This window comes from Eutrigla gurnardus, assembly GCF_963514095.1.
Source record: "Eutrigla gurnardus genome assembly, chromosome: 1".
NCBI lineage: Eukaryota > Metazoa > Chordata > Actinopteri > Perciformes > Triglidae > Eutrigla > Eutrigla gurnardus.
The window spans coordinates 7,051,363-7,327,789 of NC_139915.1; the positions used below are offsets into that span (position 1 = coordinate 7,051,363).

At 42.3% G+C, this 276,427-nt stretch overlaps 1 protein-coding gene across 5 annotated transcripts; it reads right to left on the reverse strand.

Annotated features, from left to right (window-relative positions):
- Positions 1–23,832: 23,832 nt before the first annotated feature.
- ntrk3b (neurotrophic tyrosine kinase, receptor, type 3b) lies at positions 23,833–196,670 on the reverse strand. 5 transcript variants are annotated; one of them, XM_084003336.1, is made up of 18 exons: positions 196,340–196,670; positions 166,078–166,152; positions 161,053–161,124; positions 129,728–129,796; positions 117,413–117,567; positions 116,768–116,910; positions 114,759–114,900; positions 106,274–106,579; positions 105,628–105,642; positions 102,221–102,276; positions 101,008–101,101; positions 61,827–62,015; positions 50,730–50,860; positions 48,122–48,294; positions 46,017–46,260; positions 45,160–45,228; positions 31,875–32,033; positions 23,833–26,698 (listed from the first exon to the last, which is right to left on the reverse strand). In XM_084003336.1, the coding sequence occupies exons 1-18, from the start codon at positions 196,579–196,581 to the stop codon at positions 26,513–26,515; spliced, it is 2,520 nt and encodes an 839-aa protein (XP_083859462.1). In that variant the 5' UTR covers positions 196,582–196,670; the 3' UTR covers positions 23,833–26,512. The 5 variants fall into 5 exon arrangements, with proteins under 5 accessions (XP_083859462.1, XP_083859461.1, XP_083859463.1 ...); XM_084003335.1 differs by having other exon boundaries at positions 100,999–101,101; XM_084003337.1 differs by lacking the exon at positions 105,628–105,642 and having other exon boundaries at positions 100,999–101,101.
- Positions 196,671–276,427: the final 79,757 nt, after the last annotated feature.

Here is a 276,427-nt window from a genome sequence, read left to right on the forward strand (position 1 = left end):
ATAACCTAACTTCAACATTAGCGAACTTGGTGGACCTTAATTTAAATACAGGACAAAGTCTTAAGTCTAACTAACACTAATATAATAACTGGGAAGAATCAGTTTGCTATGTTCAAACGTAAAATCTGTTTCTCTTTAGTTCATGCGCGAAACACTTGATTTCACGTCATTTCATTGAATTAGAGCCCAGTGAATCATAATACCGATAATGTTACTTTGATAAACGTCAGTAAAATAATTGCCAACCAATGTAAATTGGCTCGGGACATCCCGAGTTGTAAGTGTATGTAAGTATTTATTGTATGTAAGTAAATAAATAGTTGTAAATAAATAAGTTGGCTTATTAATTATAAATAAGAGGCTGGCGCTGCCCTTAAACCAAACACAGAGCATGCATGACTATCTGCTTCACCTTTTACTGAAGCATGTAGCTAAAATAAAATAAAATGTTCCAACAAGAGCTGAAATGGTGTTTTGAGTGTGTTAAATGGGATTGAAATGCAGACTGGGTTGTGCTGTTCCCATCCCTGCTGTAGTTTTTGCCCTCACAAGGGAGTACTGTTAAGAATCTGCAACGATGTTCCTTCCTGCCCCCCTTTAATCTCGACCCGAGTGTTTGGCGTAACAGTGAGTGAAGTGCGTCCTCTAAGCCTCGGTGAAGGAGAGGCAAGGTTCTTTGAGTCCCGGCAGATTTGCGATGTTTCTGATGAGACCCCTTAACAAACTACACCCTTATTTGAAGTTCCATATTAATTGAGATCCTGACGTCTGCAGGATTGGGCTTCTCTGTGAACTTTTTCGTGAACGTTTTCGGCATACGTTATTATTATCCACATTCATAACCGATGGACATTTTAGGAGGAGCTGCTCTGCTCCTTTACTGCTGCATACTTTATTTTTCATATGCTTTAATGTTCAACACTTCATTTTTCCAGCCTGGCTGTGCTGCAGCAGCTTTTCTCCCCCTCTGTCTGAAACGCTCTGTTTGTGCTTGTGCCCCTCCCTCCCAAAAAAGCCCAGTCTGGTCTGATTGGCCAACCGCTTAATGTGTTGTCCGAAATTATATGCACCTTTCCATAACAGGAGTTGTACTGCTCAGGAATAATGATTAAAAAAAAATACATTTTTGCCACTTGTTCTTCACCTCCTCCTCCTTTAGAAGTCCATACAAAGATTATAACTGCTGGGAACATTATACATCACATTTTGACATCACCGATTTACGGAAAATAGGCGAGATTTCAATTGAGACATTTCAAGCAGTTCAGGAGCAGCATGGACTGTAGACAATGAAACTATCTGAGTACAATTGCATTAGAACAATCTATAGATGTATTTCGATGTCATCCCTATGGTGTAATTTCTTTGAAATGAAACTTGTAGAGTTTCGAGCATTTCAATCAGCGATATTGGATTAAGCACAAAGACAAAGTGAATCGGCTACCTGTTGGATGTCACATCTGACCTGCCTGGTGGCTTATTGCTTTACTTCATAAGAGAGGGGGTCTTACATTAATGAGGTCTGTGTTCCCATGATGGCTCAGGCCAACATTAACCTTTGGATGTTTACTTGAACGTCTTCCATCTGCAAAGCAGCCAGGCCGGACCAGACTTTATGATGTCATTAAATATTAGCGCCGGACTGCTGAAGGACTTGAATCGGTCATTGTAACTGTGGCCAAATTACAGACGGACAATCAAAACACTAAAATGTTTACAGCAGTCGAGGGATGGAGTCTTGCTTACTTGGTTCTGAAGTGTTTTTTCTCAGTACTTAGGAGATTTGCAAGGTCATTCAGGTGACTTCGGTACCAGCCAAAGTAAAAGCTCTTAAAGTGGCTTCCGTTGTTACGTTGTTTTTGACCAGGAACTAGACTCTGTAAAAATAATAGGATTCAGCTGAAAACGATTAAATCAGACAAAAGTTACCTGAACAAAACAGAAAGGGAATTTAATGAATAATGTTATAACTGCTGCTCCAGTGATATGCTTTAGAGAGAACAACAAGTCACCTCAGTCGGTAACAAAGCTGGCATTGATCATGAATCCAGTTGTGTCCAAACAGGACATATTAACAAAATGTCCCCCCGCTAAACATGGGGGTACTGTTCACACTTATTGTGTTGTGAAAGCATTCAAGAATTCACAGTACTCCTCAGTGGTGGTTGAGGTCCTCCATTTTCTTCTCCTCATTTTACAGCTACAAGAAAACTGGGCAAGAAAAACAAAAGCCAGGTATCCCTAGAGATGGACCCTTCTAAGCCCCACCCCCTGCTGCTATTCCATCAAGCTGTCAGAGCTACCATAGAGCCCACACTGTCAATATCTGCACTCCCTGATAAAAATAATCCAAGTGCTGAAACAGCAAAAAGGCGATTTCAGAGAGAAGGGTCTACTTTATGCATTTGAGGGATATAGGATGTCAAACTGAAAGCGGAAAACAGGTTGAATAGATACATTTAGGATCTAAAATGTACAGTTCACAGTGTAAAAATCACCTGGCAGTGGCAAAAGAAGACAATGCAATTAAGGAACTGTTCCTCTAAAGCCAGGTAGATCTTTATTCACTGTGACAGCAAAAGTAGCATGTCAGTAGCTAGTGTAGCATAGGAGTGCTAAAAATGGTTAATTATTTGCTCATTGCAGTTGCCATCTATATGGAAATTAGCTATAGAGACCAAAAGCGTTGCTGAGGCTGTAAACATGTTCAGTGTAAAGTTGGGAATTTTAACTCTGTGGAAATTGACTCATTTTCATAGCAGGCGGCAACTTCCAGTTCTGTAAATTGAAGCCAGTTCTGGAAAGTGAAGTGACGCTGAAGTGCCTTAAACTTGCATTCTCTCTGCTGGCCTCCGGTTGCAAACATAAGTTAAATTGCATGGAAGTTTATGAGAAAATTACCCTACTTCTCACTTGATTTATCATCTCAGTAAACATTCTAAATGGGAGTTTATGGTCTCAGTTTAAATCTTCTTCAATACAGCATGATGTACGTTTAGTAAAGTATGGTCCATTTAGAGTCAAATAGACCATAACGCAGGGTATGCTTTAGGGCAGGGCTACCTTATGATTGACAGTTTGCCACCTTGGCCTCGCTACCATTGCGACCACGCTACCAATGCAATTCTCTCAAGACTTCAAAACCGTAGTCCACAAATTGATGGGTCACGTTATGGTGACCACATCCCTTTCTTGTCTACACTCTTTATTTTGGAGCCAGCCTCAAGCCTATTTGAAGGACTGCAGTTTCGGGCACTCCTTCATTGGATTCAGTGGTTGCCATTTGTTCAGAGCTGGCTAAAGATAGGCTCTGATTGGCCAGTCTGCATGCAAGGGCAGGACTTAGCGAAGAGTCAATGAGGTCCATATCGAATGAATAGCCTGTCACTTTTAACGCACCCTGCCAACATTCAGTGTCAATACAGAAGGCAGGGTGTCCTTTATACGGCAAGGAGGAAACAAGTCAGGGTGTGAAGGTTGTGGTGTTGGATGGGTTTGTAGTATGTGTGTCCCTGAACATACCTGAACATGGTTTATTAAGAAGAAATAAGAACCTGACACAGAGCATAATCCAGTATCAATGTTCTTTGTTGGCAATAGGGTGGGAAAAACACAAAAGCATCTCACAATGATGGTCTAATTTTCCTTTGCAGCACATTTAAAACATGTCAGAATCACATAGAGAATGATACATTGAAGGAAACTATAGGGTTTAATGTGTGTATTTTCCCAGCTGATTTGATTCTGATTTCCTCTCAGTCTTGAATATCAGATGCACAATTAACTGTACATTTAGAAAACAATTTAATGAACCCAGTCGATCATTGGCTCTGTTTACCAAAAGGTTAGAAATAAAGGGACAAGAAAGGAACAGCACCTGACATCGTCAAGTTCAGTTTCTCTGGGCGGATAGCTCATTCACTGCTGATTAGAATTTGCAATTCACTCTTGATTATTGAATGCCACTCCCTGTGGTGAGCAAATTTCCTCCCGTATCAGTGTCCATACCTGAATTTGATTTAGGGAAACAGGGTAAATCAATGGCATCTCAGTCAGTGGTATCGGAATACTTTTCCCCTGTTACAGCCCACACTTTTGATTTTATTCAATACGACTGCTTTTATACATGCAAATTGCTGCAGCGTTGAATACTACAAATCTTAGAAAATCAATCTGGCTTTCAGTATACTTTGGTATAAACAGCATTAGTCCACGCTCAGGCACCGTGTCATTGAGAACATGTTTTCCTGGTTGATCTGTGAGCGCTCAATCCCTCGGACCTCTTCTGATGTCTGTGATAACCCCATAGGCCTATATATATATTTGATACACTGCATCACATGTAGATAAACACATAGCTCAGACAACACTGATAATACTAATCTACATACTTCATTCTTCTTTTGCTTGTCTGACTATACTGCAGTCAGACAAGCAGACATGACTAGAAATTCAACCAGGAGATGCTGTTTTTTTTCATCCCGATAACATCTCCCTGCTGCTTTGCTAGCAGCCATAGCATTCAGCAGCCACTATTCAGCACCCCATCCTATTCATTCGCAACCCACGGAGGATAAGAGGCAGAGTGCGTGCCACATGCATGTGAAAGCAGCTGAATGGGAGACTCATCTGATAATCCGCTCAAATAGGTGTTTGAAATACTATAGGAGGTAATTCTACTCTGGCAGAAGTGGATAAAGGTAGACAACCAAACTGACATGTGACAGCAATACAAAATAAATGATGATGATAATAATAATAATAATAATAATAATAATAATAATAATAATAATAATGATAATGATAATTATACAGAATTGACTACTGAATTTTTACTCAAAATTCTTTGTTGAAACAGTGTTTCCTTGATTTCGAAAACAGTTTTGAAATGTTGTATACATTTTGCAGCTAACTAGCTAATTAAGCTAATGTGAGCTACGTCAGTTACTTTCATTGAAAATGTTGTCTGCGGCTACGTCTTTAATGTCCCAAGCTGATTTTTAAATGTGCTCTTGACGGTTATATATGCTTATATTATGATGTGGTATTCAAACTGAGCTGGAGTTTTATCTTCCATGCAAAACATCAGCATTCTCACCACAATCCACGTAGTGGAGAGGACATAGAGAGAAAAAAAAAACATTATAAAATGTAGTTTAAATACTCCTTGGCCTTCGGAGTAATGCTGGCTGAGGTTACTCCTTGAGGCACGTTCACACCAAAATCAAAGGGAATGTTTTGTGCGGCGAAATTGCATATAAATCCAATGCAAATATGCAAATAGACGTGCCCGAGGCCACGCGGCACGAATGAGGTGGGCTTTTTTTATTGTCGATATGGGGCTTCCACAACATGTACAAAGCAGAAATAGTGGTTATTTCAGCCATGATTAATGAAACACTGTTGGCGTCTACATGGAGGTAAGCCCCGCCTCTTCTCTGGCACGTCTAGCTCGAGTCACGCAAATATACACAAAAGATCCGAATAAATCCTACGGTAAAAGTTGCGCGAGTAAAGAAAGTGAAGAATTGCAAAACTTATCAGCCATGCTGTGCCGAGTTGCATTATGGGTGTTTGGCTAAAAGGTTTAACGAATGGTCTTGGAATTTTTTTTAAAAAACATCGTTCTATGTCTATGGTGGTCTATGGTCGCCACACCAGTACACCAACACGCACATCACTTAAGTCTCTAAACTGTGTGTGGTAAAAATGTGGCCATTGCCTTGAGGACTGAAGAGACAGCACAGGTCTTCCAGTCTGCGTTTTTCAACAAACAGCATGAGCCTCCGAATGACACCATAACTCCAGGAGCCTCTCAGTTAAAAGCAACGTCTTTTTTTTCTCCTCCGAGATTATTTTCAAGTTTAAGAAGGTATTGTTGCTTGTTCCTGACAATGCTGAGGGCTCAGCATGTCTTTTACCACTCGGCGTGCCAAGTCCTAGAAGTTGAAAATATTTAAACTTTTAGAAAAGGAGTGCTACAAACAGGATTTCAGTAATCGCAGAGCAACAGCAGGAGCCAGAGCCATTGTTTCCCACAAGTATGTCTTCGCCATTGCTAGACATTCACATGAAAAACCGATCTTGGTGGATGCAGCTTTGGGTTTTTATTTGGGGGGGGTGTTCTCCGTGACCCTGTCACTCCCTTCTCCTGAGACCTTCCCTTTCAAACACTTGTAAACTGTCTATCTCATCTCGAACCAACACTCATCTCTTTGTATATCTGCATGTTTATTCATGGCACGACTCTCACTGTGGCACATCAAGAGGTTGCTGCAGGAAGAGTGACAGGGTGCTGTGGATTTCCATGCTGACAACATGTCAAAGGCAGTCAGAAATAATACAAAAAATTGCCCCGACTCGTTTGCAGTACTACGCTCGGAATTATGATATGGAATGAACACTCAAGGCATTATACTAGATATGTGCAGAGGCGATACATACAAATCACCTCATCCAGGTGACGGCTATAGCATTTCAACATTTCACAGGAATAAACGCGCTCTGTTCTCCACCGCTGATTCACGTTGACAAGCCGACATAAAAAAGACAAGGCAGATCAAAGACGTGCCGAGCAGCAGTGTCACATCCGGGACACAAATATGGCAAACCCTGGGACTCGACTGCCTGTGGCAGGGCACGCTATCTGTAGCTCACAGCCATGAAATCTTGCCTTAATTTGCCAAAGGAGGGCAGAGCATACAGAGAAGAAAGGCGCGTGGTTGCCTCGATGTCGGGGCCTGTGTTTGAACGTGAGGAGCTAGGGGAGAATAGCGCTACGTCTGCAACGCTAATGGGGCCTAAGGTTCGACATACTGAATAAGTAATATGGAGAAAGTAACACCGTGGCCAGGGAGCATCTTCTAAGCCTCTATACATAATTCAATCCAAAAAAGGGAAAAAGAGGCTCCTTTCTGCTGCAGAAGGTGCTGTAAGGTTGTTCCATATTTTCATATTCAGCTACCTTTGGCAGTGGCGGGATGCAGCAACAAAGGGAGAGTTGGATTATAAAATTCATCTCCGAGGGCAGTTGAGGATAAAAGATAAAGAATCTGAAGAGTGTGTGGGGGGGTAAGTGTGTGTGTGTGTGTGGGTGTGGCTCCTTGAGTCTGATGTACTGCCACTGTATCGCCACTGAAGGATTTACTATAATGTCATAGCCAAGACGGAGAAAAAGAGAAATGTATAGTTAATGCAAAATCGTATTATTATACTGATACACACACACACACACACACAAAGTGAATGTGGGTAAGACGCTGGAATTACTGCGCTGTGAGGCTATTTGAATTTAGAGCATGTCTAATCTGTGTATCACCCGAAATATGAACCAGCAGCTTCACAGCCATACAGAGTGGGCAGTTTTGCTTTGCACAAACAGGCACACACACACACACACACACACACACACACACACACGGCATGGCAGAATATCTAGCAAATGCCTGCAAGCTGCCTGAGAAATGATGTTGAAAATTCCACTGTTAATGGACTGTAGATCTTAAAAATACATCGCACTAAGAAAATCAGGTGACAAAGACAGAGAAGAAAAGTCTTCCAACATCGTCATCATTCGCAGCCCTCAAGTTAATTGGGTCTTAATCCTTCCATCACACAATAATCATAACCATAATCCCAGATCAAAATGCCTTTATAGGCGGAAGGCCTGGACTTTTGCACAGCAATAAAGTTGAGCGTTCATTTAAGGCCGGTGTAATGAGATCCCAAACTTTAAGCTCTGTCCCAGGTAAATCTATTAGGCTGGCAAAATACAGAATAGTCTCTGAACATGACTCTACATGTCAAGTCTGTGCAGTCTGGGCTACAGGAGTCAAGAGGCTACTCTGAAGTCTGAATGTTCCGTTAACTCTCGTCTTCGGTCATCACTGGAGAGCATCCTTGACACCGTTTAATCGTCTGCTCCCCCGTGACCCAACTGAGAGACGCATGCTCGATCAAACTTTGAGTATTCTTTAACAGAAAATGAGTTCTGTGTTGCCACGGGGGGATTTAGTGTTACTTCCACTCCGTGGCATTCACAGCATGAGAGCAGCTAGTCAGCACGTTTACAGCTGAGTAAATTCACCTCTTTGTTGGAAAATTACAGTGTGAATAGAAGTGCACTCGCACGGAAATTGTAACAGTAACAGTGACAATGCAGGGGTTTGACATTTTGATTTGATCCGAAGATACACTCATCTGATGTACATGTTCAATACAACATATCGCAAAATAGTGAAAGGAGAATGTATGCCCCACAATGTGTTCACACTATGTGTTTCTGTGATGATTTCGTCACAAAGGCATGAATCAGACGCCCTTAAAGGTGCCTTGTTTAGTTTTAAGCTGTGTTTACTTTCACTATTTCTCACATTGATTCATTGTGTGTAAAACAGGTGACGGTACGGCCCTCTGCCGTTTAACGCCGTTTAACGCATCCGCAGACGGCGTTAAACGCCGGAGCTCTGGCCCGGCAGTCAGACTGGGCCTGACTGAAGTTACACAGAGAAAATGAAAAAATGCTGAAATGAAAAAAAAAAAAAGATGATGAGGATGAGAAAGAAATGGGTGGCGCAGATAATTTAAGTAGCTGAGCCTTGTGTAAATTAACAATGTCCTCTCAGATCAATATTTCGGTTATGGTGAGTGTATGCCACTATGTGATAAACACTGTGCAAAAGCTTGTTTTGATTTTGTAGTCAGTTGTATAACTACTATTGCAAAGGCATTATAAAAATGTCAGTATAACAATGATAGACCTATTTAATTCTCATTCTCACTTCGAGGAACAAGAGACATTAGATAGGGAAGAGACATGTTCTTTGTCTCCAAGCTCAGGTGGAGATAACCCTGATGACATCATCAAGGTTATTTTTATCATGACGAAGCTCCCAGCAGAGCCACGAAAGACGTCAGAGAACTGTTTTAACAGGCTGAGTACTACCTCTCATGGCAAGTTAACTGACCTTTATGTGTAAAACAAGGTGTTCCCCCTTAAGTTGCCTCACACCACTTAGCTGTGGTGGGAAGATAAAGGTGAAGCAAAGTTGGTTGAGTACAGGGATAGCCAACAGGGCACCCCAGAGCAATGAGTCACCAGCAGGCATGTTCTTAATACAGCACAAGTCAGCGGCAGAGTTTTTCACTCCAAGTGTGTTTTCCTGAGGCCAGCGTATTTTTTGTATGCTTTAGAGTGTAGAGGCGCTGAGCGTCTATCTTTAGCGCTGCACGTTTTCCGCTCTTGAACCAAACAAATGTATACTCGCCAATGTTTTCCCTCGCTCACAAAGTCTCATGAACCCACATGGACCGGCGGCTACGTCCTCTCCGCCTACACGCTTCAGCCTCCGTTCATCCAGGCCAGTGCTTTACCTTTTGCCGGCATCTTTTACTTCCGCCGATATTCCGTATCATAGCAACTAGACCCAACCAAAGCTCTCAGCCGAGAAATGGTCGCGCCTCTCAAAAACACTCCCAGCTGGGGAAAAGTGCTTCTGAAAAAATGTATTTTGTATGACTTTCAAATGTTGAAACAGATTAATTGTGGAGATTAACAGAGAAATCATTAAGCATGATTAATTATTTAAAGGTAAACTGAGCAAATGTATTATTCAGGAAGATTATCCGGGAAAAAAAGGTAGTCCCACGCATTGCTCTCTAACCTTCAGGTCGGTCCCAGTTTAGAAAAGGTTGGTCACCCCTGGTTTCTTGTGGTGTATAAGGTTGATAAACAAGTGAGATTGTGAAAGGTGCTTTGAAAGGCCAGAGCTACATAAACAAGTGTGTCTGTCATTATGACAAAGGTTAAGGATTTTAAGACTCATTTGAGTTTTGTGAGAGATTAGCACGTTCTCTGTAACCTTGTCATGAAAAGTATTTAACTTGTTTACTTCAATCTCACGGCGAGACACAGACTGTACAATGTTGTCCATACTTACCAGAACTGATCAACATCCCCATCTGAAATGCCATTTCCTCCCTGAGTTGCTACGGCAACAGCTTGTGTAACTTCCACCGTGGGACTTGTGAGTACTGGAGGATATGAATTCAGTTTTGTAAGTTAAAATGCATGTTGTCAGCTGCAGGGGAAATGGTATGCAGTTTGTGCTGCACGGGTTAGTTTACAGACATATAGTTACACGATGGAGAAAAGTCAATAGTCTCCCTGGAAATGTCTGACATGTTGCTCAACAAGCCAATCACAGTTGTGGGAGAAAGATGCAGAGAGTGCTCCGTGATTGCCTGCACTCTGGTCGTTAACAATAAAACCGTCTTCCCGAACAACTTGGCAACATTGCTGATTAAATGATGGAAGTAAATAATTTCACCCAAGCTCATCTTTCCTTTAATACCATGTTTTTTGGCATGCATTATCATATGCCATATGTTATACTTCAACATAAAGGTGTGTCCATTATGACCATCGTTGATATTGGCTGTATCTACTTTAACCTGTCCATTAATGTCAATGTGTCGACAAAAAACAGACATTTCAGTCTAGTTTTCATCAGTACATTTTCTCATTTTTTTCATGCACTTTTCATTTTCTTCTCACAACTGTAGTCCGTGCAGTTGTGGTTACAGGTGTCATATCTACCATGTGGTTAGTCGAAAAGACCCCGTTTCCTCGTTCACACACTGTCCATGTCACTCTGCTCTGCAGTAATACGACCAGACTAACTCTCCTCAGTAGGTGCAGTTGTCATTTCCAAACTCTAGATGTTTAAACAGAACTGTCGTCCATACTCGTCTAGCATTATCATTAGTGTTACCACAGCTGTCTGTGCTCTCCCACTGCACATCGGCATATCATTCCGAATCTGGATTCCCTCATTTCTTCACTAAAATATTGATCATTGACTGAGTTCAGCTTGAGGTATTTCCCTTGGGAGCACCTAGAGGAACATTACAGCTGACGTTAATCCTGGTGTTTGCTCATTCCTTCCAATAGAAAGGAAGATAGCCGACTGAAAGTTAACCTTTACTCACTTGACAAATAACTCAACATCTGCTTCTAACTTTTAATGTGTTGGCGACCGACTTGTGTTTAGTGAGTTTTTTTCGGGTTTTTTTGAGTTTTTTAGAGCTACAAACATCCAAAATATCAACAGACAAGCTCACCCACTTGTCATTCAAAGCAAGGCGCTGTGTGGCAAAATCGGTGGTCTTTTTTCTGATGTGCGGTCCCAGTAGTGTTGCAAACTGGACCACTGACATCCTGAAGTCCACCTGGAACCGATCGGGATACTTGCACAGCGCTGGATGACTCTGTTTTTGTTTTGTGAATTTTTGCAACAGATATATATTTAAAAAGAAACATCAGACTCAGTGTGCAAGGTTTCTGTACGTAACGGATTGTTTCAGATGACGGATTGTGCAAAGGCCTTAAAGGCTGGCGAAAATGGGAAATGTTGCGCTTCCTGTGTTTGTGTCGAATGGTGAAAATGAACCGCTCACTTGACAGTGGTCAAAGACCTGTCAGTTTCATATTTCCAATTTTTTCCAGGTCAGATTTACAGGTGTGTGGCTGCCGCATGATAGTTTGAAGTTGGCACACGGCAGCGCAAACAGTTACTTCACAGCCACACTCACAAAATGTGTCGGTGAGCGAAGAAGACATAAATCTCACAGTTGCAAAAAAAAAAAAAAACAGCTGTGGAGGAACAACTGTAAAAACATACACTGCACAGTCTCCCTTGCATTGAGCACTTACCTTGTTGCTTGACATTGGTCACAGAAGGACAGGTGGGTGAGTTAATGCGTATTAGGTATTGAGAGAATTGCTAGACTGGTTTCACTAGTGTTGAACTGAGAGTCAACTAACCCTTCAGTGTGTGGACAGAGAACATATCAGTATCTCAACTGAAAAAAAGATTTTCAATTTGCAGCATTTTCAAGCTAACCCTGCCTTCGCCCAATGTCAGCTGGGATCGGCTCCAGCCCCCCCGCGACCCTGAATACAGGATGAAGCGGTAGACGATGGATGGAACATTTTCAAGCTATCGCTTCTTTTAGCGACTCTGTGAAGATTTACTGCTGTATCTTTGTCATGAACGGTAGTAAATTGATTATCTCTGGGGTTTGAACTGTTGGTCGCACAAAACGGGCAATTTTCAGTTGAATGTATTCTTTTTTTCTAGAGCATTATGGATAAAACAGCTGACCACAAAAACAAATAGATTAAGCAGACATATCACTAATAATGAATAAAACCATATTCCACACCTCTAAATCACAGCCCACTATATCTTTCAACAATCCAATAGAATGAATGATAAAGTGACATAAATGGAAGATGATATACAGCAGTTGTACATACTTTCATAGGGAGCTCCCACATGAACTCCTATAGAAGGAGCCATGGTAATATGAATTAGGACTCAGTTACTGTTGAGTTAACAGTCCCAGCCAGCCTCCAAGTTCCCCACACCGCTGCAGTAATGCTCCAATGACCGTTTGATTGACCGCCTGGTGAATGAGAGGCCCTACCTGGGAGCCTGGAAGCCAGGGATTGGATGCAAACCCTCTGTGTGCATTCTAATAAGACATTGCCTTCCAGAGGAATTGGACAGTCCAAGGTTAATCTAGATGTCAACACCTGCTGGGCGTGCAGTGGATTGCTGTGGGGTGACTTCCCCCATCTTCATCCCCAATCCGCTGTGGAAGCTTAATGCGGCCGCTGATTTCATCCTCCCTCCAGTCGGAAGTGTACAGGTTAGTATTTCAGTGCTGCTGTGCATGACTGTTCCTCCTGGCACTTTGGCTGCTGACCTGCTTATTTGCCTGCTTCCCATCCACTCTGGCCACACTCCCAACCTGCTCCATGACACTCTCAAGTGCTCGAAGTGCTCATCTTTTAGGATTGTGTAAATACATTTGTGAAGGGGAGGAAGGGACAACAACACTTTCACCACCTATAGTTAATTCTTAAATTCTAAACATAAAAGCATATATAGTTCCTTAAAAGTTCCTTAATCTTGCATTCTCTCTACTGGCCATCAGGGGTGGACTCCTCTCGTTGCAAAAAGAAGTCCGATAGCATGGAAGTCGATGATACAACTTCTCACTTGATTCATCATCTCAGTAAACATTGTAAACAGAGTTTATGGTCTCAATCTCTAGTTTCAAGTCTTATAAATACACTATGATGTTCATTTAGTAAACTATGGTCCTAAACACTCCTGGGTTAAAGCAGGGTCTGCTTCAGGGTGTGGCTACATTAAATTGACAGGTCGCTACCACTGCAATTAGCTACTGAGATGACTTTAATAGTTAGCAGTAAAGTTGACCTTGAATTATGAAGCTAACTTTGTTAACAGCTTCACACCAGAATCTAGATGGATCCAGATCCAGTAAGGGTGCCGCTCAGCTGCTTGTATTAGTAAGAGACACCCATCGTTCCTCCGCAGTCCAAATATGGTCACTTCCTTCACTGGTTGCAAAAATTCCATGATAGCAACAACCAAAATACCAAACTCAAGGCTTCAAAACTGTAGTCCACAACCCAACAGGTGACGCCACAGTGACAATGTAGATTAAATGAATATTTACATTTTTAAGAATAAGAGCACATTTTATGAATAACAAGTGTAAAAAAAATGGGCTTGATGGGATGAAAATCTACACGATTACAACTTAAATAAATTGACATGCATTAATTGCCCAGCATATCCATGTGGTCGAGATGCACGTCGATATCAATAACCATGCATATAATTCCCACAGCTAGATTTTAGAAAGTGGTGGGTTAGAGGCTGCGTAATTGCAGGAACCCACTGTGAGTCTAATTGTAGTTTTAAAAACCAAAACCAATAAAAGCAATTTATAACAGTGTAATTGTCCCATTTTTTTTTCAAAGGTGCTCCAAAAGTGGAGAGTTTCTTCATCATGCTGCATTTAAAGGAAATTTGCTACTCTGACCAGCATCAACACAAGCCCTCTAGATTCCCACCACCCTCTAGTTCTCCGTTGTAATAGGGTCAAGAGATGCAAAGACAGCCAAAGAATCATCAATGAGTATCACCCACTTGAACAATTACTTTGACCAAACGCAGCATTTAGGGGGCACCTGAAGCCCTGAAATCTCATTTTCAGTGTAATTGTCTCCTCCAGTGGACTCACTTATCCCCCAGACACAGAAACCTTCTGAGCTTCCCCTTCCTCCTGTCACTTGTCTAATCCTCCCAGCACACCACCTCTTTTGCATTTTGTCAAAATTCATTTATTTTCTCCGCAGATCAACCTAATTAGAAGGAAGGCTTGTGGTGAAAATACGTCTTTATTGCTGTCATCATCAATATCACACTCCTTATCTGGGTCACTGCGCACTGATTGGCTGCATGGCAAATGGAGTGGAAATTTTCCACTTTGTTCGGAGCCTTTCATGTTTGGAAATGCACGCCCACTGGGGAAACGATGTGCATATTGGAGTGTGTAAACAGTTAACAGGTCTCTTTTTCCCCCACAAACACCTTGGAGAGAAAAGAAAGAGATGCAGAAATAGAAAATGGGCGAGATAAAGGTTAGCCCGTCTGCTGGGGACTGAAGGCTCCATTCAATCATAGTTGATAAGAAAGCCTTGGGGATTAGTCAAAGGCATTCTCCCTGTGTGGTGAGAAGGCTGCTCTGGGTTCAGGTACTCAGCAAAAAACACTGTTTACAGTCTGATAGGACCGGAGACTGCTTTCAGGCAGAACAGAAGATTATGATTTTTTTCAACTTATCAAACAGAAGGAAAAAAATGTTGATCAAATAGCAGGGGGCAATTTTGCATTCAAGGTCAGTACGTTTGCTAGTGTGTCTGTGGGTAACAAAAGGAATTGAATTATATAATGAGCTCCAGTCTAGCTTCTCTTTTTTTTGTTTGAACAACCTCTTTCTCACAAATGAGCTCGCCTCATCTTTTGCACCAAAGAGCAGATGTAGAGAGCCCTTGGTCTGCCACCGCAGTTATCCATGAAGTCCAATACCTGCTTATCCAAGGCGAGCCGACACAGCTGAATACTGTTCAGGATTATTTTTCTCTGAATCTGGCAGGCCGCCTTCAGTGTGCAGAGAGAATAATTTCCTCGTAGTATTTTTGTTTTTCAAAAGAAAAAGATGAGGGTACGTCAGGCTGAACCACTCGAAGGTGAATGCGCTTTTAAAAGAGCATTTCCAAATAGTGCATGGCGGCCGTGTTGCAGCACTCGATACTGACAAACAATGCTGGAATACCGAGAAGCAATCTGTCTGAGGAACGGACCAATATATCCACTTTGTATACCCACTCAGCAGGAGATTTCATGTCGCATGCATGAATGGCAGCCTGTATGCATGAGTAGAAAATACTACAGTAAGCACCCCTATAGGCACATACAAACCACTTGGCAACTGGAGAACCAATTGTAGCAAGAAATAATAAGTCATATTAACAATTTTCAAACTTATGGATACATATCTTTCCCAATAGGATACATGTTGCCTCCTTCACTGTATCTCTTCAATGATTCTTTGGTTGTGTCCATAGTCCCTCACACACTCACTACTCCCAGTTCACTATCCAGGGATTCCTATGTCGAGCAACTTTGGGACACGACTCAGGTCACTTTCTCTGTGCCGTAAATTAAATCTGCCGCACAATTCAAACATGCCAGATAAACAGTGGCCGGTGGACCATCCATAATAAACACCTTATTTGTTTTGTGATAAACATATTGTAAGCTAATTTGTTGTGTGGTAAGCAGTGATGTTGTGTGTATGTCTTATTGTGAACGTTTAGAGCAAAAGGAGCAGCGTATGCCACCGTTGTTAAAGTGGCGGTCACATTAACCTCTTACGACCGGATTATGACCTGGTATGACCTTATTGGGATCTGATAATTATAAAAACTAAGCATCATCTTTTGAAATTATGTAGTTTTTGTAAGTTTCCAGGAATGTGGACATCGGACCCCGTTAAGCAGAATGAAGTATTATGGTATAGACAATCCAAAATGTGATGTCCACACATCCTTCGTCGTAATGCATCATGGTATATAAAGCTGGGTTAGTGACGATCGATTGTACACTACTTTTTAAGATGAATTGTGGGAAAATGAGTCTTCTTACTTGCGTTTGGCAGAAAGTCATGCTCTACATTTTGGAACATCAGTTCTCAAAATGTGTGGGCTTTGGGAGATGAAGAAAGAAAGTCTATGGTACCATGGAGTCAGTTAGATAGTTGTTGGCTCCATCTTGAGCCTCATTTTTTTTTTTTTACCCTTTATTTGTTTACTTTTGGCAAAGTGATACCGTTATGCCTTAGCTATGTCCTGTGCGATTAACCCAGGGTTGTACAGACAACTATCACTGTATACTACTTGGTACTGAAAAAAAATTCTGGCAAGTTTGGAATGGCTTGACACCAATTGCTGCAATCAGGCAGATATGACTTGAAATTGCCTTATTTGTCTCCATGAGCTGTGAGTCAGACCAACTGCAGACCGTGTTGATAAGCAACTACATGCTGTATCTTTTGCTCACATATCTTCCTCTAGTTTTCGTGCTTCTTGTCTGTAACTGTTACGTACCTGTACTTTCAGAAGATATAACAACAGACATATCAACAATGGACCATTTTGGGTCCCTGAATGATATGTTGGTCTGATCCAGCATGTGAGAGGAGGATGGGATATTCTCCAGAAGATTGTTTGCTGTCAGAGTGTCCTAAAAACTTTTGAAAACAGCCTCCACTTCAAACTGCCTTAACCTCCAGCTGTAATGGAACCCACAACAGAAGAACTTCACTGTGAGGGAATTTTCTATCTCAAGCTTTTTCAAAAGAAATTGTCTTATTGTACTGAAATGAATGGAAGTCAATGGCTACAATCTTATAATGCACTTCAAATGAATAATGGATAGGGTCCTGAAGTGAATCATACCGGATTTACTGAGGAGTTTCATAATATTGACTCTCTCACACTTGCTTTTTTCAAAATACTATTTTTTTAAACGTTTTTTCCACAACATACAACACTAATTTATAATAATTAATTTAAGGGAGGCTCAACTGTGCAGTTTGCGGTATTACCACCATTCATTAATTTGTATATTTGCAAATTACTTAATAGTTATTTTTGAATAAGCTTTATTGTTAGGCTACTATTAGGTATATTTAAAATACTTGTATATTTATAAATGAAAATAAATATTCCTTTCCTTGTACATCAAGAATGAATTTTATAGCGATTTGAGAGAGCGGAGGGAATCTAGCCCGGTTGTCGCACCGCCAGGTGAGCGGATCCTCGCTGGAGTCTAGAGGCTCCTCCTGTAGTAGCGCCTGAGTTTAGGATCTGCTCAAGCTCTCTTAGGTATGGACACGAACGTGGATGCAGCTGTGACTTCAGTAGGTCTCTTCTTTTTCGCTGCAGGTGGCACCGCCGCTTGTGCAGAGGACCTCCACCACTCCCTCCGTCCTTCACTGCCAGCATATTGTCAAGTTTACATTTTCTGGCTCTCCCTTTTAATTTGGTCAAAAGTGGAAATGTTCCCAAACTGGCGAAGTTGCATTTCGTTTTGTGGCTAGAGCAGTTGCCATTATGTCCGACTTATAGACAACGATTGAAAGGCGGCAGCACCTGATGCAAACAGACAGTTGACGGGGGGGAATTACACTATTGAATTTACAGTCAATACACACGCATTGAAGTGTAAAACAAGAAGGGCCTAGCTACATGGGAAAAAGTGTGGTTGTTGCATTGCTTGCCATCCCCTGCGGTTGGCTTGTCAATACCACAGTATTGCAATTTTGCGCTTATTGTGACAGTCTTAGACTTTTTATGACTTTGTGAAAGTCAAATTGAAAACCAAACTCAAATTACTCATATGTGCACGCATACCTTTCCAATAAAGATGATTCTGATCTTTTTTCAGCCAACCAGACAGACGTTAGACATATTATATTATGACTTGTATCAATATTTTCTCTTTTTTTATTACTTTTTTCAACGTTTCGGCATCTTTCTTGACATAGTACACTATGACATTTTCCGACATACTAGACTATGAACTTTTGACACTATATTATGGCTTTTTTAATGACTTTTTGAAAACCGAAGTCAAGTTGAAAACTGATTAAAATTCCTCATACTGTACTATGAGTCTTTTATGAGTTTGGTCAACATACTATACTATGACTTAAAAAAGTGATTAGATTACTGTAGTATAACTTTTTATGGACTCATTGACTTAGCACACTATGGCTTTTTTTTAATCATGTACTAAAAAGGAAGCAATATGAATAAATCTCCAATCTATCTCCCCCTCAGCTCTCTCAGCCTCCCTTGCCGATGAAATGTCTGCCTGCCTTCTCCCGCAGTCTGATAATCCCGATGATTTTGTCAACTATTATAATGATTCACTCTCCTCCTGTCTTGATCGGCTGGCTCCCATTAAAACCAAAACAGTCTCATTCACACACTAAGCTCCTGAACTCCACCAAATGAAATCCTGCAAGTGCCTCGTTGAAAGACCTGAAGAAAACTGGTGTAACAGTTCATGTCCAATCCTAGACAGACTACCCTTCAACAATAGGTATGTTTAACCCAGTGCAACGTTTAACTTTCAATCTTCCAAACAACAAATGTGTTCTGATTTATGCTTCCTTGTCAGAAAATGCTTCAGACTAATGATTTTTATTACACACAGGGGTAAGTGGACAGTTTCCCAAAATAAAATGAACTTAAATTAAATGTTGAGTTTTTTTTGGAGGCAGCTATATTAATTAATAGAAAGTTCTGATTCAGGATCTAAACGGGCTGTTATTGGCGTACAGATGCCAACATCCAAGCATCTCCTGGTTCATGAGCGCTGTGTTGTTTGCAGAATCACCCTCAATAGTTTCAGTCAAAGTGGCGACAAAGAGGCCGTGAACTTCAGCAGAAGCTAGTCCGGTGCCAAAAAAACAGTTGGATCTTCGCCTCATCTCTTGCCAGGGTCTGTGTATTTTTTTTCAATGTTGTTGTTGATTTTTTAGATTTGTGTTGTATTCATGTTGGCTGCACGGTGGTGTAGTGGGTAGCACTCTCGCCTCACAGCAAGAGGGTCCTGGGTTCAATTCCCAGGTCGGGCCCGGGTTCCTTCTGTGTGGAGTTTGCATGTTCTCCCCATGTGAGCGTGGGTTCTCTCCGGGTTCTCCGGCTTCCTCCCACAGTCCAAAGACATGCAGGATGGGGATAGGTTCATTGATGACTCTAAATTGCCCGTAGGTGTGAATGTGAGTGTGAATGGTTGTTTGTCTCTACATGTCAGCCCCGTGATAGAATGGCGTCCTGTCCAGGGTGTACCCTGCCTTCCCTCAATGACAGCTGGGATCGGCTCCAGCCCCCCCGTGACCCTGAATGGATCGCCCTGAATGGATGGATGGATGTATTCATGTTCTACATCAGTCTCTCCACGTCCATCACCAAACAGGACAGGTGCAGACTACTACTAATCATTGGTGCCTACCGTCATTTCGGGTTCTGGACAAAACCTCCAGCTTTTCCCCTTTTGTTGTTGCTACAGAACATCAGTCTGAACAGCTGACGTCAGCCATGTAGTGTGAATATCCTGTAAAAAGACCGCTTGGGAGCAACTCAACATGTGGGCTGGAGGAGCCGGGGATCGATCTGTCGATCTTCGGAATAGCTGCTCTTCCCTTTTACCCTTCCGGGCTCAAATGCAATAGTATTCATTCTTCTCAATTTAGCGCTAGCATTATAAACAATGTTGAAATGTGGGAACATTCAGCAGCTACTCTACACCCTTCCTCTATGAGGAACTCCAAAAGGACCGAAGCATGTCAGTACACCTGCCGTCGGTCTTGGCGTACACTTCTCAACGGTGCTTTTTGTAATCACTCTCATTGCAAGAAGGGGACACAACGGTCTGCACAGAGAGATTAAGTGTATTTAATATATACCGACATATAAACCGACATTACTCATGTCGATATATTATGTCGATATTGATATGATATTCAGACATAGTGATACAGTACAGGGTTGCCAATTCTCACGCTCCTGGCGTGACACTCACGCTTGCCGTGACAGCGTGGGATTGATTGTGAAAGCGTGAGTGTCACGCCAGGAGCGTGAGAGTTGGCAACCCTGTACAGTATAATGTCTATTTGTTTATTTGTATTCATCACATATTTGTCTGCATTTTGATAAACAGTTGATCACTCAAAAGACTATCACACATCTCTGATTTACCTTTACTGAGTTACTCTGGAATGCATTATCAGGTTGATAGAATCAGCAGCACACTGTCATCTTTTAAGACATACACTCACAGAGAAACCTAAATGCACAAAACACTGTAATTGTAAATCAATAAACAAGTAAGGTACCACTATCACAACACACTTAACTGCTTACTTACTGACTGCAAATCCATCATCACTGTGTCTCCATTTTCCAGTTGTTTGTCATCGAACATGTGAATCCTCATCAGCGAAGCTTCAAAGGTCTGTGTTTCTTTCACTGCATCGTCAGACTGTGAAATCGTTGAATTTTCACTGTGATGGATGATCTATCTGGAGCTATTTGATAACTTGAACACATGTGGTCACACCTATCGGCACAACATGATGGTGTGGTAAACAGAACGAGGAAGAAGTGTAACTTGGGTGAGCTCTCTCTCTTTCTCACACACACACACCATTTCCTGTCTGTCTGCATATTATCAGCGTTATGGTATCAGCATATAATGTGGGTTGCACCTTCAAATCAGTCTTGACTTAAACCTCAAAGCAACAATTGGAGAACATCAAGCAACAAAAGAAGGAGATAAAAAGGGGAAAAGAACCAGAAACCTTTGACCACGATTAACAAACATTGTCCCAGGGGTCACAGAAAACATGGAGTTATTTAAAAGGGTAATGCACCTTGGGTTGGGAGGATTCCAGCTCCCGTTGATACCTGAGCTTTGAAGGGCTGTTGTTGTGCATTCCCACCCGGCCCACACACAGACACATTTTATTTTTACGCATAAAAAGGGAAATGCATTTCTATATAAATATTTTGATATGTGTGTGTAGATATACGTCTATCGTCATGTAGCCTCAATCACTTTGTTCCCTTCATTGTTTTTTTTTGTGTTTTTTAATAAGTAATAAAAAGATAAAAAGAGAAACAAATGAAAATAACTACGGTTGTCAAACAACATGTTTTGTCTTCCTCTGAAAGCGCTGCAGTCCTTCTTGGTCAGCAGGTGAGTTTAGCTGTAGTTACTTATGAGAAATGGCCTGTTCTCACCGTTCCCTTGATACATTTTTCTGGTGTTCAGTTTGAGGGTAAATCTTCAGGTCAGATGTGACGAGCACTTCAGTGTGTGGTGTTGTTTTTTTTTTGTTTTTTTCATTTTCAGGAGCAGGTGTTATTTCATCAACATCGCTGCACTGTTGAGGCAGGGATCGCTAAACACGGGCCTTTAGAAAAAAAAGCTGGTTATCCTGGTTCAACCTTTGCTGCAAAACCTGCATAACTCCTCAATGCATTAAGCTGGCCAATCAAATATATGATGGCACACGTTTCCAGGTATTATTTTGTTGCATGTAAAAAGTAGCAGCTGCTTATTTGCCCAGGAAGTGGTGAGATGAGGTATCGAATTATTGCCACAAGAGTGGTAAAACCCTGCCTGCTTTCACAGCTTTTTTGGTCTTGTTTTGTTTTTGTCATTGGCTTCAAATTTTGGACGCGGCATGGACGGCTTTTTAAGTTCAGTTTAAAACTTCTGTCCTCACAGGACGTTATGTTCAGGCAGCAAAACCACTTAGTTAGGGTTCGGAAAAAGCACATTCACATGACTTATTAATGACTCACTACACAACCGGATGACAAACAAGTCACGTGACTAGCAACTTACATGAATAAAGACTCACGCGTCTCAGGTGATAAAAGGTCAATGTTTACTTCGAGATTGTCACGAACAAAAACAGCAGGTCTCCTGGATGAAGGTCTTGTGTTTCCCCTCCCACCTGCCCCATGTGGACCATCTACTTCAGTTGCTCTGACCATCTAATTCTGCTGTGTGTCTCATACAGATTCTTAAAGGGTGCGTACAAGGTGGCGGTGAGACCTTGTAGTTTTTTCATTCATCAATTTCATCATATTTTAAGGGTAAGCTGAGTCATATCTATGTTGCAGGACAGTTCATGGAAAAAAGCATTTTGAACTAGTGTTTTGCAAACATAGCTTCAGGTTTGTGTAAATGTATAGAGAAGCATTTGTTGAAGGGATACAGATATGGAAGCAGCGTGTTGATGGGACATCCTGAGCCTTAACAGTTAAACAAGTACTGACAGTGCAAAAGGAAAACAGCAGCAATAAAAAGCTAACAAATATGGATTTTTCTTATTTCTTTTTGGAATACTAAAGTTCTTGCTCTGAGTTTTGGGTCTAAATTATGCATTAGATGAAGAAACCCAAAACAAAGTAACAAAAAATATGCTTTAGAAACCTCTGCGTAAGATTGTATAATCAATCATTATGAAATAATATATTGTGTGCTAATGTACTAATGCATGTATACTTATAAAGGACCTATAGTGATTTTCTGGTTCTCCTGTTCCTTTACTGTGTTTCATAGTGTTTCATGCATTTACCAAGTCTCCGCTGTGTCCATGTCCAAAGGGAGTTCCTCTCCCCCACAGAAACACTGATCCTGAACCGCTTCAAACGACTCTATTGAGACCTTGCCTTTGTAAAGTGGTGATGTCATCAAGTCACACATTTGCATAATATTTGCCCAGATGCTAGTTTGCCACGTCCTCAAACAAAGATAGTAATGGAGTCTCCATGTTGAGAAGACACTGTTTTCTGCTGTACAGACGTAAATGTCCTTCGTATAGACGTCTAAAGGAAGAGGAGGCATTTTTTTATCACTATTCCTCAGCAGTACAACTTTTGTTGTTTTTCTGACAAAAACTCTAAGGGGGGTGACCAATCAGAACAGACTGGGCTTTTTGGGAGGGAGGGGCAGGAGGTCAAACGGAGCATTTTAGAGAGAGAAGAGCTGCTGCAGCACATCTTGGATGGGAAATTTAAAGGCATTAAAGAATGTGAACATGTTCTAGTCACCTGACAAACAAGTACAGAACATGTCCTCTTTAAAATCATATTTGGTTACCCTGACACAGACCTGATCCTTAATGATGATGTTGTATTTGCACTGTACTGTACTGCCTTATCTTTCACTGGTGTTTGATTGTAGCATGTTAGAATATTAAATGTATACTGTATAGTTAATTCATCCTCACCAGATAAACAGAACCTTTTTCCAACACTTAGCAGCGTCTGGTCGCTTCAGGCTGCAAATTTGTTTACATGTTAGTGACTCTTTATTATGAAGTTCCTTTTGTTGTTATCTTTACAGGCATAGATGAATGATTACTTTTGCAATCGAAAAAAAATGTAAGACCTTTAAGTTATGGGAATGTCTTTTTTTGGAAGATTTTTTTAAGCTGATTTATGGACTTGTTTCAGAGATACCATCATCCCTGCTTGTGTACCGTATGACTTTGGTGTTCAGGATCGACTAACCACAATAAAATAGAGAAAAACAAAAAGAAACTGGCGGTGACACATATTGACTGCAGCACACAGCTGCCCATCAAGGACACTTTGACACGTGAAACGGAGCCAAGGATCCGACCGTCAGCACTGTGATTAGAACTGTAAACGACCTGCTCCACCTCCTGAACCACAGCCGCCCCCTAAAGACACGTTTCTGTCACTTCACTAGCGGACGGACGAACAGCAGATAACACAGAGTTTACACCGAACACCACGCCGTCCGGCCGTCTCAGAGATTTAGATGAAGACGAGATTCTGTCAAATTTACACATCTTTATAAGACAGGACAAAATGGAAAAGGAGATCGTCTGATTGTTTGAAGACATTTTCTTAAGAGAGTCACATTAATACAAAGATCTATCATGGAATACCAGTATGTTATATACTGCAGTTGTTATACCACATTTTTATATTCTGTAACATGTGTACATATGCCAACTTTGCTTCAAAAAGTGTTCAGTTAGTTCATCCAAGAAAAGGAAACAAAAAACAAAACTTTTAAAACAATATTCAACTCACCATGAAAGGATTACAATACCCTGCAAATGCTCACGGTCTGTGTCGTAATGTCTTTAAGCGTTTATCTTTACCACGAGAGAATACACAAAAACTCAATGCTTTGGGTAAGTCGTTGGATTTGATCCTGCCTTTCATATAAAATACTTCAAATAACTGAATGCTCATTAATGATTTACATAGTCCCAAGGGGAAGAGAGACAACACTGTGATACTGTGAGGATTCATGTCAGGATAATGTGAAGAGTTCCACTCCAAAATGCTATATATCCAGATACGTACGACGTAAAATAAAACCGTTGCCTGAGGTTTATCATCCAGTGTGTTGAGAAATCTACAGAATCCACTCTGGAAACATGAACTCATTTTGAGCACTTAATCGCGAACGAATCTCAAAAAGTCGTTTCATTTGGTTTAATTCTTTTTTTTGTTTGTTTTCAAGGTTTAGTTTTTCAGGGGAGTCATTTTGGAACAAAACTCTTCATGTTTTCCAGTTCATTAAATACTGTAATTATCAAAAATATGCGCAATACCACACAGTTAGCTGATCCACTTCAGTGATTATTGTTTTTCATGTACTGTCCATAAATTAACACAAGTATCCACCTGCTTCAGTGGCTCCTCTCTGGTGGTTGTAGCAGAAGAGGTTTTTTAATCAAAGCAATAAACAGGTGTGAAACCTCATCATTGCGAAACATGCAAAGGCCACGAGTGCGAGGATGAACAGAGTGACTGTGAGTCGTGTGCAGTTGATGGGAAAAGAAATCAGGAAAAGGTCAAACTAAATGTTTTTCGATGGAGTGGAAGAAGCCGCCGTGTTTCTTTCTGGAGTGACGGATCTCTACGGTATAAACCTACGATGTTTGGAATTGACATTTTGGGAAATATGCTCCTTTAGGTGAGAAGATCAATACCACTCTTGTGTCTGTACAGTAAATATGAAGCTACTTCCATAGCTTAGCATAAGCTAACGGGCTTATGTGCGCTTTAGACGTGTTGATGGGTTGGATTTTGTAACCTTTGGATAGAGTAAGGCTACCTATTTCCCTCTGCTTCCAGTATTTATGCTAAGCTAAGCTAACCATCTCCTGCTTCATATTGATCTGACGGGTGAGAGTGGTGTCTAACTTCTCGTCCAACTCTCAGCTAGAAGTCAACGTCTCATCGTTTCTTTAAGTTATCGATGTTCTTGTTGTGCATGCGAGGCTCACACCTGCAGCCAACGAATGATTTCTACTTCCAGTTACAAAAAGGTTTTCTTCAGAGCGGAAAAGCAGATTCACACCAAGATGCCTAAAAATGACAGAATAGTTTCTCGAAGCACGTGTAGAGGTTTGAGGGGTGTGGTGTACGATATTACCCATCGACGCATTCTTCTTTGCCATCAAAAGCAAATGAACTGGAAAGTGGATACGAGGCCTCGTCACCTCTTTGGGAAAGTGTCGTGTTGATGGCTCCGACTCGTCCCCCCCCCAATTCTCCAGTGTCTCTGTGGTTCGGTGTCAGCTGACTTTTCAAACTGTATTCACCGCCACTGACCGTCACCACGTAAGACATTTTACCAGCAATGACACAGGCAATTCCCAAGAGAATCGCCTCTAGGTTAGGATGAAAACAAATACCATAGCTTTATACTTTAGCCAACCAGATCACAGTCAGAAAAGGAAACCAAAATAACACCCGAAAAAATAAGTTAACATAATTTTGACACATAGAATTTTACAATATGTACAGTATTTTTTTTAAATTAAAATAGATTTGTTGTTGGTGGTCTGATTGGATAGGTCCTCTACAGATGTTTTTTTTTTCAACCATCCAGTGTTATTCCACAGAAGTAGAGTTCCCATTAAAAGCTCAGTGCCAGCCAATCAGAGTGCAAGTAAGGCTACCATCATCAATTCCCTGCCAATAGTTTGTTGGTGACGTCTTCAGACAGGGCCGAGCCCTTAGCAACACACATGGCAGACCCTTCAACACCCTGACAAAAGGAAATAAATATAAAATATATGTAATATGTCTATATATATCCATAAAACCAAACCCGGGATAGATTTTAACTCTGATGTGTTCTCTCCATAATATAATCAAACTGGCCATTTTCCTATTGCCAGTCCACTTCACTTCCCTTTTTGTCTCCGTTTTCGTGTATTTTTGTTGTTTTGAGGAAAAAGAAAGTCTTCTTCAAACCTGTACATCTTATATGCTAGTAAACAAAATGTAAAAGTGCGTGTTTTTTTGAATATGTTTTATCCACTATATCCAAAAGTGTTGCAGGCACTTAAGTCCTTCCCAAACATTGTGGTGTTTTTTCGACAGTGGAGTAGGTTGGTTTGGTTATTCCTGGATTCGCGTGGGTCGTTCTGTCGGTACGTCTCTGTCGTTCCGTCCGTCTGGTGAAGAACGGTCCAGCCCGGGCCACCGCTAGCCCAGGATGTCCAGGTAGACCGGCGTGGCTTTTCCCATGGCGAACAGGACCTTCTGCATATCCTTAATGTTCAGTCGCTGCTGCGGTTCCCTCTGCCAGCAGCCCAGCATGATGTCGTACACCTCTTTAGGACAAATCCGTGGCCTCTCCAGAACCCGACCCTGGGTTATGCACTCAATAACCTGCAGAGGAGACAGGGCAGTGGAGTGAGACGGACGATTTTCACTCACTGATTGCTTTGGTTTGGCCATAATGAGAAACCGGTGACACTGAGCAGACAGTCCTTTGAGGTTTGAACTAATGAAACTGAGATGAAAGAAATAAGAGGCTGCATTCACTCTTAAATGTGTCCAATATTAAAGGGGGAACCAGATCTTTGTGCCACAGCATAAAATAACAACAATACTGAATACCCACGAGGAAGGAAGTTGATCATTTCTTTGTCGGACTTGTGATGTCATTAGCCAGATCATTTATTTCTGTCGTGACAAGTTTTATTTCTTGTGTGAATTCCTGTCCACGGCAGCTTCACACCTGACCTTGTTGGTTCGGTTTAAACGCTGTCAATCAGCTTTCACATCAAGGATGTGTGATTTGTTTTCTCTTGGCGCGGACCAAATGAACTGAACGTCATGAAAGCCTCCTAGGATGAATAGTGGTCTATTTGTGGGTAATGACTGCAAAAAAAAAAAAAAAAAGTTTCTATTGTAATATTGTCACCACGTGCAATTTCTTTACGCTCAGAACTTAGGTGCGGAAATTGGTTATTAAGGCACAAATTACCACAAAACACATGTCGGGCAATTTCATGCTCTAGCAAGCAGTACAGTAGCAGGACAACAACATGGTGTCAGAACAAAGTTTTTAATAATTTACTACCATCTGAAGTCTCATTTCTGGAAAGAATGCATGGAAAACCTAATCTGTGTTTAAATAAAACCTGAAACAATACGACAGCCAACTGACGCTGTTCTATTGTTCCACATGCTGTTTCTCGTGTTTCGTCACTAAAGGATGAGAGGCCTGGCAGGCAGACTGCCTTGAGACTTAGACTGGAGGAGTGGAGCATCAATTCCAGCGACGACATATGGAGCTTCTTTGCATAAATTCCCAGATCACAAACACTACAAACAGACAGTAATAAGGCTGCAGTGGTCATGGCAACAACATCCGGCCAAACAGATGTTGGAGAATGATCCTGGGAGTAATCCTGAATGACAGAGAATCCAGCTAATTTACATGCGTGATCCTGTGGAAACCTCACTGGCTACCAATAAGGTTGTGGATGTATGTAATGCTGGCTAAGAGGCCTCCCTGTATTTCCTGCATTACACTGACATTACATTTGCATGCCACTTCTTTTACACGTGTAGTGTACTAGTATCACCAAGACCTGCAAACCAACGTTACAGTGCGAAATTGGTGGAGTTCCCCTTTAAGGGACTAACTCGGGTCCCATTTTGTCCTCACAATTACAGATGGGATTTTTTTGTGAGAGTTGACTTTCCATTATTGAGAAAATTGTGAATATCATCACAAGTTATTTGAAAGAGCTCTCTAGCTCGCTGTCATGCAAGAGAAGTGTAAAATTAAGATTTTTAGAAATACAGGAATACATTATCATATAATGGTCATACAAGAGTTTTAAGTATATATGGATGATTATCGGGATTATTTTGTGAGTTGCCATCATTTTTGCCAGGATAATCGTGACATCTCCATACACCTGGGTCACTTTGCCTGTATGAGCCTGCCTTTTTCCCCCACTGCAATAGACAGTGAGAATTTATTTTGACAGTATATTGACATCCTACCATCAACATCACTGCAGTTTCAATGCCTATGTTTTTAGAATATAACACAGGCATAAAAAAAGCATGTCATAATGTATCTTTAACTCAACACTTCCCATTTCCATTTCAGAATAAAAGCTGTGGACAAAATCCCCTTCATTTGTTAACTCAAGTCCTTTATTCTGATTGCAAAGCTTATTATTCTTCTGGGAAACTGCAGTGGCTTGCACGGCTCTGTCAATTAATAGAGTACCAGCTTTTTAATTGTGCATTGTTATTATTATTTACAAATGAGCACACGCTTCTTAATGGCTTTCTGTTTAAGATAAATATGAATTACATTTATAATGAAATTAAACGAAACATTGGGGACGTTATGAAAGACAAATCCGCAGCAGTCGTTGGCTGCTCACACAGACAGTGTGGACTGTGCTCATGGAGACAACGTGAGGCAGCCGTCCACTATCTAATACGACCATGTGATAAGGGATGTCTGGTGGATAAACTTTGCATCTTCAAAGTCAACCAACAGCTGCCGACGTACCTGGAAGCAACAGCAAGGTGTAACTGCACAGCAGCCATCTGTGAAATGTAGGGCATTTACTCGAGCACGGGACTTTTTAGGTACTTGCTCCTTCTATCTACTTCACTACATTCCAGAGGTTTTTATTGTAAATGTTACTCCACTTCATTTATTTGACAGATGTTTCCAGTTACAAGTTTAAAGCCCTGTTCACCCACGCAGGTGTCCTCATTTACCCCGGCTGATTTCACCTGTGTGCTGGGAATACCTGATGTCACCAAACTCGCGGCGCTAATAAGAATCATAACAGTTGACAGGTACAACTACACGGCCAAAAAGGACGGTGATGTTTGTTAACGCCCACTGAGGAGGTGAAAACACCTGTGGAGTAGGAGGGGGACGATGTAGGCCCACGTTGTAAAACAAAATCACTCACTCGCTACGTCCTACTCACTATCCAGGGAGTTCTATATAGAGGACTTCATAGCTGATGAGCTCATCTTCAAAAAGAAAAAAAACAAGGTCGGGTCAGTTTCTCTGCGCCGTTAATTACATCACTGCAGTTACAGTTATTTATTTATTTTATTGTGAAAGGTAAGAAGAAGGAGCGGTATACGCTGCTGTTGTCAATGTGGACTGTGACTGTCCGTGTTATGATGCTCTACTCACATTAAATATATTATTATCACGTATCTGTCTCCCCCAAAATGCATGATGGTAAATAATGCTCTGTTAGTCACCATCGGTGAATGATGAAGATGAATTGTGGGACGCTTTGAGTCCACTACATAATAATAATTCTGACTAAACATTCGGACAGCACCACAACATGGCAAACTGACTATATAGTGACTAGTGAGTGATTTCAGACACAGCCTTTGGCCATGGTTTAAAAACAGAAATCCTCACCGAAGGTTAAAGGTGCAATGTGTAAGATCTGAATGAAGTAACATTATCAACAGAACCAGAAGTTACAGTGGTGACGTCTTGTCAAATAAGCCTAAGGAATGTGTTGCAGAGGTACCTTCAGAAACTCAATCAGCTGACCCAGAACTGTCCTGTCATCTGATACCTCTTGGACCTAAAGAAGCAACATCACTGTAGCACCCAGTTAGCGGTTAGCTGTAGCTGTTACAGGGCTCTAAAGTCTCAAGCATTGGCCGTCAGACTAGAGTTTAGCTTCTTTCCCACCACTACCCTCGGGCTGGATCGGGCCGGGCCTTTGATCAAGCGCTTGTGTTCGTTCGCTTGTGTTCGTAACGTAGCCTATAAAATTATTTTTATATTTTTGTGGCTGAGTAGTGGTGCAGCCGCACCCCCACTTCCCACGCATATGCACAAACAACAGCCTATGCATGCATTAAAAATAATTGTCGGGTTGAAATCGGGCTCGGGCTCTTAATTACAGTTAATGTGTCGGGCCGGGCTCGGACAGAACGTGCACGGGCTCGGGTAGGGTCGGGCTAAATTTTCTGTCTTATTTTGACTTCAGCTGTTTGATCAGTGTATTCTTCCCCTGCTGTTAGATAGCAGATGACTTTTTAATACCAGACTAGAAAAGGGGGGAAGGGAAAACAAGGATTATATTGTGTCTAAGATCCCAGCAGTGGTCATAGAGCTGGTGATAGATGCAGCACGACTCCAGTCCCCCAACTTAACAATCAGCTTGGGTGGGCAGATAAGGAGGTGGAGCAGGCTGGAGGAGGATGAGCCGGGCAGCCGGGTCACCGCTGAATAGAAAGGCTCGGAGACTAGTTCGCCCTTGACTTCTGCTAGCAGCAGTGTCGCAGCAAAATGCTAACGTATATGTCCCCTTTAATTTAATCGAGAGTAGCTTCATTTCTCACTGCCTGGCGGTATCTTCTGTTTATTCTGTAAAAGCTTATTCCAGCTCCTTTTTGTAAGACCAAGCAAACCCAAGAACCCATGGTTTGTTTTTCTTTTGGTTTTGTTTTTATGGCTGCAGCATCCCATCAAATGCCTTGTGCATTATTTTATACACATTTCTCCAAAGTTCAGACTGACATATTTGGTATGTTTGGAAACTTTTGCAATCCTGTCTAGACTTCGAAAATAAACTTTTTTGCGGGTTTGAACAATGTGTGGAAGCGTGGCAGTTTGTATCGTCTATTTCTTTTTCTGAATAAAATTTTTTTTTGTAAAAATGGTGGAGCTCTGTGGAGAATGAGGCCTGTTTGAAAGTAAGTTCCCACAGTATGATCATCTATCATTGTCACTGGTACCCATTTCTAATTGTTGCTGTAATGTATCATTGAGTAACGTGTTGGAGAAATCTGAATAACTGAATAATAAGTACAAAATTCCAATCTAACACTACCTGAAGACAAAATTACAATGTAGAAACCGATTTACATTTTTTTTTTGCCCGTGACATTATGCTGCGCTCATCTCATTACACTGTCATAAGGTTTCGGGCAGTGTAGTTTAATCAGCTGAGTGTTTCATTTAGAGTGTCTCAAAAACCGCTCAGCTCAAGATACACAGAAATTAAGAACATATTGATGTTTCAATTGAAATACATATAAGCGCAATGCGTGGCAGGTTATTCTTTTAGGTCAATTTAATTTTCTCAATATGCTCGCTTTACAAGAGTAATCCTAATTGGATTTTATTGATTCAAAGCAGAGCCTCCAATGCGAATGCAAAGCAATCATGGGTGTTATGTAATGCGGCATCTTGTCTGATGACAAGTCGGCATCAATTTATCACCTCGATGGGCCTGCGCTAGTCTCGGGGAGAGAAAAGAAACAACGCAAAGGCAGTAGATTAAGATCCAGGATGGCAGCGTTCATTTGACTCTGCTGTTAGTGAGCTCTGTGGAGGAAGCCAAGCTGTTCCTTCTTTAAAACCAACTCAATTAACTTGCTGGTTTTTCTGTGATTTGAAATAAACCCCTTTAGACTTCAACATTTAAAAACCCAGAGCTGGAACTTTTTTGTATGTCTGCACAAAGGCCTTCAGGACAGCCTTTGATACCTATGTCTTGTGAAGGTTTATATTAACGCTCCGGGCTCTCATTACCTCGTTGTTGCCCAGCTGAAACCAAGGCTGCTTCCCATAGGTAAAGATCTCCCACAAGATGACTCCGAAGCTCCAGACGTCGCTTTCCGTGGAGAATTTCCTGTACATGATGCTCTCCGGGGGCATCCAGCGAATAGGTAGCATGGTATGTCCACCGACCTGAGGACGGGAGGAAAAAGAAGACAAATATTACATTCATTTGCAAATGAAATTGTTGTGGCTAAAACACAGATTAGAAAATTCAATCATCAACACGAGTCCCAGGCGTCGGGGGGATTAACTGTCCTTGCATATGACTGATACAGGCGGGCTTAACATCTCATGAATGTCTGCCGTGCGTTCGGATGTTGACACTGATGCAATAAGGGAATGTGCTGACTTATCCGCCACCTGCTCTATATGTATTGAATGGCAGGACGGGGAATTCTTTAGGTTATGATATTAAACCGCACCTTTGTTCTCGGTGAAAAATAGCAATCTGCAATCCCTCCTCTGCAGAATACTGGCATTAAGCAGCGGATCACGGTCTCAAAGAGTGGAATTGGACGCGTCATAATCAGTGTTTTCAAATGAATCGGCTTCAACCAGAGAACTGCTGAATGCAACCTCGTATGGATCTTCTCGGTAGTTCACATGGCTGCAGATGTGAGCTCTATATAAACATGTGCATCACATAAAAAGGTTCGCATGAAGCCAGTGGCCATGCTGAGGGAGAGGAGATGTCAGCTGTAAGCTCTTTAATGTCGTCAAATCAGCGAAACATGAAGCAAAGTATCCCAAGCTGTAAATCCTATGTGACTGGGTATTAATCGATTAAACAATCATCCATTAATCATCCTTGCTCTCCATTAGCAGGCATTGTTTTAGAATCTATTTCCCATTCACGTCGGTGACTGTGCTTTAATGAGCTGGACAAGACTGATGAGGGAATGAGCGGCAAAATATTGCAGGTTTCAGCTCAGACTCCTCGGACAGTATTTAATTACAGTGATGATTGTGGAGCTCAGGAGTCGCAGTGTGCTGTTGACAGATGATGTCATTAACACGGTGCCATGATTTGATGTGATTTCCATCCTAAGGGAAGTGGCTCGAAAGGCCGTAACCGATTGTCTGGAGAGGTGAATGGCTCATTAAAGTAACCACGGTAACCATATAGGACCACCTGTTATCACGTGAATGAAGTAGAGAACGGAAGTGTTCCCATAAACACTGAGCAAACTTCACCTGCTGAGGAAGACCATGAGATGCAGTTGAAAGCATCCGGAGAAAAAAACAAGCAGTACATGTTTTTTGTGTGTTTCAAGGTTAAGCTTAAAAAATCAAGTAAATAGGAGTTACACAAATTAAATAGAAGTGATGACATATACAAATTGAATAATGTAAAAAAAGTTTAGACTGTATTCCTATATTATAGGAAATTATTGAGTAAACAGTTAATATACGGGCAATAGAGCATTACCACATGTATTTGATTGTGAACATATGACAACTTATGAAGGTAAACTGTGGTTTCTGGTTCCTTGCTATGTGATGAAGATTCAGGCCACTGGTAGATTCTGGCTTCCTTGTCAACTTATTGATCCTGTTCCTATCCATAGCTGTAAACACCGACAGACAAAAACATAAACAAACAAACAAAAAACGTGCTAAAATACCTTGATTGAAAAAAAAAACCCCATAAAAAACTCAAATAAATCCTGTCATTTAGATTTTCTTATCTGGTTCAGTGTTTTGGCTGTTTCTGTTGTTATCTTGACATTTTTGTCAAGATAACATTAAGATGGATTTTTAAGCCCCTTTGAGGGTTTTATCTCCAAGTCAATGAAAGTGCTCCTGCAGCATATCAGACCCACGTCTATCATTCATCCATCACCACAAGCACCCATCCATTCATTCACCCGTCCATCCATCTAACATTTTCTGTGCTTAAAGACAACAACCACAACAACAACAAAATCAAATCCACAGTCACACATAAGCTGTGAATCATCATTATGACAACCTCTTACTGTAGCTACATTCACCCTCACACCGTTCCTCTGCTCTGTACCATGACAATCACATTCATTTCATTATAATAATCTCTTCTCCCAACTCCATTTACCAGCTCCAACATCTGCGTGCCTTCAGCTGTGAGCATTGTGTGGCATTAAAAAAAATAGATAAAAAAAATTCAACTCAACTCAAGTCTTACTAATTACCTCCCCGTTCCGTAGTGCGCTCATCGCACATTTCCTTTGAAAGTCAAACACAATCTCTGCGTGTCAGCTTGACGTAGCAGATGAATCTTCCGGATGTTTTAAAGAAACATGAGATTTGTCATTCTGCCAAAAGGCTGCTCCTTCCTGGGCATTTATACAGAACGTCCTCTAGTTTGTGCACTTCATCAAATTTAGCTGCTGAGTGCGAGGCCTGTTTGTTTGCCTTTACTTGTCCTTCAGCCGAGCCTGTAACCTTCTCTGAAGTGCCGGATCGGGTGGCACCAGGTATTTGTACATTTATTACTCAGTTTATGTGTTAGTCCTTTCGAAGGTCTCATTTCAAAGAAACGATCTATGACATCATGTTGCACAATTAGAACACAAGGAATGTTTCTTCTAATGTGGAAATTGGTTGCAAAAAGCAATCAAAAGTGAAAACAGAAGGTCATAGCATAACAAGCTGTAACCTGACTTCCATATTAAAATTTAAGGAGACCTAACTGCCAATATTTTGATTCTCTGATTTGATTCTAATTTTGTGTCAGGTCAGATGTGTTACACTTATCCCATTACAGTACCTCTCGTAAAGGGTCGCACTGTGCTAGCAAGCTAACCTTAGCCTCGTCAGTTAGCTACTATTCCTTTTATAAATTAAATGTTCACTCTTTAATAAATAATATTGACCAATCTGATACACTCAGAGGGTTTGCTGCTACAGCGTACTTGGTCTGGTAGGACCAGTAGCTTGTGATAGTGATCAGTGATGCACCACCGGACCAGTTATGACAACCAATCCACACCACCCGACCCACAAACATACACTTTAATCTACCACCAGAACCCACAGCACACCTATACCAAGACCAAAACCAAACCATGACCAAGACCAGACCGGTGCAAATCCCAGACCGGTCCAAACCCAGACCGGTGCAAATATCAGACCAGTGCAAATCCCAGACCGGTCCAAACCCAGACTGGTGCAAATATCAGACCGGTGCAAATCCCAGACCGGTGCAAATCCCAGACCGGCATATCCCAGACTGGTGCAAATCCCAGACTGCATGAAGCACTTGCAATAAAATTTGAAACATGCAAACCACAGGTAGTCCTCACACTGATCTGGAATAAGATCGACATTCCCATAAAAACACCCACAGAAAACAAATGAGTCCTCTTCATCACCTCTGTTATTGCCATAAATACTGTATATGTGTGTATACGTACGAGACATTTCTTGTGGAATCAATCAAAAGGCAATGTAGAGGGGGATTGTTTGTGTAGGATTCTATGAGCAGACAAATACAAACAAACACTCATCTGTTATTAGCTCTTCTTCTCCATGTTGTACAACCCATGTGGGCGGGCTGGGGGGGTTACAGCCATTAACATTTTACATCCAATCACAGTAACTATGTTAACAAAATCAGACAATGCACAGGAACTTTCATTATATTTCAATTTTCTAGACACCGAGACCTTAAAAAATGATCTTGAGACCGGTTTAGAGACTACATTACTGGCTGTATGCAATCTTTCTGTAAGTAATTAGTAACTTGCTTGGAACGCTGCTTTGCACTTTTTGACCCGACCTCCTGATCCGTGGGTTGTGGAAAAATATCACAGGGTCAGAGCATTGGTAATGTTAGCGAACAATGATAGTAGTAATAATGATAGTTGTCTCACAGTTTCTGAGAGTTGCAGGAGGCAAGGGTCACCGAAAGTTTAGTTTACTCTACAAAAAAAAACTTTTAGAGGTTATTTTTAAAATCAGAGAACTCAAGACATTGCCTTAAAGACATGAATCCTGAATGGTTAACTAAGCTTGCGGGGCCTCCAAAGTTGTTATCTACAGAATAGTTGTGGGTAGTTTGTGCCATATTGGACCTTGGAGCTCTTCAGTGTGACCTCCTTTTGAGTGTCTTCAAGAAGTCGATAACTGTGTAGTGGAGAGCTTTTTACTGCAGTCGTACCACCACCCCCTTTCTTACATTTAACACTAATAGACATTGGTACACATGGCCTGGAGGTCAACAAGACCATTAGATACGGCTTTCGACAACAACACCTATATGCTGACTGTGAATCAAAAGCACACTCCATTAACTTCCAGGATGTCCAAATTTTGGTCTCAGGAGTGTTTCAGCAAAACTAATGGAGGGCATCATTCTTCCCTCACTGAAAATGTGTCTATCCAAACAAGTCATTTAACACAGAAGTCAGGCTTTAACTCTTTACTTTCTTGGGACAAGTGATCAGACTTGTACGTGAAACTACAATGTGACTTCAAAAACAGTCCTGAAACTTCTGTCAGAATCACCGGACTTTGGCTTTTGAATGTTGAGTGTAGCTATGTTGAGTGTTTTTTTCCTCACATTTATCTTAATGTCCAGAGAGGGTTTGCTGAACACACACACACACACTTTTCTCAGCCCCATCCTGCTTCATATTCATACATTAACACACATTTGTGGCTCAGAGCCACCCGACACAACCTTCTACTAATCCCACCAGGGGTTAAGTCCTCTGCTCAGCTGCATCTCAGTCTATCTCAGGCTTGTAATGTGAGGAGAGAGCACGTTTGTGTCCTTTTCCCCTGGATCCTCCAGTCACAATTCTGCTGCTTTGTAACTTGCCCACGGGCGTATGCATTTCAAAGACAGAAACATCCTTTACCTCCTATTTTTTGGAGCTCCTGCCTGCCAGCTCACTAGCTGGCTAAGTAAGGAGTCCCACACATAAGCAAGAGTGATCCACCACCACCCTGGAAGGTGAACCAAGCTGTTCATTTTCATCAGGGGTTGCACAGACAACATATTAATTCAGCAAAACCTAAATTTGAGAAGTGTTTCGAGTAAGTTGAATTTCGTTTTCCCACCCTCAACCTCTGCTGGAGTCCCACTGTAAGCTAACGGCCGGATTAACACTGACGTACACTCCACCTGGTCTCATTAAGTCTGACACGTTTTAGTATAGTACATAACATTAAGCCAATATCGATGCCGAGACCAGTCGCCCACGTTGTGTAAAACCTCCAGGTCAAGCCTAGCCGGGTGGGCTGAGAGTGAGGTGGAGGAGTCGGTGAGGGGGCTGTATACCAATCGGTCCCCCTGTGGAGCTTTATAAAGATTAAACAAAATTAATTAAGTTCCTGTTAGTCTAAATGACTTATCTGAGGTCCACCCAGCCCATTGCACGCAAGGCTAAACCTCATCAGATGCATACTAATGACTCAGCCGCTGCTGCTGTGGCGAGGGGCATTAAAACTGGCTGACTCTCTGCTTCCCAAATGATTGCATGCTATCACCTTGGGTTTTTGTCACAAGGCCATGGCAATTAGCTTGGAACATGGTGGAAAGGGGGGAAAAGGCACCCGGCTGAACACATAATAAAAATAAAATAATTGCCCCAGTAATTATCCTCATCTTTCTCACTCAATGTCACATCGAGAAGCTGGCAATGCTCTGCAGGGAGTGAGGAATGAGTCTGGGGCTTTTTTTTTTTTGTTACTGTGTAAACTGGATTAGTGCTCTGCCTGTCCCACCGTGGCAGGGGAGTGATTGGATTAACGGCGTGGAGAGCACAGCAGCATGGCAGGGGGATAGATTACTGGCCCAGTTGGGCTCTTCGATGGGCGCTCCGTGGCCTGCAGGGAGCCTTGGGAGGCCCCAGACATTTTAAAGGGCCCCGATAACCATCTAAACACACTCTCTCCTCCTGCTCTAACCACACTGCTATCTCGGCTCTCCCGGCTCAAACAGCAGCGAACACAAGTTCACTTTTAGAGGCTATGATGTCTATTAGGTTTCTACCTGCCGCGCTGCTGCCGAGTGCAGATAAAGTAGTATCTGCTCTGGCTGCAGCACGCCAGTGTGTGGCGAAAGTTTCTGAAGGCTTCTTCAAAACACACACACACACACACACACACACACGCATGCATGCATGCATCCATACACGCAATTTCACATTCACTTTTTTATGGTATTTAGCTGTCCAGAGTGTGTAGATTGGTGGCTCCTGAGTGTTGCTGCTGACTTTGTATCTGCTCTCTAAATAGAGCAGATACGTAGGAATGGCTTCTTCATGGGTAAAAAAAGACTGTGGGCCCTGTCGCACAGCGCAATGCAACTGTTTTTAGTTTCACACCGAAGCACTTAGGATTTCTGAGCCCCAGCAGATCCGCTGATCGCGTCTCCAATTTACCGAATGCATCATTTAAATGTGCCAGGTGCAGGCACACCTGGCGTTAACGGGAGAGATGATTGACTGTAATTAATGTAATGCACCTAAACACACCTGTTATTATTAAATAATAATAATTATATAATGTATTCATAGACAAAAAAGCTTCACTGAGAAAAAAACATGTGAATATAAAATACAATCCATCCATCCAACCATTGTCTACCGCTTATCCTGTATTCAGGGTCGCGGGGGGGCTGGAGCCGATCCCAGCTGTTAAATTACAATACAAAATGAAAGAAAAACCAACAATAAAATAAGCAGGCAACTCAGATAAAAGACGTAGTTTTTAGAGGAGACACTGACTCAGATAGGCTTATTTCCTCAGGCAGGCAGTTCAAGAGCCCCGGGCCTGTAATTAAGAGACTTAATACAACCCCGATGCCCCTTGCCCCTTACTCAGCACCCACATCATGCGCTGTTCATCGAGCAATAGAGGAGCTGGGCTAGCCCTGAATGCACTTTTGGGCCATGCAGATCACTCAGGACTTGAGACTGAGTGAGGCTGTTTCCCTCCCTCTTCCAGTCTTTATGCTCCACTCGGGGAACCGGCTGCTGGCAGCAGCTTCCCTTTGACTCTGGAGACAGACGAGTGCTATCAATCTTCACATCTTACTCTTGTCAAGAAAGCGACTAAGCACATTTCCCAAACCGTTGAACTTGCTCTAAGGAGCATTTCTTGAGCCCCCTTAATCCGGACTTCCTCTGAGGTCAACAGTATAGCACCACCTTCATTTCTCAAGATTTATTACTCAATAAGATAGTGATCATGTAAGACAGGACAGCGAGGCTAAAAAGAAAAAACAAGGGGAGAGACAGAGCAATCTTTTTCTACCCCTTCATGCAGCGGTAATAAATATGGCCTGTGTACTCATTAGCAGCAAGCCGCATACAGTTTTGAGGAGCTTGTGCTTGATAAATAATGCAGCAGAGGAGTGTCTGTTTGATCCTTGGAACAGAAGAAACCTGGGGACCATTTTTCTTCAAAGCAAAGCAGTGCAGGTAAGCAGAGACTTCCTGGCAGAGTCACAAAGAACACTAAGTCCTTGAAACTGAGTTATTGGATTATAACGTTGTTATAGTGGTTGATTAGTCTCATTAAAAAAAATACAGATTTTGGCTTTAAAACTATTTTTATTTCCTAGCCAAATAAGATTAAGATTGTAATTGTTGTTGCCTTGCCTGTTGACCTAACTTAGCTGGACATCGTCCTGCTTTACATTTGGACAATGTTGCCCTCGTTGAGCAGAAGAGCAAATCCCTGCCATTGCTAAAGGAAAACTCTCAGGCTGCAAGCAAACCTCTGGAGAGATGTATGAGGAGTTTTTTTTTTATATTCTTGAGCTAAAAAGGTAGAAACTGGAAGCCTCTACCTAATTTCCTCTGACAGGAAACTATATGTCACTGTTCATAATTTGGCTGTAATGAGCGGTTTAGAAGCCATTTCTCTCCTTGTCTGGAAGAACCAGGGTCTCAGTTTACCTGCAGTGCTCAGGAAACCTAGTTGCTGCCAGAAATTTCATTCAAAACAAATTACATAAATACATTTAATCACGGAGCAGCTTTCTTGGCCCCCCCCAATTCAACACAACCAATGAATATTGTCCAAATGATAACTGAGTTTGATAAGAAAAATGACAGATGGAAATTAGCTGCCAAGGACCATCACATTTATTGCAATGCACGGTATCTCTGCTTTCAATTAAAGAAGACATCCACAAAGAAAATAACACCTCTAATAATGATAAGTGAGCAGGACTGCAGATTGACGGTGTGAGCTCCTCCGTTTGTCCACTGTTTCTGAAACTGTTCTGGTAAAACAACAGTATTTCACTCTTCTGTCTTTAAAGCACAGATAGATTTTCACTGCCATTTACCTTCCTCAACATGCATAATTCAGTGCTTCACTCCCTGAAAGCATTACCTATGATGAGGCAGCGGTATCAAACAGCTACAAAGGAGCCGTCGGCCCTGGCGTGGGGTTGCTCAGGTTCTGCAGCTGTCTTTTTTTTTAAACAACACAAAAGTGCATTCAGGGCCGGGCAGAGCAGGAGGATATGATGGGTGCAATTTAGGGCAATATTCATCTCTTTCTTGAGGTTGTCCCCTCCTGTTGCAAAGTGTCTCGGGAGTCCCGGAGGGCAACGGGCGTCAATACGACTAGTCAGCGACGGGAGGATTGTGTTCTTGGCAGGGCGCTGCTATTTATAATCACTCAACACAGGGAAAGTGTCCAATACTGTTAGGAGCTCCTTATCTCTGGGCTCTGTCAATATTCCTGTGTAGGCGGGCGGTGATGCTATCACCACGCACCCAACAGCAGCTTCACACGGGGCATTGCACACACACACACACACACACACACACACACTTTATTTCATTATTCTTTTTTACAAACCATTTCTCTAGTTTTTGCCAAATCCAATATACAGATTTGTACTTGTGTGTGTGTGCATGTGTGTGAGGGCCAAGTCAGTAAATTATTCAATAAATTATTCAACCATCTAAAGTTTCCTCAATAAATCCACCACTGAGTTCGATGGAAGGAACCATGGTTTGTCTAAAAAGGAAAGTTTTGGACACATTTTAACCGCATGTTAAAATGTGATCCCACTGCGGCGCTTTCTGCTGCTAACTCCATTGTTGGCGAGGGCGGAGTGTAAATACACACGAGTGTCGAACTGTCGGTGGGGACTATAACGTGCTCAGAGGTCCGCCCTCGTCTGCACAAATACCCCGAGCAACCGGCATGAGTCTCTGATGTAGTTTTAGGGACATGATCCCTCACTGGCTTCCTCTTCATGAATACAACTGTCTCCGGCACTGCGGCCCAGGACTGAAGCTGGCTTCCTGCAGTAGAAGGTTAGTGTTTTTACCTCACAGCAACCTGACACTCCCTTATTAATATACGGTATCTTTCGCTCACAGACGCCTACATAATTTAAGAGTATAGACATAAATATGAATAGAGTACAAAACCCTGCTCGCACAGCTCCTTGTTCCCCTATTAATTCTTGTATCTATCCAAACCTCTTGCAGCCACTCTTTGTCAGTCTTTTGACTGAACAGTTGACTCGCAGCACCTACAATATTAGGCTTAAAATTGTTCAGATGTGAACAATCTGCAGAACCATTTAATCTCTAAATGGAGCGGTGTAGAGCAATTTTGAGTTTGTGTCACTGCAGTTGCGCGTGCATCGCGTTAAACGGTTCAAACCATTGGAAACAGACATAACTTCGGACATCAAAATATTTTTCCGTGCTGTAGAATATCAGAATGGGAATGGCAAAAACAGATGATCTTCATTACTCTCCTGTTTATCACACACAATGGCAAAATCAATGATGTAGTTAACAGACATTAATTATTAACAGCAGCAGCCACACATTTGTTCCTCCCCCAGAAATGTTGTAACAGATTAGAGTTCCTGTATCCTGATGCATTTTAACGTGTTTTGATACTTTTATCTGGCTGTGTAGGATGAGCAAGAAAATATGGGTACATTTTGTGAAGCGGTTGGCTCCTGTCGGATCACATATTTGAAAATATTAAAAAGCTAAAGGTAGACATTGATTCCATTACTAAGTCAGAGCATCTATTTATGCTTGCATGCGATTGCAATTTCTGTTAAATTACTTTCTGTAGATGTTATCAAATCAAGAGTTAAGTGGAGTGGAGTCAGAGTACATTCTCCAATACATCGCCGATTATTCCTGATGTGTTATATTCTTCCCATTGATAGCTACTATTTATGAAGCTGCTGTTTAGAGCTTATTTTCTGGAGTGGCAGAAATCAACATCCTGGTAATTAACTACAATACATGTTGTGGACGAGTTACCTGGGACTCAGCTGTGACGCTTAGATGAACTGAAACTGAAAATAGCACAGACAGACAGACGCGCTGACCTTTGATACGGTAAGACAGTGTGTGTGTGTGTGTGTGTGTGTGGGGGGGGGGGGGGGGGGGGGGTAATAAGTCAAAAAGTGGGTGGGGCTAGGCCTGTTTGATTAATCGATTTTAAATCGTAATCACGATTATGTAGTTCGGAAGATGTTAAAAACATGAAATTCGTAAAATCGATTTTTTAGTTAAGTTAAAATTCTGCACTTTATTCATTCATTTTTGTTTAACGGACACACCATACATGTGAAAGTAAGGTTTTTCTCTAAATCCCAAAGGGACTGTTTTTTTTTTTTGTTTACAAGAGTTCTACAAGAAGATAACATGGAGCAAAGCCAGATGGCAAAAGTTCATTAATTGTTCTTTATATTAATCACTTGAGGGTTTTTTTTGTTTAATAAGAGCAAGGTTTGCACTCAAATCCCAATGGGGAAATTATTTGCAAAATGTTCAATAAAAAACAGCATATTTGAAATCATTTCTTTGCCTTTTGTCATTTCACAAAATAAACGTAATCGTAATCGAAAATCGGATTTTGAGAGAAGAAAATCAGGATTTTATTTTTGGGCAAAATCGAACAGCCCTAGGTGGGACTTGTCATACAATGGGTCTGACTAAGAACAGTGTCAGAGTTTGGTGTCTAGGATCCGGTCTCATCACTCCCCATATGTAAGTTAATTACAGATGTCATAACATAGAGTTGATGGGTATGATGAGTAAATATCTTAACCCCCCCGGAGCCTGCAGGTGGATGCAGGGGTGTGGAGGGGTTAAAAGAAGACGACAGCAATACTGACGCAGCAGCAGAGGTAATGACAGCCGAAAGGGCGATATGGGACATATTGTAGTTTAAATAGACCTCCAAATTGGGAGGATGTGAATGGAAGAGGATTATAGGAGCATGAGGCATGTCACATGAGTATAAAGGTGCAGCTTGAGTTGTCTGCCTGAACTAGCTTGCAGGCTTCGCTCCATTAGTTAGGCAAGCATTCAGTGATTGAATGGGGCATACGGTAATAATATATCTATGATATGACATTTACTTTACATGACTATGCACAAATTTAGCTTAGCCGTGGGACACATAACATTATCGTCAGGACGTCGGTCCGTAACACTAAAATCATTTGACAAATCTTAGTACTGAATACCCCGAATATGACGGTAAAGTACAACATTATAATTAAAACTAACTTTGTGTTTTCTTTTGGATAGAAACTGTGTTTTCCCACAACATATTTAGGCCTTTTAGTTGAAAACTCACCTCATTTCTAATTATAAGCAATTTTTTGCCCGTCTTAAAATAATCGGAGCAGGATGTTTGTGATTTCCGTGCTCACATGTGACAGCGCAACTACAGACTTGTCATTGCTGTTTACTAACACAAAACGCTCCACGAATCCGTCTGCTAAATGAGCTGTGACTTGGCCAATTAAACAAACTATTATTTGGGCCAAAACTAGGAAACACACACACACAGTCGTGACCCTTATTTGTCCAGAGGGGCCGACCAAGGCTCTTACTACTCCACAGACACAGTGGGAGCTGCCCAGTACACCCACAACCGTACTGGCAGCCAATAGACTAACTGAGGGTTTATGGAAGGGAACTGGACCTGACATGTGATTCAAGTGTACACACTCAAGTGCAATGCTAGCTGACATCAGTGGGTGGGCTCAACTAAAATAAATTAAATTACATAAATAAATATATATCCATCAACTGGCCTGGTAATATCTGTTATTTTCTCTCTTTCTTTTGACAGATATATGCATATTGCCACATCAAATGTTATGAAATGCAAAAGACTTATTTGATTTAATTAGACACACGTGTACGGAACACCCCAACACATTCCTGCTCAAATCCAAACGTACGTCTCGTGGAGAGTTTTGCTTCTCAACGTTTAGTTGATTAACAGTCACCATGTTCCACAGAATTTGACAAGAAGGTCAGGACTCTTTTGTAATATACAGGAGTGAACATAAATACATCAGCTGCAAATAACAGGACATTTCATCTCAATAAATGTCCTGATACCATGATGTGCAGGGATCAGGCCTTAACTGTGATACTTGCTTGAACTTAAACACTCATTGGCCTTCTTCTCCATCTTAAATCATGTCAGTTGAGAAATAAAAGCCAACATTCTGTCTAAAAGTCTACAAGGAGCACACAAATGGATCCATAGGTAAGTGACACACAAAATTGGAACGACGCGCAAAAACCCATGCATGCATCCTCCTATTACTGTTACGGTTAATAGCATAAGATCTGTCATGGTTACCCTAAAACTAGCCTATGTGAAGCCGCCAGTGTCCAAACATCCAATGATTCTCATCCATAAAGAACTTATAATGAGTATACAAGACTACAAGTGGAATATTTATACACCCTTCACGCTAAAGCTGCAATAAACTCTGAAAGTGCAGCTGGAAAATGAAAACACCCTCAAGCTATGTCACAGAGCATGAGGCTGATTTTTCATACACTGTTAGATTAAGACAACGTTGGAATTTATACAGCGATGTACATGTGTGTTCTTGTTTTATGGTGATTTGTCTCAACAGCCTCCCAACACACAGCCGTGGCAGATCTTTGAAACCAAATTCGTCCATTGATTTGAATGAATTCAGACTCCTGTTCCTGTCGTCATTGACAACCTGACACTTGTCCATCCACCGCGTCAAAACAAGGAGATTGCTGATACTGCCACACACTCTACCACCTCCCCAGCCTGCACTGAACACTCACCGAATACACATAAACATAAAACTGCTATAATTCTTGAACAACCCCAAACAACCCCAAAACAAAATATTCAGATTTTAATAACATACACACCACGTAGATGGTTTGCATGAAGCAGCAATGTACCAAACACTAAAGACATCTCGCTAAAATTTCCTCACAAATCATTTTATGTGTGCAGAGCTGCTTACCCAGCAGGCAAGTGCTTCATAACTGCTGGCGTTGCCCCCAGCAACGTCCGAACCGGCCCAGCTGCCACGCTGGGAAAACAAAATCAGACGTACCTAAAGTCATTTCACCAAGACCAGGCTGTTTAAAGGATCCAGATAGTTTGCAGCCGTCACTCTATAATACCAACATATTTATGCAGCAAAATGCTAAATTCGTCAGCCCAGTATTTGCCACCTGGTTTGCGGCGTTCTGAGTTGCTAATCGTGTTAAACAGTAGAAAAGGACATGAATCGTAAGCTATATAAACAAGCCTCTAAGCGTCGGGCTGGAGGCTCAGCAGGCTCATCTCCTACCACACCGGTAAACCTCTCCATCCTCGGATGGATCTATGAGGGCTGGTGTGGGGGCCTGGGGCTGCACCGCGGAATAAAGGATGGAAACAAAAACATATAAACAAGAAAAACAACCCAAGAGAGAGCAGCAGTCTTCACCCCTTAGAAATAGCTTTTTTGGTAAGCAGGCCCACAGGATTTGTTTAGGATTGTTTTGGACCCAATTACAAACTAAGTAAAAAGTATTGTGAACATCCACAAATAAAATGTACTTTTTATGTGTAAGGTGGAGACTACTAACGATTATTCCTTGTGTTAAAATTGACTGGAAGAGGCAAAGTAATAGCCAATGTTTACTTTAAAGGACACAAATAGTGGATTTGTTATTGGCAGTTTTTCTCATTTGAACATAGTGAAACACAAAGGCGACGATGGGGGACATTTGAAGCACGAAGAAAAAATGTACAATCACTTGGGCGAACGGAACTCTGCAACCTCTCTAACCCCCAGTATTTTGATGGCAAATGAAAGGCATAAAGTCTTACCCTGTAGTAGTCACTGCTGTAGATGTCCCTGGACATGCCAAAGTCTCCAATCTTGACCAGCAGGCCATTGCCCACCAGGCAATTACGGGTTGCCAGATCCCTGTGGACAAAGTGCTGGGAGCCCAGGTAGACCATGCCTGAGGCGATCTGGGTAGCGATGTGCAGCATCTGAGAAAGGCCCAGCTCTCCGTTGGACTGCAGGGGCTGGCCGTCCACCAGGATCATGGCGTCTGGGCCGTGGGCTCTGGGTGACCAAAAAAGACGAATGATTGATACGATGAATATCGATGATGGAGTTCTCTAGCCTCAGTTTAACCTGCAGCCACTGTGGCCAGAAGGGGTAATTACAGGATAATGAAATGTTGATCTGTGATAAAACAGTCACACTAGTAGAAAAGATCCATAAAGTCAGTGAAGCTGTTCATGACTAATGTCAGTCATTAAGCAATCAATCTAAAGTTTACTAACAGTAGCCACAACAAGTTCTGGTCATACCAGCCCATATAAATCAGTAGATTTGGCATTAAACCATACTTGGTGAGAGGATATTTGTGCTATTACTTCATTTGAAAATTACATAGTCTCACTTTAACAACTAAATGTGGGAACCTTGACATTATTGATGCCTTTTTGTAGCCTACTTATTGAGAACAATTAACATAATAAAGATCTGTTAGATATATTAACAAAGTGCAAATTGCAAACCAGCATCCACTCACGCAACTTTAATTGCAAAGATAAGCTGTTAACTACGACGGCGTATTAGGGCCACTGTAGAAAGAAAGAAAGAAAAAAAGAGCCGAGACAGGGGGGAAATATTCCCAGAAAAAAAGTCGTAAATTTGCTATTTTAAAACCAGCACTAGTTAAGTGTCTGCACTGTTTTTTAATTATTAATTTCAGGGCTTGTACACAAGTCATTGGTGGTCTTTCTTTGCCACATTTTTACTTTCTGGATTCCAGCCTGTCAAGCTGTAAGTTGTGCGTTTAGCAGACTATGGGTCGAGAGCTCTTACCCTGCTGAGCACTTGTAGGTGATGACAAAGAACTAATTTCCTGTGAGAAGCCCCTGCTGTTCTCCTGACATTCTCGTCACTGTGATTACAGATCACACACGCCATGCAGGGAAGCTCTCCCACTCTCTCGCAGGACTTTCTTTAACCATCTCTCAATTTTAGTGCAATTCAATGTTCTTGGTTTAAGCTTGTCGGTAATAACTCAGCTCCACCGTGGCTGGATTAGAAGTCCTCTTCCTCAGTGTGGGTCTTTTTGTCTCGCTACCTCTCTACCATCACACTACATCATGAGTGCAGGTGACCCCCCCCCCCCCCCTGTTCATCTGGACCCACATATCTGATAGTCTATCCATTCCTACTGATCTCATTTGTTAAATGTGACCAACAGGACCAATAGACCAAAAATCAGCCACGTCTTACACCTTGCATGAAAGAATTTCATCATTCGCGACATTGCCTTTCATTTCAGGAATGATTTCCCAACAGAAAGTCTTCACACGCTTGTGAATCCGCACACACTCAAACTCAATCTCGACATGTCATCTTTTCAACTATTGCTCAAACTTCAAAAACAAGAGAGACCACACACACACACACACACACACACACACACACACTTGAAACAACACACTTCTATCCCAGACTCGTGCGCACACTGACATCAACTCCAGTGAAGCTTCCCATTACCAAAGCGCTTGCTGTACAGGCATCATGTTGCCTTTGTTGAGGCTTATCAGAGGTCACTTCCCTCGGTACAGCCTGACATTATGGGACAAAAGCACTAAAGCACTTGTGTTTGCTAACCCAGAAAGCTGTGAATTCGGCTGGATATTGTATCAGAAGCAGACATTTGACAAAGTAATTTTAGTTTTCTAGGACTTGTATTGAAGCTTTACATTTCCTGGCTGTTATTAATTTTGTCGCCGCTTGCGTTTAAAAATCAAACCAGTAACTTGAGTTAAAATACCCCAGATAGAGGTGGCACACACACACATTTACACTTTAATTAGGCTTTCACCCACATAAGTGGCCCGGCAGCCAGCACCATCTTGGCACATTAAATTGACTTGACCTTCATTGAAGAACTGACCTGAGGAATTTGTTGAGGTCTCCATGCTTCATGTATTCGAACACCATGATGAGAGGGTCTCCGTCTACGCACACTCCGTAGAACTTAACAATGTGGTCATGCTGCAGATTGGTCAGCAGCTCAGCCTCCCTTTGAAAGTCCTTTCTTGCAGACAGATTGGGATCTTTCAGCGTCTGGAAGAGAAAATATAAGTAGATATAAAAGTTGTCCTTACCCGTTTGGAGAAAGTCAACATCACAACAGATGGTCTAACGAGCTGATGATGCTTTCCCCAGTCCAAGTCTGCAGGAATCAACCAATGTATCCTGTGCAGCCCTTAGTCCCTTACAGTTCATTGTGCCAGACTTTTGTCTGATGATGTTCCAGTAATCATTCACCTCCACGTATGGAGTTGCCACTTAAAGAACCTGGTCAGTGTCCACTGCCCATCACGTCCTGGCCTTATAACCAGGACTGATCTTCACGATGGATGCTTTAAGTGTCTCTGCAGGGAGAAGCATCCAGCAGCCACCAGTCTGCCCAGTCTGCTAAGGGCCGCCCAAGAACATTTGCATCTACTCATCTAAATGCCATAGTTGCCAGTAGCCCCTCACAGGACGCTGATTGATCCAGACACTGGTTCGGCCAAAAATTACTCGAAGCCAAACAATTTTCATGTGATCACTTGATCCAGCAATTCTCCCCTGATCTTGTGATATCCTGAGATTCCTGCTGCTGTACAGCAGGTAAGATGAACCCTACTGACTTGTTGGCCACATAATCTTTCCTCTAGGACCACATTTTGTAATAGTAATCCCAATAATTTTTTGGTGAGCCCCTTACATCCACTGAGACCTGTAGCAAATTCAGAAGCAACTTCAATCTTTTGTTCATGACCAAATACCATCTAAACTAAATACTTTCCCACCACCCTCAGCTAGTGCTAATAAGAAAGTGTTAGCATGTTAAAATAAGGTAGATAATTGGCTAAACATCAGCATGTTAGCATTGGCAGGTATGAGGCAGGTAAGCATTCCTGAAAACTCCTAATCTTGGTGAATCCAAACACTATCCTATCTTTTTCTTTATACCCGATGATCTGTTCCCTTTTGTTACTGCCTCCAGATCACATTGATGTGCTTGTTTGCCCACCTCCTCCTTTATCCCCGACAGTACCAGCCCCAGCTTTACTCCATGGGATTTCAAACAATAACAGGGGAAAAACAGTTGCTGTTTGATCATCAGGGTTCGCCTGATGGAAAACACAACATTGAGTTTATACCAAACTATTATACATTTATTTTCGAATGATCAATAAAGCTTTAGAAGTTTCCATCCTGGCTGAACAGCATTTGTTTCCTGATGTTTAGTAATAGAGTATAGTCTTTGACTGACTGATTGCGTGTATATATGTTTTAGGCAGCTGGCTGTATCAACTGTGCACAAAAAAAATGATCCGATTGGCAGACAGATCAAGTAAGGGGTACCTGTTGAAGTGGTACACACATGCCATATATCTTAATGGGATCTCGGTAGGTGGCATTATCAGGGACAAAAAGAGAAAAAATAGGAAAAATGACAGCAATCACATGCTTTCTTGCAGGTGCAATTAGAGGAAAAAAAGACTCTTGACACTTTATCCGGAACAAGAAAACACAGCAAGTTGCTTCTCTTGATCTCCTTGGCCTCGAGTCCTGCTTTCTCAGCACGTTATTTCAGATGGAAAGACCTTGGGATGGAAACACATTTATTCATATGTGCTGTTCTTGCAGTGAAGTGCTGGAGGTGGTTGAGATGTATGGCAGAGTAGGTAAAATGGCCATAAAAATCTATTACCAAATCAAACCGCACTCTTAAGGATATGTTTCTTGTCTGGGCATCCTTCCAAAACAATACCTTCGAGTGCTTGACTACAATAAATTGAGGCAAAGCACTGCAATGAATTTTCCCTTTGTTGACCTTTAGCTGTATTCAGAGAGCCTCTTTTTGGTTTATCACAGACAGGAACATGTTGAGATGAAAATGCACATTCCATGTATGTATTTAAAAGAAAATAATTGTAGAGGATGCTAATTATAGAACAAATCCTTTGTTAATTCCATAGTACAAAGAAGAGGAAGTGACTAACTCTTCTTCTAACATCTCCTGTCAAGGTCAGTGCTGTTTTCAGACTGGATTTTATTCCTTCCTGTGTAGGCTTGCTGAGTCTGCAATCTCATACCCAGTATTACCCCGCTTCACATTCATATAATTGCTCGTATCCACACTGGGAGCTGGGAAGCGCAACTTAATGTTGAGGACTGTGAAAGCATTGAGAGCCACCACACAGGGGTAATGGTTCTTAATGCTCTAGCTCGTTGAAACAAAACATCAACTTCACTGGAGTTTGCTCCACAGTAACTGCTAGTCTCCCATGCTGATTCTTAGACCGATTTTGAATGGGTACAAAGCACGGACTGGATATAATAAATGGACTCCGGTTTTGAAGCCTCGAGTTAGGCATATTGGCTGTCGGCGTCTTGGATTTTGGAATTTTTGCAAACAGTGGACCATTTGGAATGTGAAGGAGACACACACACACACACACAAACACACACACACAAAACAGAGACAGAAAGAGAAAACACACCTTAACAGCCACCAGCATCTTGTCCTTGGTGGGGCTGAGGTTGTAACACTCTGCCAAGAAGACTTTCCCAAACGCTCCTTCACCCAGCTCTCTCTTCAGGATGATGTCTCGCCGTTTTATGTGCTGGACTACTAAACCAAAGATGGACAGGGAGAGGAGACAGAGGGGGAAGACAAGAAAATAGTCATTGTAAAGAAACAACCTTTCCTCAGATATTAAAGATTTGATGAGACAAGAAACCAGAAAAAAGAGGGGGGAAAGCAGCAAAGAGAGAGATATAGTGCATTCAGCTGTTTGTGCTGCACTGTGGGTCCAGCTAATATGTAGGAAGGTATGTTAAATTCTAGTCAAGATCTCACGTTTGTACAATACAATACAATACAATACAAGAAGCGTGTACAAAAGGGTGGACATCTTAAATGTTCTCTTTGATGTAATAGTGAATCCACAACAAACAAGCATCTTGAATATTTGAATACATTTCATATAAATGTGATACCGAATATGTCTTATTTTCAAACTGTAACAAATGTTTTATCTAACTTTGAAGCTACAGTAATGGCAACATTGCGGCTCAAGTGGTTTTAAATCTCCAAAGCGCAAATAAAGTGTGAGATGACACCGGCCACGCCGGGCTGCAAATCTCTTATCTGCTTTTCTTGGGTTTACTGTCGACATCCAACAACAAGAGGGGACATTTTGTAATGAGAGCAGAATTGTAAAATGTCTACTTCTGTAAAATCCCTATGATCAAAATAAAACAACTGGCTGAGCACGGTGAGAAAAAGAGTCCCTCTGTCTCTCTCCATACTTGTGATTCTATTGTTTTCCTAATAACTCACTGTGCAGGATCATATGACAGCTACGGGACAATCAGGTCCATTCATAACTGATGTTGTGACCTTCAACCAGTTGTATTGATTGCAATGTTCGTGGTCAAAACATTGAAGCTTATTCTTCTATTTCTATTTGTCTTACAAAAAAAAGTTGACCACACTCATGTGAGTAAGAGGTCATATAGTGAGACAGAGACAGAGGGAGGAACTGTGAGACAGACGGTATGGAGACAGGTAGGTATCAAGGGGTAAACGGCTTCACCCTGTTACCTGCCGGGCACAGTATGAAAGAGTCGGGGAAGTGTAGGAGTCTTTGGCTCCTGAACAGACCTGCTCTTCCTGCCTCTGAATAAAACATGACAGCTTATACTTTTACCATGAGATCTGCAGTGTTTCTATAGAAATGTACACACACACACACACACACACACACACACACACACACCTATATTTATATATAGTCTCAGAAGAGATGCGAGTGCTTAACACCACATTATATAGGGTTGTACATCACACATTAGCTGGAGCTCTACAGAAACTCAATTAAATTAAAGGAGCATGTTTATTGCTCAACAACAGGAAACAAAAATAGAGCTGAAGGACCAAAGCAAAGTTATTAAATATTAAAACAAATAAAATCTAATTCTAAGCAAGCAACCAGTTTCCAATATGTATTAATATATAATTAATATATACATATATATATATATATATATATATATATATATATATATATATATATATAATATTGTTAAAAGTACAGTAAATTAAGGGGGATGTCCCAGCTTATTCAGTGTCTGCAGACCACTCGTTTCTTAATATCATCAAAACTATTATGAGGCTAAGATTGCATAACAAAGATCTACAAATATTCAGCCTCCAATAAAGAAATCATGCCCCATGACATTATAACATCAATTATTACAAGAAGGAACCAGAATTTAAAGTCTGAAGTTTTGAGCGTCTGGATGGATGTTATGATATTACTGGTTGAAATAGGTTTGTAAAGCTGAATCAAACGTGTCATATTTTGTTTTCTAGGTAGAAAAAATATTGGATATTGACATAGAAATATGGTGACATTGATTATTCATAATGAATTATTTTTCAGCTAAATTTTAAATGTTTGTGACCAACAGTTATACACTATTTTCTAAAATGATTCGTGGTATACGTTGAGTCCACTGTAGGTAAACTAATCCTCACTATCCATTCGGATGGCACTACAACACGGGGAAATCACTATATAGTGAGTCTTGATTTAAGCCAGCTGTCTCCAGCTGACTCCTTTTGAAACAAGAGTCCCGTAAAAGTGTCTTGGATATTTACATGATGGCTGCATACAAGCTATCATGCTAACAGTCAGAGACCGAAGCCGTATGTCAGCATCCTCACTAATGATCGGACCGCAGTTGTTCAGGGAAGGGTTTTAAATCAATGTAACACGTACCGTTTATCTACCGCATCACAATTGTCATGTATAGTAATGTATCTGAACCCTTACTATTCTTCAGCTTGTATAGGATTAGCTGTGAGAGGAGACAGCAGCTCCATTTCTGGTTGCCATGTCTTAAAACCCAAAAGGAGTTCAACCAGACGGTGTGATCTCCGAAACGTTTCGTCCTTCACAGACACAGATTATAGTCCAGTCCGACGCTCCCTCTGGGTTATTTTTCTTTTCTTCTCTGCCATTTCTCCGGAATCACCCGACCATCATGTCGCAAACACGCTGAGGAGACTATTCATAAAGAACGTCACCTGCTCCTCTGGTGTTCCCGTCGGAGGCCATCAACGTCCACCGTTTCTGAGAACCGCTGTTAAATATGAAGAAATGTTCCAGTTTTAAAGTCGATCAGAACACCAGTGTCTGCAGAAGCTGGCAGCCACTTTTCCGGTGAGAGCCCCACCAGGGACACTCACACATCACTGTCATAGTATCATCCTCTCAAAATCTGCTTTCCAAGGTCTGAAGAAAAAACCCCACAAATCCTTAAGTTGATACACATTTTAATTCAAAATGTGTTTTGACTGGATTTCAAAGGCCAAATCATCTCAGCCGATAAAGGCACAGCATGCTTTTTCTTATCTGTTCCCAAACTTAACATCTCCCTCACTGAATTGTATCTCTACTTTTCCACAAGTGTACTTTCTTTAAGAAATATTAATAATCTTTGAGTTTAATTCTTCTCCATGCACTCGTCCATCATTCATGATCATTCAAGGATAAGCATTAGCCTTATTATCGCTTGCCTGTCATGCCGACGATCCAGGTATTGAAGCTTACATTATTGTTGCACATACCACTAAGTTTCTCTGGACGATATATTTGGTGATACGCCAAAAATTGAAAACAATGTGAAGGTGTTCATCTATCAGCAGGTGGAGGCTCGGAAACTGTATAATTTAGTAACTTTTCCTCATAAGTTAGCATTCGATCGCTATCTTGACCTTCGCCGTGGCGATGTTTCATAGACGCATTTCTTATCTCGTGTGCAAATTGGACTTTTGCAACGATCATTTTTATAGCTTATCAGTTTCATCACAAATATCTCAACGTTTATCTTTGTCATTATGTAAATGAACTAAACCGAAGCGCATTTGTTTAATTAAATGTTAAACTAACTTCATTATTTCAATAATTCACTCCTGTCTCTGACATGTTTGCCTACTGATCACAGAGGAAACACCTTTTCCTGTCCGTATAAATCAGAAGCTACCGTGATCTGCTTCGTGGCGGGTCAGTATTAAGCCAGGAAGCCAAAATGGGCTTTAACTGCAGGTGTCACAATGTGTCAAGAATTAAATGGAACCGAGCCGATACCTTATGGGAACTCGACTAACGGCTTTATGACACTTTTCGTCCTGTAAGATTAACATGGCTGCCCATTTAGCACCAGATTTGAACATTTTTCAGAGACTTTATTCCAACAAAAGGGACTCTGAGGTGATATACTGGACCACAATGACATTTGTTGCTTACAACGATAAGATGACGCAGGAACATATTGTTGTATTGAAAGAGGAAGACTGATGCTGATGTAAAACGAACCATCCATCAGTGCACGGTGACTGCACCGTGAGTTTTGTATACAGAACAATGGGCTGTAAACAAGCTGCCGTTACCGTGGTGGTGTCTCCCTTTTAAACCTGCGACACCGTCGTTTATTTTATATAGCCATTTTTGCCAAAAGCTATGACAGGGCCGAGCGTTAAACCTGACACATGCTATTGAAATATATTAGATTATAATTGAAAATACTGTAGCTCATGCAGTTTAAAATATATATTTTTGCCTGCAAATCATCAGCCGGCTCTCCCTGGGTTGTGCTGTTGTCAGCTAAGGACACATTCACAAGCCTCCGATATCTGAAATTCCCTTTAATCCATCTACTGGACTCTCTCTGCACCCTGGCCGACATTTCATGTGTTTCAGACTAAATACATGTGATGTGATTGACAGAATAAACTGTTTTTTTTTTATTCACATTTGAACACAATAATTAATAGTACACAAGTGAGTCAAAATAATTAAACGTGCAAGTAATGTTGGCTTGGTTGCTACACAGATAAAGCTTTGCGATTTACAAACTAGTGTTATGAGAATGAAAATCCAATTTCATGTGTCAGAGGGGCGTTTGCTGACTGTGATCCACAGAACTCTACTTTCATTTTCTAACGCTGCATTGATGGAAATGCAACTAGAGAGTCTACTCGTGTAGATCTTGATTATTTATCTTGTTTGTATTGATTTTGTTGCATATTTAACAAAAAACATTTGAATTCAATTCAATTATCCAGGAGAATGCAAGTTCTTTCATTCAGTAATCACTCTGTTTAGCCGGTCATTTCTTTGAAAGAATAATGCAGATTTAGATTTGCACCTTTGTAACATTGATGCACTCAAAAAACTTTAAAACTAAACATCAAAATAAAAACATTCTTCCTCTTGTCAAAACCCGGCGCGTACATTACCAACAAAGCAACTCGACCACCGAGTTTTATCTGGAGACTTCCTTCCAATAATCTTTAATCCAACAGTACTCCTCAGAGTTGTAAACAGCCTTTCATTTTTAAACCAGTTTCCTTTTAATAAAAACAATATATTTTCTTAATCCTGAGTGACTGTTGTTATTATTTCCTTCCTCCCCCTTGCAGCCGAAACACACTTGTTTAAATTATTGTGACTATAATAATGAAACTTAAATGTAAAAAACTACATTTCCACAACAGCTGGGTTGTTTAGGGGGAAATAATCCAGGTTATTGCCTGGTAATTGACTGTAAAGCTGTTAATAACGTCTGCACAACGGCAGGAAATTAATGAAAGGAAATGCAGAGTTCTCCTGGGGATAACACTGTGTCCACTACTAATTCAGCAACATTGAAAAACCCGTTTAACTCTCCATTTGTACTGGTTGCCCTCTCTTCCTGGATGTAAATATTGCACCCAGGTTTGTTTTCCTGCTGCTAAATAGCCACTGACCACCTCGGTCCTCCCCTCTGATGGGAATGAAGCAGCCATTATGGAGGGCGCCCTTCGACAGTGGTGAGGACAAGTTACTTTAACCTTCAGTTTCCTCTGCAGGCGGACTTGGGCTGCATCCTGCAGCCTATTTACCCAGAGTGGCACACTGAAAAGCCCTGAGATTAAATCTCTATCCCGCAGCTCAGCATCATTCATTTGTCCTGGCTCACCTGAGGCCTCGACGCCAGCAAATGTTCTCCCTGGAGGCCGAGAGACAACACAACAGAATCTGAGTCCGGTCAGGCAGCTGGGGGAGACCAGCTGTTTGGAGGGCTTAGTCGTGTACCTGTGTGGGCGTGTGCACGTCTGTCTGTGCGTGTGCGTTTGAAGGCGTCGTTTTCTCCGTATACCTGCCAACTTTGTGCATTCCTGTGGATTCCTGCCCTGCAGGTGTGTGTGCGTGAAGATTTTTCTGCCTGACAGCTTCCCTGAGTGTGAGCGGGTCGATCGATGCGCGGCTTCTGCTTATCGACAACTTGTCTTTTTGCAGGGCGGATGCTTTAACATTGAGACACGGCGGCTCAATCAAAAATGCTGAGGACATCCTCCCAAACTCTCACTTCCTGCATCAACTCTGCATTTTTGTTACTTTGAAGTTACTTGAACTCAATTTTAATTCACTCAAACATTTTTTTTTTCTTAGAGACAACAATCACAAGAACCATGTTAGGTCAGCTCTTATAAACTGTCTGATTAAGGGACAAACAAATAATTTTAAGAGCAATTTATTGATGTTTTATGATTCATTTGTCTTTTTTTATTCTTGCTTTTACAGTCGCTGACTTGCAATATGAAATAATGTACACAGTTTAACTTGCTGTACAAAAAGGGCACCGCGGGGAGATAATAGTTAAGTGAAAGGAAACCATCCAGCAGGTAATAGCATACAAAATCTCCCTGCCGTTAAATTCACCGTAGCACATGGGCTCTGTTGGCAGCGTTGTGCGACTGTGACATGAACAACCAGCACTTACTGTTGACTCTCAGTGGGAATCTCCTCCTAACCTGCTGCGGCTGGCTGCCTGCCGGCCTGCGTGTCTGTCGCTGCTGCCTGGCCTTGAGAACACCGTGGCTCGTATGTGATTAACCACCTACGTCTGGCTAACATAACCTGCATCACACACACATCAGCCCAAACCCGTGGAATACTAGAGAGACTTAGCCCTGCCCCTTCCAGTGGGATCTCTTTATCTCGGAAAATAAATGTATGGTAGTCAACGGCGAGAGACAAAACTTTTTTGTATCCCCTAATAATAGAATTATAAGAATGTCAAAATGCATAATTAGAAACACGACACAATCAGAGGTCGTGTAATTTACGCCTCTCCAGGGAAGCCACGATGATTGTGTGGTTCTTATCGTGATGAACTAACAGCAGGTCTCGCTCGTTTTTTGCTTCACGGCTGATAAAAAGAGATACTGGATAAAACACATCAGGTAACATTAGTTACGTTACATTTGTTCATGAAATCTAGCTAAGTTAGCTAGCTAGCTAGCCAAGCTAGCAGCCGCGTTGGTGACGTACATTGCCTGAGATGAGAGACGCAAAACTTAATGATAAAACAACCAACCTACAACAAACTGTGGCTTTCTGGACAAACATCATCTATAATTCATAAACCGGGCTAAAAACACGTTTTGTCTATTATCGTTGACTACCGTACTTTTTTGTGGATCATTGGATGGACGAGGCTTAGCCTCTCTTTATTCTTCTGGTAACATATCAGAGACAAACAGACCTCTGAGTCCAACAGTAAGAGTCCTAAAGTCTTCCTGTGATTGGCTGAGGGATAATTGGTGACAAAGCAGTCTTGAAAAGTAACATTATGAAAACAAGTGTCATTATGAAATAAAAATGAGCTACAATGAAAGTCTATTAGGTTGAGAAAAAAAAAATCAAATCAAATCAAAAATGCAATTTTATTTAATTATTTTACACAGTCTAATGTTGATTTATTTCATAAAGTTATATTTAACTCATTCATATTGAAAACTCAGTGGCTCCACAGCACAACATTTCTATATGGAGCTAAAATTGTACATTGATTTTCTTTTGACAATGGCTTCTCCCTGAGCTCAGCCTCGGCGTTGTTGCTGGATTAAAGTTTAAGCATTAAGTACACTTAAGCACTAAGTACTTCACACTTGCTGCTCAGGGGAGGTTGTGGAAGTGACTCCCAACACAAAATAGCTATATTTGACATCTGAGAGCGGCTGTTAGTCCTCGCAGATACATCGGTATATTTTTCACGTAAGCAGACGGGTGCAATGCATTTCTGTACGTTAACTTTATTCTGCTGCTGCAGGCTTGGTCATCAGTGGTGGAAATAAAGACCCGTCACCACCAGAGAATGTGTTAGTTTTAAACCCAACTTTAATTGGCAGCTCTTTAGTCCGACGCTAATTTAGAATGTGTTTCGGCCGCACGACATGCCCTCATAACACACTTCCCGTATTTGTTTGTCTTCAGTTACAGTGGTAAAAGCCAAGAAATGTGGAGAAACGGTTTGGTGCCTTAATTGGCTCTCGCTTGCTTTTGCCATATTGCCGCTTTAGTGTTCAAAATTAATTAAAAGCATTGGCACAAACAATAATAATTTAATTCTCATTGCTCACTGCTTAGTCTCTGTCCGTGTAATGTGTGTGCTTGTGGGTAAAAAAAGTCAGTTGCATTTGCACTTTTCACTGCGTCTGGAGCTTTGTCTGACGGGATCTTCGGTGGATTTGAATGTGGTTCCAGCCCATCTGGATATGGTTTTCATAGGGTTTCACCTGGCATCAGCATCCATGTTTGTTTTAGAGCTCCTTCTACCAAGAAGTTTCTTCTGGGCTCCGTTCTGGGGCTGAGCTGAAAGAAAGTCATCTTGGACTTCTTGAGTAACAACTTTAAGTAGGTTGTTTGAATTCACAACTGGTTAGCCTGTGGGGCTGTTCTGTTTCAAACTATAATTCATGGAATCATAGCCTTGGAACATGATAACTGGCTTTCAATCAATCTGCTCTACATTTCCATTCATTCGCAGAGCTTTCAAGCTGACAAATTAGTTACTCCTTGTCTCTGCTGGAAACATTTTAATCTTCAAAAACATCACCTTGAGCATAATTATGTCTGTGTTACACTGAACACAGAGTGGGGGTTAGTCCGAGCGGCACCCACGCGTGACATCCCTAATAACATGGATATAATGAGAGGCTACACGCTATACTCCAACATCAAAAGCTATTGTCTAATTTTGGCCAGCGGGATGTGACAAATCCGTAATTAAAATAGCAAGCTGAGTGATAAAACAAAGCCACTTGCTGGGAGACAGCGGCTCCGGCTAGATATGGATCTGTCATTAGGGTAAAGAATTGTCCTTTGCCTTTTCTGCCTTTATCTCCCTAATGCGGCTATATTTCCCAAGGATTGGTCCTTTTTAGCCAAGGCGGGGAAGAAGAAAAAAAAAGAAAAAAAAGAGCTGATCTCGACGAACGTCCTTATCAGTCACGGCTCGCCTGTTTACCGCAACCAAAGTCGAGGCCACCGGTTCATTCGGAAGATGAAACCAATTGAAGGACGGCACTTCATGTTTTTCGAACGGCATTGGAATGACAACTGTGTTAACACTTTTCCCCTCGCCATGCTCCCAATCCCTTCAGCTCGTGCATGTGTACAGGTTGCCGGTTCAACTAGAGGGCAACTACGACTGGATATTTGTTATTTTGTCATGTTTTCTTTTTTTTTTCTTACCTGCGATGAGGGAATGACAGGAGCACGTCTATTGTTTTCATGTGCCACGGCCTGACAGCCGAGATACTTTGCCAGTATTGACTTGAAGATCAAACGCCCATGAATAATGCATCTGGTAAGGCACACTGGAATCACTGGTGTGAGCTCTGCAGCGGGCGATTTCCCAGCACATGCAGCTGTTTTAACAGGAGCAGCCTCTCCGTTCTCTTCTCAACCGTTATGGTTGGAGCTGGTTTTTCAAAATTCAAAGTGTGACTGCTGGGGAAACCCGATAAATCATGCAGCAGGCCGCTGGTGGGAGTGGACTGGGACTGACCATCACATTAGTGAACTCCTGGTGGACACAGGGAAGGAGAAGTGTGGGTGTGTTTACATGTTTGTGTGCTAGTGTGAACTACGTCAGGCGAGGTGTGTGTGTGTGTGTGTGTGAGAGAGAGAGAGAGAGAGTGAGAGAGCAGCAAGCCATTCTCCTGGATAAGAGGCTTTCAAGTAAATGAATGAATACATTATGGATTGGTGGCCAAGCACCAATAAAGCTTACTGTATGTGAAGCTGCAGGACAGCCAGGCTGAACAAGGCCAGCAGCATGATGGGTATCCAAGGGGACACCAGAGGGACACCCTGATTGAAGACACTCATCAAACGATAGGCGAGGGGAAGTAAGGTGAGATGTCGCCAAATTCATTCTACCTACGAGCCGCGCCGCCGATGCACAGCCTCATCCACCTGCATTCACCGATTCCTTTCCCCTGTCGTACACCTACGCTGTAAATAAACGCACGCTGACACGTACACGCTCCCTTCACTCGTCTGCGAGTGCGTCCCGAGGGTGAAGAACGCATTGCATTTGGCGAATGATTGGCAGAGTCAGGAGGCGTTCAGAGCCATTTTGTCTTTCCAGCCGCTGGCAGAAAGCGGTGGCCATTATGACCTTGTGATGAATTCAAGGTTCATTTGCTTTGTTTTTCCAAAATGCGCACACATAGAGTGTGCCCCTGCGAGAGGGAGAACATTCTTTAAAGCTCACGCCAAATCTCTCAGTCAGACTTTTGATTCCAGTCGCATGGTAATCGAGAGGAAGTTCCATTTGTGCCCACTGTCATTTATTCATTAGCTCGCAATCAGATCTCCCGTGCAAGGCATGAAACGTTATAAATCAGTTACTTGCTGGCCATTAACAATTCATGAAATTCATAAAACATAAGATGCGTCATTTATTTATCACCTCTAAATGGGATTTCCTTCCTTCTCGCTGGCTCCGACTCAGAAGTCAACTTCTGTTGGGCTGACCGATGGCCAGTTTGAGAGCAAGCCAAGATACAAACAATGCGGATCCGAGTAAAATGGTTCGGATTAGCCTGATCTCGGCTGTCATTCAGGGCTAAATTCGGTCGGTGTGACTGGTATTGTGAGGAAGGGAAGCAGCAGGCGCCAGGCTGCGGCTGGCTGCTGGCACAGTTGTTTTCTGCTGATTCTCTTGAGCAGTCGATGTAATTGTGAGTAATTAGGCCTTAAAGTGGTCTTGTCTTTCCCAAACCTGGAACACGAGTCCCGAGGGAGAATTAGCGAGCCGGAGGGGGGGTACAGAAGGCTGCTTTTGTCTAAACAGATCCTATATGAAGAGTCTGGAACAGAGCCAGCAGATGCTAGCACCATATGATCACACCGACTCTGTAGATGACACAAAATTATACTATTGCCCAGAGGGCCCTGCACTTATCATTGTAAGGATAAACAGCAAATTACAATGTAGATGCAACAGTTGGACTGCATCCTAATAAAGACCCGGCGTTTGATGTCTGGCTCTCTCACGCAGAACATTCTGTGGGAGTTTGTGTTTCTTAAGTGCCTTGCAGTTCTAGTGTATTTAGCATCGTGCTTGAACAACAGCAGTTCAAGGGTCCCTTTGTATCTTCATGAACTCAGATAATGTGTGATAATGGTCGGTGAGGGACACCCTGCCAGGACAAACGAGCGCTAACTAGTAGAAGCTGTGGAGGGACTTACAGGTGGCCGGCTTGTTGCAGTTGTGTCCGTGCCTGAAGTACTGAGGATTCTCCACCACAGGAATACGAGTCATCCCTATGACGACCGCATCAGGACCCGCATCCAGAGTGCAGGGGGTGATAATCCCGTGGTTGACATGATGAAGAGGGCTGGCAGAGTCTTCCTCACCGCTGATCACAGCTACCGGACCTAGAGGAACGAGGGAAGAATGAGTTATTTAACAGTTCAAAGTCCATATGATGAGCTCAAGTTAAGACTTTTATGTCATACTGTCGGTCACTGTTACATGTGACAGTCGATCATAGATTCTTGATATTTCACTATGGGGAACGAGTCCATTACTACTTATCTCAATTTCTAATAAAGCAATAAAGCAAGCAAGTTTGCAGAGTATATTATATGTTTTAAAACATGTCTGGAGGAGAGCGTTAACTTATAGTTAATTTAATCAAATATGACATTTAGATAACTGTTGAGGAGGTGGGTTAGTTTTCCCTTTGCCGCCACAGGCCAGCATAAAAAAAGGTTATGTCAATGATGGCTACAAAAGCATGTAGTTTATGCTCAGTGTGCCTGGTTCAAATCGATTTCATGTTTCTATCTGAATCTATATGAAGATCTACATAAACCACAACATAATACAATGATAAAATCACACACAATTGTAGTTTTTGTAGAAACATTAGCATGATGAACATTAGAATCAGCAGACTGTTGGCATTAACATATGTGTAAAATGAATAGAATTTTTTTTTTAGGGTTTTTTAAACATCCGTGGGAGAAAAACAAAAATAATTTCAATACATTTTGAAAATACCTTCATGGGTATTCATGGGTAGAGAAAAAAACTAATTTTGGTATGAAAAGTGAAAACAAGTCCTGAGTCACATTCTTAGTTTTAATTCATAAAAAAAATCATATCAAAACCAAATGTCAAATTTGTCAAATGTTTTTTTTTCTGAAGATGCAATAAAAAAATTACCATTTAAACAACCTATTTAAATGATCCATTGATCGTTTTAATCATTTTTCAACAAGCTTGCCAGATATTATTATTTGATGCTTTTGTTGTTGTTGTTGTATTTGGCTCAGGGGAATTGTGACTGGCATTTTTCAGTATGTTCAGCTCATCAAAACAAATACTGTCATTTGCAGATTAAGGAAAGAATGAATTCATGAATACATCCTTTCATCCATTTGTTAACGTTTTAGTAACATTAGTTACTAAATACAATATTTGCTGTATATACGTTTAAAGCAGGGGTTCTCAAATATGACTGAGCACCAATATGGGGAGCCAGCAGATTGACACACATGTCCCCTCCACATCAAACTGCCCAAAGTCCATCAGAATCATTCATTTTGACTAACAGCCTTACTTCCTCCGACAATACAAAGAGATGATTCTAGGTGGGTGCAGTTTGTTGCACTGGCCGACAGTTGAAATGGACCCGGATGATTAAAGTATAAACGCATGCATGTCACATCACGTTCGGGGGCCGCACAAAGTGTTCCTGAGGGCCGCCATTGGCCCGTGGGCTACACTTTGAACAGCTCTGGCTTAACACATTGGCAGTTCACTGCTGGTTGAATTTAAGGTGTCATGCAACACAATGCTGTCAACCAAACACATTCTCCTTTCTTAAATCAAAATTCAAATACATGATTTCCCTGTCAGTCAGCGTGATCCAGTTTCCTATTCTGTCACTACTGTGTCCAAAGCAACACACGGCTCTGACAAGTGCAATCTTCAGACAGGAGGGAGGAAAGAGACAGCGAGCGGATTTTAAAATCAACAGCACCAACGGTGGCTGATTCATTGCGACTGTGACAGTCAATCTGTTTACCCACAAAGTTGAGTCTCTCGCTCACCTTGACAACGCAGTAAATAGTAATCAGGACCCAGTCATATCAGATTATAGACCCCGAGCCGCGGGGAGGGTGGGTTGTGATGAAGTGACACATGTGAGCATCAATTTATTTACAACATTTGCTGTTATGCAGGGATGTGCACAGCAGAGCACTGGTCTTCACAGGGCGACTCCCTCGACCAACCACTAGGGACAAGTGGTCCGCTACAGTCCTAAATCTCTGCTGATGCCTCTGATCCTCCACTGCAGCACAGGCAGGGAGATATGCGTGCCGTATAGTACTTCAAACATCATTACATAAAAAGTTAGGAAGAGTCAAGGGTACAAATCTTTAAAAAACGAGAAAAGATACCTAAAAAAAATAACCCTTCTAGTTATGCTCCACTTTTTAATACAATATGTATCGAAATGAAAACCCATCTGGTCGGACTCGAGTGCCAGATCGATGAGGCCTCGGGGGATGCCTGGCCTCCCTCCAAACCGCTGCACTCCAAACTACAAGGAAACTTCCCATTAGATTCTTTGGGAGATGGTTTTCTGAGGAGTGAAGGGGAAATTGTACTTCTTGACTTCAGAACATCGCCCCAAAAAATTGCATTTATGTTCTGTGAGCGATGAAAGGGCCCGACGGCCCCTGAGAGGGTTTTTATCTTCTGAGACGTTGCCTCTGCAAAGAATGGAATTGGAACAGGAAGTGGACATTTTCCACCCGAAACGTCTATCTGAGAGTAAAGGCCTCCTCTATTAAACCAACTTTGATTTATTCAACTCAGCCATGCACCAAGAACAGCCACTGAGACACTCACAGACTTTGACGAAAGACTAAAGAGGATGTTTTTTTCTAACTTTTCTACTCCTCAAGTTACTACATTATTATAAGGTGTGAATATAAAAAATATATTAACATTCACATTTACCTTTGAATCAACTGGTGCGGTGCGAATGAGATAAATACGTGAAATTGGCATAATTTGTGTCATTCTCCTCCCGTCGTTCCGACATTGGTAAATCCGAACTGGAGGAAGAAACATTGTAGCAGTCTATGATGAGAGTTCTATGATAGAACCTCATATTCATACAAACCTAACAAACCATGACTTCAGACCGGTGCGACCAGCGCACGTGGAGGTGATCACAACGGAAATTACTAAACCAAAAAGACAGTTTGAAATAAATAAATGATTGTTAAATTTGAACAAAGCTAAGATTATGCTGTTTGGAAATGTCAAAACAAACTAATATACAGGTTATTACTGAAATGTTATTTTAGAAAGAGAATATGAAATCAAGTTTCCAGCCGTGATATTAGACCATAAAATCTGCTGGAAACCTCAGTAAATATTCACCAGTAAAGTTGGCAAAGAGCATTGCAGTTTTGTGAAAAACAAGACATATTCTGGATCATACAGCATTGGACACTGATTGTATTGTTCGTTGTGTTGCTGAATCCGGGTTAGTGTGTGGAGGTTTTGGGGCAACACCTACAATCATTATGCATTCTACAGAACAGAGCCATATGGAAAGTAAACAATGTCGGATACCCAGAACACACTACCAATCTGCTTTAGTCACATGCTCGGAGGTTCATGGATGTGGTTGAACTTAAGACTAAAACTATGTACCGCCTGGCTAGATGTTCATTTTATCTAAAAACACGATGTGTATTCACTATGATGGAGAGTATTTCAATTTGTGGGGTAAATTCCAAATATTAATCAATTTAAATAAATTGTTCTTGATAGCGACCTGTTCAGGGTGTACCCCGCCTTCGCCCAATGACAGCTGGGATCGGCTCCAGCCCCCCGCGACCCTGAATACAGGATAAGCGGTAGACAATGGATGGATGGATGGATGTTCTTGATAGATGTAATGACGAATGGTGGTCAGGATGAATGTGGAGTAATTGTTTAAGATTATAAATTGGAAACAAAGGCTGGATATTTGGGTTGTACATAGGAGCACAGAGATATTTGTTGTGTTGTTTATTTTATAAATATGATTTAATAGTTTGATTACGTAAAAGGGGAAGTGAAAACATCTTCTGTGTTATATTTATTTAGTGGTTTATGAGAAGTGATATATTGAGTTTGCTGTTATTTTGAATGTTGATAATAAACTAAACCATTTTTTTAATGAAACATGTTCTTTTCCATATAAATAAATGGTTTAACATTTTGTGAATTATTTACTTTATTGCTATGTTGATGAGAAGATCAATTGCTAGTTTGCTGGACCCATAAACAAAAGCAGGTTGGTTGTTAAAAGTTTAAAACAGCTGCCGGGAAACTAATTTGAATGCAGTTCTGGTATCTTTTGTGTGTCAATAATTAAAAACGAAAACACCTGGACTCTGTCCATGGCATGTCCTTAGTTCATTTACCACGTTTCCTGGTAAACCTTTATCTAAGGACATAACATCTGATTTAGGATCAGATCCACCCATCTAAGACGTACCGGAGTGCAAGAAATTTGTGGTAAATTTATGGACCAGCTGTTTTCTCCCGTTTCCAGTCTTTATGCTAAGCTAAGCTATGCAAATTGGCTGCTTAGGAAAGTTAAAAACCTTATCGGTGGATTTACTCAGACTGGCGCAGTTTGCGCTGCGATTGTTTTTGGAAGTTTACAAACGCTGTGCTTCCTCATTTTACGTAGTATTTATCAAACCTGGCAGCCATCGGACAAACAGCGCATTCCCCGCCCCCCAGCGTAATGAGTGCGCCTCTTAAAGAGCAATAAATGGGCCCGCATGTATCTAACATTGATCTTGAAACAACAAAAAGAAAGCGAGAAAAAGCACATAAAGCGGTGAACCAAGGAAACGGTAGTGTACAGCAGGGCACAGGCGAGGATAACCGGTTCAGGTAGACCAGAAATTAATGTCTAGTACTGTGCAGCAAAACCGCGAAATGAGCCGAAATAATGGGCATCTACAACAACCGGTTTGCGCAATTAATGGAATGGCCAGAGCGGAAACCAAATGATGTCGCCACCAGCAAGAGACGATGGACTATGGACCATCGCTGCAGGCATGGTTGGTGTTCTGCAGGGGACCTCCAACATCCAGACCTGAGACATAAAGACCTGAGACATCCAGACCTGAGACATAAAGACCTGAGAGATCCACGTCTGTGACCACTCGTGTTCTCAGGGAAAAAAAAAAAAAAAAAAAAACCTGAGCCAACAGTCTCAGATACAACATTCACTAAAAAAAATAATAAAGAATAAAGAATGGAATTGTTCCATTCTGTATTGATTATTTCTTTTCTCACTTTTATTTTCAATCAATTTCAAAATAACAGCGTAGATCAAGTCCAGTAACTGTATTATTGCATGGCTGCCGTATGATTTCTGGTTAACGTGATTGATAAAGTATGATTCGTGTGATGCTTCCTGGTTTAGACCTGCTTTTAAGAGGCGGAGAATCTCCACCGCAGAATAGAGGTGTGCGCTCACTCGCAGTTTTTGTAAATACCGGGGAATATAAAATTAGGAGCACTTTATCCTCCCATCTTTTTGTGGGGAACTCTCACTTTCCCCACGACCCTCCCACGAGCGCATATTGAAAGCGCTACTTGCCTTATTCCCCTCATGTGGCTGGAATCTGCGCTTTTACCCAAGTGTGCCCTGTTTGTAAATACCGTTCCATGTTTTTACGCACTAGTTGCGAACAGATTGCGCCTCAAGTGAGCGCAAATGCGTTCGGAAATCTAGTGCTTAGTCTCTTAGAAAAGCGAATTAAATCCTTTGAGCAAAATGTCAAACCTTTGAGAAGGTATAGAACAAAAACGGTAAGTAGAACAACATGAGGCTGCCTCTCAAACTCATATCCAGCCTCACATACAGTCACTTCTCACACACAAGTTGGCAAGAATGCAATTGATCATCAAAGGACACACTGCCAGTGGCAAAGAAAATGATACATTTTACATGTTCAGAGTAACAGACGCCAGTTTGTTCAGGGATTCCTTGTGGGAAAGCCTTAGATCACAGTGGCGGCCCGTCGTTTGAAGGTTAATTAAATCCCATTGCTCACATCCCTCTATGCATCGCCAGGCAATGTGTTTCTCCAGCAAGCATCCCTACTTGGTAAATACGTCTCTCCAGATGAAATTCCTCCATCATTTTCCAAGAGACACGTGACTCCGGTCGCCGTTACTCAACGGTCCAGCGTGTGACGTCCCGCGGTCCCACCTCGTGGCGCTGCAGCGAATGCTTTATGTTTATGTAAGGTGCGGCTCGCAGGTGCATTAGCTAATTCGGCCAAATCAATTGATCAAGTGTGACGTTTGCATCGTCTGTTTCTCCGAGTTTAGCAGTCAATCTAATTTGCTCTACAGGAGCAGAGACAGAGGCGCCTTCTCCTCCTGGGTTTTTTCAAATGGACTCGTTCATTAAGGTATTGTCAAAGTGCTGGGCCAGCGGGTCCATCTGTGGACCGGGCCTCAGTGATGAATTAAAAGAGCACGCAGACCTTTGAACCAGCCACCTTTCAGACACGAGCCGACTTTTATCTCCAGGCTTTGTTTGTCACCTTGTAAGCACAATCACACTCACCTTTATCAGAGTGCCAAAAACACCTGCAAATGTGAGAGAAAAGCTTTTTATGTCTCCAGAAACACCCGAACACTAACCTATTCATACATTCAGCTATTACTGGATAGGAAGCACCACATCTCATGGAACAAACTCAGGTTGTCTACAAAGTGGACTGTCAGGTGGCGCCCTAACTTTCCATCCTGTGGCTGACGACGTCAAGTGTCTTATAAGACCATATAAATCTTGTATTCCTCCCTCTACATACCTGAAAAAGATCTAGCTTCTTTCCCATTGGACAATTAAATATGGGGACAGCCTGTTCTCATTCCAGGGCGTTAAATACTGACGCTTTGTCTGATACCGATACAAGGTTTCCTTTAGGCTCCATATGAGCCGCACATCCACCAATCATCCTTTTTCTACACATGAAAGTCCTCAATCATTTTATATTAACCCATCCGTGTCATTATTAGACATTCAGAGAAAACCCTCTGGGAGATTGATGACGTGGTATAAAACCAAAAAAAAGGTGGATGTTTTCAGCAAACACAGGACTTTCCATGAGGAAATCAGTGTTCATGTCCTGAAGTTTCTGTTGGGTTTGTTTAATTTGAAGTTTGTTAACGTACTTATTCGAAGTCCAACCATGATGTTTTTCCTAAACCTGGCTTTGTGTGTTTTTGTCTCAAGATCTGGACCATTTTGGCCAGATCTGGTTTTGAGTGCTTCAATGCATTAGTGACACTGTGTCCTTATTTATGCATTATTCTCCTCATTGGTGACATTAGATTTTATTGGTATGTACGTATTTCATTTTCCCTCCTTGTTCTCCTCCTGCGGGAGTTATTTTTCACCACAGCCTTTTGGATTTCTCTGGGTTATCTGCACAGTTTATTATTTATTACAGCTCTCAATTCTCTTTACACCGTGTTTCTTTTTATTTTTTTAATTAGAATTATTATTCCCCCAAATAAACCACACCAGACTGAAACTCAGCAGGGCGTTTGTCTGTGGGGCCACCTGGTCATCTGTGTCTCTGAAGTGAGTGCTGAAGGTGATTCTCAGGACAAAAACAAAAAAAAGCCAGCGGGTGCCTCTGTAGGTTTTTCCCTGTGGTGGGGAATAAATTGTGTGAAGTGTGATTGTTTCCGTTCCACCTCCTTGTGTTAATTATCGCACAGATTCCTTTCAAAGCTAGTTAATTACAACTGGAATTAACTTGAGGACATGTAAAATGAATAAGAGAACACAGGAAGGATAACTTACTGAGGCAAGGCCACGCTTCTAGCTAATGATGGATTTGAAACAAATTAAGCCCATACGTGGGAAGCTTAGAAAACAGTGGAATCAAGGCAAACTTTCATGTGAAGAATAAAACGTAATATTAACCAACTGTCAGGGCTTAAAGCATCTTTGACTAATCTATCAAGGATGGTATGTTCCCAACCAGTGCAGTGTCTGTACAGCAGGTTAATTTGCCGATATATTGCTGTAATTGATGCCAGCAGACATCTTAAAGGGACAGGTCACCCACAACTATCTTCTTGCCTGTAGTGCTGTTTATCAATATAGATTGCTTTGATTTGAGTTGCCTAGTTTGGGGAGAAAGGCTTGTGGTGTTAAAAGGGAAAAACAAGAAGAATTTTTTTTTTTTTTTTTCATATAGTCCCATTATATTGGAGAGAGGGTAGACGGCCGAACACCCACAGGAAAGAGGAAAAATATGTATTTATGATGTTAGAGTTAACTGTCCCTTTAACACCGACTATCCAAACAAAACACTTCCAAATAAAAAACATTTTAATCCCAATCAATTCTGATGTGAAAACAAACCAGTCCGTCACCCCAAACGATAATTGAGAACCATTACGACATCACGAGTGCTTGCTTAGCAGCGGCACGTGTGCAATGCCACACAGCGAGTGTCGCATCGGTGCTATAAAAAGGCCAGTTAATTGCCAAATGCCATTATCATGTGAAGAAGCCTTGGGGGATATGTGCACAGCTCAGATGACAACTCCCCACGCGGCACTGAGGAAGACGTGTAAACAGCTCTTTTGACAAATGGCCTCAACCTGCTCACTCAACCTCCCACTCACAGACGAGCGCGGAGAACATGTGACGGCCGCGGCAGGCCGGCGCTATCCGTTAAAAGCAGCCTCTGTGCGGCGGAGCACCCCTGGACCGCTTGCAGCTTTCCCCTCCAGTTGACCAACTGTGGCAAATATCGAGCGCTAGGACAGCTGATGTTTATGGTCCTGCGTAACGTGGGCGATCGACAATTTACAGACGCGGCGCACAGCTCAATGTGCTCTCTCTTTATTGTGGTATAAACAACGGCGACCACTGTGGGGAAGGACGGTCCAGTCCAGACAGAAATAAACATGCATCTGAAATCTGCTGTAAAAGCTATCAGTCATAGCATCGGAAGCCACTTGTACGCCCTCTAAAACAAAGCGCCCGCCGCCGTCGAACATTATCTGCAATGACATGGCACTGAACATATTACGGTTTGCGTTGCTGTATGTCTGAGGTCTTGATGCACGGAATGATAATAAAACAAATCAGCCAGATTGTTATTCCGACTCCTCTCTCAGCGCCCTATCAGCTTTTATACATTTGACAACACATTACTCCGCGAGCTCCCCGAAGACAGACGAAGTAATTTAACACAAGTCTGAAAAGTGATGGAAAATGACATCATCCAACAGCTCGAGCTGTCCCGGGGTCTGTTCCTTGATTTATGACTACAACAGAGTCAGGATCTTTACCAAAGACCGGGACCCACATTTTATTACCTGAAATGCGCCCAAACACAAATTGAAAACAAAACACACGGCGACGCAATCTGAGAATGTACTCCGCTGTGTTTGAGCTTTTCATTCTGCTCTCACGGAAATGGCATCAGAAAGGGGCCAAACGAAAAAAAAAAAGCTTGTGGCGGCATTGTTACGGGAACTACTTTGCATCATAAACTCAGCACTAAAGGCAGCAGCGCATGCAAACACGCAGAACCAACATATGCACAGCATCAGCCACAAACACTCGATGGCCATATTTCTTGTCATGGCATTAGAATATGAAATGATTCCCCAGAGTCGAGCAGCTGGCAGAGCTTGCATGGAAATCACAAAAGGAGAGCCACATTCAGCCACTGCAGCCCCACAAAACGTCTTGATGACGGTGCACATCGGTGCTGCGGCTGAAGCCTCTGCATGCTAATGCGTCGCACGGTTCCACTGGGATGAAACAAGTGTTTTAGTGGTAGTGGGGGGTTGCCATTGAGGTACATAATTAGTCTGACGGGCTGATGAGATAGTCCTTCAATGTAAGAAACATGTGGTGGGAATTTGGAAGGTTTTACTTAACAGATATCATTAAATAGAATTCAAAGACAGCATTGAGCCCGAATGATTCCATGTCTATAAATATGTATAACTGGCTCCATAGCTAGACAGACAGCTGCTTCATTGTGCTCCCAAGAGAAAAGAATGTTTTCGCAGTCTGCACATGGAACACGAACAGTGTGTAGCCGATACCTGAGAACATCCAAACCAGTTTGTCTGCAAATATCTAATTTGTTGTGAGGTACAGCGTAGCCCTTACTGTACTATATGTGCTCCACTATAGGAAAACAAGACTAACCCCGCATCCACACTGGACGGAAGCACCGTGAAACGCCAGGATTTGCCCTCATCCTGTCAGTACCTATTATAACCAATTGGACTGTTCATACAGGACGCGCCGCAGCGGTCCATGTCCGGCCCGCCAACTTCGCCTGGTCTTTTTCTCCGCATGCCGTGAGCAAAACAGTGATAAATTATAAACGATATAAACAATGTGATTCTGATAAATGATAATATATATGCATCCCAAGCTTTTAACTTTCCTCCCCTTTCTCCCCGCTGTTCTCCTGGAGTTTCAATTTCCCTGATTCCCCTCCCACTTGATCAAATTCAAAACCCATCCACATTACATTTATTAGAAGCATCCCTGCTGTTTGTGATTGTCATTTCATCATTTTTTTGTATGCAATTGTGTTTCTTTTAATTACGTATTTATTCCACTTATTTGTCAGTCTTAGAAGGCGAGTGCCGAGCAGACACACACACACACACACACACACACACACACAGACAGATAGGTAGACAGACAGATAGACATAGATTTGCTCCACAGAAATCAGCAGAGGAGCAGAAATACGCCCAGCGTGAGTCTACAACTAAGCAAATAGCTCAATGAGGCTGCTTTGAACTAAATGACAACATCAGCAGTCTTAACATGCTCACATAACAGTCCAACAATAAGTGTTGGACTGGACTCACATTATTAATACAAACATGCTGATGTTCAGCAGGTGTGATGCTGATTCATTCTGATTACAATGATTACCATGCTTGCTATCCTAGTTTAGTGTGCTGGCATGTTAACAGTCGGGGCTGATGGGAATCTTTCCATTCGCAGAAACCAAAGTGTTGGACAAGTTCAAATTTGACCCGATGACGGCGGTAGATGAAAAGATAGAAGAGAAGTTAGGGTTTCTACAAGTCATCCTGAGGGAAATATGAATATCTGTACCAAATGCCACAGCAATCTAGCCAAAAGTTCATTCTAAACTACAAATGTCAAAATCGTAGCGGCGCGAGAGGAAAGGTCAGCGGATCGCCAGAGTCCTCAGGATACAACTTCTGGGAACCATGAATGTCTATGAAATTTTAGAATATCAAAAAAAAGCAAAAATGTTTAGGATTCATTCAGTCGTTGTGCAGATAATTAACAAAACTCATTAGACTTATCTCACTCCCACTCAAAGTCAACCACTTTTTAAAATGTAAGCCACACAAGCTCTCTAACTATCATCATAATAACGCTGGAGGCAAAATACGACCGCACAACAGGAAACGTCAGGGAATCACCAAAGTTGCCCGGTACACCATCTGTTGTTGGTAAGGGTGTGCTTCTCCTGACCCAGGAGAAACACACACACACACACACACACACACACACACACACACACACACACACACACACACACACACACACACACACACACACACACACACACACACACACACAATCAAATCACTGAACCCATGTGGAATATCAATCAATTAATGTTCTTTAGCGCTTTTCTTCCCTCCCTCTAAAGCAGTCACTTTCCTTTGAGGTCTCTCCATGGTTTCCCTGACATTATTTCATTTCAATGACCTATGTTGCCAGGATGTTGAACATGTTTCCAAAGTGAGTCAGAAATCATGCAATCATACCAATAATGATTAGAAAATAAAATGCTTCCAGAATGACAGCAATTGTTGAAAACCTAAATTCCTCCAACGGCACGTTTTACTGGAGCAACTGCTGTTTCAACGTAATTTAAAGGGCCGTTTTAAACACAGTCCCATCGTTTATTTTCATCTCTCTTTTGTCTGTTTCTGTGTCTGCCTTTTGCCTCTTGTTTCAAGCCCCAGGGGTCTTTATTGCCGCCACGGTTCTCCTACAACTACCTCTCTCCATTGGAGGGTTCTCTACCAAACAGATTTATTAGCGTGGGAGGTGGAGGAGGGAGAGAGGAAGAAGCAGTACTCAAGTACCATACGTAAGTACACATTTGAGGTACTGGTACTTGTTTCATAATTAAAATATTGTATAGTTTACTACACTGGTTTTATTTGATACCACCAGCTGCTAGTTACTCTTGTGTACAATGTGTTTACGAGCCTGCCATCACATTGGGATCCAAGAATCTATCACTCATCAGCAGCCTGTGGCTTCCCAGACTGAGGATCAGATCTCACACTCGAGACTACTGCAGACTAGTATGATCATAAGGAAAATGGAGGAACCACAACACGTCTGAAGAAGATACCCCAGAGACAATCTTGAAGAAGGAAAACAACTCTGAATCATCACGGCCCAAACTCAAACATCTACGGAGCCAATAAATGCTCCATAAAATGAGAACCAAGCATCCCGCTCTGCAGAATCAGAGCTAGGAGGTGTGGCTCTCCCACATTAAGAGACATTCAGGTAAACCACTCACTAAGGGCTTTTACCTGGATGTAAAGTGGGAATGCCTGTATTAAGAGACCTGCAGAAGAAGTTCCACCTACTGGAGTCTGTTATATTCACAGCCACCGTTGTGTCTTTGCAAACCGACATCAAAGAGCTTCAGGTCATTGCTTTTCCCGCAGCCAGGTGTTCTGCCTTCGTTCTCAGTGCAGTGCTCAGATGAAGCAGCAGACCAGCAGCTGCATGTCGAAGGAGGCCTGAAGCAATGCAGCAAAGTCCGCTGTCAGGAGTTCGTAGGGCGGCGCAGTGGCTCGGTGGTTAACATTGTGGCTTCGCAGCAACCAGGTCGGACTAAGCGACCTTGACTCTTTATCTCCCAGTGCAGTGGTTGGCTTCCACCCACACTTCCAATTTGGACAGGGAAAATGTTGAATTGGCGGCAAGTGCATTGACAGACCTCAAAGAGGGTCTTAAGCACCTAACGTTTGGCCTCCCAGAGAGAAAGTGCCCTTTTTCTTCGCTTAAAAAAAAAGAAAAGGTGCATTCTTGTGTGCGCACAGCCTGCCCTGCTACAGATGGATTGATTGATTGATTGAATCAAACAATCGGGTCAGGAGATTGGTGCTCCCTCCCTCCGTTTTCCTGCCACAGCGGTGAGCCTTCCTATGGATAGAAATGACACATGCACAGGCACACGCGGAGGTGGTGGTGTTGACGTTTTTGTGGACAATAGGCCTCACATCGGTGAGATTTACGCCTGATTGGAAGAGTTTTCAGTTACTTCTGGTTTACCACCTTCAATGAAAAGCAACTTTGTCTCATGCAGAGAGAGTTATGTGTCTGAGGTGGATATGCACAGACTATCAGACAGGTAGACTTTTTCCAGAAATGTGATGACTTCTTCCTAGAAATATTGCAACTTTTCAGAGAACATGAAATGTCATAAAGGTGCAGAACGTTTTAAAAATGAGCAGGAATCTTTCTGCAACATATGAGCTGACTACATGGGTTTATAAATTAAATCAAATTAGTTAATGTTTCATTGACGTGAATAGCAGCAACGTGCACATTTAAAGAGGTTATTCACCAAAACAAAATACCCAAAAGAGGGTAGAAGAGTATGTCATACTACATGAGTGTAGAATAAGCAGAGATGAAGTTGATCTACAGCCGAATAAATACAGAATTCCTGAGAGCCTTAATGCATTTTATTCCACATATTTTAAATTTAAAATGGTGTTCAAATGTTGTTTTCTTATAGCTAATATGAAGAATTGCCATGTTGTGTTGATGTTGGTGGTTCCTGTGGAAAAGCAGTCTTTATGAGTACCAGAGTCCTTTTAGATAACCTCTAATTTTACTGCTGAAGGGTCTGAGAGTCAAGGATAGGTTCATTGATGACTCTAAATTGGCCGTAGGTGTGAATGTGAGTGTGAATGGTTGTTTGTCTCTACATGTCGGCCCTGCGATGGACTGGCGACCTATCCATGGTGTTCCCTGCCTTCGCCCAATGACAGCTGGGATCGGCTAAAGCCCCCCCCCACGACCCTGAATACAGAATAAGCGGTAGACAATGGATGGATGGATGGATGGATGGATGGGTCTGAGAGTCTGCCCTGTGCAGTCTTGGTTCTGTTCTCCTGTGTTCTTCCTTCTGTTAAGCTGGCCCAGTAATATGTACCAGGTCTCCAGCGCCATTGTGGTGTCATGGAAAACACACACATCTTACCAAGGCACATGAAGCCATATCATCCTTCTGCCTGACCACGACCTCCTTTACTCTCTGCCTTGCTTCAAAAAGCACACACTGCTTCCTGAATGTTGGCATTGGAATTAAATCACAAGGCGTAGAAATGTGAGCATCAACTCCCAGGATGCTGAGGTGTTCGTGAAACGTGTTAATACGACTTGGCTGCTGTGCTACAGGCCGCCTATCAGCCAAGCACTTATGGAGTGTGCTGTGCTGCGAGGTGATCTACAGCGGGGCGAGGTGACTTCCATCTTCTTTTTACCGCTGCAAGGGCACCACTTCCATAATAACAGGATGTATTTATACCCTCAATCTTCTATAAGCAACAAATATAATGTACTGCCGGCAGGTAATGAATGTGTAGATGGATGGATAGATATATCAGAGCGCTGATGGTGATATGAGTGTCAATTAAACTGAGAATAGTCTTCTGCTCTTGTTTCACTTTGGTCTCCATCCATTATAGACCAGCCGTACGTATGTGACACATACTTCACCGTGCACTCTGGGTGCTCCGTGGTGAGGCGCTACAGCAGGCGAGCAGGCAGGCTCTTTAATATTTCAGTCAGACTCCCACTAGACTGATGGCTTACAGGGGCAGCCATGCAGGGCGCGTAGCCAAGGTTAGCTGGAACATCAACCCCCCTTCGTTTGAACCTCAACACTGTAAGAGAAAGGATGGCAGCTTTTCTTCGTGAGGTCCTTTTGGTTACTGGGTGAGAGTTCCATGTCATCAAACCTAATATATAGCAGGTACATTTGGGGTTTAGTACTTTGCACGCTGCTTTTGAAATTCTTCTTGTGTAGCTCATTTTCTAAGCTGTTAAATGGGTCTTTGCACTACCGTAAGGAGGACACACAGCCTGTGTGACCAACTGCAATTAAAAGGATTAAGTATTAATTTAGGTGTTATATTTTCTTTTTATAATTGGGTCAAACATAAATTCAATGGAAACTCTACATTTAAATACATGCAGGATTTACATTACCTTTCAAGGAATAAGAAACATCCAAAACGTGAGATCAAATTCAGTTTAAATCATACCATCAAATATACCTATGTCTGTGCTATTTGTATATGTTTTTCACTAACATTGTCCAATGGTTACTTTTGTCTGTTTCTTTCTGTATTGAATGTAATGTAGTACTTATCCCCAAATAAATGTTTCTTAAGGTTTTATAGCAATACGTGTACTTCATCAGAGCCTCAAGGCTCCAGCACAGAAATTAATGGGCCTGCTTATATAACACGTTTCTAGTCTTCCGACCACTCAAAGCTCTTACACAACACAATCTGTATCTTGCCTGAGGACACTTTGACATGTGGAGCAGGGGATCGAACCGCCGATCTTCCTATTGGCGTACGACTAGCTCACAGCTCACATAAATAAGAAATATTAATTGAAATAGAAAATGTAGTCATTCTTGGGCCAATCAAAAAAAAAAAAAGCCAAGCTGTTAAAATGAGTTATTTGACTTTCTCTCTCCACATGGAGGCTTCTTGCCTCCTAAACATACTGCGGGAGATGTGACGCTGGATGTAAAACAGCGTATAAGGCATTTCAAACTAAACTTCTCTGAGGGCGACTGCTGTGGGCGACGTGTTGTGAAACCGAACACAGCATTACCCACAGAGGGCTGTCAATCACTGTCATGTGCACAGGGATGAAGATGCTAAATTTAACTCTCCTTGTGGTCCGTGTGAACAAATTCATGGCAATGGAAATGCAGGGGACTTGAAAACGTCGCATTGTCTGATTTTTTTATTCTTTTTTTTTACTCAAATCGAACCAAAACTCATTTTGAGGGGAGCTGGTTGAGATGAAGAGGGATTCTTCAAAGAAACCCAAACACACGACACGGGAAAGACTAGCACTGAATCAAGATGGGGGGTGGAGAGGGAAGCAAAACTAAAAATGTAGGTCGCCCAATCCGGCTCAGTGTGACTGTGGGGCACCAAGAAAGAAGAGAAGCAAACCAGCTAATGCAGCCAATTAAACTTCCCCTGCCCACCACAGCGCTAAAGCCCCCTCCCCCTCCCCAGCAAACACTTCAAAGTGCTGCCATCAGCGAACGGCAATAAAGTGAACGAGCTGGCTGTAAATGGGCCTCGATGCTGTGGATGCTGAGGATGCTGAGGCAGGGGGACTGTCAAAGGATGCTCATCACGCTGAGAAAACTAGTGTCCCCGTGTTGTAAGAGCAAAATGGGTGTCCAGTGCCTTCAATGCCAACGAAACAATCCCCACTAGGTCTGGAGCAAAAAAAAAAATGCAGACAAATGCGGGAGAAAAACAGCTTATTCGGTGGATGGACGTTATTGTTGATGACCGATGGGGTCGACGCCTGTGTTTGTGCGAGTGCTATGAAAGGACGGCTCCATTATTAACGCTCCGTGTCAGAATGTCCCAGAAGAAAGAGCAATCTCCCAGCAGGAGCTGTGAAATGACACCCTCTCCTGACGACCAGCCTGACGACTAAATCCCAGACTGGAGTGTTTCTGTGAAATGGAGGATATACGGGCCCAGCATAAGCTAAGAAGGGGACGGGCGAGAGGAGAGATTCTTATTTGCCAGCTCCAGGTAACGCCATTTCAAAGAGCAGAATTGAGGCGTCTCATTACACAAAATACATTTCATACAAATCCCTCAAGTTGCTCCCCCTCTCTTGTATTTTTCTTCCTCTGTCCTTTCAGAAATATTTCTCTCTCCCGCTCTGTTTTCCCTTCCACAGCCCAGCTGTTTTGTGTCCTGCTGGGCATTCGCAACGGGCCGATTTCCACACCGATCTGAGAGCTATTTAAATAAACATCAACAGAAGATGTCAGAGGGAGCCTGTGAATAACACCAGAGGCTTATCCACTTCCATGGCTTAAAAGAGGGAAGAGAAGCCATCCAGCTCCTTCGTTTCTCTCCTTCTGTATGCTGTTTGAATAATCAGCATCCAGCCATCGCTGCTTTGGCTGCGTCCACTTTATGTAAGCCAGAAAGGGCCAGACTTCAGCTCCCAGTAGTACCGGCTCACTCCGATCTCCTGGAAGGCTTTCTTATAGTATAGACATTTTGTTCAACCTTCAGTGTTTGTTCAAGTGCCACGCTCGACTGTCGCTTAATTGTAGCTGCCAAAGATACACATGTAGCGTTTTTTTTTTTGCTCCTAGCAGATTTAAGGATGAATAATTAATACGTGATGGGAATTAATAACTCAATTATGAATCAGAAACCCATAAAGTAAGAAAACTGAAGGTGAGCGACCAGCTTCAGCTCTAGGACACGATTACTTTGAGCAACAGTAATTAAACGTGAGATTTCATTTAGGATGCCGTCAAATTTTGGAAAAATGGGGAAAACGTACAAAATTTGATTGGAATCAATTTAATCTCAATCTCAGGGTTGCTACGGATGTTTTTGTGATGGTGTACAGTGACTAATTGTTTCATATACACAAATTAAATGATCAAATTTGTTTATTGGACTAATGACTAACTAAACGACTAAACAGGGAATAAATGAGAAATGATCATACGAAATGACCTAAAGGAATAGAGGATATGATGTGGACTACAACGGAAAACGTCCATGTGACCAGCGACTGTTATCAATGATGAAAGATTATTCATTGAATTTGTTGTTTGGCGATTAATGCAGCGTTCAGCAGTTGAGAGTTTAAGGCTAACCGTACTTTATGAATTAACGTCAGATTTATTTAGGTCTTATAACATCAAACTCATTCACATCGGATCACGTCTTGTTTTCACCTGACTGTTGAGGCCGCTCTGTGTGGAGCAGCCACCGTTTCTCCTCGGCAGCTCAGCATGGTGGACCTTGTCGAGTGACCCTCGGTTCATTTGGATCACATCCTCCCACCTCTCCGTCTCTGGCAGTTTATTCCACTCTCTCTGGGATCTTCTGACCTGCTCGTCTTCCTCGTGGAAGTTCAGCTTGACTCATTTTTCTTCATCTCCATCCCTCTCTCCATCTCTCACATGGATGCTGAATCATCTCTGAATCATCTTTTGTAGCTCTAGGGGTCATTGTGGCATCTTTGCCCGTCTCAAAATCTATTTTCATTTAAAAGTCTTTTCCTTTCAAGTCTTTCTCTTTGATAGTCGCTGGAACAAGTCTTCAGCGCGTTGGTGCATCATAGGTTGGAGCTTAAGGCACCACAGACGAGAACAGGCTGCAAGCAGTCGACGGGTCAGGAACACAAGACCGGAACAGGAGCCAGAACCAGCAGAGGAGCGATAGAGAGATCTAGCATGCATGATTCAATGTTGTTTGTCGCAGTTGTAGCTTCCCCTCCTCCCTTTCTGGACTGTGGTCTGGGCAGGTGGGTCGCAAACATCACAGCTCACCTTCAAAGTCCAGAGTAGAAGAGACTTTCTTCCGACAAAACTCACACAACAGGAAGAGTCCATTATCATTACCTTAACTATGTTATTTCTGAACTTGAATGTTAGCGCTGTTTGTGTGCATTCAGATTTCTGTGAGACATATAAGAACACCTGGGTCAGGAGCTTACAGTAAGTGATTATTATAAAGGGATAGGCCTACTTAATGCTTGATAAATAGCTTATGATTATGTATTTAGTAGCATGAGTATTAAGCTCTCTGGGATATAAAAAACTTAATCGGGCATGTGAATGAAATCTCAAGGAGTCGGAAGTTCTAAAACCAACATGTCAAGTCAGTCTTCATATTCTTACACATGCTGGCTCATCATCAACATATTTTGTAACATCAGCCTCTTTTAGTCGTGGCATTAAGTGAACTGGGGGTCATGACAACGGTTTCTGGAAGAGGTTTATCAGTTAAAAATCTAAGGTCAAAGAAAATATTTATTCATCCAACGTTCTTCCTCTTTTTTTGTGATTATCCATCTCATTGTCCGCAAGACACACAACAGGGAAGTCAGACCATCTGCACTTAAATTCACTATGTCTGACGATATACTGCTGTATAAATTGGTCTTCATACATTTGTCCTAAAATGAGGGTTTTTAATAATAACAAAAGTCAATCTCTCTCTCTCTCTCTTTTTCTGTCTCTCTCTCATGGCCCTTCCAACATCAATCAAACTCATCCCAGCTGCAAGACAAGGACCTCCACACAGCTCCAGTAAACGGCATCAACCCTTCTTCATAGACCTCTATCCCCACACCACTTGCTCTGCTTTTGTATTTGCATTGCTAAGCTGTTGGCAGCACTTTTGTTTCATAAGTGATAGCAATTACTATTCCGGCACCCGCGATCAAAGAGACACCGAAATGCGGTTTTCAGACAGGAGAAAACAGCGAACACTGCTCCCCCTCTTCTGTTTACACTGATAGAGGCTGAGGCCTCGGAGGCAGAGTGGCTGTGACTGACAGAATGGATACACCTCCGGTTTTTAATCCAGGAGAAAGTGAGAGGGGGGGGCTGAGGAGAAGGTGGAGAGGTTTCTACAAAGGGCAAACTGTGCCATTAACCAGTGGGCTCCCCTCCCTGCTTACACTGGATTAGTTACATTACTGATTCTTTTTCAGGAAAGCTGGAAGCGTTGAACCGCGCAACAATTACAGCACTCATAATGAGACGGCGAGGCCTTGACTTCAAATAATGAGCCTCCTCGAGACGTACTCTCTGCTAAAACACACATGGAACAAAGTTTAATCAGTCCATGTCATCTGCAGTATATGTTCCTACAAGCCAGCGGTCTTGTAGATCTCTTGATTAATGGAATGAAATGAATGAAACTCAGGTAAAATAAAATCAGAGTGGAAGAACATTTGGATGGTGACATATAAAAAGTGAATCTTTCTCCCGACGTCATGCTAACGTGCTCACAATGACATGCTGATGTTTGACAGGTGTGAAGTGTACCACGCTCACCACGACCCAAGTTGGGTATGGGAGCAACCGAATTACGTTGGTCGGAAACTTTGAGGGAATAAGGCTGCCAAATGTTTGTGCCGAATAGAAGCAGAGAAAACAATACACACATTCTGCAAATTTCACACCGTCGTTAATGTCCCCATCTCTCGTTTTTCACGAGTGTGCTGGAGATTCTACACACACACATACACACACACACACACACTTACACGCTCACAATGTCGGTGGAGGTAATGTCGGTACCATTTATCTATCCAATTTGAAGAGTGGTTCATGTGGATTTGGAAAAAGGGACCGACAGTTTGAAGAATCAACTGATTAATATCTAAATGCATTCCAAATTGTTACATTTGAGAATAGACTTGGGGGTGGAGAGGGCCGTGGTGGGGAATGAGTGTTTAATTAATTTCCTTTGATGTTGCCGACGCGTTGGTTTTGGTATGAAATAAAACCTCTTGTCATTCACAATGACAGACTGTTTATGCTACGAACTAATTTCAAGAGAATGGATTGTTCACATAATAAACCATTTTACATGCAGTGAGAAATGAGCTGTAGTCATTTATAGAAACACGGTTGGTCTACAAATTAGGATATGAGGCTTTCATTCACGCAAAGTATACCCAATGTTAGCTCTGACATGTTGCCATCACCGTTAGCTGTGAGCAGCCGGCTCAGCAGCCTTCAAATTGATTTCCATTTGGCATTAAGCAACTTTAACTCATCCAGTTTGAATCAGCACAGCAGTGGTTTGAAAGTGTTTTACCTCAGTTCGTGACTTCTAATGGTCAAATGGTGCACCTATAAGCTAAATTATTGTTATATTCTGTTTCCAGGCTCTTTTACTTGATTCATTAAAAGGAAGGAGCCTGTAGATATTAATTAGCTCATGATAAAGAAAAGAGCCCAATTTTACAGCATAAATCATCTCACTGGGCTAGGAACCTGCTGTAGAAGCGAGGACTGCTGTGGTTTCTCTATCTAACATTTCAGCTGATAAGCTCTGTGTGGTGAAGACTTTCAACCAGTAACCACACCTGACACCAAAAACAATTTGTGGTGATGTCGAGTATCTCAGTTACAGCAGCCGCGATGCCCTTTTATCATGCACACATTCCTTTAATTTCAGCTGACAAGACAAATGTATTATTCCAAGAGAGATAACTTGAGATGTTTGGAATACTGATGATGTAGTTTTGCCATATTGCTGTGCTGCAGTGACTTGTAATAAAGGGCATCAATTAATGGCCTTGAATGTAAAATGACCTTAAATTAAAATGCTGGTTCCCTGGTCATGTTAACAGTATTGCATTGTGGGAATAGAGTGCAGCATGGAAACATGCACAGCCCGACAACGTGCACCGCCTCCCCTCTCGTCCCTGGACGATTCTCCCCGACAGTCAGAGGATAGCTTCCTGGCCCTCCTCCTCTCGCTGTAATGGAGGTCGGATGCTGCTTTTGCGCATTTCTGCCCACATTAGCATCTCCAGTTAATTGGCACCATTTGCTCAATGGCATCGCTTGAGTTTGTAAATTACTTTTACAATTGTCACTAATTATCAAGCTCGACAAGTGGAATTGGCACAATTGGTCCCCAGTGAAGCAGAAACACAACAGGCGGAGGAAGGATTAAGACTCTGGGGGCAACAAGAGGAGCTGGCTAGCTGAGAAATACAGTAGCGCTACATGCTAATGAACAGAGGATTACAGATAATGCTACTGTAGCGCTGCCACTCTCTGCTGTGTCCTTGATTTACTATGCACTTCATCCTCAAAAGAGATAGCTTGTATTCAAGTTTGTCCCCCCTCCTCTTCATGCATCATCTTCATTTGTAAGTTACATAGGATTGTTTGCTTAGAAGCTGGTTGAAAATCTGAATACCACCCGAACCACGGAATGCTAATCCCCCGATCTGTCTCTATCGCAAATATGCAGTTGACCTTTTGCAGAGTCCCTTCCCTCTTGCTTATAGTTGCTACGCCTGCCAAGCTTTTCGTTCTCTCATATGCAGTTTGTAGTGGCAGCGCTGGAAGTCACCACTTGAAAGGAAAAGCTGCCAACTGTCCATTTTTGTTTACTGACAAATAACACAACATTGGCCAGAATCGTTATCGGTTACAGTCACAAAGCTACTGTATTTGGATAATCACTGTTCTGGGGTGGAGTTTGGCCTATGACAGACAGCAACTTCCGGTTCTGAACAGTGAAGCCAATGCTGAAGTGCCTTAACCTTGCATTCTCTCTGTTGGCCATCAGGGGATGACTTATTTTGGTGCAAAAATAAGTCCAATTGCATGGACGTCTATGAGAAAGTGACCCTGTAACACTTATCTATAAATAATAATATATTTGTCAACGTCACACTAGATGGATCCAGATCCAGTATGGCTGCAGCTTGGGGTGCCGCCCCACTGCTTGTGTTCATCAGATCCACCTGTAACTCCTCCACAGTCCAAATATGATCTATTGTCCTCATGTTTTTGTCTTGTGCTAACCTATGAGCGACTGCCTGTCCACAACCAGAGGGACACAACAATGTCCAGTAGCCAATCAACAGCAGAGCACAACCGCTGTACTGTGGGCACCTCTGCTTATCTCCAGCAGATGACAGACATGTACGGCGCAGGGAACATTCAGTTCAAAGGAGTCTAATAATTGAAGATGGAGCAGTTATCTGAGAGAATGTTTTGTATGGCATGTCAGTGTGAGCTAGACAGTCCAGCCTTCCGAAAGGCCAGACAATTCGGCTCCAAATGTCATGTTGTGAGAGGGCAAACAAGGCCTGGTAGAAGAAGGCCAGGGAGAGACAAAAGCTCAGGTTAAAGATGTGCCAGGCCTTATCAGACAATTATTCTGCCAAAAACCTACTGAGAGTACAAACAATATATTAGCTGTATACACTTTGTCCTACTGGAGTATGCAAAAGATAAATAGGGATCTCCTGCAAAGCATCAATCGTTGATTAAAAAATGTTTTGCTATTCGTGCTTTGCTTTTTTTTCCTGCAGTGTGGAGGAAATTGGATTCTGCCCTCTGGCACAGTGGCAGGATCAGATTGTGGGCTGCAGTACCGTGGATCTTATCTAGGCTGCAGCTTTGGTCCAAAACATATTGCTGTTGCTCTCTCAGTGGAAATAGGCTTCAACTGTGCACTGCTATTGACAGAGCAAAGAAACACATAAATGCAAGCACACAAACTAGACCCTGTCACCCTTTCTCTCTTTGTCTGCACACATAGTGTACCTATCTACATTCAAATGTGTAGTGTGTGTGTGTGTGTGTATGTGTGTGTGTGTGTGTGTGTGTAGAGGGTGGGAGGGGTTGATGTATAAAGCTAAGTGATGCCAGCTCTCATATGACCCAGAAAGTGCCTATTGCCTTGGTCGCAAGACGATCTTAAATCAGAGCTCAGTCCCTGGGGGTGGTGTTAAATCAAGTGTGCCCTGACACACACACACACACACACACACACACACACACACACACACACACACACACACACACACACACAATGCAGACCTATACATATGTAATAATCTGTGCACAAAACACACGATGTGAATTAAAGGGCTGTTTTGCACATCATGCATATGATGTGATGTAATGTCCACAGCTTATTGTCTCATTTGTAATCCACATTGTGTTGTATAACAAAATAGCAGACGCTGTGTATTTGTTCTACTGACTTGTGCATTAAGAGGCTAAGCCCCCTCTGATGGCCCACCTTATTTTGGAAAAAATATGTATGGCAGTCATTGGCAAAAGAAAAATAATGTTTTGATCCCGTATGAATTGTGCCATGTCACACATGGGATTTTTGTCAATTTGAAGGTCAAGAAAGTCACATTATGTAATACTTTATAACTGTTGAGGTGTAAGAAAATATGTTATTAATAAGACGACACACCCAAAACTTAGAATACATAAGTGACGTCTCTCTCTGAAGCTACAATGTTTGTGTGTTTTTTACTGTGATTAAATTTGCAGGTCTCGCTCGATCTTTTGCTTCACAGCTGATGAAAAAAGAGTCGCTGGCTAAAACACATCAGGTAAGATAACGTTACATTTGTGCATGGAACATAGCTAAGCTAGCTAGCTAGCAAGCTAGGCTCAGCCTCTCACCACTGACGACCCCACATATTTTTTCTGAAATAAGGTCCCATGGGGAACACTTTTTGTCATAGTAATAATCATAATGTTGGATCTATGTCCTACCTTCCATCTCCCAGGACCGGAGATATTTGTTTTAGTGACCCTTGGTAAAAGGAAGTGAACTGACTACAGTGAAATGCTAGTCCCAACAGTGAGAGTCAGCAGAGTAGCCAGTTCACCCATTAGCTAAAACACAGCTGAGCTAGCCTGTCAAAGCTCCCTTAACACCTCCTCCCGTTCTCTTCATTTCACCCGTATTCCTCCTCTATTCCCCCCTTTGTTCCTTCTCCACTTTCTTCCACATATATAAAGAACATGCTGCGTTCAGCAGACTCTGTAGCGCTGTTAGCCTGTTTGTTTAGCTCATCATCACCACGCTCCCCTGGGGCACATGGAGTTTATCTCCCTGCCAGTTAGCTGCCATGAAGCCCAAACACAGGAATAAAGCCACTTTACCAAGCAGCTGGAACGCAACATTATGGTTGCAATACAATATTAAAACATCCATTGGGTTTTTTTTAAAGGCTCTCAGAAGCTGGGTAAATGGAATAGAAAGGTTGAAACTAATTTTCTTTTTATTATTAAACAATGACTGCTGAACTGACGCGACCTAAATGGAGGTAAAAACAAAATTAAGGAATTCCTCTAACGAGGTCAAAGTTTCAGTAGGATCCATTTTCATGAAAATCTTGGTGCAGCACTGACAAACGTGTGCATGAATACACTGCATTGAAATCAGGTGGACATAGGACACAATTCATTAACAACTGGACATAACTCAAGATGGGCGGGATCAGAAGATGCCTTCTAATGTCCTGATGGTTCGCACTATGAACAATGAAAACTGTAAAATGATATTCCTTAATAGTGGTGCAAACAGTACAGTAGTTTGGTTCTTACTAGACTGGTGATAGGAGACAGCACATGACTTGATGAAATTTATATTGTAGCTGAATTTATGCATCCTGGCTTTGTGCTTGCATAAAATCAGATTGCAGTCGGTCCAGTAAAAGTCACGTCAAGGACCCAAGTAACTTATTGGCTCAGGCTGTGTTCGGAGAGACAGCAGCCCTCCGTGAAGAAACCTAGGTGGCAACCTCCGGTTGTGAAAAGTGAAGCCAATTCTGAAGTGTCTTAACCTTGCAGTCTCTCTGCTGACCAGTCCATGATGATGATTGACCCCACTTCTAACTTGATGTATTATCTCAGTGACCATAGCAAGCATGAGATTATGGTCTCAAGTCAAGCAAACCAATGGGTGACGTCACCATGGCTACGTTCACTTCTTAAATACAGTCTAAGGATGAAGCACATCCCTCTCATTGAATGAATAGCCTACAGTGTTTCAGTGCAGCGTTTTGGGATCCGATGAGCCTTTGACTTCCTTAATCTGTTACTCAAACTGATCATATTTCATGATCTCATTATACCTTAAACACCAAAACAACCCCATGCAGGGCTGGATTCTGTCTGAATTGCAGCTAAATCCCTGAAGCCATATATGGTTCCCTGCATGGAAATCCAGTTTTCTTGTTCTCCTCAACAGACAGGTCACAGGTCAGCAGGGTCTTGTCAAGAACATAAATGACCCTGGTGAAGGCCACAAGCCGAAATGTGTTGGTCTAAGGAATAAGTTGCTTGTATAGAAGTGTTTAACTCTACAGACTAGTGACCTCCTTCATGCTCCCCCACTCAGCTGATCAACACAAGGTGGACCTCCTGGATCACAGACAGTCCAGTCAAAACGAAAACAATGCTATTAAGCAAGGGAGACGCACCCCCTGCAGAGTGTATTCAGTCATTACACCACACCTAAACACATAAAGTGACAATATGCCAGGAGAAACAACATCCGGATGCCAACTGGCTGCAATCTAATCACCGCCGGCGACACCCGTTTAGCTGCTGTTCCTGAGCGCCGCATCTCTTAATGCACATTTGAACTCCCGACACTTCTGGACTCATTACCGAGTGTGAAGTTGTCGCAGGGACGAAGGGGACAAAAAATATGGTGACCCACGAGTCTGTGACCTGTAAAACTGACATAATCTGCTGCCTTTGAGGAGACAGTAATGACCTCTCATCGCCGCGTGACACACTCTCCATCTTCATTTCACACCTTTTTTGGAGCGCCGCAGATGGCCTTGGCATTTCCTTAACAGCCTCCGAAGCCTTTCGTAAGCCAGGCGGCGAAATGCACGGAGTTGCCTGGAAGGCGACTTGTTATTCAGTCACCGGCTGCTCATGTCAGTCCATCAAAAGAGTCCAGGGCAACGTTAACACAGAGAGAGCCCCCCCCCCCCCCCCCCCTTGAGTCCACCCCCAGTCTATTTTGCATTACTATGTACTAGCAATTCTCCTCTACGGGTTAATACACAGGTTAATGAGGTGGAACGAGGCCACTGTAAAATGCTACTAAACCAGCCATGCAGGATAATTTGTCTTGCCTCAGAAGTGTCAGCTACACCAGCTCCCTGCTCTTCAGTTCGTTCAAATGAATTTGGTTTTAATTGTTTTATCCTCTGTGCTCGCTAACTCCATTAGTGTGGAAAGATAGACGGAGAAAGAGAGACAACAGAGAGACGCACAGCAAAAGAAAGGTAGAGAGAGAGAGAGGGAGAGAGAAACGCAAATAGAGGAAGAGAGAGACGTAGAAAGAGACATTCGAGCAGATTCACATTGTGTGTATGTGCTCAGCGTGTGCACTCCTATGAATAATTAATTCCCGAGTTGTGATTACATAACAATTACTCCCCAGAGCGAAAACTTTAACCATCCTTATGAAACGTGGAGACTGGTACTCCTGCGGGTCCCAGAGGTGAGTTAACTGGGGAGAGGCTGATGGGAATACCAGGAGATGGGGGGTGCTGCTGATGGAAGGACAGCTTCATATTTAGTACGTACAGTTTATGCCCTAGAATATTTTTTTAAATGGGAGTTTTATTTGAAGTCTTTTTAGAGGCCTGAATAGGTGAAAGCATTGGTTAGCACTATGACAATATTTGTCCGTTGGGATTCGTTGTTGATGAACAAATATGATTAGTTATATAATAATGAATTCTGTGTAGTATATACAGATGAATCCTGTCACTATCCACTGTATTTTCTCTCGTTAATATAAAGAAGCGTGGGATTATTCTTATTATTAAATGGTAAATTGACTTGCATTTACTCTAGCACTGTAAGCTACATGTCAAGATTAATTAGTTGACACGTCATTTCTGGGGTTCGGTATCTTTCCCAGGGGCACATGCAGACTGGAGGAACCGAGGATCAAACTGCCATTTTCTGATTAGAGGATGACCCGCTCTACCTCTAAGCCCCAGCCACCACTACTTTAGTACAATGCTGAAGCTGCTACACAGTATGCTGTACGCAAATGATGCCACAACCTAACAACACTAAAGCTGTGTAATGAGTGAGAAGAAATCAATTAGGATTAATAGGACACATGTAAAATACCCTCAAAAAGTGTTGAAAACCACCTTGCACAAGGTTATTGAGTAGTGGGAAAAAGTAGCCAATTAGGAGGGTCAGGGGGGTCCAGGGGCATTACCCCTTCCACCATCCCTGGAGAAAAATTGGACCGTAGTAACTGTAGTATTTGGTGTCCACTGGCACATTATAATGCCATCTCCCTGCTTGCTAATTTTAATGAGTTTTCCTACTAAACTGTAGACATGTAGTGAATTATAGTGAAGGAGAATTGTGCCTTTTAGCCCACACAGTCTGTAGACAGCTATTCACATTTAAACGGATCAGAATTTTAGTAATTAAGAATCATTAGGTCTTATTTCTTATTGACACCTTCACTGTGAGGTTTATGAAGACATGCTGCGATGGAGGCTAACGTAAAACGTAAAAGATAATTAATGAATCTGTCCGTTCATTAAGCCCCTAAACGCCTGTGTGGCGTAGTTGCTTCCACCAGTGATTTCTGTAGTGGCCCGTCTAATGAGGATGTCTTGTTTGTCAATGCAGTCCTTCATGTGATTTGTCATCAGTTATTTTGCTGATGTTTGTCGAACAGTGAAGACGACTCTCAGCGGAGTGCGCTCACAAATTCATAAAACGTAGTAGTGCACTATCAGTTAAACACACTGTAGTATATTAAACACACTGTAGTATAGCACTTCAGAACGCTTGACCTAACAAGCCATCCAGCAGCATGTCATCACTGTTGAAAATATTCTAGAACACTGTGGGGCGCCAGGATAACGCAGTGGTAGAGTTGGTGCCCCATGTACAGAAGACAAGTCTTCACCGCAGCGGCCCGGGTTCAAATCCGACTGGCGGCCCTTTCTGCAACGTTATCCCCATCCCTTCTCCCCCTTTCTATCTCTCAATAATAACTTAAAAAAATAATATTGTTAATACCAATATGGTCATAATAGTGTCATAATGAAACAGTGCAGCTGTAGCGGGACAATAATATATAATGTCTTCCTTGTATGTACTTACACTGGATTAATACATAATTTAAGGTAGAATAAACCAAACATAGTATATATATATATATAATTCCATATATTCAATATTTAATATATATATATATATTATTAATGACATACCGTCACATTATCATTGATTTTATCATTGATTTTAGCAAAGAAGTCAATTTCAGTGCAGTAGTAGGCATTTGGTCTCTGTCAGTATAAAAGGATCACAGTGCGATCCAGCGTAGGAGGGAGCATGCGGCACCCTACATTTGGCCGTTACATAATATGAGCTGTTTGCCGGGCCGGTGGCTCAAATTCACACTGAAGTAACAAGTGGGTCACAGCGTGCTTCTGTTTTTCAGTCTTTTTAGAATATGAGGCAGGCCTCTCATCTCAGATCCTGACAACCACCTTCCCACCTCTCTCGCAATGGGGTATAATAAGTGAAGCGTCACCCCGCGCTAATAGAAATCCCAAACTGGAGTGACGTGAAAAGATTTTTCCGGAGGAGAGCGGAGGGCCGAAAAAGTGGAGCCAGCAGGAGGTTAATGAGGGAGCTATTCACCTCTTCATTCAGCCTGTTCGTGGTCTAGTTTTACAGCTCAGGATGCGGTCTTTCCAGTCAGCTGGTCGCTGAGTTGTTGTAATAGCGGTCGTGGAAGAAAACTTTCTCTAACAGTCCAATTTGAGCCTGACCTTCATACATCCTTTTTTAGCTTGAACGTTGCTTTTTTATGGTAACAACAAGGGCAGCACTTAGAAACACCTCCTGCTGATACGATGGAGCCAACAGGGAGCAGTCGGCGCTGCATTGCAGGACGTGGAGTGCTGTCCAAGCTGAGTTCGCCGAGGGCTGTCCGGTGAGACCGAGCCCCTTTATGTTCATTAACTTGGAAGAAACTCATCAGCACTATACCGCGCGAGTCTATTTTAAGGCCTCATGTAAAACTGCAGAAGATATGAGCGCAATAATCATTAGCAAAGTCCTCCAGGATAGGGGATATACTGTATGGTTGGGAGGTTGAATGAAAGTTCAAAGCAGGAATGAATGTGTTTATGATTACTTACGGGGCTAATAGAGATGATATCTTCTCTCGCAAAAAAAGAAAAGAAAAACAAAAGGGCATGAACATGTGATTTACATGAAGCAGGATCTTAATGGTTACATGGATGTATGAATTCCTGTCAGAGAGAGATTAAGGCAGGTAGTTAATTATACAAATTTAACTGTCAATGTGAGTTCATGCAACACTCAGGCTGTTAAAAGCAGTGGCACGCCCTCGGCGACCAAACATTTTTAAAAAGGGTTAATTGTTTGACTCACCTCATCAACAGTAGTACAGTAAAGGTTAGCGCTATGAATGTATGCATGTAGCTTATAAATAACCTGAATGTCCAGAGAGTTAGAGAAGGTTGTGAGCGAATCAAAGATGGCTTTCAATTATCAAATCAAATGTCTCCCAGTGTTATCTACCGCCTGTTGCTCCTGTTTTTTACTCAGAAATACATCACAGAACGGAAGCTAGATACTCTTCTGTTTCAGCTCCACTTTAACGAATCAAAATACAGTAAAATGTGATAAGGGGCCGCTCGGTATGAATGGAATGGACCACCGGAGGAAAATAGGGGGGGGTTATGTGCACAGTGCGTGGATCGTGAGCACTTAGGAGAGCTAGTGTTCAGAGACCGATGTTTCATATGAGAGATACAGATTCTTATCGGAGGGAATGACTTATCTGTGTCAGCGTACAGCCTACTTACCACTTTGAATTATGTTTTTATATTTATTTTATTTGCTCCCAAGTCCGTTTTATACCGCCGGGATTGCAGCTGAAAGAATGAGGCTGATATTGTCATACATCACGCCATAAAAAATACATCTAAGCAACACATTCATTTGTTTAAAGTTATTTTTTTTGGCCTTTTATTGCGGGAGGACAGCGTGAGAGTTAAAGGGGCGAGAGAGAGGGGCGACATGATATAAAAGAGGATTGCAGGGCGGATTCAAACCTGGGAACGCTGCAGGAAGCCTCAGTGCATGGGGTGGTAACTCTGAGCAGATGTTTGTCACATGATGTCATTGATGAAATTATTGTGAAATATTAATAACTGACCATTCATCATACAGTCCCTTAATAAATAGAAAGTAAAAACAAATTGTGGATGTAATTCTGGCGCCCCCCACAGGGACGATGTCCCCAACAGGAGGCGCCACTGAAAAGAAAAAGTCATTTAGGCAACAGCACATGTCCGACAAAAGACTGTGCTTGAGCTGTGAGGGGTTAATAATGAAGCATTGTGCTGCTGCAATGAGCTAAAGGACGGTTTTAAGTGTGAAGATTCAAAAGTGATTAAAGCGTTGGGCTCACTCGACAATATTGGACTGGCATCGCTGATGCACTGCTTAGATACCCAGAACGTTTGTCACTACTCCAGATAAAGGACACTTTCCTGATCAATGCTAATTGAAACAGCATGTAGCTGAATGGAGTTGTAGACGTTGTCCCTGATGCCTTTTCATGGACCTATTGTTCAGCTGCACCGCAGACAGCTCTGCCTCTTAAATGGTTTACAGTGCAACTGCATTTGTATTCATTAAGTGTCTCTCACGCAGCTAGCTCTCGTAGCTTTCCATGACTGAAAAATAGCAGCAAAGATGATATATTCTGAACAATTCCCCCCGTGGGGGACGGAGCCAGAACCGCTGCAGCCGCTCAGAAAGCCTGCGGTAGAAGAGTGCAGCTTCTTCCTCTACTCCTACATCTGCGTTGTGCTGAAACTTTAAAGACGTTTTTAAGCTATTGTTACACTCAGAAGATCTACAGCAACCTCCTGAACTATTGATAGCAACGTGTTAAAAGGGAAGAAGCTTCCAAACGCAGAGTCAAAGTGCATTCAACAGGACCGCTGTGCGAGGCCGGCCTTTTACCGGGACTTACTTCACAATGCGTGGAGCAGCAGAGCAGCGCACAGCTTTGCAGAAAGACACCAAGAGGACAGAGGGCACTTAGCTGTTAGCAGTCTTGCGCTAACACTCCCAAGTCCAAAACAAAATAAAACAATAAATAGAAACCCTATTTGTACCAGGAACAGCAATAACCCTAGGCCAGCCTGCACTCTATATTCATCCAGGGACAGCCAAAACTCCCAGGGAAGGCTCTCATGCAACTCTAAGTGAGATACTGTAAATAAGTAAGCAGCCCCTTTTTTTTTTTGGTTGTTGTTGTTGGTATTTCCGTTTTCCATTCAAGCTGCAAAAAGAGCTAAGGGACGATATGTGAGATTATGCTGCAGCTGAAAGGCTGCAGGCAGCATCTTAATCCTTTTAGGGTTCACTAAAAGCGCCGGCGATCTGCGGCATCGGCGGCAGATACCGCAATATGACGACAGCCACGGTGGAAATGCACTGTCTTTTCTGGGAAGAGATATAACAAGAAACGCTTCCCCGGGCCTGTTGCTGTTTCCTTGGCAGTCCCCATCTGTCGCATGCTTTCAGAAGAATGAATTACAGCCAATTAAGACGGCTGGTGCTGTAGCAACGGTGCAAAGGGCAAACACCATTTGTGCAGGGAAGACAGGAGGGGGGAGGAAGCTGTATCTCTGTGTCCTGCTGATGTCGTAGATGTTTTTGAAAACCGAAGGAAAAAAAACGTCTTGATAGCGATACAGTCGCGTACACAAACCGGGCCTGAAATGTGCATTGAACAGTGTGTCCAGGATGAGGAGAGCCAAACATTTAGATTCCTCCATCTGCGCACGATTAGTGAGAGTGTTAATGTGTTAGCAGCTCTCTGCCCTCTGTGACTTAGTGTGGATTTACACTTCGGATTCAGTTGTTTGTTTTCCAATAACACGGCTGTTTATTTCAGATTAAGCTCGGAATCACTTATAAGAAAACTCGCCATTTTCCAACATGCTCTCTGTTATTACAACTACATCCACTGTGTTGCACCACGCCGCACGATTTCCACCGAAACACCCATCATCAACGCATTCAAATATGTTTGCCAATGTGGAAATAAATGTTGAAATAAATGACGTTTTTTGTGTGTAAAACTGACAAAAATGTATACAACTGGTGCATGATATTCAATCCTGTGCTAGATGTGATATCATCAAATTATATAGCAATGGCTGCTCCAGTGAAATGCACTACATTTTTGTCTCCATGTGTCTTTTCATCTATATAACTGGAGCACTTATGCCATAAACGTTGTTTTTCTGTGAAAAATGTTGCTCTTCAAAGTAGGTGTTACATAAATAGAATGCAGTAAAAAGTTATGTAGCAAAGTAGAAATACTTAGAGTTAAGTACTTAAAAGTACCTGGACTGCAGTAACTTTGTTACTTTCCACCACTGGAAACAGTGACATGTATCTATGTTAATCACATTTCACTGAAACATTTTTGGAAATGAAAAATGAAAATGTGCTGGACATTTGTACGGCCGCATTGCAGGAGTCTGCCTGTCTGTCTGCAGATGGACATGTCTCGCTGCTCAGGGCAAGGCTCACTCTCTGGCCACTGGAGGCCAAGCGAGGCAGTGATGCGGTAAACCCTGTTGTGTGTGTGTGTGTGTGTGTGTGTGTGTGTGTGTGTGTGTGTGTGTATGCGTGTGTGTATGAGTGTGGGCGATCATCCCCAGGCCTGGTTCAGGTAATGTAGCGGAGAGGAGGGTAAGCCGGCCTGACACACACGCCTGGATCAGAGTCGAGCAGGATGCTGCAGGGCACAGATCGTGTGTGATGGTGTGTGTGTCAGCGGAGCAGGTGTGTGTGTCAGCGCGTTCCAGTCATCTTTGTGATTTACCTACATGTCTGTCAGCATGTGGAAAAAAAAAAACATGACGAATGTTGCTTCAAATCTGAATTCCAATGAGAGCGAGAGTGTCTTAAAAAATGTCCCAGTCTCAGTCCAGACAGCACCGAACGCCGAGCGGCCCCGGCGTTAACTAAACAGCTGGATGGCTCCATGTGATTAAATGAGCAGAGCGTCTGCTCACCTTGACTCCCAGGTAGCCTCCTGGCCACTCCGTCTAACTCGGCTCCATCTCCCCCTCCCTTCTTGGTGTCTCAGCATTTATGAGTCAGTCATTTGCCTCGGTCAGCACTTTCAGCCTGGCCGTATTTAATAGGGTTAAAGACTGAGGGCCAAATTTCCTTCAGAAGCATTCTGTACCTACAGACTCGTGTGTGATTTATCCAACAGGCACACTGGCCTGGAAGTGCAGTTTGTCCAGCGAATGAAGCCGGCCGGAGTGTAAACACCGTGATGGCGGGTTTCACTTTGGGTAATATGCTTTGTTGCCTCCACGTCAAGAGTTAGATGAGAAGATGGATACCACACTGAACTCTTAGCATGAAGACTGGGAATAGCTAGCTCTGGCTCTGTCTGAAGGTTAATGGACCTGCATTTCTATAGCGCTTTTTATAGTCCTTTTCACTTATGCTTTACACTACATTCAGTCCACACACATTCATTCACTGATGGCAGAGGAGCCGCCTGCACATCAGGAGCTCCTCTCATCTTCCGCATGTGGACTGGAGGAGCCAGGAATCGAACCATGGACCTTCCCTTTGGAGGAGGACTCGCTCTACCACATAGTAACAAAGGCTGCACACCTGCATCTGAATGAAATACCATCTTTTTCCTATTCAACACCGACCCCAATACCTGAAGCTGCGTATTTGCCGCTATCATCATGATTGCTATCATCATGATTGCTATCATCGTTGTACAACCTTTTTGTAAAACATGAACACATACTGAGACTGAATGCCATACAACTGTATTGTATTATCTAGTTTGACAGCTTTTCCAGGGTACTGAATGCTTTATAAAAATAGAATAAGAAAACTTGAACTACTGATGAATAACTACAAGCATCTTGCTTCCCTAAAATGAATGTCACTTGATGCCGTCATCACCATTCATCACAGAATCCTGACGCGTTACCTCTGCCTTTTGTTTGTTCACTGTATATTTTTGGTCTAAACTCGAGCTGTGACGAGTAGCCAAAAATACTACCGCATCATCTGCTCCTTATATAAATATACAGCAGCTGCCAACAACTATTGTGGATGAGCCCCAGAAATACCCAGAATGCAGCACAATGAGGCATTGATGCCCGAGTCCTATGGGGACCCTCAGAATTAGTTCAAAATGGTTTCATTTCCAGATCAGATCAGGAGAAGTTACTGCATTGTTGTGCTGACAAAAGTAGTTAACAGAGAATGTTCAGTGAGAATCAGTCACATTTCAGTTTCTTGTCATCGTCTTATCTTATAGTATTTTGATTTTCTTTTCTTCTGTTCACTTGTTCACCCAAACGAGAGAAAAGCTTAAAATCACTTTAGTGCCGGGGGAATTTGTTCCAGTCTTTGCAGTCAATTACAGTTTTTAAAGTCAGGTTTGGGCCATCGACTGTAAAAAAAAAAAAAAAAAGACGATGCACCAAATAAGGCTGAATAAAAAAAATAAATAAAAAAAATAGAAATATCGGAAAGCGTCTGGCCTGGATGCCTGTTTTTCAGGAGATTTCCTCCAGAAGACAGGGAAGGTGACAAAATGATATACATTTAGTTGTATATTGGCTGCAGTTACAGCAGCAGGAGTGGGGTAATTTTCTACCAGAACATAATAAAAGATGACAGGGGAGCATGATACTTATTACTGACATGCTGAGCGTCTTCTTCTAAAGAAGCATTATTGATTCCCCGCTGACAAAAAAAACAGTGTGAAAGACACTTGAAACCCACTGGTGTGAATCACTGTAAAAGATGAGCCTGCTGCTTCGACAGCAAGATACTTAGGCTGGGAGGCAAGTTGAGAAAATATTGATCAGACCAACAGGTTATCTATAACGTAGGTCCATTTTACACGTGCACACACGGACACATGCGGACAGTCAAAGCACCTTTCATAAAACCACAATTACAACCACATAAACTGAGCTGAAGTATATCAGTCAGAGCTGTAAACGCAGGGCAGCCGGTGGACGGACCTGGCGGTGGGCCTTGAAATGCTAGCAAATCAATTGAATGGACCTCTCACACACGAACACACACACACACACACACACACACACACACACACACACACACACACGCACACAAACACCCTCCAGTCACATAAAGAGGAGAAAAAAATAAATAAAAAACAGAGTTTTTATTGGATGCCCAGAAACGGTCGGTGATCAAACTCAAACAGCCAAAAGAGCCACAGTGATTTAGTGGAGCGAAAATCCATTATGGCTCCATCCAAAGGTAATGACTTCTTCAGGCCTTCCAGCTGATTCTCCAGAACAAGAGTGGGAGGGGATCTCTCCCTCTCTCTCTCTCTCTCACACACACACACACACACACACACACAGAGAGAGGACAAATCAGGCTTTTGTATAAAACAGTGTGAGGTCCTGACCAGAGTCCACTCTTACATCAACTCTCTTTAAGGCTTTTACACCTTCAATCACTCACGGTGACTGTGAGGAGAGCAGCATCTCTATTAAAACTGAAGTGGCTTATGTATAGCACTCACGTCACGGCCATACAAACTACTACCTGATAGAAAAGCAGGGGATGGACAAACAGTGCTGATGTTGAAGCTTCGTATTTGATAAAGGTTCTCTGTGTGACGTCCAGACAACTATTTGCTATGTAAAGATATAATGGGGTTAAGTCTAGCTGAGTAGAAAGTCGCTTCTCTGTTCTTTGATAACATAGCCGGGTCTGCCATGCAGGCCTTTTAGTGCACGTAAGCGTGCCCCACTGGTTAGCTGTGTAGCTAGTTAGTAGTTACAGCTAATAGCGACGTCTTTACGGCTGCGTAGCGCCCACTCTCCTGCTCCACTCCCCCAGGTGAACACTGTTAGACGCTGATTAACAGTACCAGTAGCCGTCCCTATGTTGAGAGCCGTGTGAGGGCTATAGATCTGCTTTGAATGTCCAATTTCCATCCATCGCTCTATTCATTGGCTTCTACTTATCTGGGGCCGGGCAACGGGGGAAGCAGGCTTAGGAGGACATTCCAGATCTCTCCCCAGCAACGCTTTCCAGCTCCTCCGGGGGGACCCGACGCATTCCAAGGCTAGATGGGATAAATAATCCAGCATCTTCTGGGTCTACCCCAGGGCTGCTTCCCAGTTGGACGTGTCGGTAACACATCTAAAGGGAGTTGGAATTCTGATCAGATGCCCGAACCACCTCAACTGGCCCTTTTTGACGTGAAGCAGCATCATTTCAAATTTAGCTCCTTAAGTTGAGCTGAAACGGCATTTCAAGGGTATCTGGCTTCCGTACGGTCACGTATTTCTGAGTGAAACAGGCAGGTGGGACATAACTTTGGGAGGAATTTGATTTGATCATTGAAAAGATCATAATTGTCCCCAGCTTATGGTTGATAGTGGTTGGAACTAGCTGATTTAGCACAAATATTAAGTTTTCCAGAGGGAAATAAACATTGGATTTTGATAGGAAAATACAAAGAAATCTTTTCTATTTACTTGTGTGATCTAAATGGTTAAAAAAAAAGGCATTTTTCCGTTCAGTTAAACTTAAATCTGTACATGAAGATATAAAGCTAAACATGTTGGAAACAATACAGTAGAACAGGGCAGTAACACACTATGCTGCAGCACAAGCTCTACATAACATCAACCTTATTGTAAAGCTGGAGATAAAAAAAATCCTCCGCAGTGGCCATAGCTCAACCTCCAAACATGCCCCCCCCCCCACTGCACCACCATAGTCATTCATAAAACTAGTTGTTACCTTGAACAAGGCAGCTGGGAACAAAACGTGAGCAGAGAAAAATGTATGAGAAATGCTTCTCAGTCTCTTGACAGAAACTGTTGAAGTGCCCTTGAGCAAAGCGGGCGATCTTAACATATTGCATTGTACGCTGCTGGAGAGCCACGTGGTGGTCAGTGAGACAGCCATGCAATGCCGTTTTTAAAATGACTCCCTACAGCGTCCAAGAGAACTTTGGACTTTGCCATCAAGGAGATAAATTAGGCTCTTCATGGCTCCTGCTTGGAGAGTCCTGAAACTGCATTTCAAGCACCCTTTTGCAGGAGAGTTATAATAACTCCTACAGTAACGCTGGGTGCTCTGAGCATTAAAACATGCAAAGCCCTCAGTGCTGCCAGCAATATGAAGAAGTGCCTCCTTTTATTCCAAAGCACGTGTAAAAAAATGAGGCCGTGCCATACTACAGATTCCCACAGATAGACTAGAGTTTTACATGGGTTTTACATGATTTTCTTCTGAAATTTTGAATGTCAAACTACTCTGTTTGTAAAATGCATTGACATCTACTGTATGAAAGTGCTTTGGATAAAAAAAAAGGAATAAGAAAGTTACTGCACCTCATTAGCGAGCAACTGTCTCACCCATTAAACGGTATCTCATAGACTGTAAACACAAAGGGTCTATCTCTCTATGATGATCTCTATGTGATCTCTTCTTTTCTAACATCTTGCCTTTTTTTCTTAATTTCCTTTCTTATCGGGATTGTTTGTCTCTTCTGTGTTTGTTCGTGCAGCTTAAATTCCTGTGACTTGCCATGACATTACAAACACGTCTGCAAAGCCTCATTAACTCCTGTATGAGACTCATCCTTGATTAGAGCCAGCTTTAGACCAATGCAATAATTGCCAACCCCCTAAATAATTACAGCGAAGACTTCTTTACCGAGGTAAGTAACGAACCTCTAATCCTGTAAAGTAGCTAATTAAGGGGTGGCGGCGGCTAATGCTACTTTATACCACGCTAGCGGTATGAAAGGGGGAAAATGCGTGGTTGGAGGTATTGGGTCACGGTGGCGCGGTGTAACAACGTTGTGTGATTAAAGAGGGCAAAGTGACAAATGCTTGAAATCGACAGAACGGAGCGGAAACAAAACCGGCTGGGTGGGCAAACACTTGAACCTGAATCACAGGACCAGAGCGACCACCGCCCTCTCCTCTCTGTTCTTAGATTAGCGCTACGACGTCTTTTGCCTCTTCCACAACACCAAACCCCCAGAAGCAAAAAAAACCTGGAGCTGACACAAAATGAAAGCTCAGCACGCACAAAAGCCATGTTAATCCTATTGAATTTCTCAGTGTGATCGACAGCACCAAGTCCACTAATTAATTGAGGATCCCGTCTGTGAACGCTCCACATGGCAGACACGGTCAGTGTGTGAGGTGTGCACATGTATGGGCGGTTGTGAATGTATATGTCCTTCAGCTGGCAGGCATCAACACAAAATCCCAGGGTCTGGCATCAGTTGCCAAGACTATGAGTAGTCCCTTCCACAAGGGGAAAATATAAAATGTTTCTCCAAACAAATCCTCTTGGGAATATGACTAACGTGCAGTAACGGTCGTGTAAACATGCAGTAAGAAGTACGACTTCTACAGCTGCAAATGTACATGTTCTGATGAACAAAGGTTCTGAATAGAAGATAGGCTGGGGGAATGGATTCTGCACAATGATGCAACGGGCGGAAAGGCAAAAAAACAAAGTTGTCTGCAGGCCTATCTGCCCGTTTGTGCAGACTTACCTTTCATACCGAATTTGGAGCGCCGGCCATATTTGTTGATGAGAACAAAAAGGACGAGGAGGAGGACGCAAGCGAAGCCCGCCAAACCCACGGCGATGGAGACCTGAAAAAAATGAAACGCTGCTTCAGACTGGGTTCACATCATAATCCTCCCAGATTCCTGATCACCTTAAATACTGCAAATCAGAGTTTAATCCACTAGACTGTGACTGCTGCGTTCTCGTAGATTACAGCAGTCCGGGAGAAAAAAAAACTCCAACACCTGTCTCGGCTGCGATGTCTTGCAGTTGACAGAATGTGATTTAAATATGATCCTTATCTATAGTCAGACTTATTCGCTGTGGTGTTTGGAAAAAAAAAAAAAAAAAGGCAGTAGCTACTTTAGAGCCAAAAGCTCATATCATCATCATCATCGCTACAAACCAGTTATTTCTCATCAAGTTAGTCCAACTCTGACTCATTTGGACAAGTAACAAATACATGCTGAAATTAATCAAAATACAGACAGCTGCCATTTTTTTTTATTCACACAAAACACTTGGCTTATTATCATCACAAACATGATTTAATGTTCCAATCTCAAATGCACTGTTTAATAATGAAATTAACAGTTGTTTTCCGAGCAAATCAAAATGGAAATATATCAACGGATTAAGATTTAAATGGAGCCATTGTGATTTAATTTGTTTCACTTGTTTTCCTGCTATGACAAGTTAAAAAATGGCTGCAGGATTTTTATTTTGTGGCGAGCATGTGAGTGAAGTAACTTCGAACACCAAAAGTGTAAGGAATTCATTGAACAGTGTGTTTATCGGTTCTAACACAAGCTGCAAATGTTAGCATCTCAGGCTAATTAGCTTACATTTGTAACCCGCCATCATCAGTATCATTAAACGCATCTGTGCTTCTCCTGCTATGACGTTAAAACGCCCATTAACCAGGCTATTGTTAGCATCTCTTTCAATCTGCCGAACTACAGCGGAAAAACTCTCCAGCGCGGCTTTCATTACCAACGTACAACTTTGAAAAATGACTAACATCGTTTGGTGTGTTTGTAGACTTTGTTCCTCAGCGCTGCATGTCAACACACAGTACGAACCCCCACAAGGGTCCTCTGACAAAAGCAGTTTAGATTTGTGGCGAAGCACGCAGCAGCTCTGTCGTGTCCAGAGGCAACATCTTAAGCAGCTGTTTCATCAACATCATTAAGGAGAAAACTCACCCCAAAAGTATCTTCATCTGGTCGGCCTGAATTACCATCCGACGGCGTCGAAGAAACTGGAAACACAAAAACACAAAACAGGCATCAATGGCTGAGAATAAACCTTTAATGGCTGTGGTTTTCTCCCACACTTATTTACAGTGATCGTTTGCTAAACTGAGTTTCACACTTTTGTGTGATTTCTTATTGCAGCATGCACTAGAATGAGCCATGTTGTCTTCAGTCTGCTGTATGAACCCGTTTATGTTCCTATTATCTCATTAAAAAGTAAGCAACACTTACACAGGTTAATGCACATGTTTTACAAGCTGGAATGAGGCGACCTGATGTGCTCTCTAGTGTATATGATCATATTCTGTATCTCTACAAAGCCTAATGGTTTTATAAATGTTCTCATTGCTGGTTGAAAATATGATTTTTCTTCCCTCATTCATGTGTTTCCTGGTTCCTATAAACTCTCCGAGTATTCAATCCATCTTAAATCTCCCAGCTGTAATTATCCGTCGTCTCAGGAGTGGATTGGCGTAAACAGAAGAACCTTGTGACTGTTTTGTGACATAAAAGGTTGACACAATGTGAGGAAACGTTGATGAACAATTTGGGAAGCCCCGAGGGATCTGCTGAGCCAATATTCAGGAAAAATATGAAATCTGGAGATTGGCACTGATGCCTAATTAACGAGCCATGCTACTAAAACAAAGCAGTTAACGTCAACGGAGGTTCCATTGAGTTATATTCTGATGTGTTCAAGCTCTATTCAGTAATAATGAGTATTGGAGATGTGTTCAAATGTAAATGTGTACTTGTTTTTTCTTTTTGGTGAGAAATTTGAATACCTTTTCAGGAGATGTTTTCATAGCGATATAAAATAGACATTTAATGCCTTATGATGCCTTATGATTATGACTTGTTTAACTTCCTAACATGAGCTCTAAGCAGTTAAACTACTAATTTATTAGAATAAAAAATATAATAATTAATTTCCTTAGGTAAGGTGGTAAAGAAAAAGGTGGAGCCTTGTTAACCAGCTGCTACAACAACACAAAATTATTAACAAAAACATGATTGGAGCATCTCTATGAACAATGCAGTGCGTTGAGGCTGATAAAAAGCCTCCAATTAGAAACCTGCACAGCCTTAAATGCCGAAGTCCGCCTGAGGCCTGTCACACGGTTCCTAACAAAGCCTTAAATGTGCCATCCAGAGTTTTAGCCAGACCCAAGCCTGAAAAAAAAAACTCACATAGCCAAGAGCAGCAAATGTTGAATTAGATTTCATTAAATGAGCTGAAAAAATATACAGCACCAACTAAAACTTAAAATTGGACCCAACCGATCTGGATCCTGCTGGACCCGGTCTACAGTAGTCATATTAAAACGCTACATGCCGCACCTTTACAAAAGGAGTGTTGGCAGCAGCGTGGCGAGGAGTGTAAGGACGGAGACGGAGCCATGAAACGAGATGAACTGGTGTCAGGGAAACTCCAGACTGAGGCCTCCAGCCAGGACATCAGAGCGTAATTGTGGGCAAATTAATGACCACATGGTAGACTCGCCGCCACCGCCACCGGCTCAAACTCAAACACACACACACACACACACACACACACACACACACACACACACACACACACACACACACACACACACACACACACACACACACACACACACACACACACTAACTATCCTCTATCCTCTCGGTCACTCCTCCTCAGACTGCCCTGCTCTCTCCTCAGCGGCCTGTCAGTCTCCCTTCCACGGCTGAACTCCCTCACATGCCGCCGCTGTAATGTCTAACACTCATCATAACCTGCCTCACTCCCAAAAGTGGGCATGCGTGTATATATGTGTAACAACTCCAAGTCTTTGCCCGGCATAATGCCACGCAGCCGGCGTCGATCCGTTTCCATCCCATGCCCCCGCCTTATAATCCGCGGCTGATTAGGAAGAACGGCCCTCACATGGAATGTGAGATGGAAGAAGACTCTGATGAAGGTCAGAGATCGGACCAGCCCATTTAGTTTAAGCTGTCCGCTCCGAGGCTGCCACAACAGCCCGAGGCCAAACCACACACTGCACACGCGGGAGATTTACGATGCAGTGTGAGAGCGGGTCGGAGCATCATTCCAGCAATCTGACTGCACTTGGATCTTAGAAAACATTCCCACCTCACCAGCTAAAGGGGTGGGATGCTAGCTTGTTAACACTGGGGCTGGTTCGTTGGAGGTAAGGGAAGGCTTGTCTAAAACCTAGGGTGTCCTGGTAACCTTCCGCATGAATCTTACATCCTTGTTTGCATCTATTTAGATTTCTCCATGTTGAAGCGGCGCTCAAGGGCCTGTAGTGAGAGAGTAACAATACCTATAGCAGTAACCCAGCATTACTTCCAAGGCTCCATTATATCGTGGGCTCATAGCAGAGACTGTATGTAAGAAGTGGGAGTAGCCATCATGACTTCAGCCGGTTTGTTGACTACGATTTTGAGGCCTTGAGTTTGGCGTTTTGGCCGTCTCCATCTCGGATTTCGGCCATCGCCATCTTGTTTGTCTGTTTTTTTGGCAACCGGTGGACTGAAGTGACCATATTTGGAAAGTGGTAACCTTCTGGATCCATCTGGCTTTTGGTGTGAAGCTGTTGGCAAAGTTAGCTTCATAATTCAAGATCAACTTTACAGCTAAGTGTTAAAGTCATCTTAGTAGTTAATTGCAGCGGTAGCGTCATAGCATAGTAGCGGCTATAATTGTCTACCACGTGTTGCTTAAATGAATAAGCATTTCGAGTGGTAAATCTACCACCGTTATCAACAAAGAGTAGTAACAGGAACTAAGCATAGAATGGCTTTGCAAGCAGTTGTTCAATGTAATAAAGCCCAGCTGCTCAAGTAGAGCTGCTTACCAACCAGTGGACTGTAGATGTACATAATTAAAAAATGCTGAGAAGTGTCTGATATATGGAATTGGAAACCACGAACCACTGAGTGGCTGCTTTAGAGCCCTCAAACAACCTGAAAAAGAAGCAGTTTCACTCTCTTGAAAGTCTGGAATGATCCAATAAGAAGGATCCCCCGCAACAACATTAGATGCCCTTGAGCAAGGTATATAAATGAATATAGCATCCGGCTATGTTTATAGCAAAGCCTTCCTGGAGATTAATTATACCATCAGGGTCCAGAAAATTGAACAGCAATGTTTAACAGCTTTTTATGAAATGCAACACAAAGTCAACAAATTTCTCCATGGTGTTAACAGTGATGGTGACATGTTGGCATGTGTGTGTGTGTGTGTGTGTGTGTGTGTGTGTGTGTGTGTGTGTATAATGATACCAAACAAACAAGAGGTAAAAAAAAAAAAAAAAAAAAACTAAACCAAATAAATAGCAGGTTTGAATTTGAAAACACAAACTCACCTGGATCCACTATTTCTGCAAGAAGAGAAGACAGAGAAAGTCACACTATGTCAATAAATTGACACAAGGTATTAACCTTCAAATATTGACCATGAGGAGAAATTTGCCAGCCTTTGTGGGTTTACCCTCCCACCCCCCCGGTGAACTCAAGATGAACTGCAAGTGAACAATCTACCTGACTGAACTTTGGATGAACTCTGGCTGCGATCCAGCCGGCAGCCATCAGCTTCACAACCTACACCCTGGCCAGATTTTAATAAAAACTAAAGGCTCCCAATAGTTCTTCCGCCTAGGACGGAACCTGTATGTCATACAACAGGTAGTTTAAACAAGAAATTCAACTAGTCGAAGACTTGTTCCAATCGTAATGCTATGCAAAAGTGGGCCACACTAGCTCATGTGGGAATCAGGGAGTTACTTGGCAGTATTTCTTTTTTTCTCCTGTGCTTTTGTTCTAATTTAAATCCAGAAGAAGGGAGACAATGTTGAGGCAGTAAAAATGTGTTAATAACCCCTGTATAAATGACATTTTACCCACGAGTACACTTTCAATTGTGATTATGGGGACATCAGTGCTGCCAGCTGCCGCCAGTGTATAACTCATCAATAGTGAGGAATAGCTACCAAGCAGGAATGATCCACCCACCCTCATCATCGATGCCTGGCGCCATAAGGAAGTGACCATACACCGTCTTGGTGACCGTCCCCAACGGGTTGCTGGCCTCAAGAGTGTAGTTGCCATTGTTGATGTGCGTTGGGTTCTGGAAGGTCAGGCAGCCCTCCAGATAGTCCTGGTAGAAGTCCATCTCCGTTCGGATGTAATCGTTCTGGAGAATCTCCTTCTGCCTGTAGAACCAGCGCAGCTTAGGATGGGGGTAGCCCCGAACCGTGAACTCGATGCAGGTATCGTGGCGCTGCTCGGGCTCAGCCAGCCTCATGATGATTGGAGGGACTGCAGTAAAAAGAAGAGAAAGCATGTCATTCGGATTACAGGCAATCGTTCAAGGCATGCTGACACTCTGGCCATAGCGTGAGGGAAAGAGCAGAATGAGTGGTTCCTGGACCACCTTAAGGTTCTCTTTCCCCTATTGAAACAAAGTTAGTGTTAAACACACAAGACTTGAGTTGGAGTCATGTTCTCCCCGTGTGAGCGTGGGTTCTGTTCGGGTTCTCCGTCTTCCTCACACAAAGATTGTAGGAGGTTACATGCAGGTCCAGCCCAACCCCCCATACACTGTTTATAATGTTTATTGAGATAATCAAGTGAGAAGTAGGGTCATCTTCTCATATACTTCCATACAATCAGACTTCTTTTTGCAACCAGAGTCGTCGTCACCCGATGGCCAGAAGAGTCTCACAAACATACAAAAAAGCAGCAGTTGTCTGATTTGTTATGGGCAGCATGACATTTACGAAGCAGGTTTCTTGCCCCGGAGTGGCAAAGAGCATTTTACTGTGTGCTACATACTGGAGCAGCACACGGGGCGGTGAGAAAAACAAAACAGATAGAGGGACTCCTCCTGCTGGAAATTGAAGGAGGAATATCTGCTGAATAAACACAAGCACAAAGCTCCTCTTTTACTAACGTGCAGCAACACACCTCTGAATCCAAAATGCCGCCAAGCTGAGAGGCAATTTATCACTTTAATACCATCAGATACATTTCATAAACAATTTATACACTGATTTGTCTTTGTGATGAGTCACTCTGGCTGCTACATTATCAAAAGGAAATATTTGGCAGACGGCATTACCTGGCAGTCTTTCTGTGTCTGCCCCCACCCCTCCCATCTCTCCCCCACCAAATCTACCCACCATTTCTACCATTCTCTCTCTCTCTCTCTCTCTCTCTCTCTCTCTCTCTCTCTCTCTCTCTCTCTCTCTCTCACACACACACACACACACACACACACACACACACACACACACACACACAAAACACCCTCGCTTTGTCTCATGCTGGGCTTCAATGAAGTCTGCAGTTTCTATTGGCATGTGTGAGCAATCCTATTTACATTTGCTAGATTGTGGTTGCATTTGTGTTTACCATTCAGACAACCCTCCAATGAGTCTGTACTTGAATCAAGAAATGGGACTGGGGTCATTTATTGATTAAAAAACAAAAACAAATATCTGATGATTACAGGCTCTAAATTCTGAATTTGTATGGTTGGATTACATTTTTTGGGGCAGAAGTTTGTTGTTTGGCCCCTAGACTTTCCCTTTCCTATGACCCTTTGTGATTGTGTATCCTCCAAATTTCCTATTTCCCATTACTTTAAGAACACAGAGCACACTATTAGGCAGCTTCATAGTTTTGCCCAGACATCCAGTAATATTCCTTGGGACCAGGTTTTATTTGTGGGTAAAAATCAGGGGCGTAAATACAGACAGTGCAAGCAGTGTGGTTGCACTAGGGCCCATTAGTTGGGGGCCCCACAGAGAGCAACAATGAAGTAATTAATGAGCTCTTCTGAGTGATACAGATTGCCACCATAGATATGCGCCTTTGTTCAATGATATTGGTGGCATTTGCTTTATCTGCCTGTGAAAAGACAAAGCCATCTCTGTCATGTTTCTTTTTTTTGTTAAATAGACAGTAGCGATAACAGTATTAATGCTTATTTTACATGAATTATAAAAACAACCCTCTGCTGCTTATGATGAAAATGTTAATATGCTGATATTGCTAGCATTTGCGTAATACTATGAAACACGAAATACTAAGGCTGATGAACATTTTGGTGGTGTGGTCCAATTACCTTCAAGAACTAAAGCATGAAATGTATTAGTATAAAGAAGTTACAAATTTGAACTTATAGTGGCATCACATAATAAGTCAATCCATCCTGAGGGAGTCATGCATGTCGGAAGCCAATTTCATGGTCATCTGATACTTGTTGAGACATTCCATGCAAGTATCAGTCAGCAGGATTCATGCTTTGGCTAACAAGAATGACATATTTTTGTGGTATATTTTACTAGAGAAGTGAAAACTCTGGCGGCGCAATGGGAAAGATCAGGTAATCTGCAAAGTCAGTAGGACTTATTCTCTGCTGATGATGAAGGTGTGTACACAGTTTAATGGCAATCTCTATAATAGATGTGGAGCTATTTCATTCAAACTAGTGCGCTAAAAAACAAAACTATGTAAAGTCATAATGCAGTGTCTGTATAAGGGATTACTTAAATGAAATATAAACCATTGACACCCATTGAACTTTGATTTGTTTTCAACACCCGTATTGCAAACACAGCACTTCTCATTAATGCAGTGACAGGCTGGGATTCAATAATTTATAAATTATTGTCAGATAAATTGATAATAAAGATAACTGCTGTTGCAAAGTAAAAAAAAAAAGGTGAGTAAAGAGATGAATGCCGTATTTAGCCTGAATGCTGTCATTTCATGAACCGCTTTGGTGATATTGTTCCTGCTAGACAATAGTGACAACAAAGTCATTCAGTTGCACTTAAGGCGAAGGCAAGAGTGCGCTTGTGTGTGAATGTGCTGGTGTGGGGGCGTATGCAGAGCTGTGATTTGGAGCACAAGCCGGGAAAAGAGAGGAGATATGGAGGAGAGAAAGGAAAGAGAGAGCAGGGAGGATGACAGGCGTGAAGTGAGGGTGGTATATAGCTGTGCAGCATAAAGACACAGAGAGAGAAATTCTCTTGTTGATAGACAGTTAGGGACCGATCCATTCTCCCTTCAGCATGGCTGTCATCCCGGTCTCAGTCAATACAATACAATACAGCCATTCCTGCGCTCTGTGCTGGTCCTTAACAACATGGTGTCCTTGTGGCACTCATATAGATGACAAGCTTTGATAGCTCCATGCGTTTGATCAGTGAGCATGGTGAATGTGAAGGCTGCTTGTGCAATGTTATCCAGTGGTAACCCCCGTTGGCGTATTTCAAATGCCATGTTCTGGCCAGATAGGACGTCATGGCCGGCGGTGACGGGGAGTTTCATTCCCTCTGGGTTGAACCACGTTGTGATTAAGATTCTAACCCGTAAGAAGCAGTCTAGTGGTATTATTAAGAGTCTCTTGAGAGATTCAATCACCTACATTTCCTCATTAATTACTCATTATTAGGGTTAACGCCTTGCTCAACCAGTGGAGCTCAGGGAACAGAACTTCTTCTTAGCGGCTTGTTCTTAATAGAAAGCTACACCATGCCTATACCATAGGACTAAAAGGGAAAGAACACAGCAACCTATGTGAGTACACAATGCTGTAGAATTGCCATTGTTCCAGGCAGCAGCAGAACAATGGCTTGCTGAATTTGCATTGTGGCTAATTACACTTTTGCTAAAAAAAAAAAGAAGGGGAACTCATCTTTGAATGCAGGGAATGTTACTTGACGGCTGGTAATTTGGCTGTCAATCAGATTACTCCCTAATCAGAGCAGCAGTTTAAGCTATTTTATGACATTTCCAGAGACAATAGGCTGCACAGGGGAGGAAATGTAATTACCATCGGAGCATGTGGTGAAAAATTAATAAGTTAATTTGCAGCGCCAGCAGAGAGTGTCAACAGAGAGAGGGAAGAAAATAAATGCCTGCAAATGTATATCCATAGAGTGTCCGTGTGGAGGAAGCCCTGAAGACTAGATGCTGCAAAGTCAATCTGTCATTCTAGCATGGTCCATAGCAGCGCTGCTTCAGTGGGGAGTGTTTGAATTGATGACAAATCTCTCCTGTCTTGTGGCTTGATGCATTCCAAACAGCCACAATAGACTGAGCTCTACAACAGCAAGCTTGATACAAAGAGAACATGTCAGACACCTTTAATAAATAGTGGCGTTGAATACAGTCCGTCCCCAATCTGCCCTGGGCTGATCCACAGGGTGAACTTATCATAGAGTTGACATATATAGAATGATTCATGGTCTGGATTTTACAGGGGCATTCAGATGGTAACCAAATAGTAGCATTGCTGGGGGGATTTTTCCCCCCCTCTTTCCGCTTGGATCAAGGCTGAGCTTTCATGTGGCCTGGAGGGTATATTCTTGCTAATTGGCTACATCAATTTCACTTGGTTTGTAACTGTGCAACACGTCATTGCATTCTAAATGTACCTGCATAATTTGGCTGCGCTGCTTCATGGAGATTTTTCCTCCCTCTTGTAAATTATTCTCTCAGACCGTCAGTGTTATTAATAAAATATATATTTCAGTCTACAACACAAATCCATCAGAGCTGCCATGAAAGACATCTCATGCAAAGGAAGGCTAGCCTCCAAGCATTCATACTGTACCGGCTCGTTCTCAATACTTTGTTTTTTTCATGACTTACAGGCTTTGTGGTCTGCCAGATTTTGTCCAGTTAAAATAAAACTCAGCGCGACTATTACTGTTATGATCTACTGGCTGCAGAACTAAAAAAGCATCAACTAAGATAAGATAACCTCTATTAGTCCAACAATGGGGAAATTTGTGAATAATAACCAAGTCTATACACAATTTATGTCACCATTGTGATCTTGCTAAATGCTACCAGTTGTTATTGATTCAGGATAATAAACCGTGATTCAACATGATTCAGGCAGCGCAGTCGATACATCTCTTGCATTTCATTCATTGAGCACAAATCTGTCACCAACACAATATCTTTTGTATACTGAAAAGCTTTGCAAAATTAATTTTGAAGGACGCATTTAAGGATGTTTGGTTTATGGTTGAGCATACAAAGTATATGATTTGGATGGTGTAGACGGTGTGTGTGTGTGTAAACATCTGCCAGCCACGGAGCATTATCATTCATTTAGAGTCATAGCCATCTGAACAATGTAGATCCAATATTCACTCTCCTTTTATTGAAGCTCTGTTTTAGTCTCTGTCAACTCCTGAAGGAACTAGAATTACCACCTGCTGGTCTGCGCCAAGCAGTCAAGTTGCAGTTAACATCCATGTCTGTCCGAAATGTCATCACTTTATCATATTATCCAATTAGTCATTTGTGTGAAATTGTCATAATTTGCATCAAATCTTGAGTAATGTCCAAGTGCATGTTAAGGCGTTCCTGAGATCACGTTCATGGACCGGATGGAAAAAACAAAATGCCTACAAGTTAGTTACTAACTGCAACCCATTTGTCAGAGCTTTTTTATTTTATTTTTTTTGTAGATGACATGAGATTGGTGAGAGTGAATTGATCAGTGTGCTGAGAGTGCATTTAAACAGAAAAAGATGTTTGCTCTTCCCTATATGTCAGTCAAAATCTAAAGCAGCAGATCTACTGTGTTAAAAGCCGACAGCTTGTATCGGCTACCAAATATTTACGATAGCTTTTGGACATCGGTGTACAAACATAATTACCCCGAAGAAGATGAACAATATGGATTACCAGTGAGGAATTCATATTTTCCCCCAAAACATTTGACATTTTCTGTCCTGTGAATGGAAGCACAGAATCCAGGTGAACATATTAACGGTGTAACTTCAGCTACAGTCAAAAGGCACTGGGCGTATTTTGAGCATCCCTAAATGCAATGAGGAGAAATATGCATAAAGGATGTTTTTTATGAAGTACTCAGGAAAACACAGGAAAGATAACTAAGCTTTTGGTTTTTTAAATAATCAATGAAGTTATGCTGCTATGCTCTCAGACAGCAGTATGCTCTCTGCTATGTTCACATTTTAGAGAACGTACCGTAATTACCATTTATCTCATTAATGATGTATTATTTCATCCACCCGCAACCCTTCCGCTATTAATCAGAATGTTAATTTTTATGACCCGACCCGCCCGAACCGCAGATATATAACTGCAATCCACTCGTCTCTAATGCACAAGTTGAAGGAGTTGATGGGGCAGCATTTCACTGCAGTTTTACCTTGTACGATTTAATGTGACAAATACATTGATTGATGGATAATATAAAGTTTGCATGCAGCTTGAACTTCGCCGTAGCTGGTAGGAATATGAAATTGCTGTGATCACTCTGCTGAGAACAGACTCCTGGAAGCGATATTTGACTATTTGTCTGTAAGAAGCTATTGGAATTAGCTGAGATGGATATTATACTCTGTTCGGAGGCCGTTTGTGTGGCCGACCTGCATTTCATCGGGTGCACAGTTGATCGTGGCCACTAGTAAAGTATTTACATCTTAGTAATACCCTCATTTTGTATGCATCAGCCTTTTTGGCTTACGCCTAACAGGAAACAGGATGTAGTTTGGAAAGTTGGCAGACGTAGCACATTTTGGCGCACTCTGCAATCTCACCCTGGTAAGTGAATAAACAATCAACATTTCTTGATTCACTTCAAGAGCAGTTCTACAGTAAGTACTGCAGGTTTATTTGTTGCAGAACAAGAGAATCCAAAGAACAATCAAGGAAACCATTTAGCTAGTAATAAAAAAATAATTAGTAATCAGATGTTCTTGTTTTGACAATGTAAATCAGAGTGCAAAGCATGTGATAATGTGTTTTTTGACCAGTAGGTATCACTTCTCAAGACGTTCAATACTGATCTACTCCTTGAATTTTGCATGAATGTAGCTTATAATTGATCAAAACCTGATTGTCCATGTAGCTAAAAGTTAAAACATCTACACCACTGGGCTGTGTGAAAGAATGTTACAGGACGTGTTCCCTACACTCAAATCCACTTTGTCTCAAACAATCACAAATAAAAGAATATGTGTGTTTGTGTGTGTGTGTGTTAAATAAATAAAATACAGTACAATATGCTAAATAAACACATGTCGTCTATAGTATGTATATTCTATAATTGTTATGTCTTGTAGTGTACTGGGTTATTTAATCACACTAGTGGCTGTAAACTATGACACTCCCCAGACAGGTTGATGGCCACTAATGTGGATAAGCCACTAGCTCAGTGGTCTGCTGAGATTTCATTCCAAACAATGACTACACCAGCAGGTTTCACTGATTAGCAAGTTCAACCATAACGCAGCATTTTATATATCATATCAGCATGAGAGTCTTATTCAGAACATCCATGAAGCAAATAAGATCGAATACCGAGAAGCACAACTGCTGATGGAGACGTGACAAATGTTGTGGTGTCAGAATATTTCTAGTATTGTAAGTTTAATGGAGGTTGTAAGTCGGTACAGATGTTCACACTGGGCTGATCCTAACTGACCCCACTTATCTTTATAGTCAGGAGATATATGCTTCGGCAAAATCCATTACAGTATCATGAAACTGTCCCGAGTGTGTCTGGTCAACTACTGGATGGATTGCTATGGAATTTGACCTTCGTGTTCCACTCGAATTGTAGTAAATTTCTCCATCATTACATAACAAAAATGTCTAATAGCCTACTTTGGTTTATTGGTTAAGCTAATTACACTCCCATCAGCCACAGCTTTGTGTTTGGTGCAAAAAAGCAAATGTTAGCTTGTAGTAATGTTAGCGCCTAAGATGATGAAATGGTAAACCTTATACTCCTGACCTTAATACCTGATACAGTTATTGTGAACATGTTAGCATGCTGGTGTTAGCATTTAGCAACACTGTGACAGTACAGCCTCACAGAGCGGCTAGCATGGCTGTAGACTCATAGCTGAAAGAAGATCTGTGGGTCAATAAACGCTAGAGCGAAATGTAACAGTATGGAAGACATTTTTACCTACAAAAATATGCTAATGGCTGCATTAACATAGAATGTGACATGCAAAAAACATTTAGTACCCCGGTTCATTTATTTAGTAACCCAGGTTTAAATGACACTGCTATTATTAGTCAAACCAAGGGGCGTTATAACTATGTAAATAGAAAACCATTTAGGTATGAAAAACATTTTAAAAAGTGTTCTACTTTGTCATCAAGCATGATTTTTTTAGTTTTTCTTATGCAGCTGGTGTGCTGGTGATATTACTCCAGTAGGTTCACACCTTGGGCCAAGATGCTGAATTACCTGAATTATTTAAATGCATTAATAAGAATATAAGTGTATATTTAATGTCAACAAACCTAACTTCATATAACAACTCTGTTCAATATGAACTGAGTCCATACAGAGTTTTACCTTTTTATTAAACAACAAGGTACGTGCGGTAGAAGACAGTCATGTAGCCTTCAGCTCGTTTATTTCCGCTGCAGTGCATGGCCAACGTTTCCCTAGATTTAATCACAGGAGAAAAATAAAACTCACATTGTACGTTGAGCTGGATGGAGGAGTTGGTCATCCCCACCACGTTCTCGGCAATGCAGGTCAGCTGGAAGTTGTTGTCATCGCGGCTGATGTTGAAAAGAGTCAGGTTGATGGAGTGGATGTTGGGCCAGTATACATTGGACTAGGGCAAGAGAATGAGAGACAAAGACAGAGAAAAACAGACATTTAGTTATAAGTAGGATTGACAGTCGGCAAGCACAGTTATATTACTGAGGTAATTAAGTTTAAAATGAAATAGGATAATGTAAAATGAGTGCATACTACCAGTGGTAATTCATCACTGCCGTGGTCTCGTAACGTGTGATGTACTGTATATATTGTACATTTTGGCACTAATGTGACACACTGATTCACAGCTTTTCACATTTAGAGAGGCAAATAAAATGCTTCCTTTCAGTTGGCCAGGTTCCCCAACACCTCACTCATCCTGATACGCTGTATCTGTCTACCCTAAAATATCAAGCCTGAGGCTAAGGTGACTTCCATCTGAAAAGTCAATGCGAGCCTCAAAGACGCCGATGACAAACAGACGCCGCTGTTCTCGGCCTCCTCTCTGTTTATGTGTGCTGTTATTGCGACGTCCGTGGGGTTTTAGTCAGCCGGCTCAATGTGGGTTCGACCAGGAACCCTCAGTCACACTAAAATAGTTTGCATAGGGGTAGATGATCACGGTACAATAAGCCATGCTGCACAGCCAATCAGGGAGCTGGGTTGAGCCGAGGCCATGTGCGTTGGTTAGCTTGACTAAATTGTTGATGTTGTCCTGATGCAACCCTGGATTTTTTTTTAAATCTTCATAAATGGCTGAACATGTATGTCAAGCTGTCATAGCAACAAGTAGTTAGCTCATTATTGTGAGTCTTACAAAAGAAGGTATTTTTAGAGACATTATACAGTGATATAATTATGATTTTACATTGCTATATGCAAGCTATTCAGAAGCCATTATAATATGTTGGTTTAATTATCACAGGTATTTTTTTTCCAATGAAGAGTTAAGTACTCATTTATGATGTTATATACACAGATAGAAATAAAATAAGAGGCAATCCGAATTAAGTTAGCAAAAAGACAGCAAGATGTGGTTAAAAGACCAGAAGAATGAATATAATCTCCTCGCCACCAGATGGAGAACTTGATTTTAAAGCCAAAATAGATAAGGAGTCATAAAAGTGCCCAGAATTACCAAATTTCAACATCTACATTTTCATGCCAAAATGAGCAAATTATGTGTGACCTTGAGCTCAGGTTGTCAAAATATAATAAAACCAAACTAGTAGTTTATGAGAGAGTGCTGTATGCCATACCGAGTGGAAAGCCCTCTGAGGCAAATTTGCAATTTTGGACGATATACAATTTGTTTTTAATTAGCGTTGTTATGATTGATGCTGCAACATTATTGTTTTTGGTCCCAAATTTGTGAAAACCTCACTAAGAGTGTAAACCTCATCAGTCAAAGTGTACCCGGATTCACTCATAATAACTGAGTGCATTAATGATGGGATTGTGGAGAGCAACACAACACGGACAATAACAATGCAGGACATAATGGCGGCGGGAATCAATCCCGGCTGACATAGGCAGGGTCCACACTGGACAGGTCGCCACCATATATATTCATTACATTTGTTTACAGTTAATACATTATGCTTCTATGCTTCTATTTAAGAGCAATTGTACACTATTGGGCTACTGATTTAACATTTCATGTTAAACAGGGTGGAAGTGACGTCTTTCCATCGCCAGTGTTTGATTTAGTGAACTCAAAGGGAGCTAATGGTCCATAAAAAGATAAAAATGTATGTCTCATAAACGGTTTGGGTATTTAGGCATCATTTTCATTCATTGCCATTCTGTCATTTTTTCAGTGTCATTAAAGCATAATGATAACAGTGAATTCACAGCTGCTCGCATATTTATGTCTGTGTGTGTGTGTGTGTGTGTGTGTGTGTGTGTGTGTGTGTGTGTGTGTGTGTGTGGTAGCGGACCAGGTGTGTGTTGATGGAGTGCAGGCCGCCGACAGTCCAGTCCACTTCAGGCAGCGGTGATCCAGATCCATTGCAGCTCACCGTCACATTGTCCCCCTCCATCACCAACACACTGCTGTGGCTCACACTGATCTCTGGTAAGTCTGAAAACACACACGGACACACACACACACACACACGCCGTGCGTTTATGTCAATACATGCCTGTCACCGCCTGTGTCTACATGCTTTCACACCAAATCAATTACTCGCTTTTCATTAATGTAACAAAATTAGTACAAAAGGAGGCAGCAGGATACACACACACACACACACACACACACACACCTCACCTACACGCACACATTAGATGTCACCAGGATGAGTCACCACCAGGAGATAATACTGCAGAGACTACAGCCTCTGTCAGAATCAACACACCGCACCTCGCATCAGATTCACCCTCTGAACTCTGTCACACCTCCTCCCCTCCCTCCCTCCTCTCCTCTTTCCTCCATTTCAGCGTTCATTCCTTCTCCTGCTTTTCCCATCTCCTTCCATCAGACAGTCTCCTTTTCACCCTCCCCGCCCCACGCCGCCCCTCCCTCTTTTTTTAAAATGCAGATCACACCTTCCCTCCTACGTCTCCTCCCCTCCTCCTCTTACCACAGTTGTGGATGTACATGTTGTGCAGTCGTATCTTGGAGGCTCCGTTCCTGCAGTACAGCTGCTGCGTGTGCAGCCCGGCCTCTCCTCTCTGCTGCCACAGCTGGATCCAGCGGATATCGCAGCCGCAGTCGAACACCACTCCATCCAGCCGCCTGGAAACACAGTTGAGGAGACAAACATTATCAATAATGACAATGACACCAGTCCAACCTCTAGGGAGGAAACGCAAAGCCATCGTCTGTATCTGTTTTTGAAATATCTGCATGTCTCACCTTTAAAAACAGTTAGTTATCTAATATGCGATATTGCATAGTTTAAGAAAAAGAAAACAGTAGAGGTTGTGCGTGCAGTGGTAGAACGATCAAGAGAGAGAGAGAGAGAGAGAGAGAGATGATCTGAAAGCTGTTGACAAAAATCTGAAAAGCTCTATTGGCCATTTTGGATTGTTGAGATGGCACCCAGAGGCTTACCAGGCTTCAGTATTACATCAAGAGGTGAAAATAACCTGTGGAACACCAGAAACTCTGAATGAAACCATTTTATGTTCAATTGTCTGCAGTTCTCTCCTTTAAATCTAACTCTATTTATGACGGGAAGCAAGAACATAATGATTTATATATATTTAAAATCACAGGATGGTATCGTGTACAGTTGCCCGAGTGCAAGGCATTAAGTCGGGCAGTGGAACCGCACTCGGTATTTACGTGCTGTCACAGGGAAACCTTCAGTCTAGTCTTTATGATATTCAGCAGTGCGCTCACACGAAGACGACTTATAATGCTCCTTCTCTGCTGCATACTTCAACTTCAGGTTACTGGAATATGTTTACATGCTTTAATGCTCAAAAAGCACTTTTCCCTTCCTGGTTGTGCTGCAGAGGCTCTTCTCCCCTTTCCTCTGAAACGCTCCGGTTGACCTCCTGCCCCTCCCACCCAAAAAGCCCACCTGCTCTGATTTGCCAGCTCTGTTGTGATCATTCAACTGCTCACTGTGTTTGTCAGAAATGTCACGCCCCGGCCCATACGCAACCAGATAACAGGAGTTGTGCTGCAGAGGAATAGTGATACAAATTAATCTGAGCTACTTGTCCTTCAACTCCAAAGGATCTGCAGCTGCAAGAAAAGAAACATTACATGCAACGCTCTCAAGCTTATTAGCGACATTCTTCCCAATATCAATACAAGTAACAGTTTCAATAATAAAACGCATCAAATGGCTGCTCATCAGTGTTGGTAATAACGGCGTTAGTAACAGCGTTACTAACGTTAAAGCTAGCGTTATTTTTTGCAGTACTTTTCCCAAGTTGCACGTTACTACATGTTGGTTGAATGAAGTGCAAGGTGTCAGGCTTTGGCCAGTGTCGCACATCAGCTGCCTGGAGAGAGCAGAAGGGGGGATGATGACACCGTTGCAAATGCGATGATGATTGGCTGGGTGTGCGGATCATCCCCTGCTCACGCTCTCTCACTGCACGCACTGAGTACCAGACACAACAAGACAGCGACAATGGCGCCGAGCCAGGGAAATGCAAAGGTAGCGTTCTCCAACTGGAAGTACCGGCGCTACTTCTCACTCATTGAACTTAAAGGCAACAATGTTTATGTAACATGCACGCTACGCCCAGGAAAAAAGACTTCATCCACGTCTGCCTCAAGCAACTCCAATCTTATGAGGCACATCAACACATGCTGAGTATGTTTGAATGCAAAGAGTGTGACTATTATTTTATAGAGTGTGACTATTATTTTATTTTCAATATCTTACGTTACTTTACGGAATATTTAAGAGTAGGATAGTGTTCTGTTTATTGTGCAGTAGGCCTAATATACAGTTACAGAGATTTGCACTACTTAATGGCCAGGTTTTCCTTTGTTTCTTTTTACCCAAGTTTACATTTGTGTGCCTTACATTTGCACATGAATTATATTTTATATTTATTTTATTTTTATTTCTATGCATATCATATGGCAGGAGTTCAAATAAATACCAAATGTTCTGAAATACTGTATACTGTAACGTAATGGCGTTATAGAACATAAAAAAATAACATCAGTTACTTTGCTGAGTAACTAATTACTTTTACAATATGCTAAGTTACTAACTCAATTACTTTTAGGAGAAATAATTTGTAACTGTAACTAATTACTTTTTATAGTAAAACACTGCTGCTCATACAAAACACCAAGACCTGTATGACAGTCAGACAGACACATTTCAATAAAGTGGGATTTATTCAAATCAACAGAAGAGATGAAGAACAATGAAGGCTGGCAACTCAAATGTGAGAAGGTCAAAGGTCAATGCCGTGTTGAGGCTATCAGTCTCAGACTGTATTAGCAGCAAGCAGGTATCATTAGGCTCCTCTGTGCATGCGTTTCGCCTTCACAGCAGTGTCACTATATTCCACATTGTTCGCCACCTCTGCATTTTGCATATGTCCAATTTGGAGGCTGTGATTGGCCAATTTTGTCAAGATGAATGCCTGTCCAAATGTCCTTGACAGAGGTCAATAAGATATTGCAGAAAGCATGAATAATGTATGCGCTGCGTCCGCCATGCTATATAAAGTAATGAGAATAGATTTCTGCAGGTGGATCTTGCTTATTATCATCAGGTGCTCACTGTATCTGATACTGTAGTTAGAGGAGAGCCTTTTCACGTTCACTTTATGGCAGCATAGAGCTCCATATCCATCCATCCTTTACTCTTCGAGATCTAATTGATCTGATTAATGATTATTAGCAGTTATTCTGTACAGCTGCACTCTGATCATTTGGTTATTTTTGGCATAAAAAGGTAAAACAATATTCCAAGACTGACTGCAATCAAAGGCAACATCCATGACTCTCTTTTACGTCTGCATTTTTCATTATATTATGTCGGAAAACAACTTATGACATAAAATATAGTGAACATATTCATTGTGTCTTTGTGTGTTCAGTCACAACAATTCTGCCATTTGTTTACATAACCTTCACTCGGCAACAAAACCATTTTCTTTTCTGTTTCCATACAAGAAAAAAGATTGCGTAATGGTTGTTCTGAAGGAGGGAATTGAAATGACAACAAATGCGGCAAAAAATATTTTCTTCACAAGGGATCACAGACAATTTACATGACTACTTTATAGTTATCATCTCAGACACAATGTGGATAAATCTAACTACTAGAGCTAGAGCTGCACCATGTTTCTATTTTGTCAAAATAAAGCACAACCATCTTATTTCCCACCGTGACGGCCCAAACAGTTCCACAGGCTTCTGGAGAACTGGAGGAATAGTTGGAATTGCCTTTTCTCATTTTGCGGGGATAAAAAGTTGTCAAATTTACATATTTTGAGAAATAAATACAGAAATCAGCCAAATTAATCCCTAGTTTTTTTAAAAGTGATGCATGCCTGAGGCGCCAGTGGAAATTGAGCATCCCAACGAGCACCAAAGCAACCGTATGTGGACTATGTACAGCACAGAAGAGTTGACTCCACAGACAGGCAGCTCCCTCCATGCCGGTGCGGAGGAGAATGTTAAAGGTTTTCATTAAATGCTGAGCAAGTCGAACCACAGGGGATCAAAGCTCACCAGAGCAAGGCGGCCCAGGGTTCCCCCCCTTTATCCTGTAATTATGTTAATTGTTAATAAGAACCACCACCTCTATACATTACCAACTATTCCTCTGGGCTGAGCTGATCAGGGCCAACGCACAGCTGCACGATTACAAAATAGCAGGGATTCAATAGCAAAAGCTGCACCGCTCAGCCTATAGCCTACTGCACATGGTTGTGATTTCACAACTCCGCCGTCTAACCAAGGTATAAAACAAACAATAAGGGGGAGAAAAGTAGCAAACTGACAGATGAAAGTTGATAAATGTCTGAAGGAGAGCATATTAGACTTGAAAACGAACAAAAGCAAACAGCAGTGTGACCTCAGATACAGAGTGCTAACAGCACGATATTTCCTTGAAGCTGGCTAACGATCCACCCCGCTACTCCAGAGGAGAGGTAATGATCACCACCAGAGGCTGTTTTTCTGGGGAATATACACACAGGTGCTTTGGCTGAGGAGCCGTGGATCACAGGCAACGATAAGCTATATACCGCATTGTTGCTCGCGCACTTTGATCTCAGCTTGAATGCGCTGCTTCCTCTCCTTTTACTGTTGTCAGGAATTATTTGAGGTTTTCAAATCCCATGTGTTTAATAAATCGCCTTATTTACCACGGGGCGACTGATCTTGGGCGTGACTGTATAGCTTGTATTTCCTGTGATGCCTGGCTTTGTGGTAATTCAGCAGAAAGATGTGTCGTTAGTCGCTCTGCTCGTATATACAGTACATCCACACGTTTGTGCATATTAATGAGAAGAAAGATGGATTTGTGAATCCATCCCTGACTAGTAGTGTGGTTTATGTTGGGGAAAGCAAGTCTGTCGGTGGTGTTTTTTGACTTTGAAAGTGACTTTACCTTTAATTTTCTCCAACACCATATACAGTAAATTCTTTTCCGATTGTATATGGTTATTGTCAATGTCATTCTGAACAGGATTCTTTTGGGATTTCCAGCAAACCTCTAAATCTATTTTTTATGAGAGTTCAAATATGAAGGAATATTCCATGCGTCGCAATGAATTTTGACTTTAACCTGACTTTTCCTTTCATTTTCTCCAAAACTGTTCAGTGAAATTACTTTTTATATTTTAACAGTCAAGGGCATTCTGAGTAGAAATCCATTGGGACATGCAGCTAACCTATTGATAGTTGTATCATAGTTTAATGGGAGACGTTTCTATTCTTTATAATGCATATTTAAAGTGGAGGCAAATGCCAAATTAATTTGCTTTGTTTTTCAAAAAAGGCAGCCTAATCTAAAATCAATTCTCATTTAGTATGATATATTGAAAAGTCATGCGTTACAATAATTTTAGGAATTTTTAGAATTTCGACAGTCGCCACTTTAACGCAGACATATTTCATCGAATGTGTATAATAACATTGTTTCATTATATGAAATGTGAGAATTCATGAGACTTCAGCATGTCTTGTTTGTGGTTTCAAGCACATGACCACCCAAAGTGAAGTCCAGGACTGACTCCTTCTATCTTTCAGCTGATTCATTCTCTCCCCAGTGATGCCTGCTGATGCCGTTATAATAAACATGGAGGGCCCAGTTGTGAGTCACAAAGAAAAGTTGCCGACTCACTGAACACAGAGACCCAATCGATATGTGACAGAGGAAACTATGGCAAACTCTTTTAACATTTAATCAGCAGCAGTAATAGCAATTGCAGATATCAACAACTGCTTTCTGTCATATTAGCATTCCGAGCCAACATATCCATAATGTATTTTTGACTCATAGCAATTCTGATTAAGGATATCTACAATTAATTTCTCACCAGTCGAAATGTTTATTGTCAATGTCAACAATTCATTTATTACCAGTGGAAATGTTCATTGTAGATATCTGTAACTTAATTAGGACCAGTCAACGTTCACCACTGACTTCTATTCAAACTCAATTACAGATAAGCCTATCTACAATTCATTGAAGTCATTTCCACTGGTGAAGACTAAATTGCTGCTAGTCAGCCCCGCTCAACTGAACTGAACTCACTAAGAGGGCGCAAATATGCTGCTCTGCAGTTACAGAAGGTCTCTGAATGGTTTTAATAAATATACACCGTAAACTGCCGTTTAACGAGGGTCTGACTGGTCTCAGTGGCCATGTCGGTCGCCATCATGGGAAACCCTTTTACAGGTTTCTCGTTTTAAAGAAACTCAGCTGGAGACATAAACAAAAAGTCAGCTGGATGTCGAGTCATCAACCCAACAACGAGTTTAAATATTAGGTTAGTTGCTGTTAAAAGCTGCGAGTCACACTCATTATTTCAACTGACAGAGCCTTTGGATAGAAAGGAGATTTGTGTGACATTGAAAATGCATGCTTTCAAAACTCACTGAATTTTAATCTGCCACCGTTATTATGGTAAACTGTGGTACGCACTGTACTCGGGAAAAAGATTGACATGCATAGCAACAGTAACTAAGGACAGAGCTTATTGAATAGTCAAGTCTTTTGATGGTATTGAATTGGATTTTGTTGCCTCACTTTTAATCATATCACTGTGTTTTGTCTCCATTTTGGATGCAAGGCGCCGTGTTTGCTGCTGTGTTTCTGCACTCCACTTCCCAGAGATCACTTGTCAATCTAACATTGTGGCCCGTAGTCATTATTATTAAAGCGTGGAAAAGAGATAATTTAGCTGTCATGCCATCAGATTGGCTCCTAGTCCTGGGACAGTTGATTGACAGTGGGACATGTATTCATGGGCAACAGGCTGAATAAACAGATGTAGCCATCAACCGCTCTCTTTTCTTTAACTGCATGTTAGCTACGTCGCTGCTGCACAGTTGTTCTCCCTCTGCCAGAAATGTCAAATTACATCCAGTTCCTATTGTAGAGCAAGGGGCTGGAGCGATTAGAGTTTGGAGAGAGAACAGTAAAAATCAATCAGAGGGAATAAATGTGGAGTTGACAAAGCCAATGTCAAATGTAATACTCTTCTCGCCAGCAGGAGCTTTTACAGCATAAGCATTTTGCCCTGATCCTGCTAAATTTGCTAAACAGTTCCTTTTTACCACACTGCACTAAGTGTGTATCATTGCTTTCACCACACTCCTGGTTGTTGCTGGACCCGCTCCATCATTCTCACGCTGTATCTTCTGCTTGTGTCATGGATAAAACAGCGTGCCGCAAATAAATAAATCACCGTTATGTCCCATCATTGCTTTTCTTTCAGGTTGCAGCCGCTCGGCTATGTGGCGGCGCTGCAGGCTCTCTCACTGCCTGACTACGGCTTTATTTGTCTGAGGAGCCAGACCTGACTTTGGCTTATCGACAGCACCACCTGCACTGCAATCATGTAGAGGAGAGGGGAAACCCGAGTCAGGTCAGGGAAGGCTCTGGGAAGGAATACTGGACAAAGTGAGCCAGAGCTTCAGGCAATTTCATCTTCAGAGTCAAAAGATTTTTTAGCAGGGCACACGGACAGGTATTTTTTTTAGAGGGCTGATGTTTTCAGATGTCCTATATTAGTGTAAACATATTTGTTTACATATTGTATACTTATATTATTATTATTATCATATTATTATTACAATTAAAAATACAAACCAGCTGTATTTTAAGCAGTCATCCCCTATGAGCCTGTAACAATATGTCAGCAAGGAGGTTAGAAAAGCTAGAAAAGAGGAACTACACCCATTTAGTTTTGTTACCAAGCATGTGAAGTGCAACTCTTTGGTTTTCTTTTTCTAACCTTGACTTTTTGGTAAATGTGTGGCTTCAATCAAGCCCTGCTTGAGCAGAAGCATGAAGTGGTGAACTGCATTATTGCAGGTGGGGAAGGTCAATTTTGTTTTCCAGTGTTTGTACATTAACCCTGTTGTTTTGCCTGCTGAGGCACAATATTATCTCAAAAACACAAATAATTGTAAGTGGCTTTGGTCACATTCAGAGAATCCACATCGGTGCATCTAGAGTCTTAAAACACTCGATATTCTGGAGCGTAAAACATTAAGGCTCCATCAAACATACATAAAAATGCAATTTGTAATGCCAGAACCTGAGCCAGGTTAAAATAGAGGGTGCCTCTTATTAACATAATGCCATCCACTGCTGCTTTACGTGATTGAAGGCCCTACTTTACATGCCTAATGCCATGATGTATTCCATGCGGTCTCCACTGCTATGTGTTTTGCATGTCTAAAGCCATGCACAATTCATGTGAAAGGGATTACTGTGGTGAGCTCACCTTTTTTTAAAAACATTCAGTAATATAAAATCAGTAAACAACTCAGTACCTCCGACATGTATGTCTGTCCAAAATGTCATCATTATATCGAATTAGACATTTGTGTGAAATCGTCAGTTAGCATATAAATTCACAAGTTACGGATAAATGAGTCCAGCTGGAAGTCTTTGCTAAAAAGAAATTCCCTCGAGGCGTTCCTGAGATATCGTGTTCACGAGAATGGACCGAACGGACGCATGATTGGAAAACATAATTCCTCTGGCTACGGCTGTTGCTTTCCTTCTCATATCTTAAGAGACAATAACCAGATCTACCTCCCACATGTATTGCTCGGGTCCTTCGGATATGCAGTATCGACTTTGGTTACGCAACAAATTCAATATTAATAAAATATTAAAAGCTTCACGGCTTTGCGGACTGAGTCTGAGGCCACAGCTCATGAACTACAGTTCACTTTTGCTGCTGGGTGCCTAACATTACTGACAATCCCGTCTCTGCTACTACATTTAACATTATAATACTCCCTTTACCTCTTGCAAGACAGTCTTTGATGTTTTTCGAAGCATCAGTGTAAATGTCATGTCATTTCAGCAAGAGTTTGCCCTGAGTGCAATTGGACCCTAATAAAATGAAGGTTAAAATTTAGTAATTTACTTGTCATGAGGCCCTTGGTAATGTAATGTTTAATTCATCTTAATCCACTGGCAGTCATATCGGAAGATTACAGGTTTGATCTATTCACATTTCATCCATATTCAAAGGAAAACTCATTTTGCACTCCGAGAGGCGTGAATGTTTGACTTTGCGTCGGCCCCTGCTTCCCAGACGGGCAGGATTAAAGACGCCCTAACAGAATAAAGGGATTGGGGATGCACATTGCCTCAGGCAGATCGCTTCAGTTGCTAAAGAAGGGGAATATTTTCCTCTTTTGGTTGACCAGACCAAATGAGCTTCCTCGAAGACGCTGGTGCTGGCGAATACTCTGCTCCAAATAATATCCAATAACATCACCCTGGATGGCACAGCGGCAGATTTAGCATTAAGTCGGCGACACATTATCCCGGCTGCTGCTGTTCTCAGGTCTGTTATTGGCTGTGCTGAGCAACACACTGCAGTAGCTCTGGTCCTCTGGCTAAAGGGCACACAAACACAGAAGAAGTGGCGATTATCTGAGTCTCATCCAGCGGCAGCACACAGCAGACGTCTTTTGTAAAGCTTCAATGCGATGTTGGGGCCTTTTCACAGGAGCCACAAAAGACTCGAGATTATTGAGATCTGGCTGATAGTATTGTCGTAGTCACTGATATTAAGATATTGAAGGGAGTGTGAAATGTCTGTGCAACTAACCTACGAAACAAAGCACCTGTTTTGCGGCGACACTCGAAGAGGCCGGATAAGAAATGTCTGATAAGGGGGAAACAGACTTAATGCACATTGACTGATAGCAAGTACTTTTTTCTTCTTCACTGTTGCCTCATCATACATGTTACCAAGTGGGGTTTGAATTGTGGACAATAGAAAGCTGGTGATTGAGCTGCTTGAGGTTGAGAAAAAACTCTGTTGTGTTCAAGTATATAAATAAACTATTCTTGAACGGCTAAACGCCTTAGTTTATGGAGCGCAAAGTCTTTTAATTGATTGTGTGTGAAGTAGCACTTCACACTTTAATTCCAAGCTTGGCCAATCACAATGCTTTTATGAAACAACATGTTTTTTAACGGTGATTAGGATGGAACGTCATATTGTTTTTATCCTGTGTGATAAGCATCCATTAGTATGAATTAACTCTTTTATTTAAAGTAATGGATGCGATACACTTCCTGGCACCCAGCAGCTCAGTTGGGGGTGGGCTGACCTATTGACCTCTTCATCGCAGGTCACTGTCACCGTGTTGTAGCTTTGAAATTAGTACTCTCTCAGTTAAATAACATGAAATACAATTACAATAACAGAGCCTAGAGTGAGTGAGATAACACGGCCGTCATGGCATAGGGCCATGCTCTCCTTTCGTCACATAAAACGGAAATTATTTCAGCTGGTTTGATCTTCTTCTATTTACATAACATCAGTGTGGTTCAGCAGCACGGGTGGGCACTTCTCATTGATACCGCGTTGAGTATTATACTAATAATTAAAGGCAATAGCCACCCGGTGAGTGCGCTTCATTTGGCACAATTGAATGATTGACACTTACCAAGCTAATGTGGTTTGGGTGAGCACATAGAGACAGCGAGGAGAGAGTAATGATGTCAGGGCCATGTCGGCAGACTCTGCCCATGATCGAGTGACTCATTTCCTATTAACGAGGCCTGATTCCACATGGCTTCCTTCGTGCGCGGCGCCTCGGCCCGCGTCTGTGCCGCCACGCCACTCCGGCTGACACTTCTTAACCAAACACACCAAATTGAATAGACATGAACCCTCACTCCTCATCAGCATTCACTGGGGAAAACATGGGCATCGCCTCGGCCCTGCTTTCCATGTAGAACAACAAAGACACCATTTGTACGCATCTAAAATGGTTGCTTAAGAAGAAATAGGATTGCACATCGGAGCAAATCGTGCTGTGATGGGGATTCGGTTAAGGATCTGCGCTATAGTTATTTTTAGTGTGTTGCATGCAATGTGGTCTGTCCAGGAATGTGAAGTAATGAACTCTACTGTGCTCTTCATTGGCTCTGACAAAATGCTCTGATCTTGGTTTTCTTGTCAAAAATGATGACAGCTGCATCATATATGAGTGTATATTTAGTGGTGAAAAAGTAACTGACACAAATGTTCAGCACGTTCTATACACGATTGTAGTATAAAACTGAATTAAAACGATTACATCTTCTATTTATACATTAATAATCAAATAATAAGATAACACACTGATTTATTTATTAAGACTTGCGCACACACACACACACACACACACACACACACACACACACACACACACACACACACACACACACACACACACACACACACACACAGAGAGAGAGCTTAATCAGGGCTGTATGAGGATTAAATGGATCGGCAGTAAACAAACAACCCACCAACAGATTCTCATTCAAATGTGTCTAATCGTGAACAGTGCAAGGAAGTGTATGACGTCATTTCAAGAGTATCTCAAAACAAGATCCGCAGGCGGGACATCATGTCGGGAGGATTTTGATTTGATCAATGAAAATATTAGCTGACGACCTTAGATCTGTCATGATATTACTGGTCGACGAGCTGGCACTAGCTGACGAAGCACACGTCATAATATATTTTCCAGGAAGAAACAATTATTGGATTTTGCCATAAAATCATGACAAAATAGATTTTTGTCATAACTTTTTTCATTTCAGCTCAACTTTAAGTCTATAAAGCAGAAAGCTATATTCTATCTGTGACCTTGATATGTGATATTGTCCGTTAAAGTATATGAATACCTTTTCCCATCACTGAATATATATCACATAGCATGTTGCTTCCATACAGAAGCATGGGATTTAATGCAGAGGAGCGGAAGCAATAAGAGAAGCTAAAGGCCAAACCAGCTCCTACCAGGAACAGAAATTGACAGCTGGTGAGACGACTCAAGTACAGAACTTGTACAGTCTAGTGAAGAATGAAATTCACAACCCAATAACAGGCACGATGAAGGTTTCAGAGACCCATCTGCCTCTGCTGAGGGCCCACAGCGAGACGACACTTGTGTAACACTGGTATGGGGTCCGCTGAGAGTCGCTGCCTACACATGATGGATAAGAATGAGCGTTCTGTTCTATCAGCGGGTCCTATGTGTACGAGGGATATGTTTTTTCCTCGGGATCATGACAGCGTAAGCTAAATGCCCAAAAAAAACTATCATGTTAATATAAGTAGGGGCTTTCCCTCTGCTCCGCTGCGGGGAGTGCACAGCAGCGGGACTACCCCGGATCAGCATTGTGCCGTCCTCTCAGCGGACCTGCCCCGCTTCTGCCTCTGAAAATAGCACAATAAGGAGGCCTACTCGAAATAGTCCCGCATCACATCCTGCTATACCTCAGCTCTATATGCCAGGAGGCGCAGGAAGCGGCGGCCTGCGAAGGTTCAAATGATGGACAGTGCTGACAGGCGTAATGACGTGTAAATTACAAAGCGTGTCGCCATCGCAATGTTCTTCCTGGTGGTGAAAGAGCAAACTCATTCCATAAACACAATGATCGCTAAAATATTCATAACAGACGAGCAAATGGGGTTAGACAGCCTCCTCCTACCAGACCATTACATTTCCTTTGTGCGCCTTAATTAAGTCAACAAATGACTTATAAGATCACAGTTCCACTCTGCCGCCTATAGGTTCAGTCTCGTACATGTGTTCAGACAAATTGGGGGTTTTGTACAACAAAGACAGGAATTATAATGGCACGCCACAAAGACAATTTGTATTGAGGCAGATAGTGTGCGGGGAGCGATGATGAATTGCTCTAATAAAATACAAACAAAAGCCAGCGAGAGAGATCAGACGAGGGAAGAAGACTTACAGCTCGGAGAGTTGGAGGTGCTGGAAGAGCTGCCATGACAGAGTGGTGAGAGGATTCTTTGACAAGTTTCTGCAGAGGAGAGAGAAAAACACAGGCAAAGTTAAACAAATTAATCTTATATGGATTGTTTCTTGTCTCTTGCTTGATGTCACGTCTGTTCTGTCTCGTCCCGTTTCCTCACCACTCACGTCACCTTCACAAACCCAATTAGCAAATCTTTCTGTGGGTCATTTCTAACGTTTTATCTCAGTGAAATCAAACAATTTCCACTAAAATGAAATAGAATAAGCATGGGGGGCTGGTTATACAGGGCCGCATTAATGGCTGAAAATAAGGCAAAGTGCTATTGACAAAGAAAGGGAAACAGGCCTGGCTGTGTGGAGCTTCAGGGCTCAGCCAACTCAATAAAAGAAAGTTGACCGCTTTCAAGTCAAATAATTCAATTGACTTAAGGAACCCCTCCGGCTCAGAAAGCCACTAAATTCAATAGTAAATAGCCAGAGACCTACAAGTGATTTGACCAGAACCGTGAATCAGTTTAAATAAGAACGCAAGACATTTTCTTGATGCAGTTATTAAGAGATACAACATCTCCATGAGAGCATTAACACAGCGGTCTGTCATAAAGTACACTATCAAATCCCATTATCATGAGAGGAAGATGAAACAGTAACGTTCTATCTGATCGCCTGCTTTCGTTGAGGCTTTGCCGGAGCGCTCGGTTAATGACTCACATGCTTTGCATATTACTGGAACACGACACCTCATATCGCAGCTCACAGTATCTATAAGGGCAGCGAGGAGCCATACATTCAACCACTTACTGAAGTGACACGCCCAGGATTAAGCATATAGCATGAGAATATATATCAGGAGGCATGTTTTACATCATGAGTGACACAAACTATTAACGTATGAAGAAAAATGATAATATAAATGTGTGACAGATGTAACATACTAAGGCAGAAGACAAGAACCCCATCAAACATATTCAAATAAATGGTATAAACAACATAAGATGAGAGTAGAAAATAAAAAAAAATGCCATTATGGATCAATATATAGTAGTAGCCTATACACCTGAACAGCAAGAAATATTTATGGTCTATTAATAATTTCTATTTAAGTGCATACTCTACTCTAATTTGTATGGAAGACCTATTAGACACTCCTGTTACCAGAAGTGTCGCCATGGCAACAGGCAGCTCAGGATGTTGCAGGTCTTTCTTATTTCCTGTAATATCACGCATGCAGACATGCAATTGAACATGCACACGTCACACACACACACACACACGCACACACACACACACACACACACACACACACACACACACACACACACACACACACACACACACACACAGTACGTTTGCACAAAATCACTCACACACTATTGTCACCTTGAAATGTATACGTCTGTGCAAATGCATTGCTGCTCTGAATACGGGGGACATGTGTTAGACTATGTGAAGCTGCATGAAATTTTAACCTCCCAAAGAAAACGTGCGGTCCCTAGGGGGCTGTATTATACACTGAAGGAAAGAATACATTACAGAGAGATGGGAGTGCAGGTAGGCGAGCAAACAGCAGCTCATTAGGTGATGTAGAGCAGTGCCGCGCAACGCTTTCGTCAAATCGCACCCAAAATAGAGGCACATTTAGACCACAGATCTCCAAAAAGACAGATGTCAAATGACGGACCTCAATATAGATCTGCTAATATACATAAGTTAGACTCCAGACTTCCAAACAGACGCACATCGGGCCACAGAGCCTCATCAGAAGTTTTGGTTGTTTCATAATTGCAATCAGGCCTTTAAATTATTCTGCATGAGGGAATTCAAAGATAAAAGCCCTTCCTTTTTTTTAGAACTCCTGGGACCCCGCACCTGCAGGACTCCTGAAACACCTCAAGGATCCCTGAGGGTCTCTGGAGAAAGGATCAACGATCAGCAATGCAAGATTTTAATACCAAAGATCACAAATCTAACAAAAGCAGGATTCTTCTTTGTTGCTGAACACCCAGGCTACATGTGCAGGAGTACATTTAGGCTGATCTGAACTGTACAACTAAATGTCAGTTTATTTAAATGTGTTCACTTTGCTGCTGCATGCATGCACCATATAAGTTTTGCAAAAATAGTGACAGTGACCCTTCGCTAGATAAAGATAAAGAAATCTGCCTCCCCCTCATTCAGTGATGGATTAAAAAAAACTAATGTTAACCAGTTTCCAGTTAACATTAGTTAAGGTTGCTAGAAAACAACAAAGAATGCTAAACAAATTAGTATTCTTGTTGATTACATCACATTTTAACGGACACATTGAAAGCCATAGGTTGACATGTTCATTCGCTTTCTTACTCAGTTAGATGAGAACACTTTCATGTCTGGATGCTAAGTTACTGTGAGCAGCCAGTTAGCTTATGTTAGCATAAAACTACATTTGTAATGTTAACACTTTGATAATTGTACATATTAACAAAGGAGATATAGGGTATTACTTAGTGAGTGTTAGAAGAGCTGGGAGGGAGACGCTGTGACTGTTGGTGGGAGCCATGCTAGCTGTTTCCAGCATGCATGCTAATTGCATTCATGCTAATTCAGTCTTTACATGATTGTTCAATTCAGATATTGTCTTATCTCACTTCTCACTTATGCCAGTTTCTTATGTTAAGCTCATAGAGATACTGAAATTTACAAAGGCTAATAAAATGCATGTTAATACTTGTGAAAGCCAAGGTAATACTTAAAAGATACTCATGAGCCTTAAGCGCCAAATAGAAATGGTTTCATTGAAGATAGATAAGTGAAGAGGAGAGGAGAGGAGAGGAGAGAGTGAGACCTCCTTCACATCTCTGGCAGGAAGTGTTCTGTTTTCAAAGGTCATCCTTCGCTTCTCGGCAAGAAATGTCAGCTAAAATTGGATTGGTAAGGGTAAATTAATTAATAAATGTATAAACAAATCAGCAAACAAGCCATCAAAGCCAACAGAATGCCAAGAGACAGGAGGTGAGGAAGGCCAAGCGCTGTGGAGGAGGGGGGCTTTGATTTTTGATTATTAAATTTAAAAATTTTGATGTTGAAAAGTCATCTATTTGGAAGAGAGGCAGCACTGTTTTCAGGCCTGGTAAGACTTATACCCACTCAGCAGACACACTGTTAAAACAGACACAGGACCAGCATCCAATTCCTTTTTCCGTCACCGAGCCACCACAGATCATCTCCAGACTGTGCTCATTTGAATAAGGAATTATGTGATTCGCATGAAATTTTCATTAGATCGGGGTGAAAAAATGTGCGTTTGGGCGACGGATGTATCTAGGTGTTAATATTGATGACGGCGTCGGCTCCCCAGCCAGAGGGCGACGAAGTGAATGCTAAACTGAACCCGGGTGTTTGCTCCTCTGCAGAGGAGGTGCGACTCCTCCTCCCTCCTTCTTTAATAATTCTGTTTGGCACAGATGCCACTGGGAGGGCTCGGCTACTCCAGAGGGTTGGCTAATTAGTGCAGCATCACTGGTAGCTACTGTCTGAGTGTGGGGGAGCTCTGCAGATTGACATTCAGGACCACGCGGAGGGGAACCAGACAGCCACGGAGCAAGGTGTCGCAACGGATGAGCAGTGTGGACGTCGTGAAATCTAGTCGTCATCTGTCAAGCTGAGCAGAAGCAGCTAATGTTTGCTGCAGCAAACATAAACGAATGGCGTCCCGTGCTCTGTTCATTTTCCACAGCGTGAAATTCCCTGAAAAGTCTCCGAGCCCTTTGTGTTAATGTTACGAGGAACACAGACGAGCTTGAGACGCAAGGAAAAAGAAAAAACGGCATTTAAAATATGACGTCTAACTTATAAAATATCATGGGTGTCAATCTTAAAAGAAAGTTGTTTTTCTTCAGCCCTGGAAGGCTGACATTTTAGAGAAGGGAGCTTTTCCTTACATAGCATTCATGTGCAGTTTATGAAATATTGTTGCATTAATAATATAAAGGAAGGAGTACTTTGATCTAGGCCATCTCTTGTCTCAGGAAACTGGCAGTGCAGTGTATAATTCAGAGAATATTGTGTTTTTGATAACTTAAAAGTATAATTACACCACTACATTAAATGCATGTTTTATGAAAATACGTACACACTCTGCTTCTCTCACTAATGCAACACAACAGTGATTCAGCCTGCAGTCTTGTCTAGTTCACATTCAAGCTTTTTGTTCATCAAACCAGCAAGAAACCATCCTTCTCTACCTGGAAACACTCTCCACAAGAAGACTGAATGTGAGCGTTCAGGTTTCGAAGGTGCTTCGATGTTTATTATGTTGATCCTGTGCCAACAACATCAAAGCGTTTCCCGCTTATCAAGGTATTCCTAAAAATAATGACTTGCCATCCTTTGCAGAGGTGGAACTTATTACCACCCTGAGACTTTCCTATAGAGTCGGAAGGTCATCTATAAAAACACGTGTTAGCTCCCAATAACACCTGCATGGGTCTGCTCATGCACCGCCTGGTCCTCTGTACGTGTCTGCCTGAACTCATTTCATGCTTTTCATCCCACCCACTGCAACTATGCATCTCATTGTCCACTGGTCCAATGCACCATCCTACAGATGAAACCCATTCCATGTATCCTGCCTGAATGCGCACAGCAATACCGAATGTATGTTGATATGCATACCACTATACCGGCTATGCCTCCGTCACAGGCTGAAAAATGGCACATTTTTCACATATCCTGAGCCTTATTCGTTCATGTTTTCAGCCCTTAGAAGACATTATCTGCAGGCACCACCTTTGAAACAGAACTCACTCAAACTCAATTCACATACGAACATTCCCGTCCCTGCATTTTCATAAACCTCCACCTTATGTGTTGATGCTTATAGGGTTGTTGAGTGTTGTTAAGAGGTAATGCAAAATGTGTCTCCCAGTTGCTGCTCGGATTCTTTAAAAAGTGTAGTCTGTTCAAACCAAACTACTTGTAGAAAATGTAGAAGCACTGCAGAATGTGACTCTCACTGAACTATGATAAAAGGTACGGCTAAGGTTAAAAATAAAGTGATGTCAGTGTGATTCATATAAAAAGAATGAAAAAAGCCTTTAAAGAGAAAGGACACTAAATCTGATTTCTATGCCCACCCACCACCCTGACCTTCACAGGTTTACCTTTCATTGAGCTATAAGCCAGCCGCTACCTCTACTTCCTGCATTTGCATTGGACACAAAAGTATCATCCCATATGTATATATATAATTCCACAGGAAACTAGTAAAAACATGTCTCAACATGACCTCAGTAGCTGCTCGCCACTTTCTTACTATACAACTCAATGGCACTTATTCAAACAGTGATTCCCTTTTACACAACCTGGGCCCTATATTTCTATTTTCTTGTGTCTAAATGACTAATGGGGACAACCATTTTTAAAAGTGGTTCAGTGTTGAGGGAGAATGCTAAACAGGGTTATATAAGTGGCATCACCCAGGTTCTGCACTCGGCCATCACCATCTTGGCCTTTTCGCAACCACAAATGACACGAGAAGGGCAGAGCTAAGTACAATCAAATGCTGAGTGGAGTAAACCATGTGAATCATGAACTGAATACTGTAAAAAAGGTTAAAACTGTAAGACAAACACAACTCCGGACCCAACAACACAGTGGTAGCGACTTGTCAATCAAATCTAGAGAATACCTTGCTTTATCATCTATTTTCCTCTAAATAGGACCATCATTTACGAGGGAGACTTGAAACCAGTGAAGAGTAGGGTGAAAAAAAACAAGCACTTTTAGTGGATGTACATTGATGGTGAGGAGTTGTCGTCAACATTAACTTTGCAACCCAATTAGGCTGTCATCGACTCGATTTGTTCTCTCTCAATACTGGACCAATTTCAAAAAATTGCTGTCCGCTATTGAGAAATAGGTCACAAAAACAGGAAAATAGGGTCAGTTTGAAAAACACCGAAGTCACACTTAAGTTACCTGCCCTTATGGCCCATGTCCTTTGATGCATGTCATTCTGTGTCTCCCCTTACTTCCTGTTTCTCTGTACTGTCTGCTATCAAAAATGGCATGAAATGCACAAAATCTCATTTGAAAAACAGTGATATTACCAATGGATGAAACAACTAGATGAAATAATCTCCTTTATGTTAAAAGAAATACCAGATGATTTTGGCAAACTCTAACCTGGGGACACATTATCAATAAAATGCAGTGCAGAAGTCCAGTGAATGTCTCATTTGTTTACAGTTATTACTAGGGGTGTAACGGTACATGTATTTGTATTGAACCGTTTCGGTACGGGGTGCTCGGTTCGGAACGGAGGCGTACCGAACGAGTTTCCATACGGACATATTAAGTAGAGGACCGCATGTGTGGAGCATGCTGCAGCCGCACATGCGCAGTTGCGCACACCGCGACACAATAAACAGCAGTCGTAGCGGACGTCATGGCTAATGCCGCTAGCGTTGGCAACAAGCCAGAGTTGGAGGACCCTCCCGCGACATTAAGGTCTCCCGTTTGGGAACACTTCGGGAAAGCGGTTTGCCGACATTGTTCATGTGAGGTCGGGTATGTTTCTGGCAACACGTCAAACCTGTTGACGCATTTGAAACGGCACCACCCCCACGTGAACATCGCTACAACGAGGAGAAAGACGAGCGTAACGTTCAAACACAGCTCCCCACCGCATTTAAACAGCCTCTCCCTGCCCTGTTCAATTTTGCACATCAGATGGAGAAAATATTTTTTTTAAAGAAACAGTCTGTTATTTTTATTTATTTTTATTTTTTAAATAAATATTTTTGAGCAGCATTCTAGCTCCAGTGCATGTTCCTACTGTTAAAAGCACAAAAGTAATAAACAACTAGCACATTTATATTTTGCATTTTGTTTTCTTACTGTACCGAAAATGAACCGAACCGTGACCTCAAAACCGAGGTACGTACCGAACCGAGATTTTTGTGTACCGTTACACCCCTAGTTATTACCCAGGTAGAAAACAATCACCTGTCATCATTGATAAACCTCCAGTTACTGGTTTTCCTGTTTACCCTCTGGTGAAGCTCAAACATTTGGGAATTATTTCATGGCTGAGACGGAGGATAATGTCCCTTCCCCGGCCGTACAATAAAGTTTATTCTATTCTATTCCATCAACAACATCCCCTACTGATATTTATATTCCCATTCGAATGTCCTGTCCTATCAAAACACCTCAGATTGGTCTACCACTAATCCACCACGAGGAAAAGCTGTGAATCATTTATGAAAAAGAATAAATACATCTCACTGATGTATCCCACTGATGGATGTGCTTCAGTGAGACGAGCCTCGCATAGTATTATTGATAAAGGAATAAGAGTGAATGTGCTCAAAATCTCTCCCCTTAGGCAGTTCAATCATTGGAATCAGTGGGGGAGGATGATCCATAAATTGTGTTTGAGGCACCATATGGAATTCATTTCGTCAAAACAGCCAAGGAGAAACTTCAAACACCCACCCGCTTCATTATAATTGAGAATATTATTCACCCGAAATCTGCACCGAGCATAGGTAGGGTTAGCTCTGGGGAAGAGGGATAAAAATAGTTGATTCTTTAATCTCAGGAAAATCCTCTGGTTATGGTATACGCTTGCACATGTCGCGCAAATCTCGCAGCACAATTCCTCTCATCTGCTTTTAAACCCGTTTGTTCCTTCTCCACATCCGATCGGGGTTAAACAACACGAAACTGGAACTTCTATCAAAGCACCCTTGAGCAAAGTACATAACCCTCAGCTGTTCTAATGAGTCCAACGGTTTGGATAACGTGCAATGGAAGGATGATAAACAGCATGGCAGTGTTATGGTGTACAGCATGAAAACAAATATTTTGTGAAAGTTAATTGTTTTCTTGTGGATGATTTTCAGTTGATATCCCCCCAAGGCCAATACACATCTCGTTTCTATCCACTGACATTGAATTGTATGCATTTGTGTCGCCTCTAAATGCACCTCGGTGTGCTTTCACAAAGACACATTCTGGGCAGTGACCCTTCCAAGGATGATGTTCCTCTCTCGCGTCACTTTTGGACATTTCAGTTTCCGCTTGTTCTTTTCATATAAACTTCCTTGTTCACAGGAAACATGTTTTTTGTTTTCTCCTTGCATGGATACAGTCTCAGATTTTAGGTTTACTTATCTGGTTGAGGAATTTAGGAAAATATCGTGATTTGGTTTCAGTTACTCTTGGTCTAGTGAAGACATGGACGGTTTTATTTGGAGTTAGTAGAAAGCCTGGTGCTTCTCATACAGGTGCTTAAGGATGCCTCTGCGCGTTGGTATCAGATTCTAAGTAATAATAAGCAGTAATAAAGTAATAAAGCAGCGGTATTCGAGGATTTGGGGGTAAGAACGGGTTGGTCTGAAGATGCAGGTCATTAAGTGTCTACAGCCACACTAAGCTTAAGGCTAACATGCTCACATTAACATACTGATTACTAGCCAGTAACATATTAGTCTAGTGTATTAGCATGCTAACATTAGCCAATTCACACTAAATAGTACAGCAGAAGATCCGTCATTCGTTTGAAGGTGTTTTGTCATACGTCTTAGTTTTAATCTGACGAGGGCAACAGAAGACAGGTCAGGGGATCAAAAAAAGCTTCGCTACATGAATCAATCACTATTTAAGACTAGATGACTTTACCTTCAGCCCAATCATTTCTGTAAACAAAGGCCTTATGGTGACTCATTAAAATGAACATTAACAACCCGTCATAGCTGAAACTTTCATTCCAGCAACAGCTGTGAATGACGAAGAAAGATTGCTTTTAATAAAGACTTAATCCTGCCTTTTCAGTATGTCTTAATGAATCCTGTTATCAGTATAATAACACTATCAAATGACACTGCGTGTAGCAGCATTGTTTGGCTGATTCCAATCTCTGAACAGCCTTTTTTGTGCTATTTGAGCATTAGGTGATAGCGAAGGGTTATTAAGATGAATGAAAAGGGGGATGAAGTGAAAAATAGTCGGCTATGAGTCAGCAGGGAAGGCACCTTACATCCAAGCTCAGAGTCAGGTTGGCGCATTAGGAACTGCAATGTATCCCCGCAATATCATCTGCGGTGTCAGTTTGTAATTAATAATTGTACACAGTCATTCGTCTACGCCGCCGATTGCAAGGTAGAGGTGTGAGTCACCGTTCCGAGACACAAGAGAGCGAAGCCTTAAAGCCACGATTCTGATTATTATTTCCAGATAGGGGATGGAGATGTTAATATCGACGGGGTAATGTAATGAAAAACGTCATCAATCTAATGAGACAAGCCGGGACAGAGCTGCCATGGGCTGACAGCATTGCCACAGGTAGACGTGAATCTTTTAGCCATAATTCAGATTGCGTTCGTTAATTATGGATATGAAATATATGACGCCTCAGACGGAATGCAGTACAAAAAAAAAAAGAAAGCAGGAGTGTTTTCTGATTCATGGTTCCCATGGAGAGAAGTTTGCTGCTTGTTCAGCTGAAGGTACACACTGCCAACCTACTCTGGCCTGTTGCTTTATGAAATGCCTCTTGCTGAAATCGATAAAATGTTAGAGTTGATTAAAACACCAATAAGGACACCCGGGAGTATTTTTCTAGATGACTGTGGAAACATTTTCAGCCTTTCTTGTTTCTCAGAGTGCTTTTCCGGCAAGCAGGCAACTCACAGCATGATGATAGCAAATACATCCGTGTTGGTATTTGTTTGCTAAATAGTGAAATGTCAGCTTCCGTAATGGGAAAGTACTCTCCCCATGTGTTTGGCCAGAGGTAATAACACATCTCAAGACCCGGACATTTTGGATATTGGGTTCAAACCACATTGGCCTCCAGTAATTTTTTATCCATAAAATAAAGACGATTACTTTGTGCCTTTGATGCCTTGATACCTTTAGTGAGCGCATTTTTAGTCATAATCCAAAGGTGTTAGAGAAGTGATCAAAATCAATTCAAATCCAGGGCAGCCAGGCCAGACCAGACTGCAACACTGGGATCCTACGTGTGCCCATTTGTAATCCCACAGTCCAGGGATCCGGGTTGAGCATTGTTTAATTAAAGCATTTCTATCGAGCCACTGGCTTGGCCCTTGTTTCTGTCTGTTTTGCCACAATGATTATTTATCTCCACCAATAATAGAGGCAACAGCCATGGGAGCTGGAAGACAACGGACATAACTCTTAGGAGTACTGAAGGCCTGTGCAATCAAAGCTCTTATCACCTAGATGTGGACCGAGGGGATCGAATGCATCTGTCAGAAGCTGCAGGGTGACCTATGTAGAAATCACAGTTTTTACTGCAGACTTGCTCAACTTCAAAGTTCCAAGAGAAACGTTTGGAAAGGAAAAATGCCTTTTCAACCCTATTAGATCACATCACTGGTCATTTTTGCACCTTAACAAAATATGCCCCCCAATAAACAAAACCTTATGTTTTTTTTTATTCCTGGAAGACAAAACATGACACACATCAGTTATCCATCCATGATCTACTGCTTTATCCTGTATTCACGGTTGCGGGGGGGCTTGAGCATTGAGTGAAGGCAGGGTACACCCTGGACAGGTAACCAGTCCATCGTAGGGTCGACATGTAGAGACAGACAACCATTCACACTCACATTCACACCTATGGGCAATTTAGAGTCATCAATTAACCTATACCATCCTGCATGTCTTTGGACTGTGGGAGGAAGCCGGAGAACCCGGAGAGAACCCACGCTCACACAGGGAGAACATGCAAACTCCACACAGAAGGAACCCGAACCCGACCCGGGAACCAAACCCAGGACCCTCTTGCTGTGAGGCTGTGAGCCCGCTTATATCAGTTAGTACCAATCAATTCCAACTAATTTTACAATGACCTCCATCCATCAATCAATCAAAAACTTCAACGATAAATCAAATGTATCCCAACATGATCACATCACAGTGCGGACCAGAGATACTCTTCAAATGCTGTTTCAGCTCCGTAAGGCTTCTGCATAAATATGCTTAAAGCTGAATGCTATGTTTGCATATGTTATCAGGTTCAATGGACACATCTGTTAATTAGCACTAAACACAGAATGCAACTGAGGGTGAGTTCAATCCATAAAATGACTATAATGCAGGAAAATGGCCACATCAGCATGACACTATACAGTATCACCCATAAGTGCATTTATGACTAAGTGGCATTTTACTGCCATTGGGATTTTCTATCTGCAAGAATACATCGTATACATGTTTATTTTATGATTTGTATTTGAAATTTCATCTATAAATTAGCTAGTCACTAAATCTGTCAAATAAATAACCCAAGTGGAGTAGAATGTACAATATTCCTGTCAATGGAATTCCTGTGAAAGTACAAGTAGAAGTTTAATAAATTCCCTCCTGCAAAGTGAGTAAAGTACTGCAGTAAAGTTTCTTTCTACCACTGCTGTATATCATCCAGGAGCAAAAATGCTGTTTTACTTCTATAGCAGTGAGCGTGTTCCACATCGCCACAAATAACAGTCCAGACGCTAATAAACAGCATTAGATTACAAATGACCCCCTTGTAGACTGTCATGTTGAAAAATGTATCATCTTTTGTGAATTGGACATCGAAGCCCGCAGGCATCACTTTTCATTTTATGATTTCATGTGCATCATCAATACACTAACGGCAACTTTATCTTGAGTTAATTAAATGCGCTGTAAGGAGATGAATGCACCAATCAGCTATTGAGGCTTGCGCTTGATTGCTTTTACAGTATCAGGAATGTAAAGCCAATGCAATGTCAGTGTGAGCCATTGCCAACATAGCAGGCTGCCCGCACTCTGAAATTAATGAAAGATTCTCCATTACTATAAGCAAGCCTCCCTTCTATGGCTGTGGTGTAACGTAGCCTCTCGCATCTCGCCATAATGTGTGAGTATTGGTTACTGTGGAAACTGGGAGAAAAACGGCAGCAAGAAGGTTTTTAATTACATCTGTTAGGAGACAAAACACAGATACTGTCTGAGAGAGACAGACCTATACAATATAAATAAGAGCCACTCATTACGTATGTTTCTTCAAACCTAACTGTTTTCATGCCAGGCTTGTGTCTTTTTATAATAGACTGTTCCATGGTGTCAGAGAGCTTAACTGCATCTTGTGAAAGCCTCTGCTCAGTGCACACTTCCTGTATGATGTCCAAGCAGCTTGTTGACTGCATATACAGTAACGTGTAGGAGCCAGACAGCCAGGGGCCGAAGGTGTCAAGTGCACACGCTTTATCGCCTTCAAGTCTTTTAACAATCTGATGCATGAAATGAGGGCTGTCTTCACTCCTTCCCCTTTCATTAAAGAAACGAAGCCGTAAGAAAAGAACTGAATCTGAAGAGCGGTTTCTCCTTGACGGCTCAAAAACACCGGCCTCAAGGACACTCAACTTTCCAATGCCTCACTTACTAACACAACAACAATGCAAATTTATGGAAATGTAGGTGGAGGCGTGGGGAATGAAGATTTACCGTATAAGCATCTTCAGGTAATGTGTTGTTATCTTAAAGTGATGGCCTGCCACCCACAGCCTGGACGTCTATTGCAGACACATAACATGGACATTTTTTTTTTTTTTTGGAGGGGGGGGATCAGGTATAAGCTAAAATTCTAACAGTAGCAACGGCAAACGTTCGCTGTTAGCAAACATCCGGTGTTAGCGGATCCCAGCAACTTGTTTATATTGGCTATATGTATAAAAAGTCGCAAATTTCATACTTTATAAAGTCGCAGATTTGCTACTTTATTATAGAGGTCCCAGAGGAAGTTAACACGTTGCTTGACCAGATGTTTGCCATTGCTAGAACAACAAGTGAAAGCTACAGCTAGCATTTTAGCCCAACCACCCGATCAATAAACACCCATAAGATGACATGTGGCCCATGTAAAATGAACCAACAATAACCATTAACAGCCATTACCCTAAAGACCTTAGCCATGCGTTGTCACACGTTGTACTGTATTAATTAGAAAAATAAATGCGACATTCATGGGAAGTTAGCTGGCATAGATGCCAGTTGTTAGCATGGTAATAAAATAGCAAATCTGCAACTTTATAAAGTAGCAAATTTGCGACTTGTAATCTTGGAATATTGCCCACCTCTCTCGGTTCCATTTTTCCCTCCTTTCAGTGGACGTAATACACCATCATAATCTGCAGCCTTATTGATCAAATGAAACTTTACACACAGGCAGCCACACCAATTGTTAAGAGCACTGTAATAAAAACACAACAAGAGGTTAATCTGAAAACCAGCGACTGCAAAGGTTTTAACGCCGAGCAGCATTTCTGGAATTCTATTCAAAGGAAATTATCATAGTAATCCAACGAGAGGCATTTTCTAAAATTCACCAAGGAACTGCATCAAAATGAATAATATTGCAGTCAATCGGAATTAATTGCATGACCAACTCCCACTATAATACTGAGACTTGCTCAGAAAAGCAGAATAACAGCAGATTAAAGTGGTGGAAATAACTGTGCTCTGGTCTAGTAGTCCCATTCTAGAGAAATATACTAAATAAGAGGTGTTTAAAGGACCTTTAGTGGCGCAAAGTGAAAATAATTATAGTGATTATTGACAAGGTGGCAGTAAACGTTGCCAAATCAAATGCCTTCTCTGCAGCAGCGAGTCAATTTATTCTGCAAAAGACAAAGTGTCTCCTTCTTAATGGTCAGTAAATATAAGCAGAGATTTAGTGAACAGCGTGTTTGTCAGCTCAACCAGTCTCCAGGTCTAACATCTACACAGCTGGCAGCTCCTCTGCGAAGCGCAGCGGCCCCGTGAGCTGAATCACAATGATCATTTCAGGTGGACAGACCTCGTGTTTCAAGCAACATAACCCCTAGCAGGTGACACCCGTATCGTTCCCGCTCTCGCCAGCGTAAAATGAGCACGGCCACATTCAGAACATGAAAAACGGCTCCGCCGCCTAGCCGGAGAGTTTCCTCTCGGCCCGGTTACAGCTGGCTCCACTCAGTGGGCTGCAGGTTGGGCCGTCTCCCTCCATTAGCCCGGAGGATCCATTTATCCTTTCATCACCCTGCACTCCCCCCAAACAACAACACCGCCGCCTTGCCACGCATCGCACATCGGGGCGGCTGTGGCCGAGTGGCGTCTCCTCAGCGTCCCCAGTAATGAGCAGTGGTTTGAAGAAGCGGGGAAGGAGAGCTAATCACATCGACTCAGGTGCGAGGGGTTTAAACTCCTCCCGAGCGCCGCGGGAGCGGAGAAGGGTGAAAGATGAAGGGACAAGAGATGAAAAGAGGCAACGATGATGACATCACTTGTGAGGAAGCGTCGCATTTGGGGAACCAGTTCAACCTTTTCAATCTCACACCTGGAACTTATCACCCTGTTCTGTGAGGACGAAAGCTGCAGAATATCAAACGAGTACCACGCTAAATATGGATTATTTTAATGGTTTTTAACATTAACCTATAATGTTGACTAAAGCCTTAAAAAAACAGTCTTGCTATATTAAGAAATGTTTATTCTTGCACAAGCTAGAACCATTTGACACTTGACTTTAAAAAAAAAAACGTTTTATTCTATTGTTTTCTGTCCCACTTGTGTCCTCCTCATGCAAACAGTCAAAGACTGAGAAAAAACATGAAAGAGGATGTACAAAACACAGAATAGGAGGCATAAAACTGACTATTGAAACAGCATTAAAAGGTAACCATAGCCTGAATATGGTCATGCACACCCAACTCCCCTTTCCATTTCATTTCATTTTTGTTACTGTTGAGAATTGAATGAAAGTCAGTTTCGGAAAACAAACTTTGGTTTAGCTGCTCGAGGCACACCTTCCTCTCAAGCTCATATTACAACTAAAACAAAGCAGTGGCAGATCCTACACATTGAGCGTCATCTGTTGTGAATGTCGTTCTGCAATCATTTCTGAATTAGTGTGTATAAGATCTTGGCAAACAACATACACCATAAAATAAATAAAAGTAAATAAATAAAAAAAAGAGATGATACAGAAGCTGAAAATACGCTTGCAAGAAAATGGCGTCTGAGCCAGAGGAGATTAATATTTTTGGGCGAGATAAAACGGAGGGGAAAGATGATGGGCAGATCAATAGTGCAAATCAATTTTGGAATGAATTTGTGTGTTAATTCAGTTGTACTTTCCTTTTCCCTACTTGAACGTCACAAGCAACTTTGAGTTATGATGCTTTTGGGAAACCTCTCTTCAGCTTAAGTTCTAGTCTCGTCTCAAGCCGACATTCGACATATGGAGGACATACCAGCGGGCATGTAGAGTTTCCACGGAGCTGCCGGGTTATAATGGAGCCATTGTGCTTGCAGAGTGAGACCGACGTGCCACATTGATTTCCACTTCGGCACCTGTTGATAGGTGGAATCAAATTGCACCGAATGAAAGCAACCACATGTATCATGGGGTAATGTTATCGAACCTCATTAACATAATGTCTTTCTGTTTGTCTCACAGCATTCATGCTGCTTTCAATCACTTATTTAGGAGCACATTACAGAATATGTGGGACTAATTTCTCATAACACATTACTATTTTAATTTACTCCTTCCTCTCAATTCAATGGCTCACCCCGCCCACAAGGTCCAGACAAACACTATTAATTAAATAACACCACCGCTGAGCCATTCTCACTCCAGACAATTTGGTTTAATGTGATTTGAATACAAGGTTTTAGTGAATTAGCTGAACTGGAGCCAGCTGTGCTCCTTATAGTTGAGCATGCTTGAAATATTCTACAGAGGAAGCAATCCACTATTTAACAGCCATGAAAGCAACATATCAAATATTAAGATGTGGTTTATAGCAGATGGTGTTTTTCTACAGCCACTACAAAATAATATATTATGAACTTAGTGACATAAATATACAGTATATATATTTGAATAGATGAAGCTTGTCAGGTTCTGTAACCATCTCTCAACATATACACCAATGTGAGTGTACCGTTTTAACATGGTTTCCTGTATTTTTAATTGCGCATTGAATCGTGGTAGCAAGAACCTCCGCTAGCCCGACCAAAACGTTCATTTGAATTTCAGATTTGGAAAAGCTTTCCTCACACTTCAGTGATAAAAAAAAGAAGAAAAAAAAAAGATAACTGGTTAACTCAGTATCGTTTTAGTTGGAAAGATTTGATAATATAGCCTATTGTTAACCTGTGTGTGCTGCTTAAGTTACCAGACTTGCCAGGAATACAAAATAAGTTTGATAGTTTATTTTATTTTGTGTGTAATTTATTTTTGATGGAAGAGGTATGCGGACCAAATACATACACACACTTAGGTGTGGTAACATCTGGTGTGTCTGTTAAATGCCCTGATGAAAAATTAAACTTTTAATGATTAATCCACTATAAGGCCTTTAATAATTTCCTACTCGTAGTTATAAGAGTGCCTGAATTGTGCTGTTCATCCTGATTCCCAACCTGACACATTTTGTATTCAGAGCCACCAGTTGTCCAGAATCACCTCATGGAGGTTGCCACTCTCCCCTGCAGAAACAATTGAAGTTTGTCCTAGAACTTAAAATTAAAGGAAATGAAATGGAGCAAAAGACAAAACAGCAGCTTAAAATCGTGCAGGCAGTCTGCCAGCGTCTTCCAGCTGATCCAAAGCGAACTTGAAACCCCCAACCAGGGGTCTGCGTGGTGGAGGGGCCGGCAGGTTGTTACATCGCCGTCCTGCAGCTCAGAAGGCGTTGAGGTGGTTATACCCTGTAACACCAGCCCGGGCCTGCCTGGATGATTGCCACTACCACACAGCAACTCTCAGCAGCTCCCAGCATCCCCTCTGCTATAGCTGTCATGCACAGCCACCTGGGGCTGCCATCTTGACTTGTTTTGAGGCGGGCTGAGTGGAAGGAGGAGCAAGGCCAGATGGTACTGTTACACTGGCAGGGGCGACGTGGCTGGCATCGAGCCAGGCATCCCTGCGAGTCTCAGACAGCAGGAAGCCACCTTGACCCAGCCGAGGCTGCCAGATCTTAATTCCCATCGCCCGACTGGAGACGGAGGGCCGCGGGCCATGCAGATCCAGGTCCGGTGAAGACAGTTCAGACAGCCGGGCCTCCCAGTATCCCCGAGGTCATTGGCGAGCACTCCGCCAAACGTCTTATTAGGGATAACTCTGTGCTTCCAAGTTCAGTATCCTTTGCCACTGAATGCAACAACCTGATGACTACGAGCATACTAATACGATTTTTAATGAAGAGGAAGCTTAGGGAAAGAGAGGTGGACGGTTCATGTTGAGAAACCTTAATGTAAAAACAGATAATAAGAAAACTTTTGAAGTGAAATGAGAAAGAATACATTCAGTAAGCAAGACCAATAGTGCCACCAGCACGGGGTAGCTTCACATTGGCACAATAGCATCTGATTGGCTCCTATTTGTTGCCTAGCTCCCTCGTCTAATTTTTGCTTATGAACCACCTGGATGAAAGTTTGGTAGGTTTAATGATTATAAATCAGTGGATGTTTTCATAAAGATGGCAGCTAAGTGCTCTCTGTCCTGCTTTTAAATGTTGCTATGCACATTGCCTATATGGATGGAGTTACAGATCTATTCGTAGGTTTAATTGATTGAACTTTTAGTAGCACAGAGCTATAGAAGGTTGTGAGTTAATCTTTTCAACGGTTGGATCAGTCAAACGTTATGTTGTGCCATGCCTTTCCTGGAAATACATAGTTAGTTACTCTTAAATCTCCGTATCAGCTCCACTTTTATGTTGAGAACAGTGATTAACAAGAAAATTCAAGCTAGAAGCTGTCTGAGGCTGTACTTAGACACAGCTGTGCTTTTGGCAACAGTCTCACACACTTGCTTGTTAGCATGTTAGCATGCTGACATTTCATTCGTTTTGCAGGTATTTGGCCATAAACCAAAGTATTGCAAAAATCAAAATTTGCACCTGGTTGTGATGCTAAATGAAAAGTCAAGGGATCACCAAAATCATTGGGATTTATTATCTGGGCTACACCGATATGTGTGCAAAATTATACGGGAATCCATCCAATAGCTGTTTAGATATTTCAGCCTGGATCAAAGCGGTGAAGCAACATTGCCAGCATCATGAATCCAAGTATTGTTCATTCTGTGCAAAGCCGCAGGCTTCAGTAAATGCAGTTAATAGATGTTTCAAACAGGCTGGTCGACCACATTAGTAGTTCCTCCCCTCTGGAGTCAATTTCTTGAGGAAATAATGAAAACAGGCCAATAAGCAGGAAAGGAACAATCAATATCTAATACCTGTCAACCATACCAGATGTGCTGTATTCCCCGATGGTGGCCTGTTATTGACCTCCTGCTCCATCTACATCATGCTGTGTTGTTTAGTTTTCCGTTCTCTCGCTCCGTGGTATTTTCATGAAAAAAACCCCCCACCTGGATTAATGTGCTGAGCATCTATAGGATTAGTGAAAAGAGCTGAAAAGCAAGCAGCCTCAAGCTGTGCAGGACAAAGAGTGAAGCCGGTGTTCATCATCGCACAGGAGCATTCAAACCAGAGCCGTCCTCTCCAGTCTGAGCTCGCCGGCGAGGCCACTGTGGAGCCCAGGAGTGCGATGCCAATGTTTCACTCTACGCTGACATGACTTAATTAAAGTGCCATAGCCTTTCCTCAACTTATTCAGGTTTAATTGGACCATTAGCGGAACAGATTTAATGGCGGCCAGAGCTGAATGGTTTGTATTAAATCTGCACCTGGAAAACTTGGTCGAATATCAAATGCTGAATAGAAAATGGAGCAGATCGGTCCAGCGGAGGCGGTGCAATGGATTAGCCCTCACACTTCAGCACTGAGTGAGTTTGCTTGTGTTTGCCAGACAAAAAACATACTCCAAACCAAAAACAAACAACAACAACAAATAGTTAAATATGCATATGTAAATGGCATCAAACTCACATCGGAATGGTTCAAAGGCCACCAGTTTGGCATTTTTGGCCGCCGCCATCTTGGTTTTTTGCAACCAGAAGTGACACGAGAGGGTGGAGCCGAGTATAACTGACCGAAACAGTTGAAACGAACTTTCCTGAACCAAACAAACTTCACTAAGTAGTGAAGAAGATGAGGTGGACTGACAGTAGAGTAACTGAGAAGTTCACAACCCACTTCGAGTGCAGCTAATGTTAGCAGATAATGCTAACTCTCAACGGCTCCCAGTAACCGAAGCCATGTGCCATTTCATCTCCAGTGTTATGAGGTACGAGGGACAAGAACGGAGGTGAGAAACGCCCAATCAGCGTTTCCGTGACAAATTCATCCTTCACAAGGACTGACTGAACAGCCATCCAGTCTATTAATCACCATGTTTATTGCCGTTTGTGTGGCAGGGAAAGTCGTGAGGCATATCTGATTCTGTGTTGAGATGAAAACTAGCGGAAATAATTTATTTTATTCACGCATTCTTCTCATTTCTTGTGGCCAACGTGGTTCTGATTGAATTGCCTGAATTAGAAAGATGCAGACTACTTAAGAAAAAGGATAACACGACCGTAAAAAAGACTCAAGTAAAGGGAGTGTAATTAAAAAAAAAAGCTCTGATGTGGACAGTAATAATGACAGCAGAATGTGAGTGTGTGCAGCGCGGCACACTCTGTGACATTTATGAGAGAAGGCTCGAATGATTATCAGAGGGTTCAGTGAGTCTTAAGCCGTGATTGCTAACATCGCTTCAGAGTGTCTCACATTTGGAGAGAGGCAGGGAGTTAGCACCTCGGAGAATTATCACTGACTCCAGCTGTCTCATCTCCGCAGCTGCCGTATGAGGCTCAAATACTGCTTTTCTGTTTTCTTTTCTGTGAAATGCGGAGGCTATTTTTAAGATCAATCGCCATCTTGACTGTAAAGCCATTTAATGCAGAGTCTCAATACACACTCTGTTGCGACCAAGGACGTGTGTCCTCGAAACCAGCAGACATGCTAACAATCCAGGTTAAACACACTGCAAGCACACTTTGAAATCATGACACACGTGTAGTCTGTAATACTCTGTGTTAGTGATTAGAGAAAAATATCTATAAATATATCTTGCATTTTTCTGACCAGGATTGCAATTTAAATTCAGTCAAAGTGATTTTCTACATAAACTTGCCTTGTTTTATTTAGAATAATTGACTAATTTAGCCCAGTGGGTACAGATTACATCAATTTATTTGATTCAATTATTATTGATAACAGCTACCTAGTCTGCCATTTATAATAATGATGACTAATAGGTGGTTGGTCATGTCTAATAATGAGCCTCATATACCAAATGTTAAGAGGAAATGTCTTCTGAAAACCCTCTCACACAGTTTTTAACAAATATACAGATTAATCCACAGCTGTATAATGTCAGATTTAACTTAAAATAATATATATTTTTTTATCATTTAGTAAAAAGAAGTGTTGACAACAGTCAATAATAGTTAAGTAAATAGTGAAGCGGTCTGTATCATTACTTATGCATGAGAAATAATCATGCACTTATAGTAACTAATTTGACCCACACCAGGCTTATCAATATAAGAGGTTTCCACTGAAAGTCTTTTAAATTAAATCAACATCACAGCAACACTTCAACACTTAAAGAGTAAAAGAATTTAATATTATTTTATATCCAGTACTGATGCTAATGAATACGACAGCTCATTTGGCCTTTACTTCCTGCAGGAGAACCTCGTTTGGAGGCCTGTGCTCCGCCCTTTTGGATGTCTCACTTCCTGTGTCTGTCCACGGCCCTGCAGTCTCATGCCCTTTTATGGGGATTGGCAAAGCATTTCACTAGGCTATTAAGGATCAACTGGCACACGCCTTCGATGGGAAGCGAGTGGGATTTCTCATTATGATGTCATGAATCTGATGTGGACCTCTCTTAGGGAACTTTCTAAAGAATCCATTTAAGAAAAAAACGTATTATTATAAAAATATTGTTTTGAACGAGGCCAAATGTTGTTATCCAGGAATTCTGAAGGATTCTTCAGAGACTGATAGTCCTCATTTAATGCAACAAGTAAATGTATTACCTCTGCACACATCAACAACCACAGAGCTACCTGCTATTCTACCTGTCTGAAATTAAAACTCGCCTCTCTGTTGGTAAAATGAAGCACAGCCAGATCATCAAAACGATACAGTGGGGCTTCCTCTTTAAGAAAACCATTCCAGTCCGAGTGTAAATGGATGAGACGCTGACCAGCAGAGAGCACATTCACCAGTAAATAATCAGGTCCTTGTTGTTGTTTTGCCAAACCGCAGGGGGTGAAATTAATTAACGTTAATTAACTAGAGCCGAGTCAATTTGTCGGCGGCAGCTTACGTTCTAGCCAATGAAATCAAGACTTTATTCATTATGCAGCTTCTGATTAAAATTCCTTTCGCATTTTGAAAATTACACTCACGATTTGGCCTTAAAAACAATTAAGTAGTAAAATGATTATGGCCAAAATTGTTTTAATAGATTGCAATTGTTATTCATGACTATATAGACCCCCCCCCCCTCCCAAAAAATATTTGATAATGAAAAAGTGTGGAGAGGGAAACCGAAGCCAACTCCAACGCCCAGAATAGCCATCTTATCAGCCTCCCTGGATACACAGAAGAGGAGGGGAAAAACCTTATTTCCTTTTTCACATTATCAACGTCAGCTTACTGTCCGTGTCTCAGGGAAATCAGAGTCTCACGGCGCCGCACAGTGACAGTGTATGGAGAGGCCGGAGGCTCCATCCAGAGGCCAGGCGGCGGAGCCACAGTGCCGGGGAGAAAAAGGCCTGATCCTCTCCCCCCCTGTGGCACAGTAAATAGCAATCTGCTCGGCTCAAATCCTCATCCTCGTGTCCAAACACAATCGGAGGGTTCCTTGCCAGTGTCGTGTGATTGACAGCGCCTGTGTCGGAGGGCCTGGCGCTGTGTACACCGAATGTCAGGCCTCGGCCAGACAACTGTCTGTCAATTCACAGCGAGCCGAACGATGTGGGAGGACGGAAGAGGGTGGGAGTGTGAGGAGGGGGGGAAGGGAGGCCGGGGCAAAGTGCTGCCTCAGGAATCAGAGAAGCCTCATCTGGCCTGTGGGATTTGGCTGCCGGAGAGAGGAGCTGCTGCTGCTGCTCCAGCTCGCAGTTAACACTGCGAGAGTGGACCGCGATGACATGGCATGTTCGACCCCTGCACCACAACTCGAAAAGCTCTCCGGCATCTTGGCCTCGAGGACGGAGCGCCGCAGAGGTGCTCCTGCACGCCGCCTGAAACCAATCCGTCACCGAGATGAAAGCCACACTATTTTTAGCCGCTCTGTCAGCTCAGGTAAAGAAAGTGTTGTTTCGATCATCCCCCCCCTTGGCTTGTTCAACACTCGAGAGATCAAAAGCGACGCCAGGAAAGGGAAGGCGGCGAGGTGAGGATGCAGTGAACTGTCGCTGGGAGGTTTTGAACTTGATGCTGGTGGGATGAAGCTCAGTGTTACAGATGCTATCGATCCAGTCACGCCAGTTGACATGGAGTCCCTTGAGAGCGAACGTCTTGCGCTGCAGATTAACTGAAGCCATTATTCCCGTGGCTCACCACGACCCACAACCACCCACCGCTGTCGTCTCAGGACCGGCAGAGCCGTCATAAAGCATTAGGCTCCGTTAGACTGCTGTGATTATGGATGTAAAGATCGCCCGCGCAGCCCGGCCCTTCTCAGTCTCCCTGAATGGGCCTCGCAGTGAAGCCCTCCTTCTCCCTTCCTAGCGCTTTCATGCCTAATTCCTCCGTCTCGTGCCCGTCCTCCCCGTCGTTATCCACCGCTGCCACAGTTGCTATTTCTAAATCTCCAAGTCTGTCGTGTCTGTCACTTTTCCATCCAGGCTCGATTTGAGCCAGTTTATCCGTCTGTGTTTTGCCAACCTTTCCCGTGGTTTTCTCTCGCTGACTCAGGCGTATACGATCTCGTGTCTGATTTAGTGTCAAATAACCATTTGTCAAAGCAGAGGATGGCGTTTCGTGAGTAATGCATCACTATACGGTGTATGACAATCATTAAACATTGCTAATGCTTTATTATGTATTGTGTGAATGTCCCCGCATTTCATAGCCATGCATCACTCCAACATCAATTTGTTTTGTCTGGGACGTTGACTGAGTGAAGCGGGGAAAGTAATTAAAGCCCTAAAGAAACACCGAGCAACACACACACACACACACACACACACTCACACTCACACTCACACACACACACTCACACACTATTATTTCCATCTAATAATTTAGCTTTAAATCGCTTTAAATGATTTTGGACCACTCGGAGGTAGAAAGACTCAAAAAGCAGTTCTGTTTCTTTTCTAGTTTTGAACATTAATTTTATTGGTATTTATCCAGTTTGGGGACTTTAAAAAGCAGCCAGTTTTAATTAACCCCGTAGGTTAGTGAAAGTTTATTTGGACAAGAACCAAGGCGGATGAGAAAACTGTTAATTAAACATTACTCAACTTTGACTTCTGCGCAAGTTATGTGATTGCTTTCAAAATAATAACGTTTTATTGTTAGCTCGTCTACAACCTTTTCGCCTGAAGACTTTTTAGCAACATTTTAGGAATGTCGTCTTCTCAGATCTCGGTTTTTACATTGGTGAGTTATTTTAACCAATGTGTCTAACTGTTCCTGACCACTAGTTGTATTCACACACACACTCTCAGTCTATCTAAGCTCTTATCCAATCAATCTTCAGGCCACGGAGCTCATCCTATACATAAAAACCACCATATAGACCTATAGCACGGACTGATGCTTTCCATTCACAGACGGCGAGCGTCCCAGTGGTCAAGCGGTGGCAGATAGGCGGCCGGCGAGCAGCCGAGCGTTCCTCCCTGCGGTCCATGCAGCTGGCTGACACCGAGCTCCATGACACCGCTATTGGAGGGTGGCAAGCCTCCGTGTTTGTGTTTACAGTGAGATTAGTCACACGCACATCCGAGCACCGGAGCATGAGGACGGAATGTAAATTTGAACTCAGTAGAAATTTATGAATAAGCTGATTCAATTTGAACTGCTTGTTCGCTCCCTCAAACCTCCACGTCTGGGAAATAAGCCTCGCTACATGCCCTGTTTAACTGCCGCGTCTAATGTGCTCTTCTCTGTCGTTGAGCTGCAGTTTTTTTGTTGTTGCTGTTTTCTTTTTTTTCCCCCGTTGAAATATGAAAAACTTACCTTTTTTTTTAATCATATGAGAAAAATCCATTACCCTCCACTCCAGAAAAACCAACTGGAAAGCCAAAGCAGTCTGCCTTATCAAACACCAGTGTGGTTCACCCACTCTAGCAACACAGCAACTGGCACGGCAACAACGTGTTTGATGGTCCGTTTCCCACACCGGAGAGTGATTTCATGTGGTGCATTGTGGGCGGTTAGGGTTTGTTTTTTCTTTTTCTTTTTTAAAATGGCGGGGGCGGTCTACTACAAAATCTAATGTTCAATTTAACACACTGGGAAAGCAGGAATGTGGCCACACAGCGCAGAGTGGGCCGCGTGTGAGTGGGAGCTCAACCTGCTGTTGATTCAAGGGTGGTTTTCTGCAATGCAGCGCATGCATGCAGCGTCCGTATTAGCGTGCACTCAGCTCAGTGATGCATATGTATTATTTGATGGAAATGAAGCCTTGCTGGAATGAATATGTTTGGTCCTCCTGAGCATAGGAGGAAGCTATATTGAGGAAAAACGACAGGAATTAGTCTAAATCGCTGGATGCAGACTGCAGGTGTGAGTCTGACATTGGCCGGCTTTTTTGTCTCCTCCCCTACCGCCTTCTATTTTGCAAGGCACCATCGCTGCATTGTGTGCTTAACGATTGCGCTCGGTTTGAAAAGGAGTACAAACCAAAACGCAGCGCTGTGGCGATACGTCTTGCTGTGCAAGACTCACAAGAAATAAACAGTCGTTAAGCATTTCTTAAGGAATCAAAAGTCCTGCGGTGGCTCCCAAAAAAAGAAGCAAAACATTAACGGTAGCCCCGATCATACATTACTGAATGCACTTTCACAGCTTTGCACACAGAATAGTTGCTGTAATGTATTCTATATCGATGTCATTATAGGAATCCAAACACAGATGTTTCTCCTGGGAGAAGTACATATATTTTAATGACATTCCTCATCTTGTTTTCTCTGTTCCCCAACATTTATTTTGTCGGCATTAATGAATCACACTGATGGATTTTGATTTCAGGACTTGTACTTTACCTCCTTCAAAGAAAACAGCTTTAAACCGCCAAGACTTAGGAGCTGTTTCTTTACAGCCCCCTGCTTCATATTCATACTGTTACATACACTCACACTTGCTTGTACCAAGCGTCTCCTAATGAGGCGCCTTCTTAAAAATCTCCCTCATTACTTCCTTGCATATTTCACCAGTTTGTCTGGGTTTCAAAATGGCCACTCTCCAGAAGGGTTCCAGTCCGCTTCTCTAACTACAGGGCTATTGCCTCCTCAACTCAACAGTGAAGTGTTACGGCGTTATCAGCATGCACTTTTTAGATTGATTTCCTTCCTTTGAGACCAAGGAAACATTTAATACACACTTAACCACTGACCTTTCTACACTAGACAGGGTGTCATGGCTGCAGGACTCATAAATAAAAAGGTCTCAATTTCAGTCCCTTCAGTGGCAGAGTCAAGACGGCACCATGTTTGGCTAGATGACCTCCAGCTCACATACTGGAGCGTGATCGAGCGTCAGCTCACCGCCTCCAACGTGAATGAAAGAGGCTTGACACGGCGAGTGTGGGTTTAGCAATCATTTACACCTTTGAAATCACCCGCTCTATTTTTATGCTGCCGGTGGAAGCGGCAGGTGGGAACACAACAGAAACCCCAGGTGTCATCTGGAGAACTCTTTCATCTCCCAGCCAGGCGCCGCCTGAAGTGAAGAGGTTGCATGGAGAACCTGAAGGAGGAACTCTTTAAGAAAAAAAAGAAGACACAGTGGAGGAAGGAGAAGAGGAAGTCTTAGTTAAAGGAATGCCAAAGAGAGAGGAGGGAGTTTAAAAAACCCCCGACAAGATAAACAGAGAATAATCAGACTTCTAATTATAAGTGGTCTCAGGCTAGCCGGCCAACTGACCCGAGTATGAAAGTGACATTTAGGACTAAAAAAAAAAGAAAGAAAGACGGAGCTGGTAAGATTTAATGAGGGAGAGTCTCTCCACTCGCTTCTCTTCGTGGGGAGTGACCTTTCCGATTCCCCTGTGACAACGTTCCCTCCAGATTTATTGGGCCTCTCCCTCGGCTGCTCTGGAATAAAGGGAAGAGTGGCCACACCATCCAGACGCTGACCTTTAATTTGACACAGGCGGGGACAAGCAAGGCGCGCGGCGCTCGGCCAGCGGCATCAAATAGAAGGCTGGAACCAGAGATGAGTTGAAAGCGTGAGACCTTGTACCAACGCCTTTGTTGATTGACTTCATTTCCACCTGATACTTTGAGTGCAGGATAAATGTGTGTGTGTGTGTGGAATTAATGTCATAGTAGCAGAGCAGGAACACAGTGGCATTCACACCCAGGCAAATGGAGGATCAAAGGGAGCGGCGGGACAGGAAGTGATCGTTAAAGTGACGCTGGCCGGTCTCCGGTAAGTCCTTCAAGTGTTAATCAGAGTCACAAGTTTTATATCAGGGGAAATACGCTTATTTGCAGTCGGTTAGCTCGGCTTAACACGAAGACAGCTCGTCTGGCTCCATCCGAAGGGCAAAAATACACCAAACTCTGGAGAGACCAGATTCCTGAAAGTCACTGCTCCTGGTCAAGAAAAAAGTTTCAGCACTCAACTCCCCAAGAAACCACAACTTCTTTTTCTTTTTTAACGGATTAAACGACTGAGTGATGTTTAAGCTGTAATAGCGCTGGAAGGTGTATTCCTTTAAAACAAAATGAACAGATAGAAGAGTGCTAACAAGCCTCGAATCAAACAAAAGCTCCCGATCAAACAGAGATCTTTGTCAGGCGCTGATACAGCACCTGTTAAAGTCAGCTTCCTGTTAATCATAAATAATATAAAGACTCTCATCATATCCTGAGCCAGAAAACCAATATGTGTATCAAACAAAATATTAAACTCAGGTATTGGCCCGCATCAAAAGGGGAAAAGCCCACTTTTACCAAGAGTTTCTGACGGCTTGTGTAAAATGTTTTGCTGCCACAGTAATAAATAAATTCCAAACAGCAACAACGAGTCCAACTAGCCTGCTGACGTCTTTATTGCAGAACGAATCAGAGATGAAATCGTCCGTCAATCGGTAAAGAATTACAGCTGTCACAAAATGTCACGATGAGGAGCTAAAAAGAGAAAAATATCGCCATTAAAATCGTGCTGACCACTTCAAGAGTCTGACAGGCGAGTGTGTGAGGCAGCCTATGTGATTTATTGACGGGAAGTATTTAATGTTTCGCTTTTACGAGAGAAAAAAAGGCTTCGAGGACTAGAACTTATCCTGGACTAACAAACTTTCCCAACAGCATCACTGTTCAATAGTTTATACCAGCCAATACGGTATTCCTTTAAGGTCCGAGCAACAAGCAAGCAGCGAGGTTCCAGCAAAGTGAGTCGGGCTTAAAGGTCGTTGGTCAAGTACACGCGCACTTATTACAGGACCGAAACATTTACGGATGCACGTCCTCACCAGAAGCCTCGGTGGAAGCGCTGTGTTTTAGTAAGTGCTGGGGAGTAATCCTGCATCGTGTGATCGTTTGTCACCGGCACGCCTCCTCCGCCTGCCTGACCTCCCCGGGCAAGGTCACATCACCGATCCTCGGACCAACAAGTCGTGGGGGAGGCCGACATGGAGCAGGCCACACTGACATATGAACAGTTACTTTACTAATAACAATGAAGCTCCACAATCTCTTATTATTTTGTATTATTATTATTTTGTGGTCTGGAATTAAGATGTGGAACTACCGAGCGAACCATTCTTCCTCATTGTCTCGGTTTTCGGTCGCTCTGTGTCCTTCTCCAAAGAAAACGGAGCAAAAGTTTGGTGGCACACATTGGGGGTCGTCCAGAGAGCAGAAGGACATACGTGAAATAAAATATGGAGTGCAGACAAGGCAGCTTGACATTTCTGTGGACTAACTGGCCCTGCGTACGGTCATTTTCTGCAAAGACTGTGCACAATATTACTGATTGTTCCTTTAATGTCCCCTTATGGTACTTAAGAGGGTCGAGGCAGTTTCATCACTTTCTCCAGCCACAACAATAATGGCCTGATGGGATTTGCTGCTGAGTCACCGGCGCCACTGCGACCAACGCGGCAATATGTTTACTTGATGAGTTGTCTATTTTAAGACGGACTTTAAACCGCAGAAATATTTTTAAAGTTGCTTCACTAGAAAAAAAAAAGTTTCACTTTTGCACTTGGTTCATTTAATTTACAGTTTTCTAAAGTTTGAAGAATCTGCAACAGCAGATATTTCTCAATGCTGAAACGGAAAAAGCAAAAGAAATATGACTGTATACGACTTGGATATGAACTCAAGAAGAATCTGTAAAAGCAGAACTAGGTAGTTTGAAAGAGATAAAAAGCAGATTAATCGGTAGATACCGAGAGCTGACAGCGTTGTAACCCTTTGGAAGGAGTAAAGCACCGAAGGGATTTTCATGAAGTGGATGATTGTTTTCTGAAAAGAAAAACAACTCAAGCTATCTAAATAATAAATATCTAGAAGATAATTTAAAGTCTGTAGTGCATTTATGGCTGGTTGCACCGCTGCCATTTCACTTTAACAGTTGTTTAGATAATTATTAAAATTGAATAACATGAACACAAATATTTTCAGCAAAAGTGGCCCTCATTATGTGCTTGGAGCCTCCATGTAAAACCCTGATGTACGTTCCCACGTAACAAGCATCCTGTCATCGCCCTCTAATTCTCACAAGAACCATAACGTTGTTTTCTAACCTTCGCCAAGTCGTTTGTTGCCTAAACCTAACCAATTGTGGATTCAACCTCCAACTTTTTTTCCCCTGCAGACTGGGTTGTGTATTAACTGCCGTCTTGGAATCTTGTCACACTAATGTTAAATCATTCACCAGAAAAGCATCAGCTAGGAGTAAATAAAATGTGTTGATTCCCTGTTTGCATCTTGAAAGCACATTAATTCAGAGTGCTGCTCAAATATTTGTGTCATGAGTGTGCGTTACACAGCTTTAATGCCGGAGAGTTCATCAGAGCCTGGAGCGTTATTGCCTCGCACAATATATATTTACCTTTGTGTCACTCAGCTGATACTCGTCTGAGTCATCTCAGCAGAAAATAGCAGGTTCGGTGTTTTGTTCAAGGACACATCCGCTGGATGTAGAGTTAGTGAACATTTTGGCTGCTGGACACAAATGTGAAAAAACAGCTATAGGACTCACAATAAAAAAAGTCCTGATTGGCTCAGGCAGCCTACATAAAACATTTATGAGGGGCTGATATGACCGGGGACCCCCACCTCCAATGCAGACTTTGCAGTAGCTTGATGTTTCTCCGGAGAATGAAATAACGCAAGACAGCACTGACGTTGCAGCTCATCAGTGCACAGACGCACGTTCCACCGTCATTAACGTTGTGTGCGGTCGCCACGAGCGATCACTAAAACCAGCTGATGTTTGCTTTGTTGGTCTGGCTGATTTCTATCATCAAATATGATTACAGAGCCATGCACACCGCTTCAACGCGACAAGCCCGCTGTGCCTAGTTACAGTTGCTAACCTGTGATTGAACAATTGCCGTGCAACACATACAAATGTGCGCGTTTGCCATGCGCGACGGCAGAGAATGTGAACTGGGTGGTTGATTGCAGTCAGAAGGTTTAGCGCGTTTCCCTGGGAGGAGGAGAACGGCTTCAGCTCTCCCGGCGAACAAAAAAAGGAGCAACCAGTTGAGCATTTGACGGCCCGGGCGCCGAGCAGACCTGTCTGACACAGACATCAATGAGGTCGGCCTTCTGAGGCTAAGCTTAGGCGTAATAATTAATCTTCCTTGACATCATCATCCTCGGTGTCACCTAGCAACAGTCCATCTGCATTAATGAGACCACAAAAGGAGCCTGTCATGGCCTGTCAGGGGTGGGGCTCTCGCTGGTTACCATGCAAATGCCTCCATGTGAGAGGATGTAGCGAACTCTCTGGATTCCTCTTTTCCCGTTTGTCGAACGGCATTTCATCATATGTCGTTTGAGAGCTTTAAGGAGGAATCATTTTGAGGGGGGTTTGCTGTAATATCTTGCACCGTAATGCATCCTTTCCTTTATATGTTTTTAAGCATTACCACTGCTGCACAGCTATTATGTTTAATAAGAAGGAGGGAGGAAGAGGTGAGAAGGTTGCACTAATTTATTTGTTCTCAGTCTCGTTTTAGTAAATCCATCTGATGGATCCAAGACGGATTTACTAACACGAGTAAATCCGTCTTGTGGTGAGACAATTAAAGAGAGGGGGGGGGATTTAAATAACTTCCATTAAATGTTGATGAGCTTGATAAGCTCTACCAATCACCTAACTCGATAAAGAGACGAGCGATACCAACTTTACTTTAAAAAAAACGAGTACATCCATGAACACACATGCTCCCGAAAATCAGCTCATAAGACAATGACTTTGATCAATCGGACTAGACCTTTTTATTTTAACTCCTCAAATGTCAAAGGCTGAATTAACTTCAGCGTCCATATTATGAACTACCGCTTGCCATCTCTCCCTCCTCTCCACGACGGCAGTGCAAAGTGGACTGATTTAAATGTAACAGCAGTCATCCGTGGGAGAACAGAGAGACCAAACTGCCTCTCAGCTGACAACTGGAAATTGCAAATAGCAATGTGTTCAGGTAAAAGACTGTGACTGAGTTCCTCGCCGTGTTTACTCCGGGAAAATTGGGGAATAACAGGCTTTCATACGGTGACACATCAGCCTTTGTTAAAGAAATTACTTTGCTCTTCACACAGCTCTCTGATGCTCGGCCTCCTGGACAAATTGTCCATCTGGCGAGTGCAGACTAAATAGAACTGCGTCTTTGGCACGTTGCTCTGCCGAGGCACAAAGAACCGGGAGCAGATAGGAATCCAATTATCCAAGGCAAATAATGGATGTCTCATTTAAGATGCGTGGCTTTCCGGAATGGTAGGGCCACGTTTTTATTTATTATTTTTTTTACCAAAGCCCATCTCTATCAACCGCATCATCTTCCGCTCGACACTAACTCTTCTGCAGCCGTACCCTGCAAGCTGTCGGGCGTCGCAGATCACAACAAATCAGGGAAAACATGGTTGTCAAAGACATAATGTTTACTCACATGTTGCGTAGGTGTGGGTTCTGAGCGAACGCCCGAGCCTGGATCACCCTCAGGTTGCAATTCATGATAGTTCTGAAACGGGGGAAAAGAAAAGATAAAATACAGAGGAAACAGTGATGAAAGCACCGACACAAAGACATGTCTTTATTCCTAACGTGGGTTCATGTAAACACATGCACACAGCACCACAATGGAATCTTTCCCCCCCATTTCCTTTCTTATTACGGGTGCTTGTCACGGTGCTCGCGTATGGCGTTATATTTGTGCCACATTCATGAAGGAGCAATGTGAGATTTTGAGCGCAGAAAAATATATTTTGCGAGCACAGAAATGATATTTTGATGAGAAATGATAGGCGAGCAAAACATAATGTCATTTGAGCAGGCAAAATATATTACTCTCACTCAGTTTTACTCATGCCCTCTCTCAAACTCTTGCTCGCTGCGCTGCAGACCGCTGCACGCGCGCTCTCAATCTGTCCCTTCTGTGCGCGCTCAACTTTGTCTTTACGCTCGCTCAACCTGGCACAGCGTTACAAATGTGCCACCATAGCAACCAATCAGAGACTTGGAGAAGCTCAATTCTGATTCGCTGTTACGTATCCAATCACAACGCTTCCATAACACGCCGAACGAGTGGGATTTTATACTGTGTCCGAAATCATTCCCTACTCCCTACTCCCTATATAGGGGAGTTCTATGGAGGGCACTATATAGTGGACTCAAAGGCAAAATGAAAAAACACTTTCGGACACTACTCGGGGGATTTCTTTCGGCGCCGTTGATGACGTTGTCCTGACGCATAATTAATACGTGTCAGATTCCGCCAACGGCTCTTAAGTCTCACGCAGAGAAATTACCAGGATAACTATTTTTTTAATAGCCTACATATTCGTTGCGAAAATTTACAAAACCAACGAGTCCTCCAGCAATAAGGGGATTCCGTGGCCGTCTCATTTCTTGAGAAAAAAATAATTTTCAATAATGAGACGATCACTAGGCCTACATCGTCCTCACTGCTATTTTTATTTTCAACGATCCCGATCGGATCCAGGTGGACTTCAGGACCGGGTTGCAGCACTACCGGCACCCCACATCTCCGCGATCCACCAGACCTGAACAGGCTGCAGTCCGTCCCCGATCCCAAACTCCTCGGCGATCGCTCGCCACAATCTGTCCCTCATCTCCGCATCTTTATAGTTTTCAGACTGTCATACGGCGCTTTGGTTTGAGTGACGGTTTTTGACGGACGAAGACCCCGCCGCCGCCTCTCGTCGGCCGGCCGGCCACCGCCGCCTGTCGCCGGCCACTGCAACTTATCGGCGGCCGGACGGCCGCCACGGCCACCGCCAACTGTCGCCGCCCATCGCCGCCTATCGCCGGCCACCACCGCCGCCGGCCACCAGCCAACTGTCGCCGGCCACTGCCGCCTGTCGCCGGCCGGCCGGCCGCCACGGCCACCGCCAACTGTCGCCGGCCACCACCGCCGCCGGCCACCACCGCCGCCGGCCACCAGCCAACTGTCGCCGGCCACTGCCGCCTGTCGCCGGCCGACGAGAGGCGGTGGCGGGGTCTTCGTCCGTCAAAAACCGTCACTCAAACCAAAGCGCCGTATGACAGTCTGAAAACTATAAAGATGCGGCGTGTTATGGAAGCCTTGTGATTGGATACGTAACAGCGAATCAGAATTGAGCTTCTCCAAGTCTCTGATTGGTTGCTATGGTGGCACATTTGTAACGCTGTGCCAGGTTGAGCGAGCGTAAAGATAGTGGAGCGCGCACAGAAGGGACAGATTGAGAGCGCGCGTGCAGCGGTCTGCAGCGCAGCGAGCAAGAGTTTGAGAGAGGGCATGAGTAAAACTGAGTGAGAGTAATATATTTTTGCCTGCTCAAATGACATTATGTTTTGCTCGCCTATCATTTCTCTTCAAAATATCATTTCTGTGCTCGCAAAATATATTTTTCTGCGCTCAAATTCTCACATTGCTCCTTCATGAATGTGGCACAAATATAACGCCATACTCGCCACGACCACATAAACTAGTTTTAAAGGTACAAAATGGTGGTCTCGTGGCACATTTCCAGACATGGCCTTTACATCTTTCAGCCTCTGCTGCAGCGGTCCACCTTAACAAGTCTGTGCGTCTATTCCAATCTTTTCAACTTCAGTCTGCATGTGTACCCCCTGCGGAGCTGGCTCCGAAATAGGAATTCACTTTGAACCATCGTTTGATGAAAGATTTGTGAACTTGTGCGTCTTAACTGTAAAAGTGAGTGAAACCCATGATTACGGCAGGCATTCTGACACATTTCCATATTGTGTTGGAGCGAAATATCTGTGAAATTACACGAAGCCTCTTTTTTTTTTTGTTGCCGGGAACCCTCTGGGATTATCTCAAAGAGCCCTGGAATTCCCGGCGACCCAGTTTGGGAGCCGCTGCACTGGGCCACAATGGCGATGACTTCCAATGTTGTAATCACAGATGTGTCTCTCGCTCCAAAAGAAGTCATTGACATCATCAGCGAGCGCCCCATAACGCAGCGGGCTGATTATACCCAGCTGTTGGTGCCAATTACCTTCTAGAAGTCTGATCACGTCTCTGTGGTGTTCGACTGGGATGCAGCGTTTCATCACCCAAAAGTTCCCAAAGTGGGGATCCGGGACCTTTAAGGGTCCTTGAGAGGGTCTTTGAGGCCCTTGGAATCTTTCTGATGGCTTCATACACATTCGCTGTTATTTCACTCCATACGAATTAGCACAACAGTGTACAAGGATGACTGTTGAGGTTTGGTTATTATCCTCACAGCAGTAATAACGATTAAGCTGAACACAATCATCTCTGTAAATAGCAGTGATTTGAAGCTTGCACCATTTAATGTGAGTCTTAATCTAGTTTGAAAGTTTTAGAGGCCAGACCAAAACATTTCTTTATTTCTTTTTTTTTTCTCTTTGCGTTATTTACTTCTCCAAACCACACAAGCAACTGAAAGGTCACAGCACTTTTTAGAAATGTTTTTTTACTTGAATGCTGCTTGTGAAAAAATATTGGAGAGGTCGAGATGAGATAAAGTCAAGATTTTATATATCTGCTTGAACATTCAATGCAAAGATTGGACAGTAAAGGGACACATTGAAGCACATGTGAGAGCAAGATGATGCATCAAAATAACAGGGATGTGTCTGGTTCTATTCTTTGTTTTTCTTATTGTGACAAAAGTCTCCATCTTATTAGATTTTAATCATGTTAATATATTTTAAATAGAAGGTCATTAAAATAGAATAGGAGAAGAATGGACATTGAACTGTTGAAAATTGTGTTTTTTCTTAGGTATGTAATGGTAATAGATGTCGTAACAGAATCTCAGACCTTTTCCCACCTCTTTACTGGTTAAAAATGATGAAAGCTGCATTTTGGGGTACAGATAGAAGAGAGATTTATGATAGGATGGATGACGTGCATGGCAGCATGTCATCACACTCCATTTTACACTCACACATAAGGAGAATCTCCACCATTGTTCTTGCATCTCTAATTGCAAACATGTAGACACTAAATCTAAATTATGTGAGGTCTCCGTGTAATACTAGTCCTGTGTGAAAAGGGCTTTAGTTTCCTAATAAATGCCCGGTGGACAGTTTCAAAGGGAGGGCCTGGCATGCACCAAAAGGCCGATGACACACACAGAGGGGTGCCATTATTTCAGTATCTCTTTACATAGCAAATAGTTGTTACAGTTGTTAGCATATAGCTGATTTAAGGTCACGCTTGTACAAAGGCAAGGGCAATCTATTGTGGTCCTTATGGAATATGACCAGCTGAGGAACGTATTCAGCTTCTTATTCTGGAGAAGAACATTTCAGTTATATTATATATCCAACAAGTCAATGTTTGTTTGAAGTCATTCTTGCAAACCTTTTTTCCATTTGACTCAAATGAAGATAATTAAGATCAAATGGAAAAACAGGTGAATCCCCTCATCCCTCCATACGGCTAACACAAGGTAACAGTCTTCCCCGGGAAGGCCCAGATTCAGCTAGGGAGGAGCAAGCATCCCCAGACAGGGGCAGCAGGAGAGAAGTGGTGGTAATGAGAAAAATGCTAATTTGGTGGTGGAGATATTGCACTTGGCCTCCCTGATGGGGGATCAAGGGGATCAGGGGAGAGGCCTGCACTGACTTTGGAGGCCGAGGGAGAATACGGATCTCTGCAGAGAGTGAGAATCTAAGAGGAAGAGAAGGTCTGGAGTCAGCGGCTGTGGGAGGAGTGGGAGGGTGAATGTAAAGGATGTGGCCTCGTAGTGTACGCTAGCACAGCAGGAACGCAGCGTAACATTGCTTTAAGAAGTGAAGAGATGATATTAAAAAAAAATAAAATCCCAATGCTACAGCAGGGAACCTTAATTCAATTTTCCCTGCTGCTTTTTAGCATTATTTGATCAGTGGCTAAGCAAAGCGAAGGGGATGTTCCACCGGCGTGCGACTGCCGAGCATTAAAAGCCTGTTTAAACACCAGCTTGCGTTTGGATCCGAATCACGCCCTTCACTCCCTCGTCTCCCCGCACGCCCCGACTAACGCCTCGTCATCTCCTCGGAGAATTAGCCCGCGTTTGTGTCACATTCCGAGACGGATCGGACGTTAAGTCCCGGTGCCTTGCCGCCGCTGACGCAGCTGCAGCCACTCGTGCTCTGGGCTGAATTACTGCTCTCATCTATAGGAGAGAGAACGTGTGGTGGCGAGCACTGTTGCCTCACAAGAGGGGTTCAAGACTCCTCCTGTGTGGAGTTGCATGTTCTCTGCATGTTAGCGCGTAGACATGCAGGGTGAGGGTGGGTGAATTGATGACTTGTAGGTGTGAATGCGAGTGAGGGTGGTTGTTTGGGCTATGTGTTAGCCCTGTGATAGGCCGACGACCTGTCCAGCTAGGATCGGCTCCAGCCCCCCTCCCGGTGACGAACAGGATAAGCGGTTGATAATGGATGGATCTATAGGAGAACCCCCCTCCCAGATATCAGCATCAACACTCACAGTCTCTGCAGTCCAGTGTAGAGCTCCATATCGACGTCTCTCAGAGTCTGCAATCCGGTCCAGTTCTCTATGTGTCTGCAAACAAAGAGAGAGATGAGGGTAAATGAGAGGCTCCTGCTCATCAGAGGAGGAAGGAAACAAATCAGGAGATACGACGGGGGGAAGTCAGTCCCGAGCTGCACGACAACTAGCTGCGTGTCGTCAATGTTTTTGAATCCATATTGATTTAGATTGCAATTATTGGAACGGTTCTGACAGAGCGCTCGTTGCTGCCTTCTGATGGATTTAATTGCGAAGAGGAGGGTTCTGAAGCTCAAGCTACGTGAGGGGGACCAGACCAAATAAATACCGCTGATGACTTTACTTCTTCGTATACTATCAGTAGACTCCCAGGGATGCATATTTATGTGGTGGGATAAAAGTAAGTGAGGCTGGTGCCTTTAAATTTTCTCCAGGACAAAGAGCATTGGTGAATGATTTGTTTGTTATGGTTTGGAAATGAAACAGGCATCACACATAGGGCACACCGGTTTCAATTAGGCCGGGGAAATGAGGAGACGAAGCGGTAGACGGCAAAGGCTGCATTGCTTTGTTTTGGATGGAGGAAAATATCACTAAACACCAAAGAGAACGCCATCCTAAATGTCAAATTCCAAATTAATTGAACATAAAGAGTGACACACATACCGACGTTTTTTTTTTTTTCCCCCGCAGCTGATACGGAGACGCATACATAAATACCCATCCAGACTCATAGAACCGCCTCCCAATCTTACAGCCTAAGCCGAGGATTTGAATTGCCCTCACACTTCATCGTTCAATATGAGTTCTAGCAATCAGATAGCAGTTTGTATTTTGTGACAACAGCAGGAAAATAACATTCCTGCAATTGGTTTTTGGCAAACTGGCTCCTGCAGCATATCTTTTGGCTCTTGTACATCTGGTGCACAATGATGAAGCAGCTTCTGAGACTCTGTTTATTTGAGCATTGCGCCCTGGGGTGCATCACCTGCTTTTGGTGGGGAGGAGGATATGGGTCTGCCAAATGTAACCGGCGTTGGTTGGATCCCGCCGTGCACGACTTTATTGTTGCCTACCGGGTTGGCTTTTTTTTTTAATGAAGGCTGGCAGGTGGGAGCAGTTAGCAGTAAGAGAACACCAGTGATGTCGTTTCAGGATGGGGTTTTTTTTCAGTAAATGAGTCTTAAAATTATGATTATAGCTAGATTACCAACAATTCAGGTCATAATGTGAGCCGAGTTACAGGAAATTGAGCTTGTATTTTCAAAATGGTCTGGGGCATCTGAACTCGGTGCAAACATTTGGTTTGTTCACTTTATTTCTCAACCAGATTCAGTTGCCACAGACCCAAACCGAGCGCTATCCAATTCAGGAAGTTAGGTGCATCTTTTTTTGCATGCACAAGCACAGATTACTAAAGTGATGCAAATTAACAACAATCTGCAAACTAACACCAACACATAGATGAGTCGCTTTCATGAAGGAGGAGCAACACCAACGTTGTATTGCCTTCACATTGCTCTCTCACACAGATCGTCCAATGGGTCGAACTGGGATCAGCTAAACGATACAAGAGCTCAGTGCCATTATAGTTCAACATCTAACAGAATACAGTTGGATTTCTATCCGTCCTGAATGTTTGGCTGCGTTACGATTAGCTTTTTTGTTATCTGACACAGGAACTACTTGGCCAAGTGTATATGTGTTTATTAGAACTACAACAAGCCAGGTGCGCTACTTTAACACAAAGGTGACCAACGTCTATATGAGTGTGAAAACAACTGTGAAGGCTTTAAAGCTGACCACCACATGAACACAAAAGGCATGTTTCTGTGTACAAATGTGAACGTGTCGCGGCTGTAGCAGCTCCACTCTGCCAGAGTAACACTGCTGACTTAAGGCTAGCGTTGAGCCGAGTCATTCTCGTGACCTGCGAGTGGACATGTCGGATTCCCTCATAAGACTTTGCTTACTCACAGAAGTGCTGTGGTGAATCATTCTGAGGATAGAGGTCAACTGTAATAAATATCCCTGTCATTAAACTTAAATTGCCAACGTCTAAAACAGTGGGTGACGGCTGTTTATAGCTTCAAGGGCTTTAACCTATTTTCTTTTTCATTCAGAAACAATCTTGGATCAATTCTAGCAACATTCCAGTCCGTCACACGTCTTAAGTAAATAAGTCTCAAGTCACAAAAAAGAAAAGATCAACAGCAACAAGAGCAGACTTACTGGAAGAGGCGGCACTTCATTCAATCCAGACATTTGGGCAAAAGGCCTGAGTATGTGTGCAGCCTGAACACACACAGCAATATGGTGGAGTCTTTGTCAATTATCCAATGAGAATTCGACACACGTTTGACCCGCCTCTAAAGGATGTCGCTCCTCTAATAAAGAAATGTCAAAATAAAAGCAATCGACTAAATGTTAGGCTACTATTTCAACTATAGATGCTACAACACAAACAGCCAGAGAATATAGTCACAGAAATAGGGAGCAAAAATAAATAAATAAATAAAAATACTATATTTATATCACACACACATCATCAAATGCTAGTCAACTGTAAAAGTCTCTGACACAAAAACCCTCAGTATCCTCCAGGATTGATGCTGCCATTCAATCAGCTTCTTTCCATTTCCAAAGGAACTCAGTGTCACCAACTTTCTGCCCCAGATTGATGTTTTCTTCATCTTGGGACCAAAGAGGTTATAGGTTTTATATTTTTTTATAGGTTTTCAGTAAAAGAGTTTTGTAACTGAGGTGAAAGAAAGGTCTTATCTTTTTCTATTCATTTTCTGAAAATGATTGATGTCTCCATATGGCATTTCAGCAGAAAATGCAGTAGCCTAAGTACAAAACAGTGGCCTTGGAACTTCCCTTAAAAGGAAAGTTTGCAGATAATTCCTGTACTTATCTGAGTCAGGTGTATAGGGTGCATAAACGCCTGCAGTTATTCCTGATGTTCTCCGTGTCTCTGGGGCTCAGCGGCAAAATCTCTTGTTCTTCTGTGTCCCAGTGATGTACTCGAGGTGAGCAAGAACTGCAACGTGTAAATATCAGCGCTGGTAGCTGAGGAGAGGCAGCGCCACTCAAAAACGTCCATTCTCGACGATAAGAGATGAAAAATGGCACGCCAAAATATGAGTGCAGAGGATGTTACGTTCTTGTGTCGACTCAGCGGGAGAGAGGCCGAGGCTGAGGCTGCAGCAGGGAGGGTACAGCCAGAGGGTATGACCCTTCGCAGTCTTAGTGGGCGAGCCATGAGAGCTGCATGAAGGTTTTCCTCCTCACTGGGACACTGAATATCCTGAAGGTAGTATTTATATCAACCGAACCAGAGTTACTGATGGTTGGAAGAGACCAGTTTGAATGGCATGTGTCTAATGATGAGTTAACAAGGAAATGAAGCCCATCTTAGTTCGGTGAAGAGCATCTTTAGCTTCTGTGACGTATTTGAGGGCTGCACAGTTACAAAAGGATTTGAAAACAAACCCTTCACGTTTAATTGGACCGGTAAAAATGGATGCTTATGGGTAAATGGAGAACAGGATACAGCGTGACCCCATTCATTTCTATGAAAGTCGCTCAGCAGCACATGAAGCAAATAGAGTTTAACTTCTGTGTATAGATCATCTGGGGATCGTCTGGGGATCTTCTGCATCACTGGGCCCATAGAGCTAGTGCACTAATATATAGCTTTCAACTCTGCTTCCCAGCCTCAGTCCTGCCGCGGTCTCAGGCTCTATTACATGAAAGGAGGAAGGAAATTAACTTTTCAGACCTAGAAGGGCAATTCTAGTAATGTGTTGGTTAGGGCTGCCCCCTAATAGTTGACCAAACGTTAGTCGACGACAAGTTTTCATTCGGTTAGTCGCAGAAAAAAAAAGACGCCGTCTCAGGCTCTGAAGCCTAAGATCAGGACTCACAAGCTGCTCTCGCAGGATGTTAATGCATCCGTCTGTCACGCTGCCGATGCTAATTCACAACTTGTTGCTGCGCGATGATGACAGCGCGACCACGAAAGCACTGAAGAGAAAACTAACCGAAGAAATTGACAAGATACCGCTGACCGACTGGATTGTGGACAGATCGCAGAGCGGCACTTTTATCATAAAAGGAGTAAATATGTTTCCAGTTCCTAACCAAAGCAGCCTCCGATGATGCAAAATGATGATATTTGCATCATCGGAGGCTCTTTTTCAGAATAGAAATACGGAGATCTCCCGTTTATGGGGAAAATGAGGGAATGATGCACGACCATTCAAAATGACTACCAGGTTTCTAACCATACAAAGCTTCCGGGTCGGCTGTTGGTAGGCCTATTAGCTTATGTAAGAACTCCTCATATTATATTTTACAGGAATAAGTTGTTTTTTTTTGCATATATTGCTAAATATGGTTGGGATGGATCCATCTCGGCGTGGCTGTGCCTGCTGCCATGGACTACTACTGTTGATACTATTGCTTCTGTTAATACCACCACTACTGTTAATGCTACTACTACTGTTAATACTACTACTATACTACTACCAACACCAGATGCAGTTGGAAACCAGGGTCTGGGCTGCATGAGATTTCTGCCTATTCAGGCAGTTTTTTCTCGCCACTGTCGCTGTAACGCTTCCCCCTGGGCGATGTTGGGATTTTAAATTGTATTGACTCTGAAAATCGTGAGCGTATTCTAGTCCTGCTCAATGTGTTAAGTGTCCTGAGATGACTTCTGTTGTGAAATGACACTATAAATAAAATGTAATTGAAATTGAAATAGGTGCCCAATATGAATTCAATGTGATTTGATATAAAACATCTCAACTTCAGTACTTTTCTTATTGTAGGTGAAGTAGCAACATGTTCCACAAAAGTGCCAAATAAGACATAGCGGAGCCGTTTCCTATCATATTAAAAGAGCCCATGTGCACTGAGGCTCGGTTAGATCTTAGCAGTATAGTGCTTTTTTACGCACTTGTTCAGGCTAACTTGATGCACGGTAATAGCTGACAGTTTTATGCTGTTCCTGTCCTCATTGGGAACAGGAAAGTGGCATCTACACGTGATTAAATACAGAAGGCAATGTGACCGGCAATGGGACATCATTTCAACAATATTGTATCCCCTCGCTAGATACTGATGCAATATTGTGATTTGGAAAAAAAAAAGTCTAATTTATGTGAGCACAAAATGTTTTCATTTGCAGTACCACTTTACGCTCTGTGATCAAATTTAGCACTATCCCCATTTTCATCAAGCCGCTGTCAACAAACAGCACAGCGGAAACAACCTCCCCGCGGACCTGAGCATGTCGTCGGCTCAGAACGTCTGATTGTCCGCGGCACATTGAATATGCATGCGGATTAGACTGCTATAGAAAAAAGATGGATATGAATAACAAAGATTCTTAGCTCCGTCCTGTTATTCATCACCCTTCATCCTTGAAGGGTGCACAAATAAAAATGGCACAAAAACAAAAAAGATCTGCTTAATTCGAAAAATGATGCAGATGCTCACATTTTACATTTCAGGCATTCACTCAGACAGACTCGTCGCACTTACAATGAGTGAGAGCAATAATTTTGAAATCGCTGCTTTGTCAAAATGAATATCGCACAGAAGAAAGGAGATTTGAGCAATGGAGAAAAGGGGGATGAGAGTTTTTTTTCTTGACAACAAGAGCAGAGGGAAAGTCTGGCTCTTCTCTCTTATCTGCATTTATCTATGTGTTCTCTGTAAAGTATTTCATAGCAATTTTCTAAAAGGACTCACTATGTTCATTTGACATGACAGGACTTGATAAGCACAAAGGAAATGAGGATACTATCGGAACAAATTGTGCAGGCAGACCTTCCCATTATATAATTACAGCCACCTCCCATCTGCTTTAGAAAATGGCCTCCAACAAAGTACAATCTGAACTGGGTGGCAGGGTGGCTCAGTGCTCGAGGAGAACACCCTGGAACCAAACAGTAACAGATTCGGTCCCAGCAACAGCCATCTGTTGTGTCGAAGCTGCCCTGGGCAACACGCTGAACCCCTACCTGCTATCTTGTTCTGAGTGCCTGTGAATATGAGCACCAGAAAAAAAAAATGTTTTTCATGTTTAAATCAGTGAAAATGATAAATAAAAAGGACTAAAGCAGAATTCCAAAGAAGAGAAGGATCGATTCTAATGTCACAAATGGGATAGGTCTGGATTAAAAGCTAATGAGAAGCTATTTGCTCTGCCTTAGCAACTGCTGATGCCGTATGGAAGTTGATTAGTGACAACTATTGGGCGAGCACAGAACTCAAAGTCTGAAGAGTAATGTCCTATTCAAGCTTTGAGGACATTGACGGATCCCAATCAGAATTTAGATTTTTGATCAAATGGGAAATGTCTTGCTCAGTACTGTCTATGTTCATTCTCTCATTTTGCTTTGCTATGAAGACCGACTCCACAAATGGTCCCTTCCTTCTACATCATGCCAGGCTGTAGTGTGCTCTACATTGTAATTTGCCTAAAATGTTTTACCTTAACATAAACATTTGGTTGTGTTCTGTTGAAGTGGATATCTTTTTTTTTTCTTTTTCCCCCACTTATATACATATCGGCCCAGTTGCTAGCTTGTCACGCCCTAAAACACGGCGAGTAAGAGCGGAGCTGAACATGCAGTCACCATGTCGAGAAGACGCTGGTTTCTGCTGTGGTAACGGAAATTTCTGACAAATCAGAGCAGATTAGGCCTTTTGGGAGGGAGGGGCAGGAGCTCAAACAGAAAGTTTCAGAGGCTGAGAAGAGCTGCTGTAAGGACTGAAAAATATAAAAAAAAAAAACATTCTAAGCAAAGTTAGCCTTCATGTGGAGTGATGTTCATCCAATATTTACCCTCCTTCCAGACTGGTCTCACTCCAGGGCGTTGGATACCGAGGCTAGGGCAGCGGCCCTCGGTGTCTTGATATGTGTTGTGACAGGTGTCCTTTAGCGTACCGTGTACCCATGTCAAACCAAGGCTTGAGTGATTTATACATTTTTTTTTTTTTTTTACATTATTGCCACTGAGTTACATGATGTTACATCCGTAGCTTACATTAAGTCACAAGCATACTTATTTTAAACTAAACCATGTGTTTTCTAATCCTAACTGTATGGGACAAGAAATATCTTGTTATTATTTCTATTCTATTATTATAAGAATATGGTTATTTTTACAGTTAATAACTGTTGTGTTACATTGTTTTGCCTGTAATATAGATTGATTTATCCTGTTTAGATCATTGTGCCGTATGTCCTGTAGAGGGCGCTCCTTGTTTATTTTGCTCCTTGTGCTGTAAAAATAAGAGAATGCAGAGAGCTAGCTGGGGAGACGCACGTTGTCTTACCGTGTCGGACCGTGGTTTCGCCGTGTTTTATTGATTCTGTCTGTGGATGTAAACTTTTGGACTTGTGGAGAATAAATATGTTTGTTATACTTTACAACGGAGTCAAGTGGATCACTGGAATTACATTGGTTCGACTCACGTAGGCCGTGATTATCAGCTAGCTACATTCTGCACTAACACTAACCAAATGTTTACCACAAACAAACCTCAGCGTCAGGATATGACCTAAAAGGCTGCCAAAAATATGGAGACTTGGGATGATGTTGATGCTCCAACAAGTCTTGAGGGAAATCTCACAAACTTAAGCAACTAAATCTTCCAGCTATTCACAAACTTTGTCCGTCTGTTATTTTGTTCTGGGCAGGAGGCTGATTCAGCTAGCTGCTGGGATAAGGTTAAAGTTGTGGGGTGTGAAGCCAAAACAATGAGGTGAAAGACGTGGAAAGAAACCAGCACATTCAGGTGATAATTCTCAGTGTTTAATTCTTGTTTGGGTTCATGTAGTTGTCTTATTGGTGAGCTTGCAGTTCTTAGTAGACCTTTAGGAAGGCAGATCCCATCTTTACTCCAAATGGCTGCTCAGCTGCAAACCGTCAGCCTCAGTCTCACCAAATGGCGTTTGAATGAGGCGACAATTTGTAAGCAATTTAGTGCACAATAACAGTGCCAATCTCTCTTTTTTTTTTTAGGCAGCGCTGCAGTGTGAACGCACCGGCATACAAATGTGACGCTCAGAGCGAGTGACAATGTATAAAAAGTGAGAAAGACGACTAACGGTGCGGGGGAGGGGAGGTGGATGGGACTTTTAACCAGGAGATCAGTGTTTGTGTCCCGTGATCAGGGAAGTTTGTGATGTTTGTGTCATGCTTTCAGTACTTATGTTATGTTGTTTGCACTTTTCTTAGTGTTTACATACTTATTTTAAAGGTACATTATACAGGATTATCTTTAAAAAAATGTATAAACAGATACAAAAAGAATATCTCTTAATCATTTCGATGTGTGGGGGTATCTGTATCAACAGAGACCGGGTCATCAGCCTTTATGTTCTCTTTAATTTTTTTAATTTGTGCTGTTTCTGAAAATATTTCTCCGAATCACTGCTTCATCCTCATAAATCGCTCCCTCTTTTCATTTTCTCGTTAGCTCGCTCGACCGTCGCTGCTCCTCGCTAGCTCGTTGGATTAAGGAGCAACAAACTTTCAATGCAGTTTGTGCAAACAGCAACTGACATAATGTAACATGTGACTCCTTAAGCCCAAACATGATGCTTTTCCTAAACCTAAGTGGATTTGTTGCAAACCTATGCATATTTATTCGCCTTCCAATGAGCTCAGGTGGGAACATTAGCATGGCTTTCATGGGCAACATCATGTGACCTCAGTGACGCGTACATGCGTGTTGTATCGTGATGAACACGATATGATTTTGCTATACCATCACTGAGCCAATCCCTCAGCGGAAACGTGGTAATATAAGAACAAGATACACAAAACTCCCAGTAGCGCAAACAGCAAATATCTTCTGTTTCTGGGTAATCTCCTCTGATTCCGCTCAATACCGCTGTCTGTCTGTGATTTACGACTTTGTTGGGATGATCTACAACGCTCGCACCACTGCCTTAATGGGAAAATGTTTAATAAAATAGAATGTCTCTGGTGTGTTCCTGGGATATTGATCTACATTCTGCCTCCCTCTCTGTTTTCATAGAGGCAGAGCAGCAGTCTCCTACAGCCCAAACACTTCAGAGTTGGGATGCGGTGGCGAAGTAGCACTCCTCTAGATTAAAGCACACGCCTAACATCAATCAGATAACCTGGGTTTTTCTTTTTTTTTCTTTCTGCAGGCTGCATTGCAAATATGGCACCGGGGGACACATTTAAAAGGACACAGTGGAAGTAGCGGCGATGAAAATCAAAGGGAAAAGGAAGCTATTTCCCTCAACATTTATTGCAACTGGTAGACTGGAAGAAGTCATCCCCCAAAACAATCATAAGGAACATTTGGCATTCAAAGCTTGTAAATAGGGATTCAAGTGTTACGATCCCTCTGGTTTCTTACTGAGACAAGCCCGAGCCGGTTACCTCTATGCGAATGCAATCACACGCAAAGGCAGACAGATGTACAGGCTTCCTTCCTAATGTGTGAGCCTATGAAATGATATGCGCCTTCCATCTGTTGGTCAGAATCGGATTTATAAAACAGCATCCAACAGTATTAATATACAAAGCCAACTGGGTTTTTTTTGTACCCCTTTATTTCTCCAGAGAGGCTTGTCGGAGCCCCGCCTTGCTTCACGACCGCACAGCTACACACACTGATTGACACCGAGAAGCTTTACTGCCTCGCAAGAATAGTCTAACAGCAGGTGCTGTGCATATGAAGGCTGGGGTGGGGAAAGGGGTATTTATAACTTTCCTATTCTATTTAATCCCTGTGTTAGTCACAAGACATCAAATAATGCTCCGTGCATCTCCCTTTGACAAATAAAGTGAAATTATTATTATTATTATTCAGCTTCCTATTGGCAGATAGAAACATCACGGAGACGAATCGGCACGCTGCTCTTCTCCACTGCACTTTTACTGGGAAAAAAGAGGAAAACCGGGGCAAATTGTGACAATTTGTCTCAATTACGTTAACAGCAGAGACTTTGAGCTGGAGAATATGATATCGATATTAAAGTGACAGGCAAAATTGACCAAATTACAGCTATATTAAAAATGATTCCATTAGATGGATTCAGCACTAAGGATGGAGACCAATTTTTTCTAGCAACTGAAAATCCATGGGGAGAGAGAGAGAGAGAGAGAGAGAGAGAGAGAGAGAGAGAGAGAGAGAGAGAGAGAGAGAGAGAGAGAGGAATGAAATTTCAATTGATTGCTTTAGTTATCAAAGGTTGCCATGGACCGATCCTCTAGGGGAGGGATGGCCCGAAATATGGACCGATGAGCCAAATATTTCTTCTTTTACACCACATTGTATATATATATATCATATATTCTGTGTGTCTTTGTGTGTGTGTGTGTGTGTGTTTTGACACTCTTGGGTGAAAATAACGTACTATGAAACCCCGATACTTAATCATTTATATTCGAGACTCTGCTAAATGAATTAGTTTGTGTGCAGCTCTGTACAGGGGGAAAATAACTTTCGGTGAGAGCTGAGCTGATCTGAAGTCGTGCCAGAGCCATCAGCACAGAGTGTTTTTAATGCTGCTAATATTCCCAGCCAGGATACCGTCCCACGGCTGCCCCCAGACTGTTCTGTGTCACTGGTTTGCCGATCCAGCCCCGGGTGGAAACCACCTAAGCCTCTGAGTGTCACTGCTTGCTACAGACCCAGCCAATCCGCAGCGGAGATTTGGCAGGGCTAAATGTTGTGGGAGCATTGGTCCATGCTCTGAAAGGTATCAACTATTCGCACATGACTAAGCTCATGCCTTTCTGCCCAAAGTGAAAATGATTATAATTAGTGTGCCATTTTGCCAAGTGTCATCAGGCTATGATCCTCTCGGAATTCAGCTCCGTCCTGGAGTTACTCAGCAGTGAGGAGGAGGCGATGGATCTGCACATCAACGGATGTCTTTTTGAACACTGTGCACCTCCATCTGTGCTGCCTAATAATCAGAGTATGTCAACACTGTCAAAGCACAATTATCATTATACCATTAAATGCTCTGAATCTTAAAAACGGGCCATTTAAAAAGTGCAGTAGCACCCTGTAAATGTGTCATTCATTGATTTAAAAAGGCATGTATAATATTTAGAGGAGTCAGTCTGTAAATAAAGGCAATAATTGATTTTTGGGCCACATGGGGGCAGCAGAAACAAGTGCTTCACTATACTCCAACTGATTGCTAACTGTGTCTGTCTGCAGTTTGGTGCTGAGCAGGTAGCGTAGTTTAGCAAAGCTTTTTTGCTGATAACGACGTCATACAGCACCAATAAAACCAAAACAACAAGTTAAACAATGCTAAAATGCTCCGTAAAGCAGAGCGAAACTGCACACAAGCAACTCCTTAGTAAAATATCGACAGGTGCAGCTTAAGTTAACAACTATTTCTCAAAAAACTATATGAGTAAATGAACAATTTCATTCGTGTTCCATTTCACTTTTTAAACGGTAGATTTGTTATGTTAGAATTGATCGGTGAAAGTCCACAGCAGAGTTTTGGAGCATTTGAGTCAAAACTTGAGTCAAAATGAAATACTCTGAATGATTTCAGGGACTATCTGTTACCAATGAAACAACATCTAATCTGTTCTGTTAGACAGAAAAGGGAAGCTTGTAAGCGTGAAACCATTAGTCAATGAACCAAACACGTGATTAAGGGGGATTTATTGGTAGAAATTGAATATAATATTCATTAATATATGCCAATTAGTGCATAATGACCTGAAAATAAGTGTTGTTTAATTTCGTTAGTTATCAATTAACTGTATGGCCCTCATGTATCTACAGGAGCCCAGAATGGACAAATAAAACATACTTACAATGATCCTAATCACAGCTACGTTTCCTTTGGTTTATTTAGGTGACTCCCCATGATAAGCTAACGAGGAGGAGCATTGCCACACAACCTTAGCATGATTCACAATTGTTTCTGCCGCTGTCAGCAGTTCCAACTGGCTCCATTGTCCTGCTGAGCATGATAGTGTTTAATCAAATAAGTGATCGCACGGGGCTGGATCTCTGCCAGGTATGCCATAAACTGCATGCAAATGTGGGAGCACAGAGATATGCAGTACACTTAAAATACATCCCATCTGGAGACATGAATATTACTAGTGGTATTCATCGGATCTCGTTCAAACTGGGCATTCTCCTCACACACTACACACAATCGTAAAAGACTGTAAAAGTATAGAATATGTGGTTATGTTTCTGATTATACTATGGAAGGCACTCACTCACCCACACACACACCTGATAGCATGATCCTTCCGGGGGCGATAATAATCATGATGATGACAGACAGTTCCTGATGGTGTTAGTCATGGGATCTGCCAGTGGAACGTGATCCTCAACCATTTAAATAACCTTCTGCAGATTTTCTGTCCAACTGTTCCTCCACACCTGCCTCCCCTCTATGATTCACCTGCTCACCCACACTTGATCTTCCTGCCAACAACGACACCTTGTGCCACATTCAACCATCTTCCTGCTGAAGTGGTGGCTTTGGAAAACAATCCTCCTGCTTTCAAGTCCAAAAACCTTTCATTGCTACAGTGCGGAGAGGAAAGGAACAGGAGACGCTAAATGTCTCACTGTACTAAAGAGAGAGGAAATTAGAGGTGAGGAAGAAGGAGGATTTGAAGCAGAGAGACATATTGTGCAATGAGCTGCGTTTAAAGGGCTTTGATAACGGATTATGATGCCATCTGTTGTTAATGGTGGTCGTACTGTACATGACAGGCAGCGTATTTGATATGCATGCGTGCGCCTCCTGCCACGGCTCCTGTTCCTCCAGGCCGATGCTGAATAAAAGGCACCTCTCTTAAGGCCAGTGGTCCACAGTGGGATAAGTCAACTCCTGGCAGAGATCTCGGCGCTCGGATTACAGCATGAGGAGTGGATTAAATGTTCTGCGCACGTCCTTCATGCAGCTAGTCTCCTCCAATTTCAGGATATGATAAATCTGCAGCTGAGGGGCATCTCTCCTGGAGAATTCAATTAGGTGAGAAAAGGGAAGAGGATCACAGCGATATTAGAGGCCTGATCGGAGAGCTCCTCAGCCCTCCCAGTAATGAAGCGCCCCGTTCCTCCACCGTGACTAGATTGATTTGACTAGCCGAGCCCAGAGTTCATCCTCTTTTAAAATTCACTCTCAAAAGGCCGGGTGTCACCGCGGAGAGGAGGAAGTTTGAAATGTTTTGAATTGGATTGAAATATGAGTGACGGTTTGGACTGAGGGCCGGGGAGGGAAGAGGCCGTACTCCTCGGATACCTGCCAACGTGTCCAGATAACCTTTGTGGGCTTTTCAAACCGGGCAAGAGGGATCCCTGGGACTGGTCGATAATTCTGCTCTGTAATTACTTCACATCCCGAGTACACGTTAAATGTGCTCTGAATGGACTGTCTCTGGTTTCCGTGTGAGAAAAGCATTTATTCATGAACACGCCACGTCAATTGCTTCTTTTTTTATTTACGGGAAGTAAACATCGGCTAAAGTGACACATTTGAAAATGTGTTTTGTAACTACCCGACTCTTTGTGTCACAATTTTGCATTTATGTCACAATATATACATTCTGCTTGCGCTGTCTCTATCTGAAGCTGAGATCAGTTCGCTGTCCTGAAAGTGAGCCTCAAGTATCTACGTATAATCCTGCCGGTATAAATAGTTTAATTAGCATTAACAGAGTGTGATAAGAGTCTCTATTATACGATTATGTGACGAATATCGCATTTATGAAATCGAGGAATTAACTGGGTTAAATGTGTCTAACTATGTGTCCGCCTCTGATGTTTATCTTCCTTCGCTTCTGTCGGTGTGCAACACGGATTTCAACAATCAAATTCAGAGTTGCCAAAATTGCAGCATTTAAGTCACTGTCATTATTTGTTGCCAAAGGCTTTACTGCACAGTTAGAGTAGAGCTTTTGTCCAATTTTAATATCAATTCTGGACATTAAGGGACTCAAACGCTATGGACAGCGTCTCACCTTCCTTATCCAGGCAGTCCCATCAGCTGAGGGGGAGAAAAGTAATTATGGGGTTTAGGTTGAGATCCACTCCACTGCACTCCATTGCAGCATTCTGCTCAGAAAGAAGTCTCTATCTTCCAGTTTACAGTGAAAACTGACATTTAAAGATTGTTTTTTCATTTTCTCTGTTCATTTTTTTATTGCTTTATCTGGCAGCTCTTCATCATCCGTGTTGACCTTTGACCTCATGGATTCTTATGATGATATGGTTGTTTTATTGGTGCATTTGTATTGGCTAAATGGCTCTGATTTAGCAACTTCATTACCAAGTACTAAAAATGAGACATTGAATGATGAATCACTGTGCCTACTTTTACAGCCCAAAGTTATTTTATCCCCGAGGAGCATAACAGATTCATTAAAATATCATAATTATTTGTTAGATAAAAAGTGAGCACAGAAATTAATTGGACTACCTTGTGAATGCCCTACAGGGCGGCACTAAGTCCAACAATATTAGCAGATATTGTCAGTAACAACATAGAGATGTAATCTGGCAGGAAACTAAAACTGTCATTAAATGTAAATTTCAGCATTTTGATGACAGTCTGAGATTAACAAGATTCAAGAGGAAAACGGGTTAATTTCCTAGAACACGACTCAGTAAAATAACAATAATTTTACTGCCAGTTTATACATATCTGCTCAGCAATTTCTATTGTACAGCCAGTTCACTGATTATACACCGATGATTCTAGGACTGACTGGCTGCAAGGCATTGCAATAAGTGCAAATAACAAACGTGGTAAAAATGTGAATATTCATATGCATTTCAGGTGCACCGATGACACATTTTACATCTACTGCAGGTGCAGACTGGACATCTGGTGAAACAGGAGTTTCTTCAGGTAAGTCCCGTCCCGTAGGGCAGCACCGAGTCAGACACAGTGATGCAGTGTGAACAGGTGCAGGGAACCCTTACGTTCTGCCTGTACTGCAAAGAGCACTGAATCTCCAAGATGAACATAATCGCTGGGGATTTTTACACACACACACACACACACACACACACACACACACACACACACACACACACACACACATATATATATATATATATATATATATATATATATATATATATATATATATATAAATATATAAATATATATATAAGGAAGCACACGTGACAGGCCCGGCTATGTACAAAAAGCAAGGAGAATCTCAGATATCTCTGCTCAGGTAGTCATCCATCCATCGTCTATCGCTTTTCCTGTATTCAGGCTCACATTCACACCTACAGGAGGAAGCCGAAGAACCCAAGCGGACACGGGGAGAACATGCAAACCCCACACAGAAGGAACCCGAACCCGACCTGGAAATCAAACCCGGGACATTACTCCTCTATATCTGTACACAGCAAATTGTTTTTTTTCTGCTCCTTTAAGGTGAATAGATGGGGTGGAACAGGATGGACATCTGGTAGAAGTAAGAAGTGTGGACAGTTGATTCAACGTTAACCTAAATGTTGCAGGCAAAATTGATTGATTTGATATAATATTAAGTTGAATCTTCATCTTTTTAAGTGAGATCAGTATCTGATGATCAGTTGAATGAGTCATGGTGCAGAGGGATCGTAAGATCACAGTAATGAGACAAGAAGTGAGTATGGCGCTGCTTCAGCAACACAATAACTTGATAACGTGTATAAACAGGTGCATCAACGTGAGGCATAAAAAGACAGAGAACACACTATCACAAAGGTGCACAACGATATGACATAGCTTCAGCACCACCGGGGGCAAACAGAGTTGTTTTTCTGTGAATACCACAAACAAGGCTTGAGGGAAATCAAAGCAAAAGGTTAAGCTGAATCATGTGTGTGACACTTCTCCACTTGAGTCCTTGTTCTAATTAGAGCTCGCGAAAAATTAGCATTTCCATGTTGACGAAGGACTCTGACAGGAGGAACTTACATGTGCAGCAAAGGAGCAGGGAGCACAGCTGGAGTTAGATTCATCCGCCGTGATATTTAACCAGGTGTCAAAATAACAGAATGCCATTTTTTTGCAAGAACACCGACACTGGTTAACAGGGTTGACAGCGAGTGAAGGTGTCCTGTTAAGGGGAATAACACCCAGCAACGTGTAAAAGGAGAGTGAAAACAAAAGAAAAACCAGCACGATCATGTTGATCAAAGACCTTTTGTGTTCAAAGGTTTAATTTATCTAAAATTGCACCTCAAAGAGGTGATGATAAAGATTAGGTGGTGCATAAAACCTTTCTTTGCCATGCTGAATAGACAAAAGGAGTATTTTTAAGTAGACTGCTGTGGCGGGTAATTAACACTTTATATAACAATGCATGTTTTCCAACAGAACTATATTTAATCTATCGGGGGACAAGTTATGTTTTACCTCCAACTGTTTTACCAGCAGAACGCTACAACTCTGTCCTTTAATGGACTTCTAGTACTGTGAAAACAGGAATATGGCTATGAGTTTTCATAAAATAAAATCTTGTCTTTTTGGTAATTGGGGTCATTTTTAAAAACAGTTCCCTGCTGTTATAATAATGCAGGTACAATGCACAGTACAGTATGCGAGTACAGGCTTAAAAATATGGTGTATTATTGCCTTCAAAGCCTTCAACAATGTGATGAATCCGTTGTTGACTTTGTTTCCAAATCCATTGGAATGGCCTAAGAAGAAAAAAATGGTCAATCTGGTTTAAACGAGTAGTAATTCCTAATATATTTTTCCGGAAAATACCCATTGGGATTCTTTCCGAAAGTTGGTTAAGATGATTGAGGGAACTTGAGACAGGAGTCGATTGGTGCAGCATAAAGACTGGAAGCAGGGGCAAACAGCTACGCAACAACATGCAAACAACACGCAACGTGTCATATTTTTCATAAAGCATGCTAAGATAGTCAGGCTATCCGTTTCCCCTTGTTACACAGGAATGGTGCTTTATCAGTCCTTTCATTAAACTCTTGGCACGAAAGCAAAAAAGTATATTCCCCAAAATGCAGAGCTATTCCTTGAATTTAGATCAGGAGGAACTTCCTGTTCTGTGAAGTAAAGCCAATGCGGAAGAGCCTTAAACTTGCATTCTCTCTGCTGACCATGAGGGGGTGACTCATCTGGTTGCAAAAAGAAGTCCAATTGGAGGGAAGTCTATGAGAAAATGACCCTAATTCACACTTCATTTATTATCTCATTAAACATTGTAAACATGAGTTTATGGTCTCGACCTCTAGTTTCAAGTCTTCTCCAATACAGCATGATGTTTATTTAATAGATTATTAGAGTCCAACAGACCAGACAGCAGGGAATGCTTTAGGGCGGGGCTACCTTGTGATTGACAGGACGCAACATGATATTGATGAACAAAGATTTCAAACATTTGGAGTTGTTTTTATTTTTATTCCTGTGCTTTTTGTGAATGTTTGAACAATTATTTCAGATGTGCAGAACACTAAAGAAATCCATCTACTGGATCTTAAAAATGTCTTCATTTTGATAGCCTACATGCACTGATGCAGTCCTAATAAAAATTCAAAAATCTGGACCACAGAATAGACGCAGTTGACATGTTTGGCAGAAGAATCCTTTCATTACAAAACAATACACAGGGAATAAAAATCGACGCCTCTACAGCTCTATCTCTGCGGGCAAATCAATAAACATCTACTTTCTCAGATTTAGTGAAACACAAGCAGTGAAGTCTTAGAAGGTTCTTGTTAAATTCCTCCCAAATGTGTCTTCTTGTTTTCTGACCAAGATGTGTAACGCTATAAAATCAAGTCCTCACACAAGTCTAGAGTGTGAACCAATTACTTCTAGAAGGAAATATGGAAATGTGGAGAAAAAGAGCACAAAGTTGTTCAATATTTGAATTTCTTTTTCTTTTCATGCTCACATTTAAGTAACTGCTTCTCACAGGAAATCACACACACACACACACACACACACACACACACACACACACACACACACACACACACACACACACACACACACACACACACACACACACACACACACACACACACACACACACACACACAGTATTTTTTCAGAATGACGGCCTGAGTGACTAATCTGTCCAGACGGATGGTGCAACCTGAGGACAACTCATCAGTCTTGGGACATAAAGCCTTGGCAGTTGGCCGTCACCTCTCCGTGCATATTTTAGAAGTGCTACTGAACATATCATGGATGATAAACTTAAACGTATAACTTATGCATAGGTTACAGGTTACTGGATCTTAAATGTAATGGTAAACCTGCATTTATAGCGCTTTTCTAGCTTGCTAGCTATTCAGTCACTTTTACTCTATCACACACACATTCATACAAACCGATGGCACAGATGAGCCGATCTTCCAATTGGAGGACGACTCACCCTACCTCTGAGCCAGAGCCGCCACTCAGTCTGCATTGGCCCGGGGGTCATTTAAAAGAGCACAGACAGTCGCAAAAAACAACTACAAATACGTGAAAAACAATTGCAAAGAGGCAGAAACAACAGAAAATAAATACAATGAGAAACAAAATGACTGTGAAGAGATGCTTAAATACAACAAAGAGAGGCAAAACAACTACAAAGACACAAAACAACTAAAAACAACACTGCAGTAATTTTGTGCGTCCATCAATCTTTACTAAAAAAGGGTGGGGGCATTTTATGTGTCTGTGCCCTGGGGCCCATATGGCTCATTATCAGTCCAGGCACATACATACAAAAGTGGAATAATTATTTAGGAAAAATAACATAAAGGCTCTTAAAACACTTCACTTCAGCAGCACGCAAATCTCCAAACCACCACACAACGTTCAATCACTGACACTCCTACTGCCTCCTGTCTAGAATAACCAGAGGGGAACAAGTTGATCTTTCCAGTAACAATAAACACATTAGTGATGCTTGACAGGTGATGGCTTCCTCTGGAAATAAGAAGCCTCTCCAGTTCACAGTGTCAAATGTAGACAGCTGCCGCCACAAGTCACTTCCCCTGACTGACATGCCAGTTTTTCCATCAAAGAAGAGATACCAGTTTGAGAGAAGGAGGCTAAAACCATATTAGCTTAACTAGCAAAGGTGCCACTCTGACTAGTAATACATGCACTCGTGGCAGTTGTTGTTTCGCCCTGTTGACTCTATTGACATTGACTCCCATAATGCGGGGACCTCAAGTGATTAATTAATTATAAACCAACCTCTGTGCTTCATGAAGTGCATGAAATACGGGATGATGAAATTTGTTGAAATCTCCAGAGTCCCGATCCCGTCTGTTTGGGGTCAACATTTGCCAAAAGTTTGTCTGCTAGTGATTTAAGCATTGTTCAATTGTACACAGGAGGAATTTCAAAGTCATTTGTTTTGCATCAACATTAGCTCCTCAAAGGAATTTAACAAAAATAAAACTGAATGTTAAAAATATATAGTTCAGTTCGTGCCATGACGTATGAGTGACTTTTACTGGGATGTTTTTACTTTAAACAATCTCAGTTGCTAATGAACCTCGTGTCCCCGAATATTAATCTTGCAAAAGGCAAGCTAATTTAGTCAGACAAAACCAACAGACGTCTTTATGTCGAAGCCTCCGCTTTCACAGCCTCCTTCATCCCTGAAGAACATCTGACTCACAGCAGCAGCTACAACAATGTATCCATTCACTGCATCAACAATGTGACGCTCAGTCTCTCGGTGCCGAACAAAACATTAAATTCAGCAAAACATTCCAGAGCAAGAACACCCCTTCGATCTTTTTTAGTTTTAGTAACATAAAAAATGGGGTTGAGAAGCCGAGAACAAATTAACTCAAATCAGACTGAAAGTGACTTTGCTGGAGAAGTGAGATCTGCAGGGAAATGTCAAATGCAGCAATGACACCGAGTCAGACATCTTAAGAGAGACCCAGACATCTTGAAACAAGACACTTTACATTGGCCAGCAGTGATACTAAATACTGAAACAACTAAGATACATAAAAAAACAGAATCCCTACATTTAACCAATTAGGCTTTGCATTTTTGTTTTTGTTATTTGCAAAAGCAACTGTTTCACGGGAAAAGCAATTATTTGCTTTCTTGATTAGTTACACAAAAAGGTTGAGATAATTCTTATGTTTACAAACTAGAAAGAAGAAGCAGTTAATCGTAGCGTAGCATAAAGACTTGAAACAACTTTCGTCAGCTGATTCTTAGCAAGAATACGTGCCTTTACATATATAATGTTTAGGCTCATATTTCATTTATAGTAGGTATTATTCATGTCGTGCTATGATGTGTGATTGTGTGGCTGCGGTAGGTTGTGCATACAGGAGTGTTGTGGTTTTATAAAGTGGAGTCCACTGGACTTAGAGAGTGTCCAAATGGTTCTTTAACTTCAAGGAGAGGGCATGAGAAGACGGATATATCAGCAGGAGGAGAAGGTGATGTCAGGTGCTTCTTAAAAAGATGAGTTTCTCAGCTTATGAAGGAAGATGGATCGTGATATTGTGATCGGAGTAGCAAGGTCATTGCACCAATAGGGAGCCAGTAGGAAGGAGAGTTGAGTCCCAGTGGACCATTTACGGTTAATGTGTTCTCATATGCCTCCACGCAAAAGCTCTGGCGGGACCTTAAAAAACCCTCCTGGTGCTCTTGACTAGTGCCACAAAGAGCCCTTGGCTCACTGAGAATGATCGGTGAGTGTAGCTGAATGGCCTGCCAGGTCCATCATGTTTTGATGTAGTGCAATACGCACCAATAGTCCACAGAACAGAGCAAATACAGACATGGACGTGATCAATAAATAGAGGCTGCTCAGGGCATATATATATATTTTACTTTCTAGGAAATATGAAGGTGCATTGTGCTGCAATGTTTCCTGCTGTCCTCACTGCTGATGATGTCGGTGGTCACAGCTAAACAGCCACGATTGTAGAGCCATTAATTCATTCCGAGTGTTTACGGCCCAAACGCCAGTGCACACATTGCCTCAAAGAGAGCTCGCCCATTTGTACAGATGGAAAGCTGATGGACAGACAAGGGCAGGAGAGGGCAACTCACCGTGAGCAACGCACTGTTTTGCTTTTTTCAGAACAAAGAAAGGCGGAAAAAAACGCTTTCCTGGTTTTCTTCTCGCTAAAATGCCGTGGCCTTAAAAGTGATTAACTTAATAAGAAAGACGATAGGAATAGTCTGGTGCAAAGCTGAGATAAGCTCAGTCCCCCCCGAGTGATCGCGAATACGAGCCATCGGAGGTCACGCTGACAACGCGTTGAAGCAAGATTTTAATGCAGGGTATTATACGGAATACAGGTGCAAATAAATGAACAAGCATTTGCTGAAGCACTTTGGACTTCGTTTTAAATAATTAATGTTTTTCCCTTTTCACGAAAAAAGAAAGAGAGAACGCCGCTGAAAACGGCATGCAGCCCGTGTAGGAGAACATGGCTGGAGCTTGGTGAGAACGGAGGGAGCTGCATTATTCACACCGCTGTACCAGTCAGCGCTGACATGGAGGACAGTGGGGTGACTCCTCCCACTTGGTAACATATGATGATCGATGTTTGCACAAAACGTTCCACGTGAATAATAAGCAGGAGTCTTATTAGTGAGAGAAAGGAGGAGAGGTTTATTGTGTGTTGGAGGTCAGACATATTCTCACCTGGGAGAGGGAAATGAATGGTGTGTGTGTGTGTGTGTGTGTGTGTGTGTGTGTGTGTGTGTGTGTGTGTGTGTGTGTGTGTGTGTGTGTGTGTGTGTGTGTGTGTGTGAGAGATGGACCGTCGGAGAGGAGAGAGGAGGGGATCATGAGAAAAAAAAGAGAAAAAAAGTGTTTCCAAACCATCACACATTATGAAGAGGGCGGATGCAGGAGAAGGAATTAACTATAATGCTGCCTTCAGTGGAGCTTACAGATATCATGTTTAAACATGATTAACTGTAATAATCTTTCTGTAAAGCTCATGCTACCTGATCTTAGACATAAAACTGTCTGTTCATCAGTAGATATCCAACTACTACTTGATAATTACTCCTTACTGGTGAGCAATCACATTAAAATAAAAATAAAAAGGCACGAAAATAGATGTAAATTGATGGATTATGCGCAAGAGAAATATTTTACTCTGGTTTTTTTTATACGTTTTCATGCCACGAATGGAACAAATTGTGTTTTTAAATTATTTTTTCCCCCCTTCTCCCTTCAATCTCCCAAATTTGACATGATAAACTGTTGCCCACAGTAGCAGTGACTCATAATCTGCTGTATAAAAGCAGAAGCTCAAGAAAATGTCAACAGAAAGCCCCTGGAATGCCGCTGCAAGGCTTTAAAGGGTTTTTCTAATCCTGGGTGAAACAGCAGCGCCTTCAGTATTTTTTCACCCCTCGATCCTCAATGCATCTTTTGATTGTTAAGGTGGGGGGGGGGGGGGTGCTTCATTGGTATGCATCTTTTAAGGCTGCGGGGCCTGCCTGCAGATGCGGAAGCTGAGGTGGTGGGGGCGTGGGAGAAGCTGGGTCAGTCTTCACGGCCGGGACTTCTCACAGCATCCCGGCATGCAGAGGATCTGAACCAAACCGCCGCACTCCCTCCTAATTCTCGGATGGCAGCCGTGACCTACTTTCCACAAAGACAGGCTCATGCAAACTTGATGATATGCTTATAACAGAAGAACCCATCGTGCACTGCCTGGGGGGTGAGCCTGGCAATGTGGAGGCGGCGGGTGAGGGAGGGAGGGGGGTGAGGAGTGAGTGGCAGGACGCGTGTTAGCAGCTCTGTCATGGGCGGTTGAACGACATCGCGGCGCCGACAGTGACACAGCATGGGACAGGAGACGCAATGAAAGGTTGTCAAGATCACCTGAACCCCATAAGAGAAGTGCTTCATCGAGTCATTTTATAGCCCAAGAAACGCCAATAATTAATGAATGTGAAAAGCTCTCTTGTGAAACTACAGAGGCAGACGTCAGAAATGTCTCCCTCCTTGCACACATCCCGCATTGGCAAGCAGCTAATGTAGTCATTTCTGAAATACAAAGTAGTGGTGTTAGTGGCTGAGGAGGCAGATTGTCTCACGCACACACACACACACACACACACACACACACACACACACACACACACACACACACACACACACACACACACACACACACACACACACACACACACACACACACACACACACACACACACACACACACACACACACACACACACACACACACACACACAATCTCATCATGTATTCTGCTACTTCTTACCAAAACTCTTTGTAACTTCCTAAGGCGCACTGGTAATGACGAAATGTGTCCATACTGTATCACAGAGAATCAATATAGCATGTAAAAAAATAAATAAATAAAATCCCTGAACCCCAGATTCCTAATCTTGTTTACTTATTTTTAAGATTTTTCCAATTTTTCCACTATTTTATTGGGCCGTGTTTACATGGCCTTCACATTTGAGAATTTGAAAAGAAAAAAATCAACTTACTAAGCTGAAAACTTACTTGATTGATCTTTCTAGCCATAAAAACAAGTCCTATTGCATCCGTGCTGCATTTCTAAAATATTCTGTATGATGACAGACTGTATACAAGAAGTATAAGAAACCCATTGGTTTGTGGACCAGCTGTTGAAGCCTCGGTTTCTGCAGTTTAGCCGTCATTACATTTTTTACAAACAGTGAATGAAAGTGACCATGTTTGGACTGTGGAGGAGTGATGGGTTGATCTGGTGATGGTAGCATGGTAGCGACTATTATGGTACAACAATATCCTAGTAGCAACGGAGCGACAGCAGCGTGGTATCGGCGGTAGCGACGGTAGGTTGGTAGCTACACCACCGTGGTAGCGAGTAAGTGAGGTTTAAGATGTAATTTGTTTATGCCCTCAAATAATACTAACACACCGGAAAATTGCACATCACACAAAGAAACCTCAGCAGCCTTGTAAAAAGCCTATCACCCCGAAAGAGCAAAACAAATCAAACTCAATCAATTGGAAACTCCAGAGAGAAATATCAATGTAACAAAGTGAAATGGGGGCAAACAGACACAGGTGAGCTGGGCATCTGAAACCCTGACATCAAAACCTCACACAGCAGAGAGAAGAGAACAAAGACAAAGAAATGGATGAAGAACAGGCGGGAGGAGGTGAGGAAATAAATACATATACTAGTAGTGAGGCAGGGAGGCTAGGACTGTTGCAGTGTGGGAGTGCTGGTGGATGGGGGGGTGCACACATCCGTCTAACATCCCAGATTAGGGGGCAGAACAAAATCCTTTGGGTTCCAGCTGACTGGGCCTGAAACCATGGAAGTTGTCAGTTATTTTCACAAAGGATATTAATCCAAATATCCAAAATTCACCCAGTCTAGCCAGCTTACCAATTAAACCCATCAATTACATTATCAAATGTCGAAAAATTGCTTTTGATTTTCTGTTATGTCTCATATTGAGGAAGTATGATGCATTGCTTTTCAGTCACAGGCATCTCCTCCTTTATATCTCCACCAAAAAGCTGCCAAGTTCCAGCGTCTTGTGATGTGATGAATGCTTTAAAAAGGATCCCAAGGCTGAGAAAGAAACATTATTTTACAGCACATTTTGAAACGTCGGATTATCGCATTTCCCATTAATTGGTCCAATCTTTGCCTTTATTTGCATTTATTTCTAATTGAGACAGTTGGATAATGTAGCTCCATAAAGAGCTCACTTCAGAAATGAACCCTGATGATATCATTCAGAAAGAAAGACATTGGGCATTAAGAGAGGGCCTAATAAAAAAATATTGAGATATGGAGATATGTTCTGGAAAGTGTAGGTTCCAGCAGTTTTTGTAGCATAAAGTCAGTACTGATCGCTTCATGGCTCAGCCCCTATCTCCATTGTTGAATTGCTGCTCACCAAGACTAAAGGCAATAAAGCTTCTGCGGAAGGGGATTTTTGAAGTTTTAACCTCAGTAGCATTTGGCTTTATTCACGTTACTCAATTACCTCTTCACTATTGGTGCTTTGTACATGTAGTGGAAGTCCCAGTAACGCCAGGTAATCAAGCGCTATCTTGTCTGAGCTCATAACATCACCCAGTGGTGGTGTTGTGATTTAATTGCGATAACGGACCAAATGAGGCCAAAATAACAACATAATGACAACAATTTCTAAGAAGTCCAAAAGGCATGGTTTGTTAGATCTGTCCGCAAGATGAGCAAACAATTTTTAAAATGCTTATTTTCTGAATGGAGTTCGGATCGATCGGACGTAGGCTATGCTAAAACTGTCGCTGCTCCATCAATACTTACATCATCTAGGCATAAATACTGCAGCAACCTTGTTCTTTGTACCACAGACATCTCTGGTTTACACTCACAGTTTGGTTCGGTTTCTGTACGAATGTGAGATTCTATCGTAGAGCTATATATACTGTATATACATACTGTTTATAGACCCCCGTAAATGCTACACAGTGGCTCTTTAAGTATTGCAGTAAGGTATCTGAGCCGTGGGACACTTGCAGCCCACACAAGTCACCTATAAGCAGACCTTGGAAACATTCCTGTACAGAACAGGTTGCTTTAGCAGCATCGGCTTGCTCGAAGGTTTCATATAAAATGTGTATGTGAAGGTGTTCACAGATCGATAGTTTCAAGCGGAGCAGAGGTTTTTTAAGACATTTAGAAGGGGGGAGGGGGGATCTCACACAACATTTTACTGGCACTGAGCCAGAGGTAATTGTTGAAAATGATGGCTGGTGAAATATGCAGCCAGTAAGGCAGTGGATGGATGGATGGATGGATGAGACAGCTTTGATTAAAATACCCTGTCCTGTTAGATCACACCCTTTCCCATGATTCTATTCTATGGCACATTACATCTGAAATTGTATTTTTTTTTTTTTCTTCCTCTTTTCCACAGGAGACTAATTTGTTATTTTGGTTCAAGGTTCAGTGTCTTAGCTGTGACTCCAAAGATCAACACTGAACCATTTTAGAGTGCGGAAGTATCAGTAGCAGATAAACAGATGGGAATTTCGCAAGTCCACATAAATCTCCTTGATTGAAGAAAGAGTTGGCATTAAAGATGCTGAAACTACGACGCTATTGGAAGAGAAACATCATTTCAAAGGCAAATGGAGGACTTGTTTTTAAAATTCACATTTGAAGAGAGCAATTTTCTTTTGATGCGTGCTACAGCCAAATCAAATATACATAATAAGATACACACTTTGAGTGACAACATTGCACAATAAAGGCTACTGGGATTCTTCTGGAAAGATGCACTTGTTGATTTTCTTATAGAGTGTGTCAATGCTCCCATAACCTCTATAAACATGAATATATGAATGCGAAATCTGTCGGCAACAGGATGTTTGGTGTCTGAGGCGTTCTGGTTGCCATTAGCAGTCCGAGTATGATCGACCGATGACTTTTTAGTGGGCTTTGGTTTTATGATCGGCACATCGAAGAGGAAGTCATGGCCCGGATATCGGCCCGCTAACAGAGATGTTTCCCGTTGGCCCCAGAGGCTAAATCGTCATCAGACCGATGGCCAATGGGTTCAGAGATGGATACTCCCAAACGTCATCCTGCCTTCAAGGCATTATTTCTAGATTCTGGGGATGCTATCGCTATCATAATAAAAATAATTGACTGTTTCTGTAAAATTCCCCTCCACTCAAAAATGTGTTTTAATTCTAACTCACATTCTGTGCTCACATGTAATCTCAGTTTAGCATCGTGAGCATCGTGTGAGCGTCGTGGGAACCTCTTGCTTTTTGAACCCAACTCGCCTTGTCGTGATTTCAAAAGAAAAAGCCCTCTAATGTATTTCTGTGGACAGAATCCCTTCATAAAACCTTTTATTATTTGCATGACAGCGTTGTGGAAAATGGAGTGATTGCATGGCTCCATGAATCAACGTGTTTTTGGATTGTTACAATTATTTACAAATGAGGACGCGCTTCTTAACCTTTCATTCACGGTAATATGAATTTTAACAGTCGAAGGCAAGTAGAAGGGCCGTCTGTGTGGAAACCACATGCATAACAGACGCAGCAGCGGAGCGAGGCAGCCATCACACGCTGCTCCCGCAGACAGCGAGGGCATCAGACGTCCACTTTGGGGCAGGATTTTGTGGCATCACAACGGCCAATTACACTCTTCTTGTGCCGAGTATAGTGGAACTAAGGATTTTTAACAAGGTAATTGAACTACATCAGCAGACGCAAATTATTACTCAAAGCAGTGTCTTAATAGCCTGCCTTTTAAGATATGTCTGGAGGGGGGCTTTTAAACGTAACTGACAATCCATAAATCCCGAGAAGATTATGATAGGCATAAGGAATATCGTGCAGAATGTCGCTATTAAAGTAGCTCCAACTTTCCTGTGAAATTGTAGGATATAAAAAAATGTAACCTCATATTTTCACCAGATGTGGAGACAGAAGCTGGTAAAAATGTATTTTGTCTTTCTATGTTAATATTAATGACTAATTGATTACAGACGAGTCCCTGTCGAATAAGTATGGGGATATTGCATTATATAACCATTTTATAATTATATGATTTAGAATGACTACTACTACTACTATTACGCCATCAAACCTGTACCTACTAACTGTCACAGACTGATGTAATAGCTCAGCATTTACAGCGAACGCATAGATGTGGGTGAACATGTGCCATTTAGTAGTTGAATGGAAGGATGTACTTGAGAGCAGAGGAAACGAGGTGGGCAGAGGGCTGATTTTATTTTGTAATCTTAATGCAGGTGTGACAGGGAAGATTGTTCTGATGCTTTAGCCCCTGTCTTCTTACAAATCACTCTCAAAAGGGGAAAAACAAATTCAGGCAAAGTGTCATCACCACAGGTGGAAACGGATTGGATTCTGCAAAGAAACCAGCACCTGAAGTCAGAGCTGCACTTACATAAACCTGTCAAACGCCTCAGCTGCTCTCAGAACCCCCCGCCCCCCCCCACCTGCTTGAGTATCACAGCAAGGCCTTATCTTACCCACTTCAAACAGTGATGCCTCTTGTGAAGAATCTCTAATGGGAGAGAACTGGAAAACTATTATCTGGACTTGGCCGTTTTCTTTGGCCTACGCTCCCCGCTGCTCCTGCTAGGAGCCCCTCGCTCTGGTTTTTCCATCTCCATAAATTGTCCCCATCGCCCCCAGTTCCCCTTGTGATGAGTGAAACAGACCTCCCGTTTGCAAAAACTCATGCATCTAACACAACACCGTTCAAAGGGAGAGGGCCGAGGACAATTTGCAGGCAGCGCGCAGCCTCGATCGCCGACTGCTCTGTATTACTATGGTTACCGGGTTATTATCTTTAAAGAGCATGTCTTCTGGCCAGATTAGATATTAGCATCAAGCAATTAACCGCAATTACCAATCAGACGCGTTCATTTATACGTTTCAATTAGCACAATATGTATTAGATATGCTGCAAGTGATAGTGTGCTATTCTTTTGAGACAAATAATTAAGTGGGTGGCATAATCGTGCTTTTAAAATAATTCCCGTGCATAGAAGGGAACAGCTGGTTATGAGATGATACACAAGGTGAACAAATCTGTGCGTGTGTGTGTGTGTGCTTTGAATGCATGAACTCCTATCAGATCCACTGATGTGACATTGGGAGCTATGATGTGCTGTCATTGAGCCGCTGCTGCCGAGCGGAGGTCGGCGTCCATGCTGAGGGGCCATGAAATGCACAATTAGTCCTGGTTATTGGGTTGTCTCAAAGGCAAAAGAGAAAGAGAAATCAATGTGTGGCTTTGTGCTTATTATAAACATGATTTTTTTTTTTTTTTTTTTTTTTTTTTAGGGGGGGGGGGAGAGGTTGTTCTCACATTGATGTAGGTAAGAGATGCATGTCTGGATCACTTTTCAGTGCTGCTGTGACCTCTGAACCTTAATCTCTAGCCGTCCTGTTGCTTTTAATGTGGCTGACCTTTCGAGTGACACTTATTCCGGGTGCCTGATTGGACTGAACCCCCCCTCTGACAAAAACAGTCACGTAAATGACTCCCGTGCAGTGAGGAGAGGGAGCGCTGGTTCCCCGGTGCAGTATATTAGAGGGGAGCAGGCTACCCTCTAGTGGCACTGCGACGCGATGAACCGTGTCACCAAATAAGTTGTTGTCTGCCTCCGACGGATGAGAGGGTAAACGGGATACCAGAAGTGATGGGAGGAAAAAGTCCTTTGTGGCGTAAAGACGACGCGACGAGAGAGGCCGTGCGGGGAATTCCTGAGCGTTAACGGGGAGATGTTTACTTTCTATGCAAATCAGCCTCATCAACCCCAGAGGTGTTATTTTAAGGCCCGGGCTAGGTTTCATTTCTCCTTCCTGACTTTTCAAGAAAGACGGCTTTGATGTTGGCAGGAAGGATCGATGCAAGGGGAAGAGACGTGTGTGTGTGTGGGGGGGGGGGGGGGGGGGGGGGGGGCAGGATGAACATGTAGGGTAGTTGTGTGTGTGTGTGTGTTTGCGTGTGTTTGTGCGTGCGTAAAGCCTGCCGTCGTCACAGCTCCTTTGCTTTAAGCAAACCCCGTTGAAACCAGAGCATCCTGCTACATGTCCATCTCGAAAGGGGGGGGGGGCACAAGTGACGTTCTCCACACCCACCTCTCCAGACCCCCGCGTCATCTGCACATATAATAGCCCGAAGTTTGTCTCAGAGGATGCTGGATGCTGCCATGTAGCTGGTTGACCTTACTGCGCCATTTATTTCCGTTTCATTTGGCACAATCTGTCGGCGAACACGAGGACGGGGAACGGAGTGAATGGGTAATCTGAGGTTGTCCGCAACATCCTTCTGTCATTTGGCCATGCAGGCCTGCGGAGCCGCTGCGGAGGAGCAACTTTATGAGGACACGCACGGGCGCGAGCGCGCCCCCGCGCGCGCACACACACGCATACACAATCCGACATTCAGCACACAAAAAAAAAGGCGCAAGATCAAGTAGTTTGATTTGCGCAGGGAAGGCGGAATAAACGCATTACCCTCCGCGAGAAACTGATTAGCAGAGATGGTGTTCTCATAAAAGACCACTTAGAAGTGCAAAAAAAAAAAAAAGAGTCCCGACGTGAGAAATAATCAGCCAACAAGTCTGACCAGTAGCCTAGAAAGAAAGCAACAGACACCCTGGAAGCGCAGACGCCTCACTGACAATATGATCAATTGATGATTTAAAAAAAAACGCACGTCATAATCCGCATATACTTACATATTGGTGATGTTTTTGAATAACTCTGCTATGTCAACACTGGTCCCATTGCTCCCAGTATCTTGCAGGGCGAGTAAAGGGAAAAACCTGCCGTTGTCGGACTTATTGCAATATATCTCGATTTGAGAGCAGCTGCAGGTCGGCGGGCAGTCCAGCATGGAGCTCAGATAGTCCTGGAAAACACTCATCAGAAACAAAACCCTCCACCAGCAAATCCGGATCGAATGAAACCATAGATCCATGTCTCCGGGCAAAGGGGGGGAGAAGAGGTCCCGACGTCCTCTGGGTTAAAACAGAACAGGAGAGAGGAGAGTGGGAGGAAGGAAGGGAGAAAGGAAGGAAGGAGGATGGTGGTGCGTCTGTACAGAGGAGGCTCTATGTGAGCGGTTCTGCCGTGGATGGATGCTGTAGTGTCCTTGCGCGTCAGAGATTGGGTGAAAGGGAGAGGGGGGTGGGGGGGAGGACGAGAAAAAAAAAACGAAATCAAAGAAAAGGAAGCGAAATAATGTCAGGCTCCAGCCGTCCTTTCAGCCTCAGATGCATGGTGTTTCCCCGGAATGCAGTGCCGCTGATGCCGTCGTCTCTCTCCAAGCAGGACCAGGACGACTGGCTGGAGAGCACAGACACAAAATGAGAAGTTGGAGCATCAAGTCCCTCCTACTGGCTACAGTCATACTGACACCTGCAGAAACGGCATGCAACCAACAGCGAGCGGACGGGGGAGCTACGAGGCATAACGCAATCATAGCATAGCCTACAACATACCATTTAAAAAAACATCTTTAAATATAAAGAATGCATTTAGAATTAGGTCAATAAAAGCCAACATAATTTATTAAGTAATTTTATAAAATATTTGAGTATGTCTTTGGAGATAAATATTAAAAAGTGTTTCAATCCAAATAAAGATGCATGATAAGGTTCCAACATTGAAGTGTTTTTATTTGTTTAATCACCAATCAATAGGGGGGGGGATCCTATTCTAAAACAGATCACAAAAATAAAGGTTCACCATAAATTAATGACAAATATGTTTCATAAGGATCTAAACGGGACACGCTTCAATAAACACTGGTGCAACCATTTGGTTTTAGAAGTCCCAGTTAGCTGGAATGGAGATCCTCACAGTGGAGTCGATGGGTTTTAACTGATTTAAATACGCCTGGAAAGTTCAGATAGTGAGAGTATAGAGTCCTCCATGAAACCTGGCAGAGCCCGAGCAGGTCTGTAAAGGAGAATGGGGGATAAATGATTCATCCACACAGCCTCAAGGCTGGAAGTGGTGCAAAAGGTAACTCTAAATACTGACTTGAAGGTTTAGTCTATATGAAAACACACTTTTTCTGTTTTTCGTTTAGGATTCAGATCACTTTGTAGGAACCTGTTTCACTTTAAAGAGTATTTTTGTGTTGACAAAACATGAAAAACGCCTCAGATGTCACCATACTAAAAGTGTACAGAGGCTTTTAATATGGAGCGTTCAATATGACCATTAATGCCGTGTTTTTAATTGCTCATTTCACAGATTTGTATTACTATATGGTAAACAGACCTGCATGTATTCCCACTAGAAACCTCCTCTACACTCATTAGTTAAGATTTGAAGTTAAAAGCAGTTCAGCTATTGATCATCAATATCCAGCCATGTTGATGTTTTAGGTGGCAAAAACAAAACAAAAAAGCCTGTCATGATATAGTGAAGGGGAAGTAGCCCTGTGTTAATATGAAATGTGAAGAGATCCAACATCATGGCTCCGTTTGGTCTCTGGGTTGGATACTCGAAGGTTGGGAGGGCGAGGAAACGTCAACTTTGGTGGGAGGATGGATGGAAAATTATTTAATGTTCAAATGTAATTATCAAGGCAAACTGGATGGCATCACATTAAATGAATGCTGTCCCTGCATTGTTTTTCCAAGGGAGCCGAGCAAAGCACCATTATGGAAAATGACATGTTTAATTTTAACAGCACCCAACCCTTCCATTGAAATAATGTATGTTTACATCAATGTCCTGGTTATAAACAGCACAAACATTATGCTGGACCTACTTACCTCTAAATGTAAGATAATCTGACAAGTAACCTGATTTATAATGACCAATTTTGAGATTATGCGATTATAAAATCCCCCCACCAAATACCCCAAGCATGTTCATTCAACTCCTAATAGAAATAAAGCTAATTCCATCTGAAAGCCAATTAAATATGTAAACCTTAAAGAGCAAGAGTAGGTGGCACTCACTGGAGTGGATACCTGAATCCAAGCGTGCAGTTGTTGGGATTTGCCAACCCAGTTCTACATATTGGATTATTATTAAATTTAGATCATTTTTTTCAAGTTCCATTAACAGCTGCTCTTTTCTTGGAGGAGGTGAACTGCATCTTTTATCAGGTCTGGGTGGATTTGGCTCACGTCCCTGCACAGACCATGAATTCCCCAAAACGACGTTCCCACACAACAAAACTGCATTGTGAACTACGTTGTGGAATATACACTGTCGTGAATTACGTTTGCTCTCGATGGATCAGAAAGTTGAGTATGCAGAGGTCTAGGCAGGAGGGTCGATGGTGAGCTGCAACAAACACAGGACTTTCACCCAGGTGACTGCTCTTCGTGTCCTGTGTGAGTACTTTGTTGCCTAAACATAACCAAGTATTTTTGTGCGTTGTTTTGTTTCAATTCCGTCATTTTAAGCCAAACCGTGATGTTTTTTTAGTAAACCCAATGTAATTGAGAGTGCAGTTTAGTTGTGGAGTGTAATTTTAATTTTGTGTACATTATATAAGTTGATACATACACATACTTTACATACACATTATTATTATATTACAACAAGAAGTGACAAAAGTGTAAGAATTATGAAGTGAATTAAATAAATTATTAAATAAAATGTATTAAAAGTCAAATGAAAATACATTTATTTCTCTACATTAAAATAATGAATTCATTAAATACATTATGGGATATTATATTTATTGAATTAAATGCATCAATATGGATATTTATTTTATAGACGTTTTTGAGTAAAGTATTTTCATTTTACCATGTTATTAAGAACTATACAATTATATTGAATCACTTACAGAAAAATGTCTGCTTATATATTTTATATTGCAATGCATATATATTACATTATTTATTTATTTATTTAAGTTTTATTTAATTTAAATCATTTTTGTCTCATGTAATATCCTCTAAAGTTCTTTTGAAATCTCGGTTTGAAACATCCGTTTTCCTCTCTGAAAGATTTTTCAGGCAGAAGGGCAGCTGATAGTAACAACTACCTGTCATAATCCTTCTAACCTTATCTGAGATGAAGTCTCATCTTTAAAGATCCAAGCACATATGAAAGCGCTCAAGTGTCATCCAGAGCTCAATCAAACAGTGATTGGTTCTTCAGATGCCACGCGGCCGCTTGATCCCTTCCTGATGTTCCCCTTTGTCCTTGAAATATTTCCAAGAATGAGGATTGAACAAAAAAAAAATGAGAAAGAGTGGAGCCATCACTCTCTTATACCATTTACCTTCTGGGAGCCATCACTAGACCTCACATCACAACCTGAAGCCAGACCGTCCACAGCCTGACGTGCAGCCTCCATTTTACCTCTTCCTGTTCAATCAATTATCATCCTTAGTTGACTCGTGAACCGTGCGCAGAACCCGTTTCATTTAAAATGTGTGTTTGCCGTGACATCCACCTCCTTTCAGTTCTCTAGCAGCTCAGCTGGTCTGCTAGAATCAATCAGGAACACCCAATATGACTGTGCAGCTTTCAAAGGGCCTCGCTGAAGATGAAGGGCTGCATGAGCAGAGCATGGAGTATAGGACTAATTAAGCGGACGGAGTGTTCTGCCATCTCTCCAAACTGAGCAACTTAAAAGACGACACACTCTCAGATCTGGTGTACACCAGTGAGACTAGGGATGGGCGAGTCTGTTTTACAGAAGCACGGCAACCAAAACGCGCTCAAAGTTTAGCAGGGCATCGTTCTCCCAGTTCATCCCTCTCCCAACGAACCGTTTCTTAAGTGCTGAAATATGACTTTGTTTCTGCTCAGAGTTGGTGTTCACAGACCCGAAACGCTTTTTAACAGACTGCCAACAGTGAAGTCTGTGCCGGTAATGCAAGATTGTGACTTTTAGAATGTTCTTTACTTGTGAATAGTTCTGCACCACAACTGATGTGCCCCTTTGTAGTTTTAGTTGTTTCATCCAGTCATCAGATCTTGAAGGATGCTACAAAAACGCCATTTTAAAACACAGCTTTCCATGGTACCAGTAGGGTCTTCCCCATCTAGTGACCACCGGGAAGTCACCGCGCAAGACCAAGAAGTAGTCCCTGTGCATACACAATTTATGTATTGATTAGTGAGCTTTAGAGGCGCTGCCTGGCAGGCATTTTGTGACCTTTAAACCAGCTGTTTCCACCTAGTGTCTGTGCTAAGCTAAGCTAAGCTAAGCTAAGCTAAGCGGCTACAGGCTCCAGCTTCATATTGATTGGACAAACATGAGCGTGGTGTCGAGATTCTCATCCAACTCTCCCAGTGGTCTTGCATCCTGGACGTTTTCCCCCCCTCACTTCTCTAAGCCTCAAAATAACACATTATTTTCCAGGTTTCATATATCTGAACTATCCTGGAAACGAGTTGACATCTCGCTGATAACATCTGTTTGCTGGGAAGAGTTTGACATCATGTGCTGATCATAACGGCGATAGAGCAGAAGAAGAAGTCGATTAGTGCTTGAGAGTGCACAAGAGGGACCCTGAAATTACAGTATGTGTTAGTTATAATAGAGGAGATGAAGGTCAAGTGGTAGTTTCCAATGAAGTGATGACGTTGCCATCGCAGTTATGGATTAGCTGGAGTAGCGCATACAAGCCATAGCACATCTCTCTAAAAGGTAAAGATCGTACTGCACCATGATCGTTGATACAGCAGGTGACAAAGCTGTGTGACTTCACAACAAGAAACTGTGTAACACTTTAGGCCCCGGGGCCTGCAACCTAAGAAGTCATTACTGTGAATCTTCACTTTTTTGAGCAGGTTGGATAAATGAAGGGTGTTTCCCCCGCCTCCGCCTTCAAAAGCTACTACAAGCAAACCCATCAGCAAGGTATTTAACCTCCAGCTGCTCGTGAGGATCTGCTCTGTGTGGTCACTAGCAGAAGACAGGCTCCCAAGGGCCGACAGCTCGAGACTGATTGTAATTGGCAGCGTGATGGGGCCGAACAGACTTCGACCTTCCCTGGATAATCACATGGAAGAACTCCAAAGTGACAAAAAGCAATAACATCAGAGTTGGACAAACGCAACGTACGGTATAATGGAGAACATTTTGCTGCCTCATAATTTGAACTTTTGCTCATCATCAGCTGATCATAGTTCCATCAAGGTCAAATTTCCATCAAATATAGGATTATGGTCTGTTTGAACACTGGATGTACTCGTCCTGTTGCTGAAGGACACCGTCGATTCATTGGTTGATGCAGTTTGCTGCGTGTCTCAATTTGTTCCTTTGTCTCTGTTGTGTGAAATATTTCTGTTGTCTTTTCCGTTTTGCTTTTAAAAAGGTGCGATGTGTAAGATGTAGCCACATGTTCCCAATAAATAGAGGGAACTGACAGCAGGGCAAGGATACGCACAATTTAACCAAACAACTGAAACACCAGTCAGAATTACTCTGCTGTCTTATGATGTTCACGTTTGGCGTCGGGCCCGGGATCAGACCTCCGGTGCTGCTTTGTGCTGTCTGAACCGGAGCTCAAGGCCCAAACGAAAGCATTTGACGTGCATGTTTTGAAGTACAATCTATTGTTTTAAATTGCCGGACGTGCACACAAAGCGCTATGAAGCTTGTCAAACTGCTTTGACGCTCCTACTCCGACCTTGTTGGATTTCGGATTAAGGACCCAGTGATCAAAGCTGTTTTTTTTTCCCTGTTTGAAGAAAATAAAAAGCTAAGGAAAATATTTTATGAAAGAAATAAACAAATAATATTAAAAATGTTAGGTGATATCTGTAATATAATGGTGATTGTGACGCAGTCAGTCTTCTAATGCAGCCACTGAAGGATGTGGCTGCTGATTTAGGACACAGCTAGTGACTCACTACCGCCTCTGAAGGAACACGTGGTATTACAGGACAGGACGGGCCGGGGCTAGCTGGTTAGCATGCTCATTTCACTAGAAACCTCTGCAACACAATAGTTTTTTGACATAAGGTCAACATTGTAACCTCTTCACAATCTGCTGACACATGACTTCATTTTTTGAATGTTTTAATCTAGTTTTAATCTGTATTGATCTGGCCAGATCTCACACAGCTTAAACTTTTATGCTCGGAAAAGATTTTTAAGACCATCCTGGAAAAAGAAAATATTGAATTAAATAAAAAAATCAAGTTGAGAAAATTTAGATATTGCATTACCAAGATAATCATTTGTTTTAAGAGATTAAGGAATCTGTTCTCCTGCGTGTTTCTCAAGCGTAACAGAGGAGCATTTTATCAATACACACATGGAAGAGAGAAACTCGGGTTGAAAGGTTTCAACTCCCACAAAGTTCACGCTCACTCCTCACTTTTCGGCAAATTGATTCGTCACAGACGTCATTCATTTAGTTCCCGTTGTCTCTATTGTATCTCATCTCACTAATTTCACAGGAAGAAAGGAAAGCATGTCCAAAACATGGAGCAGGCGCATATGTTTTATAAAGAGACATGACACTTCTCCACACTGAACCAATTTATAGTCATTCATATTTAAACGTTACTCTTCTTCCGACGGACAGATTGTGTCAAGATGTCACTCAAACTGTGAGATCCCTGCCCCGATGCGAGAGTAGCCCCTTTTACACTGCCTTTGCCGTTAAATGAGTATCACGTCTTTCTCACCCCGTCAGTCTAAAGGCTAACCGAGATGGAAAGGGGTGACAGATTGTTACGCCTCCGAGACGCCAACGGAGGTAGTCGCATCAGAGGCGAGACGCGTTCTTTGTAAACGCTTCAAGCCGCCGAGGTATTTGGCTCGTACGAGGCCGCCATTATAGGCATCGACATGTTGCACAGCAACTTCGCTTGCAGTTGAAGAGTCGTGAACATATGCAAGATGAGCAAAAGTTCACCTTTCGTCTGATTGTGTGCCTAAAGATAATCGGATTTCCGATGATCATTTAACGTCACACTGCAGCGCCAGTCGCGTGACGTCTATGCTTTGTAAATGCACCATTGTGGCGTTACACCGCAAAGCAAAGTTCTATATAAACGGTGTGGTTTGCAGCATATTTTGACTCGCCTTTCCGCCATTACGGCCGTGTAAAAAGGCCTAGTGCTGGAGAGGAGTGACAAACGTTTTATAGTGTGCAAGATTTCAGGGAATCTGTAAAACTCTGTTTTTTGAAGAGGCTCCTGTGCATGACAACAGGTTTTTTTTCTCTTTAACATTTGAAGGAGGAAAGCAAAATGAGAATTGATAACGTGTGTGGGAGGTTAGAGGATAAATACAACGGGACGAAGAGGAGGATTTTCGAAAAGAAAAGCCTCGGAGTGACAGGATGGGAGGAATGTTTTTTTCTCTCCGAGTCACTCCAGTTGCAGCGAACACGCCCAGCGGTTCAGAAGCTACAGTAAATACATGCACCCCACTGTGTTCCACTACAGCCCCTATAGTTTCTTTGTTTTCACCTCTATTCAGATCCTGCCATTCAAAATGCTACAGTCAATTAGTCAAGGTGCATTACACATTGTAATCCTGACCTGAGATTTACACCCCTCAGTGCCTCTGCGGCGAGAAGAAGGATGTAATCCCCTCAGACTGGTGACACTTCATGTTTCTTGGTGGATTTGATGACATATTGTGAATTTATATCACTGGGTAGCATTACACTGAACTGCAACCAGTGAGTCATCTGCCCTCTTCTTCAAAGGGGACAGGTTCAGATAGAAACCAAGACAATGTGTAATCATGATAAATGTCCTTAACGAGGATAGTTGCCATGCGTTTGTGAATCTTAATCACGATTCTGATTGACAACAATAGACCTTTTTCAAAAAGGATGTCGAAGAAACAGGTCGATTGTAAAAAAAAAATGTTTATACATTTTTCACAAATTAAATGTATTTCATTTCTACTTTTTATTTGACTGAAACAAGAACAAAAATGAAACTTTTCTGAATAAAATTATATTAAATTGAAGAAAAAGAACACCAAACAAAGGGAGTCTGCCAACTCCTGAATGTGACTTTATTGTCTCAATCTCAGCCTCACCTAAATGGAACCTGCCCAGATAGGCACAGGGACAGTAATACAAGGTAATTAAATACTACTACTAATAATAATAATAATAATTATTATTATTATTATTATTAATACCATATTTCTAACTTACTGCTGACATCACAATGCAGAACAACAACAAAAAACAAAACAAACGGCCATTAATCGATAATATGAAATAAACAGAAACATTTGATTGAAATTAATAATTACGTGGACACAAATACACTTTCAATTGTGGGGAGCAGGTCAGAGTGAAAACATTAGGAAAGGCTACCCTTTTTTTTCGCACAAAAACGATTTTATCTGCTCAAGTTGGCCATGAAACCACCCAACCTGGCAACACTGCTGACACAGTGATTTAGATTACGTACTCCACTTGTCACTGTTGCAATAATTTTACGATTTCACTTTATTGGCCCAGTTGATGCTGTTCAGCAAAAGTCGCATCGTATCTTATGATACATTTCTGCTGTATATGTTCGTGTGCATGTCAAATCCTAACTTGTAAAGTAACACATGTGGAATAAATGTGCTGGAGTAACAATTATGATATTAACATCTGAACTGTACCGTATATGTAAAGTAGCATTAACTAAAAATACCCAAGTAAAGTACCCTGAATTCACAGTTCTTAGGTGTAACTCAGCCTTTTACCACATCTTCCTTTAATAATGGGCCTCGTATTGCATTTAGTTACACAAGGGCAAAAGTTCCTTTATCTTGAAGTGTTGCTCTTCCCAGCGTGGCCACTGGGAAGAGGAAGACGCTGGGGGAGTCGGTGTCTGGAATCTATAATTAGATGCAATGCTCCTTAGCCGCACTGTTATCTCGCCCACGTCGTGACTGAAGGGAGCAGGTCGCTTTAAGATGGCCTTTCTTTTAGACCGACCGTCACAAACACACCAACGTGGTTAGAAAACACACTCATGTGCCCATGCAGACCGAACCAGGTGACAAATGGGTTTTTGAAATGAGAAAAATCTCCGGCCTTCTCCTTTGTCACCAACCGGCGGACTTGATGGTGAGCAGGACTCATCTGACAAAGGCATGACTGTCTCAGCCGTCAGCCTCGGTTAAATGAAACGTCAAGGCGTCTCGCTGCCACCAACTGATTAAAAATGGATTAATCAAGTTTGGTTATGGTCAGAAGAGTGTAGAGATTCAATTCATCACCCGGGACTATTTTAAATGGAATTACATCACTAGCGTTGATCGATTTGAACAAGGCACAAAGGTTTTTAGACGTTTCAAATTAGAAGCACCCCGACAGGGCAGCGTCATTCACTCTGTTTAAGTTGGTGACAGCAGCAATGTCCTGTTGCCTGTCAGCCATGGAGGAGTAGAGAATAATTTGAACAGGTTTCTGAAAGGGAAATAATTGAAAGAAATCACTCTGATTTACTTTATTTGACTTTACTTTCAGGGCAGCTGCTGGCCATTGGGGTGCCCGAAGCAAAAAGGCTTAGGACCACCAAAACAGGAAAATTCTTCTTTAAAATTAAGACTTTTTTTGTTTAATCAATGTTACACATCAATGAAAACCTGAACTGTATAATAAGAGTATATTTTAAAATGGTACCTATTACACAAAAGCCAGCTCTGAGTCAGGCCTGCTTTCGTCACACCTGCTGGTTGTCTGTGGTTTCTCTTGTGTAACTGACCTGCTGGACGGATGGTTGGTGGTCAGTAACTTCCTCTTGGTCCTGTGTTCCTCCATGCACATATTCCAGCACTGACCCTGCATTCATTTAGAAATACTAGAGAAAGTCATTAGCATATACACACACAGAGTTTAAAGAGTTTTCAAACTTCAGTAATTAAATAGGCATTAAGGACGATGGCTTGAATCGAGCAATCGTGTATGTCTAATTATTATTCAAATCTGATATGATTAGCAAAACGTTTTATATTTGCATTAATTATCATCTATTTGACTCTACATGGACCATCACCTACGAAATTAACATCATGTTGTATTAAAGAAGACTTCAAACTAGTGATTGAGACCTTAAACTCATGTTTACAATGTTTACAGTGTTTACCGAGGTGATAAATCAGCGTTTGCTTCACGTTTCTGAACTGCCACGTGACTGACCAAAGTCTTTGCAAACCAAGTGCATATTTTTGTCACGACTTGTTGCAAATATGACGTTACATTGTGTCAAATACGTGTACACAATGACTAGGAAACTTGTTCATCATCATGAGGTTTTTCAGCTAGATTTTGAGTTTACCCAGGTCCAGCACCGAGCCCGCAGGGTCTCCTCCGAGCCGCTACGCATCTGCTGCCAACCGTCGCCGCTCCCAGGCTTCGGGGTATCAGCCAGGGGGTACGGTCTGGCTCTCTACCCAGGACCTCCCTCTGAAAGTGGAGTCCAAAAAGCTGGCCCCACGGTTCATCGGGCCCTTCGAGATCCAGGAAGTCATCAACCCGGTGGCCGTGCGGCTCAAACTCTTCCGATCCATGCTTGTTGATCCCACTTTCACGTTTCCAAGGTCAAGCCGGTTCGAGAGAGTGCCCTGGTTGATGCCTCACCCTCGCCTCATTGACGGGGGTCCCGCCTACACGTTCTACCGCCTCCTACGGTCCCATCACCACGGCAGAGGGACACAATACCTGGTGGACTGGGAGGGTTACGGTCCCGAAACAAAGTCCTGGGTCCCAGCGAGGGACGTGCTGGATCAGGCCCTCATCAAAAAGTTCCATCAAGAACATCCAGACCAGCCCACCAGGACCAGCTGCATCCCCAGACCTTGGGGTCGGCCTCCTCGTCCACCCCTTCTTCCTGACCCTTCCAGCAACGATTCTGAGGAGAATGGCGCCAGTTCCGAGGATCCCTCCTCGGACGAGGGAGACGAGCACCCGGGAGCCCAGGAGAGCAGGATGGAGGTTGACGTCTCCCACATAATTCATTAATTTTTATTTTCACAACAAATAAATCAGGCGGTGCATAATTCTTATTTTACGACGGATGAAAGAAACGCAAAGGAAAAATATGCACTTTCAGATCAGTTTAAAAGTGACAGCAGGTATGAATTTAGATGGTGGTGTTAAACTGGATTACTACTACTTTAATAAATGTGACCATGAACAGGTGACCCTAAAAACAGTGAACAGGCTTGAACATTGTATTGGGGGGGGGGAAATAACCGTCAAAACAATAAAAAAAAAATTATTCAGCATTCAAACCTCCCAGAAACATAATGAACACATTGTCCTACAAACCTTGTCGATTGAAACGCGTTGCTGAATGTTTCAAAAGAACAGCTCTAGTGCCACTGTGGAGCGGAACATGACGAATCATTTCAAGTGCAGTCCTGATTCCTGGAATAATGTTAAACTGGGTGGATATTCAGCTGACAACCTCTCTTTGCAATGGACCAACACAGCCGTAAGTATTACTGACATCGCAATCAAAAAGTCTCCACGTTTGCTTCCTGTCGCCCCAGGATTCGCGCTGCTCTTTATGCTTCCTGGAGGCCACCGTGGAGAGAAAGAATATACAAAATGAATAACAAGTGGTTTCTAGATGGCTCACAATTAGCTCACTGGCTGTGTGATTGGAGTGAAGTGATCCCTGAAATGCTTTAACGATGTGGGTTTGTGAGCATAAGGTTGTGTATTCAAATGTGCGACCTGCTGGGATAATTTGGGCTGGGCAGAATTAGAGCGAAGAGTCCGCACCGTATACGCGCCTCCCGTGGAGGTGCCATTTGGTAATGTGTTTAACACCTTAATGGCTCGGCTAGCAGAAGGGAGAACACAAACAAAACGACTGAGGTCACACTGGGCAGATCCAGGTGTGAAATGGGAAAAAGGAGTCGATGGCGTTGGTTAAATATTGAAAAAAGGACGCTGTAAACACGTCGTCTTTTAAGTTCATATGTTGACCATGTTATCAAACAGTTGCTTAACATCCAACATTAGCGTTCATTTGGAATAATTTCTCTGGCCAGCTGATGAATTTAAGGACAATATTACTTTTTTTTTGGTCCCCACCAACTCTTTTTAGCAGCTAAAGGTGCCACTATGTACACTAGCTAGTTGCTCTGTACTGTGGGTTTTTATATGCTTTTGCTTAAAACAGCATCTTGAAAAAACCCAAAACAAGGAGCTAAAGGTAGCTGTGGAAAACTGCAGATGGGTGATCATTCTACAAGTGATGCCTCCCACTTTACATGCAGCCATTTGTTCTTTTCTTTAAATGAAAACATCGAGCGTAGCAGCTTTAACTTCGTTCTTTGACTTCATCGCATTTATACGTTCTAAATGCATTTGCTGTTGCAAATTAGCGAGAGAGCGCGGTGGCCCTGAAAAACCTCGTCTCCCTGTAATCTCATGCGTTCAATAACTTCTGCAGCCGGTTTGTGCCAATTATCAGCCATGTTTCCCATCTGTGTCCTTGAGGAAGACTCTCTGGCTGTGAGTCAGTATACTGATTTGATTAAACACCATTTTGTGTTTTGAAGTCAATTTCTTCAGGATCGACAGGCCACATGAATTCGTGCCTCACTTTCTTCTAACCTGGTGTGTATCAACCATCACAGCAGGGGTCTGTGTCTTCTGTCCTGGTGTTTATCCTGTCTTGTCTAACTGTGCTTCTTAATGTCTTCTGTATAAGTGTATCAGACGTACTGTATGGCGCAGAACGATTTTCCGCAAGGACAAATAAATATCTATCTCTAGCAGGGATGACGAGTGTTTGTAGGCCAACCATGGAAGTTAACATCACAAGACTGAAGGTGGGCTAGTCGGTGTGATGGTGTTTTGTAGTCTCATTTAGCCACTCGTCAACAACCACCTTTTTTAAGACATGTTGAGCTTTAAAATCCACGAGAGGGATACGCAGTGATGCCTTTTGTATTGTAGAATAAAACCCATTTCCACGTTCCTTCCATCATTCCTGCAGCACTCATACATCATGTGTATGTGTTGAACCTCTACCCGTCACTGCTCTCTCGCTCTCTCTCCCTCCCTCGGGATCTGGATCATGAACACAACACTGAATTCAGACATAATGCTGTGGTGCGTTAAGATGGAAATCCTGTGTCGTCGGCCAGAATCAGCTATCCGGTCGCCGAGATGCAGCGCTGTGATAACTGCGAGCCAAATGGGCCGAGCCCGTTGGCAGCCACCCTGCAGACCGCTGATATTCCTATTGTGTACATATTCCCACTGCGGGATGATCGGATAAATGTGAGTGCATGTATGCCGTTATTGTTGCAGTAATTATTCATTGACTATTTTTACTTCTTTGTGAGAATATATCCCCTTTTTATCCCAGAGGATCTCAGATTTTCCTCAGAGCAGGCGTGTACGTACGTCGGCAGCATGGCCAGTTAGGGCGCGCGCCCACAATGAGTCAACACCACCCGCAAAGCCACACAAGACGACGCCTGCCGACTTCTATCGACCAATTACACATCGGGTCACCGCCGTGTGAGCGGGCCGACTGAGTTGTCAGTGCTGTGCTGAGAGCTCTTGCTGGGATTGAAGAGAGGGGAGGGTTGAGGGGCCCTTTCTATTGTGTCGGGCTGACAGACCGCCGGACGGCTCGCCGGCGAACATCAGGGCTCCGGCCCTCGTTCCACAGCACCGGCAGGTCACTTCCAGGACCTTGAGAAAATAAGGGAGCCAGACTCCATTTGTTTCCCATCTCTCTCTTCCCCGGGGAATCAAAGGGGAAGACATTTCCAGTCGTCCTGCCTGACTGCGTCCGACTCACTTAAGAGGTTCGTTTTCGCCTCGCTCCCTCCGAGCTTTGTTCACACATCCAGCAGACGTGGCATGTGGGACAGTTGTGGCTTAGCTTGGCCAGAATAGCAGGAGGAGCAGGGGAGTGGAAGAGGCAGCGCTGGCTGGCAGGGAAGCAGCTGAGAGGACAAACAGTACTGTGGGGAAATGAGAGGGAGAATTATAAAGTCCAGAGACCCAGAATAGGCCTTGTTCTCTGTCAGGAGGTAAGGAAATTGGCTATTTGAGGGTGTTGAGTGTGTGCTTTTATTGTTATTGTATGGTTGCTCCTTCATTTCCTGCACAAATACGACAGATATGTCCTCTTTAATGTTTAAATGCTGATAAACCAACACGTTTGCCTTGTCCTGATATTTTTCTTGTCCACTGGTGAAAAGTGATATTTTTTTGTGGATGGAGCCAAAAGTACAGGAGCAATTTGGCAAATGTTGAGCTAAAAGTGGCACTTCTACAATGATTAAGGGGCCTATACTCCTGGAAACTAAAGGCAGGAACAACTGGAGACCCAGCAAAGACAGTCAGTGGGAGTAAGCGACTTCAGAGTTGTTAGTGAGACAGGTGTACAGGTAAGAATGTGCTTCCCGCCACCTTTACTACACTTCAACACACAGAGAGCGACAGGACAAACCGGCGAGTACGGGCAGCTTAGCAATTTCAAGGCTCTTGCCAAAATGAGACATCCATCACTTTCACAGATATAATGCTCTCAAAGAATGGCTGCTGTCAGATTTTCACCCCTGTTTTAAACGACATAAGCTTCCTACGTGGTCGTCGGAGGATTTTCTCGAATAATGTACATCAGAAAGAAAAGTTTATTTTTGTGTTGTATAATAAGCCTCCATTTATATATTGTAAGAGACAAGGTCAAAATTAGAAAATGCATTATGTAAAAGAACAATGAAATCTCTTTAAAAGCTCCACTCAATTGAAACGTGAAACGTTGAAACAAAAAAATATGTACTCAAAATTCAGTATTAAAGACATTTAAATAGAAAATCAATTCTCCTGCAACAAACATCAGTCCTGGTCTGGCTTCAATTGTATTAAACTGTATTAATTTAGCCCAATATCACAACTCCTGTTCTTGACTCTTACATTGGATGAGGAAAAACTTCAGCAATCCCCATGCTTGGGGAGAGAGCCTCTTGGGCAACAAAACCAATGGATGGATGGTCCAAAGGACCCACCTGGCAGGGTCCATCAGAGTCAGGGGGCCCCTAAAGTCAGAGCCTCTGTGTGAAATGACTGCCATTAAGATCTCAGTATGAAGTGCAGGACAAACTGAAGAAATAGCCTAAACGTTCACTCTGCATTAGTCACATGAATGAAGCTGTCATGACGACACGTTCTCACTCCCAGTGTGACACTCAGTCAGTGGCCCTTGGGTTCCGACACAGCACCCTTTAGCATCTGCATGGGTGCACCAGACTTTCAACTAACTCCAAGGCCAACTCATCCGTTTCAGTGTCAGACGGGCAGAGCAATTGAGGTCGTACGTTCACAGGACTTCCACCCAGGAGACCGCTGTTCGCATCCCATGGGAAATCACATCAACACTGATTTATTTTATCATAATGTGGACTTCCATACTTGCGTATGTCAGTTATCTAAAGTAGTTATTTTACGTAAGAAGCATACTAAATTTAAGTCATACCCTGATGCTTTCAGAAACCTAGTACAAGTTAGGAAGTTATTTTAAAAAGAGGTGGACTCATGATCATAATCTGTAGGTTTATTTCTCTACCGGCTCCCAACCACTAGATCATATATGGATGGCGAGGGGGCCCTTATCTCATAATCCGTCCAACAAAGAACCCAATTCATTTCATAGCTGGGCCCTGCAGTTGGGATCTGGTCCAGATGCTTCAATCACAACACAGGCTGCGTTGGTGAAAACAGAAAATCAGTGTCACAGAAGCGGCTTCAGTCCTCTGTCAGCACACTGGATGCGTTAGAGGCATTTAGGAGTACTGAGTGTAGGTCACCCATGTTGTGGCAGCACTCAGAGCTCAATACGCATCACTGTAGTTATGTGCATAAAGCAGAAGTAAATAGAAATGAGGCCTGAAATGTGTGCCCGTGTTCACAGCTGTATTGATTCAAATGGAAACCATCTGTTCTGTCAAACACACATGACACGGACGAAAACAAAACTGTGTGGACGCGACTAAGGAAGAGTTATTGAAGTACAAATATCGATTAATTCCTCAAATGCTTTTAAGCAGCTAAAGATGCCTCTTCAAGTCAGGATGGGATTAAAAAAAAGCTTTTCCGACCCTTTTAGATCACATCCACAATCATACTGTTCATCTATCCCAAAAATAAACAGTTAATTAGCATTTTTATGTCAAAATCCAATCATCTTTTCTTAAAAAAAAACTAAATATGACAAATGCCTACGTGAACTAGTGCCGACCAAATTCAATATGACATCCAGGGATTAATCAATCGGAAACCGTGTGAATCATTATATTCTGAGCCTGTCCTTTTAGCCGTCCAATCAAGTGTGACTGATTCAATTTAAAATCCTCTTGTAACTGTACATGCTCATATGTCCCATATCACTGGGTCATACTTACAGTACAGAAGCTAAAGTGGCTTTACTTTCCGTTTCACTGGGACATTACAAAGAGCTTAAGGCAGCAGTGAAAACATTATTTAGTATTTGTCTACCAACAGTCATTCGGCCTACAGGTATGTGCATCTCCATCAGGGGATTTCATTCATAGCACTGCATCACTAACCCTTGGGCAACCCCGCCACCGCTAATTTCCTTCATTTCGTTACAACCAGTGTTTTGCTTGAGGGTGAAATTAAGTTCATGCGTGAGGTTATTTTAATCACGTTCATATGTGAGGCTTCAACAGTACAAACATGTGTCCCTGCTTAGCATTTATATATCCTATATTTCCCCCAGTTATATAGAAATATTTATTACGTCTAATTCCTTCTAGTGTATGTTTCTTGTAATAGAGGTTATGTTATTAGAGTAAAAAATTAGATCTTAAATGTTTTCTTACACTTCCAAATTAAAGAACTATCATTGCAAGTCTAATAATGGCAGGCTGAGAAGTTTTGCGGTTTCGCAAAATAAAACGGTGACCTGGTTCTCTGTCAGCTAGCGTCTTCAGTAGTCTGATGCCTCTGTATACTTGCAGCGCAGCAGGTGGTGTCAAACAACGTTCCGCCGCGCTTCCCGGCAATTAGCCCCCCGTGCATCGATGTGCATGTTGGCAGCATACAGTCTCTGTCAAGTGGCTGTTTCATCAAGTAATAGGCCTGTCAGTCTAAAAAAAGTGAACCATAATTTGAGCCAGCATGATTTTGAATAAGAGATTCTTGTTCCTGTTGGAGAATTGCATGTTTTTATTCCGTCGTACCTCCACCAACAGGACAGTAGTTGTGGAGTCAGAAAGAAAACAAAATCGTACTATCTTAATTTTATTTATAGTGTCATATCACAACAATAGTGATCTCAGGACACTTAACACATTGAGCAGGACGAAAACATATGGACAGTCTGATAGACTGATATATACATATATAGGAGATTAATTCTTATCAATCAGCCACTGATGAAATCATAGCGCAGGCTATGTGTGCAGTTAATGTTCACAAAATGAGCCTGACCAGAACCAAATTAAATGAAGGGAATACATCGATATTACACCTTGGAAATGAAAAAAAAGTAATTACTTTATTCATTCCGAGGTGGCATGACTTCTTGTTACAAAGATACGTTGAATTAGAGACTTGTCACGGAGTGTTCAGTAAGTACTTAACCCACAGTTACATGTGTTAGAGGAGCGACAATCCAAAACTGAAATAAAGTTGCTTGTTCATTCATATGCTTCCTGCAAAAGTAATAAAGTCATGTAACTCTTCATCCATTATCACCTCCACCAAGAAGCCTTGGTTTTCTGTTTGATTCTTTTGTCTGTTTGTCAACGAATGATCTGCTGGCTGTTATGGATGTCAAGGCAAAAGTGTGGAGTCATCAATATGGAAACAAGTCAGATAGATACAGAGCTGGTGGGTTGGAGCCCAGCCTGACCTTCCCTGACCTTTATAACAGAGATCTGCACAAGGAGCGACACATACTTTCCCATTGAACACATTAAAATCCACAGCTTGAGCGTAGAGGTTTAATGTTATCCTGCAAATTTATGGGAACACAATTATATTTTTAGAAAAACTAAAAAAAAAAAAGGATTAAATCCTAAACACCTTTCACATAAATCCTTTTTTTTTTTGTATAAAAAGATGCTGTTTTCCTCATTTGCACCGCTGTGCCCATCCAAGATAGATGCTTGTTCAGCAAGAAGACGTGGCAGCAATTGGAGTGCGACATGCAGACAAGCAGACAAGGTGTAATCCATAGATAAACACTGACAAGGAGCAGGCGAACATGAAGCCTGCAGGAGTAAAAGATGGCTGTACCTACAACAGACTGCCGGCCAGCCAAGTCAAACAAGCCAGCTGGAGGTTTGCTACCACAGTCCCATTTACATTACATTTTATATTCAGTGTTTGATTGACACCGAGGCACTTTGGCAAGGATAAAACAGAAGCCTGTGTGAGGAGCAAGGGCATGTTTCATAGCAACAAACATAATGCATAATGGAGTATTATACATTACTATGAGATGGATGGATGGATGCAAAAGTCACGATGGGCATTAATAATCACTCTGAACGCTGAACTTGCTCACCAACAAATATATATACAGTATAGATCTTTTTTTTTTTTTTTTTTTTCAAGAGTTAAATAAAAAATGTCGGCAGCCATTTTCATTCTGCACTAGCTGTGACTGCCTGGATAAGCTAATCAGTTCTCGCCTCAGGGATTACATTCCTTATCATATCTCTGCCACCAGTCAGGTTAAGCATGCTGCCACATTGTAACTCTTTTTATTAAAGCTCCATTTTAAATCAAGATTTGGGTAAAGCCACCTACTCAGTTAATTGGTTTCTATTATATTAGGAGAGATATTGTATGGCAGCCAACTCAGTGGGACTGACTTGGGCTAAAGTGCGTGCTGCACTGCTGACTCCCACACACAGACCCCACAATATGCACTATCAGTGAAAAGAACAACAAAACGACTTAAACCCTCGCCTGCTAAGTGTGGTGAGAGGGCAATGGGCTTGGTTTTCCGTGAATGTCATTACTTGGGTCACAGCAACTTTGTTGATGGGTGTTATCAGCTCGGCTCCCTCTAGTCTAAAGTGTTTGACCAGCGCAGCCAGCTACATTTCATTACTGCTCACTCACAATGGAGGATCGCCACGCAGAGAAAGAAGACCGTTCAACCAGTCCCAAGAAAAAGAAACAAAAAGCAAATTGAAGTGAAGAAGGGCAAGTAATCAAGAAAGTGATTGCGAACGAGGGAAAACGGAGGGTCACAATCGACATCATACAGTGGACAATGTTTCCAAAGGAACTCTGGGAGATGAGGTCCCAGAGGCTCGCCTGCAGTTACATCTACCGCCAAAGAGGCCGCTAGAAGCAACGTATCTCAAATCTTACAACTTTAACACGGCATACTAAAATAAAAAGAAGAAATCAAGACAGTAGAAGTGACCATACAAGGGCACAAAGCATAATACATCCTCAAAGTGTAAAGTGTCCTGAGATAACTTATGTTGTGATATGACACTATAAATACAACTGAACTAAATTAAATAGAGAACAACACAGTACACAATAACATGACATTATGCATAAAGTGCAGACCTGGTACATTTACCCAAAAGCCTGTCTCAAGAGGTATGTCTTCAACTGAAAGTCTACAGAATCAGCGGCCCTTAGGGGTGCAGGCAGAGCACTCCATAGTTGAGGCGCAATGGCTTCGAACACATGATCACCACTAGCATTAAGGCGGCTGCGTCGGATGGACAGAAACTGTAACATGTTTGACCTGAGAAGTCAAGAAGGGTTAAGTAGATCCGCCACAGGAATATGACCATGTTTAGCCTGTAAGTGAGAGTGAGAATATTGAAGTGGATCCTATATGCTACAGGGAGCCAGTGAAGATTATTTGAGTATGGGGGTAATGTGAGTCTGGAGGCAGCATTCTGGATTGCCTGTAAATAAGTGAGAGCAGATAAGCTAAGTGATGAAAACAGTGCATTACAGTAGTCGGTGCGGGAGGAGATAAGGGCATGTATGAGCATCTCTAGTTCAGCAGTTGATACTACAGATCTCAGTTCACTTATAGTTCTTAAGTGGAAAAAAGGACAGACATGCAGCCTCTGTACGTCTGCACCAGACACCAAAAGGGGCTCTACACAACCGGGTTGACAGCTGGCTCTTCCCATCATGCTGTACAAGGAATTAAACCCATGGTCCTAGCCAGGGCTGTAGTGGTAAATCAGAGGTGGGTCTGATCTGTGATCAGATGGACCGCCATGCAGTAAGACCTGGATATACCACGCGGCGTGGGCCTTTATTTTGTACCATAACGGAACAATGTCATCAGTGTCAAAATTGTTGGTTATAGTTATGATATTGTGTTGTTGAATGTTCATTTTGTGAAAAGTAATGGGATACTACCTGCAGTCTATTACCCGATGCTTTTATCCTATGCACATGTGTGCTATGTGCGAGCATTAGACTGTACCAAGGACATCACTGAGTGCTCTCTCATGCCTTCACACAGTCACCACATCCAATTTCATTATTAAAACTAAAGTTGAAGAAGATTCCAGAATTAATAAAAAACATCTATTGTAGTTTATTTGATTATTTAATCAAAATTAAATAGCACAAAACATATCAGCAGGCCTACACAAAAAAAAAAAGATCAACTGTGTCCTCATACAGAAAACAAAAAGGTCAGAGCTGGTTCTCCTACATCCGTCACTTCATTCTCTTTTCCTCTTTTCCTCTTCTCCACTCTCTGGTGGGCCTCTTTCTTTATTTCCTCTTACTATCCTCCTTTCTCTTTCTCCTCCTCTCTTTGACCTCCTGTCCCTCCTCTCTCAACACTGCCCGTCTCACCCCTGCCCGTCTCACCCCTGCCTGTAAAATACTGCCCTGGGTACAGCTGTTAGGCAGCCTGTCACTTTATTTGGCCTACCGGCTGATCTACCCGTCGCTAAAAGACCTACAAAAGCATGTCTGAATGTGTAATTAAATGCGGCAGCCAAGCTCCACATTCACACACATTTCTGTGAGAGAAGCATCTTAAGAAGGGCGACGGGGAGCTCCCTCTTAAAAAACGTCCTGCCAGAGTGCTTGTTCTTTATTTCCCTACGAAGTGATGACATGCACCAACATCATCCACACCTGCTCGTTGTGACTTTATACCCGAGATTGCACTGGAAGAGAAAATTAAGCTGTGTTTCACGCTGTACAGCACATTAAACATAACTCGCTAGCAAAGAGCTGTGCACAATAGTGGTAATGTCATTGCCACTGACTGAATGCAAACCAAAACAACATTAAAAAAGTTGAAGTATTGCTCTTTGGACTTACTTTCCATTTTAACAGCCACTGATCAATAGAGAAAACCCGCCGCTTCCTGATAGCTGCCACAGGCAGTGATGGGTCACAGACACATACCATACCAATGCAGTGCAAAATTATACAGATAATGAAATGAAGCCAATTTTAAAATTACACCAAATGTATTTGAGAAGACGTAAATGGCATGTAAATGTAAATGTGGAAAAACTAATTTACGAAAATAAAGAAGACAGTCAGATATGCGTAAATGCTATTTGGAGGTGCGGAAACGCTAGTTCCAAAGTTCCAGAGGTGCGTAAACAGCGTTTACGTGCGTTTAGCCTCCACAAAAGCCCTGGTCCTAGCAGCATTAATATCCATCTCTAGAGATTCATTAACAAGCTCAGGATATAAAAGAAACATTATGGCTTTTAATAAGACATTAAATAGGGCATGAAATCTGAGTTAACTTTTGCTACCGATTTGTGTCAAGCATGTGTCAGGTTTCAAGTTTCCAAATGTGATTACACAGTTGCACAGGTACAAGGTGCAGCTTTGCATGTGTGCACTGACTTGCTTGATTATTCTGTTCCTCGGAGATGTGAGGTGGGAGGAATAATCCAATCCAAACATTAAGAAGCTCCTCCACAGACTCAAAGAGGCCTGTCACTGACTGCTCGCCGAGTCATTTTCAATGGTTAGACAAGAAGAATGGCAAAAAAAATGAAAATCTTCAATATCAACGACATTGCCTTATCTCACACATCGCAACGTGAATATATAATTTCTGTGCTACCTTCCCTATATCAATAATCCTTTACTGTGAAATGATTCATTGATATGTTTTAAAGCAGTATAACTGTGCCTCACTGCGTTCCCACAGAGCGATGACAAAGACTGAGCTCATCTGATTGCTTTTAGGAAATGGGAGTTCACCTTCACCTCCTTCTCACAACCCTCGGCGTCCTTCAAGGGGATGAATTGTTTGCCTCCGGCAGACAAACACAATCAGCTGTTCGCCCCTGCCGTTGAGCTGAACATCCAGGAACTCTTCCTGTGGTGATACCCAGGCCTCTGACGGAGGACAAGGGGCCATCACATGATCCATGATAGCAGCCCTAGCGAGCACTCAACATCTCCGTGTTCCTCGAGACTTCCTGCTGCTTTGCGTTTTCTCCTATGCAATATGTTTTCTGGTGTTGGCAGTGTTGGCTCACAGTGGGAACAGCATGCAGCAGGTTGAAGAAATGTTCATTAACTGCATATAGTAACATTAGACAACGTTGTGATTGCATATTAATGGCCATAGCCAAGACTAAATTCCCCCAGAGGCGTTTTTGACTACTCACCAAAAAAAGTCAAAAATTCTGTTTTTTTCCCCCCACACATTTAAAGGCTATTGTCATTTAGCTGACTCATGAAAAAAAAAAACAAGCAAATCCATTTACACTGCAAATCCTCTCGTTGTGATTAGAGCTCTGTATCCCACATTAATTAAAAGAATGTACACTTCACACTGGACATATCTATGGGGCGATCAGTGAAGCGGTTTCAACAGTCCCAACCACTCCCATATGTCAGTCACGACGGGGGTAACAAAAGACAGGTCTCACTCCCGTCACCTGTCTTTAGGCCCGCTGTACGAACAGCTGAGGCATGGAGGGTGGCAGGAAAACAAGCTGTAGGTGCTTTCACCACGGTCTACAGCTCTTGCAGTCCGTCGTTGCTTTCAGTCGGGGGAAGGATACATTTAAAAGAACTCCTCTTACGAGAAGAGACGCTGGAGTAGTAGAATAACATCACTGTGAATGCGCAAACATAGCCAAGGGAATCATTGTCAGTGTCATCCAGGGGGTGATGTGGAGTCTCTTTCGTCAGGGGTGGGAGAGCCGGTCCTAAACGCATCCTTTCTGGCACAGAAGGTCGTCACTATCATCGTGTTCCCACTGCAGCTCCAGGGAGGCACCAAAATATCTGCATCACTGCCGGCACCTCTCTGTGTAGAGAGCATGCTGGCTTGTCCACTACACGTGCTGAGGCACTTGCAGCATCGCTTGTAGGGTTAAGCAAATCGCTAGCAGACCAGAGGATGACTGCTAATAGGGTTTCACACCAATTGTTTTGTTTCTGCAGAAAATTAAAATTGGGTGCATTATTTCTTCAAAGTGCGCTTATTAATAACTTTATCTTAAAAATCTGTCAGATTATATGTAAAATGGAAGGGGCTCGTAATGAACGAAACACTGTCATCCAATTCTGCAGTTTCCCTCAGCTCTACTGAGCTTTAAAGTGCTTTAGCTAACGGTTTGCGTTATTCAGCTCACAACTTAACTGTTTTAGTTCAGCTTCACCGCCTTCCAGCTCCAGCAGGCAGCTGTTTTCAGAAGGAAAAAAAGCTCTGATGAATGCACTGTACACTATGTGTCAGACAGAAGTTAGCAACTAGCTGGTAGTGGCACATTTAGCTGCTTAAAAGTCAGAGATTGAGTCACTAGAGACTAAAACAAGTGTCGCACCCACGTTACTTTACTTTGGGTAACAATTTTTTTAAAACTGCTGCATAAAATTCTGTAAATTTCACAAGAACTGTAGTTTTATTATTTATTGTTTCTTTCTGACCATCTGGTCACAAACATGTTGGAAAGGTGATTCATGAGAAATGCCATCTGTCCCACTGGTGCTTGAGTCAAACGGCATACTACTGCTATTTCTGAAGCAGTGCTAAACATGACAGATTCCTCAGGAACGTGTGAGCTTCCCACCACCTCACTTCAACATCCTGAGCTCTGCTGATGACAATTGTGACAGCTGTCATATCCACACAAGCCGGCACGGAAACCAGCACGCTACATGTTAAATATGTAATAAAAGGAATCAATTGATCAGATAAGTATTCAGAAGTAAACAAAAGTCAGTCAAGTCAAAGTTTATCATAACCCAATGTCACAAAGCATGGCCCTCAAAGGGCTGTAGATATAATAAACCCAGCAATGAGCAACATAAGCAAAACGCAAATACAAATGTGTACCGAGATGAACTGCAGACAAAGCATTACAAAAATATATTTAAAGAAAGTTAAGAATTGACAAAACACAACACATAGTAAAATAGTAGCAGTATTTGCAAAAATAAAAATGCAGAACTGTAAGGATGCTCGTTATGTATTGTTATATTCCAGACTGAGTGAGGCTGGGTGGGAAGGAGATTCCAAAGAAGGGGGGCTTGGTAAGAGATGGATTTTATGTGTTTTTGTTATAGTCAGGACACCGGCATTTTGAGATTGTAAAGCCCTAGGAAGAATATAAGGATTGACTGGTGGTGATAAGTATGACGGTGAAAGTCAATGTGATATTTTAGCTGCATGGTGGTGTAGCGGGTAGCATTGTCCCCTCACAGCAAGTGAGGCCCGGGTTCCTTCTGTGTGGAGTTTGCATGTTCTCCCCGTGTAAGTGTGGGTTCTCTCCGGGTTCTCCGGCTTCCTCCCACAGTCCAAAGACATGCAGGATGGGGATAGGTTCATTGATGACTCTAAATTGCCCGTAGGTGTGAATGTGAGTGTGAATGGTTGTCTGTCTCTACATGTCAGCCCTGCGATGGACTGGCGTCCTGTCCTGGGTGTACCCTGCCTTCGCCCAATGACAGCTGGGATCGACTCCCCCCCGCGACCCTGAATACAGCATAAGCGGTAGACGATGGATGGTATTATAAGGGTGATGTAGCAAGTACATTGAGCCAATGTAATGAAATAAGAACATGGGTGATATGATAACATTTCTAGTTTTGGTTAATAACCTAGCAGGAGTATTTTGTAAATGTAATAGTTTTGTAATAGTTGATTTAAAGAATCTTGGCAATGTTTCCTATGAAGAAATATGCATTCTTGGTAATATTGTTGATATGAAAGGAGATGGGGATCAAATAGGACACAGGGCTTTGTGAAATTGTGAGACCCACTAGGTTCAGAGTGAGGAAACAGATTGTTTTTCCTGATCTGCTTTGGATGAAGAATTAGCATTTTATCAGTAGATTTTGTTCCATTGTTTGAAATTTGATATAGATTCTTCCAGTTTCACCAGATGATGACAGTCATCAGGCTTAATGGTGATAGAAGGTTGCATCATCTTCATAGAAGTGTGAGCCTACATTGTAACTATTGATAAATGTACCTAATGGGCAACATGTAAAAGAAAATAATAGGACCGAGCACAGATCCCTGTGGAACATCATAACTGACCTTCTGGTCTGAACAACATTGTAAAACAAAGTGGAATCTATTAGACAAGTACGATCTAAACCAGGAGAGAGCAGTCTCAGTGAGACCACTATGACTTTCTAGTTATATAATAGAATGTGATGATCAATTGTATTAAAAGCTGCACTGAGGTCTTGAAGCACCAACAGGCTGTAGCGAGTAGTAAGCCATTTACCACTTCTATCAAAGTAGTTTCTGTGCTGTGGAATTTTCAGTTGCCAGAGTGATGAGGTTCATACAGGTTATTGGTTGAGGGCCATACATTGCTGAGCCGCTGCTTTTTCTTAAAATAAGTTTTTAGTTTCGGAAAGAATGGGAGATTTGTGATTGGTCTGAAGTTATTGATCAAATTGGGGTCCAGGTTTTTTTTTTTTTTAGAATCACCTGGCTAATGCCCTCCCCCCCCACCCCCTCCACCCCCCACCCTTAGTAAACTTACAAAAAAAAGGATCAAGTAAACAAGTGGTAGGTGTTGAGGAGTACCAGCTTCAGGGGAGATTATCTCAAAGTACGTGGTTGCTTTTGCAGGATGAAAACTGTTCAGATACAATTCATAAAGAAAAAGAACTCAAGAAGTCAGTTGCAGTAAGATAGGTGGGGCAGTTTGCATGTGAGCTTAGCTATAAAAATAAATTTTGGGCTAATTTGTATTACTTCAGGCCAGAGAAAGAGACTGTTCACTCAGCATGAAGACTAGATTTATATTCAAGGAGGCTATTAGACGACGCAAGCCTACGTAATCGTTGCTTGGTTAGTTGGTTAGTAGTATAGGCAGGCTTGTGACCAGCAAAGTCACCTTTGAGTTCATATATTTAGTGATTGAGCTCATCATAACCAGACTGTCTTCTGTTGAATGATCAGTTCTCTCTGTTTTAAGTGCTTTTCATCTTAGAAAGGCAGCACCAATGATACAGTTCTGGCTTTGAGACAGTCACTTCCCCTTTTAGCATGCTTGACTTGCTCTCTGTGTGATTAATTAATTACTATTTTGACTGGACTTCCGTTGATTAAGTCAGATGTTCCTAGTGCTCTTTCCATTACGAAACCATACGTTACCTCCAATTTTAATGCTAACTATTCAGGTTTCCCTCCGTTTATTGTAATTGAACTTGGGTTGATGCACCAGAGAGTTAAATGGTAGCTTAGAAATCTGTTGAGGAGTACAAAAACAGTCTTAATCACGGCTCCGGACCTCTCCACTGTCAGAAAGGACATTAAGAGGAGAAACTCACGGACGCTGGAGCCGAAGCCTGAGGCAGAGCTGGAGTAACAGAGCGGTAGGCCTCGTCTTCATCACCAGCAACAGTCAAGGTTCTTCCTAGGTTCTTTGATGTGGGCGGCTCTGAATAAGCAGGTGGGTGGACTGGAAATATGTTCATTAAACAGCACTGGAATGACTACAGCAACTACTTTGATCTAGAGAGAGAGAGAGAGAGAGAGAGAGAGAGAGAGAGAGAGAGAGAGAGAGAGAGAGAGAGAGAGAGAGAGAGAGAGAGAGAGAGGAGACATACTGAGGGACAGAGCAAAGAAGATCTTCATGATCATTAAAAAAAGTTAATTTTGTTTGGAGGATTTTTCAATAGTTTTAGCTCATACACTTATTTTTAGTTTGTTGAATTGTTTCAATTTGTTTCATTCTCATTTTACGGTTTGCATGGCATCCGTCATCCTTGGCGTTTTCTTCCATTTTTTCATGTGTACTGTAATAATATGAAGTCAAGACAAAGAATAGAAAGAAACTGATATAAACTTGCTAGATTGCTGATATTTGTATGTATATGTAAAATCCCTTCATTTTCTGTTATTTAAAAGAACTGTGACAATATAACAGGTTTGCATCATTTCTCATAAACAAACAATGCAGAAAGGCTTCCACTGACCAACTACTGCTTTACTTGCCATCTGAACTCCATGTGTTGCTCAAGCTAATAGGCTAGGAAACATTGAGAAATTTGGACTGCTCAGTCACTCATTCTTGGGGTCATTTGTTGGACATCCACCATCAAAGAATAAATATTTAGCCAGTTTTATTAACCATTTGACAAATTATTTCCCCATGGTATGGTTTTTAGGGCATGAATGCTTTTGACTGACTGACTTCTCACTGTTGCGTGAGTTGCTGCGTGTGGTGGACTCAAGGCGAGAAACCAATGTTCAACAAACCACTTTTGATTCAGTGTTGCATGAGAGGAGCCTTTTGACCCTTTTCTTCAGCTTTCCATCTGGAAATGAGTAGTGTGTATGCATATCCCTGGAGGTGTAATTTAATATATTCTCATGGTGGAAGCAGTATTCAGCTGTTTGCATAAATGCTGCTTATATATATATTTTTTTAGAATATCTTCTAGCGTGCGTATATTCTACTGTGAGCTGGGGAATGGAAGCTTTGTACTTAGTTTAAGGTGTAGCTTGAATGGGGGACATGAAAATGTAGTGACAGACAATATATTGATAGAGAGAGTAATTAAATCCATCTGTTTGACTCAACTGGGAAGAGGCTTCCCATTTGAGTCCCCCGATGTCTTCAGTGAGAAGTTTCAGTTCCTAACTTTCTCTCTCCACTACAGACTAACAACTACCCTCGATATCAAAATATAGTACAAATTGCTGTATAAAACAGCTAGTTGATGTGAAGTCAACTGAAAACTGACAAGCGGAAAGAGAGGAAGAGACATGCAGAGAGACATAAATGTGGCTGACATGGAAACAGGGTGGGTGACTGATAAAGACAGACAGAGGCAGGAAGGGGGGTGAAGCCTGCATCGTCTCAGCTCCAATTAGAGTAATGCAGAAAAGATGAGGAGGTGCACATGTGTGCGTTTGTATTTTGGGGAGATCAGGTGGAAATGAGGTCATACTCGCTTTCTTGAGATATTTACAACCCAGCATAAAAGCCCTAACCAAAAAAAAAAAAAAAAAAAAAGGATGGCAGCATCAGCGCAGAAAAAAAACAACCTCCTGATTTGAGGCCTGCTGACTTGACGAAATGAAAAAGTCCGTCTTCTGTATCTTCCCCAAAGCCAGAGAGCAGCGCAGCCCAGATCCATCATCACCTGAGCTGAGGGATATAATAAGAAGCCTCATCTGCCCTTTCCTCAATCCTCCACATCATTAACATAATTCTGTATTAATCAGCGCCCGCCTCCGCTTCTCAGCAGCAGAGATCTAAAAATGACCCAAAACTTTGACTTTGCCTCCTCTTGCTCTCAGAGCGGGAGATGTGACGGTTTGAGGATGGAGTAGGTGCTGAAATATCCCAAGGATTGTGATCCCACTCCTGGTATTTAAAAAAAAAGGGAAGCCTTTGATGTGGCAATGGAGTTGTGTTCTAATGAGGCTCGTTACATGGCGATCTGTCCCTGCCAGACTAGAGGTGGCATCACAGAGCAGCAGCCAAGCCTGCTAAAACTCTCCTGCTGTTCTCGGTTTGTTCAGCCAGGTTCTAACACAGCCAGCCCAGTGCTGCACTTTGTGGCTGCACATCCACAGTTTCAATTATTCATCAGCCTACAGCACCTTGCAAACAGAGACGCGATGCACATCAGCTGCCGTTCGCACTCGACATTTCCCATTTTGGAAAGTGATTTTATGTTTAACCCTGCAGTAAACCCGTTTCCAAAATCTTTCGAACCACATTAGGTGACTAACCGCTGCCGTGCACCGCTAGATTTTACACAATTAGATTGTGTCAGTTGTTGCACGTTAACATGGGTGATAGCTCACCACAGAAAACGCTGTAATAACTGATGCTTTCTGTCGTTCAAATGATACCAACATATATGTAAATCATATACGCTGCATGTCCAATTTTTTTTTTTTATGTCAGATGATCGTATTTAGTGACTGAGGGAGACAGAATTTGAATTTATCTTATAAATATCTGATGAGCCAAATGTCACAAGCCAGAATCAATGATTGAGACGAGTCAATGTTTACTATTCATAGTATAGAATGTGACACGCTGTGGTTATATATGTCAGTTATACGGCACGGTACATCGGTCACGCCTTACTCTCTCTCCTGCACATGCTGCGCTCAGACATGAAATTCATAACATCCTGGCTTCATCGATCTGTGTAAGTGATGCCCTGTTGTCATTCAGATGTAGGAAATGTAAATTCCGCCTCCTGCTTGAGTCACACATGACAGAACGATTACAGGAAGAGCCACAATGCTTTCATAATGTTTGGCATCTGATGTGAGAGAGGGAGCGCCGGCATCGCTGGAGAACCTCCGTGAGTTGGAAAGTAATGACGGAGGAAAGCATATTTACTTCTCTCAGGGTGAATCAGTGAGGATTTCTAATTGAAGCCTTAATTATTGCCCCCGCTTCTCTAACCAATCTCCTCATTGACTTCAAATTAGCCTGTTGAGTTTTTTATAGCAGCGCTAGAAAGTTATGCTTTTACTCGCGATACCCTGTTTTGTTGTAAACCATCGACCATTTCTTTCCGACTCGATGCAATGCCCCCACTCCCTCTCTCACATCAGGTGCATTATTGCTCTTTGGTAGTGCGAGTCATCCTCCAATCGGAAGATCTGAGGTTCTATTCCCGGCTCCTCCAGTCTGCATGTCCAAGTGTACTTGGGCAACATACTGAACCCCAGATTGGCCCTCGAAGGCTGTGCCATCGGTGTATGAATGTGCATGAATGTGCGTGAATGGGTTAGCTAGATCCTGATGGGCAGGCGGCACCTTGCATGGCAGCCTTGCCATTGGTGTGTGAATGTGTGTGTGTGTGTGTGTGTGTGTGTGTGTGTGTGTGTGTGTGTGTGTGTGTGTGTGTGTGTGTGTGTGTGTGTGTGTGTGTGTGTGAACAGCTGAATGCTTTGAGTGGTCGGAAAGACTAGAAAACAGCTTTATAAATTTAGTCACATCCTGCTGTCATTTTTAACTGTTGCAGTGTATAAGAGTTGACAACAGTAGGCCTAACTCTCTCAGGCAAATATGCACAAATAAAAATCTGTGAAGAAGACTGCTAAAGTAGCAAGCAAAAGCACATTATTTAAAATATATTATGAGTAAGGAAATGCACTATACACACAATGCATCTCGGTGAGAAAAGTAAATGTTAACATGACTTGTATTTGTTAACAAGAAAACAGAGTGGGATACCTCTAAAATAATTTGCTTTGGTTTAAAACCGTTTTACTTACTGAAGTCACGCTAAGTGGTGCTTTAAATGAGGCAAGCAAGTCGTGCATTTAATTACTTATTTCCTGCATGAGCTACGTTTTGTTAATCCAGTGGCATTCAATTCAGATTCGTGCCTAGTTCAAGGGTTGATGCTACTCGACCGATTTACTAAGATTGCCGTCGTGACTTTTACATAAAAGCGGCTCTTATTTTAGTGAGACGTGAGAACAACATATTCATGTGTCTGAAAGGAGCTTGTGTTCTAATGCAAATGGTCCAGCATCCAAGAAATTCATTCTTGTTTGAAAAAAAAAAAAAAACCTGCAACAAACTTCACATCATCCTGCTATTTACCGGTGTTGATTTTTGTCTGAACTCTGCACTCCCTAAATGGCCCTCAGCCCCGACTCCCTCAAGCTGTCAGAGCTACAATGGAGCTCAAACTGTCACTCCCTGAAGAAATATTATCACATTTCTGGAAAAATGAAAAAGCGGTTTCAGAAAGAAAGCAAACAGAAGGGTATATCCAGGATGTCAAACTGATTCAGTAGTGATAAGAGGTTAAAAAGACAGCAAAAGCACCATGTTTAATCAGGAGTAGCTCGAAATAAACAAAACCAGCTTGAAAAAAAAAAAAATTATTGTATGAGACTCTTATGGAGCACAGCCAGAAAGTTGTTGGATGCTAGAGCAGGCCTAGATTGGCCAGACTACATTCGAAGGGTATACTTAGTGAGGGGGTCAATTCACAATGTATTAGTTCTGGCTTTAAATCGGTTCAAGTTGTAATTGCTTGTTATGTTTCTTCGCAGCTCGAGCACTCCAGGCACCTGAGGTCATTTTACACAATTTTCCACGACAGAAACTGGAAATGACACCTTGTTATTTCCGTCTAGGACAACAGCTCAATGGGAAACCAGACACAACTGGGGCCCCTTCTGGAACCAGACCTGGGAGGCGAGTGTCTTGTGATCAGCCTTGACCCATGGGGAGCGGCCCGACCAGAATCTCATGGAGCGGCTGCCCTGTGGGCCCCAACACCTGCAGGGATAGACCGCACTGTCAGACATCTGGCATGCCTGGTTGTAGGACGTGAAAAATCATCTCTCTGGCAGGGTAGGACCCAGAGCTGGAGTGTCCAATTAGGTAGGCTCACATACACAGTGCTGGTTGAGGAAACAATGGGGATACACCTGAGCACCGCCGTGTTGGACGACTAACAGGTTATTTTATCCAAAGACTGTGGTTTGGATTCTTGAATATATTCTAAATTAAATGTATGAATAAATGAAATTTTTGTTCCTTGCACTTAGGCACCGTGGCCTCTTACAGATGGAACCTTCAGCAAATTGGTTCATATTTGAATATAACACATTCACAAAATGATGAATGAAGCCTACACGCCATTAAATGATTTGACCCAATTTCTGCTCGGATTCTGCTAGTTGATGTTTGCAGATAATTTGATTACAATTAAATTGTTTGCTCTCACTATGAATTACGCTGTGTGATTAACTCTCTGTCTGAGACAAAGGTAATAAGTGGGTCTTGCTATTTAGGTTAACGGATACTGCTGGATACAGTGCAATGCATTCCTATTGGGCACAATATACATGCATACAGAATAAACACATCCATTTTGAACGGTGCGCGTGTTTATCTGCACATTAATGTCTAATACTTCTGTTATCTGTGTGTGTGAATATACAATATGGCGAATGTGTGTGACATTGTATTAACACTGTAAAACACATCCATATAGGCAATCAGATGGAAGCTGAGAGGTGATGATATAGGTGGAAGTGAGAGGTTACAAAGGACGGGATTTACCAGGAGGCTGACGATTAGCCCCACCATCACCCCTCTAACACATACACACACACCTCGGTTAATCACTCCTACATCCCCGTCTGTACCGCGAACACGGAAATAGATGCCAGCTCTGTGCGTGCGTTACTGTGTGTGTGTGTGTGTGTGTGTGTGTGTGTGTGTGTGTGTGAATTTCTACAGGGGCCGTATGCGACTGTATACATGCATGTTTGTTGGGACAGATTTATGCATGTGCGGCAGGGTGTTTTAGAAGCTACACTACATACGGAGGCTCAGGAGCCGATGTCCACCTCCTCAAAAATGTAACAATGTCACTACCACAACGCTTAATTACCTTGACAAAGCAAAAGGGTTGTTTCCTTTTTTTTTTTTAAAGGGACAGTGTGTAACGTTTTGTTTTCTCAATATAAGAGTCGATTATTTCTTTATCTGGAGATAAAAAAGTTAATTTTCTCGAGATACCTAAATAATTAAATTGTGATCTTGAGATAATGCACTTCCGTCCGTACATATGGGTTGACTAAAGAGTTGCCTATCCAAAATTGGTAACATCTTTAGAATGGCTATCCTGGTAACCTTTGACAGGTCATGGCAATAAAATATGGATTAAAAGTATTTCAGTATAAAAAGCAAGAGTCTACTGCCATGCTTGTAGCTCCTGGAGGTTGTATTTACACACAGCTTTACTTGGAGCTTATTAAAATGATGATCTTGACATGCAGATATTAAGCAGACAATGATCATCTTAGTTTAGTGCTAATTAGTTCATGTTGGCATACTAACAAGCTAAACACAAATTACATGTACAATTGTTGACCCGACGCTGGTGCAGATGAAACGTCAAGGTATCAGCAAAGTGATTCGAATTCATTCTATGGGCACATGAATCTCTGTACAAAGTTTAATGGCAATCTATGCAGTGAGTGTCAACATATTTCACAAACGTCAATACCATGAGTCATTAGACAACAAATGTCTGCAGAGGATTTCATGGCAATCCATCCAACAGTTGAGATATTTCAGTCAAGCAAGTGACACGGCCCTCCCTGGAGCCATGCTGTTGGCATGACTAATGATATTACAGTATTCCATATAGCTGTACAGTGAAGTTGATATAAATACACCAACATGCTGCTAATCATGTTGTCCACACAACTTGAGTACAGTTCTCAATAAAACCTAGATCTTTCTTTGGTTTGACTTTTAAAACAAACTAATCCAGAAAGCTCAGAAAACCAGCAGCCAAGTCAAGAGCTGCATTCTCACACTCTGAATATGGAAGCGGTGTGCAAACTGCCCATTATCCTTGCATTTAGTTTTAAGGTTATATCTGTGTATTAAAACTTGGATGAATGGCTTTATGTTGAGGCAGAATGTGAATGCCTTTCTTATGTAACGCAGAGAGAGAGAGAGGCGACTTGCACAAAGAATACAGGCTTTGTTCATGAATGTACTTTAAAGACTGAAAGGTGGCATTTGGAAGGGATTTTTCAATATCAGAAATGCCAAAACTTTCTGATGTTTTATAATATATAATATATATATATATATATATATATATATATATATATATATATATATATATATATATATACTGGCACGACACTTCTCCATGGTATAATTTAAATTTGAAAAATATATCTTCCGAGTTTGTCGCACAACGTAAAAATGTGTCAACCTGCCAGCCAAATCTGGATGATTAAAAAAAATCTTCAAGTATATAAAATTAGGTTTGAAAATTATAGAAAAAGTAAAATGATTCTCCACTCTGAAAGGCTGCTGGCGTATACACTGAAGGCTCTGAAACCATGCAGTCGCAGGTGAAGGTTAGCTTGAATGGATAAATGGGATTTAATAATCAAACTGTGCAGCTCTTCCAGACTTTTCAAATGTTATCATTAATCAAATACTGATGGTTAAACACGGAGTTGAGGACGGCACTTGGTTGGTAATAGCTGATGTAATCATGAATCATATTTTTTTATTTATTAAAATTCTTTCTATATATATGCGTGTACAATATGTGGGTGATCTAAGAGGGTAAGAAAGGCATTTTTCCATTTCAGATACACTAAAACATCCTATTTTGTGAAAATATGAAACAGTTTGTTTGTTATGAACACTTATCAGTAACACACTGTCAATAACTACAGTTTGAAATACGTACATACGTACTGCAATTAGATAGATGTTTTTTTCTTGGAAGTTCACTTGTTTTGTTAGACAATCGTTCAGTTGTCAGAAACCAGATCCACCTTTCCAAAACAGACAATCCAAAAAAGCACGCCCACTTCACGCAGCTTTAGCCAGGTGTGCAAAAGTGAACAACCAAGGGCAACCTCATGAATGCCCCTGAGGAAATAGTGTCCTAAAGTGTGCGTTGTCGTCCCCATTTGAACAATGATCACATCTTCTGTAAGCCTCCTTGGAATGTGGCTCAACAGCTCAATAAAAACACCTTTTCCTTCAGACACAATCAGACAAGTGGTTGGCTTTGGGCATACACACGCCTTTAGGCAAAACGGGGTGATTTGGGCTTGTGCGTACACGTACACAAACACGCAGAGTGAGTGATGATCACAATGTGACAATGTGTATTATTTATTCACTTCATTCAGTTGCTTTATTGTGAGAAAGTTGGTCATTGTACCTTTTAATCAGTGTCCCTTTAGCGGCTCACCATTATACTTAATGCATCCCGTCGGATGAAAACAAGTCCCTCAACAATCTTTAAGCTTTTAACCCATTCTGAATATAAAGCTGTTCTCTGCTCATAAATAATGCAGGATGTGTAAAGCAGATGCATTACGTAGAGCCCCATTGTTCAGACACTCTGTTTAATGAATAGCCGTCGCTAAGAGCCATTACCTGAAAGCAAAGCCTTCCACCAGGTCGTCTCTTCCCCTGTGCATTAGTTGACCGGAGTTGTTGTGGTGGGAAGGCAGGGGGCTCTGGCCTGGTTCTGACAGTCTAATGTTCATGCTCTGTAAATTGTGTTGGAATCGCTCCCCTGGGAGACATGGACGTGACAATGGTCTGTGGGCCACAAGTACTTGTTCTTTAGACAATATTGTGAGTCTGCTTACCCTTTTCCTTTGAATAAGGAATTAATTATTCATCTGCCGATGGGAAATAAAGAGTGTGGAGGAGAGAGGAGGAGGTGTTTTTCTGTACACAATGGAGAATTAAATCTTTATAGGGGTGTCAGTGAGAGTGAAATTAAGGCATCCGGATAAATGGAAACAGACAGATCTTTATTCTAAATGAAAATGTCCTCATATTAGTGACCCCGGGAACCACATCACAGTCAGCTACGGAAATTATTTCCACACCCTTCTGAAACAATAATCAATGTCAGATCAGTCACCTGTTGGCTGTGTGCCACTTGATTTATTTCTTCAGAAGGCTGAGACGCCACCGGCAGTCATCTAAGTCTTGTAACATTGTTTTGCTATGGCAACACAAAGCTGTTTCAGTCCGGGGGTCACACTGCAAGATCATCTCTAAATCTGTTCATTTTTAAAATGCATCACCCTATCCGACTGATGTCGGTGCTCACAGAGGCTTGACTCACAACTTGAATCCTAAATCATTAAAATTTAATTTAAAATGCACTTATCAGGATGCAATTAAAACCCCTGTCATTGTGGGGGTGGAATAATAAGCTGGAGGAGAAAAAATGTCATTGTTTTTCCACTCCCAAAGGGAGATGTGACATTATTTGAGTGTATAAACGTTACCTCATCTCACCTGCATTGTAAGCAGAAACAACATTTTCGTTTACTGCTACCTGTTCCAGCAAATTCTACATTTCAATGCTATTCTCAATAATAACGCCAGGAAAAACTTTTAAGTGCAACTTGTTGATGCCAATTATTGATAGACATGCTCCTGTGAGACAGCTAACTGTGAGAAACACAATGGCTCCATGGTTGGATCAAGAACTCAAAGAATATATGATGCAAAGGAAAATAGCCAAGGTAGAGGCAAATAAATCGGGTGATGCATCACAGTGGAATATCTATCGTAAATTAAGGAATTGAATAAAATATAAAAAAAAGGATCTACTTTCAAAATAAGATTAAAGATGCTAAATTAGACAGTAAGAAAATATGGACTACACTTAATGAGTTAATGGGGAAAATAACGAAATCAACACCATCTCTTTTGGCAGCAGATAGAGTTTTTATATTGCTAATTACCAATGCCAGTATTTTTTTTCCAGAAATACAGCTGGCTGTCATTTTCTCCGGTTAGAAATCAGTACTCCACTCGACAGTCAGTGGAGGGTCGCTTTCTGTTGCCTCCCTGTAGAAATAGTTTAATACAGAGGACAGTGCATTATTGAGCAATGGTGGAATTCATTACCATGTTTTTTATCTCAGAAAGTGATACAAGTTTTCACAATGTGTGTTAAAAGCATACATATTGTTGGTGTGTAACAATATACATAGGATGCTTTTGTAAAAAAAATGTCTAAACTTCTCAACCCCAACTATTATTTTATCAAACACCACACAAATTAAAATCCATGTCTCTCTCAACTCAAACCGTTTCTACAACCTGCAGCCTGTCCGTCAGTCACAGATAATAAATACTGATAATAAATATCAGTATTGTGGTGACAAAATATCATGTTGGTGAGGAGTTTCAGGCACAGCCAGTGGCTGAGTGTTAGCTAATGCTATTGAAAATGCTAAATCATCAAAGACCGTTATCACAGTAAACAGCCCATTATATTCAACAACAACAACATATGCAACAAGCCAATTAATCATGTAAACATATTGATGAAGTTCACGATGTTTCACTTGAGTTATACTGTCTTTGGGGGGAAGTTAGATAGTTAAGACACTAGCTGCAAGCGAGCTAACACTAGCCCCGGCTGCTGTGTTAATGTTAGCTAACTCGAGCTAGCTACAGCTGCTGTGGGGTCACTCTTTAGATTTTAGATCCCTATGGCGGAATCTCTGTGGAAAAATGCCTTTACTCAGCCACAGAGCCATTTATACGTTTGGCCCTCTACGGTCCAGCCAAAAACATTCATTAAAACGCCTTTTAAACAAGGCAGTTCATCACAACTGCAGCCAACTGGCATATCGCAATCTAATGACTGGTCACAAATGAATAAACTGCTCAGTAATTATGTCCTTGCCACAGTGCTGAACACAATCTTGACTCGTTTGATCTTCACCCCTCAGGATTGCTTCTGCCCTCCGGGGTTTACCGGGCAACACACAGGGGGCCATTTCTTGCACCGAGAGAAAGTGGTGTGATGCCAACGGCAACATCCTGGAACACCGTGGACCAGAAGAACCAGGTTGAGGGAAAGGAGGAGCGGCTGCACACGTGGGTGGCAGGATATGAGATGTAGAATCACTGAGACCAAGGGAGGTGAAGAAGGAAAGAGAAGACAAGGCTGAGGAGGAGGAGGAGGAGGAGGTGGGGGTGGTGGTAGGGTGCCAGAGAAATTGCACAGCGAGATGCAGGAGAAGACTATAAATACAAACCTGCTGCCAGCACGGTGGGCAACCTCCAGCCAGGTCGGAGTCGTTTCCATAGCAGTAAATGCCATTTATCTAATGTATTGGCCTATTACGACCTCTCCTTTGTGTGTTCGTGCTGAGGGATCCCATGCAGTCTCACAGCAGGGTCACAGACGCACAATTGATTGGGGAGTCGTTCTATTTCTGCAAGCAGACCCTCACTCATGCTTCTGCTTCTTGCTCTTCCTTTGTCCCTCCCCTCTGTCTTCCTCTGCCTGTTCCTCTTTATCTCCCTCCATGCCTCCCTCTGTCCCGTCGCCTTTTTCTCTGCCTCTGTCTCTCCACTCTCCGAGGACTGGCTACAGGCGTATTGTCAGGCCGCTCTTGCAAAAAAAAATCAATAGTATCATTCTAATTCAAACTGATATTAAAAAGGCACAGAGCCAGCAAACCATTTCTCTGTAGACTTACCATAAGCCCATGTTTTTCCACGCCATTTATTTTCTGTCGTTTGGTCCCTTCGATCTCCTCTTTAGAGGGCTCCTCTGGGCTTCACTCGCCCAGCATGTCTGAGCAGAGTTTAGATGTTACATTTGACGCTGACAAATCTGGCAGAGTAGCTGTGAGGATCCGTGAGCGCCCGTCCACGAGATATCTGTTTCTGTGATAAGTACCCCAGATATTGGCATAAAAAAGCACTTCTGCAGCAACACAGGCAGAAAACCCGCCTTAAACGTAATTTTAATCTTTCATAAGCTAGGCCAAGGATAAAACAAGAAATTATGAATCCTCAGAAGCCCAATTTCTTAAGAACAATGAAATGGGTATGGGAAGCATAACGTAGGGGTCCATTAAGCGCTCATGTTTATTCCATTTTAAGTCAGCCAGTATCACTTGCTTAATGTAATTATTACAAATAACAAATCGCTCTCCCCCTCCGGCTACATCAAACCACTAATGCTATTCTAGCCCAACAACCCCTCTTCCAAAAAATGCATATCAGCATGTTTTGTCCAATCACAGAGTCATTTGTGAAGCTAAAAGGCAGTTCACTGCTATGAGGAGATGTTAAAGTTATTAAGGTGCTGTTACGGTTCAATATTAATGAGATCATTTGATCAAGTTAGCGCCAGTACAGACATTTTGTGGTTGGATGATTCAGTCCATATGACTTGTAGCTGGTTTACCAGAAGCTTTTTGGAAGTGCAGGAAGCTGCAAACTTTGGAAGAGGCAGCACAGCAAAAGAGCACTCTTAACTATTTATTATTGTGTTAGATGCCAAAAATCCTTTCTTCTAAGGGCATTAAACAAGGGGAAAATGCTAATGGACTCAGACAGTCTCTCTTTGAATTTCACCCTTTTCTCAATGCGGTTTCAGGATGTTAAAATAATAGGAGGCACAAGTTTTACATAAACCATTTAACTCAAACATCAATATATTTTCCTGTATTTCCTGAAAGCAGCAAATTCCACACAGGATGATTGCAGTTAACTGCCACAGTTATTTAAAGAGTAGTTGTTGAGTAGTTGTAATGTTTGCATGCAGTCACATAATTCATCTTATGTAGGCACACGTTTCTTTTCCATGGTTTTCCTTGGCATCGTTTCAAGAAAATCTGCGTCCAAACGAATCCATTGTAAACGACTCAACTCACTGTAGTACATATTCCAGGTCTTTATGTGGCGCTATTCTGTCCTGGCAGATACATCATTTGTATTGTGAGACCGATAGCGAACATAAAGACTCAGTAGTAGACTTGACTCCAGGTTGAGTGTGCTTTACTGAATCTGATATTTTTGTAAAACTGCAGCACAAAAAATTTAAATACACAAGTCAAATAAAAATAGTCTAATATTTTCTTCTTTACAGCTTTTCAAATCAGTCAGGTACCATTGTTGTTATTATAAGACATCGTAGGGATAAGAAGTCAAAAGCCCCTTTTAGACTGCCTTTTCGTTGCGGGACTATTCTGCTGTTATTTTGCCCCATCGTCAGTCTAAACCCTCGCCGAGGCATAATATTCGGTTACCTCTGAGACGCCAACAGAGGTAGTCACAGAGCCGCATCAGAGGTGATACAGCGTTCTATTTAAACGCTCTGAGCATGCCGGGTGGAAAAGACGTGACGTAGTGAAGACCTGTTACCAGGGCGACACTCCGGCGGCGGATTTAACGACCTCAAAGCGTAGATCTGAAGCATTAAAACGTCGATAGTTGCTTGTACGTGGCCGCCGTTACATGCAAGACCGCCCTCGTTCTGCAATGCTGGGGTGCTGTCTTTTAAAAAGACGGTTCAATCAGGAAAGACCGGGAAACCAGGCTATTGGTGGAAATTCTATGAAGGGACTGCAGTTAGCTGTTGGCTTTTTTGTTGTTTTTTTTTTTTTATATTCAGCTAGTCAGTAATCAGATTCCTCCTACATCCTTTTACCATATTTTTTAAAGTCAGGATGTCTCATTTTAAGTGAATTCAAGCAGTAGTTTTGTGTGAACATTTGGACTGACGGTGCAGTGAGAGGACAGGCTGTGTAGTGTGACTGCACAGTTTTTTTCTTACAGTGTGCACGTGTTGGGATATTACAAATGCCGCAGGAAAGTACACACAGTCAAGAAATCATTTCTTCAGCAGGAAAGCAGCAGTGGGTTTTTGCCAGGTGTTTTTACATAGAATAGCATCGGCATTTTACATTAATTTCATTTTACATTGGGAGAAGTCCATATTTTCTTACAGCTTTAACGCTTTCCCTCTCTTCACTTCTGGTACCAAAAAAAGGCAACGACCAATAGGCCGACCTCCAGGCTTCAAAACGGAGGTCCACAAACCAATGCGTGACATCATGCTGCCTACGTCCACCTCTTATATATGTCTATAGTTTCAGTGTCTTTTGATTACGCTGAATTTTATGGATGTAGTTGGTGACTATTAGTGAAGAAATAGCTTGTAAATGAAGTGCTTATTTTCTACCTTGTTTGGGGCTGCTGCCTGTGAATAGGGAATTAACGGTCCTCTCTGTCAGTGTGTCTCTGTCTTCATATCAATGCATCAAAGAGTCCGAGCTCGTTTCATGAACATTTTAAGGCTTTAGATGTAGCCACCATTAATAATTCCTGACAGTAAACATAGCACATTCATATGTTAATGGTGTACTTGTTTTTCCTCAAACACTCGCCCGTGCCATTAGTTTGGCTGAGAAATGATGATCAGCTGTTCTGAATTGACAAAGACCTGTGCAGACCATCCTTCTTCCTGTAAATGACCAGAGAAAGCAGCCAGACAGCCTGTTTATCCATTGTTTTACTTTTAAAATGGTCATTTACCAGGTTTTTTAGACACATTTTCTATTCTAGGATAATTGGCAACCTGTTCTTAAAGTGCATCAAGTCTCTACGGGGGCCTCTGGAAAGAACAGGCAGGTTCTTGGTTTTTTTATTTGCAATTTCTTTCAGTTTCCGGGAAAAACAGTCAATTTACTAATCTACAAGGAGCAATGTACTTTCTCTTCAGAACTGGTGTGAATGTCTGTTGAGAAACCGTGGAAGCAGTTTTGCCATAAAACCCATCAAATGGAAAACTAAGATGAAGGATGATTGGTCTAATTAGCCCCAATACTAGAACCTCTCGGAACCAACGGAGTATACGGGTGTTGCTATTCTCTGGAAAATTAAAACTGTAGCCAGCTGCTGTGGGGCCAAAACTGACCCATTTCTTACAGTGGAGCTATATGAGGATCCTGTGAAGAGGTGGAATGATTAATGACTTGTTTACTATTGACTAAATGCTCCCTCGCCCCTTATTTACCCTTTTGTATTAACCTTCATTTAAATAGAATCATTGTGCATGTCTTTAGAAAAGGCCTCTTATGGTTTTACTAATGCTCCAAGTCATATATTGGGATACCGTATTTTATGGCAAAGGGTCAATTGGGGTATTGTTTACCGCATTTTGGGGGTGCATGCACAAGGTAGGCATTGTAAAAATGAATTATTTGTACTTTTGCTGGTAAATGCAAAAAAATCTACTTTATTAAGCTTTGGAAACGATACCCGTCGGGGATAAAAGAAGAACTACTTTGTTCGTCTTTGCCATAATATTGCTCAAATCCAACTTATCTGTGTTAGGGAACTCAATTTATGGCTACATTATCACAATTATGCGTTTATTCTCCTCTCAGAGCAGGCAGCTGTTATGTAATATAGGATGTGAGAAAAGTATGCAAAAACATACCACGTCCTCTCCATCCATGTGCATGCTGCTTGTTGGATTACGTCTGCTAGCAGCCGCCTCACATCACCGTTAACAACGAGTTAAGCGAATGCATTTTTCTTCCAAGCAATTCTCTCACCACATCATTAGTTTGTCAGCATTTTGATGCTCTCTCCAGGCTGGGATTAAAATGAGGGATTAGATGGTACATTCACTCGCTGTGACTTTAAACTTTGTTTTACCTCAGGTTAAAATGAAGAGCTTTATCATGTGTCCCACCAGAGCCCTTTTTTAAAACGACTTTCGTATGCTATCAGGTACACGGGCGCGATATGACTAGCCCATTTACACTTGCATGACATGTTGGGTAATGACAGGAATGACTAATGAAGTCTTGCATCTCATGGCGAGCCTCTGAGAACAACGGCTCCAATGTATTGAATACGTCTGTCATTTTTTAGCCATGGAAAGGTGCATACAGTCAGGTCTTCCAAGACGCAGTTGGATATATTTGAGTTTAATGTTCCCAAATTTAATTCAGCCCACAGAATCTGATAAAGAGCAGGCTGCAGTGACGGATGTCTGTCTCTCCCAGCACTTGAGTACCCTGCCACCCCTATCGGCAATATGAAGAGTTAGAGTATTAACATGATAAAAGGCTCCATCTGCACAACAAAGCATGCTACTGTGATACGACATGCTGACCTAGATGTCCTCGTGTCAAAGACCTCCAAGTGCACACAGTAAGTGTGGAGACACACAGATGTTGCCTTTAAAGCGAGATTCTTTGCTATTATTTAATATTGGTTTATACAACTGCCCTGTCTCCTAATACTCGTTTGTTAACCCCATTTTAGATTAATCATGCCTGGGCTGTAAGCAGCTACAGGTGTTGCTCTGGCCCAGTGGGCTCTGCAGTTGCCATCTGTTTGGTTACTTCCTAACCTCCCCGCAATTTATTCAATATAATAAGCCTGTGCCCTTTACGGTGACAGTGTAATATCCACCCATAGTTACATATTAACACAGATGGCCGTTGCAAAAGGCGGCAAATGTTTGATGCTACTGTCCCGCCAGCCAAGTCATCTGTACGAGCAAGGGAGTGGGTAAGAGCCTGCTATGCATGTGCTGCTGATGAGCTCTCTTTAATGGTCCACCAACAGCCATGTGCTGGTTCATCTATCATCTGCAACCCTACCGGACCGTCCTGACAGCCTCCAGAGTGAAGCTGCCGTTTAACCTGCAGACCTGCTGTTAAAAACCTTGAGCGGACGCAATTAGCAGCCCTGACTGCCTCTTCTTCTTCTGCTCCACCCGTCTTCCTCCTGTTTCACCTGCCAAACCATCGCTTCCTCAAACCTCTATTAAAAAATATAATAAAGCTGGCACTATTCAGTATTTCTGTTATTGCTAACAAACCCCATGAATAGACATGGGCGGTTTCCGAAAATCACTTACTCATCCACTTATTCAATTTTATTTATAATGGTCATACCATAACAAAAATTATGTCAGGACACTTTTTCACAAAAGAGCAGGACTAGAACACACATGGTTTTCAAAAATTAATGAATTTCAAAAGTCCCAACATCAACCAGGAACAGGAACTACATAATAAACAAGCAATAGTTTACTATTTAGTGAGCAGTAAATTGAGATTACCAATTATTTTGTGACATCGACAGTTGAAGTGTCCCATGATTTATTTTCACATTAAAAAATGGTGCATTGCATTGTGGGATTGTTAGAAGTATCATGTTATTGTGGGATGTTTTAGGGCCACTGTAGGGGTAAAAAAGAGCCGAGAGAAGCGGGCAATATTCTGAGAAAAAACGTTGCAAATTTGCTACATTAAAACTATCAAATTTGCTACTTTAATTACGATGCTAACATCTGGTATTTATGCTAGCTAAAATCCCATGAATACTGCATTTATGTTTTAAATTAATACATCACAATGTGTTACAATGCTTTGCTAAGGTCCTTACGGTGATGGCTGTTGATGGTTATTGTTGGTTAATTTTTATATATGCCAAATTGTCATCTTATGGATGATAATTGATCGAGCAGTTGGACTAAATGCTAGCAGTAGCCGTCACTTGTTGTCATACATGTTGGCAAACATCCGGTGTTAGCGGATTATTATTGGCTATATGTACACATGAATACATGCCAAAAGGAAACGGAGGGGGGAGAGGGGGGTGAGATTCTTTATTATAAAAAAAAAAGTGTCTGTTTCTTTTTTCCCTAGAGTGGCCCAAATACGCCTTTGGAATTTTCAACTGTGGATTCATGCATTTTTGTTGTCCTGTGTGTATTTATGGCACCAGGACGGTTTATCTGTAATTGAGTCAAGATGAACTACAGTTCACTGTAATGAAGAAACACTTCACCCACCAGTGATGCGGCTCATTAATAGGTCTTTCTTACTTTTTGGAAGAACATCGCTAGAAATAGTCTATAAAATGAGAACTGCACAAAACATAACAACACAAAGTAGTTTTTGTGGTTTTCATCTTCATTTAATGCATTCGTCTATTTTCAATTCCTCTCTGTTGCACATGGAGGTAAGATTAGATCACTGTTAACAGTAAGAGCATATCAAAACCGAAATCTAAGGGTAAATATTTCACAGTTACACAGTTGAGAGACAAAAATATATTTGTATGAAACTCTTTAGAAAGGCTTAAAAAAAGAAAAGTAACCAAATATTTAAATAAGGCATTAAGCAGGAATTTAGCAACAACAATGAAGAGAATTAATTAAATCACCTCATCTCTGCCCCCTGGCCTGCATAACGTCATCATGTGGCTCCTGGTAATTCATATAATCAATTACTTTGATCCAACAATTACGTTTGTCACTTTTGATACCTGTGAATGCTCAATCACTGTTGCAGCGATCAGGGACCTCCAGCCTTGTATTGTGGAGGATGCACAACTTTGCTCTACTCGAGGGACGTTGCTCTGGAAAAGAGCTTCAGCTAAATGAATCGTGAATGGAAAAGAAGCGGGAAGAAGGTGCCAAAACAAGCAATATGCTCCGATTTTAAATCGACACAATTTAGTGTGCATGTAATTGCTGTCATTATGTGGTGATTGGGTTATGTAGATTACACACCTGTTTTTGGGCCCCCCCCACCCGACACACCAGGACATTCGTTGAGTGAGAGAAGGAAATGATTGACTTGAATTCAAGTTTAGTTACGCTTTCTATATAACACTCCGTTCGGCATTCTGAGCCTGTGGGATGTTTGAAAAAACGACAAAAAGAAAACCTTCAGAGCCGTCAATGCTTACAGTATCCTGATTTAAAGTCTTACTATTAGAATCATGAGATGGTGTTTGGATTTTATGCATTGAGCTGGTAGCCAGATTTAATTACACCGAGTGCAAAACAGAGTAAGCTTGAAATGTAAGATCACCAATATAAGAAGTAACAAAAAGTGCAGGACACTAAGCAGCCTGACAATATTCCTGGGACAGATGTCCCATGAATCTATTAAGAAACCCAGCAAACAGGGAAAGGTAACAAGGCTATTTTCTTAGAGTGAGCTAGAACAAGGAGGAAGATGTGGATTGGGGGGATGAGATGCAGAGTGGTGATTCACTGGTTCGCTGACCCAGTTTGGAAGAACTTCAGCATGTGTTTCAACAATTCACCCTGACATCCAACAATATGACCAACTCCAGACTGGTCATGCTCTGGAGTTTGGCTGTCAGAGTAATAATGTTCGCCGTCTCTGGGTTATGATGGATGGACACACACGCGTACATGCGTGTGCTTAAAAGTCCAGTTTCCTGTCAGTAGCAGCGTTGTCAGTCCAATCCGAAATAGTTTTTACAGTCACGCTGTGTGAGCTGCTGCAGAAACACTACATGCACACACCGGTTAGCTGGGCCGCTCCCTCACTCCAGTCCGGCTGACACTTTAAAAGCTACATGATGGTGAGTATTAAGCATAGACTGAGTGGATGTAGGCATCATGAAATCACCTCAAGATGAACTCAAGACAACACAACTTGGAAAGATATTCCCCCAATAGCAAGTTAAACATTTTTTCCATTTTTGGAAAGAATTCTATCATAATTTATTCATGATTATAATCAAACCCACTTGTTAGCTAAATTCCCTTTAATTGACATTTCGCCACCATAACCCTAAGCATCACCCAACACGCAACTATCGTAATGGACTATTGTGCATCTCTGGATATAATACACCTGCCCGCCCCTCTGCCCTCACCTCGTCTCCCCCGGTCCGAATATGATAATGGTCATTGTCAATTTATTTGCTGAAGAAGCGTTTGCAGCCAACAGTGCATAATCATGCCTGATTACAGGCAGAGAGTAGTCGGGGCTGCTGGCGAGGGGATGGCTCATTTGCATAATGTCCCAGAGCATGTAGCACGGGTGAAGCAAGTCATTTAAAATGGACAGAGCTGCAGTTCATGCCTGTGGAGGCGCTGGGAACCGTAGTTGTGGGCTGCATAACAAGAAAGATGGATGAGGCCTCATTAAGACCACGCCTAATCAACGCTGGCTACCACAATAAATGAACCATTTGCTGTCATAATACAAATAATAATGCTTTGTTCAATTCTACCCTGTTAAAACCTCTCCCTTGTTTCAGAGTTGGCTTTGGAGTCTTGGAGTATCCCTAGAGCAGAAAAATACAGCTGGTAGTGGTTAAAAAAAAACCTCCACTATGGAATAAGACTTTAATGCATCATTATAAGCCAGCAGCAAAACAGAAACTATGATTGATGACGACTGTGCAGAGGGCCATCTTTGTGTCATGATTAGCTGCAATGCTACGCTGGAGGGAGAAGGCCAAGTTTTCTACGAGGGGTTTCATGTTTTCAAGTGGTTTACACAATCACAGGGGACACAGGTTAGCAGTAACAGCATTACATTTACACTCAAATAGAAAATATAATTTTGGAAAAATCAAAACAAAGAATTGTGCCCTTTAGTTTATGGACAGATTATAGAATAATACCTAAAACACATGGAACAAAACTGAACATTTTGCATTAACTTCAAAAGGAAAGTGTTTTCAGTAAAAGAAAAAAATGTGGTTGCAGCTGCTGGAGAGAGTCTAAAACAGGAATATGCTGGCAGTCTCCTTAAAGCTCGTTAGAAGCCTATCATCGCCCCTACATTTTGGAAAAGCCGCAGCACGGAGAGCAAACTTTGATTTAACCCAGAGTGCCGTTTGTTGCAGTAGTATAAACAAGCTGGGATAAAAGTGTGGATAATGGTCTCAAGGTCTCCAAGAGATAAAAAAGGCACTCTTTTATCAATGCTCCTCGGACACAGAAAACAAGATTATACAGCACCATTTACTTGAAACAGCAGCTTAGCACGGTTTTTACTAAAAGGTGTTCATAGATGTGTTAAGTGAGCAAACAAACAGGGCTTTTTGCTACACGCCTACTGCTGAGAAGTTGAAGAGGAAGTACAAGTAGACAAAGAAATGGAGCCAATTATTATCTCAGGGAATTATCAGAATTTATAGATGGAGATGAGGAGTTTGAATAACTACAGTAAAATAACTGCATTATAAATACTCTAGTCTTTTACATATTTTCTCCTCACCTTTGTTTGCAAGTTTGACAGTGTTGGGACCTAACCGTTAGGACTACACAATGGGACAAAGGAGATAAAAAACTACAACCACCATTTTAGTGTCACCTCCACCTGGTCACGAGATCTGACGTCACACAGCTGGCACCCTATTGGCTGGCAACTGCATGGGACTCCAGGGGGTCCCCCGGACCAGCCGTGAGCTATAAATCCCGCGGCCATCAGAAAACTCCCTCTCTCCAAAGTAACTCGTGTTACGCCAGGAGGTGAAGATTACATCTGCAGCGTTTCCCTTTGTCCTAGGCCGCAGTCTTTCCCCCAAACTCACTGGACGAGCAACAGACTGTTTTCCCCTCTTTTTCTCTACTCGTTTTATTTTTATTTTGTTTATCATTTTTGGATCCCGAGGAGACCACCGCGACAGCGCGACTCTCCCGCGACTCTCCCGTTCCCCGCGGTAAGAAGAAAACTTTCTTCGTCCCAGAACGGATAACTCGACCCGTCTTTGTCTGAAATCAGCTGACTAAATCGCCGAGCCACGCGATTGTTCCTGCAGAAGGAAGAATAACTAACGGTTTTCTTCAACCAATTGGATCCGGCGCTGAAAGAGCACCCCACGAACTACTGTCCGTTGCCGGCGTCAAGGAACGCCATCGCCGCACGGGACGAAACCCTCACATCGACGCATCTCACATCGACAAAAGTAAGAGGCTATTTGTCTGGGCAGAAGCAGAGATTCGATAGTGTAGGACATGCTTGTAATTCTTGTTAATGTGTTTTAAGTTCGCGGACCGCCGAGTCCGTTGGTTCATGTGCTGCTGTATGTGAATGCTGATCGTGTACCACGCAGCTGGGTTGATTTCTGTAACAGTGTTTCCGACTAACCTCCGCCATATTCGCGAGCTCAGAAAGCCTCTACTATCAGTTAAAAGACCGGTCTCGCGGAATAAACGCCAGTTCATTCACGCAAGCCCGTGTGATAGTGGCACGGCTTCTGGGCCTCGGAATATCGCTCGCGCATTTTCTCTCTCTTTGTTTGTGTCCCGCTAACCTAACACACACACACATACACGCCGCACACACGTGTCCTAAGCCAGCTGTTCCTGGCGGACGCTAGGGACATAGCTACATCTGGTGGCTACATACGGCTATCTCTCTTTCTCTCTCTCGCTACTCCATCGGACGCCAGTGGCTCCGCCCCTGAACGCTGCGAGGAATAGTTCCATCTGGTGGCCGCCCATAGCCATCTCTCCCTCTCTCTCTCTCTCGACACGCACACACACGCACGCACACGCACGCACACGCACGCACGCACACACACTCCACGTGTGTCTCTCCCTTTGTTTAAGCTTAGCTTTGTGTGTTAGGTAGTTAGGTAATAAGGCTTTGTTAATTGCAGTGTTATTGATTGTGATCATTATTACTGATTTTAATAAATCGTATTATGTTATAACTGTGCTTGTTGTGTATATGTCACTGGATAACAGCAGGTTGTGAAGGCTAGTGCTCGAATTTCACGCCTTTTTAATTGTTAGATTGTTTTTATGCTTCTATACCAACGATCACGATGATTGGCATGTGAGTATAAAACCTTTATATTGAGACTGAATACAGTTTTAGGTTATCTTTTCCCTGATCCCAGGGTGGTGCCCCGTTTATTCATGATTATATCATGATAATATATTAAAAATAATTATTAATACCGATAATCATATTGATATAGATGTTGATAACCAAATCTGCTCCTGCTACAACCCCAACAACAGGATGAAAAAGACTGAAAGGAATACTTCACTCCTTTACATTAAGCGTTGTATGGTTAGAAACCCTGTAGCATTTTTGAATGGTCGTGCATCATTCCCTCATTTTCCTGAGACTTCACCTATAGGCATATTGTTGCTTTGAGCTAAATGTTTTTAGATATGCTGGGAAAAATTTAAATTTTGATTTGGGGATGGTCCTTTAAATGTGAGAAATCCATCCAAAAGAGACATTCCACTCAAAACAGCAGCTATGGGGGCACTCAGGTCATCATTCCCTCTCTCTCTCCCCTGAAACTCTGTCACGCCTCTCTGTTAATAAAGGCAAACAAATAATACTTATTAAAAAAAGAACTGCAGCTTAAAACCTCATGCTGGCTCTATAGGAAAAGAGACTAAGTTCTTATGATGTATCCTCTGGGAACATGATTCTTTAAAGCATCTCGTGGATGTTGGGATATTTCACTGGATTAGTGAAAACCTTTACCTGCTGATGGCACTAGAGTTAAAGTCAGAGGTTAACCAAAGTTAAGATCCATCCTCTGGGCACCATGAATGTCTAATGTATAGCAATCAATTCAGTCGTTAAGATATTTCACTAAAAAAACAAAAAAATTACTGAGGACAATGTATAAAGTTTAATATTGAAAGCTTTTCTGAACCAATTGGCTGCCATCCTTAGCACAATGCCACATACATGCGATTTTTAAATATGTTGAACAACTCTTCACAAATGTACTGGGGATAAAGTCCTGAGGAAATAATGAGGTTTTCATTTGAAGGATGATTTATACAGGATGAATGCAGGACAAATTAGAGTGGAGGTACTCCACGAATGCAACGTCGGCCAAATGTCAAAAATACAAAGTGAAAAGAAAAGCAAGTAAAAAACGATGGTACGGTTAGAACTTCTGGTGTAATAGAACAGCACCATGATTGATGGTTTGATATCTCAACTGCATAAAAAAACAACAACAACAACAACACAAAAAATAAAACAGGCATCATGGAGCCATTAGTATACATCGTCCCTTCTCTTCTTCAGCCCTGTGGCACTAACAACTTTCAGGATTTGTGAGTTCAATAAAGAGACCATAGATTCAAGGTAATTTGCTCCACAATGAGGTGAGACCCAGAGCGCTCGCAGAAGGCTTGCTACAATGCCAGAGGAGTTAACCTGTTCATCGGTCAAAACAAACAAGCCTCACCGTCAACTTTTATCAGCCGTTTATTTCATAACCTTGGCGGAGAAATGAGAGGCTCTCTGAGTGGTTTATAGGGAGGCCGTGTTGAATGCCGGGAGATGCGGTAGCCCGCCCGAGCAGCAATCGCTCTGATCTACAGCAATCTATTGATCCAGCAAGCTTGTCCAATCAATACAGGAGAAGAGAAAAGGGGAAACAACATTAGAGGAGAAAATAGCCTATTTAAGGAGCCTGAAGAGTGGAAGAGGGGGCTGCATACACATTTTGATAGGACAGGTACTATATGTGGATTCTGCATGTACAGAGCTAGATGAAAGGAAATGCATTTTTCCACAGAGACCAATGGAAGAGCTCTGTATTATTTCCTTAGGAGTGCCACGAATGTAATGAGAAAACTAGCAGAGGGGGGGAGAAAGCAATGGAGGGGCTGGTTGGTATGAGATATGAGACGAGGCAATGAAGCATGGCCGGCACGCTGCGATTGAGTCGTCCGAGTTAGGCGGACATTCCAAAAGTCTATTACTACACCCACTAGAATAAATCAGGTCCATCGGCGCCTCGTGCAGATCTCTCGGGCAACAGGATGACCAACTGGATGAAGAGATCTGGTTTGTAATAATCACACGTTTGACCCACATAACAGCCGGTGTTTCCCCACACAGTCATGTTAGGGACACAGACAGTTAGCCCATTAGGAGGAGCTTGACTGTCTTGATACCCCAGAGAGAGAGAGAGAGAGAGAGAGAGAGACTATGGAAAAGGCTACATGAAGCCATGAAGGATGATGGAGCGGCAGGTTCAAAAGCACAGGGGGAAAATAAAAGTGGTGTAGAGACACAAAGTATTGTCTCATATACTTCTGAGATGTGTTGTGGCAGTATCCACTCATTTTGAGTATTTATTGGCAAATGTAATTTTTTTTCTTCACTTATTGCGGTATGGTGTGTCTCGTCTAGTTTTCAGTCTTTTTGAATGTATGAGCTGTCACAGTGATTTGCTGACGACGACTTGTTCCACATTCCATCAAGGACCACAATGAAAACAAGCATGCTTGCTTAATTGTGTTATCCATGACAATTTCTGAATGATTGTACAAGGGTGCCCATATCCTGCATTTATTTATTTAATTTTGGTGCAGAATAAAAATTATTCACGTCTGTCAGAGTAACCCTGAGCTACAAACGGATCTCCTTCCTCTTCATTCACTGTCCTGTTTTCTGAAAAGGAGCCTTGTATCATCCCTTGATTGTAACAGATGCTGAAGATGGATGAGATATTAAACCAATATAAAGATTTCCGTGCATCCACAGAAAGGCTAATCAGATGTAGGATGAATGAGTTGTACAGCACACGGTCATGAATAAAGCTTTTAATATGTGCAAAAACGTGTGTTAGATGCAGGATGTCAATTTGATTTAGAATATGGAGGTGAACAGAGTTAAAATGTAATTTTTCTTCCAAAAAGGCAGGGTTAAAACAAAAACAAAAACAACCTTTAACCGTTTTGTACTGTAACTTCATAGGGAAAATGATCTTGATAGCGGACAATAAAAAGTCTCTGGACATGTAAGATATACAACAGGGGTGTAAAAGGTCCTAAATTCAGAGAATATCTAGTGCCTCCACACTGCTATTAACATGGAGACAGCTGAGCTGGCAGCTCGCAGCTAACAGTGCTTACAGCGCAAACAACAGCAACAATGCTGACAGAGCGAACAGCGTTCCCCTGAGGGGGAACTGAGGATGGGCGCCACACTTTAGAATCAACTGTAACATGTAGCAACCAAAAGCTAAAAGCACACACGGCTGACAAAGAAAATAAAAAGCAAAGTATTACAACACACACAGAGGGACTGTGACTTAATTCTCTGCTAAGGTAGACATTACTACACTATAAATTGGTAGTTTGCAGTTATATGACCTGAATGTTATATAGAGAACCTTTAAAGAAAAATATGTTATTTTATTTGCATATGGAAGTTTAACAAAATATCTATCACCATTGTCAACATTTAAAAAAAAAAAAAAGTTATTTTTTTTGTCTAGACCATGTAGTGCTTTTTTGTTCATCTTCATCCTGACAGCAGTTTTAAAAACCTTAACCAGATCTTATTTGTCTAATTGGCTGGAGGTGACAATTCTTCAATTCAAATGAAGAGAGGTAAGACTTTAATTAAAAAAGAAGACATCATTCTACTACCAAACACTGGCATCAGCGGCATCATAATTTCTCATCAGACAGAACTGCCAAGTGATAAGACAATTAACTTAAGCAAAGACAATGTTCATTGTGTGAAAGTCTGAAGACTTGAATCCATCTAAATTCACCTTGACCTGTCTTTAAGACGCTGTATAATTTACAAATTTGTGAATTGCTTTTGTTAGAATACTTGTCATGCTACCTCCAGAAAGCATGACCCAAACCCACATCAATCCTGTCCCATCTCCTTTTTGCCACAAATCATTTGGATATTTCCCTTTGTGAAATTGAGTCTGACTGCAACATTAACACAGCAGCAGCATTTCACTGGTGAGTCTGCAGTGTAATAATTTCATCTGGAATCATCGCAGTTGGGCGAATCCGGTGATGTGTTGACCAATAGAAAACAGAGAGTTGCATTATAAAATAAACTTTTTTTACAGAAAGTATATCAATTCAATTTAAAAACAGGCTTCACACAGAACTCAATCGCCAGTCACCTTGCAAGTCTTGCGATTGAGCCAAACATTCATATACTTTGTCACAAATTATACAACCACTAAATCCACTAAACTAAATTAAGTAGCATATTACACTTGGCTGGATGCTGATAGCTACTGTGTGAATATTTGGTCCCTTTAGTCACCGAGGTAACAAACCATAGCTACCCAGGGTCGGGGCTTTAGCTAGTGTAACCATTGTTAAAACATGCTATTAGCTGATAGCATGTTTGTCCTAACCTCAGTTGTCCCTGCGTGCAGATTTTTAGGTAACCAAGCTTTTAGCAACATCTATTGCCCCAAGACAAGTTGGCAAACTTAATGTGACCTGCCGTTGCCTAAGCAACACCCACTACCTGCTTTGCCTTTGAAATGTATAAGTAGGGGACAATTATCGAAGATTCAGGCTCTCTCGTGTGGCTAAAATGTGTACTACAGGCATAAATATAAAAAATATATGGAAGAAATAATGTTAACTTATTTGGCAACCCAAAGTATTTAATAATATAATTTAATAATTATTAAATACTTTATTTACAACAAGCTTTTGGGACATCCGCTTAAAGTTGAGGAAAATCATTAGTTAGCTTTGACACTTGATGATTCTCCTCCTGTCCTTCAACATGGCAGAACTCTCTCATGACTCCCCTGCTTTAAATCTGTTTTCTATAATCATCATAAGCCAGCCTCAGTAAAATAACAAGTCTAAAAAGGGCACGGTTGCAAAACCTTGCGAGTGGTCCTCTTTAAAACCTGAATAATTGAAGTGGATGTATAATTAACACTGCCATGCTTAAAATCAAAACAAAGAACCCTCTCTGTAGTACACGTCACACCGATGCTGCTCACCCGAGAGTCTGTGGAGGTGGCACACTAAAGCAAGGCAATAGAAAACCCTATCCAACATGCATTCCATCTCGGAGGTCCTTGTCAGTTCCAATTTTTCCAAATTCCTCCCTCACCGTAGTGTGCAGCAGCGTGTGCAAGAGAGCATCTTTCTCCATCTGAATGAAATAAAAGGAGGCTCATCTGTGAGCACTAAGTATCAAAGTCAGAGGGTAGCCTGCAGAGTTCAGACCTGTGAGGGAAATTTCTTTATACCTGATTCCCTGAGTGTAAGATTAATATAATGTCATTTTATGAATAGGTTCACATTTAATCCGAGTTAAGTGTCTGCTTCTCCAGGTGAGGCAAGCTCACAAACAAGACACTAGTGTGTCTCTCATGACCGAACACAGAGTTCTTACCTTTAACCTAAACATAACACAGACGCCGGAGCAGCTTCCTCAAGATAACTTAGGCTTTTATGCTTTCCCAGGAAGGACAGTAGAGAGTCTTGGGTTGACACAGCACTGTTCAGTTCATAACTGTTGCACCGCTTGATTCTCACGATGGCCATCGGGCATCAATAAATATTTCTGCATAAGACATCTACCATCTCCAGAGGTCTCCTTGCTTCGACTCATACAAAATCCATCACAAGGGCTGGGAAATTATTCAAAGACTATTTCAACATAAATTACATGGAAAATAAATGAAATCTCACTGAATTAACTACTTTTCTGGAAGATAGTTACTGAACTTACAATGCTTGTTAGACTGAGCAGATACTTGGAGGCAAAAGATGAATTATTGAAAAATGTACTAGTACTAGTTAATGTTTTCTTTCTAAAACCAAGTTTTCTTTCAATCAATCATAGTATTTCAGAGAACTATTACCATCACTGCCAGCTTGTAAGGACACATACAGATGTTTACCATAATCATATTTGTGTTTCAGCATCGGTAAGCCATTTGTATGATACAATGTTCCAATGTCACCCTATCCAACAGTGCATTTTGTTCACAATTCATGGAATTTTTAAAAGTTCTGTGAAACCTTCTCTATTTGACATTTTGGTCCTCTTAAACAAAGCCATACTGAGCCTGAAAAAGTCTTCCATAAAAGCTTAAAATATTACATATGAGTCTACAGCCATTAGCTTCGATTTTGTGATGAAGGCCTCTATATTTTACATTGTCTGGGACGGAGGAGATGCAAAGCAGGCCATTGTACAAGGATTTCATTATGCTACTTAGAGTTTCGCTCCGTCTAAATCATGCGGCTGACATGTCTAATAGGGTCCAAATAAAGCCAGGTCATTTATTAAGCAGTTAATGTGTTCAGCAGAACTCCAGTTGTAGGCCCGTGTTTATGGCCATTATGCTATTCAAGACAATGTTTCTCATTTTTCAACACACTACAGGAAAAAAAAAATCCTCTTCACTGCAGTTAGCTGGGGTCTGTGGAATAAAGTGGAGCTACAGCTCTGAGCCCTTCTCAACACCAGTTGGGGGGGGGGGGGGGGGGGAATATTGGCGGCAACTATTTATTTGGAGGATAAGGCATTAAATACATTTGCATAATCTGAGCAGTGCTGCAGCTGGCCCGCAACAGCGTCAACGGCCCTAATTTCACTCTTATCATTTCTCTGCTGGAAGAGGAGCAACAAAAACCAACTATTCATCCCTTTAACATTTATTAGCACGACTGCATCCACTCAGTCCCTCAGCTGCGACTGTTCACTTAGAGAGCGCGTCTTCTGGGAGAGATATCATATGTTGGTTTACGAGTGTTAAAAACCACCGGCCATGAAAAACCAAAGACGTACTAGCAACCTTTTAGATAAGGTGAGACAAGGCCCTCGGGGGTGCTTGTGTTTTCACAGAGGTGTCCTAACGTCATAAAGACATAAAACAACATCTTCCAGATATGAGAAACATATTGATGCGAGGTGCACAAGGGCTAAAAAAAAAAAGAGAGGGATCTTGATGACCGCAGGACCCATTTTATTTGTACATTTGTCATTGCAAACAGTAACTATCCGGCAAAGAGGTGCAGTCTATTTTTCATAGGTGGGAGAAGTACTCGGATATGGTATTTCAATAAAAGTAGCAATACCACAGTGTAGAAATACTCACTTCCAAGTATGATGTAGTAATAGTTTGGAAGTAACTGTGAGAATGCAAAGTACCTCAAAAATACAAAGTACCTCAAAAATACTGTGTAGAAGCATGAAATGGAATTACTCAAAAAGTACCTCAAAATTGTACTTAGGTTCATGAAAACAAAATCAGCTGTCACAACAAAAAAAAAATGATGGCCACAGCCCTGAGATACAGTTGGTGTACTTTAGAGCATATAACAACAACTGCTTACTTGTATGCAGCAGGCGCAGAGCAACATAAGAATCCCACTGGGATTTAGATGCTGGCTGTTGGAGCCAATATGGGCCCTCCACTGATTCAGCAACGCACTCAAATAAAACTGTCAGACTAAAGATAGACAGATTTAACGAAGGAACTAAATCGATGCAACAGAACCAGAGATGGCTTTGTTGTTCCAGACATTCTCCCTCCTTGTCAAAACTTGGCATCTGCATTACCCACAATGCAACTGTACTGCCAGCAGTAGGGCGAGGTGTGCTATGGTAGTAGCTAGCCTCAAGATGACATCAACAACAATCAGCGTACGTTTTTAAATCTTCCATATAGTTTCAGAGCTAACTGTAAGTAGAAAGCCAAAGAATGTGGGTGCCTTTAAAAGTAGACAAAGTTATTAACTATAAGGGGACTTTAACAACATTTACAAGGAAAACAACCCTCTCCCCAAATAGTACACAGAAAATAACTGCCCTGTCCACTCGAATGTCCAAAAAAGTTTGGCCTCCTTAACAAGACCAACCAAAATGTCCAACTGGGATACTAAAATAACTATAAAAATTGGATAAATGTCTTCCCTTCAGAAAAAGCAAAGCATTGATAACGCCACACAGAAATAATCAAACTCACCGAATGTTGCATTTAAAATGGCAATCTGGCCCTGGCTTGTTGTCCGGCCCTTTGCTCAATAGTTACAGCCACACAGATTAACTTGTTCGACAGACGGACGAAGTACATCCATAAAAAGAAGCGAAATGCCGACTGAAGGCTGCAAAACTCCTCCATTACTCCTCCGTCTACCTCCACAAACATTTCCTTTCCTCATCACCCAAGAAGCTTTCTCTTCCCCTTGTTCCAGAGGCCACGCCCCCTTACACCTGCAATCCTGGAGGAAGCAGATCACCTGATCACTGCTGCCAATGAGACATCTTCTTTTTCTTCTTCGGGGGTTTTCCAGCCATTCCTTAAAGTTGCATTGTTGCAAAGTTCTTTCAACAAAATTATGTATGTAAGTAAAAAACACCAGAGTGTTGTGTCACAATTTGGCTCAACTTTGTAACATTTAAAATAAAAGAAGCAGTACATGATGGTGAACATTGTCTACTATTACCACCTTGTTGGAAAACACACAGTATTCACATTGTCAGATTCATGATGCACACTCTGTCCAACTGAAGAAGCTGGAAGTGTTTCTTATATTGTTTCCTCTCAATATGCTGATTATTTTTCTTCTTCTCTAGATTAGTTCCTGATATTAAGAAACCTGGGGGTCAATAGATAATTGTGTGAGACTTCTAGGTCACTCAATTGAGGAAAGTTATGGAAATGAGTTCATGTACCCTGAAGGGAAGTGGAATCATCACACTCCAAATCTCATTTTGCACTTATTCAAAGGAAAGAAAATGATTTTCAAGACATACAATAAGATTCGGCTTATACTTTAGTAACTTCTTCTTCTCTCCCAAACCGCCTCTCCCTCCAGCTTCACACTCCATAGAGCCCTGGCCCTTAGGGCCCAGCACTCCATCCTCATCCATCATCCTGAAGGGGGGAAAAAGGGAGATTCATATTTCCTGAGGGCGGGAGCCATGCCTGGGGCTGTCAGACAAAGGTGATTGATGGGCGGGGTTAGGACAGGGCACCTGGGCCAATGCGCACAGCTCATCCAGGGTGCATGTTGGCTCCCCAACAGCAGCCGGGCATTGCTACTCCCTCAACCATACAGACAGTCTAGAAGCAGAAGATGTAGCAAGGCGGTGAAGGTGCCTATAAGAACGGGCCCGGGGGTGAAAAGTTCTCCGTCAGAAGAGCGACTCTCGTCGACAACGGTATAGTTTCAAAAAGAAGCAGACATGGCGGCGGTGGTGAGAGAGTCGTGCAGACACCCACCACTGGGAGGATGACACATACAAACACAGACACTGACGCTGCTGTTGCAATACAGTAACTAAGCAACAGGAAAGCTCACATGCTGACCACTGACATCACGTAGTAATAGAAATATGGGTTAACATCTCACTCGCTCTCCTTCCTTTCCCTCCCTCTCCTCAGACCCAGCAGACGTGACTCTATTCCAGACTCGGAAGCAGCTGAACAGAGCCTCCACTGCGGCTTTCTCTTCCTCCATCTACCATCTTCTCTGCAACAGTATTAATCACCTCCTCTTTCTTCCATATTCTGTAACTCCCTCTCCTCTCTCGCTCTCTCTCTCTCTCTACACCACATCCTCCTCTTGCACTGTTTCCTCCCTCCAGCCCTTCAAGTGTTTTGTTTTAGCAGCCTTCGCCCCCTGTCCCCCTCCTCCTTTGGCCTGCACCACCACCTCATTGCCCTCGTTCTCTACAGCGGAGCCCGCGCCTCCTCGTCCATCTTCATAGAATTCACCTTCTCCTTCACTCCCCCTCCGAGAACGAGCCGACAGGTGTGCATTTCACACACTATTTGTTTCCCTGTTTTGTCATTCTACTGAGCTCCAGCGGTCATCATTAATAACCCCCAGTCCCGCTCGCTGTGTGTTTCTGTGCCTCTGGGCTGATGTTTCCACCAGCTTGCTGGCAGCGCTGCCAGGCTCAGAGCCTCCGGTGCACAGAGAGATGGAGGAGTTAGATCAGTCCAGACACACAGGTAGTGAAATCCCGACAGCAATCTGCACATGGCAACACAAGAAGCGGAATGAGCTCTCGGAATACTAAAGGATTTGGTGATGTTCTCGCATAAAGTACATAAGAATTAGAAACTGTCCAATGACGGGGTGTAACCATAAATAACATTGTACACTTTGTCCTATAAAAGGTTGTTGAATTCATTATGTGAGTTATAAACCTTAATGGATCAGCCAAAACTCCATTGGTGTATTTAGAAGCTATGTTGCAATTAAAAAATAGAAAATAAATCCATTTAGAGAACATTCTCCAGCATTCCTTGATATTTCTGCATTGCAACTTTCAACTGTGAGAGATTATATCACATTACATGCATTACAAATCAATTTGTATCTTTTGTGAAAAGTTGCACTCATAATATGACAATGTCATGGGGCACATTGGTTTAGTGGTGAGTATTGTGGCCTGATTGCTTGCAGTAGTTGGGTTGGTTCAAGGGAATTATTTTGTGACATCACAGTTGGTTTGGAAGTAAAATAAGGTTTAGTATGCAACCTATTCAAGCAAATTTGAAAAGGTAAGTTCACTTAAAGCAGTTGATTTTTGTGTTTAAAATCTCTTTATTTTTAGTGTATTTAGTCATTTATATTTTATACTTATTTTGGTTCCTTTTCTTAATGTACCTCTTAGGTTACTGTGATTAACCTTAAAGAAACAGCAGGCTCATTTTGATGCATAAAGATTCATGTGGTGCTTTGCATTGACCATATATGGTTGAATGTGGGCGTGTTGGTGGGATATATATATCAGATAAAACATATACAAATATTCAGATTTATAAAACTGTGCACGCTTGCCAGTGTGAAAGGTGTGCACAAGGTTTTATAAATCTGAATATTTTTGGCATACGTACATTTCCTCATTTCTTAGTATGCAAAGATTAAGTGTGGATCCTACGCACTGCTTTATAAATGAGACCCAGGTCAGGATTTATGGTAAGAGATTGCTGTTAAGTTTTTCAAATGTATTTCTGATTTTAAAAGATAAATCTCTCCCAGATATATCTCCAAAACTAGGCAACTGACATCAAATCAATCTAGGTTGAAAAATAGCTCTTAAAGGGTACGGTATGGATTTGGAGATTTGGGGTGAACTGTCCCTTTAATCTTCTTTAAAGGTCCCATATTATGGGAAAAATGTTTTCTCTGGTCTCTACACCTACATCCACACCCACAACATAAACTGGTCCTCCCTGAGCCTGTCAACTCCCAGAATGAGGAAAACAAGCGACTCCTGCATGGTCTCTGCAGCCCACCCACTGGTACAACAGCGCTCCTACGGGCTGTTCAGATGCAGCTCCTGTTGTTACGTAACAAAAGGAGTCATTTGCATAGGCCGAACTCCTCTGCGTGATGATAGGAGATAGCCGAGAGAGGGCGTTTTGCAAATCAGCTGGGAGAGCGCAGCTCGACTTACCGTTTCTGGTGCTGTGTGATCCGGCTGGTGCTCCCTGAATAAATCCCTAAAGCTCGCTTTGCCTCGACACTGACCCTCGTAAAATAATCTGTCCCAACCATACGGGACCCAGCAACTTCACCTGAGCCACATAGGCGAGCCATAGCGATACATCCACGTAAACATTGGCGCATGCTGCCGCTAGCGTAAGCGGCATCGTCTCCGTGGCTCTCCAAGTAGGCGATGACAGTCGGAGCTCATTAGCATTTAAAGGTGCAGGCACAGAAACGGCCTGTTCTCAGGAGAGCTCAGCAGAGTTCATTTGAGCAACTTTTAGACAGCTGAAATTCAGGACCACGGATGGGTTTGTGTGAAATTGATGAAAAACAGTATAATATGGGATCTTTAACACGACTACTTGGCAAGTGCCCTGACATCTGCATACCTGCAGGAATGCATTCCCCAAAAAGCAAAGCGGTTTTAAAAGCTACTGCTGCCGTTACGGTCTTAGCAACACATTTCACTCCAAACTTGTCAAATATGGAAGTTCCCCTTCTAGCATCAGATTCACATGTGTCAAGTTCTTCTTGTTACATAAATACACTGTCTGACTCTATATTGCATGGGTTAAAATAAGTATGTTTATTATGTAGATAAGTGCACTACATAAGCAACATAGTAGCGTTAAGTAACTTAAAGTAAACTTTGACTCTTGGTTTCACACAAGATATTAACACCAGTCTCCAGGGTGAAAGTCCTGCCTTGGACCCATCCACCACTGCAACTTATCAATCTCTACACTACGTAACCTGACTTTTTTTTAACTCTATATCTAGAGCCAGTCAAGCGACATAGTTTGACACGTAGGGCCACTGACCACTTATTTCACAAGTTGAGAGTGAGAAAGGGCTGGGCCAACACGATGAAGTGCTTCAGTGAACGTCATAAAGGCTTTTCTGGCGGAAGTGCCAGCTAGCTTGGCACAGTCTAAAAAAATCCTCCAAAAAAAATGTACCTTTGGTTTTCCTTATAAGTAGCTGGTGTCATTAAGTAGAACTTCAGTTATTCAGACGCCAAAAAAATTAGCTCCTCCATCGCTCTTCTTTTCTTCAGTCTTCTGCAGCCTCCTTCCATTTCTGTGATGCCTGTCCCTTCTGTTAGCACCAAAAATTCCCGCGTTTTTCCCGACCGTGATCTGCAGCAGCAGAGCAAAATATGTGCACATTCCCATGGGCTGTACCCTTACAGCCATGATCAAAACCTCTTCCCATAATTGAAGTGACTGAAGGCGCCTCTGCATGGCTGAGTGAAATCCTCTTTAAACTGAGAATGGTCTTTTTTAGAAAAAGGGGACTTGTGTCCACCAGTAAAACGTATAGGTGTAAATACTAATTATATAGTATAGTCATTAAAAATAAAAAAAGTTAGGTTTAGGCAACAAAACCCCTTTTGAGTCACAGCAACACCCACACATCCTTCTCTGCTGGGTCTCACTCTGCTCTTCCATCTCTGCTGGGTCTCACTCGGCTCTTCCTTCTCTGCTGGGTCTCACTCGGCTCTTCCATCTCTGCTGGGTCTCAGTCAGCTCTTCCTTCTCTGCTGGGTCTCACTCGGCTCTTCCATCTCTGCTGGGTCTCACTCGGCTCTTCCTTCTCTGCTAGGTCTCACTCTGCTCTTCCTTCTCTGCTGGGTCTCACTCTGCTCTTGCATCCCTGCTGGGTCTCACTCGGCCCTTCCTTCTCTGCTGGGTCTCACTCGGCTCTTCCTTCTCTGCTGGGTCTCAGTCGGCTCTTCCTTCTCTGCTGGGTCTCACTCTGCTCTTCCTTCTCTGCTGGGTCTCACTCTGCTCTTCCTTCTCTGCTGGGTCTCACTCTGCTCTTCCTTCTCTGCTGGGTCTCACTCGGCTCTTCCTTCTCTGCTGGGTCTCACTCTGCTCTTCCTTCTCTGCTGGGTCTCACTCTGCTCTTCCTTCTCTGCTGGGTCTCACTCGGCTCTTCCTTCTCTGCTGGGTCTCACTTGGCTCTTCCTTCTCTGCTGGGTCTCACTGGGCTCTTCCTTCTCTGCTGGGTCTCACTGGGCTCTTCCTTCTCTGCTGGGTCTCACTTGGCTCTTCCTTCTCTGCTGGGTCTCACTTGGCTCTTCCTTCTCTGCTGGGTCTAACTGGGCTCTTCCTTCTCTGCTGGGTCTCACTCGGCTCTTCCTTCTCTGCTGGGTCTCAGTCTGCTCTTCCTTCTCTGCTGGGTCTCACTGGGCTCTTCCTTCTCTGCTGGGTCTCACTGGGCTCTTCCTTCTCTGCTGGGTCTCACTGGGCTTTCTCTTCCCCTTCTTCTGTGTCTCCCTCCTGTGTTGCCTTTTAAAAGACTCCTAATGCCCACTTCTCTGGGGCCCACAGGTGTCAGTCATTAATGTTCGTTAGTGGGGTCACAGTGGTGGAAGTAAAAACAGCATCAATACACACAAACACACCATTTCAAAATAAAAGCATACAATAAATCCAAGGTTAAAAGCACAGCGAATAATAAATAAACATGCAAAATACAACTGGAATAATTAAAACACAGCAAATACAAACAATGGTCAAACATAATACTCTGCCCTGTGACATTGAACACCATTGGTTGAAGGTGCTCTGTTTTTGGACCCATTCACCTCCCCGACCCCCAGACCATATGTAGTCTTCATCGTCCACATCACTCTGGTCGTTGCATAATCACAAGGATGTGTTTAATTCCTGTGACCACCACAAAAAGGATCCTAATTAACTTTACATTGGCACTGTCTTCATGCTGAGAGATATCATAAAGAAAATGGACAATTTGTGTCCCTGTACACGAAACCAATAGATTCCAGTATGTGACAATATCATGACCATGAGACTGGGCTGTATATTTAGTATAACAGTGTGGTCTTAAAAACATGTCTGGAAGGATAGGCTACAACACTAATGAACCTCCTAGGAAACCCTTTGTCTTTTGTCTCCCTTTTTTCATTAGCAAACAACAATTCATTATGGTAAAATTAGCAGGCTTCTAATTTAAAGCAGTCTGGCCAGTCTCTTATTAAAGAGGAACTTATCCCCCCTGATAATCTCAGTCAACAAAAGTTAATTACACATAAGGGAGTTTTAGTTAAGGGATTGGATGTTGGATTGGAACCCCATCTCTAGAAAATAGGACATAATTTTCCTCTGGTTATGAATATGTATGTGTGTGTGTGTCTGTGTTAGTCCCATAATGGACTGGCAGGTCATCAAGGTTGTTTCCATTTTCTCTAAACAATGTGCTCTGGGACAGTCTGGAGTCAATAGTGTGGGCTAACACTGCGATTTACTGCCAACCTTTGATTGTCTCTTTGTCTAATATCATTTCCTGCGCTGGCCAACTGTTCCCCTACGGCCACGGCAACAAATACAATCAACAGCCTTAAGTTGCTTATTTAAGATACCATATATTCACTCATGGAAATTCTGCACCTCCCACACAATGACATTAGTTTCCTTTCAAGAGAGACTTTTGACTATAACGTCACACAATTTTCTAACTTTAAAAGGAAGAAAAGTGCTTATCAGATTGGCCAAGACTGAAGCCAGATGCACAGATCATTTATTTCCTCTCAATCCAACCTAATTAACAGCTGCACTGTTTGCCTCTGGCCTTAAGATTACCAAAACTCAGTCACCACATCCTGTGCACTCATACCCTTGGCCAGTGACTCACAGAAACAGAGCCCACAGTGAGATATGATCAATTGTGTTCCTTTTGTTATCATACGTTTCATGATGGCGGGCGTTTTTCACCGTTGTTCACTGTGCTCAAACAGGGTCATGTGTTCTTAGTTCCCTTCTTCCTTCCTTTTTTCTTCCATCACTCCATGAAACCTCTCCCGCTCCTCTCACTTCCCTTTACTCATCTAATGATTCACGCCAATGCTCCCCTCCTCTTTTCATCCTCCACATCTTCCCTCTCTTCATCCATTCCTTCCCTCCACCATAAGTCTAGTTCAGTGAGGTCATGAAGGGATCTCTGTCCCTTGGCCTCCGTGAGGCAGTGTCCGGTTGGTGTAATTATGATGGATGGAGTAATTTCCAGAGGCGCCTTTCGCCAAGAGGGTTGAACCCACCATGCTTTCTCTCAGGTTTAATGACTTTTTAATAGAGCTCTCTCCAAAACCTACATCACAGAGTGCCAGTGAGAGTCACCGACGATTGCTGCCGTTAAAGCAGGTAATGGCACAACAGGACACGGGTGGTCCGCGCTCTTTAAAAGCAACTGTCCCCTTAGGAAACAGCAGCTCCCTGAACACGGGGGCTGGGTTCCCATTTACTGGGTCCACCCTCAGTCGGACTCCTCAACATTAGAACAACCTGTCTGAGAATCTAATAAAGGGCTATAAAAATGTAATTAAAAGCAGCATTAGCATGCACACCTGCAGCCATTTTGATTATTATACTTTACAGTTCAACCGACAACAACAGGCACAGAGGATGAACTCTGAAACCAGAGCAACATCTCTCATCTATAAGGCTATAAGTGCTCAGTTCTATAGTTAACTACAGTCACTATCGAAGAACTGGGTGGAGCTTATAGCATAAGAGTGGATACATTGGTATTTTCTCAAGCTGTTGTCCGGGAACCTGTACAGTGCAGCATCTCCTGTTTTATTCTCAGGTCTCCTCTCTGATTGAATACTGTGAGATGGAAATGTCTAACTTTGTCTCTATGTTTTCAGAGACTGCACTTATTTTGGTGGCGTCGTTCTTCTCTTGATTCTTCATGTGTTAAATTGTGGATTGCTTGATGTTGCAACACCAAGAGGGTCAGCCTATTTTTTTGTATTTTTGTATTTTTTTCAGATCAAGACTTACCGTGACGGATGTCTTTGTGTTGGTTTTTAGTTGTGCAATGTTTTTGTGGAATCTGAGAGTCAAAAGATTGAGACGGCGTGAGGCAGGACACATTTGGGCATGACTCACAAGAGAGTGATTCAGTGAGTTCAAGCAGTGGATTCAAAGTGTCCTTCATAGTCTCTAGCACATCAAGTGCGTGATCGTCTTGTCAACACTGTGTGAAGTGACCTTGCGTTGCTTCAGCGTCATCTTTTGATGAGTAGCCCACCTGGCTTGCGATTCTGCCACCAGCCTGAGTGCCGGCAGGTTCTCCCTGAGCAGCAGCCAGATATCTCTTGTTTTTAGAGGAGTAATTAAGATAGCTAACTTTTTTTTTCTTCAGATACCAACAGTTAATTGCATCCTCTTGTCTTTGCTTGTTCTTTGAGAGAGAGTCAATTAAAATGTAAGATAACAAGTCACAATGCGTCAGGCAAAACATTCCAAAACACTGAAAATAAAATATATATATATATATAACCTGCCTCCTGAGTTTTATTTAGCTTTCAAACAGAGTTACAGCTTTTTTGGTACTGATTCATTCTTTCAAACTGTATTACCATTACCACGGTTACTCTGCCCAAAAGCACTGCAGTGGGGTCGAGTTGTTAAGTGCCCTTCCCCATATTTGTCCGCCTGTCAGTTGTAATGCAGAGGCTCCAGGCAGCAACCCTGTGTGTGATCTTCAGAGAAGTGAGCTCTTTGTAGCCGTTCGTTCTGAGGGATAGTGGGCGGGGAGATGAAGTAGTATACGTTTTTCAGATGTCACTCCAAAATGTCCAAGATGTAGAAATATGTGTGGACCGACAGCTTCTTGATTCCTTCATTTTCTAACCAAGCGTATTGATATCATTGATAGCAGCTCCGCCCACCCTGCTTAAAGCGAATTTGGCATCTTTAACTCTTCATCCTGAAGCCAAAAAGACTGTTAACGCTATTGTTGTTGTTAGATAGCAGCTGGGAAGAGCTGGGAACATGTTTTTCCGTTTTTAAAGTCTTTAAAATATTAAAATCCAAGCCTACTTTAAGTTCCAAGAGATATTATAGTTGTGCTAGCTTGCTAAATAGCTAACTTCTGGACTTACCGTCCAGAGGGTCATCAGTCTTCAGCAGTAAGGAATTAATCACACATCTCTTTGCGTTTCTTTATTTTTTTTTTTATTTAGACACAATGTAGATTATACAGTAGAAATCTGTTGTCAATTTTTTTTAAGTTTATTGATTTTAATTGATGGTTTTGTTAGTTTCTGTAGTTATAAAATCACAGCTTGGCATAAAACCCAAGTGCTTAACAGTATATTATGGGCATGGCTCTTTATTTGAAGTTTCTGTTGTGCAATTCATAGCAAACACCTGCTAGGCAATCATAAAATAATATTTCATGTATCTCTTTGGGGGGAGACAAGTATAGCCGACTGTGTATTGCCTCATCCCATCAGGGTACAGCTTCACTTCAACCTTCTGTAGTTTTCTCCACCTCGATTATCCCTCCGTCAGCTTTCTCCTCCACATCCTTTTCACCATTCTCTCCTCCTCTACAGAACTCTCCTTTTCATCCTCCGCCATCACAGACGTTCCCAACTTCCCTCCCATTAGTTGATTCCTGTAACTGTCGGCCTTGTTCTGTGGCTTGTGTCACCGTTCACACCAGCCACCCCTGAGCATAAATATCTCATGAGTGTGTTTCTGTCTCCACGCCTTCACGACTCACAAATAAACCACAGCCGCTAACTCAAGCGTAACTTACAAGCGGAGATGCTCTTTAAAAACATTCTATATCTAGCAAATTCTCACTGTGGTCAAGCAGTGTGCGGCGACCCCGAGACAAAAAAAGCAACGTGGTCAGCAATTTCTCTCGCCCCTCCACCCCTCCACCTCTCCACCGCAGTGCTGAGCTTTGGACTTGTGGCCTGTAAAGAGGTTTAGGTGCAAACAAACAGCCCATTTAGTAGCGTCTCTCCTCCATTTAGGCCGTCATTATGGCCCTCAAGGCCCTGGCTCAGCACTGAATTATGAATTAAGTTGTCAGGAGAGCCTCTGCTTATGAGCTGAGGGGGTCATTTAAATTTAATTTGAAAAGGGATTCTGTTAGGAATGTATGCTCAGCAACCTCCTGTGGAACTTCTCCATCGGAGTGAAGAGGGGTAAGCACTGACATGGGCAAATGAAATAAAAATGACTGGAAGAGCATTTACTAGCTATAATAATGCATAGTGCATGATGGGATGAAAGCAACAAGACACTGACATCATCAGAAATGGTATTCAAAATCATTATCTGAGGCGGAGTAATGTCTTACACGAGGTGTTGCTTCACCTCGGAGCATTTAAAGTTCTGCCGAGTTGCTAAATATTTAAGTTGTAATAATATTTGAGAATTGTAACTGAGCTGTAAAAAAGATATGGATCTTCTAAGTGTATTTCTCATTCTCTGGTAACTTTGGTGCTTTCTACCACATGGTTAGTTTCAGGTTCAAATTAGAAGTACCTAAAAAATTATCTAATGCACAATCTTGGTGGAAGTGATGGGAGGACGAGACACCGAGTCCCTTCCACTCTGGTAACAAGAATGTTTGTTTGTGGAGACGGATGTTGACTTGACTTTTCTTTGACTTTGGCTTTTGAAAGTGCTTGTGATTTAGATTCTTTTCATGCCTTGAACTGCAGTGACTGGTAGAATTGGCAAGTATTCTTCTCACTGGTACGGAGGCTGAGAGACCACAACACACTCCAACGAAACAGACAGAAATAGACAAAAACACGAGTAAAACTGTGGCGACGCATCGTTGAAAATTGTTATTTTATTTTTTTAAATGCTGCAAGGAAAAAAAAAAAAACACTCTTCCTCTCTTTATATTAATTTTAATATGTTTTGGTTTGTGTTGTTACATAATTCTGATGTTGTGTACCTCATGCTGGGTTTTTTTTTATTTTTTATTTTTTTGTCTGCTTTCATCTCTTCTGTATTTTCCCAGAGTGGTCAGGCTTAGGGTGTTGTTGCTGTGTACGTGTCGTGATAATGGTGAAGATGTTTTCTTCATTTGCTCGTGAGAACAAAAAATGTCGCATTTGGCTCTCGTACATTTGACAATGTTTTTGCATACAAATTGCAAGAGTTTGAAGAAAAAAATTTATGCATCATGAAAGCCCTCACAGCTTTTATTCTCAGCTTAAATCACACTTTACATCTCGTGATTCTGACGACCTCACTTGACCGTATTGGCTCGGAGGTCAACCCCCAGAGATTAAAACACATGAATGGACACTAAGTGTGTTTGACTGATTCCTTACGAGAAAGAAGCTGGAGTGCAGAAGGCAGGCAGTTAAAAAAAAAAAGGGTCTTCTACACCAGCTGCCACCATGCATGCAGTATGCAACACAGTCGAGCATTTAGTCCCTCAGGCCTTCCTATCAGAACCGCTGTGTCTTTTATCATTGCAGAAATGTTCAGCAGCACTTTGAAGGAAAGATACAGACGACTCCTCCGTCTGGGGAGTTGTGTGCCGTGCTGTTAACAATGACAGCGCCGTCTCACGTGGTCCCTCGGTGCCACCGTCCCTTCTAGGCAAGGCTTTGACTTTCCTACCTTTCTGCCAGATGTTTGGTCGTGCTGCGGCAGCTGGTGCCCCTACCGTCCCAGGGGACGCCGGACGAGGGCTGGTGCCAAAGCAGAGCCATTCAGGAGTCCCTCAGGGACCATTGATCGTCATCAGGAAAGGTCTTTGGAAGGGGACTCGCCCCTTCACGGGTCGCTGCCAAAGAATTATTCACACCCATCAATGAGCACGCTGCATGTGAAGGCTACATTTTTTTATATTTATAATTATCTTAAGGGCTGTGATGAGGCTTCATTTGATTTTGTGTTGGCAGTTTGACTTTTGTAACTCTTTGATCACATTGGAATCAAACACGTCTGTCACCTCTCTTTGTACATTAATAGACAGCATTGGACCAGTGAAATTGTTCCGCCCTTACATCCATATGCCATCATGCCTGGTGTTGGTGCTGACAGTGATGGAGAAAGCCGAGGTCCTTGAAGGGGTCGTCTGCCTTGACACCATGCCATCTAACCGCACTGTAGGATGTGACCTTAACCCTCCTGCTGTCCATTCACACTCTCTTTCCTCACCCCGCGTCCGACCCCAACACCCCATTTGTCATCCTCCCCCTCCACCCCCCCCCCCCCCCACCCCATCCCCCCACAACGCAACCCACTCAACAGTCTGTTTAGGATTGACAGCTCCCAGGGAGGAAGGATAAGAAGGAAGTGGCAGATCCAGACAGTCGGAGAAGGGGAGGAGGACTCACCCTGCAGCCCGGAGGTCTGCCTGCCAGACACAGTGTGAACGGATCTGTGTGCGTGTGTGTGTGTGTGTGTGTGGGTGGGTGTGTGTGTCACTTTGTGTGTCGGAAGGGGGGAGGCAGAGAGGCATGAAGGGGAGAAAGGAAGAGGAAATAAGAGGAACAAGAAATAAAAACAGAAAATAAAAACATGAAAAATGTTTTTTAACACGTACTCAACCATCCATTGTGTCACATGTTTAAATACAAAAAAGGACAAGCTGTAATCACTGCAAAAATATAAATTACAACAATGCAAAATCATAACAGAGGGAAGAAATGTATATGTCTACAATGAAAATGATCAAGTGAAACACAGCGTGGGATGGAGGGATGGAGGACGGGATGGGAGGTGAGACGGAAGGATAGACGGAGGTGCGGAGGACTGAAGCGTCCTCCTGCGGAGTGGAGACTGGGACAGGAGGAAGCAGGAGGGGTGTCTGCCATCTCCAACTGCTCCATCCCAACAACAGCACACACAATCTCTCGCCCTTATACATGCAGGTTCACTCGAGCTGTACTAAACAGGAACAGCCAAAAGAGAAATATGAAACATTTAGTTGAATGATTTAATGCGTCGCTTCAGCTAAAGATACAGCATCACAAATCACCTTTCACAAAGTCACGTTCACGCGTTTGCAAACTAATGCATTGCCTGTTCTAAACATTTGTTTGGCCTCCGGCAAGCCTTCGGTGGTGCTATACAGTAGGTGTATAGTGTTATACAATTAACCTTCAATGGCTGAATTTATATACTACACCATCAAATCCCGCTGAAAGGACGTACAAAGTCCAGGATCCTTCGACGAGAGTCGTTTATGCAAAGGTTTTTGAGGGACGCTTGTGTGTATCCTCTGCGCTCTACACCGACAATCCTATGTGCACAATGCATTTCCTGTTCGCCAGTTTGGAAACAGAGGAAATAAGCAGGTAAACTTTTGTTATTTCACCTCAGCAGCACCTCATCTGTTTCTGTACAAATTTGCGACAAAAGAATCCCAATCCAGAATCTTCCCTCATATTATCACAAGGCCTAATTTAAGAGATTGTTCGAAATGTTCTTCAATTCTTCATTTCGACCAAACCAGAGTTGGTGATTGTTGGAAACCAAGATGGTTTTGATGAGTTTTATTTTGTTTTTGTCGAGTTTGAATGAAGCGTGTTATTAGGAATATGAAATCAGAATTTCGACTAGAAATTAGATACTGAATTGCTGAAAATAAATTTTAAAAAAGTCTCTATTTCTGAGTGTTATAGGAGGCTTGCCGAGCTTCTTTAGGACCTCACCTGGAAGGGCCCATCCTACCAAGAGAAGCATTCAGTGTGTATATAACACGCAGCTAACATATAGTAGGTCTCAAGAGCTTGCACACGACTGCTTGCAATTTAGTTCAATTAAGCTTACCCATTCCAAAATATATGCACTATACAGTTCAGAAAAAAATACTCCCATTATCCACTTACAGTATATTAGCCACATGTATCTCAACCATTTCCACACTGCCCTCAAACCACTCCCCTGCTTTTTACGTCCAGAAAAATAAACTTTACGTTAAACGTCTGCTTACGATTGGAGATGAAGATGTTCATCCAGCCGGAGGAGGACATCTTTGCGATAGGACAGAGCGAGAGCAACGAGTCACAGCATAATACAGCTCCTCCTCCCATCTCCTCCTCCTCCTGCAGTCTGCCAAGGTGGCTGTTACAAAGCCCTGAGCAACACAGCAGGTGATGCATTTGTTGCATTCTCTGTTTACACTGGCATCGTTAGACTCTGCTCTCATGGTAAATAAACCAAACATCTTTTTGTAACTATATGCCACTCAAATGTTCTGTATCATTGTATATATATATATACAGTATATTTGAAAAAGTCACATTGTCAATGTGTGTTTTAAGGACCTGTCAGATGGTGTTAAGTGAACCTGTGTGCACTCATGTGAGAAATGCTTTATTGAACTTGCGGGTGTTCCGTCACTTTACTTATACTGTTATTAAAAATAATAAATCAACATAAAGTATCTCTTTTAATTCCTTGTTAGAGTTTGTCTGTCTCGTTAAACATCTGAGTCAAAAGGTCTGAACAACATAATGACCACAAATAACGTTTTTCTTAATGATCTTTTTATCCCCCATTACCTTTTATTATGGATACAATTAAAAGTCAGAGAGAGTCGAGTCAGCAAGAAACATGTTTAACATAATGTTTTTATTCAGTCACCCAAGGTTGATATGAGTTGCATCATTTCAATTTTCCCCCGAAACATTTATACAAATAAATCGTTTCCAGTGTTCAAAAGAAACTATAATCATATCCTGGGTTTTAAATGAATTCATTTACAACCCGAATATCATAAATATGGAGGCAAATTCAGAATAATTTACAAAAACGTGTTCTGCCAGCAGAAATACAGAACGCAAATAATACTATACTCCCTTTCTGGCAATAGATAAATACTACACATTGTACCTTTTAATAATTTAAATTAGTGGATAAAATGAAACACTAAAGACATAGACGGGGTTAGTGGATCCCCTGGATTTTGTATTTTTATTTATATGTGATAATGTGATCAGGGAAGAACCATGCAAAAGCTCTTGATTCAGCTACATACAGTAAAGTGAGCAGCAGCAGGCGGTTAGGCGGGAGACCGACACTGGCCAGCTTTAATTTCCCCGTCAAAGGAAACCACACTGGCAACAATATGAATTCATTTCCCGTGTTATCCTCCACTCGACATTAAATGTTAACGTTCACGTGCTCTTCTTGAATGGATTGGGGTAAACTCAGGAAGAGCACGACGTGTGCTGCTCAATGCTGTGTTTACAGTCTGAGCACACTTCGACCGGGGCACAGCCAGAGCAGAGGTCTGGATTACAGCGTCCACCGCCAAAGTGGAAGCCTTCCTTTGACAATATCCACTTTCCTCCACATTCGTTTGACTGCAGTGACCTGAAATCCGTCAGTTAGCCTACATTTGTTCAACAGTTAAGCCACACAAATAAAGATGATGATTGTATTTTCAACTTTTAGTTTTAACTTATTGCTGGTATAGACTAAATGCGAGCAGAGAGCCTCAAACAGACTCTCCAGGAAGAGGAAGAGGAGTGGAAGACCACCGAGAGCTCCTTGAGGTCGCAGCTGGACGACCTTCAGGGCCCCATGGAGCAGAAGAAGAAGAAGTGGTTCAGGCAATGGAAGTCCAAGAGGACAGAAGGCGCACGTGCACACACACACACACACACACACACACACACACACACAGTAACAACTGGTTTCATCTTTAAATATGGGTCTAAATATAATTTATTTTGCCGTCATCCAAAAGGAAATAATTAAAAACAATAACTATGATTTGTATATTGAGTCGAATCAAATTGTGTATTTTCAAGCACTTCTACGTGCAATTCCTCAGTTTAATTGCTAATTGAATTGAAATCTATGTATTCCATATATTTATGTTTTACTAGTTTTACTGTGGCTTCGCTTTTAAAGCTTTAAGAGATCCTATCAAATCCATTTTTCTTCATGACAGATGTTTTTGTTTGGTACTAGTAAATTGCTGTAGATAGCAGTCCTTGTTTGTAGAAAGGGATAGTTGGGAGTGTGGTTGCCAGAATAAACTGTCTGGCAGAGGTAGTATTGTGTACTCCAAGGCATTAGTTTATCTTGATATAGCTTTATATACAGTAGTATTTGTTCATTTTTAACAAGGCGACGGAAACAAGAAAGTCTCAAGGAGAAAAAGGCACAATTACAAATCAACTCATTGAGCACCAAAGACAGCGTCGTGGATTAATCACTCCACAGCACAGTTATGCTGCTGATGTTTCAGAGACGTGCTCGGGCCGTAGATCCTAACTTCCACAAACCTCAGGCAGAGAAAGGAGTCAGGCAGACTCATTTAACACATTCAACTAAACAACCCCTCTGCTGCTAGGGGGGGTCGGACAGGCACGGCAGCTTAACAAGGAGCATGCATTCTGGTGAGTTTGCTAACAAGCGGGATGGCCCCCCCACTCAAACGGCCTACTACACTTTTAGTGCACTCTCTGGTAAGATGTAAGATCTGGTATGCATTGTGTGCGATGACAGTGACGCTGGCACTAATCTGATCCATTGTTAGGGAGCAGGAAAGCCGCGGCGTGAGTGCACCTGAATGGTGGATAACTACAAGTCAAAACTCCCTCTCCGCTGTGTGCAGCTGTGCAAAGGCGATGCAGGATGGAGCCGTGCGTGCTGAGCTGACTGTCACTGAATGATTAAGGGTAGGAAATATAGTGCAGTGCTGATAGCATTGCATGCTGGGAGAGTGGAACTAAGGAGGGTGGCGGGGTGGTGGTTAAGGCGCTTAAGGTGGTCCAGCTCGGTCGGGATCCAGGAGCCTCGCTCTGAGCCGCACTCCTTTACCTGCATTTGTGTGCGTTATCGTGAGTTACATAAAGGCCCTTAATAAGCTTCTTTTAAAAAATGGTTCGCTAAGCTGTGGGGACGACTGGCCTGCTTACATCCCTCCTAGTCGCTGATTTGCATACAATGTTTAAAAGTTGCAGTGTGTAAACACAGATGATGGGGGAAGGGGATGGAGCGGCAGTTCTTTATTCTAATCTCTGCCAGGAAGATCATGAGAATGGTTGCATGTGTGTGTGTGTGTGTGTGTGTGTGTGTGTGTGTGTGTGTGTGTGTGCCCCTGTGAATGAGGGAGTGTGCACCTCTGTGTCTGTCCACAGCTAATCTGTTATTATAATTATATTGTAATGTTTTGTGTGGCTGGAGCCCAGGAACCTCCCGTGGTCACCGTGACTCACACTTTCTCAAAACACCTTTTATTACCTGTTTTCTGCCGCTTTTGACTGCCTGCTGACTCAACACGCACTACTCTTAATCGGGTCCCAGCCAGTAGGGGCTGCTATTAATAACACAGTGGGCCACAGTGGGAAGATAACTCTTCGCGGTGGCTTTGACTAACAGCCAGGTGAGTTTAATTTCGTTTTGGCCAGATTATATAACGTGTCAGGGCTGCACGGTGGTGTAGTGGGTCCGAGAGGGTTCGATTCCTGGTTCGGGTTCCTTCTGTGTGGAGTTTGCATGTTCTCCCCGTGTCAGCGTGGGTTCTCTCCGGGTTCTCCGGCTTCCTCCCACAGTCCAAAGACATGCAGGAAGGGGATAGGTTCATTGATGACTCTAAATGTCCCGTAAGTGTGAATGCGAGTGTGAATGGTCGTCTGGCTCTACATAGACTGGTTACCTGTCCAGGGTGAATCCAGCCTTCGCCCAATGACAGCTGGGATCGGCTCCAGCCCCCCTGGACAAGTGGTAGACGATGTATGACGTGTTTTAGGGGCCGTCCAGACAAGGAAAAACATTTTTTTTTCTCCGTTTTGCATTGGCATCGTTTCAAGACAATCCGCGTCCAGACGAATCCACTGAGAACGACTCGCTGTAGTACATAATCCAGGCCCTTATGCGGTGCTGTTTCTGCTACAAAAACGCAGAAGAAGAGACGGAGCTTGACCGGAGGTTTGCCATTGCTATGACAACACGTGAGAGTTACGGCTAATCTCCGCCCGACCACCCGATCAATAAACACCCATAAGATGACAATTTGGCCTGTATAAATAAAACCAACAATAAGCATCAACAGCCGTCACCCTAAGGACCTTGACGAGGCGTTGTCACATGTTGGGATGGATTAATTAGACAAATAAATGCCTACATTCATGGGAAGTTAGCTAGCGGTTGTTTGTTAGCATCGTAATAAAGTAGCATATCTGCGCCTTTTTTCCCGGAATATCGCCCCCCTCTCTCGGCTCCGTTTTTTTTCATACAGCGGCCCTGAAACGTCGTCAGGCTCGAGGGTCGGGCCAATGACGTCAGCGTATTCGTTTCAACCGTCCACATGAAAACGAACACGAAACGGAGGGGTGCCGTTTTTTTTTTTTTCCACCGTGAGAGCTGGTTTCAAAAAAGTGCGTTTTCACGCCGCGAAAACACCGGATCCGTATGGACGGCAGGGCGCAACGCACAAGACTTCTGCGTTTACGCACCTAAAACGTTTTCGTGTCCAGGCCCTTATACGACCGCCTGCATTCATTTTCCCTCATTCTTAAGTTTGAATGAAGTGTGTTTGACGGCGGCTTACAGCTGATTAGTGTCCATATGGGGGGTTAGCCAATCATGGCTGTTGTATTCATTATATAACACAACACACACAGCCGTGGTCGTTGCAGACACACCTGGCAGAGATCCGCCTTAAGCAGACGGGTCAGAGTGGAGAAGTTTGAATGTGTCCTCTTTGCTCGAAGACCCAGATTTGACCAGATTTTGCAGTGTATTTTTTTCATAAATATTTAAATAAGAATTGTTACGCAACGTGAGCATGATGTTGCATCGACCCATGTCCCTCAAGAGGAGATACATTTTTTCCATTTGGGGGAGGCTTGTAGCGCTCATAGTGCCCTGCAGTGGCATAAGTGAGTGTACTATTATTAGCCCAGGACATCCTGACGGAGCTGAGCCCCTCAGCCTGGCAGTGCCTCACTCATCGCATTGAACTTCAAAGGATCACAAGAATAAGGTTAAAAATTTCAGCGACTGCTTTAAAATCAGTTTGAAATCCCAGAGTGAGAACGAGGCCGGCGTGAATGTGACAGTGGAGCGGGGCGGGAACATCCTGCACTCTCATCACAGCCTGTGTGCTACTCTTCCCCCCAGCAGCGGTGCTTGAAAAGTGGCCATCAGCCATCTCATCCTCGGCATTTACCGTCTCTCTTTTACCCATTTTTAATGGCGAAAAAACGGCAAGACCTTTCTTTTGACATTCGTTATCCTGATGCTATCATGGGCCATCTAATTGGATGAAGAGGTAGACAGCGGGAGCCGGCCTCTGGCAGGAAGAGGAGTTGAGATACTTGACTGAAGTGACGCTGTGATCTACTGCCTCGGCCCGTTCAGATGTTTTGGCCGTGGCGGGTCTTTGACAGGAAGCGTTTAAAGCTTTTATTTTGTCGGCCTTCTGTTTGCCTGATATTCACTTCAGAGTATTGAAAAGTGCATTTACTTGGCATTGTTGGGGATCCTTGATTTGCAATTATAGCGACCCAGACGAACATTCATTCTGTGACCTCTGATCCAACAAACACAGCTTTCACAATTACTCATACTGTTTACACCAAACTCCCACCTCGTCTACGTCACGGACTGATAACATCAGACCATTTCTGGCTTCTTCTTTTTTTAATGTGCCAGGAGAGAAAGGTAGTCATCCTCAACATTTTGTTGTCGAGTTATGAACAACAAAGAATAATTAGGAACAATTAGGATGTATGCTCTACGGGAAGATTTGTTTTTTTTTCCTTGGCAACTATCATGTTTTCAAGTTAGAGATAAAGATAGAAGAGGAGGTGATTTAAATACCCGTTTACTCCAAAGAGAACCTTTTCCTAAACATTTATTTTTCTAAAAACACATTTCTTCTCACCGACTAAAACAACATTTTTGATCATAGCTGATGTAATTAATGAATATATTTTCTAATATGTTCTGATATTGTTTGATTTGTGATGGTGAATATGACCTTATGTTAATAACGTGTTTAATATCTGGAAGTCAAGTGTTTTGTATTGCTGTTTTTAACTATAGTAAGTAATGTATTTGAGGAACCTAACCTGCCAGGCTTTTGTATAAATTCCTTTGTTAAAACAGTCCTGACGAACATCGAAATGTTGCCAGTAAATTGTGGCGTGGATAATATGCAGGCTTTATCTTGTTAATTATCTCGTTTTTGCCAAATTTTATAGATATTTTTAGTCATTCCCTTATGAGAATCAAATGGCTCGAAAAATAGTGACTATAGCTCCCAGAACTGTCGGTTGTGTGATGTAACAACTGATGATCAGCTGATCATTGAAGGGAAAAGCACCTTAATACAACAAGCCAATATAACTGAACGTACACATGCACATATATGTTCTGCTCATTTCGGAGGCAGTCAAACACATTTTTTGTATATAAAAAAAAGAGAAAAAAACATTGCACAACTCTCAGTCATCACATGAGGAATACTGACAACTGAATACAGTTGTATAATGCTTTCTAATGTAACCTTGGGGATGTCATAGTGATGTCATCAGGGTCATCTCAGCTTGGGCCTGGAGACTAAACATATTTAACGAAAGCCTGCATTACAAACTGGGGCGTGAAGATCGAAATATGAGGGCATTAGCAAGCAGGGGAAGCCAGATCAATGATGTTATTGCTGGACTACACTTTTAACTTCCAGATAGAGTTCATATGAAAGGATAAGGTTTATTTTTGGGATCGTCAAAGAGAAAAGTCAAAATGTCAGTCTTTTATTCTACACTCCCATAACATGTCTGATGTAGATGTTGATGCCCCTTTAAAATGGATTTACCTTCAATTATTGTAGCCTTCTCTTCTGAGCAGATTGCCAAGATTAAATGTGGGTTCAGTGCCTTGCTCAAGGGCTGCCTTGACTGGTTTTCCATGAACAGTAGAGAGACATTTGGTCCCTTTCAACTCCCTGACGGTTGCAGGATTCAGACTTGAAACCATCTGATTGCAAGCCAATGCCTCCAACCCCTTTGGACCTTGAGCTACAAACTGAGCAAAGATGCTTTCATCAGAAAAAAATCTCCCCTTGGAGATGGAAGCAGCGGCTGTTGCTCTTTTGGTGCGATTGCACCTTGATTTGACGTCAGAGACCACAAGTGGACAGAGGGCAGCGGGAGGGTGGCAAGAGGCCACTAACACACGGCACAACGGCCAGCTCTTGGTTCTGTGTGCAAATCAATGTATCTAACGGTTAGAAACCGCCTTTATTAGCTCGCCCTGACCTTCACATCTCCACTGAGGGAGCGGGTCTGCATTGCACTCAGTCAGTCTCACAAACAGCTCAGGCTTTCAACAAACCCTGAAAATAAAGATGGGAAAAAATCTAATTCCAATGCCTACAACATTAATAACTCCTTGTCCCGGCAGACACAAATAGAAAGAACAGGCTGCTCTCGGAGGCAGGGTCGGGAACATCAGAATGCTCTTACCTAAGACGAATTATCGGAGCTATTCCGGAGGAACATTTGCCTGCTATGATGGATATTTTCAGTGTGAGTAAGAGGAAGCCAAGTTGATCAGAAAAGCTCTCTCCCGCAGTCCCCCTCTGAGGTCACCAGCACACAGGCGTGATTACACAGCTTCTCACGGCCGACCCCTCTGTGGCAGGTGTGCAAACACTGCCATCTAGTGTAAGGCGCAGAGAGTCCACGGTTCCCCTCCAGCGGGCCTGCCAGGCCCACGCAGTTCAGGAGCGAGTGTGCACTCCAAACGGCAGCTTTAACATTGGGTTTTCAGTTTGCAGTGCTCGACGTGTCCCCAATTAACTGCCGCAGGTCTAAAAGCAAACAACAACAAAAACTTCCAGCAAGACACCAGCTGTGTTTTTGGTTAAAATGGCTGCTTTGTTGGGAGTTTATGAAACCTAGAAGTCTTATTTTAAAAAAAATTGACCTTTTGTGGACCTCCACAAATAGTTCTCACACTAAATGTCATTATATCCGCTTAAAACTCACATTATGTTTTTCATGAGTCATATTCCAAATAGCACATATTGACATCGTCAACATAAACGCAGGGGAAACATCTAACATAAGCTTCCTTCTCGCACGTTTCAGTGTGCGACACAATGGCGCCGTAATCACCAAGGTGTGCTCGACGCTGTGACCTTTCCAGGTTCGCTGTGGGCCATTTTCACAGCAGCCATTTTGACATGTAATTGCAGGTGTAGCTGATCAAATTAATTACGGTCCCGTTCCATTTAGTGTCGCAGCATTGAGCCAGCATATTGGGTCACCCGCTCAGCTAAACGGAACAGGGCCATAATTCACGTTATTAATTACACCCGTGTTCACCCTGCATTGACGTGTCAAAAATGGCTCCTGTGAAA

Bases quoted from the DNA above. Each gene is read 5' to 3' on its own strand.
- ntrk3b (XM_084003335.1), bottom strand. From the start codon at position 196,581: ATGGATCTATGGTTTCATTCGATCCGGATTTGCTGGTGGAGGGTTTTG. The intron at 114,901-116,767 runs GTCCGCTACCAC...CTCTTGCCCTAG, and splicing joins ACTCCATCAACACACACCTG to TCCAATGTATACTGGCCCAA. The intron at 106,580-114,758 runs GTGAGTTTTATT...TTTTTACTGCAG, and splicing joins CATCCAGCTCAACGTACAAT to TCCCTCCAATCATCATGAGG.